Here is a 288,358-nt window from a genome sequence, read left to right as displayed (position 1 = left end):
TATTTTGTTTATTACCCTCTGGGATGGTGCTAATGGTACAGGGTTTCCTGTTCCCTTGCTATCTGCCGTGATTAGGTCTGTTGTGGGTGGTTATAGTTTAGGGTCATGGTCCTATTGATGAGTCGTCCGGATGTTTGTCCTATTACTGCTATCTCCCGGTAAGTCATTTGGTATGGCGTGGGATATTTTCCTTCAAGTTTTCAAGTAGTTGATTGGTGTGGATCCGGGCCTGTCTCTTCGTTCATCAATGTTTTAGTTGTGTGTGTGCCCCCATGGCCAGGCTTTCTAGTTATGACGTGAAGAGCCATGTTTTGAGTAGTTTCCTGAATAGAAGGTGGTTTCTTGTGTTACGGATGTACTTTGGGAGGTCGTTCCAGGTTTTCGGCACTTGGTGAGAGAAGTAGGATCCTCCAAGTTTTCTTTTGTTGTAGGGTTTTGGTTCCAGGCGGATGTCAATGCTTGATCTGAGTGTTCTTCTTGGTTGATGTAGACGTAGTTTGTCTCAGGAACTCATCACCTTGGTTGTGTATTACTCTATGCATGATGCACATTGTTTTGAATTTTATTAGTGGTTTTATTGATAGCCAGCATTGGTGTGGTGTGTTCTCTTTGGGGAAGTTTCAGTAGCAGTCTGGCTGCCGCATTTTGCATGTGTTGTAGTTTTTTTAAAGTCATTCAGGCATGCCTAAGTATAGGCTGTTGGTGTAGTCTATGCTGGATATGACGAGTGCAATGATGGTGGTTTTGTTGGCGAACGATAGGAACGGTAAAATCCTCTTTGTTGCTCGCAGGAGGAGAGCGTTTACTTGTGTCTCTAGCAAAACATATCCAATGTTTTGTGCCTATGGTTACCTATGGCCTTGAATCCCTGATTAATTTGAATCTGGGATGGTTACAGATCCTAGAAGGAAAATTCTGAAGGCGAATTCTGGGACTCCCCAATGCATACCTGTGGCTATCTTGAGATTCGAGCTAGGGATAATTTCCCTTAAGAGTATTGTGCTGTGTAAAAGAGCGGAGTTAGATACCAAAACTCAGAATAATCCCTCAAATCCCCTGCTGATGTGTTTTAAGGAGGATATGGGAGTCACTAAGCAGTCTAAACTAGAGAAAGACATGGTAACTCTGAGTGAAACATTTGGTTGGACTCTGCGGTGGGGACAAGATAATGAATGAATGTTTCACCATCTTCATAGGAGCGTGCTTAAAAAACTGCAAGCTTGTGACATATGTCCTACACACATTTAAAAAGGCTCAACTGTATTTAAATCTGTGCCCCTCTGCAGCATTGAGGGGATTTATCCTGCTAATGCATATTAACCATCTGCCCACACTAGAGATCCTTGGGTTGGAACATTAATATTTTGGGGATTAGTAAGGTATTGTAAAATATGTGGGAATCCAACTGAGCCAGAAAGGATGAGACACATATTAACCCTATGTATGAAGATGAGTACTAGCTATAGCAAATACCTCAGGGAATGTGTTCATAGCCTCGAACATGTGGGGGCAAGTGTGTTCTGGCATCAGTGTATTAACACACTTAATCCTAGGCTGCACTTAGCACTCTTTAGAATATGGTCTGATGCAGAAAAACCGCTGACCACTAAGGGGTAGCTAGTGTACCCTCCACTTTGGGGGAGGGAGTTAATTCTGGATTAAGGTAAAGAAAGACTAACAATGACATCAGGAATCTGTACTTAAGTTGTTACATACAGTGGAACTGACCCTCACACTGATCGTAAATTATTTGATCTGTAGGGCTATGCTGATTCTTTTTCTGCCAAACCATAGAATTTGCTAGCTTGTTTGTGAATCTGCTAATTTTATAAATTTTGTAATACATTTTATCTATGTATGAATCGATAGTATGTTTTTCTATTTATTTATTGTATGATTTGATCTGTATTGTCTATTATTTGAGTTCTGAAATTATGAATTGTTTGGTTGAATGTGTGAAGTTTTATTTGATAAAAACGGAATAACATTAAATAATAATAATAATAATAATAATAATAATAATAATAATAACAATTATTATTATTATTATTATTATTATTATTATTATTATTATCTTACTGGGCATTTATTTTGATTTAAAAGGGATGCTGGGGAAGATCATGAAGATATAATTATAAATCTTGGTAATTTGGCCCATTTAAAAAATCTCCTATCAGCACATGAAGAAGGTAGGGAGAAGAATGTCAGATGAAGGCTGCTATGTGTGCTCCCTTATACCTTATGTTTTGGAAACCTCTAAAATGTTCATAGCAACAGAGGTATTAGTGAAAAAGGCACATTGCCTAACACACCTTGCACTTTGCCTAACCAGAGGACAGTTCCAAGGCAGAACAACATCTATAGTGTGGGAGAATAATGCAACATCTCAAAGAGAAGACAATTATGTACAAGACAAAATGTCAAGAGAAAAGCCAGAAACAATAATAATGAAATATGAATAGCCGCCTGGAAAACAATGGAGCAGGAATTAATATTGTAGAAAATAAGAGGTTATAATGCAAGCAAAAGAAAGGTAAGGACATTTGAGAATGCTGGGAAAGAGGTAAACTACAAATTAAAGGAACAGTGCTTGCTCCTGAAGGATGGGCTGATGGATTGGTTGTGTGCAAAGCACTGGTATTAACTGGACAATGGGAAGTAGTTGTGGCCAATGCAGACATTAATGCAAAAACCAATGGCCTAAGATTGCAAGATTATTGACTTGGGTTGATGATGAAGGAGGACCATTGCAGATACTACCCCTGAAGAATGCATCTTTATGCTTCAGAAATAATGGCTCAGTGAAAGTTGGAGAAAACCACAAGTGTGGCCGAGTCTTTGATGTGCCAGGCAAGAAGGAAGGAACAGACGTCCTGATGGACCATTACTCGGCCGGTGGATCAAAAGCAGATATAAAGTTGACACTAAAATGGGGAGGAGTTTGTTCATTGGTACTGAAAAGCATACCAGCCTTAGTAGTACCACATAGTGATCTGCAGATTAAAGACTTACCAAAAAGGGGCACGCACCCGAGGAAGAAAAGATTATTTCATCGAAGCAGACAGGGGAGAGACAATTACTTCAATAGAAGTCTATTATGACATTTCAGATGGGCATACATTTTTTTAGCAGAACAGCAGTGATATTCACAGCTATATTCCTGCCAGGAATTCAGACTGCAGTAAATGCCAAGTGGTTAGAGAAAAATGAGCTGCTGCAAATGATCAATACGACAATAAAAGGAGTTGATGCGATCAGAGAAGAGTTGAGGGCAATCATGCTTATGGCCCTCCAGAACAGATATATCCTGGACTTAATAACAGCAATGGAAGGAGGCGGGTGTGCCAAAATCAGGCCTTATTGCTGTTTTTTTTTTCTTTACCTGCCCATGCTGAAGGGAATGGGACATTGACAGAAGCAATACCGATGTTGTCAACCTTGCACCAGATATGGTGGATGAAGTAGCCAAGGCTGAGGAGGTTTTCATGGATTCTAACTTGGTTGGCAAATGCCTTGAAATTAGATGGAGCAGTACTACTGTTGGGATTGCTAGGATGCTCATTAGGATCATCTTAGGACACTGTCAGAAGGTAGCCCAGGAAGCAAATTGGATGAAGCTCATGATTGATATAGATGTTTGGAACTGTTGAGCTGATGCAAAGTAAGGAAGGTACCCATGAGAATATAAAGAAAACTACCCTTGCACCTCAAGGAACACATTTCTACTACCCTAAGGATTATATAAAATAAGTCGGATGATGGATATTATGTCCACCATCAGGAGATGACTGCCACATTACCTGAGTGGAGATAACAATACAGGTCACCTGCGTGGTTGACAAATATATGGTTCCCAAAGAAATGACAGTATGAAGAGATGATAAAGGAGACTATAAGGAAGTATGTGGTCGAGGACTCGACCAAAGGGGTGAATCTAGAGGAGCAGTTGGATGCATTATCCCTAACTCCCTCCCCTTCACTGCCATCATATTGGAACAGTAGGAGAAGAGCTCTTTATGGGAACGTGTGTGTTGTTCCTATAGTGCATTGAGTGTATGAGAGACGATATACACTCGGACAGCCATACTGAATGTACCTTTGCACTCAAAGTGTGGAAGGATGCTGTGTGGAAGGGTGTCAGAACACACCATTGGACATCATTGTGTGCTGAGTAAAACCTGATGAGGGTAGAGTGATGCCTTAAAGCAAATACACAGAGCCATACTGAAACAATATGAAAATACGTAAGAGAGACACTGTAACTGGAGTAACAAGAGAAACATGTTGGAAATGATAAAGTAATCATGAATGCAAAAGAAGACTAAATAACCTGCTGCCCAATACATGTAACTATGCACTAACTCAAGGTAGAAAAGATATATAGAAGCTTGCTATAGAGTAATATATAACGTGGCTAGGACAGCCATAATTGGCTCATGTCAAGATTCAATTCAGTTACGTCAGAAACAGATCAGGGTTGAAGTGTCAGGAGACACAGGAAGAACAGCTTTCTGTGAAAAACAAAGAGCAGTCTATGTTGGCTTGGGATCAGGTATACTATTTTTAAGGAATAGCTGCAAAGCTCAACGGGAGGCAGGCAGATAAGCCATGGATCAGACTTATATCTCTTAGATTAAAGAAGACAAAAATATCTGCAGGAGCCAAGTATCGGACAGTTAGAATTGTATAATGTCTATACAAGCTAGAGTGAGCAAGTCTCTAGAGGCCAAGAAGAGCAATGACACTGTGTATAATTAAATCAAATAGCAGTAAATAAGAGGTTGAAATGGACAGATGTGTACTTTCTTCACCTGTGACTCAGAAGTCGAAAACAAGGGGAATTTAGTAAGCCTTGGATGGAGATAGTGATGCTTTTACACTCCCTTAAATGTCCCCGAACAGAGTGTAGGCAACAAGCTCAACTACAGATGGGAAACTTTGGCTCCTGGCCAGACTAGTAAGAGATGATGGACTAATTGGGAAAGTGGAGATTAATGTGATGTGATTCAACACCTGGGTTTCATTTAGTTTATGTGCTACTAGCCGAGCCGAAAGTCCAAGGTTGAGTGAGAATGCCAACCAATCAGTGGGTCTTTGGGGGAACCTGCTATACAATGTTGAATAGACCAATCCACTGCTAGTTTGCTTGCTTTAATCAGTACTGTACATATTTAGAGGTAGTTTGAGGCGTGCCTCACAGATAAGTCGATATGTTCCCCTGACCAATCCCTCGGGCTAATATGTTTTACAGCTTACCATGTAGGATGATGTCATATATGATGGATAATGGGGTATAAGACTTCTTTGTAATCAAGTGTGTGTCTGTGCAAACATCAGTCTGATGTCTGCCATTTGACCCAGCTTTATTAAATTGAGAATAAAGTAGTGTTTTGCCATATTCTTTGATTCTGTCTGGTTATTTGGTCTGAGATCTTTATTGGAAGTTCCATCTAACACAAGAGATTCTTCAAATTGCTAGAGCACAAGTTAGAAGCAGGAGTAGGAATGCAGTAGGGAACTGAGATCCTAAAATGGAGATATACGGGAGGCAGTCGTGGGTGGAAGCAGTCAGAGATTTAAGCCCAAGGGCACTGTAGGCAAAAATTACAAAAGGCCCTCTCGAATGGCTGTGTTTGTAGTAGAGATGAACGAAGGAATACACAGGGTCCTGAAATGGATGGAGCTTGTCATGGTTGGGAGTACAACAATGGAGCATTTTGGAGGTGACTGCAGGGATTTTATTGTTTTTGCAGTCCACCACTTTAATTTCGAAATTGATTGATTGTTGGAGGCCTGACCCTTTTTCTTTAAACCACTGTCACCAACGCGTTATTACAGCAAGTTTCTCCTAATTCTATAACACAGGCCTCAATGAACTAATACAGCTAACGTTCCAATCACTCAGATTTCCGGGTGATATAAGTTTGAGCAGATCACTAAACATTTTAGTAATTGCAGCTGAAAAGGTTTATGATGGAGGACTCTGTGTGGTAGGGCATCTCCCGCAAAATATCCAATGTCTTTTTGTTCCAATTAAAAAATAAACCATAAATCTATTCATCAGTAGTAGCCTGGCCAGTAGATAAAGAATACACTTACAGACTTAAACACCTCCCCATGTAGTTTTAATTGACCCTGCACATAGAAAACGTGCCATGCGCGTAAGGACATCTCTTACTTTAAACGGAATAGGATGTCTTTAAACAAAAATAAAAAAAATAATACGTAAGCATTTAATATGTCCAAATGTTTTATCATTACTTTTGTTATATAAACGTATTTTTCTTTAGAACAATCATGAGTATTTTATTGTGTTGTATTGTTTAATCATAAAGTGCTTATACACAAAACAAGTGCTTTAAAGCGCTCCAAGATGGGAGGGGAACATGGGATACAATCATTCATAGGGCCTTGGAAATTTCAGAATGATATATAATAATAAGCATACTAGGCCTGATGACATATCTGCTAATTCAAGTGCATTGCCAGGCAGTTGGGGGGGCAGGGCGGGTGGGGAGGAGAGGGGTACCAAGCAGAACAAACTGACAATAATGCAAGTACGTGACCAGCAGTTAGTATAGGAGGGGATATGAGTAGGTAATTGTGCCTTTATGATGTGCCACTAACACAAGTCTTCCCTGTGCACAATGCAAAGGGGTTGGGGGGAAGGAGGAGAGAAGGAACAGACCAACAATGAAATTACCTAGTAAGGTACATTCAAATCGTGTAAGTGCCAGACAGGAAGTGCGAGTGATGGGCAAAGAGAATTGTGCCTGGTACTGGGGAGCTGGCTTAGTGCAGAGGGTTGTCTCCTAGGGAAGGGCGTAGTGCTGCAATTAGTGCGGGGGACCCGGAGGCAAGTACAGGGACTGGTGTGGGAGCCTGGGACCTGTAATGTTCTGAGGTGAGCCAGGCGACCAGTCAGCAAGCTGAGCAGAAGGAGATGGTGGTAGGTAGAAAATGGAGGTTAGCAAGGGAGAGGTAGAGAGAAGGCAGAGGAGAAGAGGAAGGGCTTGAGGAGTTTCTGGAATTTGAGGTGATCCGGCTCAAGACGGAGAGAGGTAGGGAGACTGTTCCAGAGGGTGGCCCCTGCAAAGGATAAGGATCTACCCCAAAGTTTCTGTTTGGAAAAATGGCTCACTCTCAGAGAGTTCCAGGAGGATGAGTGGAGTGCTCTAGAGGGAGTGTATTTTAGGAAGAGTGTGTTCTAAGTAGTGCGGGACCCAGCCCCAGAAAGCCTTGTGAACTATGCAGAGGGTCTTGTACTTGATCGTTGCAGCCACAGGGATCCCAACTTCTCTATTCTTTTTTTTTAATAACACTGTAAATATAGCCTTCAAGATCAGAGAATCACAGGAATGCTGTATTTGTTAAATAACTGGATACATCTACAAATGCATTCACCATAAAAGCATAAAATGTCTACATGGTCATAAAATCCAACAATATATATATGATAAAATCACACCTATTTATCTCCCCCTTAAGAACCATCTTAGAAATCAATAACGTCCATCCAAGTAAAGTATAATTGGTACAACATCTTAAAGAGGTGCACATTTATAGTAGAGGTTTGGGAGCTGCACATTACCTAAAGTGCATATGCAGTTCATATTATCTGTGCAAATATATGTAACCACGAATTACCTCATGGAAGCCTTGCCTGCTCCCAGAGGCTACCCGATACTTCATCGCAATATAATCCTCAAGGAACCACAAATCTTCCTAGAGTGCTTTGTTCTCATTTGAAGCAGCAGCACCTGTTTTTCCAAGAAAGAATTATTAACAAATTAATTATACCAAAAGTTCTACTGGGGAATCTTTTTCTTTCTAATATTGCTAGACCTGCCAGCAAAATACCACACAACATTCGAATGCTTTAACTGTATAAACTAAAGATACAATATCCAACCAGTATCAAAACGAAATAAAATACGAATACGAGCAGGGATGGTCAGCTTACTAAAAACCTCTGCACAAAACTGTTGCTGAGCTGGACAGTGCATGAACATATACATATTTTATTTATTTGTATTTGTATTGCGCCAGTAGCTCTCGAGTTTCAGGGCGCAGAGACAAGAACACAAAGCAGAAAGACAAAAAGTAAGACAATGAAACACGTAACAGAAGACATTAGAACTGCATAGGTAGGTGGGCAGATTGTAGTATATGTATTACTTGAAGATGTGGGTATTCAGTTGTTTGCGAAAGCGTTGGTAATTGGCTTCCATCCTTAACGTAATGCCTAACTCACAGCAGAGCATAGCTTTGACACTGAACACTAGTATTCTATTTTTCCAAACTAGTCGTTGCATGATACATCAAGATACAACTTAAAATAGTGTAGTCGTTGATTAACAGGACCCACTGCCATGCTAATCTCTACTTTCTTCGAGAAGGCATTCTGGGTCCACTTCCCCTTTTTCTGGGAGCAATTTCCTTACTGTTGAGTCTCCTGCCAGTGTATTCAAACAAAACAACAGATCAAAAAAGTAAATGGATCCCTTTACCCCCACCACTTGAGAGAAAAAACAAAACATTACCGAATCAATTGCCTCCAGTGGCAGAGCAATTAAGACAATTGAAGAAGTCGCCAATGGGGCCGATTAAAGCAACTGATCAAATGATCAAAAGAGGTAATAACAGCCCCCTGCCAAAAATGGACCTACAGGATACAATGTCTAATTATTACATCTTTGTAACAACATCTTAAAATATTGAGGTGAATTCTCAATTCTTCTGTAGATAGGTAAAGGTGTGTTGATATGCCAGGTGTGCATTAAACCTTCCAGGCATTTCAGCATAACATCTTCAGGATTGCTGATACAAGTGAAGAGTACCAAGCCAAACCTAAAGTACTCAGGACGTTTAGGGACTGCTGTCCAATTATAACAGTGCAAATATGGCAGCGAGAGTCACTCTTAAGCATCTGCTGCTCTCAACACCTATGTTTACAGCTCTGTTAGGAACAGTTTCCAGCCTATACAAACGAAGAAATCATACACATAAAATGGATCAATCAACAGTTATATTCACAAAGATTAATAACTAGTACCATTATTTATTTTACTAACTACACAATTTCAGTGACCCAGTTGTTGAATTGTATATGTACAGTTATCACAGTTTAAAAGCACCAAGAAAACAAAGAGAAAAAAACGAAATTATATGAATACAAAAGTGACAAATGTTTGAGGGTCATATGAATGCCTTGTTAGATAGAACCAGTGACAGTAATTTATTTGCAAGAAAAAACATGTACTTCTCTTCAACTGTTTCGATGTATTGTTGTCCTTCTTCGTGCCAGTCTTGTACACCTACGCTTTACAGCAAATATCCAAAAGTGCCAAAAATGAAATAAATGGTGCCAGGTGATAGCTCAAGGACATCCCGGCTGCCATGAGGCAATGACAATATCATGCCAAATGGGATCAATACCCCAGCCTGTTCGACTCAGCCCTTTAGATTACCCAGTTCTGGCATAAAACACTACATAAATCACAAACTTAATAATGGAGTGTGAAAATAATCTAATAGTAGCTACAATATGCACACAATTCATAGTCCCTGGCTCTCAGCGCCTCGCTACCATTATGAGACAGAGATTTTTGCTGCCAGGAATGCTGCCAGCACCGCATGGTTCTCAGTGCGGCGCTCCCTCTCAACACAGAAGCACCATACTTAGAGCCACCCAGTGCTGGCAGTATGGCTCTTGATGTAGTGTTCCTGTGATGAGGGAGCGCCGCGCTGAGAGACATCATTTCTGGGTTATAAGACATTTGAGACTCATACCAGGTCGTATAGCTCTCAGCGAGGTTCTCTCTCTCAATATGGGAGTGCCACACTGGGTGCCATGCAGCCATGTTTGTCAGTGCAGCACGCCCTAATCACTGGAGCACTGCGTCAACAGCCAGTCTGTCAGTGCCGCTGTCACATTGCCCAGGTTACACCTGACAGACGTAGTCCAGGCACTAAAATTGACCAGCCAATTCCCCCCACTCCTTACCTTCTTTGGGCCTGCAGCCTTCACCAGGCCACACCTGGCAGATATGGGTGTGCTACTAATTAAGGCTTGTCCCTCCTCCTCATCACATTTGGATGTGTTTGCTGGAAACATACCAGTTCCCACCAACCACTTAAGGCAGATTTCCTTTTTTTTAAAAAAACATTTTTATTTTTCTATTCTTTTTAGACAAAATAGCATTATGTACAACTCTTGAAGGTCATATGAAGAGTTATGTACCTTGAACACCTTGTTCAATGCCCTGGCTGCACCCAGGCCTTTAACTTCAGGGCCCATAACTCCCGGTAGGGCCTTCAGTCTAGGTCTATAAAGCTTAGTAAAGCTGAGAAGAGTTTTTGAACAATGGTCTTTATAAGACATCTGGAAATCCAATAAATATAAGAAACTAGTAACACATTACCTTGAAGGAAAATGTCATATTGGTATTGATAAATATTTAGATATACCATGTTCTAAAACTGTAAAATCACTATTGGTGAAACTAACATTGGGTAGTTTAGCTTTATTAAGTTGTAAAGCTTGGTGGAAGAGAGGGCCCTCGGGCAATTGTATTTATTTTCGAATCATTGGAAGAAAATATTCATCATTTTATCTGTACCTGCACTCTATATAGCGACCCAAGAAAACAGTTTCTGAGACCCCTGTTTAACCATTATAATGTAAGAAGAATCAAAGATGCAGTATGGTATGGTAGGATAAAATAATCACTGATGAGCATATGACACAATTGCAATATTGCATTTCCTCAGGAATGTCGGGCACATATAAATGACATTTATTAACCAGAAGTGTCATTCTTCTTTCTTAATGTGGTCTTTGTAATGTTGTTGTTGTAATATTATGATTTGATAACTTTAAGTTTGATATAATAATATACTAATTTGATACTAATAAGTTTGATATAATAATACTAGGTATACAATTGGTTGAATTTATTTGAGTGAGAGATAGAACACTAAAAAATGATTATTCTGAGGGATAGGTAGGAAATTAATATAGTGCTCACTTATCTAGTGCACAGTTATCTTGAGAATAACTGTTATATTTAGTGCCTATCACTTTATAAATGATAGTAACAAAAAAGATTTCCGCCAAAGAGAAATCATCTTATTTTGGCATTTATTTTTTATTCAATATTTCAGTATAGCTTCTACATGAATTTTTATAAAACATACATTAAATTGATGGTCAATATTGAGACATAAGTTAATATTATCTGTACCAAAACTTAGATTTGCTTCCTTTATCACTGTCATTTTTAAGTTGTATTAAAACCCTTTAACTTTTATTTTCAATATTTATATGTTGTTTTACTAATTGAAATAGGCCCTGCTCAAGCACCTATAAGGAGTGAAACACTTGTCAGTCCCAGGGTAAATGCTTTATTGTTCAAAAGGTTAATGAACACATTTCATTACTAAGGCTGAAAGCTTGCATTTCTGAACAACTTGCATTTCAAATTGATTAGAATAAAGAAAACATGTGTGATTCAGCTATAAATACAAATTGAATACAAAAGAATTACCAAAATAAGATGCTTTGCTCAGAGGCCTTGGCCGAATTGATATGGAAATCCTTTGAATTACTTCAATTTTAAAAAAAAAACTGTAGGCACTATATATCACAACAATTCTCAAGATAGCTTCAAATTAAACTCTAAGGGTATGAGTGTTTCACATGTGACATTGTGCAGCCTATCACGGACAAATCAAATCATACAAGCACAGAAATACAGATTACTACATACCCCAGTTTGAATATTATACTGTACAGATTCTTTCAAATCCAGCTTTTAAGATCGGGATGTGCAAAATGTCAGTATTTGACTGCGAGACCAATAGAAACACCACAACACAAATCCCCAACCCTACCACCACTTTCACGGTCGGCTATGGGTAGTAGGCCACATTGTAACCCACCACGAACATCCAAAGTGCAGTATTTTTTCAATGAGGGCAAATATCAATACAATTGTGCCACTTGCACTCTTTTCCCAAATAAATGTTTAGAAATGCAAGCCAGGACCATCTTTGATACTGCATCTTAATGGTCCCACACAATTTGGCACCCTCCAGGGGAATACAATGCCGTACTCCCCACAGCATTCAATCACTATTACACACCTAACCTGTACTGCCACCCCAGAAACCATTGTGGATGTGATAGCTTTGTCCTAGTGCATGAGCCACATGTCTTGTTCCTACAATGACCCTACACCTAAGCGCCGGATTAGTTTGCTAGCGGTGTTTCAGATTATAATGTCAAAGATCATATGACGCAGTGTGAATGATCGCCACTTTCCTGCCAGTAATTGTGTCTATTTACCTCTTGCCATATTATTTTCTTCATGACACCCTGCTTGTGTTTTTCATGAGTAAAGTCGAACACATGTTCCCAACCAACAGTACTTTGCATGCAAGACTGCATTAGAGTTGTACGATGCGGTAGGGCTGGCATTAAATCAGTCAGCCAAGAGGAGTTGTGATCCCTAAGCAATCCAAGAGTATATCGCAAGTGTGTGTAATCCGGCACCAGGATGCTTTGTGTATGCAAGGATTTGAACGCAGACATCACGGGGGAGTTGCATCTGTGAAAAATGATCAATAGATAATCATGCAATGGGTATGTTGGCAACACATACAGCTGGGCATTGCTGATGCCGACAATGGGTCGCATAATCATGATACCCTAGGAATTGGCAAGAAACATATCTACTTCACACATCTCACATGAGTAGTGATGATGAACCAGAGCTGGTCCAGGAAGTGGTTCATCTGCCCTGCATCCCTTTTGAGCATTGCATAGGATACGAAAGCGACCCCCTGCCAGTGTACAGCCCGAGTGTGTCTTTAGTTCTGCAAGGAGTATTGTATATGCCTGTAGCAGAATCTTGGCAATTCTCCATGTTGAATAATTAACATTAATTCAAATGAGGAAGAGTATGGCAAGACACCCAGTCATTACCAATACACCGGCTCTGAAGTTGAAGACGTGTGGTCCACTTCAAGTCACATACTGAAATTTAGAGCACACATGGTTGTGAAACGCGTAGTTCTACTGATTAACTGATGTTGTGGGTGAGGTGTGACTCATCTCATGATGTGATGCCATTAGACTTTGTGCTTCTACTATTCTGTTCTTATATCCTGCAACTAGTTCCTGCTCCTGCTATTTTGAAATAACAGTAGTTTAGGGGTGGTATCCCTTTCAACAGGCCTGAGAACCGCAGACAGGATCATTTTACAGTTTCTCCTCGGTGAGAGCCAAAAGCATCCTCATTTGGTTCGGTTTGGCCTGCTACCTGATATTTGTCAATATTAGAGTTTGTAGAGTTATCCTCAGTACCAGCATGGGAATACGTTGAGTTTTGTCTGCGTCCTGAGAGCGGCCAATATGACTATTGTTTAGGTTCTTCCCACTCCCTCAGAGGCACCAATATGACAATTCTTTAGGTTGTACCAGCTACCTGAGACCCAGCAACGGTATCTGGCCATTCCATTGAATGGCAAACCATCTAACTCCAAACCATCAAATTTTATCAATCGAAATACCACTCAATGGAATGGCCATTTCATTGCATACAATTTGATGGATCGATCGAAATTAGTGGGGTTAGGGTTGGGGATAGGGTTAGATTAGGGGTTAGATTAGGGTTATGGTTGGGTTAGGGTTGGGGCTAGGGTGGGTTAGATTAAGGGTTACATTAGGGTTATGGTTGGGGGTTAGGGTTGGGGCTAGGGTTAGATAAAGGGTTACAGTAGGGTTAGGGTTGGGGCTAGGGTTAGATTAAGGGTTATATTAGAATTAGAGTTGTGGCAAGGGGTAGCGTTTGGGTTAAGGTTGGGGCCAGGGTTAGATTAAGGTTACATTTGGGTTAGGGTTGGGGCTAGGGTTAGGGTTGGGGCTAGGGATAGTGTTAGGGTTAGGGTTAGGGCTGGGTCTTGGGTATAATTAAGGGTTACATTAGGGTTAGGGTTGTGGCTAGGGTTATGGTTAGGGTTAGATTAAGGGTTACATTAGGGTTAGGGTTGGGGCTAGGGTTAGGGTTGGGGCTAGGGATAGGGTTTGGGTTGGGGCTAGGTTTAGATTAAGGGTTACATTCGGGTTAGATTAAGGGTTACGTTAGGGTTAGGTTTAGGGTTGACGGGGTAGGTGTGGGATTTGGTGGCTGGGAGGTACACCCCGACCCCAATATACAAAAAAAAAAGGAAAATTTTACAAGGAGCTGGCCAGTGCCGAAAGTTCAGCACTGGACAGCTCCATGTAACATTTTAAAGTTACAAAAAAAGCATTTAAATGCTATATTTTGCATGTAAAAGTGCATATCCTTGAAACCAGTCCATTTATATTTCAATGGACTGGTTTAGATGGAAAGGCACTTTTCCATTTTAAAGATAGACTGTCGATGCTTTGGCATACAATGCATTTTTTAGATGCTTTGGTATGTCGTTCCTTTTTTTCGACGGAATGACAATAAACCCCCAGCAACATGAGAATATGTTTTGGGTTCTTAAACCTTTAAACGACAGAGGCAGACAAGCCCTTTTTCTCAGGACATGAGCTGGGCCCAGGAAACAGACTATCAGGGGAAAGGGCGTATTCCAAATATCAGCAGCAAGCTGCTCTCTTGGAGATGTTAGGACCCCAAGGTTTGCGCAAACGCAACGGTATTACTGCTCTCTGAAAATTCATATAATGTTCTTCCATTCTCAACTCAACTGGTAATTTTGTTCAATCTCCTATCCCCCAGAATTGAAAAATATCAGAATTAAATTAAATAACACTAAATGAAGCAAACATTAAAGGAACAAATATTAAGCGAAAACGTCTTGCCAGGTTGAGATATCATGTAGTCTTATCTAATCCGGCTACTCAAATCTGTATTCCAAGCTTTAAAATCAGTTTGTGTTTCAGATCTAAATGCAGGGACTCCATTTGGGCAACCAGGGGTTGCAAATGTGACCCCTGCGGGCCACAGTTGCAACCCCTGGGGACTACCTTGCGACCCCAACTTTAAAGTTTTTTTTTGCAAAGAACCACTTGTTTTTTTCCTTGCTAAAAGAAATCAGGTTCTCCTGGTGTAGGGATCCCCGCCACACCAAGTCCGGTGGGTCACCCGCCCAGTCCTCACCCATCAAGGTGAAGGTTGGGCCAGGGAGGCACTCAGTAGGAGTTGGAGCTGACCGTAACATGTGGCACATTTCACATGGCATGTTCAGCTCAAATCCCTTCTTCCTCAGATTCCTTGCAGGTCACATACAGGAACCAGGAAGCTCTTGCAGCTTCCGGGTTTCTGATTGTGAGCAGCACGGAGGAGCCAAGGGGGCCTGGAAGGATGGACCAAAGCAGCAGGAAAAAGGTAAGAAGGCTTATTTTTTGTAATATGATGTGTGTTTTGCATATGTGAAGTGTGTGTCAGATGTGTGTATGTGAATGGTGGTTGAAAGAAAAGTGGTGGGATGTGTGTTTTTGAATGTTTTGAGCGGGTGGGTGTGTGCCTGTGTAGAGAATGCAATGAGTTGATGTAAGAGAATGTGTGCGTGACTGGTGGGTGAATGAGAAGTGATGTGATGTGAGTTTTTGAGTGTTCTCGGTGGATGTGTGCCTGCGTAGAGAACACAATGAGTGAATGTAAGAGAAGGTATGAGTGACTGGTGGGTGGATGAATGAGAAGTGATGTGATGTGTGTTTTTGTATGTTCTTGGTGGGTGGGTGTGTCCCTCTGTAGAGAATGCAATGAGTGGGTGTAAGAAAAGTGTGTGACTGGTGGGTGAATGAGTAGTGATGGCGGTCAAGTGGCACAGCGAGTAGAGCGCTCACTTTGACATCTGTGCAGAGCCTGCTCACGCAGGTTTGAATCCCGGCAGGGCCAAACTCAGCCTTTCATCCTTCTGAGGTCGATAAATGAGCACCTCACACCGTGGGTAATAATAAGCAGCGCTCAGATACCTGAGGGTTTGTAGCGCAAAATTATTATTATTATTATGTGATGTGATTTATGATGTGGTGTGATGTGTTTTTTTATTGTTTTGGGTGGGTGTTTGCCTTTGTAGAGAATGCAATGAGTGAATGGGTGTGTGCCTGAGTAGAGAATGCAATGAGTGGATGTAAGAGAATATGTTTGTGAGTGACTGTTGGATGAATGAGTATGAATGTGTGCCTGTGTAGCGAATGCAATGAGTGCATGTAAGAGAAGGTGTGAGTGAATGACTGGTGGGTGAATGAGCATTCATGTGGTAGTGTGTGTTTGAATGTTCCGGGTGGGGTTTGGTGTGTCCCTGTGTGGTGAATCCAGTGTCAGTGAGTGTGAGAGGAGATGTATGCGTGAGTGACTGGTGGGTGAAAGGGGATGTGTGTGTGTGTGTAAGGCACTGGGAGAATGGGGATCACTGGAACATTTTGTGCACTTCCTTTCTTGACTTTGTATGTTTTGCTGGTATTTTTCGGCAAAGGCAAGTCCATGTGTGGCATTCCCTGGCTAGACTGGCATTTTGGTGCAGTCAGTCTAGCCATTGCTTACTGTGGCATGACATTTATTACTTTGAATCTTTAAAAAAGCAAGCATGAAAAGTAGTTTTACCTCTCTAGACTGATGTGTTGGCGTAGTAGCCTGTATATTCTTCACCGTAGCATTACTTTTTATTAAATGAGCATCTATGTGAATCAAGCAAGAAAGGTGTTCTTGTGGGTTTAGATTGGCTTACATTGGAACCAATTTGAACAGGTTTTCTTATTGTGGCATGTCACTTTTAATGGCCAAACAAACAGGAGTAAGCACGTACATAGGATTACTGGCATATATTGGCATAGCCAGTTTTGTGCCCACTGCCAGTAGTAATCATACTATAGAAAAATGACTTACGGCAAACATAAGTATGTTCTCATATGGGAATACTAGCATATGTTGGTGGAGCCAGCATGGAAATGTATGGGCACAACCAGCATACTAATATTTTTTATACTGGTATATATTGCAGGGACCAGCATGGTAATGCATTTGGAAATGCCCTGTACACTTTTGGTGACTTGTATCTATTGTTCTTTTTTCATGATTTACCCTACAAAACTGGTTGTTGGCCTTCTCCCACATTGATTGCCTTTTACCCACATTTTCCCAGAAAGTGTGCTGTGTAATGCACCATTTAACCCATTATTCAAAACATTTACTCTGGGGAGGGAGAAAAATCCCCCAGGATCCACCTCGACCCATTTTTGTTAGTTCAGGCTTCCTTGCTATGCTCAGTCACAATCACATTCTTGTGGTAAATATTTACACCCTCCAAAATAACTCACCAGGCACCATTGGTGGCTGATATATTTGTGACCAGTCACTGCCCCCTTCTCTCTATATTACGTTAAAGATTTAAGCATTGATTGGAAAATATATTTTCTTCTTTCACTTACAGTAGTGTATGCCCTTCTAGCGGCATAATCATCATGGACATTGCGCACACGTAGTGGTCCGGACCGACCAGGGGTGTGGTGTGCCCTGTTCTTTGTTAAGGAGCTTGGGGAGACACCCGCAGCATGGCTCGCAGGGGAGTTGCCAAATGTTATGCTATGCCATTGGGCACCACTGGGTCTGACAAAGGGGTAGTGTGCAGTGCATCCCTTGAAGTTTGCCAGTGTGTCCCCGGATGAGAAGCAACTAGTGGGTGTTTTCAATTTTAAATACCTGTGTGGTGCTAAGAATTTACATGTGCAGCAATGACATTACATTAAATGGTGTTTTTGTTTAAAGTCCTCTGGCACATAGTATTACTCTTAGATAATAAAAACAATGGGGCGGGGGGATCTGGGTATATTGAAAGAACCTTTCCCAGGTAGTATACTCCAGCAAAGATAACATTAGCAGGTGCACTCCCCTCTGTGCACGTAGACCAGTCTGATAGGTTTCTTCTATTGTAGTGGTAGCTGAATCGGTACAACGTCCTTTCATCGTGGGACTTTTTTTGTGGTGTTTTTTACCGCAATTATTTTATCGAAAAAACCTGTCCCATTTTTTGGGGGAGGTGGGGGTTAAAAAATGTATATGTGGGATGTGGGTTTTTGGTAATAGATAAAAACTGAAATTTGCGGGGGACCCCCCCAAAAATAAATGTAAAAGAAATTAGATGGGTTTTTTCCGATAAAAAATTCACAGTACAAAAAACCATGAAAAAACATCCTGCAAAGAAATGACATGGAACCAGCTGAATCATATATACATTTATAACAGGGAATTTTATTGATAATAAATCATGGTCAATGATTTAATTTTCAGGCCTTGCTCATGCAGCATTGTTCTCCTGGTTAAACAGCAGCGCATGCCTCCCCAGGTCAATGCCTTTTTGGCTTGTTTAACAGAGTAACACCACAGATAACCATGCTTCTGTGTCCATTGATCTATACATGTTTCATACACTAGCTGTAGAGTGTGTTAAAGATTCTGGTTACCCTGTTAGAAATACTGCATTATGTATGTTTTACATATAGACCCCACATCAAATCTGGAAAATGGCATTCCCCAAATGAGTAATTGTGGACAAATCATGCCTCCCTCTGTGCATCGGTTCTTATATCTGGCTGAAATAAGAGCACCTGGAAACATGGGTGCTAGATGCATCTAAAAAATCTGAAGGTCATGTGCCATCACTTCCTGTTATGTCACGTGGGGTGTGTGTTCAAATTACATCACTTACGTTGATGTCATCAGGGGGTTAAGGGTCGTGTGATGTCACTTCCACTACCCCAGGCATTTTGGTGAAATGACATCCCTGTCTAAATGGTGAAAATAATTTGGGCTGAACCCCATTATTTAAATAAGTTTGAATTTGGTTTGAGCTGGTTAACTACCCTGAGTTGGACCTGCTAAATCCTGCAGGGACACAGGCACATTTCGCACCCCTTTGCCTCCTGGCCCGAAATAACAACTGCAGCCGCAATTGCTGAGGTAAGTAAGAGCAACAACCTCGTTTACCTATCAATCATCCTGATCTCGAGAGACTTCAAAGACCCCACTAAGATTTGTTGTCAAATTAGTCAAATGAGCAAGATTCAGAACAGTCCTTTTTACAAGCCTATCTTCCGCTACCACCCAAGCCTGCACTCACATAAAAGACACATTTCCGTAATCATCGCTTTTAGTTTATATCACAGGCTCGTAATGCTTTCTTCCTGCAAAATCATCTGAAAGGGCATCTATATATTGTGAGGTATAATGATTGTTCTGAAGCAGAAGCCACATTAAGTATTGACTTTAGTTGTATCAAATCTCCACCCATTCTAAAAGGGCTACAATTAAAGTCCCCTTCAGAATTGCAAAGGTCTTGCAATCAAAGCTGTTCTTAGCAGGTTTCAAAAGGTTCGGAGATCAGGCGTAACCGATCTTGGTCCCAATGGTCCTGGATGCTATTGCTCTAGAATGATAAACCTCTATGGCCTCTATTGGAATCTAACCCCTCAATCAGTTCCCCACACAGAGGACATGTCCCTGCTCTCTTTGTGTGTGGCTCCATCAGTAGTACCTTAGACAGCTCTGCATTAACAATCAACTTCCGCAGCTTAAAGAAGGATTTAATTCCTGTGAGTAGCCTTCTAAACCCAGCCCATCTGTGATGGCAGGACCAAGTCATCAACAAGCACAAGGACTAGAATAGACACCCTCCTGACCCCCATTTGTGGGGTATCCACAGGAAGCTTAATTGACAATCTCATATGGTCATTAACATACAGATTGAAAAGCTGCATGCTATGCCTCCCTGCTGATTGACCCCTTTTTGGAACTTAAATAATGGTGAAACTCTCCCATGTAGGCAATACAGAGTAGTACACTGTGGGTCAATGACATGTTACTGCCTGACCCACTTTTAGGCTACAATTCATATTGACCATCTTCATCCTGGCATACCTCACAATGCCAATCTGTATACATGAAGACCCTGAAGAGCTGACGTGGTTGGGTAGCCTCTGATGAACCACATCCCACCATAAGTACCTGCAGACAGTATCAAGGCAGGCGATACAGAGCAACACAGGTTCGATCCCCAGGTCCGTGCCTAGACACCTCTAGGTATTAAGCGCGTTATAAATAACCTATCATATCATGGTGGAGATCCATTCAATTCATGTAAGGAGGCAAATCCTAGACTCTAATATATCTAGAACTAATTGGATGTCGAAGGAAGAAGGGGCTGACTATTCCAATTACAAAAACCTTCCTCTAGATGCAAGAGTAGGACAGTGCACTCTATCCATGTTTGCAGATGACTAACAGGGCATTGTGGAGGTTGAGTCCAGAAGAGAAATGTACCAGCATCATCCTGTATCATGTCAGTGACCCTTTAAAAATGGTGCGCTAAAAAAATACAATTTTCCAATTTCATAGACTTTCCCCAGTATTGTTTGCAATGTATCACATGAAATGGAGCTGGTAAATCTGTAGTATTCAAGTGTAGACCTTCCCAGAATTAGTCAGGGCTCAAGGCTTTACTTGTTCTTTGTTATATTAAGGTGTGCTCAATCCCACAGAGGTCACATGTCTCAATGTACTACCTCCCTTAGAAGATGCCCTATAGGTCACCTTGATCTCCCTAAATGTGGGCCACCCTGAAGTTGAGATGCTGTTGGATCTATTGGCTACATACTCTCAGTACTATAGACCACGATGTACTTGTTTTCAAGGCTCCACAACCTCACTATCCATTCCTGCTCTATCGTCAGCACCATTAACTACATACACTTCAGTGAGACATTCTGTCTAGTCTGCTTCCGGGCCTCTATACAAACAGTGTCTGCATAGCCCATGTACTCTTTGATTGCCAAATGATTCCATGGGACTTGTGCTTGAGTCTCAACATGGGTGCATGAGTTGCCCCGTGGGTAATTGCGAAGTACACCTTCTTTACAAACAGGGTATGGTATGTAGTCTCTGGAACTTCCCATAGGTATGCCTGCTTCTGCCTTTTCACCTAATCTCATTTGGCACCCACAGACATGGAGCGCATTAGCCCCGGGCCTGGTATTGTCAGTGGCACGTATGCAATTTCCTTTTCCAATCCACCAGACGTCTACAAGGCATCAATCAAACATCCGAGAGTAATTAAGTCCTAACTTGTCAAAAACGCAGCATGAACTATAAACTCATATTTCTCCACTGCCACTGCTCAATCAGGCGACACATTCCAGCTGGGAAATCTAATATTACACAATCCCCTGTTCAGCCAGGCTTTAGGTAGCGCAGAAATTCAATTGCGGAACGGGACCCTTGACCCGCTATACTCCATTGCCACCACCCAAACACTGCTCTGGCACACTTCTGTGTGGTAAGGAGCCGGGAGGCACTGTGTGGTGAGTGCAAATCTCAAATTATGTGTTTTATGGATGGAAATAGCAGTTTTTAGGCTTGGAGTATATTGTGTTCATTTTATATGAATATATGTGTTTTGTAATGGGTTATTATGATATCACGGGCCAGTTCTCAGCACTAGAATCTCATTGGTAGTTTCCCCCATGCGACCTCGCTTCTGTCTTATTGAGGAAAGCGAAGCGTTTTTTCAGATTTTCCTTACAGTAAACTAGATGGTATCATCATGTGAATGACTAGTGGGGCCAGTCTCATGGAGGTGCAGTAGCAGTCAATGTTAGCTTTTGACATTAACAAGGCGAGACCCATTTCACTTGGAGGTAGGCGCAGGTCAATAAGCAGGGTGCTTGGTTTAAAACCCTTTAAAAAGGCAGGTTTCAGTTCTCTTAAGAAGGGAGGTAGTCTAGGAACGGCCTGAATGAAAGGGTTTAGGGACCTGTGCCCATACTGTTTTTCCTCCCGAGTCCATATGGAAAAAGCTGGACTGGACAGTTGCTTGATCAGTGGCTCCTATTTGGGGTGTCATGCTTTAGTGCTTGTTCAGGAACTCCCATGCCAAAGTCTTTGCATGCCATTAAGAGTAGTGATATTGAATGATCTGTCCAGTGGGAGCCAGTGGAGCTCTTCCAAGAATCCTTCGATGTTGTCATAGTTTCTCAAGTTCAGATCGAGTTGCGAATCCTCTGGTGTGATAGAATCTCTTTCATCTGAGCTTCAGAATTCACCATAGTGCAGTAGTCCAAGTGGGAGAGGACCAGTGCTCTAGGGTCTTTGCCCAATGATTGTTTCAATCAATCTGATTGGCCCTCGCCTCTGCTTTACCCAACCTGGGAATCCCTCTCCCGACGTTCCTTTCCTTTGTGTCCCCAGCGGATTGTGTGGCTGCCCCTCAGCCAATGAGGAGGCTTGAAATGGGGTAATAGCCGCTCCGAGCCACCACATGGCTGGAGGCTGCCATCCTCCCCCGCCAGGGATTCAGCTAAGTGGTTTCTCCCTCCCCAATCCAAATAATTCCCTCCCCACCCTCCCAACCACACTTACCTTCTTTTTGGTCTTTTTTCAGGCGCAAACACGCTGAGAACGCTTCTGTCCCCAGCACATCAGCTCCTGATCTGTGACAGGCTGTCATGGAAAGGGAGAAGGGACTACATGCAGTCCCTTCTCCCTTTCCATGGCGTCCATTTTCTTTGTTTACTTTTTTACATTGATTTTGAATGGATGCCATGGAAAGGGAAAATTGACTCCCTTTTCCCTTCACCGGTGGCCATTTTTTTTAATTATTTTTTTTCTGTTCTGTAACGCTGCAGTGTTTCGGAACAGAACAACAAAGCTTTTAGTACCCCGTTCTTGCGGGTCGGGGTAAAATAGCAATAAGTTCCTCGCCATGGGGGCATTACCGAGTCAGATGAAGCCCCAGGCCTTTGATAACTCTGGGCCCCGGGGCTTTAACGGACTCGGTAATGCCCCTGCTGCTCAGGGTTTATAGCTTAATTAATCATGCGGCACAAAGTGAAGACCCTCTACAGCATCTTCATGTCAATTTTGGTGCTCTGTTTACTAATGTTTATTCGGTGTAAGTAGGATAGGTAAGTGTCTAGCAAGAGCCTGAGGTTCTTGCATGATGATGGATTATTTCATCCTCTGACAGTTGTACCATAAACAGTTACAGATGCCACCCTAGTAATCTTATTTTATTTTTTCTCCATCATCTCCATTTGATTTTTGATTTTTTACTTGCTTTTTTAACACACACAAGCATATCATGGTCGAAGAGATACGATTATCGTGATACCACCTCCATCAACTGCAGACGTTGGAATTTTAGGAGGTATCGAGAGATTCCCTTTGCCAGTGGTTGCATGTATTTGTAGCGACATAGCAACAGCAGTGAGCCATAGGGACCACTCTAAGAAATGGATTTTGGTTGATGAGGAAGCAGTTCCCATTCTCACCCAATGGCTTGGATCAGAAAGTAAGGAATTGAACGTCTGCAATACTAAAGCAATTAGAGCTCTTAGAGCCCAAGACATTTTCTCAGCCGATCAATAATTATTTCATGACCTGCAGTTTCGTATATAGCCGATAGATTCAACGACATCAACACTTTCAGGTCACCCTAAACTAGGCAGGTCAAAAAATCCTATTTGATATCAGATTCAGTGTTACATGACTCTGATTGGTCTCAATCACAAATGACGGTCAAAGAGAAGATGTCTTCTTTGCACAAAGGATTGGCGCGATTAGGTGAATTGTCCTTCCAGGATTCTGCACTGTAGCAAGTGCTTAGTGGGTTGCTCTCTAATTCCTTAGTGGTTTTTAGCAGAGGTATTACATCAGCATGCTTCACGCTCTCCTGGGAAATAACTGTGTGTGATGGATGCAGTCCGAGGATCCAGGATGTCTGGAGCCAAGGTTTTAATTAAGTCTTTGATGGGTGTCAACAACATGATCTTGATATTAGGCGTGGCGGTACAAGCTATTAGGACTTTATATGACTTGATGGAGGCTCAAGATTGGAAAGTAAGCAAGAGATGTCTGGAGCTTGGGTTACGGAATGGTAAAGAAGAATGATCTTGTTTTTATTACGGACCGAGTAGGGGATTCATTCCTGGCCTCAAATAAGATAAGGAGATTTTGGAAGTGTTGTGTTGGAACATAAGGAATGCGCTTGTTTACATACAGGGCTGTCACCCAACTGTGCTGGTATGTTGCCTAATTGATGAAGGCAGCATAGTGGGATGTTTTAGTTCTCCAGGCCAACTTGTGATTTTCCCGTGAGAGTTGCAGCTTATTATGTCCCTAATATTCCCAGATTTTGCTGCAGTGACTTTATGGTGGCCATATGCAGGGCTACAATAAACTGTCTTCCTTGTCTACCAGTTTTGTTCATCTCCACTGGGGCTGCCATGCTGAGGTTCCTTGTACAATCGGGAGTAGGATATATGAGCAGCTGTTCTGTGTCTGCTTTAGGCAGGGAAGGGATACAACTGTCCAGAGGGACTGGAAAACTCAATTCAGGCGTCAGTGCAGGGATTGTGTTATTTGGGGATTTGGTAGCTTCAATTGTGATTGTAAGAGCATGTCAGTAAAGGTCAGAGTTAACATCGATTCGTCTGAACATGCCTGGAGTTGAATAACTTATCTAAGTATTTAAGACTGCATGACAGTAACGGGTCAAAGCTGTGGTTGTCTCTATGAGAAGGTGCAGAGGTGAATAGAGTAAGCCATAGAGATCCCAAAATATCCATCCTGTCTACTGTACCTTAACTTTGCAGGTCACCAAACCAAAGGATAAAGTATCCCTTCAGGAGTATTTTTTGGCATAAGGATGGGATAACATTGTTGCAATTGATGATTTGCTCTGGATTATTATAGACTCGGGAGGATAGCTCTGGAGCAATGCACTCCACTTGAAAGCCAGACGAGGTGGAGCAATGCAGGTTCGATCCCTGGGTCTGCACTTAGAAACCTCTGGATATTAAGTGCATTATAAATAACCAATTAATAGTGCCACGAATGAATGAGGGCTTCTGTTTGGTGGCGCAGCATATGATCAGGTACTCTAAAGTGGTCTGGTTACTTGGTAGGGCCTGTGATATTGGTGCATGAGAGAAATCCTCAGATATCAATGTTACTCCTATAAATAAAACAATAGGGTATGTCCTCCTCAACAGTAACACCCTGAATAGTGGACACATCGGATGCTTACCACAACCACACCACAGATCATATCTTTACCCTGCACACTCTGAACCACAAATAGGTAGAAGCACACATACATGCAATGTATTAGGATATTTTGTAGACTTCAGGAAAGCAATTCATCCAATCTTGTGCCCACAACTAAACCTGAAACAGCTGCAGAATGGCATTGTGGGGAAAACCTTTGACATGATACAATCCATGATTACCTTCTAAATGTAAAGCTTTTAAGCATCTGTTTGTGTTCTGATGGGTTGCAATATCAGTCAAACGCTAATCAATATCCGAATCAATGATGTGACAATGCCCCTAGAGAAATCCCAAGGCCCAGGCCTGATGGTAAGTGGCTCAGAGGTGAACGGCCTGTAATTCACAGACATCCTCATCATTCTAGGACCCATCTTAGAAGGTTCCAGATCACCCGCAAACTACAGAACCAAAAATGCAAGACATGGGCCATTGACAGTGACCCAAACTGCCCAACGTTCTGGTATTTCAAAAAAGAAAGTACCAAAACAAATGTAAGTTCTTTCCTGGTCGAGTAGAAGCAGAACACGCCACTGTTGATACATAGTTGAGTCTCAAAATCAGTTAATCTTTGAGCTTTGATCTGAAAAGGAAAAAAAAAACACCACAAGGAAAAGCCCTCTCTGGACAAGAAAAAAACTGGAATACTTATTTATTTATTTTCATTTTGTTTTATTTGTTTCTTGGTTAATTAATGTATACATCTTACACAACGTCTACTTAATCCAAAAAGGAAGCCATACATTGCAACATACAACATAGAAGTATGGATATCAACCATCATACAAAAAAAATGAAACTCCTGAAACTTTTTCAAGTTTAAAACCCCTAGACTCATCCCTAACTTCAATAATACATTAATACATTTTCTGGTCAAATCTGCTTAAAATAATTCTAAAATAACAGCCACCTACATACTTTTATACACTGGTACAATTAAAGCTGAAATACTTCAACAGCATCATCTACCAAATTCTAAAGCATGGTAACAATACCTGGACCTAACACTAGGCAAAGAGTAAGACGAATAGGATAAAACACCCACATACATCCGGCACCTCCACTTCAGCAGATAGTACACGCCTGTGCTGCAGGGAAGACGCCTTTGTGGTATGTCTGGCTTCTCACTCTGCCTTTTGAATCTCCCCCATATTCAAGCCAGATGTTTTCTTGGGGGTTATCCTGTAGAGGTTAATGGCCATAAAGAATAATGGATTTTTCAGAATGCCGAAGGTTTTCAGATAGGGGGGGCCTAGTGGCACCTAAGCAAGACTTGGTTCTATTGAGCTGGTGCATCGAGACCAGGCTGTGGCAGCCTTGGTGTAAGGGTAAGTTCAGGAGCTGTGATGGGCTGATTGCATAGAAGAAATAACCAGCGTGTTAGTGCTGTCTTCTGCACAAGCGACTCTCTTAACATGTTCAATTGACTTTTTGCATTAATCAAAACGGGATGTCTTATATGCCTGCATCTTTTCTTGACCCGTGTGTGTTGTTCATCACAACTCTGAACACATAGTCCATTAAGGAATCTGCTACGCTTTGTGTATTTTGTTCTCTGCATGCCCTGCTGCCTCCTCACTTGACACTTGTAATCACCAAACTGTGTATGTGTTATTGTTTCTTTTGACCTTTTCTTCTCCCGATCATACATTCAATAGTTGGACCGTGTTTCCTTAAGTCTCTTCAGGGTCTCATAAGATGGTTGAAGGTTTCTCTTCCTGGTTTCATCTTGTGGCCCTACACCAAATATGGCCACCTACGTGCTATTTCATTTTCGCTGGTGCTGCCCAGTTTATCTGATCTATTTATGGTTTGCCCTTCTTCTCTATCAATGTAATTATGTATTGGTCAAACAGTGACAAGGGCCCTCATTACGATACTGGCGCTAAACCATGGCGCTATTAGCACCATGGTTGGTGCCGGTATCGTAACGAGTCCGCCAATGTTCAATGGGGAATTACCACCCCATTCCAAGGTTGGCGGGGCGGTAATTCCCCATTGAACATTGGCCCTTCCCCATTCCCATTTTTGCCCCATAGGGCTCAATGGGACTGGGGAAGGCGATAAGTATGGTACCGCAAATTGCGGTACCGTACTTAGCACCAAGGTCCCTTTGCGGGTCCCTACTTTAATGGCTGGTCTAGACCAGCCGTTCAGGTCGGGTCCCGCAAAGGGACCTCGTAGTAAGGCGCTAAGTGTTTAACGGCACCGCAGCTTTTTACGGCGCCGTTAAACACTTAACGCCAGGGTCCTGATGAGGGCCAAGGTCATGAGCATCTCATTAAGTGCTCTGACAATACAACAATTGTTTCTGGCTCAACAGTCTCAATCATTATTACTGGATTATCAGTTATTCTAAAGTGCAGGTCAAGCTAATTAGGGCTCAAGAGCATCGACCATAAGCACATACAAACTATTTCAAACCTCGCCACTGCACAGGGCTACAAGGATCCCAGTTGTGTTGTTACAAATGGGCTCTGGGCGATTCGATTCTCAATAATAGTCATTTGATTGTAAATTAAGCATGCTGATTTTAATTTTACTGCTTTGTCTTGTGAGCCAAATGTGTGCAATGTACTGTACCAGCCTACCTCTAAACATTGATGTATATACATATTTTGCATTCACATTTGAGCTAATTTGCATACTGACAAAGTATTGCTCATGTGGTGCTGAGTCAGATATCCATTATATATAATATATATAATATTTTTATATATATATATATATATATATATATATATATATATATATATATATATATATATATATTTATCAAACCCGAATAATGGTCTACCCAAGAATCGTGTAGAACTTCTGGATGGCCCCCATCTATCTAATTCGCATGTGGCTTTAAATAGGTGGCTACCTTCGAGGGTTCTCTCACAGTGAGGTTGAAGTTCTCAGAGGAGGAAAGTAGTAACTCTTGACTGGGCATTAAACACATGTTTGGAATGTCAATGGAATCCCCCAGAAACTCGCTGATCCTGATATGAAACCCTGGCTATCCGGATTCAACATAGTTGCCTTACAGGAAATTGATGTTGGCACCTTGTTGGTTATCTTAATTGTTTTATGGGAACTGGCAAGGGTGTACAGGCTAGGTATCTTTGGGGCCTACAGGTTGCCTGCAAGACCCGGGCATGCAGACCGGCCGTGGAATTTCAAGTTAGAACCAAACACTCAGTGGTAGTAGATCTGGTACTTTTAAAAGGCAAACATCTTAGAGTCAGTAATGCATATGCTAATTGAAAACACATTAATGTCTCTTGGACAAATTGCAGGAGTACATTAATGTCTCTTGGACACATTGCAGGAGTACACCATGTTATGCATGAATAGCAATCAGGAATGCATTGTATGCAGTGACAGGAATGCAAAACTGGGAGCATGGGGGGTCAACGACCTGCAGCAAGAGAAACTAAATCTGTATGGTATCCCAACTTTAATTCCAAAAGGTACAGACCGATACATTTTTGCACTGACTTCTTTGTGTCAGCACAAAGCACTTCATTCTCAAAATCCAAATTGCAAGCTACATTTGAAGAAAGAGGGACTATTTCAGTAATTGACGATACTTTGTTCCCTGTGGTGAGAGGATCAACATATGGGAAATGTGCCATTTGCCCAAGGGGTTGAAAATAAAACCGGCGGCGTGGAAATCCTCACTGAAGAGGTGCTCCCTCTTGATCTACCAAAGTGAGGGTCATGTGGTGACCAAGGCTTGAGGAAGGCATATCTCTGTGGCTCAACCTGACATCATCAAACGGGGATTTTAGGCCATATTGGACCAGTGTGGGTCTGCCTCTGGCCAGGCAAACAGAATGAAGGTGGGCCAAATGTACAAACAAATGATGTCCTCCCTCATACCTCTTGTCACAAAATAAATGCAACCCTAATCTGGTAAGTCATCACTTGAGTTAAATGCTAAGGGCTGGTTCGACAATGAATGTGCTGTTTTAAAAAGGGCATTACAAGAAGCAGTGAGACAAGGAGAAGGCGGGGAAATGGCCACTGTGCTTAGAAAGAATTATAAAACCATGCACATACAGAAATATAATTTTGGATCAACAGTTGGGAGAACTTATCAAGAGCTGCCAACAATAAGATCCCAAATCGTTCAGGAAGGCTGTGGCTCGGGGCTTTGGGCGAATATATTTTCAGTAGAGGAACATTTGACTCTTTTTTTGTTTTACTGCCTTCGTCCTCTTGCTTTCCCGGATCATCCCATCACCCCAATAATCCTTTTAGAATGTTTGGTTCAATTTAATAATACTTCCATTTCTAATCTGAAAAAAAGACAATAAAAAGATTTGTCCAAGATCCAATCACTCACACACACATAGTCATTTTAAAAGAGGAAATACGTCAAACAAAGCAGCATTGGGTTGTCAAGCAAAGGTTCTCCCGTAGAGGGTTAAAGAATAACTCTATCCGCAACTCCTGTTATAGCTAAATATTGCATTACATCAGTATGTTTCTGGTGCACAGGAGTAATTATTGGTCTCATTTGCAGTTACATGTCCCAATATTAGTCATAAATCAGTTATACAAACATGTTTATTTCTGCATGTATAGGGATTAGTACGATTAGGAAAATATTACTCTAAAACATGTCTAAACATTTTACTTCCATGTTTGTCATTCAAATGCTTTGTGATTACATAGAGGTTCTTTGCAGAGGATCTTTTCTTTTCAGTCATTACCCAGAAATAAAGGGATACAGTAGAACTAATTTACCTAATATACAGTCACATATCACGTAGATAATAATAATAATAATAATAATAATAATAATAATAATAATAATAATAATAATAATAATAATAATAATAAATTAGCATTAACATAGCACTACGGACCCTCTGGTATCTGATCGCTGCTTACTATTACCCACGGTGTGTGGTGCTCATGTATTGACCTCGGAAGGATGAAAGGCTGAGTTTGGCCCTGCCAGCAATCAAATATGCATCGGCAGGCTCTGCACGGATGCCAAAGCGAGTGCTCTACTCGCTGTGCTATCTGACCAGCTATGATGTGCCTTGTGTCACTTTAGTCATCACCATAATAGTTCAAACTTACAATGTGGATTCTCTCTCTTACATGATTCTGATTACGAAAACAATCTTCACGTTTGATTCTATTTTGAGGCCTGTTGGGTTTGCTCTCAGTTGATCTACCTAGTGAGCCTCTGTTTGCATTAGGCCTCATTCCGAGGTTGGTGCTAGTCATGGCACTATTAGCCCCATGACTAGCACCATTACCGGTACTGTGTCTGCCATGGTTCAATGGGGATTTACCGGTCTAGTCTGACCTTTGCGGGACCGGTAAGTCCCTATTGAAAATACCATTCCCCAATCCCATTTGAGCCCCCATAGGGCTCAATGGGAATGGTGAGGGTGCTAATAACGCTACCGTAAATTACGGTAGCGTTATTAGCTCTGAAGTCCCTTTGCGGGTCCCGTCCTTAACGCCTGCTAAAACCAGGAATTAAGGAAGGACCCGCAAAGGGACATCGGAATAGGGCGCAAAGGGATTACCGGCACCGGTGTCATTACCGGTGCCCGGTATCCCTTTGCGCCCAGCTTGTAATGACCCCCACAGACTTGTGCACCTCCTTACACATTGAGCCTCATTCTGAGTTCAGAGGTAACCACGCCGCTATTTGCGGCATGGCTGCCTCCGAACTCGTCCAATCTCCGGCCTGGTGAATGGAGTAATTACTGGTCCATTCCGAGGTCGGAGGGACCGGTAATTCCCCTTTCACCAGGGCCATTTCCCATTCCGATTTGAGCCCCCATAGGGCTCAATAGGAAGGGGGAAGACGGCAATAACGGTACAGTAAATTACGGTACCGTTATTGACTCGGGAGTCCCTTTGCGGGTCCCGTCCTTAACGCCTGCTAAAAGCAGGGGATAAGGAAGGACCCGCAAAGGGAACTCGTAGTAGGGCGGTAAGGGTTTAACGGCACCCGTCTCATTACCGGTGACCGTTAACCCTTACCGCCCTACTTGGAATGAGGCCCATTCATTTAAATGTTGTCAGATCTTTTTCTCTTGTTTATCATGCCGTTGTGCTGACAACTATTGTTTTACGTGTGTGTGTCTGATGGTCCAGTATTGTTTCTTTAAGTCAGTGTTTTGTAGTATGCACATACACTTTTACACAACATCTTATCAAGTAAATGCCACAACTGGTTTTACATTTAATATATATCCTTATTTTCCGGATTGAAATGTGTGTGTGTGGGATGGGGAGTGTGGGGGTGGGGGACAAATTGCATGTATGTAGAATGTACATGATACTCGTTGGAAATATACCGATGTTTATGATGAATGTTACCATGTTTCCATGGGTATGTCATTGGGTGACATTGCTGGACCTACAGGATCTTTAATTAAAGACACTTATTGTGGCTTTCTGAGCCAGGATCACACAGATTCGTACAGTGGGGAAGCCAGGCTTTACGTTTTCCGGTTGTTCAGTTTGCAGTTGTTTCACCCTTTGGATTAAACCACCTACCACTGCAGCTTTAGATTAGAACTAGCATATTATATTGTCTGCATAGATTGCTGTCAAGAGGTTAACTACTGCCCTGTGCATGGGGAACAACTTCCAGAGTTTTTATGGCGTATAAGGCGGCAGTTTGAAGTGCAATGTTTGCCCCATCCGGAAGGGAAAGGGGTGACCTTGGTCAAACTATACGAGGGAAGGATCTAGGAATGAGACCAAGGACTAATCCACTAAAGGTGCAGTTTATTTAAATAATGTTTCAAAAAATATTCAAAACAAATCTTTCATGTTGCCATTGTGCTTGGATTTAGATGTTGAAAATCCTAGGTGTGTAGCTGTGTAGTCTATTTGTATTTGTGCATAGTATTTGTCATTTTCATTTTCTAATTTAAATGTTGGGATACCACTACCAGAATGTAAACTGATGGGGGCCTAGATGTCAGGACCAACTGAGCATCTCAAGACATTACACCGACTAACTTGAGAATTCTGAAAATGTAGCTCTGTTTTTTACCTGTGTGATAAAGGGTCCTTCTCATAGTAATTGTCTGTGTTTTATACAGGCATCTAGTTTGCTATTATGCATTTTGTGACAACACAAAAACAATACAAAAATCAATGTAAGATTATGGAAATCAGCAAATAGCTTTAAGCAAAAGTTTAAAAAAAACAATTCCTAAGTAATTGATTTTTAATAAATGTAAACAGTCTGATAGTGAAGAAACAAGAGTGGGCTCGAACGTGTGTGAATTTCAGTTTGAGAGCTGAAAAAAACATCCTATTGCCAAAGACCCAAACATGTCCAAATGTGTCCACTGTACCCATTCATTAATAACAACCCAAAGCTAGAAAAGAGTTGAAAAATATAATACAAGCTAAAATTGTTGTCCTCTTGGACTTGTACCGCTTATAAAGGCACTGGGGCCACTGCTGGGGTCATTCCACTGAGATATTCTAGCGGGGAGTTTCAAAAACAATCTGTCCCCCCCAAGCACTTGCCACTTGCTGAAAGCACTACTCTCTCTGAGAAACCTGGCACACTGCATGTCAGCCACTTGAGACTGTGTCATACATTGTTACTCTAGAAACCTGCAATTTACAAGTCAGCGACACTCCAGTCAATCACTGACATTCCTTACAACCAACCATCAGTCAGGCAAGGTAGATTGGCAGCACCAACTGGCCCAGACTCTGGTGAGACAAATAGATCTGGGCCACAGGGATGAAGCAAAACCTAAGGTTGATGGCTGGGAGGGTATGAATAAGTCATAACCACAGGCACTGCTCTGGGCAACCCTCCAGACCATCATTTTTCAGCCTGCCAAGCCATTACAGAAGGGGAAAGACCATATACAAATAAGGCATGGTCCCACCCGAAAAAAGGGGCAGTCCAGCCCGAACTGCTAGGTCGCATCCCTTCTGCACGAGACCACAAGCATCCCCATACATGTTTCAGCCTTGCTGGGCATCAGGGCTCAAGTCGAGGGTACATGCGGGGGGACGGAGTCCACCCACTTTATTCAGAGGGTGGACTCAGTCCCCCCTAGCTAAAAGAGAAACATTGCATGTCTTCTTTGAATTTACAAATTAAAGCCAACCTAATCGAACTGCAGTCGCCAGGTTTGCAGGCCCAACACTTCACCACTGCACTATAACCTGATGAAAAATAACAAACATCTAAAGGTGAAATATCTAATTTCAGTAATGCAAGTCCCAGGGAAAACTTTTGTATTGGTTCTTGCGAGTTTAAAACATGCACACCTTATAACGTTTTCAAAAACACTATTAGAAGAAAATATCCTATCTTGGTTTTGTGTGTGTGTTGATTTTACAAAAGGCAAATGTCATTCGTCTTGTGCAATTTTTGGAGGCTATGCAAAGTCAATGGGCCTCATTACAAGGAAGGAGGTAGCCATGCCGCTATTTGCGGCATGGCTACCCCCATTCCGGGTACCAGGTTGGGGTTCCTGGAATGGGGAAATACCGGGCCATTCCGACCTTGGAGGGCCCGGTATTTCCCCATTCCAGGAACTCAGACCCTGTACATCCCCATTCCCATTCGAGCCCCCATAGGGCTCAATGGGAATGGGAGGATGCAAACAACGGGCCTGTGAATGACTGGCCCGTTGTTTGCATCCTGGTCTGCTTGTGGCACCCACTAAGGATGCCTGGTAAAACCAGTAGTCCTTAGCGGGTCCCGCGAGGAGACCTCGTAATGAGGCGGTAGCGGGTTAACAGGGCTGGCAGCTCTACCTGCCCCATTAACCACCTACCACCTTCCTCGTAATGAGACTCAATGTAATGAATTGTACATATTTCACCTTGATATGCTATTTCCTGGTCACATCCCATTGCGTTTGTTGATGAGTCCCCCCACTTTATTTTTTAGGACTTGACCCCTGCTGGGCATCATCAGTGAGGAGTAGCTTGGGTCTCGAGGCCCAGCAGCTTAGGGAACCCACGTCTGGTATACCCGTCCCACTGCGGGTGACTAAAGCAAAACCAAATGTTGTTGACTGGAAGGTTTTGAATAAATCATAACCACGGGCACAGCTCTGTTTAATCCTCCAGACCATAGATCTTCAGCCTGCCAAGCCATTACAGAAGAGGAAAGACCATATGCAAATCAGGCATGGTGCCACAGCAAAACGTGCATTGCAGCCCGAACTGCTAGGTCACATCCCTTCTGAACGAGACTACAAGCATCCCCAGACATGTTTCGGCCTTTTTGGGTGTCATCAGTGAGGTGTAGCTTGGGTCTCTAGGCCCAGCAAGCTTGGGACCCACATCTGGGCATACCCGTCCCACTCGGCTGACTAAAACAAAACCAAAGGTTAATGGCTGGAAGGTTCTGAATGAAACATAACCACAGGCTCAGCTCTGGGCAACCCTCCAGACCATCGCTTTTCAGCGTAACAAGCCTTTACATAAAGGTAAAGACCATATGCAAATCTGGTATGGTTCCACCCCAAAAGGCAGTCCAGCCCGAACTGCTAGCTCTACATGAGACCACAAGCTCCTATATATTACCTAGACTTGCTGATCATAACTCCACTAGAGCTTATACTTAGCATCTACTTGAACAGATGCCACTTCAGCAGGGGCCTGGTCAATACAAAGCTTACAATGTATTGAAAACAACTTGGTCATTTACTCCAAATCCGAATTCCTGAGAATTCAAGTCTTCTGTGGCGTAACAGAGAGTTTTTGGGAAGAATAGTTTGTGATCTTCCACAGTGCAAAAGTTCCATCCTGCGATATACTGTAAAGGCTCTCCTGAAGGCAGGCAGGAGCAGCCCCAGGGATATCTTGCACAGGTTTTAAGCTGAATGTTCTACTTTGCTGGAAGCCACACACTTCACACTTGCCCAGTGGCATGAATTGACAAATCCCATATAGCCACTAGATATTTAAAAAGTATCCATTTCAAAAGGCATTGACCTTTAGAAAGAATATTGTCTTAGCATTTAAACCGAGATAACAACCAGAGGGAGATGGAGTGTGAGGGGAGATGTCTTCTCAATGATAGCAGGACCTCCTCCATTGTCCCATGGCTAATATGAAGCCAGATAGAATCCATCCATGCTATGTCATTTAGTCGTCATTAATGTGTGGCCAGATTTCAATGTAGCTGCAACTGCTATAACATTGCAAAGTGAATAGGTATGCTTTACATTTTAAATGCACTGTTAACAGTAAAAAATCAAAGTAGTGGAACTCTGCAACTGACCATACCCACTCACGTTAATCACTGGCCGCACCGTAGTTTCTTATGTTTGTTTTCAATGTTGATGACCAAGGAAACAGACTTAAGAGACTACTGTGTGGCGCTAAGGCCAACCACACAGTATTCTTTAGTTTTAATTAAACACCCTTGGCACCTGTGTACGAATCTACACAGGTGATAAGACGTGAGAAGGGAAGGAGAGGAGGAGCGGGAAAGGGAGGGGTGCTAGCTATCAGCCCTCAAGCTGCTTGGAATGCAGGCTCATATCAGAGAATACAGCCCGCGTTCTGAGAATTCTGATTGGCCAGCGCCCCCTTCCACGGTCTTGGCGATCAATAATTTGCAGGTGTCACTGAACAGTACTCAGATTTCACATGTGTTGTTCCTTTATCCTAACCACTAGGACACTGCGCTTCTCAGCACGAGTGCTCACTCGCAGCACTGATTTGGTACCTTAGTGCTGCCGTAAAGCACCTCTGCTATCCCAGTAGCGACATATACAGACAGCTCGATCAATGCACCTCAATCTTGCACCTGTGACACTTGCTATTATTTCATTTTTGAATGATTCAAGTGTCCAATAGCTTATGCTACAATCGCCTTTCTCCCAGACATATACTGCATTGGCTCAATTAGAACCCTATTCCGAATCTGCTTCTAACTGGTCATTCAATCACCATTTATGCCTCAGCCAAGGTCATTTCATTTCCGCCTGTTCGAAATATGGTCAGTTACTATGACGGGCAGGAGTAGCCAAATGCAGGTTTTAGAAGCAGTCAAACTGCCTTATAGACGTCAAATCCACCGTGTCGATACACACCATCACACTGCATGCACACACACATGTGCATGCATGCTCACAGGGGCGTATGCCCTTACTCCGAAAGTGATGTCATGAATTTCAAAAGTTACTAAAAGAATTCAGATGAAAGAGTTAATTCGAGTGAGTGGGTAGTGGGAGTCCAAAGAGAGTTATGGACCCTTTCCCTCCCAAATGCATGGTGTCAAAGAGAAAATGGTAACTGCTTGGAACACAGGCGTTGCTAGGGGGTGCTGTGGGGACTATATCCAGGGGTCTTCTGGTTTTAGCCCCGGACAGAAGTCAGGGGCTGCAAGCAAAAGGCTAGCTAGCCCCGAGTCCCGACAGTCCCGTCATTAGGGTAGCCCCGATTTTTGCCAGACCTAGCAACAACCGTGCCTTGGAAGCAACCACGTGGAACCACTCACATACAGACAGACACGCAGAAAGACAAATCACTGCAAGCTCAAATAAACATGTGTTAATACACTTACACACAAAGACACAAGCATGCATCACAGAAACCCACCCATGCTCAACCGTGCACACACGCTCACATGCACACACACATGCACACACATGTTACACACACACCTACAGGTGGGCAGTCACACACAGACGACACACACAAACACACACGCACACCCACACACACGCACACACACACGTTACACACACGCCTACTGGTGGGCAGTCACACACAGATGGGACACAAAAACACACACATGCGCACACACACGTTACACACACACCTACAGGTGGGCAGTCACACACAGACGACACACACAAACACCTACACACATACACACACACGTTACACACACACACCTACAGGTGGGCAGTCACACACAGATGACAAACACACACACACACTGTCATTCTCTGGAATAATGCAGGCAGGACATAGGAGCAGAATGGATCCCCAGAATGCTGCTTACTAAATGTGTGTGTATGTGGTGTTGTGTTCACTGTGGAGATCTATGCTGCACAGGCTGCTTCTCTATGAAGCCTGCAGCCTTCCTTGCACCCAGTCTGTTCTAATTACAGATAAGAAACCATAAAAAAGAGCAAGTAAGGGGTGGGGCTGAGCTTAGTAAAACCCATCCAGGATATTACAGTCTCGACAATGAATATGTATGAGCACAATTTGCATATAGTGAATTCCAATAGAGATTATTTACATATTTGTTGGCCATTTCGAACAAACGACAGGCTTTTGGCATTCAGCGGCTTAACAAACCCAACACGAGTTGGCGGTGCTGAGTGTCGGGAGACAGAGTGGCTGTTAATGCAAGATAAACACTCGATAGCGCTAAGCTCCCAACAGTGCAGTCCTAACAACACCAGCTAATTTACATGCCAATGTAGTGCCAAGCAGCACCTACAAGGAAACCCGAGTCCATGGTGCCCCTGGTGGTCGTGTGCACCAGTATTTAGCGTCCGAGTGGTGCAAACACTGGGTACTCCATCATTAGCGTGGGGTACAAATTCAGACGTAAAGACATAGAAAATGCTTTCCTAAAACTGTTCAGTGCAAAGAAAATATAATCCCTCTTATTATTCAGGTTTTCCCTCACTTTTAAACTATCAAACTTATGAATGTTGGTGCCGAATGTGATAATAAGGCTCTATGAACTGCAATCCGTTTGAAATTATATATTCTGTAAGAAAGTTGTAAAACAATGTAACATGTATGCGTCCTTTATGAGTAATCCCTTTTGGTAATATGGAATATTTCTTGGATGTATTCTAATGATGTTAGTGCTGTAAAGGTGTCATGGTTAATGTTAATGTTAAAGGGTGTTCGTACTATGCACTTTCCCCACCGGAGTGGTCCCCTGGCGCTCGAGTGGCTCTGAAAAAAGGGAAGGGGGGGGGGGTAAATTAGTGGGAATAAGCTGGAAAAGTGCAAGAGAGCAGTGATGTGCTGTTGGCAGCCTCAGCCCGGTGGGTCCGTTGGCTGGACTTGGGGTGTTTTACGGTTGGTAGTCGTTGTGTGCTGTTGTGCGAGACTATGGGCCTCATTACGAGGTTGGAGGTAGTCATGGTGCTATTAGCGCCATGACTACCTCCAATACCGGTACCGTGTCCGGTCCTGTTCAATGAGGACTTACCGGTCTATTCTGACCTTTGCGGGACCGGTAAGTCCCCATTGAAAAAGCAATTCCGCATTCCCATTTCAGCCCCCATAGGGAAGGTGCTAATAACGGTACCGCAATTTGCGGTACCGTTTTTAGCTCTGAAGTCCCTTAACGGGTCCCTTCCATAACGCCTGGTAAAACCAGGCGTTCAGGAAGGGACCCGCTACGGGACCTCGTAGTAGGGCGGTTAGGGATTGGCAGCACCGGTGCCCTTACCGGTGCCGATAATCCCTTACCGCCCACCTCGTAATGAGGCCCTATGTGTGGTTTGTTTTGTTGTTGCAGTGTAGTGAAGTTTGTGCAGATTGTTGTGTTGTAGGCTTGTGGTTGTGTTTGTTTAGAGTTTGAGAGGTGTTATTGCTGAATTTCTGTATTCTCTCCAGGAGGGGTGTGGGAGCATCTCTGCATCTCTGTGCTGATCTGGGCCATCCGATACTCACAGTCCCTTTCGCACATGGCACCCACTCACATTCGTAACCTTACCCAAGTTCGCCCTCGGCCACCTTGTGCGTCCCTTCAAATCTGGCACAGAGAGCATTCCCAATCCAGTCGGTGCGCAGCATTAACTAGCCAAGACTACTCCATCCATATGTGGCGGATCGTAAGCATTCATCATCTTATTCAGTTGTTTATGCAGGCTATCACTACCAGCCCCTTCGAAACGTGGCACATGCCAGTGCTTGTAATTACGTCCAGGGGCGGCACCTGCGTTCATTCACAATTCCATACGGTCAATGCCCATGCCAATGTCTACAACTAAGTTCAAGTGTGTCAAGTGCTAACATTCACACAACTCTATACAAGTATGCCGTATACAATAAATTGAAAATAAATTTAAAAAAGAATGCCTCTGACAAACATCCCAGGACAGTCGGTTCAGGGGAACTGCACTCAGTCAAATGGTTATGGGCATAAGATTAAAATAACAGGATGCTTTTATAGAGTGCCACATGCCGGAAGACCCAGCAAAGGGTGCTCCAAGTGGCCACTTAGGTTCCTCCGTCCTTAGCATGAGTACCCAGTGTCTTCAGAAGTACCGATGGGAGAGTCTATGGGGAATGCACGGGCACTGACTCGCAGCATAGTGTATAAATTCATAATTGAGTCTTATAGTGCAGACAAACGCCCCCAATGCAGCTTCAAAGCGCAACTTAACTCAAACAAAGGTCTGCTATTGACAAGTAATACGGTTAGAGAAAAGAAAGGACTTAACAGCTTTCCTAAAGTGTGTGTGAGATCCAGTGAGTCAAGTGGAGGCAAGGAGAGAGTTCCACAATGTAGCTGCTCAGACTAAGAACAACCTGATACCAGTTTGCTTTAATCTAACTTGGCTATTAGGGAGAACGAGATGCTGCAGATCGCAAAGTGGGAGAAGGGGAGGGTGTGTTAATTATTTCCTTTATTCACTGGAGCGCCAGGCCCCTCAGATGTCTCGTGTAGTAAACAGAGCGTCTTGAATTTAACACAACTTTGTGTAGTTGACTCAGTGGCGAGGCTCATGGTTGTATCTCAGAGCACCAACACAACTCATACCGCAGCATTCTGAAGACATTCGATTCAGATAATTCGATATGTGGCTGGTGCTAGGCAGGCTCGAACTGGCCTATAAGGCCATGCCTGAATTGCCAGGCCATGATTCTAGAATGAGTCCGTTTTTTGTGGCCAGAGGGCAGCCATTTCAGAAGTTGCTACCATCGTTTCAACCAATGTCACTAGGCCAATGTGGTTTCAAATAATAATAATAATAATAATAATAATAATAATAATAATAATAATAATAATAATAATAATACATAATAAAAGGCATTCTTTACCAGTTATTTTACCCAAAACACCACCTTGAGTAGTTCTCAAACAGTCTGTTCTGAAGAGTAACACATTGTAATGGCTGATTGTTGACCACTGTTTAATTGTTGACTACGCCAAATGTATGTCCGAGTCTGACCCCTGTCCCAGTTTGCGCTCTTCAAATGATCAAAAATGGGTAACACAAGGGTAATCACTTCCTGGCCCTGACAAGGCAAATCTAAAAATGGAAATATCCTTCTCTTGACATGTAGAGCAAAAAGGACCTTTGCAATCATTTTGCAGACCTTGCAGGGATCTACTGTATGTTCTGAGTCTAAGATAATACAGAGTTTTGCACCAGATTAATGGAACAGGGAGGGTCTCACAATCCCCCTAGCCATACATTAAATGATATGATATGATATTATGATATGATGCAGCATTTATAATGCGTGTGTACACAGGTATTTCTAGGCGCGTCAAGACAAGGAGGGTTCAGCTTGCCCCCATCAATACATCCATGGGAAGGACATGGGGGTGGGTCAGGGGGGACAAATCTTCCCCACAATTTTAAGTGGGGGGATGTAATGTCATTTATCCCCCCCAGAATATGTATTCGGTGTGCAATGCAGAGATCTGTTTTTGAAGTGGGGGGAGGGGATGCTTACTATGTAAGCTGCCCTCTCCCACCTGGCCCCAAAGCATGGGAGCAATACCCTGGGGGCAGATGGGTGATCATCTGCCCCCAGGGAAGGGGGCAAACAAAACAAAAAATATTTTTTTTTAACATAGTTTTGGGTGGGGTGGGTGCGGGTGGGACCACTAGCCACCAGGGATTTTTTCAAGGGGGGTGGCCCTCTCTCCCCACCCTAAGTGGATGTGGGTACCTTATGTAGCCCTCCCTGGGGGCAGATTTCTGCCCCTAGGAAGGGGTACATAAGATGCTCTCCATCCATTTGGGGTGGGGGGAGAGGCCACTGCAAATATTGGCAGAGCCACCCCTCCCAAGACAGGGGCAGTATGTTTTGACCCCCTCCCACACACATGCGCCCATCTGCCCCTAGGGAAGGGCAAAACAAACATATATATATTATAACTTGTTTTGGGTGGGGGCAGTGGGTGGGGGGCCCACTAGACCACCAGGATTTTTTGTGTTTGGAAGGGGGGTGGTCCACCTCCAAATGGATGGGGGCACCTTATGTAGCCTTCCCTGGGGGCAGATTTCTGCCCCTAGGAAGGTGTACATGAGATGCCCCCATCCATTTGGAGTTGGGGGAGGCCACTGCAAATATTGGCAGAGCCACCCCCCAAGCCTGGGGCAGTATATTTTGCCCCCGGGGGCAGATGGCCACACACATGTGCCCATCTGCCCCTAGGAAAGCGGCAAAACAAAAATAAAACAACTTATAACTTGTTTTGGGTGGGTGTGGGGGGTCACTAAACCACCATGGATGTTTTTAGTGGAAAGGGGGGTGCTCACAGGTGTCCTCTTTTCAGAAATGCATGGGGTTCCCTGTTTTCCTTGGTGGCTTCAACACTCTAGGCCCAACTCTGTAGGTTGTCCACATGAGCAAAATCTGCTTTGCCGAAAAAGGATTGGGGTTATCAGCGGGTTAGCCTTTTCCCTTTGCACTGAGGCAGGTGCATCCACACATGTGAGGTACCGTTTTTTTTGTCGGGACACCTGTGGGAACGCAGGAAGGTAGGACATCTGTTGTTGGCGGTGTGTTTCGGTGGGTGGGCAGAGGGAAATGTCTCTGAAATTTGGTGGAAAAAAATACAATTTTCAGACGTTTCTCTCTGGTAACCCACTGAAACACACCGCCTTACTGAAAAATCCAGAAATGCTACATACAAAGACATGTTTTTGCTGCTGCATCCTTTAATTTTCTTATGTTTTCTTTTCTTCTTTTCTCTTGTTTTATACAGTGATATTTGTAATTTAATACATACTGCTATTTTAATTCTAATTTTGTGAAAAGTCGAGTTCTTTGACTAAAACACAATAAATAAATAAATAAATAAATAAATAAATAAATAAAGCAAAGTCCCCAAGATGTCCCCTGTCCCCCCAGATTTTATGTGTCTCCTACGCCCCTGAATACATCACAGATCTCCACAGTGCTAAAAACCATATCACTTCAGGCCAGCTCATTACTTTTTCATCAGCTTCTGCCTTGGGAGGGCTCTGAGGCTGGAGAAAGTGTCTGGTCACTCATTACGATAGCATCCTGGGCTGCAAAGTTTTCAAACCTGTCTTTGTTTCTAGCAATGCCCTGCTAATGGGTAGTATTTTAATGTTATGACTGTAGCCTCTCCCTTCTCATCTTAGGCCATTGCTTAAGGGACCTTCTCACCTTCACAGCTGTTGTGAGCATGAACAAAATGCAGATGACAAAAGGCATCTTGCCAACAGCCTAGCAATTAATATTGTAAAACATTTAATTTGTGCATAAAATGGGTTTGTTTTTATGTGAATAGTCCAATGTTCTTAATATTATGCATAACATCAAGCTGGATGTTGATGACAAACAATCTCTATTCCCAGGTGATCTTACAACACAATTCATTTTAGTGTGTGTGTGTGTGTTAAAATGGTAAACGTACAGTAGTGTGAATTAGGACATGTTTAGCATTCTGTGACCTGTCATTTTCCATTCTTGATCTGCAAATAAAACAGTTATAGGCCCTCATTACGACCCTTGCGGAAGGGGATTTACGCCGGCGTAAAGCATGGCGTACCTTTCCGCCTGACTACGAGTTTCCGTAGCGCCATGGTGATTTTTACGCCTGCTTTTTGCAGGCGGAAAAATCCATGGCGCTACGGGACTTGTTGTTAATTACGCCACCGTAATTTACGGTGGCGTAATTAACGCCTTCCCCACTCCCATTATGCCCTATGGGGCAAGAATGGGAATGGGGAAGGGCAAAATGGGGATTGGGGATTTACCGCCCCGCCAAGGTCGGGATGGGGCGGTAAGTCCGCCAACCACCATGGCGGAATTGGCAGCTTAGCGCCATGGACCATGGTGCAAATTGCACCATGGTTCTCCGCCAGGGTCGTAATGAGGGCCCTAGTCTTTTCACTTAACACGTTTCTATAATAATTTTCATATTGTCAAGTTGCTTTACTATGTGATTTGTATATTTTTCAAGTAATCACTACAAGACAATATTATTCGTCTCCTTGAAAGCTAAAACCTGAATATTTCTTAGTATATGGTCAGGTGCCTAAATTGCACAACGGGTTAAAATCCTTGCTTTACTCATTAACCTAAGTGTGCAATCTTTGGCATGTGGGGTGCATTGAAAGGCCCCAAATCAAAGGTCCCTTTCACCGGAAAAGCAGGATTTTTTAACACTGACACAAAAACGGCTTTGCATGTGTGGATGCAAGTGAAAACTGAAGGTCCCTGTCAAATGAAAAGCAGGATTTTTAAACACTGGCACACAAACGGCTTTGTGTGTGTTTTTGCAGTTTTAATGTGAAAAATGTACCACTGCTAACAGAAAAATGTCAGAGAAAAAGACATAGTGAGTCTTGACAAAACGTATTGTATATTATGTTTTTCATGCAACATATCAGCAGGCATTTGAAGAGAAAAGCCCACTTTGTTTTTTATGGAAAGATTTCTGTAGGCCAAAAGCACATCCTTTTGCTTGCTGTGGGAACGTGTCACAAAGGACTCCCCCACTGGAATTCTGACATTGTAACTGAATTTATGACACACACACTCCAAACAAGGACTCTTTCCACTGGCAAGGAATGTGGCGCACAATAAAAACACTTTATTCTTATTGATTTCGGATTCTCCTTTGAGAAGGCACCCAACCCGTCTCATACCCCCCTTAACAAACACCATGTGTTGCTATGGACCATGAACCAGGCCGGCGTGTAATAATGAAATATTTATTTATTTTTAACATTCAAATCAAAATCAAACAAATCAAATTTAGGGCAGCAATCACCAGAGTGGTGATAATGTACAGCAACATGTTATAATACACGTAATTTAACCTTCTGACATCAGATACATCAATGTAAATATGAATGGAAGCAACATCACTTTTTGTCACACTCATAGATGGTACGTCTGTCATGCACTCCCCCTGCAACACTCCCCTAATCCCCTGCTGACTAAAGTCTGTGTGGGTGGAAAGGAGTGAAAAGAAGTCACAAATAAAAGAGGAAAATCTTTTTCTAAATTCGACCTACTACCCCAAAATGGGAGGCCAAAATGAAAATGAAAACCATGAAAAGAAGCAAAATGGCACACTCGGAGCTCACTGGATATTTAAAGGTCAGTTTACATTTGCGGTCAGATAGATCAGATGGAAATGTGTGTACTGTACAAAAGAGGCAAGGAAGCTTACAAGCTACTGGGCAGGGAACTAAAGCAACATGAACACAGGTGAGAAAATCGACTTTTGGAAGGAAAACAATTCAGCAAAAATCACACGAGGCAGAATTGCAATTTCTTACTTTGCATGGACTTTATACAAGCAAACAGCTAAGGAAATAAGCTAAACAGTCAAAATCGGAAATTGGTTCTTCTGATGGGGAACAAAGGAACATAGCAGATAGGATAATGAAGTGAAAGGATGACTCTTTATGGGGTGGCAGTATGGGTTTATCTATAGGAAATGCAAATATAATGTTTCTGTCATTCCAGTTCACCATGGGCTACAAAGACACACCTAGTCTCATTCTCTGTGTCTAAAAATCCCATAGAAACTGTCAAAATATCACATTACTACTTGTTCAGTGTATTGACAGACATGTCGTAAAGTAAAAAGTTCTCTAAAGTCTATGGATGGCTTTTGTCACTGTATGGGCTGTCCTTCTAATGTCTACGGATGGCTTATGTCACTGTATGGGCTGTCCTTCTAATTTCCACAGCCAACCTACCCTCTCTGTGTCAGTCTGAACAACAGGGTTTCCATGGCGCCCTTTGATCCTAGGCAGTTGAAGCTGAGGAAGGGGGTCAAAGGAAATCACACCTTTCTGTGACAGGGCTAGTCCCCCTTGGGTCCATTGTCCCTTGCTGTAGAAATGCCGGGCAGACTGACAAGGTCGTGAATTTCCATACTTTGGAGGAGATTCCTTTCCCATGGCTGGTACCTTTGAAGTGCCTGCCTAGGCCAAACTGGTTCTACTGTTTTCAAACATGTTTTTCTTGTTCTGTCTTTCTTTCACAGAAAACAAGTCTTTTTGAGAACAATTATAATATACATTACCAAAACCCATCCCCACACATATATTACTATTTCTGTGTGAGTAATGGCATTCTCTCACACTTAGTTTTCAAAGTGTCATTTCCCGGCTTTGCAAAAGCAGGTTTACACGTGTTCTTTTTAGCTCATGTTCATTTCGCAAAACGTGGTTTCTATGGCATTCATTTTCTGAAAGGCTTTTACATATCAGGTCAATGTCTGAGCACAGAAATATGCTTGCAAATAGTTTTCTTGGTAATTGACACATGGCAAGGGAAAGCATATTTTCTTTGAAGTTCCTTGCATGTGTTATTTTGTTGCAAAATGAACTCTGAGCCATGCGGATTTGATGCAGAGTATCTGCTCCTCATGGACTTGATTTGATGAAAACAATGCTGTTCTACAGCATTGTTTTCATCTACAGGGCTAGTCTGATTTCATGGCATTCAAATACAATACACAGGCAGGGCTGTGATAAATGGAACAAATTGTGTGCTGTTTAAAATAAAAAGAGACACCAGTGCGATGTCGTCCAGAATGCAGGTCATTTGTCTGGTGCAACCTTACATTTTTTACTGACAGAAGAGAAATGCAAGGCCCTTCTGCCTTTACGTTATTTTCTCTGAATTGATGTGGAGAACAGCAAATGCAGCCATTCTTGTGGTGGCTGTGTTTAACTCTTGTCCCATATGTGCTCAGCAGGCACAGCACAGGCATTTTTTGTTACTGCTGAAATGCAGTTTTGTGATGCTGGGGATTTCTGTCGGGGCTGGTAAATGTACCCCACATAATTCTAGCGTTTACAACTGCCATAAAATGTGACCTTCATGAAAGGTCTTGTCCCTGAAAGCTGGGATCTGTGAAAAGACAACAGGCTTTGGCTGGAGCATGACCAGAATGTAGACAGAGGTGTGCAGACAGGGGGGGGGGGGGGCTATAATTAAGAGAGGCTGAATCTCAAACTTAAAACAGCAAGTTTACAAAACAAAGAGACTGATCGAAAAAAACTCTGGGTTCAGGCACATGCAGTTAGAAGAAATTGCCATTTGTCCTATATGAAGATTTACTATTAATTAAACAGGACTGTTATCATTTAGGACTTTTTCCCAGCAACCATAAATCAGATTTTCTATGTTTATGTGGTATTTGTTAGGTAATTTCTCAGTCGATTTTGGGGATATAAGATTCCTCCACCTGCGACTCACAGAACTGTAATGGCCATTTGAAAATGTTCCATATTTGGGAGTTGTTATCGGGTGGAGGGTAAAATTAGGAATATGGGGAATACATTTTATTTTTCTAACAATTTTGTGTTTTGTGAAAACATCAGAAAAGTGCCACATGACCATGCAAAATGGTGCGGACCTGGCTGTCATCTTATTTAGTTCCCTATATTAGCTGAATCAGGAAAATGTATATGTATTATGGCAGTTGCAAGTAAAATTATGAAGTTTTGCCACATAACTAGATTTTTGACAAAATTTGAAATAAGAACAAATGGGGATTGCCAAATATTGCTCCAGACCCCTAAACAAATCCTGAGAGGGTGGCTAGATTTGGGAGTAGAGAGAAGGGTATCTGTCCAATCTTAGTTGGGATAACTCTTGCAGAGTACTTCCCCAAGATTGTAAAATGTATGGTCTATAAGGGGGACTGCACTGGGAAGAAGGGAGAGAGCTGTGGAATGTACCATCAGGAGGGCTACTGTAACTTACTCTCTGACAGGTGCAAGGAAACACAAGAGGCAATTGTTGAGAGTGCATCTGGGTGGAGCTGTCTTGCTAGGAAGGCCTAAACAAACGTCCTGGATCCTATGGTGGAGAGCGGGAGGCCATCCTTGAGAGTGGAGTGATAAGACCACTGCCGTGTCTCTCTGGAGGGTCCTGAAATGCAGCCTGCTGTCCTGAACTTTAAACAGAGGTGTTCTATGTATGTTGAACTTATCCCTGTGATACCAAAAGGTAGGGGAGTCTTCTTGACTTCCACCTTTCTCTTTATTGTAGGTGTGGGGCAAAACTGTGTAGATCCTTAGTCTACTTAACTAAAAAGATTCATTTAATTAATTCCCCATTTGGTGTAACACTACCAGGTGATTTTTGTTAAAATTCGAAATTAACAAAGCTCACTTCACAGTGTGTGCTGAAAAACGATTGCCTATCATTTAATCGGGAAATCTGTTTTGTCCCATTGACCCCAAATTCTTTAAGGCAGTGGGGTGTCTTTGTTCTTAAATCAGTCCAATCTTTTTGTTCAACTTTCCCCTAACACAGGCCTTTAATTGACTGAAAATCCCAAAGTCTCAAATCATCAAAATGTTTACCTTCCAGCTTCCCCAACACAGGCCTTTCAGTTTGGGGTAAAAAAATCCAACATTCCCAGATCATTCCAATTTTTCTGTCAGACTTCCCCAACACTTAAAATAGTAGGCGGGAGTCTGAAAAACAAAACACTAAATCACCCTGTGTTTATGTGTTTATTGTAAAGCAAATGTGTGGGTAAAATAATAATTTCCATATGCATTTGCACCGATTTGTAAAAATAAACTGCTAGCTGCGCGCAGGAAAATCAAAATTGCACAGCATTACATCTATCAATGTGTTCACTGACCAGTGCTAATTATTTATTGAAGTGTAATTTGTAGAAAGTAAAGAATTGTGAATTGTGATGTGTTATTTTCAACTCGTGTTTGTGATTTATTTTTGTTGAGAGAAGTTTATCGTGTTGTACCACGGATAAAGTGGTGGTTGACATTTCAGTTTGAGTTTCGTAACATTTAATCCAAATAAATCTAAACATGTTTCCTGTACACCAGCCTAGTTCTTGGCTGATTGGTAGCTCAGGGGGATAGATACAAGGGTTCTTAGATGAATTGGAGATGGGCTGAATAAAAGAATCTGTTAAACAGTTTGTCGGGGGGAAATTCTGCCGGGGTCGGCCGGGCCGTCCGTAGACCTCCAGGCAGGGAGGCCCCAACTCCTCCCGTATATCCCAAAAGAGATAGAGTATGAGACACACGCAAGAAGCAAGGTGACTCTGCTGTTTATTAGACAAAACGGCAGGGATGGGTCAAGGATCGTACGCGTCCGTCCTGACACACACACAATCGTGGGGCTCGCAGGCCCTTTTTACCTTAGTATGACGCGCTACTTGCGTCACCTTAGAAAGTTTAGCAAAAAACCTATTTCCACTCTGGATTGGTTACTCGAGTGGTAGGGTTAGTATAGCATACATATAGAGAACGGTGTTAGTGGTTGAGGGTTAGTCAGGTGGTATACTTGGGCTGTCCCTTCAATTTGATACATGAAAATTGTTACATGAAGACCTCTGAGGATTGGTCAATGTTAATGGCGTCAGTGATAAGAGCCCCATGTTCTGATTGGTCCGCTCGCGAGCCTCCCAGTCTGAGACTATCGCTGTTCCCAGCTCGCGGTGCACCTGTCATTTGCAACAATGTTTTACTATGGGTAGGTGTAAACAATGTGAGGATTTATTCATATGTTGGGAGGTCGACTACTCCCACTGCTGCAGATGTCCAATGAGTCTTTTAATTGTATCTGCCTGTGTCTTGAAACGTGGGATTCAGGCGTCTCCTTCCTCCCGGGCTTGGCATCCTATCAGGTTTGGCTTTGTCACGTGAGGTGGGACTGTGTTTGAGGCAAAATTCAGCACAATTAATATTGTTTTTCCCACTGTGTGCCTGGTTTATCTTGCAGGTGCGACCTTGGCGTCGGCTTGCGGCGTGCGAGATTGCAACATCGTGCCCTTGGCGGTGTGCTTTCGCCGGGCTCATTCTGCAGGGTCAGCAACCGAGCTCTTGCTCATTCAATGTTCATGGAAGCTTTTGCTTGCGGCCTACTTGGGCCTGGTGCATAGGTGGAACCGTTTGATGCAGAGCGCTTTAGGTTACGGTATCATATTGCTTTATCCTCAGTATCGTGTCTCCGTTATATTCTTCATTATGGTACATGGTTCTTAGAAGAAGCGTGAGCAAGCCTTTTTAGATAAGTTCATTATGCGTCTTGCGTTTCTGCATTTTGAGAGCCTATGTGGAAAATAATAAAGATGCACGTCCGTGGGTATGTCTGTCGCCTACATCATAGCACTGAGTATGTTCTTCATGTGGATTGGTGTGGGAGTGTCCGGTGTGCATGTTTGCACAGGTGTGCTGACCGTTGGCTAGGTCGTCATGGCACCTCTAACGACGTGTAGGTTTAGTCGAGTTGATCCATGCCGCAGGTGTCGGCATGGACAGGGCGGGCTGCTGGGCAGGTAGGTGGGCACATCCGTATGTTCCTGTACCAGGGTATTTGGTCGTCTGGTAGATAGGCAAACTCCTCCCGTGGCGGGTGTCTAGGCCGTGATCCTCTAGGCCAAGCGCGAGAGGGGAAGGGCGGGAGCCTGTTCTTCCATTCTCCCACTTCACGTTTGTTGCATAACACCTTGAGTGGAAAGGGAAGAAACTCCCTGTGTTGAGGATGGCCTCTCAAAAAACAGTTACAGTCAAATGATTAAATATCAATGTGAATTAAATGCTTGAATTGAAGTCAAAGTGATAACGTTTACACTACTCAGCAAAAAAAACTTTTACAATAGTGAAGATTTATTGATTTAGGGATGCTCCTTTTTTGGTGGCCACTGAGACCGTCCCTTAGATTTGCATTAATGTTGCATTTGACAGGTAGATACACAGAGGCCGATTCATGGAATAATTAGCGCGGCGCAAGTGGGCAAAAACGTGCGAATCGCAGTGGAATAGCGAAAATCGCAGTGCAATTGCGAAAATCGCACGAAAAGCAGCGCACGTCGATTCATGGAAGGCCGTGCGCGAGAAAACCAGCGGATGTGCGATAAAAAGTGCGCGGCGCACGTTGGCGCACAGGCCATCTAACAGCGTGCGCCAGGTCACTGCGAAAATCGCACAGGCCACAGCGAAAATCGCACATAGCGCGGCGCACGCAACAAAAGTAGGCGGAACACGGGCGTAACACTCGGAATGGGGAACAACTTGCCAAAACGTGGGCGTCACGGGGGAAGTACAGGGCACAAGTGCGCGGAACGCCCACACGCTCGTCTACAACACGTATTCATGGAATAGAATAGGGGAAAAAAGCGCACGCTCAAACCAGCGCACAGGCACAAACACGACCGCCACAAGAAAGCAGGCGGTAGCGTCTCTGCGGCTGTAAGAAATGTGCGCCAAAAGGTGCGCCAACAAATCGCACCTATATACTGCCATGATGAATGTCCCATACTGTGGCCCTCCAGGAAAAAAGACGTGCAAAGGGGTACCCACAAACACGGACACCCGCTGACAAAAAATACGTGTGCGTGTATACCGGGGTGCGCGGGAAGTTCCACACGCGAATAGCCTAGGCGCGTGTATTTCAGGGGTGCGGGGGAAGTTCCACACGCGAACAGCCTGGGCGCGTGTATTTCAGGGGTGCGCGGGAAGTTCCACACGCGAATAGCCTGGGCGCGTGTATTCCAGGGGTGCGCGGGAAGTTCCACACGCGAATAGCCTGGGCGCGTGTATTTCAGGGGTGCGCGGGAAGTTCCACACACGAAAAGCCTGGGCGCGTGTATTTCAGGGGTGTTCGGGAAGTTCCACACGCGAACAGCCTGGGCGCGTGTATTTCAGGGGTGCGCGGGAAGTTCCACACGCGAACAGCCTAGGCGCGTGTATTTCAGGGGTGCGGGGGAAGTTCCACACGTGAACAGCCTGGGCGGGTGTATTTCAGGGGTGCGCGGGAAGTTCCACACGTGAACAGCCTAGGCGCGTGTATTTCAGGGGTGCGGGGGAAGTTCCACACGCGAACAGCCTGGGCGCGTGTATTTCAGGGGTGCGCGGGAAGTTCCACACGCGAACAGCCTGGGCGCGTGTATTTCAGGGGTGCGCGGGAAGTTCCACACGCGAACAGCCTGGGCGCGCGTGTATTTCAGGGGTGCGGGGGAAGTTCCATACGCGAACAGCCTAGGCGCGTGTATTTCAGGGGTGCGCGGGAAGTTCCACACGCGAACAGCCTGGCCGCGTGTATTCCAGGGGTGCGCGGGAAGTTCCACACGCGAATAGCCTGGCCGCGTGTATTCCAGGGGTGCGGGGGAAGTTCCACACGCGAACAGCCTGGGCGCGTGTATTTCAGGGGTGCGCGGGAAGTTCCACACGCGAACAGCCTGGGCGCGTGTATTTCAGGGGTGCGCGGGAAGTGCCACACGCGAACAGCCTGGGCGCGTGTATTTCAGGGGTGTGCGGGAAGTTCCACATGTGATTTCACAGTGTGGGTCCTCCCAGGTGTACCCTGTACACCCTCCACGGCCCCTGCAGGCAGCCCACACCACAGGGGACTACCCTGCATCCCTGGTCATGTCCCGCAGGCAGCCCACCCACCATGGGCATGCCCCCCAGCAAAGGCACATGTCTCCTTGAACTAATGAACACCAACTCATGTCCCCTTGCACCCCCACCCCCCAGCACTGTGGGGCACCTGCCAGCAGGCCCCCACCCATGTCCAACTCATGTCTCCCACCACCCCCACCCCCCAGCCACCAGGGTCACCCTCCACCAGGCCCCCACTCATGTCTACCACCACCCCCACCCCCCAGCCACCAGGGTCACCCTCCACCAGGCCCCCACTCATGTCACCCACCACCCCCACACCCCAGCAGTGCAGGGTCACCCTCCACCAGGCCCCCACTCATGTCACCCACCACCCCCACCCCCCAGCAGTGCAGGGTCACCCTCCACCAGGCCCCCACTCATGTCTACCACCACCCCCACCCCCCAGCCACCAGGGGCACCCTCCACCAGGCCCCCACTCATGTCACCCACCACCCCCACCCCCCAGCAGTGCAGGGTCACCCTCCACCAGGCCCCCACTCATGTCTCCCACCACCCCCACCCCCCAGCACTGTGGGGCACCTGCCAGCAGGCCCCCACCCATGTCCAACTCATGTCCCCCACCCCCCCCACCCCCCAGCACTGTGGGGCACCTGCCAGCAGGCCCCCACCCATGTCCAACTCATGTCTCCCACCACCCCCACCCCCCAGCCACCAGGGTCACCCTCCACCAGGCCCCCACTCATGTCACCCACCACCCCCACACCCCAGCAGTGCAGGGTCACCCTCCACCAGGCCCCCACTCATGTCACCCACCACCCCCACCCCCCAGCAGAGCAGGGTCACCCTCCACCAGGCCCCCACTCATGTCTACCACCACCCCCACCCCCCAGCCACCAGGGGCACCCTCCACCAGGCCCCCACTCATGTCACCCACCACCCCCACCCCCCAGCAGTGCAGGGTCACCCTCCACCAGGCCCCCACTCATGTCTCCCACCACCCCCACCCCCCAGCACTGTGGGGCACCTGCCAGCAGGCCCCCACCCATGTCCAACTCATGTCCCCCACCCCCCCACCCCCCAGCACTGTGGGGCACCTGCCAGCAGGCCCCCACCCATGTCCAACTCATGTCTCCCACCACCCCCATCCCCCAGCACTGTGGTGCACCTGCCAGCAGGCCCCCACCCATGTCCAACTCATGTCTCCCACCACCCCCACACCCCAGCACTGTGGGGCACCTGCCAGCAGGCCCCCACCCATGTCCAACTCATGTCTCCCACCACCCCCACCCCCCAGCCACCAGGGTCACCCTCCACCAGGCCCCCACTCATGTCTACCACCACCCCCACCCCCCAGCCACCAGGGTCACCCTCCACCAGGCCCCCACTCATGTCTCCCACCACCCCCACCCCCCAGCACTGTGGGGCACCTGCCAGCAGGCCCCCACCCATGTCCAACTCATGTCTCCCACCACCCCCACCCCCCAGCACTGTGGGGCACCTGCCAGCAGGCCCCCACCCATGTCTCCCACCACCCCCACCCCCCAGCCACCAGGGGCACCCTCCACCAGGCCCCCACTCATGTCACCCACCACCCCCACCCCCCAGCAGTGCAGGGTCACCCTCCCCCAGGCCCCCACTCATGTCTCCCACCACCCCCACCCCCCAGCACTGTGGGGCACCTGCCAGCAGGCCCCCACCCATGTCCAACTCATGTCCCCCACCCCCCCACCCCCCAGCACTGTGGGGCACCTGCCAGCAGGCCCCCACCCATGTCCAACTCATGTCTCCCACCACCCCCACCCCCCAGCCACCAGGGTCACCCTCCACCAGGCCCCCACTCATGTCTACCACCACCCCCACCCCCCAGCCACCAGGGTCACCCTCCACCAGGCCCCCACTCATGTCTCCCACCACCCCCACCCCCCAGCACTGTGGGGCACCTGCCAGCAGGCCCCCACCCATGTCCAACTCATGTCTCCCACCACCCCCACTCCCCAGCACTGTGGGGCACCTGCCAGCAGGCCCCCACCCATGTCCAACTCATGTCTCCCACCACCCCCACCCCCCAGCCACCAGGGTCACCCTCCACCAGGCCCCCACTCATGTCACCCACCACCCCCACCCCCCAGCAGTGCAGGGTCACCCTCCACCAGGCCCCCACTCATGTCTACCACCACCCCCACCCCCCAGCCACCAGGGGCACCCTCCACCAGGCCCCCACTCATGTCACCCACCACCCCCACCCCCCAGCAGTGCAGGGTCACCCTCCCCCAGGCCCCCACTCATGTCTCCCACCACCCCCACTCCCCAGCACTGTGGGGCACCTGCCAGCAGGCCCCCACCCATGTCCAACTCATGTCTCCCACCACCCCCACCCCCCAGCCACCAGGGTCACCCTCCACCAGGCCCCCACTCATGTCACCCACCACCCCCACACCCCAGCAGTGCAGGGTCACCCTCCACCAGGCCCCCACTCATGTCACCCACCACCCCCACCCCCCAGCAGTGCAGGGTCACCCTCCACCAGGCCCCCACTCATGTCTCCCACCACCCCCACCCCCCAGCACTGTGGGGCACCTGCCAGCAGGCCCCCACCCATGTCCAACTCATGTCCCCCACCCCCCCACCCCCCAGCACTGTGGGGCACCTGCCAGCAGGCCCCCACCCATGTCCAACTCATGCCTCCCACCACCCCCACCCCCCAGCCACCAGGGTCACCCTCCACCAGGCCCCCACTCATGTCTCCCACCACCCCCACCCCCCAGCACTGTGTGGGACCTGCCAGCAGGCCCCCACCCATGTCCAATCCATGCCCCCCTGCACCTGGGTCCCAACATTCCCCAATCATGTCCGTAATGCCCATCCTCCCCTGCCAAAAGGCCCAACCAACTATCACACCCACCCACATATCAAAGGCAATTACATGGTACACCCCCAATGTAAATAATGCAATTTAACACATGTCTGTCACACACAATGGCTGCAAGTGAATGACAAAACACCCAACATGACATGCCTGAAAGCAATGAGATGATACGACACATTGAAGATTAAAAAAATAATATGTATTGAACAGCAAATAAGAAAAAACACAAAGCAAATCAAACAAAACAAGATGAATGTCCAAGAAAAAATTCTGAAAAATTAAAATAAGCCAATTAAGAAGATCATCCTGGGTCCATGAGCCCTACCAAATTAAACCTAACTGACTACTAACTAAAAAGTGAACTATATACAAAAAAGTGGTGCATTGTCCAATCGCAACCAAAAAAAAATAAAAAAAACAAAGGAAACCTAACCCTAACTATACAACTATATACATAGGCAGCGGGCTATTCGGACGGCTCACTGGTTGTTGTCATGGGCCAGGGCATCATCGAACTCCTGGTCAATGGCTTGGAGGCGGGCATGTTCCCTGGCCCCGAGGTCCCGCAGGGATAACGCAGTGTCCAGCTCAAACTCCCTGCGAAGACCCTCGAGGCACTCAGCCCGCCTCAGCGCCCTCCGCATGGAGTCCTCCGCCCTGACCATCGTGAGCCGTTCCTCCTCTGCCCGCTGCCGCTCCGCACCTATCCGCTGGCACAACCTCTCCCACACGGAAGCCACTCCCATTCCATGGTTCTCCTGCCCTCCGGCCGATGCCTGCACCCCTGATGTTGATGGCCCCGAGCCATGATGCCTCCCACGTTGAGCCTGCTGCTGCCTCCGACGCAACTGCCTGTGCCAGCACGACGGCATCCAGGCTGATGGAAACCACCGACGCCGTCGTGCACGTGCCCTGCCCGATGATGCCGTCACATCCTCCATCTGCTGGGGTCCAGTTGCTCTGGTGTCCACCCCTGCTGGATCTCTGACTCCCGACTGTGGCAGGGATGGGATCCCCACCGAGCTGGCTGCATTGGTCGGGGCAGGTCCACAGGGGGCCCTGGTGGCATCTGGGCTGGAAGACGGCAAGGAGAACGACTGGTGGATAGCCTGCACAGAGGAGGGGAGGGCCGCCACATTGGCCAACACATGCAGGAAACCCCCGAACATGGCCGATCCCAATTGGGCCACGTCGGCACGGTGCACTTCGTGATGACGTGCGTGCTCCTCCCGGGAAGCACGCACGGCATCACGAATCACAGCCGTGCGCATCGCGACCCCAATCAGGACCTTCTCCGCACGGCCAGGGGTTCCCACGTCCGCAGGTGGAGGGGAGTCAGGTGACATGGACATCCCCTCTACCTGCGGACAGGCCTGGGACGGGGCATCCCTGCTGGTGCATGGTGGTGCACTCACAGGGTCAGGGACAGCGACATGCACAGGCCCCTCCACGGTGACCTGTGCTGCCTCCTGCCCCTGGCCCTGGACTGCACCACTTGCACCAGCAGGGATGCCCCCACCAGGCCCCATGTGTGCCCCAGTGGCGGCCTCCTCCTCCTCTTTGCAAACCACCAACCTGGATGGCTCCTCACCGTCTCCCACCGTAGCAGGCCCCTGTGGGGGCTCACCCACCCCTTCCGCTGCAGCCGTGGGGGCATCCCCGCCGCCTTGCTCCACAGCGCCGTCTCCGCCCTCTTCTTCACTAGCTGCGTAGAGGGAGACAAAGAACACAAGCATCAGGGCACTGTACAATGGTCCACTAGACAGGAAGCAATAGCAGATGAGCACCACTGTCAAAGTACACTTCCATCATGTCCCTCCACAACACATGGGTCAGTCCAGGCAAAACACACACAGTAACAGGCATGGTGCATGCCATGGACATTTCCATGCATGTCCAATGGACTCTTGAAACATTCAATGATATGTAACTCACATGCATCATGCCTCATGCCCATCACATGCACACACTTCACCTCAGTCACATCCATCTGGCCCCAAACACACCAAACACAGCGGTTACAAGGGTAATTTGGCTGCTTTACTGAATCTCTGCATTGTCACACACATGTGTCATGCATCCATGGCATGCACAAGTCACAGACACGCAGGTCAGGCACACAGACATGGCTACCATATATGTACCTGGCATCAGCACCCATCCCTCACCCCCACCCATGTCCACGTACAGAAACTGGCATGCTCTCATGTTCAAAATCTGAATAGGGCTCCCCATGCGGCATTTCAACACATGCAACAACCATGTGCATCACACATCACTGGTCGCACATGCATTACCATGATGTCCCTGCACACATACATGCATACATGGCCTATGGCACACATACAGGCAAGTATCATAGAACCAGCACACCGCAACATGCCCTGTCTCACACAGTAATGCATGGACACTTACCGCTCAACTCCAGACGGGCCTCCCTCTCAAGGATCTGGGCGTGGAGCGCTGGGCGTACGCGTTCCAGGACCCTCATCTGGATGGAACTCATGCGGCCCCGGCCCCCCTCCACGAGGCGCCGGGCCTTCACAAGGGTCCTGGACCTCAAGTCCTCCCAGCGCTTCTTGATCTTCAGGACGTCGCGGGTTGCCACCCCCTCCGCGTTGATGGCAACCACACAGTCGGCCCAGATCCTCTGCCGTCCTTCCTTGCTGGAGCGGGACGATCCAAAGAGGGCATCATACTGCCCCAGGACATGCTCCACCAGGACACCAACTTCGGTGACAGTGAAGCTGGTGCCCCTCTGCCCCTCTGGCCTGGGGTTGCCACTGGTGCCAGATGTGGAAGTGCCCGACATGGCAACCCCAGAGGCAGGTGTGGGTGGGCAACTGGGTCCTGGGGCTGGGCTGTGGAGCGATGTAATACCAGTCGGGAGTCTTCAGTTCCAGCAGGGGTGGACACAGCAACTGGACCCCTGCAGATGGCTGATGTGCAGGCACCAAATGGCAGGGCACGGTGGCAGCAGGCAGGCAGGCAGGCAGGCAGCAGCAGATGGCACGTGGGAGGCTGCTCGGGGCACTGGGGGGCAGTAACTCGGCCTTCTGGGCAGGAGCGTGGGCTTCCGTGTGTTTTCGCGTGGCCAGCTTGATACGGAGTGATTTGGCACGTGAAAATCCTGCACGTCAGCGTGAAATCCGAGGAAAGGCCCTTAGCACGTAAGCGCGTCAGCACGCATACGCGATTCTATTGGACCAGAGTCCCTCAGCGCGTAAGCGCGTCTGTGACGTGACCCGCACGGGTGTTCCCCACTCAGCATGTGATGACGGGGCACACGTGGAGATACTGCACGTCAGAGTGTCATCGCGTGTAATTGGACAAAAGTGCGCGTACACGCGATTGGCCTATGTACGTGTATTTAATGGGTGCGCAGCCACTTACACACGCAAGTACGTCAGCGAACCTGTATCACGTGGTGCGTGTGAATTTCCGCACGCTATTGGACTGGGAACTGGATTCCAGGGGTGCGCGGGTCACACGCTGTATCCCGTGGTGCGTGTGAATTTCCACACGCTATTGGACTGGGAACTGGATTCCAGGGGTGCGCGGGTCACACGCTGTATCCCGTGGTGCGTGTGAATTTCCACACGCTATTGGACTGGGAACTGGATTCCAGGGGTGCGCGGGTCACACACTGTATCCCGTGGTGCGTGTGAATTTCCACACGCTATTGGACTGGGAACTGGATTCCAGGGCTGCGCGGGTCACACGCTGTATCCCGTGGTGCGTGTGAATTTCCACACGCTATTGGACTGGGAACTGGATTCCAGGGGTGCGCGGGTCACACGCTCGCCTAGAACACGCGCTAAGCATAAATTGCGGACTTTAACAATAACAAGCTCAGACGCCAGGATGAACATACCGTTCCTAGCAGCAGTGGCAGTGGGCTACCAAAGGAGGAGGAGGAGGATAGTCAGGGCCAGAATATTCACACCCAGAACCAGCCTTTTCGGGATGCCTGATGACCAGGTGTATGGGAGGTACAGGTTTCCACCACACATCATACTGGACCTGGTGAGTGAGTGGGAGGATGACCTCACATCACCCACCCTGTGCTCCCAAGCACTCAGCCCCCTGGAGAAGGTCCTCAATGTACTGCACTTCTTAGCCACTGGATCATTTCAGCGGACAAGTGCCATAGTGGGTGGGGTGTCACAGGCCACCCAGTCACGCTGCCTACACCAGGTCTTGAACATCATGACTGCATGCCCATCAGTCCGCAGGCACATATACCTGCCCAGAACACCTGCAGAAAGGCATGCTGCCGCCCTGGATTTTTACGCAGTGGCATGATTCCCCAAAGTGCTAGGTGCCATCGACTGCACCCATGTGGCTCTACGTCCCCCCAGGGCATCTGAGCACATCTATAGGAACCGCCAGCACTGGCATTCCATCAACGTGCAGGTAGCATGTAATGCCAAGGGAATCATCACCTCAGTATATGCCAACTATCCCGGCTCCACCCACGACAGCTTCATTTACCGAATGTCCACCCTAAGCCGGGACCTAGAAGCTGGGCGGCATGGCGATACATGGCTGCTTGGTGAGTATGTATGCCACTGCACATGCATGCATGTTGGATACTGAGCAAGGTCACAACCTCACCAATGATACCAATCCCCACCTCCACAGGGGACAGTGCCTACCCTCTCAGCCCCCACATGATGACGCCAATTCGGAACCCCACCACGCCACCCCAGGTAAGATTTAACACAGCCCACATTACAACCAGGGGCATAGTGGAGCGCACATTCGGAGTGCTGAAGTCACGCTTTCGCTCCCTTGACCGTTCTGGCGGGCAGCTGTTATACGCTCCCCCAGTAGTGTGCAGGATCATAGTGGCAGCATGTGTCCTGCACAACGTTGCAACACGCCGGGGCCTGGCCGTGGACATGGTGGTGGCCCCACATCCCCAACCACATGCACAGCCGCTGCGCATGGGAGGGGAAAGGGCACGGGGGGAGGCAGCCCGTACACAGCTAGTGGCTAATTACTTCACATAGAAATCACACCCCTGTGGAGTGCACACTGCCCTGGCACATTCCATCTGACAATCAATGATGACTCAACCTGACACTGATCCTGAATGTGTGGAGAATGAACCGGGAATTCCATGTCAGCCTGAGATTGTTCACCTGGAAGTGTCACAATGTGTGCATCCCTACCCACACAGACACCACCAATGCAGTTTTGTGAAGTTACACATTGAAGCAGCTAAAATGAATACCCACTTGCAAAATGCAACAAGAGGACAGTGCCATGTCAGCCAACCCAACCCCAGCACTGCCACACGACACACCGTGCCATGTCATGCTAATTGCAGGTAAACAAAGTAATCCCCACAACATGACATCACTCTCACTATGTACAGTGGCACTATTAGAAACCTGCAACACCTGAAATGCTCACAGCAATGCCGGACCAACAACATACTTGAGCACGTAGTACCATTAACATGACATCAAAAATGTTACATATTAGTAGTCTCACCACCTGGAAATGCCTGCACTCCCACCACTACCAACTGTGCAGTGTTGGCGCCATGTAGAGTTGTAGGTGCACTGCTGCCAACATGGTCCCCATCGCCAGACTAGAGGTCCTTGTGTGGACTTGAGGAAGGGACCTGCAAATTGGGAGGTAGACACAGAAGAAGAGTTACACATCAATGCAACATGCAGTGTACAACACAACAGCAATATGCACTATGAATGTATACACAGTATTGACTACAGACTGGCCACACAGCTCATGGGAGTCCAACGTCACTGTGTAATTCACTGTCACTTGGGCACACCCTTTGCAAGCCCATGGAAACGGGAAGCAGGAGGGGTGTGTGTGACTCAAACCCAAGCATCTGAACCAAATACATTACAAGCCTGCATGTGCCCAGCCACAATGCAGCGTATGCCCACAGGAACCACGGAAGCCAACACATCGAAGCCAACACATCGGAGCCAACAGATCGGAGCCAACACATCGGAGCCAACAGATCGGAGCCAACAGATCGGAGCCAACAGATCGGAGCCAACAGATCGTCCCAAAAAAATTGGGAATAAAAGAAATCAAAATAAAAATAAAAATAAGAAACAATCAAAAATGGCCATTGATGGGCCCGGGGGGGTTGGGGAGGCCACCCAGGAGGTCCGAGGACAGGATGCACACCAGAACCCACCTGCGTGGATCCTGGGAAGATAAAACACCTCCATGGGCTCATGGCCCACACGGCTACCCTATTGTGGGAGTATCACTGCTGTCGCTATTATCACCCTGTGCAGCTGCATCCGGAGGTGGTTGCACTATGGGAGGCAGCCCACGCAAGGCCCTAGTCTGCTCCTCCATGGCTGCAAGCATGCGGGTGTGGTAGGTCTGGTTCTGGAGGATGAGTGTGCGGAGGTCCCCATGCAACAACTCACGGGATGCCCGGACCTCCGCCCTCGTTGCCTGCATCTCAGCTGAGAGCGTACGGGTGAGACGCTCCAGCTGCTGTTCTGTCCTTTGGTGTGTTGAAGCCTCAAGCTCAACAAGAGTCGTCCTGAGGTGTAGGAGCTCCTGCCTCAGGGCTTCCCTGTGGCCCTGGGACTCAATGGAGATGGCCTCCTGCAGAGTCGCCAGTGCCGCCCGCCTGTCCCTGTTGGACCCCAACATGTCCTCCCTGTGTGACTGGCAGATGGAGTCGGTTGCCTGCTCTAGTCGCTCCATCAGCCTTTCTGGGGGGACAATGGAAGTGGCCACCCTATCCATGGCCTGAGCCATCATCTCGGATGATGCAGCCTGTTGGGTAGCCATACCGTAAATGGATTGCTCCCATGCGGTATTGCCGGGTGGCGTACGGCCACCACGTCGGCGGGCACCACACCTGTCTGGGGCAAGGCGAACTGCGCCTTGCTGTGCCGGCACTGCCTGAGGCTGCAGGACTGCATTCCCCCTCTGATCTGCTGGCCCAGGAACAGGATCAGATGTCGCGGAGTGTGACCCTGCATCCGTAACCACCGAAGGCGTAGCTGCCAACACTGACATCCCCATGGAGGGTACTGACCCTGGTGCAGGTGGGTGAGACAGAACAGAATCCCTCCCTGGAACACTCACCAGCGACGGCACGTAGGTCTCATCCGAATCAACACCTGAGTACAGCTCGGGGGAGGTGCAGCCAGAGATACCCCTTGAGAGCACGACCTGCAGCACTTGTGGGTTCTCCCCCACCACCACACCACGTCCCTCACTGGTGGTTGGTCGGCCCTGGGACACCTCCTGGGTCTGCACCATCTCCACAACCCCAGCAGTATCAGGTGCGTCTTCCCCTGCAAAGACATGAAAACAAAGTAATGGAAACAGGCATTAGCACCATGGCACACATTGAGGGCTGAGAAGCAAGAGAACCAGTACTTGATTGACACATGTCCCACATGACTAAAACCCTCCCATGCATGCACCCTCACTGCGTATGAAGTGCAGGCAAATGGCACACACTGATGACACCAAGATGGAAGATGAACAAATTTTCTGCATGCTGCCTGGCAGTGGCATCACACATTGGCCTGTGATTGGCAGGTGAAACACACATGCCATCACACTGATGGCATGTACCATTGCTATTGAGTGAAGATGGAGAGGAGGGCAGCACCTATTCATTCAGTCGAGTTCCCGCATGTAATAGCTTTTCTGATTCTAACAGGTCAGATTTTTCACCTGGAGCTGCCAGTCTGAAATGGTCAAATTGCACAGGGACATGTGTGTACAAATGATATCCAGGTAACAAAGTCACTCCACTTTACCATACCCATGTCAGACATGTGACTAGTGGACAGCGACATGCCTAGTGAAAGTGGTGGAATGCAAACAAACTGACTGAATGAACAGTGAAAAATAAGCAAATATGTTGTGTCAAGGTGACACTTCAAGGGCAACTGGCGTGCGGTTGTGCTAGATGTCTACTGTTGGCAGAAGGGATACTGCTATGGCCAAATGCAGCTGCGCAGGAAGTATTGCATGAAGCACATGGCTGACCCATACGACTGAGGCGCACACACTCTCACCTGGCACCCAAACAGAAGCCCTCACACACACACCATGCACATGGATGACACACACATGCATGTGCACTCACCGGACAATGCCTCGTAATCAGCCAGATCTCCCACGCCTTGGATCTGTTCCTCCGTGACGTAGGTCCCAGCGACTGACTCATGTGGAGTGAGTTCCATGTCTACTACTGGAGACCCACCTCCAGTCACTAGAGTTGCGGCATGACTTGAGGCCAGCTTACTCTTTGCCCTGCGCTTTAGGTCATTCCAGCGCTTATAGCAATCATTGGCTGTGCGCCTCACGATTCCAAGGGCACTTACGATGTCCGCAACGGTCTGCCAGTGTGCCTGGCGTTGTGCAGGTGTGGTCTTGGATCCTGCAACAATGACCATCTCGTTGTCATGTCCGGACACATACTCGACAAGTGCATTCAGTTCGTCATCCGTGAAGCTGGGCTTCCTGGACGGGCCGGACTGTGTAGCCGTGTCTGGGGCATCAGCCTGTGCCGGACGAGCACTCTTCCTCTTCCGCTTGGAAGGTGGTGGTGATCCTGAGTGTCTTGCGCCGCTCTGGACACTAGGGGCAGGAGCCCTGGTGGACTCTGTATCAGGAGTGTGGAATTGCACACTCAGCATGGGAGTTGGTGCAGGCATTGGCTCTAGTGTGATGGTGTCAGGGGGAATGTCAGCAGCATGGACTAGGACCGACACTGTCCTGGCTGGGTGTGTGAGGGCTGGGGTGGATGGAGCCGCAGCTGCCCCTGCAGCCACTCCGCCCTGCCTCCTTGGTGCAGCAGATGACCTTGCTGCCCCAGATCCACGTGGCATGATGGCATCAACGTGCACCAGCGCACGTGTCGTAGCCCTGCTGACCTGGAAGTCAGCCATGGAGTCAGCCAGGTCTGGTGCCACAACGGGCTGGTCCAACAAGGGCTGAGCATGGATGGTGTCAGCCACTTCAGCCTCAACGGGAGGGGGGGAGGGGGGGAGGGGGGGGATGATGGGTGCCCTTGACTGGTCCTCCACACATGGGGGGACAGGCTCACCCTGCAAGTTACGACCACGTCCCCTACCGGATCCACCACGGCCACCACTTGTGGCTCTTCCACCTTTGCCACCCTTACGGAATCCTCGCCTCCCAGCCATGGCACTGATATTAATGTGCGTATGGGAGTGGCTGTAGACAATTGTCCTGGGCAATTGGGGGTCAAAGGGGTTGGGTACCAGATGGTAATTGTACCCTAGTGCTCTAGCACGGCTGATTGTAACCCCTGGGGAAAGATGACGGGTCATGCAACGCACAGGAGGCCCAAAAAAGGGAGATGACGTGCACGCAACCCCTCCTAGACCACGTGTGCAGAAAGAAAAACCTGCACTACGCTGTGGCACCCAGTAACACAAGAATGAACGTATGCGTGTCACACGCAGCTTAGATTTACCTCTGAAGGGGTAGGCTACACACGGGGCAAGCACAGAAGTTGGATACGTGCGTGACTCACCGTCTGCCAGGTAAAAGAGCGTGAAGAATGAGCGCGTTTGGCTGGCTAAACCCCCGCCAAAAGAAGATGTGTACGCTGTCTGAGAAGACAGGACAACAGTAGAAGGGGACACTGTTTGAGGGAACAGGCCCAGGTAAACCAGTAAAAAAGAAAAAAGAGAAAAAGCTGTCAGAGGTAACAGGGAATACGAACTGGAAACGCTGTGAAGTAAATCGCGTGTGAAACGACAAGAAGTACAGAATTCACCCACTCGCTCTCCACGAAAAGCACGTACAAGGAAATGGTGTTCTACATGTACCTTATATACAGGCCCACACGTACAGTGTCACTTACGCGGCGTGTACGTTCACCAATCACACGCTTTGTCACTCCTGCGTGTAGATCCATTTTCACCAATCACACGCTTTGTCACTTCTGCGTGTAGATCCATTTTCACCATTCACACGCTTTGTCACTTCTGCGTGTAGATCCATTTTCACCAATCACACGCTTTGTCACTTCTACGTGTACATCCATTTTCACCAATCACACGCTTTGACACTGGGACGTGTCACGCAACAATTTCCTGCACGTGCAGGTGACTATAGGCGCGCATATGCTGTTGACGGGTTTACGCGCTAAGGGCCTTTGCTGACGTGTGGGATTTCACTCCCTATCAGGCTGTCCATGCGTTCACACACGAGAGACCACGCTCCTGGCCAGGAGGCCAAATTACTGCCCCCCAGAGCCCTGAGCACGCTCCCACCTGCCATCTGCTGCTGCCTGACTGCCTGCTGGCCACGTGCCCCACAGTGCTGGTGGGTGGGGGTGTTGGGAGACATGGGTGGGGGCCTGGTGGAGGGTGCCCCTGCACTGGTGGGGGTGGTGGGAGACATGGGTGGGGGCTTGGTGGAGAGTGCCCCTGGTGGCGGGGGGGTGGGGGTGGTGGGAGACATGGGTGGGGGCCTGGTGGAGGCTGCCCCTGGTGGCGGGAGGGTGGGGGTGGTGGGAGACATGAGTGGGGGCCTGGTGGAGGCTGCCCCTGCACTGCTGGGGGGTGGGGGTGCAGGGGGACATGAGCAGGTGTGCAGGGTAGTCCCCTGTTTTGTAGGCTGCCTGCAGGGGCCGTGGAGGGTGTACAGGGAACACCTGTGAGGACCCACCCAGCCTAATCGCGTGTGATGATTCCCACGCACCCCTGTAATACACGTACCCTGGCCAATCGCGTGTTAAACTTCCCGCATACCCCTGTTATACACGTACCCTGGCCAATCGCGTGTTAAACTTCCCGCGTACCCCTGTAATACACGTACCCTGCCTAATCGCGTGTTAAACTTCCCGCGTACCCCTGTAATACACGTACCCTGGGCAATCGCGTGTTAAACTTCCCGCGTACCCCTGTAATACACGTACCCTGGCTAATCGCGTGTATAACTTCACGCGTACCCCTGTAATACACGTACCCTGGCCAATCGCGTGTTAAACTTCCCGCGTACCCCTGTAATACACGTACCCTGGCTAATCGCGTGTTAAACTTCCCGCGTACCCCTGTAATACACTTACCCTGGCTAATAGCGTGTTAAACTTCCCGCGTACCCCTGTAATACACGTACCCTGGCCAATCGCGTGTTAAACTTCCCGCGTACCCCTGTAATACACGTACCCTGGCTAATCGCGTGTATGACTTCACGCGTACCCCTGATATGCACGTTACCCGCTTTGCGTTCCTTGTTTGGCAGCCCTGTAAACTGGTCCAGGGTTAGCGCAGCCCTTTGCGATGATTTAGCGATTTTGATGGCTTTTCCTTGCGCGAGGGCGTTCTTGGGGGCGTTACTGGCGCTGCTGCAGGGTTGCTGCGATACTCTGCGCCACGGCTGGTTTGGGAGCATGAAATCCATGAATACGCTGTGCGCGGAAATCGGTTTTAGCGCACGTGCCTGGCGCAGTCAATCGCACGCGGACACTCTGCGCCAGCCGCTTGCGACACTTTTCAGCGAAATTCTATGAATTACCCTGACAGTCTTATCATCCAGTGCAGCAGCGATTCTTGTAGAGGAGTCTGATTGTGGCAGAATGCACGTTAAATACCCCTTTGTTGCTACCAATCACTGGGGTTGATTGGGCCATCCAGAATACTGCCCCACAGGCAAATCAGTGAAACTGTTTGATATGCCTTGTTCTGTCCTTTTATTTGGTATTGCATCACACATGTTCTGCTGTTTTCAAAGGATCTTGGAGCTTCATGATCTGCAAGAGGCATGTTAGAAGAGTAACGATGAAGTAGAGAGACAGGGCAAGGTTGCTTTGTAGCAATGTTGATATGAACACATTTGAAAAGATGGGGCTACCTGTGATGTTTAAGTTTTAGAAGCGTTTTGATTTGTCTGAAGCAGTGGTTTATTTTTGCTCCAGGTTGTTAATGTAAATTGCCTGTTCAGTTCTCTTTGGTACAGACCAGAATAGTGTTTCAAGAGTGTGTAAGTTGTGCTGGTCTACCTGTAATGTGTTAGTGTGGTGTATAAGGATGTTTAGTGTATACATGTGCCCTCATGTGGTCAAGATGCGCTATCTGTTATGGTTGGATGTAGAATGTTTTTGAGGTGCTTATTTTTACAGTATCTTGCCCAAAAAAGCAGCCAATAACTGGGAACAACTTGGATCCTTTGGAAACATAACTGTTGGGCAAATTAATTTGTTTATACCCATGCAAACAAGTAATTCTCCATCTATGATGCCATATTGTAGGATGGTAGGCTAAATGATGCTATGTCAGGTGACACTATGCCATGACATAGGTTCAGGACCCACAATGTCTATTCAGATACCTGGGACCTCCCTTTTGACTGCCCACACTCAATCTTGCATGGGAATATACTAAAATGCAGATAGACATGCACCATCAAACAGCAATTGACAAAGTCACAATTTGACAGGTTAATCTACTCCCACCCAGATGATTCTGGGCAGTTGCATCCATGCAGAAGGCATGTCAAGCAATGCAGGGGTAGCCCTTTCCTCTCAAAATCCTCAGCTCATCTTAAGTTGTACCAAGAATTGCTTGATGCACAAATGTTGTGTTTCATGATGCATCCCTTTGTCAAATGCTGACTACAACCAGGTAGGTTTATCGCTAAGGATCATCTGGGGCTATCTAAGTCTTGTACGTATTAACATATATTTGACAATTTATGGAGATCTCCATTTTTCCAATGTCAGTTGTGAAATAATGAACCATTCCTTGCTGTTTGCATACATGTTTGTGTGTATGGGATTATGTGTTCATATGTGTATGTGTGTCGGTGTGTGTGTCTGGAGCAAATGTGCAGTTTGTGGACACTAAGAGTGACATGATACAGAGCTGGGGTCAGAATGTGCATATATTGTGATAGAATGCAGACTTTGGGGCTACCAGCATAAAAGGTATGCAGCGCGAGCATATACTGTTGAGATCAGCCTTTTTTGGGACCTTAGCAGCATGAAAATGTGGTTTACAGGTGTATTTCTGACATGTATTGTTGAGACCAGCATCTTAACTTGGTTTAGTCACAAAAGCCATACAAGTTTGGTTTTGGCAGAACCTACTTCAAAGAAAGGCAATGCTAACATATATTGTGGACAGGGGTTGCTTATTTTGTGTTTTTTTTAAGAAGGTGGGGTTTGGAGAGCAGGCCACCATCTACACTTGATACAAAATGTTCCTGTGTGCTGTTGATGACCTGCCATCTATTGGAGTGTTCACATATGTCCCACAGAGCAGTGCACATTCTACATTGTTGTTCAATTTTTCTGAATTTGTTTCTGTGAAATGCTCAATTTCAACCCATTATTTCTATTAAAAAAATGGATGATGGGAAAAACCAAGCAGACCCTTACTGGATTAGTTTGGATGTGCTCGTTCAGATAAATTAATATTTTCACCCTCCATTTTACAAATTCACCAACTGCAACTACTAAACTGTGGTGGCATTTCCGGGTGGAGAGCTGGCGTGTAGAAGCCCATGGAGATTGGTAGTTAGGTCTGGCTACCTTCTTCAGCACACATTGGGCAAACCCGATTTCCCCGATGTAAATGCCAACAGTTTTGGCTTCTGTGTAGGCACAGTAAAGGCACTTAGCAGGTACTTCCATGGTAGTATTAACTGGCCATTGATTGTAACTGGTGCAACAGGTTGTGAGTACATGGGCATCTAATAGCAGTGCCTGGCAAATGCACAAGCCAAATCTGTTGGCTTTGCCAAAGATTATTTTCAACAGGACTTCAGTGAAGGACATGCATAGTGCTTATAAACAAGTGGCTGAAGGCAGACATGGTTAACACATGTTTATTACACCAGTAGTACGTTTTTGACTCCAGTTAAGTCATTAACTCTCAGACAAATGCTTTCTAGAAGCACTGATTAGTAACTTTGAGCACAATGTTTGATGCTAAGGCTTGATGAAGCTAACTCAAAGAGACCCCAGGAGGATGTGTTTTGGCAGGAAGTGGCAGGAACTGGGTGGGAATGACCATAGGAATCAGCATTGCCATGGGCAGCCAATGGTGAACAAATAACCAAACAACAGCTACAAGCTTTGTGTCCCTCCTCCTATGTCATTTCTCCCTATCTGTACTCTAATACAATCGTTCCAGTTTAAAGGTGGCACTAACGCACCCTCATTCCCCCCTCACCCCTGCCCATTCCTGTCACCAACCACTGCCACACTGAATATACCTTTACCTGCAGTAATGGTTGTTGCTAGGGTGTTATATGGTGTTAGTGAAGTGGTAAACTGCCAGAGGTGTAGCCTTGTAGCACTGAGTGCATCTCTGTAGTGTATTGCTACTGTATTGTCACGGGAGGATAGCTCAGTGGCAATATGCTAGCCTTGGAAGCAAGACGACACAAAGCAACACAGGTTTGATCCCCGGGTCCGCGCTTAAAAACCTATGGGTATTTAAGCACATTATAAACTAAGACAACATCAAAAAAATATATCTATATTCTGTAACAGCACCTAGATGCCCCAAGGCTGCGTGAGTGCTTTAAAAATGCAAATAAATAAATAAAATAAATACACTCAACTGGGTTTTTGGTAGACTGCAGTTTGAAACAAAATTCACATTGTAAATATAATGTGCGAGTAATTACGAGAATTTGTTTGGACTCAGATATGGATTCTCATATCAATCATGTTCAAGCCATTAGGTTCTCTGAGTGAGATGTTCAGTAATCGCTATTTCACCCTTGAGAGAGTGTGTGTGTGTGTGTGTGTGTGTGTGTATATACACAATTTGAAGTTTACACAGTTGTGCCCAGGACCATATTCACAAAAACAAGTGGGCTGTGTATGATATATCTACCCAATAATATAAAATCATAAGTGACGTTTCGTGTTATGTTTTCTGCAACGTGTTTTGCCTAAATCCTGTCCGAGCACGTCCATTTATGCTGAATTGGGCATAAGACCAATTCAGAAAGAGGTACTTTTTAGCTTGGTCCTCTTCTGGTTAAGATTGTGGCCTATCCTGATAGATCAGCACGGAATATTGAGGCTTAGTACCACCAAAGATTAAATCTGCCAGTCACAAAGTCAAAGTTATAAGTATAACTTTTATTCTGTACAGATACAAATATGAAAGCAGATAGCTATCTGGCTCTCAAGCACCTCGCAGTGTGTACCAGCAGACACCGTGAGGGGAGAGACTACTGGACATTACAAAACTCACAGTATTTATACTTTCTTCCCCAAGCCCGATTACATTGTCCAGCCCCTCTTCAAGTTACATAGTTGCTAAAGTTCATGCCCAGTTCACATAGCAAATACAGCGTGGTTGTTTTCAGGTTTAAGATACAATCCTTTACACACGAAATACAATGATGACAAACTTTGCTTTTCTTGGCCATGTAGACTTTTCCTTGTTCTTGAGCTTTAGGGTAAGTCTAGTTCCAAGAGATAAGCACAATCGGTTTCTCCCAATGCACACGGAGTTAGTTGATTTGCATTGTAGTCCATTGTTTGAATGAAGATGAGGCTTGCAGGCACAGTTAACACTTTGAATGGCAGTTCATCTTGATTACAAGATCTCTTTGCACTGAACAAACATTCTGCTCTCAGCAGCCTTAATGTTGACATAGGCTCAAAGTTCACTCTGCTCAGTGGCAGCTGAAAACACTGTTAACCATTTCAGGACAGAAAGCAGGGGTTAGAATCAAAATGACAGACGTTTCTAAAATTGCAGCTTTAGTCACTTCTGTTCAGGGCATTTTTATATGCGGTTTTCTGTACAATGCGAATGTACTTAGGCCAATGGTCATAACAGACGGTAGAATGCGAATATGGTTTAACAGTCCCAGAAGTATATATGTATTGGGAAGCAACAACGCATATCCTGGGGGAGGGGGGTGGTAGAGTGTTACCATGTTTTAGGCATGCTGGAGAGAAGGCAGCCGGGGGATCTATGGCATAACCCTCAGGCCATCACCCAGGGTGGCATATATAAAGCAAAGAATATTCCTCATAGAATTATTGAGGTTGAGATAATCAATGACTGCATGAGTCCTCAGGCACCCTCTATTTGTCCCATAAACCAGCTATGGGGTTTGAAAAATATATTGATCTTGTCAGGCACCCATTGGCACATAGCCTCTCTCTTAGCTTTAGATTCTCTCAATTGAACCCGGCATACCAAACAAAAAACTGGTTCACTGAAGGAACCGACATATGACCAATCTTTGATTTTGCTAGGGAAACCCTACTCCATTTCCTTTTTTCTGCCAGGATTACCGAGTAGCAAGTTGTATGTTTTTAAAAACAATATGCAATACGCATGGCATAAGATGCACAAGTCTCGCGTTTAAGCTTTTTAAAACCTGTGTTGGAATGAAAGTGATATACTGTGTAGCAAGTTATCTAGCAAAGACCTGGAGTGTAAGGGCGAAAAATATGAAAAATTGAAATCCAGCAGTATGATACCAAAAGTTCCCGCTTATCTCACCAGTATCCTATGAGACTCTTAACACTAGGGAAAATCCATTAACCTGAGTCGGTCTGCATGGATTGTACTGTGTATATGTTCTAGAATATATTTGCAGGCAGAAATATTTTATATTTGCTCCTCACAGGGGTGGACTGCCCTATTGTGAGGTATTTCCAAATTATAGGGTCACTTTGAAAATTATTTCCAGGGACTCTTTTGGTTCCCAGTTCACCTCTGGATAAGTACTGATCTTAATGAATTATGTTGTGTATATGTTTGATTCTTTGCATACTCATGTTCCCATGTATTGATCTTACTGAAATACATTGGGTATACATTTGATTATTTGTATACTTATACTCCCAGTATGTGTTTTTATAGCAAATGACTAATTGGTCTAATAAAGGGCATTTGAAAATTGAAACTTGTAATGTTTTTTGTAAAGTGTTTTGTAATGCTTCAAAATGGGGTTAACATATATCCTACAGATATGGGACCGGTGTCATTCCATTCCACATTTAGCCCACTTCAATGATATACTGTTCAAATCTGCAATATCTAGGGCCTTTGGCGTGTATTCACTGCTGAAGCTGACTTCTTTTCCTTATTATCTAGTATAATTGTAATAGTTTTTATGGGCTTAATGTGGGAGGAGGGAACACACACGTCTGTCGTGTAGCTGCTCTGTCTCTTCTCTAACCGTCACTCCTCACTCCGTTCCTCGCGGCTTCCCGTTCCTCTCTCGAGCCTCCTTCCACATTCCATTTACTACGTCCGATGCTACACTCAATTACAAAATGGAGTAAACTGATCAGCACTGCCCGATTACATGTTTACCACCAGAGAAGTGGAATTAAATCTGTAAATCTGAATAGGTCAAATGATTGCATGCAGTGAAATCGTTATCATAGGTGTACAATACAAGGAGCTTTTTGGCAGCCATTTTTAAAAGCTGTAAACTGCTCCTTTCAAAATGCAACTCATTTAAAAGCTATACAGCAAAAATTGCACCACTAGGTGTAAGCCTCCATTGTGGCTTACATCGCTACATGAAACTCACAGGGCAGGAGCGGTGGCCAAGGAATAGTCAAGGTTGTTTGGGAAGCTAGTGAGTGAAGCTGCACCACCAAAGATTTGCCACCATGCAGGAGGTCTCTTCTCCACCCAAAACCATGGAAGAGATAAAAATGGTTGGACAGTAAGGTGTTTTTTCGAGAACGTCAGTGGTAGGCCACCACTACCGAAAAGGGATTTTGCCTCTGCATGCTATGACGGCCTGGGAGTAGAAGGAAGCATCATGAGGGCCTGAAACCTCTGGGAATTAGCAGTTGGCACTGAGCAATTCATATCCAGTGTGAGTATTGATACTATGACAATTGTATCAATTGTAACAATTGAGATATCATGGGCTGTCTATAGCCCCTTTGCGGCCCTTTTTACACTGAAAAAAGCAGGAAAGCTCCAAAAAAAAGCAGGGAATGCACCCTTGCTAACATGAATGCCCCCATCCTCAACAGCAACAGGCCTGCAGGGGTCTCCCTGGCAACGCCAACAAACTGTTTCTGATTGGTCTTATGCTCCTTGAAGGAGACAATCGGTTGCCGGCAGGCTGTAATTCATCCCCCACACCATAGGCCCACAGCAAAAGGCCCTGTCTGTGCCTGTCCAGGCCTGGTGGGCACAGGAGGGCCCCTCCTCCCTTCCACTCTACAAGCTATAATGCAGCCTCCAGTGAACATCTTGCTTTACACAAACTTGGACCACAACACCTTCACACTCCTCATCTTATCACCTTGAACCATAAAGTGGCCTATCCCACTCTGCCTTAGCTATCTTATTTTTGCTCATTACGTTCTGTGTTCTTCAAAGGAAAAATGTGTTTCAGGTTGTGTTTTTATTTATCATTGTACCTCTTACTACACTGCATATGATACGTGATCCATTTTAAAATGGAATCTAGATGGGTGTTTTTTTACATCTTGCATCTTTTTTGTGCACTGCATTTCTGATCATTTTTAAAAGTGAATCTAGATGGGTGTGCTTTATATCTTGCATCCTTTTTTGTGCACTGAATTTGTGATCTATTTTAAAATCAAATCTTGGTGGGCGTGCTTTACAGCTTGCATCCTTTTTGTGCTGTGCATTTGTGATCCATTTTAAAATCAAATCTAGGAGGGTGTGCTTTACATCTTGCATCCTTTTAGTGCACTGCATTTGTGATCCCTTTTCATATTCAAATCTAGGTGTATGGGATTTACATCTTACTTCCTTTTTGTGCACTTCATTTGTGATCCTGTCTAATATTCAAATCTAAGTGAGTGTGCTTTACATCTTGCATCCTTTTTATGCACTGCATTTGTGATCCTTTTTAAAAAAAAATCAAATCTAGGAGGGATTCCTTTACATCTTGCATCCTTTTAGTGCACTGCATTTGTGATCCCTTTTCATATTCAAATCTAGGTGGATGTGATTTACATCTTACATCCTTTTTGTGCACTTCATTTGTGATCCTGTCTAATATTCAAATCTAAGTGAGTGTGCTTTACATCTTGCATCCTTTTTATGCACTGCATTTGTGATCCTTTTTAAAAAAAAAATCGAATCTAGGTGGGTGTGCTTCACATCTTGCATCCTTTTTGTGTACTTCAATTGTGTTCCATTTAAATTCGAATCTTGCACTCCCACTTTTGCTCTGCATGTGTGCCGTCTTTAATTACTAGGCCACCTTAGATTATGGGCCAGGACTGTGCAGTGCAGACACCTCCTTTCCTTCTTTTATCTACCCTCTGCCAGTGTGCCACTCATTATCTCTCCTATCATTTCTAATTGCTACACTATCCGTTATCCTCCCTCTCTCATGAAGTCTGGAATAAAAAATAACAAAAAAGATATCCTGAGTGCAAACCCTGGCCTTCCCATCGCAGACGCCTATGTCAGCACATTTTCCAGAGAGATTTTTACTGATATCCTTTTCTTTGTCCCCTCTCCAGATCTATGGCTCCTCCTCTTATGTCTACTCTCTCCCCTTCACATGCTCTTCTATTAACGGTGGCACCAAGTTGGAAGTGTTCTTGGCCGGCTTCTCATCATCACGTTGCATCGTTAATGTCTACGAGATAGGCACTCTTTCTCTCTGACCGGATCCTGCCATGACTCAATAACTTCCTTCCTTCTCCTGCATCTCACCTACCAATCTCTCTATCCCTCCCCCTCTGTCTGGTGTACCATGTCCCAGTACTTCAGCTCAGAAAACCATCAAAGGCGGGAAAACCTCCTCCACCTGGTGACTCTTAACGCCCGCTCAGCCAACAAACACTGTGCTGACATCTGCCTCCTTCTTGAAGACACTGACCTTGACATTCTCACGCTTACCAAGACATGTTTCAATGCCAGCTCAGTCACTGCTTTTGACTCTCTTTGAAAGCCTGTTATGGAAGTTGTCATCTCTCCCTCCTCCTCCCTGACCATTGCTACCATTTACCAGCCTCCAAGTGCTACCACCCTGTTGCGCTCTGAATGGGCGGATTTCTGTTCTACCTTATTTTCAACCACCTCCAACCTCTTCCTTTTTGGTGACTTCAACATCCAATTAGACTCCCCTGTCACAGCATCCAATCTCTTCATTGACCTCTGCACCTCTTTATCGCTCTAAATTCTCCCTTCTGGTCCAATCCACTCAGCTGGAAAAACTCTGGACAGCCTCAACCATTCTGACTTCTCTCCCTCCCCCCTCCACTGGTCACCCCTCTCTCTTGGTCACACCATTCTCTCCTCTCCCCCCACTTTGTTCCCTTTGGACCTCTGACCGCACCCTCACAAGCCCTACCAACCTCGATCACAAACATCTGCCCGATGAAAAGGAATATCAACTTCTGCCTTGGTATCCAACTTCATCCCTCCTGCCCCCCTACTTCTGACTCTACCACAGACTCTGCTCTTAGTAACCTCCACCTGGCCATCACCAATACCCTTGACATTCTTACCACAGTCATGAGGATTCACCTGAAACCCACCTCCAAGCGTAACACCGGGTATGACTCTGAAATTCCAGCCCTGAAACGAAAGTGCACAGTGGCAGAATAGAAGTCACAAACCTCAGGCTCACCCTCTGACAAACTGGACTTCCACCTGCTCCAAAGTCATTACAGACTCTCCATCCGTGCCAAGAAAGGGGCCCGCATTTAGACACGGGTATCTGGTGCATACAACAACACGGCAGAACTTTTCAAAATGTGCAGGGAACTAGCCAACCCGTCTGCAGTCTCCTCCTCCCCTCTCCCTTCTCAGGCCCCCTGCAACGCACTGGCCACACACTTTGCCACCAAAACTCAGGACATCCTGAACACCCTTATTACTCACCCTCCCAACCCATCCTTCAATACCTTGCCTCTCTTGGCTCCTCACCTTCTTCCTTCTCTCTCTTCCTTCACCCATGTCGCACCTAACAGTGTTACCAGAGTTGTCTGCTCCATGAAGCTTTCTTCCAAACATGTTTCCCCTTTCTCATACATAACCTTCAAGAACAACATTGGCTCTCTTGCCCATGTACTCACTGATTTCTATAACCACTCTTTTGCAACCAGATCTTCCCCTCCTCCCTCAAGTACTCCCTTGTGTGCCCCCTCCTAAAAACATCTTCAGGGGTCCCTACCTGTCCAGCCAACTACTGACCTATCTCTTTCACCTACTTCCTGGGTTAACTGCTGTAGAAGCTGGACTGTCCTCAACTCACCTCTCACACTGAACTTGTTGGTGGTCTCCATGATCATCAATGTGGATTCTGAGCATCCAGAGGCATGGAAACTGCTCTTCTGAACACCTGTGAAGATCTGCTCACATCACTGGACTCCAACTCCCCAGCTGTCCTCATCCTACTTAATCTCTCCTCAACCTTTGACACAATCAACTATTCCATCCTCAAACAAAGGCTCCATGATACCCTTGGGATCTTGAGTCTGACACTGGAATTGCTGACCTCATTCCTAACTGACCGCTCTTCCAAATTCATCCAGGACACCTTCTCCTCTCCTACTTCTTTCTCCACCTGTGGTGTCCCCCAGGGTTCTAACCTCTCCCCTTGGAGCTTTAGCATGTACCTTGCACAGCTGGTACTCTTCATCTCCCCCTTCTCCCCCAACTTCCACTGTTCTGCAGACAACACACAACACTTTTTCAGCATCCTGCTGACCCTCTTGCACCTTTCATCATACCTGACTGCCTATCTGCCATCCAGTCCCGATGCATTTCCAACAATCTCTGCCTCAATGTCAGCAAAACGGAGTTCCTTCCCATTCAGACCTATGCTCCCTATTTCTTCCCTTCACTCTGGCCTTCCTCTGTGGGCTCTCCCCCTGCTCCTTCATATGAAGCCAGAACCCTTGGAGTCATCTTCGAATCCTCTCTCTCCTTCCTCCCTCACACTCAGGACATTGCCAAGAAGTCCAACTTTCAACTCCCCAGCTGTCCTCATCCTACTTGATCTTTCCTCAACCTTTGACACAGTCAACTATTCCATCCTCAAACAAAGGCTCCATGATACCCTTGGGATCTTGAGTCTGACACTGGAATTGCTGACCTCATTCCTATCTGACCACTCTTCCAAATTCATCCAGGGCACCTTCTCCTCTCCTACTTCTTTCTCCACCTGTGGTGTCCCCTAGGGTTCTAACATCTCCCCTTGGAGCTTTAGCATTTACCTTGCTCAGCTGGTACTCTTCATCTCCTCCTTCTCCCCCAACCTCCACTGTTCTGCAGACAACACACAACACTTTTTCAGCATTCTGCTGACCCTCTTGCTCCTTCCATCATACCTAACTGCCTATCTGCCATCCAGTCCTGATGCACTTCCAACAATCTCTGCCTCAATGTCAGCAAAACTGAGATCCTTCCCATTCAGACCTCTGCTCCCTATTTCTTCCCTTCACTCTGGCCTTCCTCTGTGGGCTCTCCCCCTGCTCCTTCATCTGAAGCCAGAACCCTTGGAGTCATCTTTGACTCCTCTCTCTCCTTCCTCCCTCACACTCAGGACATTGCCAAGAAGTCCAACCTTCAACTCTTCCTTCTCAAAGGAATTCCCCCTTTTCTCACTTTCCCCCAGAAGCTCAATGTTACCCGTGGTTCTCTTTAGGCTTGACTATTTCAAAAGCCTCCTCCTGAATCTACCTTCTTCCATGCTGCAGCCACTCCAATTAAACCAGAATAAGGCAACAAGATTTATCCTTTTCCTTAGGCCCAGAGAATGCATCTCTCATGCCTTAAAAATGCTTCACTGACTCCCGGTTGCACGGATTTAATTCAAATCTCTCTGCATCTTCCACAAGGCTGTCTGGGGCCAGGGACCACACTACCTGCAACTCTATCTCACTAAATACTCTCCCTCTAGACCGCTACGTTCCTCTGGCACCAACTCTTTGTCTGTAAAGCGTTTTGCTAAACAGAGGGCAGGAGGTTGATCGCTTTCCTCAGATAGCTACCTCCTGTGGAACAGCCTCTCCCTTACTCTGCAGCTTGAGCAGTACTTTCTTAAATTCCAGAAGTTCTTCAAGACTTTCTTCTTTACACCCTCCTTCCCATCTTCCCTCCTCTGCTAATCTCACAGCTGCCGTGATTGGTGTTCTGGGCCCTTATGCATCCTCGGGCCTTGACCGCCGACACCCAGTGGCCCCAGGTTCTGTCTACCTTCAGCACTTATCTCGGCACCCTCCAGCCTCTGCCCTGGAGGCTCACACTTTTCCACTCAATGCGGCTCCGGCCGTGTAGCTTTTACCATACCATGCACTTCTTCTGTTGATCTCCCATGAGCATGGAGACCCCAGCACCTACCCACACTCCCCTCTTCCTTGCTGCACTTGCACTTTCTGAAAACTCACAAGGCATAGTAGGTTTGTCCTTTTTTCCCCTCCAATGGATTTAATATTTTCAATCCCATGTACCCTCCCTGTTGCACTGTGGAAGCTTTGAAACCGATCTGACTTACTGTAGAAGCGCCTAGCAAGCGAACAATAAATAAATGATGGGAGACTATAGCTGCTAGTGTGCTAGTCACCATTTTCCATGTGAACATTTCCTTATCTATTGTAGAGCAAGGAACACCCTTGAATGTATAAATTTGTTCCCCAAAATATTTATAGTTCACTTACAGAAAACGTTCCCTGCATCACACTGCAATGAAGACACAGAATACCATGTTCCCATGCATGTAACTTGCATGTGGAATATTTCACGCTCCCTACAGTGACGCAATGCATAACTATGGTTGAGTAAGCAATCAGCTGGACTCAGTGAAAGTTATTCAAGTGGCAAGTAGTGCATTGTACACTCAATGCTCTCCAAGACTGCATTGTCCCCTCAATACATTTTATTATAGTCAGTCACTGCCTGCTCACTCGGACCTTTACAGGCGCTGGGTCATTTACTCTGGCTAATATGGTGAAGGCGGAAGATGAGGATGACAAAGACTCTCAGAATTATCTCAAAAGCCACCACCTTAACTACCTACACCACCAATCACCACCACTGCGACCGCCACCCTGCTGTTACCACCACTGTCAGTGCTTCTGCAGCAGCAGCAACATTATCCCGATACAAAGCCATGTTCAGCAGGCCATAATCTTGGAAGACTAAAGAGGGCTGTGACTGGATGCCTGACAACCAACCAACTTTCATCTGTATCCACATCTTTCTAGGCACTGCTGATCTCATTGATGTCAAGTTTGCCTTACATCAGCCAGGGGAATGCACCCAAGTGTGTCCGCTACCTTGACACACTGAAATGTGCCCAATGAAGGCATGAGGAAGACTTGGGACAGTCATCTAATAAACACATCTGAACAGGGTGATGATGTGCACCTCACACAGCATCCTGCTTAGTCTCCTCAGGCATTGCAGGGTGCATAGCAGGACGTAGTGCAAGGTATTCCTTACAGCAGGCAGACTATTTACCTCACAATTCAGCAGTCTGTGGCCTGGCTTCAGGCCATTGGGGCAATGTATACCGGAGGGCCTCGCATGGCAGCAGATGTGGCAATGCAGATCATTGCCTTGGAAACGGGGTTGCTGCAGATGAAATGAGGCAAGTGAATATCCATCAGATGGAAGGGAAGGCCGATACACAGAATCAGGCCCTTCGCATGACAGTGAAACACCAGTCTTCTGTAAGTGCTGCAAAGCTGTAGAATGGGATTTCAGAAGGAGATGAGAAAGTTTCTGAATTGGTGTCCTTGGCTATTATGCATCCTCAGGGCCTTGACCTCCCTCACTGATTACTCTTAGCTCCTGTCTATCCACAGCACTTTGCATCTGCACACCCTCCGCTCTGGAGACTCGCACTTACACCTCCTGTGACTCTGGCCATTTAGCAATAAACATTCCTAGCAATTCCTCCATGGTTCCCACGAGCTCGGACTCCCCAGCACTTACCTCCTCTTCCCTCTTCCTTTCTGCCTTTGCACGTTCTGAATACTCACAAGGCATAGTCGGTTCGTCCCTCTTCCTCCTCCCCTCAGCTCCTAATATTGTGATATAATGTACCCTCCCTCCCTGTGGGCGCTTTGAAACAGTATATTCTTATTTTATAAGCGCCTAACAATAAAACAATAAATACGTAAATAAATAAACGCAGCATTTGGCATAATTTCCTGGAACCTGGAGTTTCTATGGAACACCACCTGCTAGGCTATTCTGGGTTTTGAAAATTAAACTATGGATGAAAATACAAAGAAAGGCAAAAACTCTGCAGGACAATTTAAGTCAGGAAAAGAGATGGAGGTAAGATAACTATAAAGCAAGGGAAGTCCCTTAGAAAACAGACTACAGAATAGCCAAGCGATAAATAAAAAAAAAACAAGTGTCAAAGAAAAATAATACATGACGAGGAAATATAATGCAATTATTTGAGACATGCATGGACAAAAGGTTAAGACTTTTTAAATAGCAGAACACACCAAACCCATAACAAACAGGCATTTTTCAATGTATAGAAACAAAAATAAAGAGGTGATTTTTAGAAACATTCCAGCGAGGGGAAGAAATAGCATCCACTGATGCTTGCCTCCTCCATATTCATCCTTGAATCTGTTTTTGGTGGAAGCATCCCCAGGAGGCAGAAAGCATGAGTGCCTGTACCCCCACCTCCTACTCCAAGTATCAGCGAAACAAAGACAGGAAAGATGTGAGATTGGAGGGGCAACGAGTGTTGGGTTGTGGGATGCATGTTTGACATGTGTTGGACTATGAAGGTGCGGGAATGCAATGTGAATTATTGTTGTTAGGATAGTGGTGGTAGGGAGATATTGGGGGTTATGATGGTTGTTGGACTACCTAGGCAGTGCAAGGTGGATGTGGAGTTGTTTTTGAAATGTAGGCTACTGTGGGGCTGTGGACAGGCTCAGACTGGCCTATAGGGCAATAGGCCCATGGCCGAACTAAAAATGCAACTTGCTGCCATTGGCTTGTTTTTTGGGGTCAAAGTGGGCCACTTTATTGGCCAATGTGGGCCAGTTTGATTAGTTACTTTACTATGCCGTTCGGATAGCACAGCGAGTTGAGCACTGGTTCTGATATCCTGTCGTGGCCAACTTTCATCCTTCTGAGGACGAAAACAACTGCTATTGCAGCACTCAGATACCCACGGGTTTGCAGCCCCATATAAAAAATTGTTATTATATTATTATTATAAGGCCAATAGTTCTAACCAGTGTTGCTGAATAAATATTATTAAATTTTATTTTTAAAAAACTCCCCTTGGATACTATTCAGAGTCACAAAAGGAATGAATAGCCATTTGCAACTGTGAGCCACTTTTTCATTGGCACCTGAAACAATTGTATGGCCCAGTCCGACTCTTGCTGTGGATGTGTGGTGGGTGTTGTGCTGCCAGTAGTAGGGTAGAGTTAAGTAGGGGCTTAATATAGGGTTAAGTAGGGAAGTTAGGGTAGGTTCATTGGATAAATACAATACAATTCCATTCATGGCGTATTTGTTTTTTGTGTAAATTAAATGTTGTATTCCATCTTATCAAACAAATTGTGAGGTTTAAAGGGACGAAATAGAGAAAGCCTTTTAACCCATGTCCTCAAACAAGTGATCAAACAGGTCCTGGAAGGTGACCCCCCATGACACACACTAGACTGCCCGGATGCTGCTGTGCCTCCCAATCCTAATGACTGACAGACGGCCTAACGCTTTATCGCACTCTCCCACCACAGCGTCTAACCAGACCCAAAGAGCAGTAGTCTATCAGATGTCGACTCTTACCTATGGATAAAATACTCCCAATCATCTCCGATAAACTCACAGAAAACCGCCTGTCATAAAGGAGACAGGCACTAGATAGATGCAGCACCCCCTGGGCATACTCATCCCACACGCTTGCACGAATGTACACACGTATCCCCTACTAACTGCCCAGGGTCCCAACCTGGCCTATTGCTACCTTACTCCACTTTGACACAAAACACAATATGCCTCACACTGCTGATACGTACCATCCCCAACCTTCCGTGCATACCAGAGCACCTAAACCTGCACACCAGCCTTCGCCACACCTTGCCACACAAATACTGATCACTGTTCAAGTCCTAACCTTGGCATTGCTCGGCACTAAGGTCTTGCACTCACCCTCAGTTAGTAATACAACATTACCCGACCAACTGGTTGCTGCTACCATGACGGACCCAAACCCCTACCTTAACTCGCCAGCCCTTTGGCTATGCCATTTCGCCACCAAACCTACCCCCAATCAACCCTGTACCACTCGCGTTAGAAATTCAAGGCTCGGCTCACGTCTGCACCACCCACCTCAGCACCAACCTATTCCAACCATCAACAGAGCTACCCTCACTAGCTACCACATTATGCGCGCGCAACGCAGGCCTACTGAATTCTACCTCAAGTCCAATATCCACGTTGTCTCAGGCTCACAACACTACCAACTGCCTCACACAGTCTCACCACACTACGTCATCTGCTGATATCCAACCTAGCCTACCATGTGCCTTACCGATTAGGAACCAAAGATTAGCCTCTAGATGTCCTCATTGGTCCTATCACACTAACAGCCATGCAACTGACAACACCGTCAACACAAGCACTAACAAAACACAGCTTGACACCTATAACGAATACCCAGCTACACAACAAGACCACTGCTTCTAAACTCAAAGGTGCGCTCAACAACACACGCTCTGTCCTAGCACATGCCCTTGACATTGCAGATCTCATTGTCACAGAAAACCTGGACTTACTCGCAGTCACGGAAACCTCTTTGCTTGCGGCTTCCGGTCCTACACTGACACTGGCCATTCCAGACAACTACTCCATAATCAGGTGTGACAGAGATACTAACCAAACTAAGGGCGGCGGCTTAGCCGTCATATTCAAGAGCGTGGTCAACATTAGAATTGCTAATAGCCTTCAGCTACCCTCAGCAGAATCACTATCTTTCAAACTGCCCATATCTCCTAATCATACAGCCACAGTCCATCTCATCTATAGGCCTCCCGGCCCAACCTCTTCCTTTGTAGAAGACATCTCATCCATTCTAGCAACTACTTCAAAGCCTAGCTCACAAATTATTATTTTGGGTGACCTTAACTTGGGCTATCTGGACAAGAATGACGTCAAAACCACAGATTTAGCAAATGTCCTGACAGATTTCAGCCTAACACAACATATCAATGAGCCCACCCATATTAAGGGTCGCACTCTTGAATGGGTCTCCGTCATGAATTGTGATCTCAGCGATATCTCTGTAACCCCTTGCGCTTGGTCTGACCAGCATATAATATCATTCTCCATTAACTCCAGCCCACCTGAAGACAAACACAGCCTCGCCCCTCCTACTTACACCCGGAACAAAAAAGACATCACATTTGAGAAACTTCTAACTCTCATCCCCCCTTTACTGAACTCGGCATCTGAGACTTGCTCTGACCCCACAGCATTAGTAGACACCTATAACCGTGTCATGCTAAAAGCCCTCAATACTATTGCCCCAATCAAATTGCGCAAAGATAACCGCGGCCCCACCTGATCTCATGGTTCACGCCGCAATTACAAGACATGCACAAAGAAAAAAGAAAAGCCGACGCTCTCTGGAAAAGTGCGCCTTCTCTAGTAAGCAAAAATAACCTTACGTCAGTCTCACTTACCTACAAAGAAGCCATCTTTAATGCAAAAAAGAAAGTATACAATAAAAGAATCACCCAAGCCCAATCCAACACCAAGGAACTATTTAAGATACTCAAGGAACTTGAGTCTCCTGTTGCTCCTCTTAACACATGCACTCCGGACACTGAATGGTGCTCAAATATTCAAAAAGCTCTGCTGCACAAAAGTACCATGCTCCAAGCCAAAATTAACGCAAAACAAAGCTACCTCTCAGACTCAACCAGAGTCACCCCAAGCTATAAAATCCATTCTCCCAAACACGACTTCAAACCATTCAGCTTCTCACCCCTTACTATCAAGGAAGTAGAAAACATCATAACCAAGCTCAAGCCTTCCAACTGCCAAGGTAATGCCTGCCCTGCAGTCATCATAAAGGAGGCCGCACCTGATATCACCCCATTTATTACCTCTTTCATAAATGCATCCTTTGAATCAGGCACTGTGCCTGACAACCTCAAGGATGCCTGGGTTATACCTCTAATTAAAAAACCCAATCTTGACCCTAGCAATCCCGCCAATTATAGGCCCATAACTACAGTGCCATATTTGTTCAAAATCCTCAATCGCGCCGTCTACCTCCAAATCCAGGAGTATCTCGAACTCAACAATCTACTAGGGCTTAGACAATCTGGCTTCCACCCCAGGCATGGCACAGAGACAGCGTTATTAGATCTAAAACCCAAATCGAGGACCTGGAAGACAAGGGCAAATTGGCGCTCCTGTTCCTCCTTAATCTCTCAGCAGCCTTTGATTTGGTCGACCATCAAATCCTCTGTCAGCATCTCAAAACTGCCGCCCACTTTTCTGACGCAGCAACATCCTGGATCAGCTCATTCCTTGCCAACAGAACCATGAGGGTTTTCTCCCCTCTAGCTGCAGCTGATCCAGCCCAGGTCCTGTGTGGCGTCCCTCAAGGATCTTGTGTATCTCCCACACTATACAAGGTGTTCACGAAACCACTCTTTGATATCCTTGACTATCTGGGTGTCTCCTACACTAATTATGCGGATGACACCCAGATACTCATCCCTATCACTGGTGATTACGTAACCGATTCCAAATCTCTTAATACAGTCTACACCGTCATCCAGGCCTGGATGGCTAATCATGGGCTTTGCCTTAATGACGAAAAGACTGAGTTAATCACCTTGGCTCACAAACTAAACTCACTAAACTTGACCCCAATTATAAGTCCTTCTCTATTGACGGGAATGACATTAAAGTCGCCAATGTCACTAAAACTCTAGGAATATACCTACACTCCACCCTGTCCCTCAATCGACAAACGAATGCAGTTGTCTCTGCATCATTTTACACATGCAACTGATTACAACCTGTCAGCCCTTCTTGACGATGGGCAACTGTCTGATACTCGCTAGAACCCTTATCCTGTCGAAAATCGACTACTGCAAAGTCCTATACTTAGGGACCAGCAAAAGAAACCTTGACAAACTCCAGATCACGCAAAACAACACCATAAGGGCAGCACTCAACATACATAGATGGAATAACATCTCCAATACCGGAAATAACCTTCAGTGGTTACCTATCTCTCACCGCATATCACTCAAAGCACTTGTACTTACCCACAAGGCACAGAATAATGTAGCTCCTGCCTACCTAGCATCACGCGTCACGCAACACACAGCCACTAGACCATTGAGATCCGCCCAGGCATACACACTGGATATCCCCAGCTTCAAGCTCCGTTCTACTGGAGGGTCGAGTTTCCCTGTCCTGGCTGCCAAGCTGTGGAACTCCCTGCCCAATGTCGTAAGGAACATTCCACATTGCCACTCATTTAAAGCCAAAACCAAACTATGGTTACTTGAACATGATGCCTAAGCCGCCACCCCGTCATCTGTCAGTTGCTAAGGCTGTTTTGCGCTGCTGACCGCCCTCTCTTGACTCACTATACATCTGTATTTATATGTGCATAATTTGCATAGGCGCGCTTCCCTATCGACATTGATGTAATATAACCTGTAACTTGTAACTGTATATTCCTTTTATGTAAATATAACCTGTAACTTGTAACTGTATATTGCTTTTTACATTTCTGCTGTAACTTGTAACCTTGACCTTGATGTAACTATAACCTGTAACTGTATTTTGTTTTATATCTGCTGTAACCTGTAACTTCCACAAACATGCGGCGTAAGCCCTCGGGCAAGGTGCGCAATACAAATAAATAAATACAAATACAAATGCTTCCAACCTGCAGCCATCAACACCACAGTATCTAAGCTCCACTCTTCTAGAGACATGTGCAGTGAGGCCACCAAAAGTGGCAGCATGGCACTATACAACTTCCCTTACATCACCTTGCATCACATACTGCACTATGCATAGAAAATGCACGTATCAAAAGACTTACCCCATAAACTGGCTGCCCTTCATTGTACACAGTCAGGCCATAGACAGCAGAGCTGGGCCCCTAAATTGCATGCCCTGAACCATTCATGTTTAGGCCCACACATATTGCACCACATGGGGCCAGACTTTGGACAGGAGCACCATGCCCATGCATTGCCTAAACTGCATACTAGAAGGGCAGGCTTTAGGCAGCGGAGGGACTGCACCCAACAAGAAGGTAGAAAATGACCAAAAAAAGGGAACACTCGTGGAGGAAATATATGGATTTTAACAGCTTTTGACAGCTTTAAAACTATGCAAACACAAATATCTTCACTTTCATCATCATGCAGCATAATCACGCTGTAAATACTAGAGCAAAACCCTGTTACTCCTGGTAGGCAGCCTCACTCCCCATTCCTTTCTTTTGTAGTGTAAATAGCTGCTATTCAGTGAACCGCCACCTTCCTGATTCTGCATTGATTTCACCATGTAGCTATTTCACAGCTTTGTAAGGAACTTGGGTAGAGATCCTTGCTTAAAGTGGCTACTTTAAACACGAGATTGCTTTGTTATAGACTGTTCATTCGATCACTCGCACCCAGACATCATGTTGTTCACTGCCAGCTTTCTTCTCTTCACCGTCCCACAACTACCACACCCTCTTTAGGCCATGTTATGGTTCATCCAGCTTTGTGGGGCCCAGCTAGGAATCCACGCTCCACCTTCTATCTGTTCTGGCACATTTTTAATTGTGAAGAACCCCCAGCAGGGTTGCAGGGGCAAGGGACATTTCTTTTTAGCCTATGGGTGTGGGCCCTATGTGGGAAGAGTCTTGGCTTCTGGGAGATAGCAAGGTAGACCTTTGGGAGAAACGAGGAGAGATACTGGCCCATGCCCCAGACACCTGCCGAACATTTGCCAGAGGCATCCCCTCATGGTTGCTTGCCCGGATGCCCATATGGGAAAATGGGAAAAAAGTTCCAGCAGGCTAGTTGGCACAGCACGTTAGGTGAGGTCTGAGATATCTCTCAATCAGCCAACCCACATACCTAGGAAGGTGACATGTGTGCCTGCATCCCATGAAATTGAGCCAGCCATATTTGTGAAAGAATACTAAATATGGCTGCCGCCCATAACCATTAGCAAGTAAATTATGATAATGATTGGAGTTTCCATACTGACCCTTTTCCCTCATCTGCCAACTCGCAAATGTGTGGTTTTTTTGTTGCAAATTCAGTACAATGTATCTGAGAGAGAGAGAGAGAGAGAGAGAGAGAGAGAGAGAGACAAAGAAAGAGAGAGAGAGAGCGAGAGAGAGCGAGAGAGAGCGAGCAACAAAGAAAAAGGTACAGAGGGAGAGAGAGAAAGTGAGCGAGAGAAAGCGAGAGGGAGGGAGAGAGGGTAGGAGGGGAAGAGAGAGAAAGAAAGAAAAAATAGAAAGTAAGAAGGGGAGAGAGAGCGTGAGAGAGACACAGAGAGAGAATGACTGTGGCAGTGTGGGGTAGTGTAATGGGACCTGTCCGCAAGATGTGAGTGGCAGGACTCGACTTTGTCTGCCATGACATCTCCTGGTAACATTTGTGTTTGGAGCTTATAAAGTGCAAACATGGCTGCGAGCAATGAAATACAGTATATGGGAAAAATACCCAAGGGATCAAAAGTATGGTGCACGGGGATCACAGGGGATAGGTAGGGGAGCTGGGTAGACGAGAAGTAGGGCTGATTGATTGATAAGCGATTGGAGAGATGTTCTCGGAAGAGTATGGTTGTCATTCCCATGCTAAAGTGTGGAAGGAATGGGACTAGTGTTATCTGTCTTGGTAACTTTTTCTAGAGACAGGGTTCATTACAGGGAAAGGCTGGTTTGCTGTTTCTTTACTCTTGCTGTTCACTATTTCCAGCCTGATGATGTTGTGTCTTTTGGAGGTGTGTAACCTTTTTTTTACATGGCACACTCCAATCAGGGACTCCTTCCCCGACAATGAATGTGGCGTACAATAAAGCACTTTTTTTTATTTTTAATAAACCACTGGTGCTTTTTCTTTGAGTAGGCTTCCAGCCCATCTCACACCCAACCTCCACAAGCACCCCGTGTCATAATGGACCAGGAATCAGGCTGGTGTGTATCAATAAGCTATTTATTAATTTATTATTTAATGCAAAAGGAAAATCAAACAATTTCACAGCCACCAATGTTGTGGTAGCACAAATGCACTAATATCTACAAAACAATTAGGTTAAGATATCCTGTTATAATTCACAAAATCTTTAATGGCAACACAGAAAAATAACTATTTTATAAAGAGATAACACCAACGGTTTAGCACTCACCCCTGCAATACTCATCCCCATACATCAGCTAGCTTGATTCCTTTGAATGGAAGGCAGTGGCAAGGTTTAGGAATTGAGAGAGAAAACCGAATTTGGGGTAAAGCCCACCAACCCAAGATGGGAAGTCAGCAAAGAAAGTGAAAACCCATTTTTGGAGCAAAATGGCAGAATGGGATTTTGATTATTACTCACAACTGCTAAGGGACAGAATGAAAGGAAATCTGTGTCCCTTACACTTGAGGAGATAGGGGAGCTTAGATAATACTAATCAGCACACCAGGGAAAAGTAGAAATAAAGTAAGAAAATCAGTTTTGGGAGAAAGCAAATACAAAAGGGAAACATACAATGGCAAATGGAACTTTGCTGTACACTGGATTTACAATGACTGGCAGCTCAGGGAAGGGTTTTCGCTCAGAATAGTAAAATTGTTTTTTAATGATAAGGACAGAGGCACATTACAGATAGACTTGTAGGCAAAGAGGATTGCTCTCAATGGAACATGGTTTGGGGTTTTAATAGGCCAGATCCAACTGGGACTTTCATGGGTAATGCACATAATACACAGACAAATTCGGTTTTCAGTTACACAGAGATAAATATGTTGAGGCAACACTTTAATGACTATAATAATAATAAGACAGCAGGGACAAGGTGGTTAATTTCACATTTCAACCATACCGTGAAATGCAATGGGGGAATTAATTCATTTACTTAAAAATATGCTCAGGATTTACACAGGCACTGAAAGACTTACCAAAGGGAATATTCTAACATACACAGGCTAAACGCAGATTTGTCTTTGGGAAGGTGACTGAATTATACTTGCAATGTGGGGTTTTCAATGGTGGAATTATTGGGTGCAATGCTACAAAAGGAAGGGCTTATACAACTTAGGGCTAGGGTTATTTTCTACTTACACAGTAAGCCTTGGTTTGGGATTCTGGAAAGCCAGCTGGATCTCAGGACACTCTGGACAGCCGGGCAAGGGGTCAGGTCACTGCACTCTCAAATATGGTAAGGTACAGCCACCTTCTCTCCGTCCTCCTTCTCCTTTCTCCCTGGATTTTTGTGTCTCCCCTCTGTCTTAGAACAGTCCCCCTTATATAGCACAAATGACATCACTCACTCTACACTCTAGGAGGAGTACTCTATAAGTACCCCTACCACTCGGATAGGACAGTTTACCATTCCTCTCTCCACCCCCTGGCATAACTGGTTCAAGGGAAGTGAGCACCATCTGTCTGTTTACATTAATGACTATTCTTTGTTCTCTTGGCCACTTTTTGACAAAAACCGCTTATGTCTCATAATTTCATAATTCTATTAGCACCTGCTATATGCATATGATAAGTGGTTTTAATTAGTCGTAGGGAATTAGGTAAGCCAATCACCAACTCTGTATGATGTAGCATGGCCTGGTGGCACATTTATATCCTTTTTCACAAAATCTATAACAGTAATACATCTGCAATTGATCAAGCATGTTTATAAATTAATATTCCATCCTTCCACCAATTCTTATATTTGTCCCAATTTTTAGATCAGCCAGAAAACTATTCTAACTGGCCATTTCAGTCTCCAAAGTCCTACATAAATGTACTTTATCTTTTAAAACTGCCTGGAAATTACATAAAAACATAGCATAAAAAGAAATGCCTAAAAATGAAATCAGTCCTTTAATGTCAATTGGGAGGATCTGTCCCCCTCTGTGGGAGGGGTGCTTCATCCCTCACAGCCAGTGACCAGAGATCTTTATGACCCCCTTTGAAGTTGTCAGTTTATTCTTGGTAGTGGGTGCAGGAATTAGCTCACACCTCCCAGTCAAGCTTTAGCCACACTTGCTTTCTTTGAAATCCCTGAGCCCCTGCCTTCAAGTCTGGCAGAGCAGGGAATTATGACCCCCTCATTAACATCACATTTGACTGTGGGATGGTTCAATGGCAGGTGTGACTTCCAGTGGGAAGTGGGGCTTTTAATTGAGACGTTTCCTGCCTCAGCCCAAACTGTTTTTTTCAGTATGCTGTGCCTCTTCAAAGGTGACTGAAGTCTTGTGGGTGGAAACATAATGTACATTGCTTTAGTCAACCCCCCCCCCCCCAGGCATATTTCCCTCACATTTCTGTGCGAGCAGTGCTATCTTTTCACTGTGGCCTTTTAAAGTCATTTTTCTTTTTCACACTTATGTAAGCCGTTTTAATTTTCGTCTGTTGTTTGAAATCTTGTCTTGTATGTCACTGGAGTCTTTAATTTCTCCTTTTTTAGCACGTTTGCATTTGCAGTTGGTCCATTGACAATGAAGGGTAGGCCCCCTTCCACACGGTTCTCTGATTTGACATGAACAAAATAAAAAGCCAAGCTGTTTTTCATTTTCATTGTTTCAAGGGCTGCTGTTCAAGTGAAATGGAAAGCAAAAGTCATGTCTAGTTGTGGTGTCGAAATTCTTGCCCCTCATGTGGATTCAAAGTAAAACAAGGCTGTTTTTTTTTTAATGCAGTCTATAACTTCTTGTCATTCAAGTGCAATAAAAGCAGCCCAGAGCCGCTTTTGAATGTGGTGCATAACTTCTTTTCATTTAGATGAATAAAAGCATGCAGGTCTGTTTTTGGGTTACAATGTTCAACTGCTTGCCTCTCATGTTTCAGGGAAAGCCAAGCACGGCTGTTTTTGATGGCAGTGTTTAAATGCGGTTTTCCAGGTGAAAGGGATTTCTGTTTAGGGCCTATAAATGCACCCCACAGGTGCACTGGCCTCTGGAGATGGTGAGTTTTTCAGACAAGCAGAGTGATATTTTGGTTGTGACTGCTTTTTAGGTGATGCATGCGGTATTGAACATGATGCGTGCTTGAAGGGGTACCTAGTGCAAGTCTTTGAGGATGGGGGTAGTTTGAATTCTCTTTGTCTTGTGTTGAGGCATGCTGCATATTTCTGGGCAGCTTTTGGAGGGTCCAAGGCGGCATCTGAAAAAGATGACCAGGAAATTGGACAACTCTTCTGAAACTGACATAGTGCTTTTGCATTCCAATAGCTTGGGATTTCAATGACGTCTTTACGTTTTTACCTTGGAGGTCTGGCTGATTGGACTGCTTGTTGCTAATTGGTCACTGGCTCTGAATTTCTGTATCAACAATGAATCTGAGATGTATTTGTATTTGTATTTATTTTATTTGTATAGCGCAGACCAGGCCCGGAGGCTACCGGGCGCATTTCTTAAGGCAATGGTTACATAAGTTGCATACAGTGATAATATATCAAACAATAAATATGGCATAGAAATAGACATAGGTAGGTAGTACAACGATACATGGTTTGTCAAGTAGTACATCCCTACATAGGTTATTGCAACACGTTTTCAGAATGTAGCTTAGGCATTGGAAGAGGCAAGCCAACGTTTGGCTCTATGTTTGAAAAGGTTGAGGGAGGGGAGGTTTCTGATAGTCAAGGGGACAGCATTGCACAGTTTGGCTGCCAGGACTGGGAAGCTAGAACCACCAGCTGTTTGGAGCTTGTATCTAGGTATCCGTAGGCTCTGGTTGAGGGTAGATCTAAGTGAGCGAACTGGAGTGTACAACGTGAAACGTGAGGAGAGATAAGTGGGGGCCAGGTTGTTCATGCATTTGTAGGTAAGGGCAAGCGATTTTAGTGAGATCCTTTGGGTGACTGACAACCAATGAAGGTTATTCCTGGTATCCGAAATGTGTGCGGATCTGGGGATATTGAGGGCTGCCCTGATGGTGTTATTTTGTATGATTTGGAGCTTGTCTAGGTTACCCTGATTAGTGCCCTGGTACAATGCATTGCAATAGTCTAGTTTGGACATGACCAGGGTCCTAGCAAGGGTAGTACAGTTGTGCGAGGAGAGGAAAGGGCGACATGCTGTGATCAGCTTGCAGGTATAGGCGGCGGCGGCCGCAACTGCATTAGTTTGTCTGTGAAGGGAGAGGGTGGAGTCGAGGTAAATTCCAAGCGTTTTTGTGTCTTTGGAGACTTTTATTATATTTCCATCGATGTTAAAGGAGCTGAACATAGGGTTCAGCTTGTTTAGTCTTTGCTGAGTACCTAGGATGAGGAGCTCTGTCTTGTCGTCATTGAGACAGAGCTCATGTTGGGCCATCCATGTTTGAATGATATGGTAAACGTTGTTCAAGGCTTTTCAGTCTAATGTGTAATCGCCCGTGATGGGGATGAGTATCTAGGTGTCATCCGCATAATTTGTGTAGGTGACACCCAGATAGTCGAGCACATCAAATAAGGGTTTAGTAAATACATTGTAAAGGGTCGGGGATACACACGATCCTTGGGGGACTCTGCAAGGGACTGGTGCAGGGTCAGCCGCGGAGGTGGGCGAAAATACCCTCATCTGTCTGTTATCCAGGAAGGATTGAATCCAGTTTGTGGCCATGTCGGAGAAGTGAGCTGCAGTTTTCAGGTGGTGACAGAGGATTTGGTGATTAACCAGATCAAAGGCAGCAGATAAGTCTAATAGTAGTAACAGGGCTAGTTTACCTTTGTCTTTGAGATCCTCAATTTGGGTCTTGAGATCGAGGAGGGCTGTCTCCGTACCGTGCTTCGGTCTAAAGCCGGATTGTCTCGTGCCTAGAAGGTTGTTTGATTCCAGATAGTTCTGTATCTGAAGATAGGCTGCTCTATCTAGGATCTTTAGCAGAAATGGGACTGTTGTGATAGGCCTATAATGGGTTGGAACCTCCGGGTCTAAGGTGGGTTTTTTTAGGAGAGGGATAACCCAAGCATCCTTTAGGTTTATTTTATTTTTATTTGAAAATCTATTCTGTTTTTTAAAGCAAGTCTGTGAAAATCATCTGCAAAGCCAGGCAGCATGCTTCTGCAGGATGCTTAGGAATATCAATGCCTGAGTTTAAGCATCAAAACAAGCTTGCCTGAAAATCACAACCACAGTCTGCAATAGCAAATGTAAATGCAGCTAATATGCCATAATAAGGTCTGCACCAGATCACAGAAGTGTCTTCTCTGCCCGGATGCATGAAAGCTACCAAGTCAAGGCTGTAGGCCTGGAGACTGAGACCTGGGGCCGTGATCAAGCAACAGTCTCACAGCTGATCTGTGAGAGGAATGTCTGGAAAAAAGCTTCTTTCACCTTTGAGAGGTTTTACAATTCTTGCACCGGAGTCCAATCTGAGCTTTCACCCAATTCATGAAAGAATGATTATCACTCCTCTTAGATACACCCCGAAAGGACGCTCCACAACATCTTACAACTTGGTCGACGTGGCATGGGAATAATACCTGGAACATTCACAACCTGCCAAATTGTTCAGAACTTCAAAGGATTTGGAAAACGACCAGAGACCTAAGGCCCAGATGGAGACATGCCCTGCAAAGCCTTCTCACATTTACAAAAAAGTGTGTCACTTGCACACATTGCCAGGCCACATCCAAGAGAAGAAAGCATGATTAAAGTTAATAGATATGTCTTCCTAACTACAAAGGATATGATCTATATTAAACCTCTAACAGGGCTTGTAACTATCATGCACGCTCCAGAAAAAGTGGCTGATAGGTTACTTATTTAAAGGGCTGCAACTCGCATCTCTCAAACATGTTGCATAGTCCTACCAGCCGCAAAGATGCCCATAACCACGGCCAGCTGGGATACCCCTGCCGATCTGTCTGAGAAAATAATAACCCATCGTAAAGGCAGGTGCTTTTGATGAAATCTGACTGCAGTGTTCTGCACCTGGAACTTGAAATAAGACACCCTAGTATTGATAGGATTTTGTCATTCGGACCAGCCGGACTGCCATGTTCCTCGATCTGCTCCAAGTAACAGCTTTCCTGGGAAGCAGACGATCCTTTCCCTGCTGCGTATCATTATTAAGCAATATGACCCTCGCGGCGTGGGCATTACCGACTCAGGTAATGCCCTGGGGCATTACTTGAGTCGGAAATGCCCCCGCCGCGAGGGTCATATTGATTTTAGTACCCCGGCCCGCAAGGTCTGTGTGACCGGGGCACTAAAAGCATTTTTTGCTGTCTTGAAACGCTGCAGCATTTTGAGACAACAAAAAAAAACGACCAAAAAAATGGCTGCCGGGAAAGGGAAAACGGAGTCCATTTTCCCTTTCCATGGCGGACATCGGGAGCGGACGTGCTGGGAACAAAAGTGTTTCCAGATCGTCCGGTCCCGAAAAAAAACGAGGAGAAGGTAAGTGGGGTTGGGAGGGCAGAAGGGAAAAGGAAAAAAAAAAACCTACCTGCATCTCTGGCGGGGGACAATGGAATCCTCCAGCCGTGTGGAGGCGTGGAGCGGGGATGGTCCCACTCCGAGCCTCCACACGGCTGGAGGCTGCCATCATCCCCCACTGGGGACAAAGGAGGAAAAAGGTAAATGGGGTGGGGAGGGCAGGGAAGAGGGAGGAAAGAGGAGCGAAAACAAAAAAAAACCTTACCTGAGTCCCCAGCGGGGGGGCAAAGGCAGCCTCTCAGCCATGGGGAGGCTCGGATCGAGAATGTCCCTGTTTCGAGCCTCCTCATTGGCTGAGGGGCTGCCACATCCCCCGCCGTGGACAAGGAGGATGGAATCCCAACCGAGAATCGAGGGATTCTCGGCCGTATAACGACCCGGCGAGAGCCAATCAGAATGCGTGTTGCATTCTGCTTGACTCTCGCCGGGTACTAATATTTCGTATGCACCCACCAATTATCCTTAATGAGGCGGGTGCAAGGAGGAGATGGAACTGGCATGCCTGTGCAATGTTTATGAGTATCCTTGACTCCAACGGTGATAGTCATAGTATGTGGCCACTGGATGTGAGATAAGATGCTCGTGTAAAGGCTAAACACAGGCTTCATACCCAGAGAGATGTTATGATATTTTTAACACTACGGGAGAAACAGTTTTCTAGCAGCAGATAACTTGATCCAAATTTGTTTCTAAAACACTGCACTTCTCTGGCTGGAGACACCCTGCGTCCTGGGAAACCGGAGCGCAGTGGCGAGGAGCTGAGACAAGCAGGCTCGTACTGGACTATAGGAAAAAAAAAATTGGTGTCTCAGAAAAACACTGAGACACAAATAGGTGCACTCTATGCAATGAATATTGCTAAAAAAAATCCTAAACTCATTACTCATAAACTAATTTCACACTCATAACTCAAACATTCCAAATAAAACTTTTATGTTATTTAGCAAGTCAATAGCAATTCATAACATAGTATATCAATTCATTTAATCATTACATGTTCATATAATTACAATCTTGTTTCAAATAATGAATTCACAAAACAACAATGAAATTCACATGATTCACAAATAGCAGTTCACTGCATACGTTCACAAAATCAAAATCCACTGAATTTCTATTCATTAGCTAAACTCAGCGTTCATGATACAATATTTTGACCAGGGGTCCAGTGCTGATGTTAAATTTGGCCACCTCCACTCAGTCTGTTAATACTACGCGTTTCGGGCAAGGTGCCCTTCTTCAGGTATAATATCGTGTTCAATTTCCTAAAAATAAATAATTCAAAAAGTCAAAATCTATTTTTTAAACAGATATAGTATTATTGTTTTCAATAAATTCCTTAATTAGTAAACTAAACAGAATCCTACTCAAAGTTCAATACACTAACCTGTGTCTCACAGACCCATCAGCTGTTTAGGTACAATCGATATCTGGCAAGTTTCAGCTCACTTCACTGAAATCAAATCAAAAGTGCTCTAGTTAAGACCCCATACTTAAATCATATTTTAGGTAAGCTAAGCCTCTATCTATCAGTAATTCTGAGGCGGGACATTTCGCTTGATGTCGCGGTGTCCCGCACAATAAACAGAACTACTGTGATACGTTAGCCTGCTATAGTTATCGGCATGGATGCCATCATCAATCCATCATAGACTCACCTATGAGTCGATGTAATGCCCTCAGGTGAATATATTCCTGGGGAGTTTCTGTTGTTCCCTGGGCAGCCCTTCTCTCTTGGTTGTATATCCTTCCAACTTGTAAGAGGATTCAATTCAGCACTACAGCTAAGTTAACGCCTAGTCTAGAATACTGAATGAAAACCCTTATTGATATATCTTTATGTCCAGTTCATGCGTTCTGGATGACTACCCCTATATAACACCCCTCTCTTGGAATCCCCCTGACCCCACTGAGCCAAGAAGTAGTTCTGTTTTGCAAGTTTAAAAGGTTTATTTGATAATTTAAAATATATATATATCACACTTTATAATGAATTAATAATTGAATAGCACACTTAATCTGATATGATAAAGATCAACAACGAAGAATCTGGCACTAACACACTTCTTATAATCACTAATGAGTTGAGATGAAATGGATAAGATAGCACACAGGTGAATAGGAACAAAAGAAGAAGGTGGTACAGAATGCTTTATGTAAGCTCAGGTGGATGCAATATTCAATGAATGCAGTACAGAAAATACTCAATATGATTTCAACCAAACAATGTAATCACTTTTCTCTGGCAATCCCCTCCCCCCCTTGATGCAAGGCAAGGAAATGGAAGGAAAACACACAGTTCTCAGAAATGCAATCAAATGTGATTCAGTTCACCCCAGCAAGCTTAGACAACAGAAGTTTAAAAACACAGGCCCAAATTGCTTTGATATGTGCTGGCAATGAATTAAAAAATATGCTAAAATGCTTTTAATTCCCTTTCAGAGGTTCAGGGTGAGTGATAGCTACTCTCTATGAATTCAGGATCACCTTAACAATGCTTTAGTAGTAACTAGCAGGTAAACGAGGTTTTTGGCAAGGAAAAGCAAAACTGCTGTCTTTTTACACGTGAAGAAATTTGCAAATCGTGGTAAAATTCGCGAATGCGTGTTCCGCGATTGCGGTAAAACTATAAGGGGTAGGAATGCGGTTCTAGGTTCGTAGGAAAGCCACGATTCTAACCTTTCAGATGAAAGTTATTGCAAGTCTCTAGCACAAACGGTTGCGGAGATATGAGCGATTTTGTGAAGGTCGTTTTTCAGATTTGAAATTTTAAAGTTCAAAAAGACAAGTGCAGCTTGCAACTAGGAAATGACACGTGACAGCTTTACAAATGACAGGTGACAGTTAGGAGGCAGTTCTACTTAGATTAAATAGATTGAATTATATTATTTTAACTAGGAGATTGGTTCTGCACAGTTTTCTAGGTACTCACACTATATTCTTGAGTGAAATGGGCCTCGCCATGGATCTGGTCAGGTTTTAAACTCGCCTCTGGTCTCTGCACTTCACAGTGATCTGGGTCAGCTCTCTCTGGTTCTCTGGTCTGGGTCTCTAGTTCTGGATAGATTGAAGTCTCTAGTTTGGCTCTCTGGAGGTTTGATGGAGGTAAAGTATGGATTTTTCCGGCAGAGCTTCCAGCGGCAGATGGATTTGAAGGTCCCCATCTGTCCTGTCTGTCTGCTTTTATGTGTTTAGAATGTGGGTGTGTTCTAGCATCACTGACCCTACCTCTCTCTCAGCTTCTAATTGGTCAAACTTCCATTTATCATTTGATTGGGGAATGAACTGTGAGTCAGAGGGATGTCATTTCATGGCTTGCAGATAGGACACTCCTCTGTCAGATTGCACACATTCTATATTTGATAATAAAAGACATATTTCACAGTTACACAGTTGCTTGAAATTACATATACATGGTGTGGCTGCATTTAGCCATGTCTCTGTCCAAATCTGCTGTTTCTAAGAGCTTGCATTCAGAAATGGCACATAATTGACTTTTTAACTGATTTTTCACTTTCTGACATTGACCCAACTTTACATACATGTGTGCAGGGAGTATGGACATTAACTGATGAAGTTTCAGATTTTTAACATGCATACATTTAGAGTAATATCCACTTTTCCGCTAAAACCCCCCTGAACACGCCACCGGGTCGAAAAACCTCTTAAAATGTGGGCAGAAAAATCACAAGAATTATGGTATCATTTATAAAATTTTCACATTTCCGCTCTATGAATGATCCATCTTTTTAAAGTTATGTTCTGGCTCCAAAGGGGTGTGGTTTCCTCTCAGCACAAGGTAGAAATACTGGTTTTTCCAGTTCTGCCAAGCCAGCTTGCTCTCACAGGCAGTGCTCCTCCCAGCTTCTGCCAAGAGGAAGCTACATTTTACGACTGCTGTAATAAAACCTTTGCCTGAGTCAGGAGAGGCTCATTGTTCAAGAGGAAGCCATTTATGATCCTCTCAATAAACCCTCTGCCTGGGTGAAGGGAGTTGCATTGTTCACTCTCCTGCAGAGCACAGGTAATTCAATTATCAGATAGATGGCATATCCTTAGTGTGAGCAGCAAAAGGGCAGCTAGGCCTGGGAACACAGCTGTGACTCAAGTTTCACTCCTGATGGGGGTAGTTGCCAGGCAAATTGGAATCTCTTTAAGCTGTCATTTCTGTTCCCCAGTTTCTGCATTCAAATAAAACTAAACATTTTCACATATGCAGCTAGAAGGCTGATTCTAAGTTTAAAACTATGACATTTAAACAGTTACAAAGGCATGTGACACCAAACATAGGTCACTCATTTAATCTAAACATTTTCGATTTTAGTGTCTTTAAATCCAGTGCAACTTAAACGGCTGCAATCCACAGCTCAGCCAGTCTTGTTATAAACCTTCAAGTCACTTCAGAATATCACTTTACATTGTATCCACCTCTCAGTAAGTCTTTCTTTGGCCTGCTTTGGGTTCATTCATTTTTACACAAAAAAGTAAAATCTGGTGTTGTTTTAAAATGCCGGCTTTTGGATAGTGGTGAGTACTGGTACTGCACCCATTTTTGGGATTTAACAAATGAATTCCCCACAATTCTAAGTTGCATTTGGCAATCAGCATTGCCATTCCCAATGCTTTCAGACTACTGTGCGGGTAGTCCAATGGTGGTTTTAGGCAGTTTCCTTCTGTGCCCATAACATCGGCAAAAATGAGTGGCAGCCTATTCTTCATGCATTTCCCTGTGCATTTTCTGGGAAGCTCTGGCCATCATGATGTTTTCCATGTCAGTACTGCACAGTTTTGAGGTATGGCTCGGATGCATGGGTAAATACATCCCACAAGCCCCCCTCTTGCGATGGCCATTCTATTTCACGAATGGGACTCGCAAGACCTGGGATGTTTCCTCATCTTCTTCCAATAGATGGCACAGTTCAGCATCTTCTTCTCCATCCGGTACTGATCGATCAGTTCTCCTCGCCGGTCCTGATGGGAATATTGGGCGGTCCACTGGGCCCATTGGATCTTCGTTCCTGGTCTCCGGATCGCCCTCCTTGGCCCGTCTCCAGGTTTTCTTTCTCCTAGGACGACAAAGGAAGAGCGGCAATACCTACTCATAGACGTTTTTCCACCACTGTTGAGATAGTGGGGCAGCATATGCATTTCATCATAACGAAACATTACATTCTTATTTTGAAAAAAAAACAGTATAACTAAGAGACAGTTTCATGCAAATCACAATATTTTAGAGACTAGATGTGGTATGTTTTATGATTGGAACAGAATTAATCTGAGACAGTACCCGCTAGGATTCCAGAGGATTCCTCCAGTTGTTGCAGAGCGTGCCTGGGATGGCAACATTTCAACTGGTTTATGTGGACCCACTTGTCTTCCCCCGCTGCCAAAGGACCTTTGGGGATGTGGATTTTGTAGGCCACAGGGGAGATCTTGTCAATGATCTCATAGGGTCCTTTCCATGTAGGCAAAAATTTGCGCTGCTTGGCCTGGTTCCTTTGGAAGTTGTATAGATAGACCCGGTCCCCCACCTGATATTCCTTCCTGGAAGTTTTCAGGTCATAGTGGGTCTTCATGCTATCAGCTGATCTTTCTAGATTCCGCTGAGCATAAGCAAAAGCATGTTGGAGGTGTTTCCTTAAATTCTCTACATACTCATGAGTAGTGGAGGCATTTATCAGTGTCTGCTCTTGGGTCCTATAGAGCAAATGCTGAGGAAGCACCATCTTGCGCCCAGTCATCAACTCAAATGGTGACATTTTGGTTGCAGATGAAGGGGTAGATCTGATAGCCATTAGGACCAGAGGTAATCGGATATCCCAACTTGGCCCAGAATCTGCCACAAACTTCTTTAATATGCTCACAATGGTTCGGTTATATCTCTCTACTTCCCCAGAAGAAGCTGGCCGATAAGCAATATGCAACTTCCTTTTGACCCCCAGTATCTCCCACATCTTTGTCATTACTTCACTGGTGAAGTGGCTACCTCTGTCTGACTCAATCCTTTGAGGTAGACCAAAACAGGAAAAGATGTGGTTAATCATCAAGGCAGCTGCAGTTTCTGCCTTGCAGTTTGGGGCTGGGAGACATTCCACCCACTTGGTAAACAAGCATGTCACAGTCAACATGTACTTATTCCCCCTAGCCGAGCGAATCACAGGGCCTACAAAGTCGATTTGTAAATCTGACCATGGCAGTGTCATCCCCCTCTTTTGGAGAGGCGCACGGTGCGTGAGGGATGATGGCTGAAACTGTGCACACACAAGACACCCCTTCAAGTATTGGTCGAGGTCCTGCCCCATGTGTGGCCAGTATGCAACCTCTCTTAAGATTTCCAATGTTGTGTGAAACCCCCTGTGACCGGCAGTGGCCGCATCATGGGCGTGACCTAACATCAGGCTGCGGAATGAGGTAGGAACCACCCACTGATCGTGGCCAGCTTTGGATTTCCTTACCAACAAACCGTCTTGGATTCGGAACATTTTTGGACATTTCATCAACACTCTTAGGTCCTCTTTCCCAATGTAATCGGTATCCGTCAGGGGAAAGTTCTCAGGGTCCTCAAGGTGCTGGTAAAATTTACCAATAATTGGATCCCCCTTCTGAGCGGTAATCAAATCAGCATCAGGGGTCTCCTTACTCCATTGTACAATTGAAAGGTCGTTGTGAGCATTTGTCTGGGACCTAGTGATGGCAGTGACCTGGACTTCCCCCAACAGGGACTCAATCTCAATTAGATCCCCTTGGATGGCCCCGGTTTTGGCCAGCTGATCAGCTAAGTCATTTCCAGTTTTGTCTGGTCCCTCTATTTTGGAATGACCCTTGATCTTTTTCCAATAGATGGTCATCTCATTCGAGGTGACCAGATCATCAATGTTTTGGATCAACTTCCCATGTTTCAAGGGTTTGTTGTTAGCACATAACATGCCTCTGGTTTTCCAATTAACCAGGTGCTCCACGAACCCGTTCCGTACATAATCCGAATCTGTGATTATGACCAGTTCGTGGAGTTGATACTGGACAGCAGCGAGGATGGCCTGATGCACAGCCATCAATTCTGCCACCTGACTACTTCGGGGACCAATTTTGTATCCAGCGGAGGGTTCTGGGGACTCATTCACCCATGCATTCCCTACGCCGGCCACCAGTTCTTTCTCCCCGTTGTTGTCAACATGGTAAGAGCATCCATCCACATAGACAGTGGGCATTCCCTCACACGTGTCTTCTTCAAAGACTTTGTGGGGGGAATTAAGTTATGCCTCCATGTTGTCCTTTATTTTTAGACTTTCGTCCTCGAGACAGTTTTCTCTGGCACAATCATGCAAGTCCGCCAGACCTTGCGCGAGGGGACTCTTCTTGTTTTGGCCATATCTGACCTCCACAGGAAAGCCTTGCATTGACAGAATCCAGGAAGTAATTCGGGAATTACTCACATTTCCGGCCCGGATTCTGTCACTTTGGAGATATTGCAGAGGCTGGTGTGGAGTCTCCACTATAATGTGTTCCCCCTGGATAAACGGGCGGTAATTCTTCAATGCCCACACCGTTGCCAGGAGTGCCTTCTCACAATCGTTGAATTTTTCCTCCACAGAGGATAAAGTTTTGCTCGCATAGGAGATTACTTTATTGACCTTGTCATGCTTTTGATATAATACGGCCGTCAAGCACGTATTAGAGAACCCTGTCTCCAGGAAGAACTCCTTGTTTCTGACAGGGTAAGCTAGGCAAGGCGCTTGTGAGAGGCTTCTCTTGAGTTGTCTTACTGCCTCGGATTGTTCTGGACCCCATTCCCACTTGACCCCCCCTTTAGGAGATGAATCAGGGGTCTGGTGATCTCTGCGTAGCCCTCAATGAACTTTCTGCTGTAATTAGTCAGTCCAAGGAGGCTTCTTAGTTCCCGCAGAGTTGTGGGGTCTTTCAGTTTCTGAAGTGCTTCCACTTTCTTTTCCTGGGGACAGAGGCCCTCAGGAGTAATCTCATGCCCCAAGAAATTAACACGGGTTCTACACCACTGTGCTTTCTGAAAGGAAAGTTTTGCTCCGGCGGCCCTCAACTGTGTCAGAACATAACGGATCTCCGCTATGTGTTCCTCAACAGTTGAGCTTTTGATGAGGACATCATCTACATAAGCCAGGTTACCCCTTGCACCCAAGTCGGGCATGGCCTTGTGTAGAAAAATGTTGAATTCATTGCCGGAGTTGAGGTATCCGAAGGGAGTCCGGGTCCAGGTGTACTGCTGGCCCCCAAAGGTAAAAGCCAGTTTGTATTGGTCCTCCCTGCTGACAGGCACAGTCCAGTATCCATTGGTCAGGTCTGTTGCAGTGAATACCTGTGACCCCTGGATCTGGGCCAGCCCTTGGTCAATGTAGGGCAGAGGCCATCGGGAAGTATGGACCCGTTTGTTGAGCTCCCTGAGGTCGGCGCAGAGTCTCCACTGGCCGTTCGGCTTCAATATTCCCAGCACCGGATTATTGAAGGTGCTGTGGACTGGACGGATTATTCCCCGGGACTCAAGGTTCTTAATTATTTCAGTAAGGGACTCCATGGATGCGAGAGGCAAACGATATTGCTTCACAAACACAGGAGTCATGCCAGGGTCCGTGGGGATTGTTGTTGTGTGGATGTCAGTGCGACCACAGTCATATGAGTCTACCGCAAAGAGATCTTGGAAATCCAAGAAAACTTGTTTCAACTTTTGCTTTTGTTCCAGAGTCACACAGGCATCGGCTAGGTTGATTCTCTCTTCCACCATCTGCCTGAAGCCTGGAAAGACTTCTGGTTTGGCTATTTCCGCGGCCTCCTCCAGCTGGGTGGAGAAGTCCCTGGTCAGAGTGCTGATTTGGACCGGAGGCTTCAGGTGGGAAAGGCAGCCCTCATATACCTGGGCTGCCTTAAATGCTTTTTCTGGATCATCAAAGCTCATGGGATTATCCGCTAATCGGGACCAAGCTTTGAAGTTTATTAGGTCCAAACTAATGGCAAAGCGATTGAGAATGTCACTGCCTAAGTAAAAGGCGGCAGTGACGTCTCGCACGACCCAACAATTATGGACTATGCTCTTGTTGCCAATGGAGATTTTGAGCATACACCTGCTTGGCAGGAGATGTTTTGAATTGGGTGCTTCCAGGTCCATTTCCCATTTGTCTATCAGTTTGAAGGTGGGAATGGCTGGATCTTTTGGGAGTTGGCGAAACATGGCTTCGCTGATGAAGCTCTTACCGTTGTTCACACACACTCGAGCGAGAACAGAGTCCTTCCCATCATTTAACTGAACAGGGATGAACAACTGCTCTCCAATTTGCTGAATATCAGCCAGGCTTTGAGCTGATTTCACATCTTTCTGGACTATAGGAGTGGGAGTTTCAGATTGTGGATTGGTATAGAATTTCAAAGTGTTTCCTTCCAGCGTGGAATACCACTTTAGACTGGAAGGAAGGTTGATTTTCAGAAATAGAGAGGACCCCCCATCACCAGTCTGTTGTCCTACTGCTATGACTGTCACGTCTGGAATTTGGTGGTTCTGGAAGTGAAATTCTACTTGGTCAGATTTTTGTTCAACCATGTGGCAGGTGCCGTTTAAACTAACATGGTTGACACTCTGTTTTAATTTTATGGGTCGGCTAGTCTGGGTCCAGAGGACCTTGTTTACGCAATCTATTAGGGGTGACAACCTTCTCAGGAGGTCATTCCCTAGTAAACAAGGGGTGCCCTCTGGGGTCACAACTATGACCGGGTGTTTCAACTTGTGTCGCCCGATCTTAATGTCCAAGTCTGCAGTCCCCTCAACGGGAATTTCCTTCCCGTCAAAGTTCTGTAGTTGTCCCGGAAGAGAGGTGAGAGGAATTTGGTAATCCTCTCCCCTTCCTGCATTCAGTTCGTCAAAGGCCCTTCTGGACAGAAGGGTAGCTTGAGATCCAGTGTCCACCAGTGCCGAGATTGTACCCTGCCCCTGTACTTGTACCGGGGCATAATATCTTCCCTCCTTCTCCTCAAGGGGGCACAGATAGTGTACATTTTTGGACAACTGGTGGGCTAATTTTCTGGTTTTGGACATCGCTAGCGAAGAGATTTGGGCAGAATCTTGTGGAGAGCCTTGGGAATCTGAAAGAAACAGTTGGCAACTGGAGATCAGAGCCATTGTGGGTTCCCCTGGTTCCGGTTCTGGGCCGCCCCCCCCCTTTTTGGAGGCAGTCCTCAGGATGGGTTTGAACCAGGGGATTTTCTTGCTGTTGGTTCTGGGATGAGATGGTGGGCGGCGGTAGCTCAGTCTCCACATCTCCCCAGTCTGGATTTGCATCCCTAGGGACCCATTTTTCTTTGGGAGGAGTTCCCCCCTCTCTGAAGGAGAAGATCCTTTTCCCAGGATCCTCTGAGGATCCCTCTCCCTCAAATTGGAAGATCTGTACCTCCTCCTCAAACTGAGTCTGTTTGGGTCTTTTGTTTCTCCTACCCCCCCTCTGCTCCTTAGGAGGCAGACTTTCAGGGGCAAGAGATTTTTTTTCCGGTTCCTGGGTTTCCAGGGGCTGTTTACAAGTGAGGAAGGAAGCTTCCTCCAAGGCTTTACACCCCCCTTCCCTTTGTGCCTCCTCCCTGGGAACCGGTGAGTTATCGGGGTGCTGCCCCCGTCATTGTTCTGGAGCACCAGGTCCAGAGTTGGGTGCGTTCTGCGCCGGCACGCCCATCTGAGGGTTCTGCTGAGCCCTAGGTATGTGACCCAGATCCCGCGCCATGTTTTGAACCTGGCGCTCTAACTGGGAAACCCGCTCAGGCTGATACGGGGCCCTGTTTTCTCCCCTGGGCTGATCCCGGGAAGGGTAGCTGTCCCTCCTCTGGTAATACCCCGGGTTGGGAAGATTTGGGTACCCCTCAACCCTTGGCCTCCCCTCTCCCGGATTCAGTGGTCTGGGCTCAGGGAATTGGGGAAAGAAGGATGGATGGTTTTGGGGCTGAAAGTCGGGAGGATATCTGGGGAAAAAGTTCTGCCCAGGGTTTGGTAAATTTCTGCCCTCCTGTGGGAAGTTTGGAGGGAAGTTCCCTGGGTTAGGTGCTTGGCTGGATCCCCCCCCTTGGGCTGGAGGAGTCCACACATAACCCAGGATGGGTCGATTTCCCTTGTAACGGGGACTTACATAATCAGGAGAGCGAGGGACCCCATTTGTGGGGCTGCCTCCCTGGCTCCCTGTCTGTGACTGGCCCGAGGACCTTCTGGGCCTAGCATTATTAGGTGCAGGTAGGTTTTTAGGCCCCCCATCTCCAAATCCAAAACGGGGGTGACCTTTACCTCTGCCACCTTGGCAGCAGCAGGGGTGCTGTTGGCTTTGGGGTTTTTCTGGGCATTACTTTTGCTATCTACCGGTTTCTGCACCTCATAGATCCGGGTAGCCTGTTCAATGACCCAATCTAAGGATCTTTTCTCGTGAAAATCCCTCACGAGCTGGGTCATGATGTATTTGGGCAAGGCATGGAAAAATGTATTTATGAACTCTCTACTATCTGTGCGCACCCTTCTTGTGGTCTGTGCAAAAGCACGCTTTAACTCCTGCACAAATTCTTGTGGGGCCTGATCCTCCCCACATTGCAAATTGTAGGCTGCCTTGCGAGCCTCTTGAGGATTTCTGTGAACAGAAAAATGTTTCAAGATGGCCGCCTTATAGGTGGACCATCTTAAATGATTTTGGTCCTCCAGCCCCGCAAAGAAACTGGAGTATTCCGGGGAGAAGGTCCACTTTACATATTGAATACAGCTTTGGCTGTCCTTCAAATGGAAAGTCTCCATCATTTGTTCAAACAACTCTAAGTGCTCCCAAACAGAATACTTAGCGTTCTTATGGTAAGGCGTGATGACGCTCCTGATCGCCTTAATCTGCTTTAAGGGGTCCTTAAGCAAGGCCCTTTTTGCCTTATTGGCCTTTTTGGTTCGGGTAACCCTTGTCCATTCTTCCTCGGACTCAGAGGCACTGCTCCCAGAGGTTCCAGTCTGTTCTTCCAGGTTTTCCCGGATTCTGCGAGCCTGGGAATGGCTGGCAGAATGTGGGGACCTGGTCTCCTGTGTCCTGCGCAGTTCAGAGGAGTCTTCAGATTCCTCCTTGCTGCCAGGATTTGATGGGTACCCCCTCCACTGACCTAACTGGGCAGAGGTTTTCAGGATGCCCTTAATGGGCCTACTCTCCTGGGGTTCCCCATTGAACTGTACTGTACTTGGGTGCCCATACCCGGATGCCCACCCCTCCATTCCTGAGTGGTACTGGCCTATGAGCCCCATACTCTTAGCTGGATAGTAATCTGCCATCCCTGTGGCCCTGTGCTCATGTGCGCCAGGGGACATGGGGGTGGTAGAGTCCAGGGACTGGGGGAGATGAAGGCCCCTGGTGGTAGGGCTCCTGCGGTTATGGTCAGGAATCTCTCTTTCCCAGCGGACCTCATCTCTATCCGCCCCTGCTCCCTGTTGCAATGCAAGAGCCTGCATTTGTGCTTTCAGTTCCTCTGTTAAGGCCTTACTCGACTCTATCAGTTTCTCCTGCATCGCTACCTGTTGCTGGAGCCTATCATTGTGTTGGCAGAGAGCCTCATTCTCTCTCTGTGCTTCCTGATTGGTCCTGGAGTACTGGGCCAGTCTTTGCTGCAGGAGGGTTACCTCCTGGGCAATGTCCCTATTGGCCTGCTCCTTTCTTGCCAAAGCCTCTTCCACCCTCCTGGTGTGCTCTAACAAGTTCTGATTTTCTTTTTGGAGGTCACCCAGCCCCTGGAGGGACAGGTGATTTTCTTCCATTTTCCTTTTTAAATGGCAGACTTCCTGGCCTATGGCGTCTCTTTCCTGACTAAGAGCCTGCATTTGTGCCGCCAGGTCGTCCCTCTGCCTTTGGAAGGCACCAGCATTCTGGCGCTCCTGATCAAACTCTGCCTGGGTATCCAGGTCTTTCAGAATTAGTTTGTTGCTCTCTGCCTTCACTCTATCTAGGTGGCCTTGCAGGGTGACTACCTGCTCAGCACATACCCTGTTGAAGTCCAGTTGTTGCTCCAGCTTTTTCTGGTTTTGCAGTAGGGAGTCCAAACCTTCTTGGTATTCCTTCTGCAAGGCCAGAAATCTGGTATCCTGTTCTACCTTTTCCTGTTGCAGCACATCCATATCCTTCTTTATTTTAATGATGTGCTGCCTACTATCATCTTCTGACTCCTGGCTCCTCTGCAGCCTCTGCTCAGAAGAGACCAGGTCAGATTGGACCTTCTCTAACGCCATCTGTTGCCTATTTGCCAGATTTTGGCTTTCAGCACATCTATCCTGCATGTCTCCCATATATAGGTACAGGTATGCCGCTATCCTAACAATCTTGTCGTGTTCATCTTTGGCCTTAGGGGCCATATATAGTTCACTCAGGGCCACATGTAATGGACCCTGATCTCTCCATAAGTCTGACCCTGTTTCAGTGACCTGTTGCGTGATGGCCTGCAACCAGACTGTTTGGTCCTGGTGAGTCCACTCACCTCTCACAAATAACTTATGTAAGAAGTGCTCTCTGGCTATTTTCATGTTTACTAAGGTCGTCATTCTAGAGATTGGTCTCTGTCCTGACTTACAGAAGTTAGTATTTTATTTTTGCAGAACAGAACTTTTCTTGGAGTGTCCCTTTTGAGGAATGCTTCACAGCGTAAGGCAGCGTGGTGATCCGACTGGATGTATGTATCCCGTCAGTTAGCACACTGTATTAAGCTGCACAAGTGGTATTCTAACCCAAACGTCCGGCCCGAGCCCCCAATTTGTAAGAGGATTCAATTCAGCACTACAGCTAAGTTAACGCCTAGTCTAGAATACTGAATGAAAACCCTTATTGATATATCTTTATGTCCAGTTCATGCGTTCTGGATGACTACCCCTATATAACACCCCTCTCTTGGAATCCCCCTGACCCCACTGAGCCAAGAAGTAGTTCTGTTTTGCAAGTTTAAAAGGTTTATTTGATAATTTAAAATATATATATATCACACTTTATAATAAATTAATAATTGAATAGCACACTTAATCTGATATGATAAAGATCAACAACGAAGAATCTGGCACTAACACACTTCTTATAATCACTAATGAGTTGAGATGAAATGGATAAGATAGCACACAGGTGAATAGGAACAAAAGAAGAAGGTGGTACAGAATGCTTTATGTAAGCTCAGGTGGATGCAATATTCAATGAATGCAGTACAGAAAATACTCAATATGATTTCAACCAAACAATGTAATCACTTTTCTCTGGCAATCCCCTCCCCCCCTTGATGCAAGGCAAGGAAATGGAAGGAAAACACACAGTTCTCAGAAATGCAATCAAATGTGATTCAGTTCACCCCAGCAAGCTTAGACAACAGAAGTTTAAAAACACAGGCCCAAATTGCTTTGATATGTGCTGGCAATGAATTAAAAAATATGCTAAAATGCTTTTAATTCCCTTTCAGAGGTTCAGGGTGAGTGATAGCTACTCTCTATGAATTCAGGATCACCTTAACAATGCTTTAGTAGTAACTAGCAGGTAAACTAAGTTTTTGGCAAGGAAAAGCAAAACTGCTGTCTTTTTACACGTGAAGAAATTTGCAAATCGCGGTAAAATTCGCGAATGCGTGTTCCGCGATTGCGGTAAAACTATAAGGGGTAGGAATGCGGTTCTAGGTTCGTAGGAAAGCCACGATTCTAACCTTTCAGATGAAAGTTATTGCAAGTCTCTAGCACAAACGGTTGCGGAGATATGAGCGATTTTGTGAAGGTCGTTTTTCAGATTTGAAATTTTAAAGTTCAAAAAGACAAGTGCAGCTTGCAACTAGGAAATGACACGTGACAGCTTTACAAATGACAGGTGACAGTTAGGAGGCAGTTCTACTTAGATTAAATAGATTGAATTATATTATTTTAACTAGGAGATTGGTTCTGCACAGTTTTCTAGGTACTCACACTATATTCTTGAGTGAAATGGGCCTCGCCATGGATCTGGTCAGGTTTTAAACTCGCCTCTGGTCTCTGCACTTCACAGTGATCTGGGTCAGCTCTCTCTGGTTCTCTGGTCTGGGTCTCTAGTTCTGGATAGATTGAAGTCTCTAGTTTGGCTCTCTGGAGGTTTGATGGAGGTAAAGTATGGATTTTTCCGGCAGAGCTTCCAGCGGCAGATGGATTTGAAGGTCCCCATCTGTCCTGTCTGTCTGCTTTTATGTGTTTAGAATGTGGGTGTGTTCTAGCATCACTGACCCTACCTCTCTCTCAGCTTCTAATTGGTCAAACTTCCATTTATCATTTGATTGGGGAATGAACTGTGAGTCAGAGGGATGTCATTTCATGGCTTGCAGATAGGACACTCCTCTGTCAGATTGCACACATTCTATATTTGATAATAAAAGACATATTTCACAGTTACACAGTTGCTTGAAATTACATATACATGGTGTGGCTGCATTTAGCCATGTCTCTGTCCAAATCTGCTGTTTCTAAGAGCTTGCATTCAGAAATGGCACATAATTGACTTTTTAACTGATTTTTCACTTTCTGACATTGACCCAACTTTACATACATGTGTGCAGGGAGTATGGACATTAACTGATGAAGTTTCAGATTTTTAACATGCATACATTTAGAGTAATATCCACTTTTCCGCTAAAACCCCCCTGAACACGCCACCGGGTCGAAAAACCTCTTAAAATGTGGGCAGAAAAATCACAAGAATTATGGTATCATTTATAAAATTTTCACATGTCCGCTCTATGAATGATCCATCTTTTTAAAGTTATGTTCTGGCTCCAAAGGGGTGTGGTTTCCTCTCAGCACAAGGTAGAAATACTGGGTTTTCCAGTTCTGCCAAGCCAGCTTGCTCTCACAGGCAGTGCTCCTCCCAGCTTCTGCCAAGAGGAAGCTACATTTTACGACTGCTGTAATAAAACCTTTGTCTGAGTCAGGAGAGGCTCATTGTTCAAGAGGAAGCCATTTATGATCCTCTCAATAAACCCTCTGCCTGGGTGAAGGGAGTTGCATTGTTCACTCTCCTGCAGAGCACGGGTAATTCAATTATCAGATAGATGGCATATCCTTAGTGTGAGCAGCAAAAGGGCAGCTAGGCCTGGGAACACAGCTGTGACTCAAGTTTCACTCCTGATGGGGGTAGTTGCCAGGCAAATTGGAATCTCTTTAAGCTGTCATTTCTGTTCCCCAGTTTCTGCATTCAAATAAAACTAAACATTTTCACATATGCAGCTAGAAGGCTGATTCTAAGTTTAAAACTATGACATTTAAACAGTTACAAAGGCATGTGACACCAAACATAGGTCACTCATTTAATCTAAACATTTTCGATTTTAGTGTCTTTAAATCCAGTGCAACTTAAACGGCTGCAATCCACAGCTCAGCCAGTCTTGTTATAAACCTTCAAGTCACTTCAGAATATCACTTTACATTGTATACACCTCTCAGTAAGTCTTTCTTTGGCCTGCTTTGGGTTCATTCATTTTTACACAAAAAAGTAAAATCTGGTGTTGTTTTAAAATGCCGGCTTTTGGATAGTGGTGAGTACTGGTACTGCACCCATTTTTGGGATTTAACAAATGAATTCCCCACAATTCTAAGTTGCATTTGGCAATCAGCATTGCCATTCCCAATGCTTTCAGACTACTGTGCGGGTAGTCCAATGGTGGTTTTAGGCAGTTTCCTTCTGTGCCCATAACATCGGCAAAAATGAGTGGCAGCCTATTCTTCATGCATTTCCCTGTGCATTTTCTGGGAAGCTCCGGCCATCATGATGTTTTCCATGTCAGTACTGCACAGTTTTGAGGTATGGCTCGGATGCATGGGTAAATACATCCCACAAGCTGAAAATAAGATATATATATCACTTTTCCATGTCAATATATATTTTAAGCTAACTATGTTCCTAAGCACTAACTATGAGGCAGCATACCTTCAAATGACTGGAGTCGATGCTTCACGCTTTGTTAAATTGGTTCCTCTTTAGATGCGGGCATCTGTGATTGTGAATCTCATAGAGACGATTTCACTCACTGTAGGTTGCCTATAAGTATTCAAAAGTAAAGGAAAGCGAGTATCGCTATTCAGTTAGGGGTTAAAAGTTGAATTAATAGGCATTCTGTGTCAGTCTTATCTGACTTAAACCCAAGAGTAAAATATACCTTCTACTCGATTCTGTTCACCCACTGGGTTCTCTTTTCCATGTCACGAGGCCGTGCTGCCACTCCGTCCGTTTATTGATTACGCTAGCTGCATTCGCGCTGTCCCCTCCAGGTGCTGAGTTGCCGTTTAGCTCAATGGCACCGACTCGTAGTCGCTTCCTCAACCTGTAAACCACCCATTCTTTACTGCATTTCACTAAACCGGTGTTACACGCCCGTTAGTTTCCTTCGAGTATACTTCGAACGTACAGAAAGACTAGACTTGTTGACAGGGGTGTTCCCGGGTGCCATCTTGCTAGAAGAAATGGCGAAGTATACTCGACGGAAACTAACGGGCGTGTAACGCCGGTTTAGTGAAATGCACTGAAGAAGGGCACCTTGCCCGAAACGCTTGTGATTATATGAACATGCAATGATTAAATGAATTGATATACTAGGTTATGAATTGCTATTGACTTGCTAAATAACATAAAAGTTTTATTTGGAATTTTTGAGTTATGAGTGTGAAATTAGTTTATGAGTAATGAGTTTAGGAATTTTTTGAGCAATATTCATTGCATAGAGTGCACCTATTTGTGTCTCAGTGTTTTTCTGAGATACCAATTTTTGTTTTTCCATTTATGAGAGACCTGGTAGCACAGGTCTAATAGGTTGGCACCGTAAAATTGATAATTAACTATTGAACTGAATTGTACATGACTTTGAATTTGATCTATATGCGTGCACCCCTACAACCCCTATTTTTCTATAGGACAGTAGGCCCAGGGCCGAACAAAAAACGCAAAATGCTAAGTGGCCCACTTCTTTGGCCAATGTGGGCCTGTTTGATGACTTACTTCACTAGGCGGCTAATAGTTTTGACCAGTGTTGCTAAATAAATTATCTTTAAAATGCATAATTTGCGTCACATTTTATCAAAGAACTCACCCTTTGGTCCTATTCAAACAGTGTCACAAAAGGAATTAATAGTCATTTGCAACTGTGGGCGACTATTTCTTTGGTGCCCGAGTCAATTTTAGGGCCCAGTCCGACCCTGGATGCATGTCTGTCTCCAGGGCCACATAAACCATGAAAGATGATGCTAGTGAAAATAAATGCAAGATACAAATATGCTTACATGTTCATCTGTCTCAGTTAACAGTACTGTGAGCTGGGTAAAGCGTCTAAGCCTAAGCCTCACTAACTTCCACTGCCCACGGAAATGGGTCCCTGTGTGGACCAGATCCTTCACGAGGAGATTCCTTGTGCATAATTCTGTTTAATGGCCGTTTTACAGGCGGAAGGGCTCAATAGCTGAGTCTTGGGGGCCAACTTCTTGGCACACATACACGCAGAATAAGCTGCACACATTGAATGACACCGCCAGCACACACCAACGCACGCAGATACGCTGAAACAGCCACTGACACACAGAGACAGACCTGAAGTCATACAGGCACAGAGAGCGGCACATCTGCACTTTGACACAAACAAACAATGACATATGTGGTTACACAGACATGCGAAAACAAACGCACTGAGCCACGGACATACTGACACACTGTCAAAGACACATGCATGATGTCTTCAATAGTAACCTAAACACTAAAGACATTTTAGCATTACCTCCTCTTCCGCCTTTCCAATCACAGTCTTTATCTTTGAGGGGGGAGTCCTCACCCTGATACAGCCAATCCAAAGTTGCCTTTATTAGACAAATCATTCCATATTAGCATCCCCATGATATTATAGGAATTATTGTGGCGCTTCTAATTTTCACATAATTACTATAACCCAATTGACTTTTGTTTATTTATAAACCCTGCCTCCTTCTGACGGACGAATAGGCACCCAGTTCCTCCTGCTTTATTTGGCTCTTGCGGAGAAAAGTAATACCAGGACTACGCGATTTCAAGAGGTAAGAAGAAATGTAAGGGCATACCCATTAAACCGTTTAACTCGTCCTGTGCATCACTGTTGCCTCGCATCAGCGCTACTCTTCAGAGTGTGTCACCAGGTCTCAACTATCTGGCACAGGAGGAGGACAGAGCCCACGTGGGTAGTGCCTGCTCCTCTGTCTCCCCCATCGTGAAGCTCTGAGCCTGGACCTTATTGCATGTTGCCCTGTGGTTTGATGACTCCGGAACTCAGCACAAGCATTGTTTTAAGAATCTGTGTCTGCTTCCCAGTACTAAGTCTGAGTCCTTGCGCAGAACACTCGAGCATGGCGATCAGCGTGGTGAAAAATAGGCACACATCGAAAGGCAAAATCAAAAGGTAATGGCTGGATGGTTTCAAATCAATCATAACCACAGGCCCCTCTCTGGGCAACCATCCAGAGCATCTTTTTTCAGTCTGCCAAGCCATTACAGAAGGGGAACCCCATAGGCAAATACCACAGAAGAGGCAGTCCAGCCCGACTGCTAGGTCACATCCCTTCTGCACGAGATCACAAGCATCCCCAGACATATTTCGACCTTGATCCTCATCAGTGAGTAGTAGTTTGTGTCTCTAGTCCCAGCAGGCTGGGGAGACATCCTACTTTGCATTTGATCTTTCCCCTTGCTGTAATGACTTGCCAGGCTAAAGAACAATGGTTTGGCGATTAGGATGAATTCTAAACCTCCAGCCATTACCTTTTGCTTCACACATAGAAAAGGCACCATGTGGATGAGGGTGCTAAGGAGCCAGGCATTAAGTCCTATTCGGAGCCCATTCGAGACTGAATGGAGCGATGGTAACTTTTATGCAGGCTCTGAATTTGTTGCAACAGTCATGAGATATGGATGCCACTGTATAAAGGCTGCTTTTAAAGAAGGTATCTAACTTTATGTGATTTGGTGAGATGTTGAGGAACAATTGTGGTGATGTGTTTATTGGCCTATTAGCCTGATGTAGTTGATGCTGTATATTGGATTATTGTTTAAGTGAATTTGAAATTTGAAATGTTGGTGATAAAGAGGAATTATTAGAATGTGATCTCTAATTAAGTCATGAGGGCCACTAATGTCAATAGGCCATTATATAAACCAATGGATTGAATTGTCTTTGTATTTTTTTTAGGTTTTTCTTCCTTTATCCTGACAAAATGTATTTCTTTTTTATATCATAAATACTGTTTCATCTCAATCTTTTTATTCTGTTAAGTATACTGATTATTTTATGAATGTTTTGAATATGTTGTAAATGTCTTAATTTTTGAAAGGCTGATTTATTTCAGCTAGATCAAAATAAAAAAATAAATAAAGGGCCCATTCTGACTCCCAATGCAATAGTTCTGTCACAAGATGAAATGCCAGATTTTATTATTATTGAGCCAATTGTTTCAGATGAGCCTAACAAAGAGAACCCTGGGCATGAAGTCAGCACGAAATGAATACATGCCAAGCATTGCCTGATGTGCTTGGGTATCCAGCCCAACACGAGCCTTCACCTGAGGACTGCTTTAGTCATCATCATGTTCCTGACTCATGTTCATTACCATTCCATATGTCAATCAGAATCATGTTATGTTATGTTACTTGGCATTCATATAGTGCCTTGTATATCATTGGTATGACCTCAAAGCGCTGGTAGGTTAAATGCCCTCGGGAACCGTAGTTCAAGTCAGTAGATAGAGCTAGTGTCATATGGTGCATGGGTGCACCGGATATGTGTGCTGCTGGTGTAGTTGTTGGATGAAAGCTGCTTTCTTGTGATAGGTGTGGTGCTGAGGATATCAGTTGGATGTGTGCAGTCTGGTGGGTGGACACTCAGACTGGGTCCTGGCTGTGTTAGGCCTGAGGAATGCCTCTGTGAACAGTTATGCTGGAATGTGCTCAGCTAGCTGTGTTTTATTAGGATGATGAGGTGTTCAGGGGGTCGAATTTGTAAGTAAACAGGCCGAATTATCAGGGTTATAGATGTGTTCTAGTTGAATGATGATGTTTAGTAGAGAGTAAGTGTAGTGGTGTGATATGGTGGTTATCTGTAGAAGCGCCTGAGACAAAGCACATGGACAGGACGGTGGGGACATACTGGAAGGTTGAACATCCAGATAAATAGTGACAGGGGTCGATACAGGTACATATGGGAATACAGATATACAGGGATACAGATACATAGCGTATTTAGGGGATACAGATATTTAGCAACAATTCCATCCACTCTGTCCAATTCCATCCGCTCTGTCCAGTTCCATCCGCTCTGTCCAGATCCATCCGCTCTGTCCAGATCCATCCGCTCTGTCCAGTTCCATCCGCTCTGCCCAGCTCCATCCGCTCTGTCCCGCTCCATCCACTCTGTCCAGTTCCATCCACTTACTCCAGTTCCATCCACCCTGCTCAGTTCTGTCTCTTCCGTCCAGTGCTATCTGCTCCAGTTTCATCAATTTATCTGATTCTATTCACTCCATCTATTAGGTCATTCAATACACTCCATCCGTTCCGTTCATTTTATCCGGTTCCATCCAATACCACCTATTTGCCTCCAATCGTCCAGTTCTATCCATGTCATCCATTCCGTTCTATTCACTCCATCAATTAGGTCATTCAATCCACTCCATCCGTTCCGTTCATTTTATCCAGTTCCATCCATTACCACCTATTTCCCTCCAATCACCCAGTTCCATCCATGTCATCCAGTTCCATTCAAGTCATCAAATTTGATCCACTCTGTCACTCTATCCACTTCATTTCACCTACTCCGTCCAGCCATCCGTTCTGTCCACTCTATCCATCCCATGTCTGGGAAAAAACTATAAAGATGTGAAGAGGCAATCATTCCCTTGATTTATTTCTAATTAATATGTCTTAGAGACAGATCTGGGGAGAAATTACTGCAGGTAGTGGAATGTGACTCCATGAGGACTCACGAGCTAATGGTGTGCATTTTTAGAGATGCTATACCCACAGACTGAGATGACTGTAAGGTGGAATCCAACTTCAAAAGTAGTTATTCAGCAGTCACGTGTGGAATAATTGAAAAGACAGTTTACACAGCATGCAAAGCCGGATTAAGGACTTTCAGAAACAGAATCTTCCCAAAAATTGAAAGATTGCTCAGAAATACTCAGCATATGGAATTACAAGCCAAATTCATGTCAGAAGTATGACAAATCAAATTCCGGTTTACCAGTAGTTATGGGGTGAATATCAGTTTCTAAATCGTCAATCAGCCCCACATCTCTAATACATCAGAATGGATCCGAATAGATTGCACTAAACAAGCATACAATTAAAATTATAAACCTTCTTGTCCAATTTTGGTAACGTGGACGAACAGCAGGCTTACCGCCTGTAAAGGTCATGGATAATTGGTTGTTTGCAACACAGCGAAAATACAATTATTACTCAATGATAAAAGGAGTGTGCAGTCAAGGTTGTATAAAATTACCTACTTTATTATTATCACAACAGACAATTTAATAAGACAACTAAATACAACCCACCCTGTAAAAGAATGCAAAGAACAGACAGTTTCTAAGAAGGTAATGTGATGCCCTCTGGATACTGACAGGAGGGTAGTCGGTATGTTTAATAGCCACAAAGGTGTTCTTTTAAAGGCTTCTTTGCTTCAGCAAAAATTGAGAAAGGGTCTTCAAATGTCGCTAGGGGCCTTCTGGGAAGGACCAGGGGGACAGAATCACAATGTATTGCTTGATGCTCTTGATGAAGTTGTTCTTGGTGCTCAAAAGCATTGAGTCAGATTCAGGGGGTATCCAGTGAATATATCTAAAACATTACAGAGTGTTACATTTCAGAGTGGACCATACCACTTAAAAACACTGAAAACATGAATTAAATAAATAAAGGGTAGTCGGGTAAAGGAGTTAAAATAGGTTGGGATGGGTTTGGGATGGATTTATAAAGGTAAAAAACAGAGGGCTCTGGGGGGACACTCCCAAATTAAAAAGACATCTGGTAGTTTTCAGTATTTCTTCCATGATGAAATGTACCAATCTGTAATTGTGTTCGGAAAGTTCACATATAACCATTCAGGGGGCACTTTTCAGGCTTCTGCGTTGGAGTTCGAGATGGGAGTCAGTGGCAGGTATCATGCGGCAAGACGGTTCAACAAGCAAAGCTTGGCAAACGACTGCAGGCTGTCCTTCGTGGGCGACTCAGGGTCTGATCAGTGGTTCTGAAGTGCTGGTTGAAATATCTAATGCTCATGAAGCAACTGCTGCTGGACAGTGGAAGCTTGAGATTTGACTGCTGTCAGCATTGCAGGCGGTTGCAGACCGAGGAGCTCGACTGGCTTGAGAATGCTCTTTAAGGTGGACAGCAGCAGATGCTTGTCGTTGCACTTCTCTGAGCCTCTAAAAATGGGCTTGAGTTGTCCTTTAAGGCAGATGTCCCAGAGGTAGGGAGTGTGTCGCAGGGAGCTGCCTTGTCCTTGGTTTCGGATTCAAAACCTTCTGACACTCTCTGTCCAGGGAGCATGCTGCAGAGCCTAGCATGTCACACTGTGTGCTGGCCGTGTACTGGTTCTGAAGCTGCTGCAGGGCCTTCTGAGTTCTTTTCTCCCTCTGCTCCCTGGGAGAAGTTAAGGGGAGGTATCTTGCTTCAATCTTTAGATGCTCCTGGGCTTGCTTCACTGGGAAGAGTGGGACTCTACCTTCAGCCAAGTTCCGAGGATGAGTTCTTCTTCATGCGTCAAGTGAAGTCTTCAGGTAATTTGCTTAAATATGGAATCCAGCCTTCTTTTAAAGCCAAGTGGACCACAGTGATTGGTGTAGGCTGAGCCTACCTTAGTGAACCAATCCTGGGGTTACTACCAATGTTCTCCGTATGTGTGATGTCATAACCAGAGTGCTTTGCAACAGGAAAAGGTAAAGAGGTAAAGGGGTGAAACTAGAACAAGGCATGTCCCAGAACCAATATGGTAAAACCCTGATCTCAACAGAAAGAGCTCTGGGCTGACTCCCCTGTGATACTAGGCCGCACCCACCTTCTTGTCTGCTGTGATCAAAGAGTCTGTCTGGTAAATGGTACTCACTGTGTGGTAGATCTCCCTTGAAGGTGCTTCAGAATCTCTGTCTTCTGCAAACCACATCCTTATATCTTATGAATGGTGACTCCTAGAGGGGGTTGTCTACTGCAACACTAGACTCAGACATGTCAGTGTCATTAATAGTGAGAGGCGGGAGCTGGCTCCAGGTTGACACAGTTGCATATGAAAGGTTTGTTGGGTTTTCTGTCTCCTTTGTTATCATCTGCAGCCAGACCTCATGGGGGCCTGTTTGATGTACCCTCTATTGATATGTTAATCGCTGCCACCAGCTGCAAGGACTAACAAAAGAGCAGGGCAGTTCCATGGAGCCTTTGTCTGTTAATCGGGCTGTCCATGGCAGTGGGAAGTCCCCCCATCCTTGGGGTGGCATTGTTCTCTGCTATCCTGTCATATTCCAACTAAATATGACAGGGGTGGACTGTGCCTGCAGTCCAGAGAACACAGGTATATGTGTTTATTGTGGTGTGAGCATAGGGACCTGTGTGTGGATTAGCCCCACACATTTTCCTGAGGCATTTCTACCATCATCCATTTATTTAAAAATGTCAAAAACACCCAGGCATTCCCACACCTACCATGCGACTGGTCGAATTCCTCACAAGATATAACCTTCGATACTCCATGTTCTACAGCTTCAGTCTCATTATATATGATTGCGGTAAGAAGCCAGGATTTGATTAGGCATTAGACGTCCAACACAGCACAAAAAAGACAGGCTCTGTAATGTAATGCCAGCACACGACAAAGGTGGCAGTAACCCGGTTTATTCAGTTACTGGTTAGCAAGCCCTCCAACAGGACGAACCCCTCCAATGCAAAGACACAACTGACTTCCTTGGAATTTAGGGCTTGGTTTGCCCCTTAACATTCGACACAGAGGTTCCAGCTGTGACATCGCTGACATTCCACACTAGCTCACCAAAGCCACTCTGCAACTGCCCTTCACCGGCACCAAACATTTGGGCCACGACTTGAAGGTAAAAGACTAGAGAGGAGAGGAAATGTATAACCTTTAAAGCAGTATACAAAGCCACAATCCTTCATTAAGAAAGTGGTGGGCGATGGTCAGCATTAGCCGGGGCACAGTTTACATGGTGCTTTCAGGCAAGGGCCCGAAGCTGGGACTCTCAACATCATACAAAATAGCATCGCAAAATCCCAGGCACCGTGGCTTCACCCAAGTCATGACTACAGGTTTGCTAGCCACATCCCAGTCAGAAGCCATCTCACCAACATCTTACCAATGTAGGATTCTTCAATGTCAGAATAGTGGGTACTACAAATAAGGGCTATTTGGTGCAATTCAATAGTATTCCAAGAACCCAGTAGTCATCAAAGCACAAATTCCACAGTTTTTTAGAAAATAAAGTCTACAAAAGGGCAACATGACCGGAGACCTGCCAAAAGAGGAATCAACCTGAATGCACCCATCTCACAATCAAAGCCATCCAGACTGTAGATTTCTTCAGCTTACACTTCACTTACCTGCTAAAGAATAAGCTACCCCTTCACTACCCCCCACATCATCCCTACCTGCCCCTTGCACGACTCCAAGTGATGCTTAATAAAATCATTGCTTAAATGCATAAAACTCCTATCTAGTTTCAATCACTTGCCCCATGTGTTAATGTTACCTTTTTTCAGGATAATAGGTGAAAGGTGAAAGGAGTACCGTGAAATGAGTGAAAGATTTAAGGGGGTTGTGTTATATGGCAATGCAGGGTTTTAGTGATGTGGACACTCTGCTGTGTAAATTAAAAAAGAAATATAACAGGAAATACATTTTTGCTAATTAACACAGTTAATACACAGACAATTGATGTGCTATGCTGGCAGATCCAACTGTTTTAAAAGGTGCATTTGCTAAAATACTGTAAAAATCAGTGTTCCCATTACTAAAGCGCAGAACATTGAGAATGGCTTAGACGTGGGAGGGTTACACTACAATAAGATCAACAAAGTATAATTAAACATTAAATGAACGAGCTCAGTAGCAATAGGCGAGAGCTGGAAAAGAATCCCAATATTGCTTCTATGTGGGCATGGCCAGGGCAAGGTTGCAACTTATTTATTTATTTTATTTTATTTATTGTTCACTTGTTATTCATTAATGCGGAAAAATCATTGTTATATGAAGCAATGGACTTACTGAAACCTAGCTTATTACAGCATTTTGTAGGGGAAAGCAACATTGGCCCATTGTGCACGGAAGCAAATACCCATCCAACATGGTAAGTAATGTTGTAGGATGGGAAAGACAGAGCCATGCTGATTGGGTGAATATTCAGATCCTTTCGGAAAATGTAGAGAAAACCAGAGTCAATTCAATAGGGCCCACACACAGAAAAAAATGAAAGATGAGGAAAACAGAGAGATGACCATAGGAGAGGAAAAAGGTTACTGCAGGGATTCTGAATTGTAGCTGTCTCTGTGGCACATTGGACTGTGTTACGCAGAATCATATGCGGTACCCTTTGGGAACGCCACACACAATTAAGACTACACGTGACAACACAAATTCACCTTTGGCACAAGCCTGTACTACACAGTAAAGTGGTAGTGATGGCTGAGCAGCCAGACTTATCTCAAGAGGAAAGTGAGCAGTATCAATAGTTACACAAAGGACAGCAATTACTGTGGTTCAAACAAACACTGACTCAGGGTTTCTGAGTAAGAGAATATACATTTATTTACACATCAGTTGTAAAACATTTCACTATTATCAAGCAGTTGAACAATTACAATCTTAATACACTACACCACACCTAATAGATTCTGGACAAGTTAAGCTCAAAATGAAGTATGAGCAAAATGGCACTCTAGTAAAATAAAAGGGTGGGAAAGACAAAAGTTAGACAAACGTTGAGTAGCACCAACAAGTAAGTAAGCAGGGCAATCTAGAAAAAGTAACTACAGTGAGGAAATCAAATCAAGAGGCCTGGGCCAAAGTCAATGGACCAAAGTCTTTGCAGAGGGTCACACAGTTCAGAGTAATTTGCGGTTAAGTCTTTGCCAAGAGTTCAGCTTGAAGTTGGTCGGACGAAAAGTTACTTTAAAGAATAGAGAAGGACAAGCCCTCAGACTGGCAAAAGATTTCAAGCACTTTTACCGTGGACGGACGGAACGAACGACCGGATTTGAACAGTACCTTAAATAGAGAAGAAGGCTGTAGCTGAGGCGGACATTCCTGGCAGGTCCTGCAGGCTCACAGTTCCTGAAGTAACTGTCAGACTGACACGAAGTAGGAAGACTGGTGGGTCCTGCACTGCCCAGGGGAGAAACCAGCAGCAGAGCAAAGTAACAAATAAAAGGTGTGCTCCTTAAAACCCAAGCAGGGTCCGGTCCTCCTGGCTATCCGGTTCACTGTAGCTGTGCACAGCAAATTTGACCAGAGGAGGGAGGCCTGGCTTGTAGTTTGGTGAACTGGTTCATCCCACCAGCTCAAGGGGAGAAGATTCCTTGTAGATCTTTCCTGTCATCGAAGTTTGGAGATTCGGACCTGCAGCAGGGCTTCAACGGGAGGTTCAGTCGTGGTAGAGGTCCTCTTCTGTCAGCTTCTCTTCCGTTTTCTTGATCCAGTGGCGTCTCTGCCATTTCAGTCCCAGAGACCTGCTTTTTATGCAGATTTTCCCCATTCACACAGCCAGGCTGTCAATCACAAATCAGGGTGGCTGTCCCGGCGGGACAGTCACCACAGCCAATCACACAGTGTGCAACATGGGTCTCCACGGAAACCCTGTGCAGGGAGCCTCAAACCCTTCCCTCACATCCTGCCCGCCTCAGACATTCAGGCGCCTAAGGAGGGCTTTTGTGCAGAAGCCCACCAAAGGACGGCAAACAAAGAAACCAAACCTGGTTTGGCGCGCAGAGTAAAACACGAGAAAGACTTTTACAAAAAGAAATGGCAAATAAACCCAGCTGGAACCAAATAAAAGTAATTGTGGTCCAGCGGGTTTAAATTGGATGCTTCTAAAATAGCCTAAAACAGTACCAAGGCTATTTAAATAGACCGCAGTAGGAAAAATAGGGTAGATACCACTGCCACCAGCCAAATCTTAATGAAAAGGGAACAAAATAATGTTCCATGAGAAACAGACAAAAAGGAATAACTATTAACCCTTTCCAGAACTCTGTGTAAGATAGTTTGTACTGGATCTGTGGATTTAAATAGAATAATAAAGTCAATGGCAACTTTACATTTTCTGGGAGACAGTAGTCAGTCCCAGAAAATGGAGTTTAAAGTGGGAAGTCTGAAAGAGACAACCCTGTGTCACTGTACTGAAGGTGCTGTGTAACACAGAGTAAAATGATGATGCCTATAGAGTAGGTGAGGCTCCACAGTCTATGAACACAAAAATGTTAAACACACACAGCAAAAACATAAGAGTGGGAAAAAAGGCTCACACTCTTACCAGGTGAAAAAAATAAATCCTAGAAATCCAGCAAACCTACTCAGTAGGTAAGGAAAATTAGCCATTCTGGAGAATCCTACTAACAGACTGCATTCTGGACTGGAAGAAACATGTATTTTAAATTAACAAAATGGGCATACTTGTATGCTCAGAATCCAAGCTGATTTTGTTTCTGAGAATTATTCAAAATAAAAGGGACCATTTGTATCTGCCTCTTTGGCGTTTCTGGTACTGTATTCAGAACTGGAAGATGCATGTTTTCATGCAAAAGGGCAGTGTGTTTGCACTCAAACAATGTAAGTTGATTCTGCCTTGAAGCATTTTAGAAAGTACAAGGTTAGGGTGATACCAGCATGTCAGGGATTTCACGCATGCAGCTGCCTGCCATAGAGCTGTAAACTGGGATTGTGGGAGTCTCAAAATTAAAGATTACTGATTTATTTCTGACTTGTGGGTTCTTGTGATGTCGTTATTCAGCCTTGATGGTCCAAACTGATTCAGAACAGTTCATAGCGATATAAGTATTTAGCTCATCACACTGTGAACATATAATTAATTTTCAAAGCTGCAAGTATTTTAGGGACTGGTTGACACTGTGAATGTAAGCTTCAAGTTGTAATTTGACATACCCTCTTGACAAGTGCATTATGGAATTAGACATATTTTGGTGTTTGATGCTTTTTCTTGAGGAAAATTATCTGCAGGCTTGTTATTAGAACTAGGGCTAGGCATTCAACGTTAATGCCAATGATTAATTGTTCACTGACCAGTTATACACTTGATGTATAATACTGTATAATGCTCTATCTTTATTTTACATGCATAGTGTTTAATGATGTGTGACTTGATGGATTAATTAATAGGCCTTTATAAATACAAGTTTAGCTATTAGTGCATTACCAATCTGGTGGAAGCATTTTGGGAGTGTGAGATCTCAATTTTACATGGCAGAAAAGAATCCAGAATAAAACCTTTAAAGAAATGACGAATGGTAAGAGACAATAGTGGTTTCTATGAGATGAAAACAAAGCACTGTATTTCAAAACCCCTACACTTTGTAAATCACCTGTTTTGTTATATATATATTTGTTTCTGTTTGCTTTATTTTGTCCCTCGTATACGTTCCACTTGTTGTACACCCTTATAAACTGGCTCACAACGTGTCTCCTCTTGCTACTGTACAGGTACCGTTCCCTGAAAAGCCTCCGACATCCGTAAATGTGTTTCTGTAAGACATTTCTGATCCAAGTTAGCATCCCTGTTCTTCAAATAAATACACATCTATTTTTCTGGTGATAAAATCAAATGTAGATAGGCCAGGTCTCAATTTCAAAGCACTGAATGTATAGTCTACCAAACATTCAGAATGGTGGCCCTTTGCAACTACACAATGCAGATATTCATGGGGCAATTCACCATGCACCTCAGCAATTCCTAAGACTCCCACAGGATAAACTCATTTCCATTATATGGTAATACTATTTGGTCTGGCTTCAACACCCCGAGTGGGGACCAAAGTGCTGGCATATACCTTAGGTAGGAGTGTTACATGGGAGAAATGTAGAAGTATTGTTGTTATTGAGATGACTTAATAATTGCTTCAAACACTCTTTCGATAGGGTATAAAATGCCCTGATGGTGGTGACAATATTTCAGGAGCACAGAGTATTTGTAAATCTGCAGAAACCAACCTTCTGGCCCCCAAAAAAACTTTAGAGCACTTTTCAGGATGGAACAGAGGAACGTCTTTTTGCCATCCAATCCGCAGCCTGACTACAAATGCAGTTATCATCACTTCTCCCGAAAGAAGAAGACACAGCTGGAGAATGGCTACTCATGCAGAACTTCATGTGGGCAACCCCTTGCATGCTTCCTTGGCATGACTTCCTTTCAGACCCTTAGCAAAACACCTATTCAGTCATTGATTTGATTCGATATGTATTTATATAGCGCCGTGGGATGTTTTAACCCACTTCTGCTCTGCTATGCTGCAGCACTGTGTTATGATGGGGCCAGAAACATCAAAATGGCCACAAAACCCTTGTGCGTGCCAAAACCCCTGAAAATCGCGCTTTGCAACGCACAAAAAGATGGCTTCCCAATCTGCCACGTATGTTGTCAGTGGTGGAACAGAGATCTCACTCCTATTATATGTCTCTGGGCTCCACAACAATTGAAAATGGAGTACAGAAGGAAAAGGCAGTGTTTTACTAAATGAAAATCCAAAATCTTGCTTTAAACCCCTTTTTCTTTGTTGCTGAGACTGCAGAATGCCAGTACAAAACACCGTCAAACATCCAAAATTCTTGCTGGCTGCTACAAATCACTTAGTTTAAGAAATCATTGTGAACTTGCAAAGTCCTGAAAAGCTGAAAGTATAAAGGCACTTCCACACAAAAGTGGCCTGTCTGTGGATGTCAAACATCTCTGTGCAGCAGAGGACTGCAGGGATGCCAGCTGTCAGGAGCCTGCCTGATTAAACTTTAAACATGTATATAAACTGAAATCAAATGTTTGCAATCTAAGAGGCCTGTTACTGAGAGTAACCCATGTTGTAATTGTTTTGAGCACATGGTTTAAAATCTTGAATAAGTATTATAGCTGCTATTTTGAAATCACAAGTTTGTTTTAAGCTAAGGGAAAATGCAACAGAATTAAATAAAGCCTGGCAAAAAGCTACCAAACTGGAATATCAGGTTTCCTCACAGAAGGAAGGCCTTTCCTTCCAGCAGGAACTCACACTAAAGCGATAATTATAGGGTTTGGAAAGAACCTGGTCTACAGAGGCAAAAGGGAACAATAAACAGCTGCTGCTAAGGAAATGCGAGGTGTGAGGACAGTCATAAATGGCCTCTGCCAAGAGCAAACAGGGAGGAGACTGCTTCTGGACTGCAGGGAGAAAAAAGAGGTGGAGCTAAACAACCATCTGTGACTGAACATTAGCAAAGAACATTTTGGGCCTCATTACACGGATGGTGGTGAACCATGGCGCTATTAGCGCCATGGTTCATGCCGGTAAAATACTGGCACCGCCTTCGTGGAAAGGGGAATTACCACCCTATTCCAAGGTTGGCGGGGCGGTAATTCCCCCTTCCACCATTGCCCTTCCCCAGTCCCATTTTTGCCCCATAGGGCTCTATGGGAATGGGGAAGGCACTAATTACGGTACCGCAAATTGCGGTACCGTAATTAGCTCCCTGGTCCCTTTGCGGGTTGGTTTTTAATGCCTGCGAAAAGCAGGCATTAAATTACCCAACCCGCAAAGGTACCTCGTAGTAAGGTGGTAAGGATTTACCGGTACCGGTAAAATACCAGTACCGATAAACTCTTACCGCCATCCGTGTAATGAGGCCCAGAATGTTAAGTTGCCTGTGAAAATTGGGAAAAATATAAAAGAAACTAATTTGTGAATCTAAATTTGGGCTGTACGTTTCAAGAGGCGTCAAAATCGTGTGACATGTTCTGGAAAGAAACGGCAGGAAATGTGATTTTACACAAAATGTATTTCTGCTAGAAGTATGAATCTTTATACACATGTGCCCATGTTAAACATGCACACTTGTAGAAACATGTAGAAATATGCTTATAAATTAGACATTGTGTTCCTGATGAAAAGGGCAAAATTCTGTGAAAAGCCGAGACAAGAGCCCACAGCTATGGGGTTTTGAGGGATAGCTGCTGAACTCTACATCTTCATTGCTCCCGACTCCAGAAACTTGGAAAAGCAGAAACCCATTGCATAGCTGAACCATTTTCAGCTAGGCCTCAAATTCCAGAACCAGAACCCCACAAACCTAAGGGGAAGCATCGAAATACTGCGGGGCTGCGCTGTACTGCTTGCCTGCTGAAATAATTATCATCAGAACCAAGAAGGGCAGATCCAATCTAGTCCTGTGCCGTGCTGTGACCAGAGTGCATTGCAGATCCAGTCCAATCCTGGGCCGTGCTGTGACCAGAGCGCGTTGCTGATTGCAGATCCGGTCCAATGTGCCCAGCTGTCTGTTCAACAACCAGATCTAATTCCCTTACCAGAATCTTGAAGGACCAGAATCCTGAAGATTCCGTTTAAAAACATATCTAGTGAGTATCTATGGAAATAACTGTGTCACTAGCATATTTACCTTGCATAGTCAATCCCTATCTTAAAGGCATCCTATCTTGTATTCAGAACCTGTATTGTTAGGAGTATTTTTGAATTGTCTGAACTCTCTATCCAACCCTTCTATCTTCCTTAGTGCTAGTATTGCTAAAACTATCTCTGCACTGATCTTTTCTCATCTGAAGAAGGCAAGTCCTCTGCAGGCAGTCATTCTGATCAAGTGGCTGCTTTCCTGTGTGGTATTCGTTTTGTTCATAGTCATCCTTTAGTGTAAGAAAGCCAATTGTCATTTTAAAAGTGCATTCCTGTTTTCCATTCTTGGGAAAAAATGACCTCCACTAAAACATCCATAACTCCCTCAATTTGATTGCTTCCAACTTGAATTTTAAGATTGCAAATGTGTTTGTGTGCAACTATCCTAAATGGCTCCCATAAGAATTTATAACATTTTCAGCAATTTTGACCATATTAGTGTTTTTGCCCAATCCATTCTCAAGATAACTTTAAAAGCCATTCTGACAGCTTGATAGTCAATTCCCTTTTTCTCTTGTGTTTGCTGGGGGAAGTGGGATTGATACTCTGTTATAATGCTGCCATTCCTGGATACATGCTCCCTACTCCTATCTCTTTACATTGCCTATTGGGGGTTGAGGGGTGTGCAGGGGGAACCTCTAACCACAGTGCTACCTGATCTAAACACACACACAAAAGTATTATTTCTGTGCTGAATTATTTTGCTCACTATTACTCTTTGTGTATTAAGTGTTACGTCACCCCATTGGTGCTTTTTGCAGGCGTTAAAAACCAACCAGCAAAGGGACCCAGGGAGCTAATTACGGTACCGCAATTTGCGGTGCCGTAATTAGCGCCTTCACCATTCCCATTATGCCCTATGGGACAAAAATGGGAATGGGGAAGGGCAATGCTGGAAGGGGGAATTACCGCCCCTCCAACCTTGGAATGGGGTGGTAATTCCCCTTTCCACCAAGGCGGTGCCGGTATTTTACCAGCATGAACCATGCCGCTAATTGCGCCGTGGTTCACCGCCTACCGTGTAATGAGGCCCATAGTGTCAACCATGTTAGTTTAAATGGCACATTCCACATGGTTGAACAAAAACCTGACTAAATTGAATTTCACTTCCAGAATAATCAAATCCCAGACGTGACAGTAATTGCAGTAGGGCAACAAGCTGGTGATGGGGCGTCCTCTCTATTTCTGAAAATCAACCTTCCTTCCAGTCAAAGGTGGCATTCCACACTGGAAGGAAATACTCTGAAATTCTATACAAATAATTTACAATCAGAAAATCCCATTACTATAGTCCAAAATAATGAGAAATCAGCTCAAAGCTTGGCTGATATTCAGAAAATTGGAGAGCAGTTGTTCATCCCTATTCAGTTAAATGAGGGGAAGTACTCGCCCTAGTGAGAGTGAACAACAGTAAGAGCTTCATCAGCGAGGACATGTTCCGCAAACTCCCAAAAGATCCAGCCATTCCCACATTTAAACTGGTAGACAAATGGGAATTGGACCTGGAAACACCCAATTCCAAGCCTCTCCTGCCTATCAGGTGTATGCTCAAAATTTCCATAGGCAACAAGAGCATAGTCCATAATTGTTGGGTCTGCGAGATGTCCCTGCTGATTTTTCTTTTAGGCAGTGAGATTCTCAATTGCTTTGCCATTAGTTTGGACCTAATAAACTTCAAAGCTTGGTCCCGATTAGCGAGTATTCCCATGGACGTTCATGACCCAGAGAAAGCATTTCGGTCAGCTCAACTGCTGCCATATGCAGTTGAAATTCAGATTGGAGAGGAAGTAACCATCCCAGAATGGACACAACAATTCTCCCTTGAAGTAAAAATTTAAAGAGGACAGAAACTGGAAAATCCTGACGCCTATGTCCATCTCAATGCTCATTTCCAACAGCAAGGGTTGGGGGTAAACCCAACACCACCAGTCAGCATAGAACACTATACCATTCCAATAGAGTTGGATAACAGTGAACTAAAGAGTATCACTCTGGGCGCAGGAACCATTATTAGAATGGCGGTTGATGACCGACATTTTTCCATAGATTTAGGTAACAAACTGTTAGGACCAATCCCCAAGGACTGTTTTGACAGTGATAGCGACGATGACAAAACACCGACAGGATCTTCACCCGGCATGGGGGGAATTTCCTGGTGTACTCTTCCTGCCCTTATGGTAAGGAAGATGTGACCTGTGACTTCAGGAGGGATGAGTTGATCTTCCAAGTCCACAAGGACTGCCTTCCCTGCCTGAAGCCATCAGTCCAAATCAACACTTTGACCAGGGTCTTCTCCACCCAGCTGGAGGAGGCCGCTGAGATAGCCAAACCAGAAGTCTTTCCAGGCCTTCAATAATCCGGTGCTGGGGATTTTGAAACCAAACGGCCAGTGGAGACTCTGTGCTGACCTCAGGGGGCTCAACAAAAGGGTCCATACTTCCCGATGGCCTCTTCCCTACATTGACGAAGGGCTGGCCCAGATCCAGGGGTCGAAGGCATTCACTGCCATTGACCTGACCAATTGGTACTGGACTGTACCTGTCAGTAGGGAGGACCAATACAAGCTGGCCTTCACCTTCAGGGGGCAGCAGTACACCTGGACCCGGACTCCCTTCGGATACATCAACTCCGGAAACAAATTTAACATCGTTCTACATAGGGCCATGCCGATATGGGTGAAAGGGGTAACCTGGCCTATGTAGACAGTGTTCTAGTCAAAAGCTCAACAGTGGAGGTACACATAGCGGAGATCCGTTATGTCTTGACACAGTTAAGGGCTGCCGGAACAAAATTCTCCTTTCACAAGGTACAGTGTTGCAGAACCTGTGTCAATTTCTTGGGGCATGAGATAACTCCTCAGGGTCTCTATCCCCAGGAAAAGAAAGTAGAAGCTCTCCAGAAAATCAAAGACCCCACAACTCTGTGGGAACTAAGGAGCCTCCTTGGACTAACTAATTACAGCAGAAAGTTCATTGAGGATTATGCAGAGATCACAAGACCCCTGATCCATCTCATGAAGGGGGGGCTCAAGTGGGAGTGGGGTCCAGAACAAGCTGAGGCAGTAAGACAACTCAAAAGAAGCCTCTCACAAGCGCCTTGCCTAGCTTACCCTGTCAAAAACAAGGAGTTCTTCTTGGAGACAGGGTTCTCAAATACATGCTTGTCTGCAGTATTATATCAAAAGCATGACAAGGTCAATAAAGTAATCTCCTATGAGAGTAGGACTCTATCCTCTGTGGCGGAAAAATTCAACGATTGTGAGAAGGCACTCCTGGCAACGGTGTGGGCATTGAAGAATTACCGCCCTTTCATCCAGGTGGAACACATCATAGTGGAGACTCCACACCAACCTTTGCAATGTCTTCAAAGTGACAGAATCAGGGCCGCAAATGTGAGTAATTCCCGAATTACTTCCTGGATTCTGTCAATGCAAGGATATCCTGTGGAGGTAAGATATGGCCAAAACAAGAAGAATCCCCTCGTGCAAGGTCTGGCTGACTTGGATGATTGTGCCAGAGAAAACTGTCTCGAGGACGAAAGTCTTAAAATCAAGGACAACATGGAGGCCTACCTTAATTTCCCACAGAAAGTCTATGAAGAAGACCAGTGTGAGGGAATGCCCACTGTCTATGTGGATGGGTGCTCCTACCATGTTGACAACAATGGGGAAAGGGAACTTGTGGCCGGCGCAGGGAATGCATGGGTGAATGAGTCCCCAGAACCCTCCGCTGGGTACAAAATCGGTCCCCGAAGTAGTCAAGTGGCAGAGCTGATGGCTGTGCATCAAGCCATCCTCACTGCTGTCCAACACCAACTCCACGAACTGGTCATAATCACTGATTCGGATAATGTACGGAACGGGTTTGTGGAGCTCCTGGTTAATTGGAAAACCAGAGGCACGCTATGTGTTAATGACAAACCATTGAAACACAGAAAATTCATACAAAATATTGATGATCTGGTCACCTCGAATGGGATGACCATCTACTTGAAAAAGATCAAGGGTCATTCTAAAGAAGAGGGACCATACAAAACTGGAAATTACCTAGCTGATCAGCTGGCCAAAACCGGAGCCATCCAAGGGGATCTACTTGAGATCGAGTCACTGTTGGGGGAAATCCAGGTCACTGCTATCACTAGGTCCCAGACAAATGCTCACAATTAACTCTCAACTGCACAATGGAGTAAGGACACCCAAGATGCTGATTTGATTATGGCTCAAAAAGGGATCCAATAATTGGAAAGTTTTATCAACACATTGAGGACCCTGAGAACTTTCCCCTGACTGATACAGATTACATAGGGAAAGAGGACCTCAGAGTGTTGATGAAATGTCCAAAAATGTTCTGAATCCAAGACGGTTTGTTGGTGAGGAGATCCATAGCTGGCCATGACCAGTGGGTGGTCCCTACCTCATTCTGAAGCCTGATGCTAAGTCACGCCATGATGCGGCCACAGCCGGTCATCAGGGGTTTCTTACGACTTTAGAAATCTTGCAAGAGCTTGCATACTGGCCACTCATGGGGCAGGACCTCAACCAATACCCTCCAATACCCTCCAAAAGAGGGGGATGACACTGCCTTGGTGAGATTTGCAAGATTTCATCGGGCCAGTGATTCGCTCCTCTAGTGGGAACAAGTACATGTTGGCCGAAACATGCTTTTTCACTAAATGGGTGGAATGTCTCCCGGCCCAAAATTGCTAGGCAGAAACAACAGCTGCCCTGATGATCAACCACATCTTCTCGCATTTTGGACTAACCCAAAGGATTGAGTCAGACCGAGGTAGCCACTTCACTAGCGAAGTGATGACAAAGATGTGGGAGATACTTGGGGTCAAAAGGAAACTACACATTACCTCCCAGCCAGCCTCTAGTGGTGGAGATGAGAGATACAACAAGACTATTGTGAGCATATTAAAAATGTTGTGGCAGATTCTGGGACAAGTTGGGACATTCAATTACCTCTTGTCCTGATGGCCATCAAATCTACCCCTTCTTCTGCAAAAAAAATGTCTCAGTTTGAGTTAATGACTGGACCAAGGATGGTGCTTCTCCAGCATCTGCTCTACAGAACACAAGAGCAGACCTTGATAAATGCCTCCACAACTCATGAGTATGTTGAGAATCTGAGAAAACACCTTCAACATGCTTTTGCCTATGCACAGCAGAGTCTAGAAAGATCTGCAGATAGTATGAAGACCCACTATGATCTTAAGACAACTAAAAAAGAATACCAGTAAGAGATCGGGTCTACTTGTAAAATTTCCAAAGGAACCAAGGCAAACAGCGCAAATTCATCCCAACTTGGCGGGGTCCTTTCGAAAATGTGGACAGAATCTCATCAGTCAATCTGCATCCCCAAGGGCAGTTTGGCAGAAGAGGAAGACAAGTGGGTCCACATAAACCAGCTGAAGAGTTGCCATCCCAGGCATACTTTGCAGCAGATAGAGGTGTCAACCGGAAACCCAGAGGGGGACATTCCGGATGCCTAGAAGAATCCACCTGTTAAAACCATTAGTAAATACAGTCGGGGAATATTATATATTGTATTCAATGTATGCATCTGCCCCACTACATGAGTAGTAGTGGGGAAATTTCCATAACCATGCTCTATTCTGTCTCATAGCATTGGAACCAAGAATTACTAATTGCCAAGGAGGACCACTCGAGGACTGGGACGAAAGACCCAAGGAGGCCGGAGTATCGCTCCATACTCCCATCCAGAACTGGCGAGGAGAGCATGTCGATCCAGCATTGATGGTAGAAGCAGACGACTTTCTCTATCTGGACCAAATAAAGAAAGAACATCCCAATCTCCCGACTTCCCCTTGACGGGTGGTCAAACTCAAGTTGTGAGGGGGGCTCTGCAGGATGTTTTAACCCACTTCTGCTCTGCCATGCTGCAGCACTGTGTTATGATGGGGCCAGAAACATCAAAATGGCCGCAAAACCCTTGTGCGCACCAAAACCCCTGAAATTTGCGCTTTGCAATGCACAAAAAGATGGCTGCCCAATCTGCCACGCATGTTGTCAGTGGTGAAACAGAGATCTCACTCCTGAAACATGTCACTGGGCTCCACAACAATTAGAAATGGAGTACAGAAGGAAAAGGCAGTGTTTTACTAATTGAATCCCCAAAATCTTGCTTTAAATCCCTTTTTCCTTGCTGCTGAGACTGCAGAATGCCGGTACAAAACACCCTCAAACATCCAAAATTCTTGCTGGGTGCTACAAATCACTTAGTTTAAGAAATCATTGTGAACTTGCAAGGTCCTGAAAAGCTGAAAGCATAAAGGAATTTCCACAGCAAAAGTGGCCTGTCTGTGGATGTCAAAAATCTATGTGCAGCAGAGGACTGCAGGGATGACAGCTGTCAGGAATCTGCCTGATTAAACTTTAAACATGTATATGAACTGAAATCAAATGTTTGCAATCTAAGAGGCCTGTTATTGAGAGTAACCTATGTTGTAATTGTTTTGATTCCCTGGTTTAAAATCTTCAATAAGTATCCTAGCTGCTATTTTGAAATCACAAGTTTGTCTTAAGCTAAGGAAAAATGCAACAGAATTAACAATTAAATCCAGCCTGGCTAAAAGCTACCAAACTGGAATATCAGGTTTCCTCACAGAAGGAAGGCCTTTGCTTCCAGCAGGAAATCAAACCAAAGCGATTATTATAGCGTTTGGAAAGAACCTGGTCAACAGAGACAAAAGGGAACAATGAACAGCTGCTGCTAAGGAAATGAGAGGTGTGAGAACAGTCGTAAATGGCCTCTGCCAAGAGCAAACAGGGAGAAAAAAAATGAGGCGGAGATAAAAACCATATGTGGCTGCACATTAACCAAGAACATTTTGTTTAAAGACTTATAAATTGCCAGTGAAAATTGGGAAAAATATAAAAGCATAATGTTTTAAGGTAGGGTTGTAGACTGGCAGCCACTTTGTTCAATCTTTTCGTTTCTAAAGCAGGAATATTTCTGGATTGTAGTGGACTAGCATCTCCAAAGCTAGGTAGGATAAAAATAAAATGGATCGCGTATACAGATGATTTTCTTTTATTTGATCGGACAAAGCTTGGTCTGCAAAGAACGATAGCTGCATTTGAAGATTTCATTAAAGACAGAAAACTGTTGATAAATCCAAAAAACTGTGATATTTTATACGGGTTTAAAATCCATCAAACAAGATTCCTTTTCCTTGTCTTGTGGTGGTGTAAAGTTAAAACATCAATCTGTGTTGAAATATTTGGGCTACACCTATTCTAGTACACATACACATCGCTTTCTGAAAAATAATCTCAAGTCAAAGGCCTCTGCTATTGCCAATCAGATGAAAATAGTAGTGGGAAGATATGGGAGATTCACTTTAACTCCTTGTATATTATTTTATCGTACAAAAGCAATCCCACGTTTGTCCTATGGCCTTGAGTTCTGTCCAGAGGAATTGGTACCATACCTGAAAATAATTGAAGCTCAAGTTTGGCGCAATGTTTTAAGTCATATTCCGAAATGCATACCAATGGAGTTGCTGCGCTATGAGTTGGGATTGCCCTCCTTAAAGAGTATTATGCACTGGAAGAAGTTATCGCTTTTACGTAAATGTCTTGTGTCTGATATACATACGTTGTATTATTATTTGGGGATAGATCTGGAAGGTGTATTCATGTCTGATCTCCAGAAAATATATGTGCAAAAATGTTAAGTGATCTAGGGCTTTCATTGAACACTCCAATAAAGAATCCAGGTAAGGTCAAAGAATTGTTAAAAGCCTCGGATTGGCTGGAAAATAACGTGGTGATCTTAAACTCTCATTTGTACTCACAAGTTGTTTCCTTTTGGAAATGAAAACCGGCGCCCGAGAAATACATAGGAAAATATCCATCTAGAGTCTTCAGAAACCTCACTATGAGATTCCGGTTTAACTTTCTAAACACTTCTGAAATTCAGAATATAAGAAATAGAAATATGGTGGAAACAAAATTCTTTAGGCACTGCAAGCGAAACGAGGTGAACAAAACGTTATTGCACCTGCTATTGATTTGTCCGAATCTCTTGAAACACAGAGTAGAATATTTTTCAGCATTTGTAAATGATATCTCCAATGTGAACAGAGTTATTCTTTGGTATGAAATGCTTCATGGCAACTCTATGCTTTTAAAAATACGTATTAATGAATTCTTGACAGTAACATATGTCTATGTTATGAATAGGAATTGTTTAACATTTTTAACTATATTTGATACGTGCTGTTTTGGCATAGATAACTATCAAGAATGTATCATCAAATTGTTTTATCTGTCATTAAGTAATTCAAGTTTTATCTGCTATCTGGAATGTAAGTGTAATAATGTGCAAATGTGTATGAATGTCCGTTGCTGTTTTTATATATTGCAATTCGTATTTTTGTAACTTTTCTACTGTACTTTTCTTTGAAATATTTGTAAAGGTTTTTCTATAAACCAAAAGAAATAAAGTTGATAAATAATAAAAATATATAAAAGCAACAGATATTTTAATCTAAATTTTGGCTGCACGTTTCAAGAGGCGGCAAAATCGTGTGACAAGTTCTGGAAAGAAACGGCAGGAAATGTGATTTTACGCAAAATGTATTTCTGCTAGAAGTATGGAATTGTATACACTTATGCCCATGTTAAACGTGCACACTTGTAGAAATGTGCTTGTAAATTGGACATTGTGTTCCTGATGAAAAGGGCAACATTCTGTGAAAAGCCGAGACAAGATCCCACAGCTACGGGGTTTTGAAGGATAGCTGCTATATAAAATATGTAATCTGTATATGTGATTGTTATAGAGGTTGCACATGTGTAAATATGCATGGTGCCAAAAGTAGATTTTGTGTTCAAAGGGCTAGGGTTGGATCCTCTGCCTCATAAAATCACACCATAAAGGTCACACACTCTTTCTATCCTCCTATCAAGGCAGAGAGGAGACTTTGACCCAATCACCTGTCAAAGGTGCGAGCTTAGGATAAACCAGCCCACACACCCCCTTATCACAGCATAAATAGAGACAGCTCACCACTCAGAAAGAAAGACAGATTCAATCACTATCCTGAAACTGGCGGAGCACCCTGCTGCTGAAATCTACATCTTCATTGCTCCAGACTCCAGAAACTTGGCAAAGCAGAAACCCATTGGATATCTGAACCATTTTCAGCTAGGCCTCAAATTCCAGAACCATAACCCCACAAACCTAAGGTGAAGCATCAAAATACAGCTCGGCTGCGCTGTACTGCTTGCCTGCTGAAATAATTATCATCAGAACCAAGAAGGGCAGATTCAATCCAGTCATGTGCCATGCTGTGACCAGAGTGCATTGCAGATCCAGCCCAGTCCTGGGCCTTGCTGTGACCAGAGCACCTTGCTGATTGCAGATCCGGTCCGATGTGCCCAGCTGTTTGTCCTAGAACCAGATCCAATTCCATGACCAGAATCTTGATGGACCAGAATCCTGGCAGATCCGTTTAAAAACATATCTAGTGAGTATCTATAGAAAGAACTGTGTCACTAGCATAGATATCTTGCATAGTCAATCCCTATCTTAAACGCATCCTATCTTGTATTCAGAAGCTGTATTGTTAGGAGTATTTTTGAATTGTCTGAACTCTCTATCCAGTCCCTCCTATCTTCCTCCTGTGCTACTATTGCTAAAACTATATCTGCGCTGATCTTTTCTCATCTGAAAAAGGTGAGTCATCTACAGGCAGTCATTCTGATCAAGTGGCTGTGTTCCTGTGTGGTATTCATTTTGTTCATATTCATCCTTTAGTGTAAGAAACCCAATTGTCATTTTAAAAGTGCATTCCTGTGCTATCTCGAAAAAAGGACCTCCACTAAAACATCCATATCTTCCTGTTTTTGTGCAATAAACAGAATTTCAACTTTTGCTTGTAGCTAACATCCGTAGCTGTAAATCACATCTAAAAGCGCATTCCAAATCCATATGGTTCTCCCGTTATCACGATTATCACTCAGTGAAAAGTTTGCCGCGAATTTCATTTTTGGGAAATTCTGACACGTGTAAAACAGCTTTTGATTGCTTCCAACTTGAAGTTTAAGATTTCAAATTGCTTCTTGGTATTACATCATTGCTTGTGTTTGTGTGCAACTATCCAAAGTGGCTCCCATAAGAATGTATACCAATTTCAGCAATATTGACAATATTTGTGTTTTTGCCCAATCCATTCTCAAGAAGCTTTACAAGCCATTCTGACAGCTTGAAAGTCAATTCCGTTTTTCTCTTGTGTTTGCTGGGGGAAAGTGGGATTGATATTCTGTTATAATTCTGCCATTCCTGGATACCTGCTCTCTCCTCCTATCTCTTTACATTGCCTATTGAGGGTTGAGGGGTGTGAAGGGGAAACCTCTAACCACAGTGCTATTGGATCTAAACACACACACAAAAGTATTATTTCTGTGCTGAATTGTTTTGCTCACTATTACTCCTTGTGTATTAAAGAGTTGGTTCAGTGTTACATCACCCAATTGGTGATCATTGTGTACCCATTAAAACATAGTGTGCATAAGTTGTGAATACAGAATATTTTAACTTTGCAAACCAGACTGATTCCTGGTTCAGTGTGACCAGGGGATCGGGGGGGTTCCATGATAGGGGCGTCATATGAGTGGTATATCGTTCAGAATAAAGAACTTTTAGACACAAATAAATCAGGATTTCAGTTGTGCATTACACACTAGGCATTAACTTGGGTGTGTGTCGGATTGAAATCACTTACAGTGCTATACGCCAAAGTGCTGTACATAAATGTAAAACTGTACAAATCATGTGGAGGCAAATCAAGTTGAGCAAAACGAATTAGCAGGTAAGCAAGTGAGCTTTTAAACATGATCAGGAAACAGGAAAAGAAGAGAGCGGTCGAAGAGGGAGAGGGAAAGTGTTTCAGCTGAAAAGTGACTGAGAACACAGTGTGTGGGGAACAGTAAGAAGGACAAGATATTTAGAGCAGAGGGAATGAGATGGGCTATAGAAGGAAATGTGAAAAGAAAGATAGAGAGATGTGAGGCAATGAAGGCATTTAAAAAACAGACAGAGAAAGTTAAATATCAAATGTGACTCAAAGGGGAGCTAGTGAAGAGAGACAAAAGTAAGGGAAATAGAGTTGCCAGAGGATAGAGAGAAAAAGAAACACATATAGATGAGTTTTAGCAAAGAGGAGAGGGTGGGTAGCAGGAAGACCAAGAAGAAGGGAGATTAGTAAAACAGACCAGAGAAAATAAGAGAAGACACGAGACTTTTAGTAACAGTGAAGGAACTGTCTAGGCTTATGAATCTTAAAGAGCTGGAAACGAGCAAAAGCAGAGCTGTGATAGGAGAAAGAAAGAATTACAGGAGTTTATTTAGGGTGACTTGCCAGACTCCAAGAGGTTTGCACAGGAAGTGGAAGAAGGATTGCATCTCTTCAGGCATACTGCTCAGACATCCAGAACGCTTAACCCTAACAACAAATGTGTGCCAGGGAGGGCGGATATCTATTCTTCAGCATTATTCAGGCCAGATAGAACTTACAGCAATTCACAGCGCCCTGCTCCATTTCCAACCAAAGTCGAAAGGACAGCTTTACCCATTTGAGCAGACAATAAAGTTGCCAGGTTCTTTATGAAAAAGGCAAGGAGACACAGAGTCCCACTCTAGCACTAGTGGGTCAGGAAGTAGTTCTGCTTGGGCAGAAAGCTACCAGCAGAATCTGACGGCTAAGAATCTTCTGGCCAACCAGTCTCTTCTTCCTCCCAAGAACTGTATCTTCATCAAGGCTTATTCCAGAAAATGACTAAAAAAATTGGGGTCGCTCTTGTTCAAGTGGGAATGCCCCAACCTCTTAGAAAAATAATGGAAGGTTTGTAAGAACACCAATCATACGGTGCTGATCCTAACATTGTTTTTTTTAGAATGTAATATTCATGTATAAGTACTGTTTTTTAGTACTCACAAAACAATAAAATGTCCTAACTAAGCCAACACGTATTTTGACCATGCCGTTGTGAGGAATTCAACCATCCACATGGTGGGTGTGTGCTCGCTTGGGCTTTTTTGAAATTTTAAATGAAATTGAATGATGGTAGATCATCCTCCGGAAAATGTGTGGGGCTAGTCCGCACACATTTTCCTAAGCTAAACGGATGATATACACATAGACCCATGACTACTCTGGGTAGACACAGCCTACAGGCAGCGTCCCCCCTGTCATATTTAGTTGGACTATGACAGCCAAGAGTACATCAAGGAATCTCAGAAGAGCAAAACTGTCCTCCTGCCATGGCCAGCCTAATTAACTATCAAAGGCTCCATGTATCCGCCCTGTCCTTTTGTGAAAGCACTGCGGAATGAAGGCATCAGTCAACAGAATTAGCATACTAATAGAGTATACTTCAAACAGGCCTAGATGCAGATGTAAACAAAAGAGACAGGAAACCCCAACAACTTTTGATGTGCACGGTGTCAACCTGAAGCCAGCTATCATGTATAGGACTATGTATTTACAGTAGGCAACCCCCACAGGGGGACCCCATTCAGAAGGTACGAGTATGTGGATTGATGGAGACAAAAAGTCTGTTCTCACCACAGCTTCAAGGGAGACCTGCAACTTTAATCAGGGACCACAGAGAGCTCAATTAACTAAAGAGGCCCTTTGATCCACAACATACAGGAAGATGAGCAAGACTTAGTATTGCATGTGTTCACCCCTTTACCTTTTCTGTTGCAAAGCCCTCTGGTTATGACCCCCTGCATACATGAGATTTTGGTGGGGACCCAGGATTGTTCCATTATAGTAGGCTTTGCCTACACCAATCACTGTGGTCCATTTGGCTTTAAAATAGCTTTGGCTTTAAAATAGGGCTGAGCCCCTCTTTTGGACAAATCATCTGAAGACTTTGCAAGGAGTAACAAGGAGATCTCATTTGGACCCTGGCTGAAGGAAAAGTCTACCATACAGTTTCTGCCAGCGAAGGAAGGCCAGGACCTCCAAGAGGGAAGCAAGATCCCTCCCCTAAACATTTCCCAGGGAAAGGAGGGAGATTCTGAATCCAGAGGACCCTTCAGCGGCTCCAGAACCGGTACCCAGCCAGCACACAGCCTGCCCAGCTAGGCTCTGCAGCAGGCTTCCTGGGTGGTAAGTGCCAGATAGACTCTGAACCAAACCCAGGACAAGGTCGGTGCCTGCAACACTCTCCTAAGCTTTGGGCCGTCCGCCTTATAGGACGAAACAGGCCCACTGAAGAAGCTAAGGGGAGTGCATCGACAAGCATCAACCAGCCTTAAAGGACATGTTCGAGTAAATCGAGCCCCTTGAGCTGAAATCGACAGCACCACTGACTTGTCATGCCTCATTCACTAACGTCATCCGAGATGCCTCGACCCGTGCTTCAGACCCACCAACCAGCACCGAAACAGTGATTCCTGACCCTGGGCCACTGTGTAGGCCAGCCTGCAGCAATCCATCCAGCCTCGCTCGCCGACCTGCCTGCCGCAGCGGTCTCCCGTCTTGAACTTTGTCACTGGAGCTGCTAAACGACTTGAAACAAACTCAACCCTGTCGAGCACCGAGAACTTCTGCAAGCACAAGGTAGATTGTGGTTCTGTCCCAGTGGTCCTTCTCCGAAGGCCCCTAGTGATATTTTATGACCCATTGCTCCCTTTGTGTTGAGAACAAGTATCCTTGAACTACTGAGATTAATTACTTCACCGATTACCCTCCTGTCAGTATCCAGACTGCATCCCTTTTCCTACTTTGAAACTTTCTGTCCTCTGCCTTCCTTTACTGTGTGGGTTGTACTTTGTAGTGTGCTAGAACTGTCGGTTGTAATAATAGTAAAGTAGATATTTGTATACAACCTTGACTGGACAGTCCCTTTTATCATTTGGTGATTATTGTATTTTTGCTGTGTTGCAACTAACCAACGATCCACGATCTTGCAGAGAAAGGCCTGCCACTCTGTGCATGTTACCAAAATTGGACAAAGAGGTTTATAACTTGCTTGTGTTTCCAATCTGTTTGGATCCCTTCTGGTGTACTAGAGTGGTGGGGCTGGTTGATGGTTTAGAAACTGATATTCATCCCTGGACCACTGGTGCCCGCACGTTGATTCATCACAGGTGTCTTTTTCAAGGCTAAATTCTGAAAATTGTTCAATACATTTCTAGTGGTTATCCGCAGAAAATGTCACCTTCACAGGATAATAAGGCTCTTTAACTCCTAGTATCTCAGTATCATGGTACCCTATATGGTACATCTGACCGCAGTCTGTGATTCCAATTTCGACTAAAACCTTCGATTCCCTATGTTCTTCCACTCCATGTGTCTCTTCGGCACCCCTACACAACTCATCTCTGATGCTTGCCAGGCTGAGGGTGTGGATACTCTACGGGTATGGTTAAGAGTAAAAGATTGCCCATCTGAAATTCTGGCTCTCGTCCAGCAATCCCGAATGTCATTTGCTTTGACAGTGTAAACAGTCATTGGATGCACTCGTTAACCTGGTGCATGGCACGCAATGCCTATGCACGTGACTTTTAGCAGTACCGAGTGGTAGACTTTCTTAGGCAAGGTTTTTACATCAGTCTGTCGGTATCAGGTAATATTATCCCCACCCAAAATATCCCCGATCATATGGTCGTCGGGAACGGCCATAGGCGATATATTTGGTGGGGATCATTTATGGGGTAAATGGATGAGGGGGTTGCGGGGGTGTCCCCCGCAGGTTCCATGTGGTAATATTGGCACAAAAATATGGCACAATTTTTGTATGCCGATATTTTTGCAGCGATATTATCACATGGAACCGGTCTGTCTGTGTCTCTGTGAACTCTAAGGGGGGCAGCGATGCGAACATTTGGAGAAATTTGGGGGATATTTCACAGGTAAAACCATTCATCGGCTATCTTCTACATGAGTTTGAGAATGTTAGGTCCAATCCTTTTTTCCAATCTCCCCAGTGGGCCCTCCCCTAACTAGTAATTTGGTCTTTCAAATCAGATCCTTTCTAACCTGTAATACTTCTCTTATCTGCCATTACCTCAGGTCGGGCATTACAGGTCAAAGGGAGCAAAGACTGATCAAAAAGAACCTTTCATAAAAATCGACCCAGAGAAAATATTGTTTATACTAGGTTCTGATTTTCATCCCAAAATAGCCACACCTTGTCAGATGTCACAAGGCTCAGATTACGCGTGTTTAACCCAAGCCCAGTGTTGGGCTGGCCTACATGGAAGTCTGGATATCTCCCAGTGGGCATCTGCACCATGGCCGTCTTGTCTGAGCGCATTCAAAATATTTCTATGTTGCTGAATGCAAACACAATCTTGGTGGCATTTTTCCTTGCACAGTGTAATAAGGGTTCACTTCGATAAACAAATCCAGGGCTTTTTTTGATTTCCAGTCCACTCCTGCCCCAACCCCTCTTCTCCTCAATAAGCTGTGCTCCATACATTATACTCATGCAGGACTTGTCTGATCCATCTGGAAATGCACACACATCTTACCTAAATGCAGATCACTGTGGCTTGTGGAAGTCTAGGAAAAGGAGCTAAACCTATGGCGAGACCTTGAAGTTGTTGGGCTCTCCATTCGCAAGGCATGGCTGCCTGCTGTAGATGAGTTACCTGTACCCAAAGGCACTCAATTTGATGCATATCCACTTCTTGGGTAGAATACTCTGTAGTCACTATTTCTAATGGTGCAACGTGGCACATCTTGAACACAATCATACAGCACTACAGATTGATGTTGTGGTGGTCTGGTCCCACTAGCTTTGCCACTAGCGCATTAGCTGCTCTTTCTACCTAAATTCTTTCTGCATTAAATGAAATTGTCTACCTGATTCATAGAAAAAGTGCAAAGTCACTGCAAAGTACTTGCCACGTAAAACAACTTTGCGCCTACTTGCATGCAAGTTTTTTGCGCTCTCTGCGTATTCATGGATTTCGAACCGCAAAGTAACCCGAGGCACAAATAAAATCGAGTTGCACCTAGAGCGACCACAACATGCCTCCACGCAAATGAAAACTAGCAACAAATACCAACCATTGCGCCGACCTTAGCCCCACCATCCAGCACCCCGGTGATATTGTTGACCGCCCCAAAACCACCCACCCCGCCCGCCACAACTCAAGGCAGCATGCTGGCAAAACTATGTATGATCTTGCATAACCCAATTCAGCTCCTGGCTGCACCCCACTAATCTGAATTTGGTCACCCCTAACTCCAAGCGGCGCCTCAACTATGTACCTTCACCCTTATATTGCTACATATACATTACCTTTGCACATTGGTTCCTATGCGTGTTGTACTTCGTGTCTCCTATCATGTATGATCACACGGTTTGCATGTGACTTTTCCCAATGTAGTGTTGCATGTTTGAATTGAATCCATTAATTCGCTTAGGTTTGCGCTTGACTGGGCGTGTGATTTCTTTGTGTGGCCCATCCCTCAACACACCCACGTTATTCCTTGTTCACCCTCAATTTGTGGGGTGAATGGGGAAGATGAATGTTCCGCCCCTATTTATTTTTTTGCTCAGGCACATCCCCCACTTTGCGTGGAGTGTTGCGCAATGCGCTCGACTGCATGCGAAGACATGACAGACCTGCGCAAAGTCTTGGAAAGACACGTAAAGTCCTGTTCTGTGAATCAGGCCCTGTAGATTGTATGGAATAAAAACACCTGTTGCATACCGTACAGACCGTGCCATGTTCTGTTAAAGAAAGGTGGGTACTATTTAGCATGTCCTCAAAGATAAAGAGGGTGACTCGGAAGTCAGGAGTAGAGGTAATTCTTTGAATACTTCCCAGTAATCTTCGATACTTCAAGTTAAAGACTCCCTAGTCACAATCCTGTGGGCTCCCACTCAGCTGAAATTGTTGATATTGTAAACCGTTGTTATTTCTTAGTACACACAGTAGGAAAAGAGGGCATTTTAGGCCATTATAGGAGTGAGGAACATTAAAAAAAGAAATATCTATTTGTGTTACAATAAAAATGTACAAATTATAGGCATCCAAATAATGTCCTCTGATTTCAAGAAGAGGCTAGGATAGATGTTTTAATTAAAAACATGTTTGTATTGCCTGTCATGGGGTGAGGACTTTCCCTCAGTTATAAGTACTAAGACTCGGGGAGTCTTGGACTCGAGTAATAGCACTGCGTTATCACTCTAATCCCTGGCACACTGATGGTGGAAACGCAGTCACCACGCCCAGCGTGCAAGGTTTGCCGAGCCCTTTGAAACAAGCTGCCGCGTCTTCCGAAAGTCCGTAATGACTGTTATTGCTCGAGAAGATTATCCTTATATTGATGGAGTCCCTGGGTTATGCAGGCTCGCGGGCTCCGAATAATCAGTCGCAACAGAGGGAAGGCACTTAAAAACCATCACGCCATTATTTCTTTAAAGGAAATGTCCGCAAGCCTGAGAGCGCGTCATTAGAAGCACTGAAGAGTTTTCTCAGCACTTAATTAAATACTCAGCAGTGCGTCCGAGCGGCAGGCAGGTGCGGGCGAGGGCGCTCGCTTTGTTCCGTGCCGTCCTGCTGCTCCGGAGCTAATGAGATCCTTTGAGAAGGGACGACCCTGAAAGACCCATCCTTTCTGAGACGGGAAAGAGGAGGGTACCCCATAGGGGCGCTGCTGTGACGGGTCGCCGTCGGCCTGTCCTTATGCTCCCTCCTCTACGGGAACAAAATGTTAAAATAGCTCAGTGGGTTAATTCCACGGAATCGTTGTCTAATTTAGTTAACTAGTTTGAAATTCAGCTGATCAAACCCAGCCTTTCACTCGTCAAAAACCATAAAATAAGTGCGTTAAGTTGGATAATGTGTATTGGTTTAAAAATAAAACGTTCACAAATATTACACGTACACAATATGATTTACTCATATCTTATCACTGTTCAAATAATACAAAAGTTGCTTCACCGTACATTATTGCAAATCATCAAAATCAAAATCTTCAAACTTTAATACTAATATTAATATTGATGAAATTCAGCTAGACAGAGAAAGAGTAAAACAATACAAAACATGTAAAAGAAGAAAAAGGAGAAATTAAAAACGTTCAACTCATTACCATTCCAATAAATTTACTGTGAGTGAATACAACACTACTAGATCATTCAATTAAAAGCGACTAACAAAAAAGGCTAGCCACTTCCATTTTAAATATGTCAGTGAACAAAAAATGTGGCCCAGATATGTGATGTCATCAATGACATTTGTGATGTCATCTTTGATGTCCTGGGTGTTAGTCTTAGCAGTGCACGGTGGTGGCGCATGTTATGGTTGCTTAGCTTACCATAACTGGCGAATTTCTGAGGTGTTTCGTTTGTATTTGTAACCGTAACGTCCCTTTAACCAAGTTTTTTCAGTGAATTTCACAGGTTTTTATTAGTGCAACTTAACCATAATATACCCTTAACAATCTTTTTTCATTGAATTCCCTGGGTTTTTACCAGTGCATGCTAATTTCCTACTTACTAACATAATACATACCCCAATATAGCAACATTTTTGTCCAATTTACAAAGTTTGACCTTAAAATTCTGCCATTTCCCACCTTTTAGTATCATTTATAACACTTCTATACACTTTTTGCAACTTTTTTCACCATTTTTGCATTCGTCAACGTCCGCAAATGTCTGACGCCATCGTGGACTTTCAGGACAGTCTCACGTGACCTCACGCACGCACGTGGCATGCTGACGTGTCTGCGAATGCGTCCGCACTTCACGATTGGGTCTGTGCTTCGTGGACGGTTTGGAACTGCATTTTCTGCTGATCCAGGAGCTTTCAAGCTCAAAATGGATCTTTGCACATCTCCTACGCCTATTCTTACTCATTATCCATTAACCATCTAGTACAGAGCGCATACTTGGAAGAATATTAGCAAAACTGCTATTTATATTAAAAATGGCATCAGCTATTGCCATCCCTCCTCCCAAGAGCCACCACCAGCTGGAGGACCTACACAACAAAAAAAGTGCAGTACTTCCAAAGACAATGAAGAGGACCAAGAAGATGAGGTAGAGGAAGTGTTGTAAGAGGATTCAATTCAACACTACAGCTAAGTCAATGCCTAGTCTGGGATACTGAATGGAAACCCTTATTGATATATCTTTATGTCCAGTTTATGAGTTCTGGATGACTACCCCTATATAACACCCCTCTCTTAGAATCCCCCTGACCCCACTGAGCCAAGAAGTAGGTCTGTTTTGCAAGTTTAAAAGGTTTATTTGAGAATGTAAACAATATATATATATCACACTTTATAATAAGTTAATATCTGATAGTACACTTAGACATATGATGTTGATCAACAATGGGTAATCTGGCACTAGCACACTTCTTTACAATCAATGAGGAATTAGTATAGGATGGATAAAGTAGCAAAAATACTTTTATGGTTTCAAGGTAAAAGCAATGAGGAATAAAATGCAGTACAGAAATACTTGATATGATTTTAGCAAAAAATAAGATAATCACTTTTTCTCTGGCAATTCATCCCCCTCCCCTATGCAATGTAAGAAATGGAAGGAGATGGAAAGAGGAGCACACGGTTCTCAGGAATGCAATCAAATACAATACGAAATTCAGTTCCCCCCCAGCAAGCTTAGAGGAAACAGGTAGGAGTTTGAAACACAGGCCCAAAATGCTTTTTAAATGTGATGGCAATGGATGGGAAAATGTGCAAATGATTTTAATTCCCTCTAGAGATTCAGGGTGAGGTGGAGATGCGTGTTGGTATTAGTTCAGGCTCACTTTAGCAATGCTCTATGAGGTATTACCAAGTTGCAAACGGATTTTAACTAAAGAAAGAATGGAGCTGCTATTTTGACAAGTGGAGAAATTGAGCCAAAATCGCAAATCGCGGTAAATTCGCGAGTGCATGAATCGTGATTGCGGCAAAAGTATAAGGAGTAGGAAGTCGGTTCTAGGTTCGTTGGAAAGCCTGGATCCTAAGAATTTCGTTCCTAGCCCAAACGGTTCCCCAGATACGGACGATTAAATAAAGGTAGTTTTTCGGATTTAAAGTAAAACTCAAAATGACAGGTGACAGCTTGCAGCTGCAGAATTGACAGGTGACAGTTGTGCAGCTTTACAAATGACAGATGACACGATTTCTAGGAGGCTGTTATACTTAGGTTAAAATAGTTTGGATTAGATTATTTTAACTAAGAGATTGGTTCTGCACAGTTCTGCTAGGTACTCACAATATAAATTTGAAATAGGCCTCGCCACGGATCTGGTCAGGTTTTGGACTGGACTCCGGTTCTGGTCTCAGCACTTCACAGTGATCTGGGTCAGCTCTCTGGTTCTACTCACAGCCGTCTGGGTCACTCTGGATCTCTGCTCTGGTCTCTGGCAATTGTTCTTGGCAAAAGAATTCAAGCAGCTCGCCCGGCTGTGGAATAGTTCACAAATGATTTTAAGGTTGTTGAGGCCTGCTGAGAAGAGTTCTCAGTTTGTGGGTTTAGGCCCTTGCTTTAAGTTCTGAAGTAAAGTTCTGGTCTTTGGAGATTGATGGATTTGAAGTCTGGATCCCTGGATGTGAAGTCGTCGGTCAGCATGCTCCGCAGCAAATGGAATTGAATCTCCCTACCTGTCCCAGCAGTCTCTTTTTATGTGTTTTGAAAATGGGTGTGTGCCTGGGCCTAGCTAAGCCTGCCCCACTCTACTTGTCATTGGCCCAATTCTCCCCTCTCCCATGGTTGGGGGAAGGAAATGGATTGTCATCATGATGAAGTCTGTTTATGGGTCAGAGGATCCTCCCCTGGTCAGTTTGCCCACAAATCCATATTTGATTCAAATACATCCTTCCCAGATATACAATTTGTTGAAATTACATGTGCACATTATATATTCCTTGTGGTCCATGCTTGTCCGCCTCTGATCTTCCTGGGGGCTTGCATTCAAAAATGACAACATTTTGCGCTTTTTAACTGGTTTTGCAATATCGGACATTTACCCAAAATTACACACATGTGCGCAAGGAGTATGGACATTAATTGATGAAGTGTCAGATTTTTAACATGCAGACATTTGGAGTGAGACCCTATTTTCCGCTAGCAACCCCCCAGAATACACCATAGGGTCCTAACGCCTCTCAAAATGTTCACAGAAAAATCACAAAAATAATGATATTACTTATATAATTCGGACAAGTCCGCACTATGAGTTATCTATCTTTTTAAAATTATGCTCTGGCCCAGATGGGTGTGGTTTAGGTTCCAAAGCACATGGGGGAAGCTTCTGCCTGTCCCCGCCTCCAGCTCGGGTGGCTCCCAGAGGCACTTCTCCTCCCACTTCTCCCAAGGGGAAGCCACTTTTACGACGCCCCCAATATAACATTTGCCTGAGTCCAGGACAGGCCTTTGTTCAACTCCCTGTAGTCCCCAGCTGCTCCACCCCTAATCTAATCAGAGAGGTGACAACTCCTTTTGGCAAGGGGAAGAGTGGCTGAGCAGGTTTTAACTCCTGTCGGGGGTAGTTGTCAGGCAGAATCCAGTTTCATTAAGCCAGGTTTCAGCTAAATGTCACTTTTTGTTCCCAGTTTAAATCACTTACAATTTTTACATATACATTAAATAATTACTTCCTTCAAGTCATCTCAGAATATAGTTTTACATTGTATCCACCCCTTAGCAAGTCTTTCCTTGGTCTGGTTTTGTTTCATTTGTTCAGTTTTACACAAAAGTCTGGTGGTTTTAAAACGCCGGCTTTCTGATAGTGGTGAGTACTGGTAATGCAACCATTTTTGGGATTAAGAAAATTAATTCCCCACAGTTCTGAGTTGCTTTTTTGGCAATCAGCATTGCCATTCCCAATGGTTTCAGGCTACTGTGTGTGTAGCCCAATGGTGGTTTTAGGCAGTGCCCTCCTGTGCTCACAACATAGGCAAAAATGGGTGACAGCCTATTCTTCATGTTTTCCCTGTGCACTCTCTGGGGAGTTCTGGCCATCATGATGTTTTCCATGCCAGTACTGCACAGTTTTCCTATTCTGGCGTGAATGTGGGTGGCGATAGCTCATCCCCACATCCACCCAGTCTATTGATTTAGTTTGTTCTGGGATAGAATAATGGGCGGCGACAGCTCATCCCCACATCTACCCAGTCTATTGATTCAACATGGGTCAAAACCCATGACAGTGTCTACCTCTAGCACCCAGAGAGAATCCTGGGTGTGGCAGTTATTTACCACTGGTGGGAGTGTACCAAAGGCTAAAGCTACCAAAGTGAAATGCACTGAGTGCAACGTTGTTCTCAGTCACGGTCTACCTGGACAGTACTCCTACGGGACCACTTCTGTGTGCCGCAACACACAAGCCAACCACTGCAATGCTCTCAGAAAGGTTGTCATTTTCTTATGAAGTAGTATGCTGTCTTCCTCAAACTCATCTTCCTCAACCAATGCTGTAATCACACAGCCCACTTCAATGGGACACAAAATCCCACCAGCTAACTTGCAAGTGATAAAAGAGGCTGTTGATTCATATCTTTCAAAGACAACAGTCCTCTGTACATACTCAAACACACCACTCTGCAGAGGGAAGCAATTTTGAAATGCTTTTGAAGGTGTAATCAAGGAGCATGTAAAACACTGCCCCCTATCTTAGATGTAACACACGCACAACGTCTTCCCCTGTCCACCTGGCCCTTCATATTAGTGCTTAGTGCCTCTTCCATCATTTCCCTCCCCACCTTACGTTCTAACCCCTCCTGCAAAACAAAAGAATATTAAAAAAACAACAAAAAAAGGTTACTTTGGATCCACCTTTCACAGTTAAAAAATAGAACTAAAAAATAAATCTTATAGACCCCATCTACTTTACGTTTCTCAATAAAGTACAAAATAAGATTTTCCAACATTTCTATTAGCATATTGTGTTATGCTAATGAGAATAATGTGGCTTCATCCCCCGTTCAAGGGACTGAAACAGGAGATAACGGCCCCGCAGGCCAAGTTATCGGCCCAAGTGAAGCCAGGGAGGATAATGAGGGCTCTGGGCTGTTATCCTCCATTCCAGCCCCTGCAATGGGGAATGAATGCCATTAAGAGCCCGGGTAATCAAAGCGGTAACCCGAGTGGCAAATTAAAAAAAGGAGTTTTCGCCCTACACGGGACACGCACGGGTTCCCGTTGTAGGAAGGAAAATCCTTTTCCAAGATGGCCACCATGGAAAGGGAAGGCAGGGCTCTGTACAGAGCTCCTCTTTCCTTTCCATGCGGCCTGCAGAAGTGAAAGAGAGAACGCTATGACCATATTACCACAAGCACATTTTTATCTCCCTTTTAAACCTATCCCAATTTCAAAAAATCTTACTATATAGCCGGTCCCTGGTAGACATGGCCACTTTATCCCCATTGGTCCTCCCTAGTGGTCATGGCTGGTAGCCAGATTGTCCGGGTCATGACCTTATGCCATAACCCGGACAATCTGGCCACTACCCATGGCCACAGGCTATACCTCAGTCCTACCCTATACAATATCTTCACCAAACCCTTGTTCGATGATCTGGACCTTCTGGGTATCACCTACACCAACTATGCAGATGATACACAGATTCTCCTCCCGCTTTCTGGGGATCATAGGAAGGACTCGGAATTGGTGAACAGGGTATATCTCATTGTTCAAGCATGGATGGCCACACATGGCCTGTGCTTGAACGACGACAAGACTGACTTGATAATCCTGGGAACACATAAGAACACCAAAAAATTAAGTCAGGAATTCTCTTCCTTCAATATCGATGGAAACCTTATCAGGGTCTCCAAGGAAGTAAAAACCGTCGGTTTCTACTTGGATTCCACATTATCATTCGATAAACAACTTAAATCCTTGGCTTCCACCACCGCCTACACCTGCAAACTGATAAAAGCAGGCAAGCCTTTCCTCTCTAACAACAGTTGCATGATCTTGGCTAGAGCACTTATCCTCTCCAGGATCGACTACTGTAATGCCCTAACGCCAACAAATCAACCAGCCAGAAACTACAAACACTCCAAAACAATGCTTTGCGAGTCGCACTGGGCATAAATAAAAGGGCACACATTTCCACCATTAGACGTCAACACAAATGGCTATCTACAAACCACAAAAATCAATTAAAAATGATCTCCTTGACACACAAAGCTCTTAACAACGCTGCCCCAAGCTACCTCACGAACAAAATACAAAAAAACCCTCCATCAGACCAATGAGAGCTACTAATACTAACTGTCTGGTAGTACCTAGATTTAAACTAACCACGGTCGGTGGGAATAGTTTCCCTGTGAAGGCGGCCAAACCTGGAATCTATTACCTAACAATCTAAGAGCAGATCAGCCGTACCCACTATTCAGAAGGAATGCCATCCAATATCTTATCTCCAACGACAACTAGACACAGGTTTATAGTATTCTCAGACCTGACACTGGTCCCTCTCCTCTGTCTTACGACATGTCTTATGACATTTCGACCTCTCCTCTGTCTTACGACATTATGCGTACCATCCTCTATGGAACTCATCGACTTGCACGGCGATGGTCCTGCACATTTGTATACTATTACCGTATCCTGTATAATTTGTATAACTTGCATAATATCCATTACTGTATCTTGTATAATATGTATAACTTTCACTGTATCCTGTATAATCTGTAACGATGTAAGCTTCGCATTATCCTACCTGCTGCGCCCTTCTACCTATGGGTCTGGAGCGCATTAGAAATAAAACAAACGAACAAACAAACCAAAGGTATATCACTATTTTTTGTACCTACATTGTTACACTTGTCCAAATAAATAAAACACAGACACATTTGCAAAACCTTGCTTTCAGGTCCTTGGCAATGCACCTTACACAAGTTTGCTGGAAATCCGCCCACGTTTTATCTTTTCAAATGTGTCAAAATGTACGTGCATACAATAGTCATGTAACTTATCCCCCACTTGACAAAATCCATTTAGGGCCCGATTCTCATATAGGTGTTAAGCACTGAAAAGGATGTTAAAAGGCTTAACGACCTGTTTCGTACTTAAGACCTATTCTGAAGGTGGCGCATTCTTCCGAAGTCAGAAGGAATGCGCCACTTTCGGAATACATGTGGCGGTTGCTAGGATGGGTTGGAAACCAACCTAGCAACCGCCACATTCATAAACTGGCTTTTTTGTGGCACTCCTCCAGTTTAATATGTGTGCTAAGCTAGCGCACATTTACGGTAATCTTTTGGTGCCATTAAACTGGAGGAGTGCCACAAGAAGCCTTGTTTGGTGTAAATGGAAGTGTCCATACACCCGTGTTGTATAGGGACACTTTCATGTACACCAAAGCAAGCAGCTACAATCTTGCTGCAACGTTGAAGCTGATTGCTTTGGTGTACTTGAAAGGGTTCATATACAACACACGGGTGTATATGAACATTTTCATTTACACCAAAGCGAGCCGCTTCAACGTTGCAGGATGCAACGTTAAAGCTGCTCGCTTTAAATGAAAGTGTTCATATACACCAGACAGGTGTATATGAACACTTTCCTATACACCACAGTAAGCAGCTTCAACATCCTGCAATGTTGAAGCTGCTCACTTTGGTGTATAGGAACTGTGTTTTCGGCAGCATTTTCGTTAAATAACGATTCCATCGTTATTTAATGAAAATGCGGCCGAGATTCTGCAATCCGCCTGTTTCCATTAGAAACAGGCGGATTACAGCGAAAGCACTGTCGTGCTTTGTAAAGACGCCCAGGCCCACATGAGAATAGAAGTGGTGCCTGGGCGTCAAGAAATGGCGCAGTGAGTCGTGCTATTTAGCACGCTCACTGCGCCAAGATGAGAATCGGGCCCTCAGACTTTTCACATACATTCACAGTTGGGTCTATAATCCTTCTGAAAACCTTTGTCCACATTCATCAAATGGCAACAATGTTTTAAGCCATCTAAACATGTGGAGACTCCCCTCTAATTTTGCCGCCTCTTGACAAAATCCCACCAAACTTTGCAAAAATATGTATATCCAGATCCAACATTTTTTCTGTAAATGTTGTGCAGATTCGTCAAATGGTACCACATTTATAAGCCTAAACAATATTTTAGGAACCACCTCTAATTTTGCCCCCTCTAGAGAAAATCCCACCAAACTTTGCAAATCCATTTATATCTAGATCTAAAATAATTTGGCAAACTTCTGTGTAGATTTGTCAAATGGCACCACATGTATAAGCCTTTACAATACTTTGGATCACCCCCTCTAATCTAGATCCCTCTTGACAAAACAGCACCACACTTTCCAAAACCATTCAGAATCAGGTCTAGAATGTAATTCCAGAATTTCATGCAGTTTCATTGAGTGGCACCAAAGTTATGAGCCATCTGAAAACTGATTTCACAAACACTGTAATGCACAAATAAGCATAGATGCCCCGTGAACATCTAGTGCTGTCCCGGCCTGTTCTCGGACATCAGGGAAGAAAAACACCCATTTTGGGGTTTTTAAGGCGATATGGCATTGTGATGCTGGAAATGCATTGGAAGGACATGGCCTCTGAATCCTTGTCATTTACTGCTTTTTATCATGTGTTCTGTCGTGTTTTCCACACAGGAGTTCATGTGGGACTCCTGGCGGTGCAGCGCTCTCTTTTGGTTTTGGTGAACAGACCCATGGGATACCCTTATGGCACCCCTGGGTGGGGGTACAACCCTGTTCCCCTAGTGTATGTTTTTGGGCACCTGTGTGTGGCCCACAGAGCAGGGTACAGGATGGTGGAAGCTCCGTGCTGAATTGACTGGTGCCCTGAGCGTCCTCCATTTTTGGATGCCCAGGCCCTGTCATTGGAATCGGTGAATTCCTGATGGAGACAAGATGGCCCCCGTGGCCTCTTGCCCTCCATCGCCTGTTACCTTGATCTTCCCGAAGTCCCGGGAAGCCCTGACTCTGTCCCTTCCCCCTGACTGGCTGTTGGGTGGAAGCTCCATATATGGTAGTGTGAGGAAGTGCGCACCAGACTGGATGGAGCCTTCCCAACGACCGTATGTTGTGGGTACGCCTGTGGGTGGGACCTGGGTGAATGGAGTGTGTGACGAATAGGCATTCTGTGTTGTGGATGTCTAGTATCTGGTGTTTTACACAATAACTGAGACAGCCCTGCCCGAAACTGGTATGAATGCAGTGTGGAGTGTTGAATGGCTGGGTACTTGTCCCAATACACATAACTCGTTGTGAGTGTCTGGAGAGAAGTGAATGGCCTGAATGCACTATGCACCTGATTGGCTGTCTGCCTGCATGAATGCCCTTCGCCGTGATTGGATGCTTGAGTATGACCCAGCGGAATGAATGGGAGATCAACAGTATATCTGGGGACCTCTAACTGCTAGGAATTGTGTTCAGAAGCTGAAGAGTAACTGGAGTGAAACTGAAGCTTGACCTTGAAGCCTTGCTGGACTAGAAAAATTGCTGTTGCTCTCCTTCATCAATCTGAAAGCTGCTGTGTCTCCAAGGACTGACCCAGAGAGGACCTGGTAAGGCCCCCTCTTCCCGAGCTACGAGGGACCATCGTGCACCAGCTGATCTTTGCCAAAGCTCCCTGGTAGACAGACCTACGACAGTCTGCAGACCCGAGACGGTGACTGCCGCAGAATCCCAAGGAGAAGCGCCCGGACTGTTGTCCGTCACTGTCGACGACTGCCGTCACCGACCAAAGCCGCCGTGCCCCTGTAGCCCAAGAACTTCATTTCATCCAAGGACGCTCTAGACTGCATCGTCGCCCGTCTTCTCCCGCTGGAGAAGGCCTGTCTGACGACGCGCCGAGGAGTATCCGCCAGTGGGTTTCCCGCCACTCGAAGACCACAGAGACGACGACGACTTGACGCCCTTGCTGGGCCACAGTTCTTCAAACTCTTTGCAGTCAAGAACTATCGAACCGAGGTGCCCCGCACGCCTGTTCCTTGCAGGACCTTTACTCTTCCCCGTCGACGAACACCGCTAGGAACAAAGCTGCCACTTCACCATCATAGCTCATCCTGTTCTCCGTTGGACGTTCGGCGACCCGTGACTGCTACCTTAAAGGGAGGACACTCAAGAAGGGCCGTCGATTCCCCGACGAGGAACGCTACAATGCCAGGTACTTTGGGGTTGCAGAACTATTGGAAAGTCTCTTGTGAACAACATATGGACTGGGCTTGTGATCTATCTTTATTTTACAGGTTGCGCAGGTGGGGGGATCTCCACACAGAACTGTGTTTAACGGTAGTGACCAGTATTCTGCCAATTGTTTTAACCAACTGTTTTCCTCTTATCTCTATTGTTGGCTTCCTTTATGAACTGATTTGTGCAACATTTAACCGTACAGTTGATGCACTTTAAAGAGATCTAATAGTAATTGTGGTACCACATAGAATTGTATATTTGCCATTATAGATAACCGAGTACAAAGTGAGTTATCGTGATATTAATTATATAAAGACTGTGTTTTAATGAATACAGTGTGTGGGCATTCCTTTTTGGGTGCTTGGGGACTACACTGTACTTAAGAACCAGCCCGCATCACTTCCCGAGAGGCTAGGCCTTGATTGCTCGACCACGTACCTATATTGAGAATCTTGGCAGGGGTCGTCTGTGCCTCTCCTCTACCAAATATAGAGCAGAAGTGCAGACCCCCGTCCGGTCCCTCACAGGCATCCCATACTCATCACCCCTCACCTCCCAAAAGATTGTTTGATATGTTTTATAATTGCAATATTGTGTTTTTTTATGTTTTTACTGCGATGTCCGTGGAAACTGGCGGATGTCAGCGAATCCAACATGGCGGGCATTTCCACAAATCTGATGCAACTCATGCTTTTCACCATCCAATCAACTGGCACGTCTGATGTCCGTGGACCTCACGTCAGCCTCTGGACCAATTGCAGGGCTAGCCACGGATGGAATAGGAAAGTGAGTCCACGGACCGTACCCAGACATCACAATTTCTTTTTACCTACTTGTCAGTAGCTGCCCTGTAGTTATGGTTAAGTTGGTTAACCCATAGGAAAAGCACTGTTTGTGCGGCTTATAACTGTTCCTCCTGGCCAAATCCTCATGAAACTTTGCATAAAAAGTATATGGCCCTGTTAGATTGATCCTGCGAAGTCTGGTGAGGTTCCGTCAAGGGGCGGGGGGGGCAAAGTTATAGAGGGGTTTCCAAAATGTGTGGAAAAAAGATGTGCCTACCCTTACAGCCCAAACTGCTGGATGGATTTTCACCAAATTTGCAGCAGGAGTGGCAGCTTGGTCCCGAAAGCTTACATTTGTAAATTTGTTATATATCCGACCAAAAAGTAGGTATCAAGAAAATGAGTGATATCTGGGTTCAGTCCGTGGACTTACTTCAATGTTCGGTCCGTGGACGGACCTCTGATTAGCCGAGGAGCCGGCATAAGGTCTACAGACATCGGACAGGCCTGCTGATTGGATGGTGAAAAGCATGAAGTGCGTCAGATTTTTGATACGGCCGCCATGTTGGATTCGCTGATACCCACCGTTGTCCGCGAACATCACAATAACAACACATAAAAAAACCGAACATTGCACTTGTCAAACTTTTCAAACAATATTTGGGGAGGTGAAGGGTGATGAAGATGGGATGGGATATGGCCTTAAAAAGCCAAAAAGCAGGCATTTTAGTTTCCCTGTGTCCATGAACAGTCCAGGCATTCCTGTAATGTCTGCAAACATCTTAGATGTTACCGCTTTGGCAACCCAGGGTGCTAATGGGCTTCATCCCCGATTGCAGGGGCTGGAATGAGGATAACTGTCCAGAGCCCTCGTTATACGCTCTCATTTCACTTGGGTCGATAACTTGGGCTGGCGAGCCGCTATACCCCGTTCCAGTCCCTGTGGGGTAAAATATAGCCCCTGAATGCCAGATATAAATAGGCCAAGCCTGTATTTAAGATTGAAGCTGAATGGTGCTATCCATTGGTAAATGCAAGCCAGTCCAAAACATGTTTCTTCTGACTTAAGGTCTAGGACATGAACAGAAATGGGCCTCTTTCAACTTTACTAAAATAAAAAAGCACCCGAGTGAAGGAAAATGTGCCTTGGAAACTTAAAAGTGCTGGATGGGCCCAATGCATGGCAAAAGACATATGTGGCTGAATACGCTGTTTTACTAAATACATGGAAAGTTACACTTTCTACTTAAAGAAACAGAGAGCAGCGTGTACATTATCTTCAATGCAGCACAATACTGTGATCCAGAAATCTAAAGTAAAGCCAAGCATTGTGCATTTGTCACGAATAAAAATACTTACTTTTCCACATTAAAATGACATAAGTCAAAAGGACAGGCCTACTTTTGGTAGAAGTGAAAACTGGTGCTCTCTGTAATTTGGCCTATTTGTGTGCATGTAATGAATCTCTGTGTTAATATTGTGGGAGCAAAGTATATTGTTGGAACCAACATGTCTAAGGGCAATTTACTATACAAATGGTTAAATATCATAACATGCAAAATGTCAAAAGTTAAACACGGGGAGGGGGGGCGCTGTTGCGCACGACGTCGATGGCCACCTGAAGGGAGAGCTCCGGCCTGTGAAATATCCTACCATAAAATTAATCCTGTTCGGGGCCACCTACACGCCAATAAACATCTGCTATCGGCGGCGGAGGACCTGCGGCATCCTTCCACTGATTCCCCCACAGAAACAGTGGCTCAATCCTGAGATATCGGACTGGAAACCTACACTGTGGACGCAGCGGCGGCATATCCGGACCAGGGTTCCAGAGGAAACATACGACAGCCGGAGGCTTCAGCTCGCCTGCAGGCCAGAGGGGGCAGGAGCCGTGCTGCGCGTCTTTTGCTATTGGACGCCTTACCAGCACACTGCGGAGCTGCCAGTGAATGTATCCCACTGGCACCCGGTTCTCCTCCCAGGGGTGCACCGCAAGTCAAGCCCGGATGGAGCACTGATTTTCTGCAGCGGGATACCCAGATTGTCATCCGGCCCGCTTCCTGAGCCGTTGCTGTCCCGCAGGCTGATCCTTAACTAACATCCAAGTCGGCCCAGAGTGGAGTGGTCCCAGGGCCTGGCAGACCTCGCCGGCGGCGGCGTGCCAGCTGCTCTCGCTCGTCGGGGCCTGCTGCTACGAATGTAAGGTGGGTGTCCATATCCTGGCTCCTCCCGGAAGCGCTCTGGTGAATTCCATCTGCACATCCCTGCCACACAAGCAGCTTTGCCCTTGCCTCCCCGTATGCAGCACATGCTGCCCACAACCTCATACGGCGAACCTGCTGTGGTATTGGTGCTACGCTGTTGGTTGAATCACACGGCTAGGTGCAGGCGGTGACTGACTACCGGCTGCCGCGCCTTGAACCTCTGGGAAAGCTGCGCCTCTTCATGGTCGTCCTGTGCATTGGCATTGAGCTGAGCCCACAATCTCAGGAGCCTGGATGGCTTGAGGGTGCGCACACGATCTCCTGATTTCAGCCGAACCTGCTGTCTCTACCGCCGGTACTGGCAGCAATCCTGCCCCAGACTTTGGCAATACAACACTAAACAGTGCATCGGGGCATTGGGCCCTGGGGTCGGCAGAGTGTGCTGAATAGTCGATACTAGCACGTACGGCCAGGCCAGCTCATCGCTTGCTGAGGTGCGGGCCTCGCCAATAAGCCCAGCCTGCACACCAGAAACACATGCCTCTAACATACGGGGCGCCACTACACCCCATGCAAAGATCCTAGAACATAGCACCACTGGGCGCCAAAACGTGTGTGGACACAACCCAATAGATTTAATATATGGACCGCAGCAAAAAGAAAAGTATGGGCCCCAAGAAAACTGGTCCGATGGACTCCTTTGCCAGCTCCCAGCCACATGGGTCTACCGAGACACCCAGTGAGCCGCCGGGCGGCCAGCCGGACTCTCCAATGAACGAGAGAGTGGACAAACTACTATCTATGGTCTAGAGTGGATTCCTGGCAGTTAACAGCAAACTGGACGATATAGGGGCCACAATCGGCTCTCTGAAGGCAAGAGTTGTCAAGGAAAGTTCACACACCACAGAGGCGGAGAACAGGATTGGAGTCAACGAGGACTCGATAGCACAATGCAGCCGCGACATTGCCCAGTTAAAGGGTGATCTTCAGGAAACCCTGAATAAGTGCGAGGATCTGGAATCTCGTTCCAGGAGAAACAACATCCGCCTGGTCGGGGTAGCCGAATCCTTTGGCAAGGGTTCCATGGAACGCCAAGTGGAAAACCTCCTGAAATCCCTCTTGGGCCCCGATGCTTTCTCCGATAATTTTTTTGTGGAACGGGCCCATCGTACCCTGGCCCCCCCCTCCTAAACCAGCAGCACCACCCACACAATCATTGCCCGTCTCCTAAATTATAGGGACAGAGACGCTATCCTGAGACTTTTCTGGGAAAAAGGCTCCTTATACTATGAAGGCAACAGGATACACATATATCCAGACTTTTCGACTAATGTGCAAATGCTGAGGAGGTCCTACGAAACAGTCAAGAGACAGCTGAGACTACGCCAGATCCTGTATGCACTTGTCTTCCCGGCTAAAATGCGCATCCAGCACGGAGGCCGAGCACACTTTTTTTAGTATCCTATGGAAGCCATGATGTATGTCAAGGCCTCAATCCCGCTTCCCCCGGGGAGCAGGGAGACTAGTCGCAACTTGCCGCCCCGGCAGTTGGCGGAACCGGCGGACCATGCTGGCTGATGAGACTTACTCCGCATTGCCTTGCCACAAAATTAGATAACCTGTTGACGGCGAGGTGGCCCTGTCCACCATATGTTGTAGAAGGGCCATGAGCCCCCCATGGCGGTCGGTCACGTGAGTACAGCTCACATCCCCAGGAGACTTCCCAAGTTATGGTTGAGGGGATAAATCATCGGGTGTGGGTTGGCGGGGGAAACAGATAAACGTTTTTCCTGGTGCTATGCCAGGCATGGTTGGGGATGTTATAAAGTTAAAATCAGGGGGCTATTTTCCAGCAGGACGCTTACATCACTTGAGACAATGGCATCACACTTGGCAAATGCTCATCCCGATAGGCAACTATGGCACAGGCTAAAAGGAGCTTAAGCATTAGACTACTCTCCTGGAACATTCGGGGGCTCAATGATCCAGTCAAGGCAAGGAAAATTGCTGCATACGTTACACGCCATGACCCCCACATCCTTCTGATACAGGAAACACATGCGCTGGGGAGTATTGATAACAAATTCCTCCCATGATGGGGTCTTCATAGGTACTTCACTGAGTATTCGGCTCTGTCTAGGCGAGTCCTGACACTTATACATCCCAAACTATGCTTCAAATATCACTCTATTAAGATAGACCCTCTAGGTAGATACATGTTGGTATGGGGGGGAGGTGGTGGGATGCCAAATATTACTGATTAACACATATGGACCTAATATAGATGATCCGCTATTTTACTGCACAATCCTCGATGTGCTGTCCACATCGGGAGAGGCGCAAATAATCTGGGGTGGGGATTTTAATATGATACTTGATCAATCCCTGGATCGCTCATCTACCTCCCCGAGGGCCCCGTCCAAAGCGGCACTTACTGTTAGACAGATGATGGAACAAATCAATATAATTGATGCATGGCGCACGATACATCCATATGAGAAGAAATTCACTTTCTACTCATCTGTCCATGACTCCCACACCATATAGACTACTGGTTCATTAGTTCATCCCTCTCTGGGGTGATCACTGACTGTGCAATACACCCCCGCACACTCTCAGACCACTCGCAGATAACACTAGACATCAGCCTGGATGACTCCCCACCTCCGGCTAAAAGATGGAGAATGCCCTCTGCGATCCTTAGGGACCCCAATATCTGTGAGACAGTACATATTGAAATTGAGGAATTTCTGGAGCTGAACGAGGGTTCGGTGAGTACCTATGCTACACTATGGGAGGCGTTCAAAGTCTGGATTCGAGGAACTATATTGGGTAAATCTATGGGTATGCTGAAAGCGGTGAGAAGGGAACTGGATGTGGCTGAAGCCACAATAGACTTGTTACAGATGGAATATAGTGCCACGCTGAACAAGGAAACCCTGTCTAAGATTCACGCTTCCCTCAAGGAATTCAATGAGCTAGCCAACAGGGAAGTCCTATACATGGCTTCCCCAGCTAAGGCCCGCAGATATGGGGAGAGTAATAGAGCGGGGAGATTTCTGGCTAACATGCTTAGAACAGACAGACACCTTAACCCAGTTGCTAGTATACAGAACCCGGCTGGGGTCACGGTCAATAAAGAACGGGACATTAATTCCACCTTTGCTGATTTCTACTCCGCTCTGTACTCTTACCATGATGTTAAAACCAGGGAAGACACATTCAGGTACCTGGACTCCCTCAATCTCCCTACACTTACCCGAGAGACACAAAACATTCTAGATCAACCCGTTACTATTGAAGAACTCACGGCGGCCATTAAATCTCTGTCCTCTGGCCGCTCCCCCAGCTCAGATGGCCTGACCGCCGAACTGTACAAAGAATTTCAGGGTGAACTGGCCCCACTACTACTGAAAGTGTGGGAGGAGGCTTTGAATCGGGGTATCCTCCCAGACTCGATGCATGAAGCAGTCATTACAGTCGTTTTGAAACCATGCAGACCAGCACAGGATATGGCCTCTTACATGCCCCTTTCCCTAATTAACACTGACGCGAAAATCTTCGCCACTGTGCTGACCACCATACTCCTACTGTACATGCCAATCCTGGTCCAACCCGACCAGGCTGGCTTTATACCAACCAGATCTACAGCTTTAAACCTGAGGCGATTATTTAATGTTCTGGCGCAAATAGATCTGGAGGCAAAAGCGGCCGTAGTGGCCCTAGATGCCGGAAAGGCCTTTCATTCCGTCTCCTGGACATACCTTTTCCTGATGCTCGAGAGATTTGGACTTGGGTCCATACTTTATTAAATGCGTTCAGTTGTTATATACCCAACCATTTGCTAAGGTCCTAACTAATAACACCTTGTCCTCTACTTTTCATTTACATAGAGGGACCAGGCAGGGCTGTCCTTTCTCGCCCATTCTCTTTGCACTCACTATAGAACCAATGGCGGAATATATCCGTCAGCACCACTCACACAGAGGTCTCAGAATGACTGGCCCTCCCCAAATCATATCACTGTATGCGGACGATACGCTGTTATATGTCCGGGACCCACAAGAGAATGTGCAACACATCATGTCAGATATACACAAGTTCTCGGAATATTCAGGATTGTCAGGTGTCTTGACCCACATTTGAACTATTATGCTACAACATTTGGTGCTGTGGGCTTAGAATATCCAAGATGGCTGAAAAGCCCACATTTGCGCCAGAATCCAGGAAAACCACCAGTTTTGTAAACACAAAAATGGTCACCTGACCTGCCACCCACCAGTGCGAGCGTGATGGGCCAGAAGCGCCATGAGAGAAATCAGTGCAAAAGAATATGGTGCTGTTCAAAATCTGAAATGTATTAATTCAAGACAGCTCCCAAAAAGGGGTGCAGTACCGGTGCTCAAGACTAACCGACGCTAGCGGTCTAAACTCTGACAGGAGGCCTGTCTTTCAGGAGCTGACAAGGAACCTGAGTTAGCTGGAAACTTCAAAGTCTTGCTGGTTAATGAGAATTCTTAACACCTACTGTTCACAGGCCTGGCTGCATTGTGCTGCCCCCACCAAAAGGAGATCACACCTCTCTGATTGTATCAGGGGAGGGGACTGCAGGAAAACAGAACAATGAACTTTCCTTGGCTCAGGCAAATGCTAAATCAGGGGTCGTAAATGGCTTCCTCTTGGAAGAAACTGGGAGGAGCCCTGCCCCTGTGAGCCAGCTGAGCTGGAGGCAGGGACAGACAGAAATTCCCCCATGTGCTTTGAAAAGACAATCTGGGCCAGAGCATCATTTTAAAAAGATGGATAATTCATAGTACATAACTGTCAAAATTATATAAATAATATCATCATTCCTGTGATTTTTCTGTGCACATTTTAAGAGGTGTTAGGACTCTGTGGTATGTTCTGGGGGGTAGTAGCGGAAAATAAGGTAATACTCCAAATGTATGCAGGTTAAAAATCTGACACTTCATCATCTGATGCCCATATTCCTTGCACACATTTGTGTAAATTCTGGAAAAGTTTAGAGGTCCTGTTCTGGATGAAAAGGGCAGAATTCTGTCAGAAGTGAACACAGCATCTTACAAAGACAGGGATCGGATGGTTTAGTGCTACAGAAAATATGTTAACTGGACATATAATATTAGAAAAATTGTACATAGATAAATATGCATTTGGATCAAAAATAGATTTGTGTGCAAAGTGACAAGGAGAGGATCCTCTGACATTATGTGATAATCCTATGACTGGCGCTATTGACCTGGCTGACTTGCTTTTGCGACTCTAAATCATATCTCCCGCCCCTAAGCCTGATATTATCAAAGCATTCGTATTCCCCGCCTCTCTCTGTGACGCTACAGGGTGCGTCATCAAACGCGCCCAGTCCTCTCCAGTCCTAAGTGACTTTACACAGAACCCGGAAGACAACACATATTATGTCATAACACAGCGCGCCACAATTCGGAATATGAAACAGTGATTTAAAAGCAAACAGCAAGATTGTAAATTTTGTAAAGTACATTTATTTGACATCAAATGTTTAGAGAATATTCAGCAATTTGCATTTGTCTTTGTTGTCGATCCGCAAAAGTTCATGTTGAGGCACGAGATGTTCCTTTGCGGTACAGAGGGTGTTAGATCAGCTTACAACTCATTGCGCCACAATTGGGAATATGAAACTGTGGTTTAAAAGTAAACAGCAGGATTGTACATTTGGTAAAGTACATTTATTTCACATGAAATGTTTAGTGAATATTCAGCGATTTGCTATTGTCTCTGCTGTCGATCAGCAAAAGTTTATTTGGAGCCACGCGTTGTTCCTTTGCTGTAGATAGGCTGTTGGTTTATGATAAATGCAGTAATTGGTTGCTCTGATAATCGGAAGGTTGCTCCAAAAACGAGCCATTAGACCACCCTATTGGTTGGTATGTTGTTTGTAGCCGCTAGTACTGCGTAAGGGTATATTGGTCCTTGGCAATTGTCCCATAAAATGGTGAGGGTCATGAAGTTGCATATTTGGACCTGCACCTGGCAGTTGAAGACCCCATCCGCTAGAGTCTGTAAATCGTGACATAGGCAAAATGGGGCCACATACCTGTTTTAAAAAACATAAATTAGTCTCACCAGCCGATCTTCATTAAAAATCATCATTTTATTTATTAGGGCGTGAAACTATTTGCTATCGAAGATAGTGCAACAGAGTATGCTAATAATAAAATAATAATATTTTCCCATTCATATAGCGCTAAGAACCGTGAGGTATCTAAGCAGTGCTTATTATTAACCACGGTGTGTGGTGCTCATTTATCGACCACGGAAGGATGAAAGGCTGAGTTTGGCCTTGCCGGGATTTAAACTTGCGTTAGCAAGCTGTGCACGGATGTCAAAGCGAGCGTTGTACTCGCTGTGCCATTTGACAGGCTACAGTGAAGTGGCACAGCGAGTAGAGCGCTTGACCGCCTATAGGCCGGTTAAATTATTTGTATTAACCCACCCTGTGTCGTCTGCCTTTTTCAGAGCCCTCTAAACAACAGGGGATCAATTCGACGGTGATAGTGCGCGGTAGAAAACATTATGCCACTTTCAACTAACAAGTTAAACTTGAGAGGTCTTTAATGCTACGCTATTGTAATTATATTTGGTATAAAATAATCTAAAGGGTTACTTACAGTACAATTGCAATTTCCATTGTCTACGAGTGGTGCAGTCCCAAAATACGACTCCGCGTGTGCCAACAATCTTTCGAATAGTGATATAATATATAAAAGTGGTTTCGTTTCATAAATTTCATCCTTATCTTCTCTTACGTTTTAGCAATACTCCTTCAAGAGAAGTCTTTCATCACAATCTCTGCCTGTCAAGGTCAAAACACAATACAACCTTATAGTCTGCTTCGTGAGCCTCTCCGTGGCCCGAGAAAAAAATGGAAGCAACTGACCTTCACTGTGAACGAACATAAATTCTTACTTTGCAACATTCTGTGTAAAGCCATCTGTGAGAAGTTGGTTTTTGCACGCCTTGTTTGTATATTTTTTGTGTGATATTAAAAAAAGTTTGTTTAAAGGACGTTATGGTTTTAAGTACAGCCGAAAGACCCCTGAAAATCACAAGTTATGGTAAGCTATGAAAAATAACTCGCGCCACCACCGTGCACTGCTAAGACTAACACCCAGGACATCAAAGATGACATCGCAAATGTCATTGATGAAATCACTGATGACAGCACATGTGTATGTACTTTTCATGGAATTTGTGTACTAGGGATTTTTATTATAATGTTGCGAAAAAAGTGTCAAGGATATTGCAATAAATATCATACCGTTATTGGTGCTTTGAACGATGCATTGATATAAATAGCATTGTATTATGGGATTCTATCTAGTATACTGAGCTACTAATGGAGAAACATAGCATTGTGTGCAGAGTACAAGATGAAAGTATAATATTTGTAATGTTAATATGTTGAATAATGAAATGATAATTGTCCTGAAATGTTCGAAAATTCACAAAATGGGGGTGTTCTGAGGACGTTATTCGTATTGTGTGATTGCTTAGCTGTATGCAATGAGGGAATGGCACAGAGAGTAAAGTGGACGCCGTCCGAGGACACCGCGGCTTTTCGTGGACAGGGCGTGCTACATCCGGGTTTTTCCAGGAAATCCAACTTGGAAAGAAGACTGTACGGATCAGCCAATCAGATGTCGAGGTTGTGGATTTGTGTTGAAAGAGACTGTGTGTGGTGAAGAAGGCAGAAGTGGAGAAAGTCAGGGTGTTGGTGCTCGGAGATATGTTTGTGCATGGTTTACAGCAGTACGCTGAATGCAGGCATGTTGCAAAGTACTTTGATGTGAAAGGAGTGGAGGTGGTGTGGAGCATTGTGCCTGATTGCAATGTACAGGGAATTGTACAAGTTTGTGAGGATATGGCCACGATGAACAGTCCGCATGTGGTAGTTTTGCACCATGGTGCTTTCCGTCTGGGCAACGTCAGTGCCCCTACTTTGTTGGCTGATTTGGAACGCTTGGTTCAAGCCGTAATGAAGATCCTTCCAAATGCGAAAGCAATTTTTTCTGGATTACTACCTAGGGCAATATGGGACAATAGTTCAGTTTTTTGTCCTCAGCAAAACATTGCTAGGTGTGTCATCAACCGAGGCATGTGTGCCTTCATGCTTAGAGCTGGTATGTTCTTCTGTAACAATGAGAATATTGATGCCAGTAATGCTGTTAATTTTAAAGAAGATGGCATTTCTTTATCTTTTACGGGAAATGCCTTTCTATTTTGGAATGTAAATGTTGCTTTGGAGAAGGTTATGTAAAGATTTTAGGAGTAAAGTAAGAAAAAAAAACAAGAAAAAAAATACAAAATAACAGGTGTCTGTCAAGCATCTGTAAAAAAAAAAAAACAACAGCTCTTTTCAGAGCCAACTTCAAAGGGGAAATGGGGCACAATATTTAAATTTACATTCACCACGCTCAGATTTTCGATGTGTCCGCGGACATGGCGGTAGTCCGCGGACATGAAAATCACTACGAGGGGGTTAGTATGTTCTATATTATGGTTAAGTTGTGCTACTAAAAACCTATGAAATTCAGTGAAAAACTTTGTTAAAGGACGTTATGGTTAAGTTGCGCTACTAAAAAGCTATGGAATTCATCAAAAAAAACTTTGTTAAAGGGACGTTATGGTTAAGTTGCGCTACTAAAAACCTATGAAATTCAGTGAAAAAACTTTGTTAAAGGGACGTTATGGTTCAAAGTAAAACCGAAAAAACCCTGAAATTCGGCAGTTATGGTAAAATAAGCAACCATAACTCGCGCCGCCACCGTGCACTGCTAACACTAACACCCAGGACATCAAAGATGACATCACAATTACATTATTGCCATTTACATTAATGAATGTCCCATATTCCAGTACAATGCTTGTTTTAGTGTTACACACTCATCCTGTATACTTTACAACTTAGAAAGCAACATCATAGTGTGTTTAGGCTAGTCTCTGATGTAGACAAAACACATAGAGAGTGACTTAACACTGACTCTAATTCGGGTAAATGTGTAGTGATCTAATATCTCTTTTTCTTTCTCTTTTTGCTTTTTAAAGTCATGTTTCTATAAATGTATACATACATGTGTCACTTTGCACTTTATGAATGAACCAACTGCACATGTCATTTTATATGACAGGTAGAATGTTCACTCACTTTTTAAAGATGGTAAAATTGATCATTCAGGAAAATATGGCCGAGTTTTGGTATGCCATATGCACAATGTAGGGAGATAGAAAGAGATGGACATTTGTCCGGATACTTTAAATCATGCTGTTTTAAACTTGCACGAGCATCCATCCAATGCATTGAGGTATTATCCACGGATAGCCTTTTATTACTCTATATGGGACGACAGGCGTTTTCATTTTTGTCTGAATTCACCTTAATCCCTAACCTAATGCTGCTCCTATTATGCACTAGCACTTTATCAATGCATTGAGGTATGGGATGATAGGTGTTTGCATATTTGTTTAAATTCGCCTTCATTTCTAAAAATATGCACTAGAATTTGTGATTTTGGCGAATTAGGGACTAGCCGGTCCAATATGCATTGCGCCAAAACCAGTCATTGATTGAGCCACCTGCTGTATAAATTAAGGCTATCTCCTTCTCATGTATTGTGCGGGCGGACATTACCAACATTGGGCCATAGCAGCGACATTCGTTTTTTTTTTTGCACTCACCCCTTCATGCGGATAGTTGGCCACACCGTGGAGAATGTTCTCGCACGATGAGGCAACAAATACTGATATTGCGCACTGGCGCGAAATCTCGTTACAAAGTTTTTATATATACTGTTCTCTCAATGGGACATGTCTGACTCCCCCTGCCTTTGTCATTCACGCGCACTAGTTTGAATTTAAATTTATAAAGGATTCCCGAGTATTTTACCTCCCTACATTTACACTCAAGGTCCATTAGACCTGAGCCATTCCAAGATGGCGGATTCTCCGTCATGTCGAACCATAGAGTTCTTTTTTAGCCAGATTGTAGTAGTGCATCACGTGACGCGTGAAGTAGCAGGTGGGGGAAGCACATGACATAGCCCATGAGCCATTATAAAAACGAGAATACACATGTTGGGAACAACTACAAGCCTGAGGAAGCTCGCAAGTCGAGCGGAACGCGTGGCGTCTTTCCACCCGTTGGGGTGAGTGGTACCTTGTGCCTGGTCTGACCAGGTATTGCCATGTATGCTTTTTATAACATTTTGCACAACTTTTGATTAATTAAAGACATTTTTTTTAAACTTAGTAAATGGTCGTGAGTGCTTGGGCAAGTTTGGTATTAAGTTGGAGGTGCTGTTTATCTGCCTACCTGTATCTTTTTGCTGACATTCTTCTGAAAATTTTAGAGCCCTCTCCGCTCTAGCCCAATAGCACCAGCTCAATAATGAGGCAGAGTGCAGTCTAGGGGCAGACATATGTTTTCCCATAAATATATATATCATGGGGTAATTTGAAAGATCCAGGGAGTAATTACAGTCGGAGATTTTTCAGAACAAAAGATGCAGGTATCCATGTCAATTTGAAATTATGTATCTATTCCCCTCCCTCAGCCTACATCATGCATATATCTCAGCTCCTGGTCCTTATCAGTAGGTAAGAGGTGTGGTGGTGGGAGGTGAAGGGAGGTGAAGGGAATAAGGTAGCCAATCCTGCCCGCAGGAATCATGACACATTCGTGATGTCACAAGCCCTATAATGGGACCAGTTTACATCAGAACTGGGCTTTTTGTGAATTATACTGGGAGAGAGCTGCTGCATGGCCAGAAAGCGGCCCCACTCCCCAGAGACGATTTCGGCCTGGCCATGGGGCGAAAGGCCAATGGGCCAATCCGTCCCTCTCTGGGTGGAGGAGAAAAATCCCTGACTGAAAGCCCAGATTGTGTGAATAGTACCCAAGGGTTTTTCTTTTGTGTTAAAATGGAAGCACATTGTGATATTTGAAGTATATTCATTCAGCAACAATGGCGTTTTGCTTCGCCAGCCTTGCATAACTCATTTGAAATGCTGGCTGGGGCACTACATGTCTGTATGTGCGAGGGGGAGCTCCTGCCCCTCGTCGCACAACGGAGAGAGCAACCTGGAGCGGGCATTTCAGTCCCCTACAGAAGGTATGTTTATGTTGATTTATTTTTTATTTAAATATGTGTATGAATGCGTGTATGCTTGTGTTATGAGTGAGTGTATGGTGATGGGTGCTCATATGAATGATAGAGTGATTGCAGTGTGAATGTGCATGTGTGTTTGTTTTGGTCCATTGAGCTGATTTTGGTGATTCAGGGGTGGAGCGGGAAAGGAGGGTTGTACAACAAAGGCATTTAAAAAATGCCCTTGTTGCACAATCCACCTGCCCACCTGCCAAAATCAGCTCTCCTTCTAAGGCGCTGTGGAGCCCAGGGGAAAGGGATAGTATTTTGTTACTGGATATATATCATAGATGTCCAGTAAAGAAATACCATGCTTTCCCCCCTTGCGCCCCCCAGCGCCAATTGCAAACTGTTTGGCTTTTTACACAATTTTCTTTTTAAAGTATACTCTAAAGTGCAACATTTTAACCCATTATTAAAAAACTTCACGGGGAGGAAAACCCACCGAGCCCCCCTTGATTGGTTCAGGCTCCCTTGCTCGGTTCGGTCGCTATGGCATTTCTGAGGGAAATATTTATACCCCTGAAATTCAAAAATTCACCAGCTCCCACTGGCCTTTGGACTGTGTTGGGAACGGGATTGGGGGAGCCCAGGGATTGTGGTGGGAGCAGGATAGCAGGAGTACTGGTATAGTGGTGGGAGCAGGTTGAGAACCCAGAGTCTGTGATGGGTTGGGGGGAGCCCAGGGACTGGGTAGGAGTGGGACGAGGCAGCCCAGTGACTGTGATGGGAGCAGATGGGGGAGCCCTGGGACTATACTGGGAGTAGGGTGCAGTGACGGCGCACAATGGTTCATAGCCATTTGTACATACTATCCATTTGGCATTTTTGGGGGGCCCAGCCTGCCCAAATTTTGCTTAGGGGGCCAGAGCCAAAAATAATTGAAGACCAGTGCATTAGAGTGTGGGGAGGAGGGAAACAGTGTAGATCCTTAGTATATTTAATAAAAGTAAATCAATTAATTCCCACATAAAAAATCACAGGATGAGGATTGTTATAATTTGAAACTAACAATAGCTCATGCCCAGTGTGTTACAGCTGGTATAGCCCATAAAGACCTGATTGACTGTTTCTGAAATCCTTGACTTCCACATAGAAAGGGGGGTTCTCCATAATCGCAAAAAGGAGTAATCCATAAAACACCACCTTTCAAGTCAGTGTGGAGGGTGTGAAATGAAGTTACCCATTCCTTGTAAACCAGAATGATGAAGTAGTGTATCCTATCTCCATGTGTATTGCAAAACAATTTTCATTTGAGTTCCTTTTTCCCCCACTTTGCCTTTTAAATAATAAGCCCACAACGATTTTTCCTACTGAATTCCTTTCCCACAAAGTGCCTTTTCAAATCAGCAGCAAAATAATTTTTCCATTGTGTCCCCACTCCCTGCATCTTGCCTTTCAACCAAAGGGGCCATATTAAATTGAGGCCTGGAGAGTGGGGTGGCTGGGAGAAAAGTATTGTTTAAAATTAAGTCAGTACTGTGGATTTGTTATTGAATTGCCAATGTTTTTCATTGGTTAAATCAAAATTCAATCTGGTGTAAGTTGTCATTGTATGTTTCAAAATGTCACCTTTGTTGTTTATATAACTGAGTCATAAATTGTAATTTTGGCTGTTGCCACAGCATTGGTGGCTGATGTTAGGCTGTTTGTCGAATCTGCATTCAATACATTAATAAATATATATTCTTATAACACATCGGCCTGGTTCGCAGTCCATTGGGGGCACAGGGTATTTGTTGTGGTTGGGTGCGAGACAGGTTGGAGGCCTCACCAAATTGAACCTAAAATAAAATAAAAAGTGCTTTGTTCTGCACCCCCTTGCTTGGGGGGAAAGGAACTTCCTGGGTTGAGTTTGATCGCATAATTAACCGTGACAAAACTTGGGGCTTGTGCTGAGATTGGTGGAGAGCCTTCACTCGTGAGAGTGCAGTAGCAGCAGACTTTTCATTTGGGTTGTAATTGCATTGCAGTGGATGGAAAGTTGTGCTTCATTGTGAAGGCGCCATTCAGACCTGTACCCTGGGTTCCAGGGCAGTGTATAGATAAAACAGTGTTGTTTTGTCATTGTGAGTAGAAACCAAGCAGAAACAGGGTTGAGATTTTTGCCCTTGCATAGAGAATATATCAGGTGCAGAACACATTTCAGAATGAGCACCACGGAAATCCATATGGCTAGGACGTACCTTATATCCAAGTTGTTTATTAAAGCTGAATTGGTAGAACAAGAGCATGAAACATGACAAGCTAGAGTGATGCAGGAGGTTACCTCTGCAAATGTTGATATGTGGCAAAGACAATGGGCTGTTAAATCCGGCCCTGACAAACATTTATGACACAGACCAGCATATTAAAATAGCTCAGCTCACAGCATATATGTATTGCCATATGATGATCTTGGAAGATGCCAGGATAGTGTAGTCTTTGTGCAAAACCAGCCTGAGTTTTTGGACCAAGCACAGAGAGAGTTGGAACAATTAAAAGAAAAAGTACAGCAGAGCCAAAATTCAGAGTTAAAATTAGAACATATTATTCAGCAGCTAAAAGATGAGTTAGTGACACAAAAGCAAGCACATTTAGAGCGAGGGGCACCATTTTTTGCAACACAAATTAAGTGAGCAGTTTTTTCACAATAGAGCCTGCTTAGAGTACATTTTCGAATTTCAAATTCCGATTAAACAACTGAAAGCTGAAAATAGCCAGTTAGTCATTGGGGATGTCAATTCTCAGGGTGCATTTGATCAGATGCACCAAGATCTGAACACTTTGAAACAACAGAGAGAGCAGTTGAGGGAAGAAAATAGCAAATTGTGTCAGGTGAAAAGTACCCTGTTTCAGGAAGTGCATCAGTTAAGGACAGACATGGAGAAAGGTGAGTTGTGTTCTCAGGAATTGACTGACATGAGGCTAGAACATGTAAAGTTAACGGAACATGTGAGGAAAGCAGAGTTTGACATAGAGCATGCAACACAGGCCAACATTGCACAAGGAGAGGAGAAAAAGTAGCGGTCTGAATATGCCCAGGCAATACAAACCTCTCAGAAGGACAAGTCCGTTTTTGAGGAGAACAAGGGACTCAGAGACCAAGTATTGGCACAAAATAAATTGCTAGAAGCTAGACAAGCACTGGTGTCTGAGTTAAAAACTCAGGCCTCTATATATCACCAAGAGATAGGGGCTGAGAAAAACAAAGGTGAGAGGTTGGAAAAGTAAAAAGACAAATACAAACAGGCTTTGAGGCACCGTGATCAGTCAGAGTATGGAAAAACACCCTCTTATCACAGAGTCATAACCTCTTTAGCATGGACCTCAAGCCAACTCGCCACGCATATGCACAGGATGCAGCTAACTTTGTACCGGCCAGTTTTCAAAAACAGGGAAACATGAGGCAGCTGGACTCAACCAGGTCTAGTCCAACTGAGCCAGAAAGAGGCCAGTCATTATCAGATATTGCCAAATATTCATCTCTACCCAGATTTAAAAATACCCTCGCATGTTCTTCTGACCAGGAGGGCTCCTATGATGAAAAGATCAGGGAGTTAGAATGGCAGAAAATTGAGTTACAAAGGGGCCACCTGGTATGCTTTGCAGATAGAGAAGAACCAGAGTCCAGGCCTCAAAAGAGTATTTTAAAAACCTTCACACATTCAGGGAGGTGGAGGGAATTCTCCACTATGCCCGGAAGAAGGGATGAGGAAGATCAGTATTTCCCAATGTGAAAAGGGAGTACAAGGGAAGTGACCCTAAGAACCCACAGCACCGCAGGAGAGAAGAGATCAGACCCTGTCATTCTTGGAGGGATTCCCAGTCTCATTGAGGTATGGAGCACCTAGAGGACAGTGAGTGGACCACCAATAGTAGCTGCTCTGAGTCAGAGGGTGAATGGACTCAGGTGCAGTGGAAAAGAAAGTCTGTCAAACTGAAGAGAGGTCTTGTGAAAGACACAATTCAGCAGATAAAGGCCATAATGAGCTTTATGACTCCCTACCGTAAAATACCAAATATACAGCATGGGAGCATCTAGAAATGTATGACCAAAAAATGACTTAATTTGGTTTCAAGGATGATACAAATTCCATTGAGTTTGTCAAATGAACATTCTCCCGGAAATACTCCAGCTTCTTTGCAGGGCTGGAGGACCAAGATCACCAAAGATTGTCCAACTATAAGGTGGTTATCTTAAAGCATTTCACCATTCAAAAGAGCCCTCAGGAGGCCTGCAAGGTAGCCTAAAACCTGCAGTGTGGGGACGACCAAGGGCCTAGAGAGTTTGTGCAAGAGCTAAAGTGGGCATCTGCACAGATCTCTAGGTGGGTGAACACCAATAGCCAGGAGTTCATTAACACTTACTTCAATGTGCTCCTGAAAAACATTATGACCCAATTAGTAAACGACTTACATGAGCGTAGGACCCTGGATAGGGTGATAGAACAGGCCACCCGGATTTATGAAGTACAAAAACAACCCTAAAAACCCCAAACCGTCAAACACCCTCACTGCTGCCAAGGTGGGAGATGTGAAGAATACCCCCATATTGGACTGGGAAATGGGGGGGCCTAAAAATATCCCTGTGCTAACAATAACAAGCAGAATGAGAGGCAGAGGAGATCATCTGATCCAACCCAATCGGGTGGTAGCCAGGCAGGGTATCAGACAAACATTCCATCTGACCCTGCCACCTTTGTCACCCCAAGATACAAGTGTATCAGACCCAGCTTGGGGAATGTATGGACTCCCCCGGCACAACAGGGGGCCCAATCAGATACGTACGGCCCCAGAAAACCTCCCTCAAAACTTCCCTCGAACATCCATCAAAAGGGAAGAAATTCTCCACCCCCCAACTTAGGTTACTTTCCCAGATACCTTTCAAACCCCAATTTCCAGAACAATGTTCCTCTCTCTCCCTGCTTTCAGGACAATAGATTAAAAAATTGGGGGAAAAGGAGACCTAGGTTGGAGGGTTATCAGGGAAAATTCCAATACCCAAGCTACTCTGGGAGAAGGGACAGCTACCCTTTCTGGGAGCAGCAATGGTATGAATCCAAGCCGCCGTGCCAATCAGAAAGGATGTCTCAACTGGAGCGACAAGTCCAACACTTATGAAAAGACCTTGGTCGCATGTTGAGGGGAGGAGTCCATAATCCCAAAAATAAGTAATCCATAAAACACCACCTTTCAAGTCAGTGTGGAGGGTGCAAAATGAAGTTACCCATTCCTTTCAAACCAGAATTTCAAAGTATTGTATCCTATATGCATGTGTGTTGCAAAATGACAGTTTTCTTTTGTTTTCATTTTTCCATGACCTCAAAATATCATGTCTTGCCTTTTATTTTCAAGTGTTGAAAAACGATTTTCATTTTAGCTACCTTTTCCCCACCTTGCCTTTTAAATAATAGTCTGAAAAAGATTTTTCCCACTGAATTCCTTTCCCACACAGTGGGCCTCGTTACAACTCCGGTGTTAGCTGTGCTGGTAAAAACAGCAGGCTGCCGTCGGAGATGTGTATTTTTTTCCGGCGTTTGGCTATGGGGAATCACCGGGGCATTACAGCGGTTACTGAAGCCAGGCGGCGGAAAAAGTTACTCCCCATTCCCATTGAGTGCCATAGGACTGAATGGGAATGGGGAAGACGGTAGCACTGGCAACATTCAACTACCGTCAAAGACTGCGAGCGGGTGCCTTTCCGCCCGCCAGGTTAGACCTGGCAGAGGGAGGGCATCCAGCCTGCAAACTTGTACTCTGCCGGTCCGGTGACAACAGTAAGCCTGCCGACACCATTGTTATCAGACTGGCAGGGATGTAATGAGGCCCAGTAGCTTATTAAATCAGCAGCAAAACGATGTTTCCATTGTGTCCTCACTCCTTGCATCTTGACTTTCAATCAAAGGGGCCATATTAAATTGAGGCCTGGAGGGTGGGGTTTGCTGGGAGAAAAAGTATTGTTTCAAGTTAAGTCAGTTCTGTGGATTTTGTATTGTATTGCAAATGTTTTCATTGGTTAAATCAAAATTCAATCTGGTGTAAGTTGTCATTGTATCTTTCAAAATTTCACATGTGTTGTTTATATAACTGAGTCATAAATTGTGATTTTGGCTGTTGCCACAGCATTGGTGGCAGATGTTACTCTGTTTGTGGAATCTGGATTCCATAGATTAATAAATATATATTCTTATTACACACCGGACCAGATCCTAGTCCATTCGGGGCACAGGGTATTTGTTGGGGTTGGGTGCGAGACATGTTGGAGGCCTCACCAAATTGAACCTAAAATAAAATAAACCGTTTTTTGTTGTGCGCCACCTTGCTTGGGAGGGGGAGGGAACTCCCTGGGTTGAATGTGACCACATAATAAACCATGACAAGGGGATGAACGCCACATTACCATTAGCATTGCACAAAATGCTAATGGACATGTTGCAAATCTTATTGAGTCTATGTACTTTACTGAGAAATGTAAAGTAGATGGAGTCTAAGATTTTTTTGTTTTATTTTTTACTGTGAAAGGTGGATCCTAAAGGAACTTTTTCTTTGTAGTTTTTTTTTTTTCAGCAGATGTTAGAACGTAAGGTGGTGAGGGAAATGAGGGAAGAGGCACCAAGCACTAATATGGAGGGGCAGGTGGACAGGGGAATATGCTGCGTGTGTGTTACATCTAAGGTAGAGGGCAACGTTTCTCATTCTTCTTGATTACAGCTTCAAAAACACTTCAAAATTGCTCCCCTTGGCAGAATGGTATGTTGCAGTATGTACAGAGGACTGTTGTCTTCGAAAGATATGGATCAACATCCTCTTTTGTTGCTTACAACGTAGCTGCTGGGATTTTGTATCCCACAGAAGTAGGCTGTGTGGTTACAGTATTGGTTGAGGAAGATGAGGTGGAGGAAGACAGCCTACTACTTGCTAATAAAGGAACAGCCTTTCTGAGAGCATTGCGTTGGTTGGATTGGGTATGCCGAAGTCTGGAGATGGTACCGTAGGAGTACTGTCCAAGTAGTCTACGACTGAGTACAATGTTACACTCGGTGCATTTCACTTTAGTAGCTTTAGCCTTTGGTACATTCCCAACAGTGGTAAGGAACTGCCACACCCATGACTCTCTCTTGCTGCTAGAGGTAGGCACTTCCTCTACCTCATCTTCTCGGTTCCCTTCATTGTCTTTGGAAGTACTGCGCTATTTTTGTTTTTTAGGTCCTCCAGCAGGTGATGGTGGTGGCTCTTGGGGAGAAGGGATGGCAATAGCTGATGCCACTTTTAAATTAAATAGCAGTTTTGCTAATATTCTCCCAAGTATGTGCTCTGTACTAGATTGGTAATGGATAATGAGTAAGAATAGATGTAGGAGCTGTGCAAGGGGAACATGTTGAGCTTGAAAGTTCCTTGATCAGTAGAAAGTGCAGGTAAAAAAAAGTGTATAGAAGTGTTAAAAATGATGATAGAAGGTTGGAAATGGCAGAGCTTTAAGGTGACACTTTGTATATTGGACAAAAATGTTGCTATATTAGGGTAAGTATGATATTATTATGTTGTGTGAAATTAGCATGCACTGGTAAAAACCCATGAAATTCACTCAAAAACTGTGTTAAAGGGATATTATGGTTAAGTTGCACTAATAAAAATGTATGAAATTCACTGAAAAAACTTTGTTAAAGGGACATTATGGTTAAGTTGCACCAATAAAAATCTATGAAATTCACTGACAAAATGTTGTTGAAGTGATGTTATGGTTACAAGTAAAACTGAAAAACCTCAGAAATGTAGCAGTTATGGTAAGCTAGCAAACATAACTCGCACCACTGCAGTACACTACTAAGACTAACACCCAGGACATCAAAGATGACATCACAAATGTCATTGATGACATCACGGATGACATCACATATGAAATTAATTCTGATGAAAAGTCCCTACAAGGGGTTGTGTTTATAATGTTGGTAACAAGATGTCAGGGGTTATCGGGAGACCTTCATGAACTACCTAATCTATTAAAGAACATACTCATCTAAACAAAACATTATATTGGAGTGTTGTTGTTAATACAGGAATCTAATCATACACAAACATAGGCAATAGCTGCGGCATGCACCATTGAAGTACAATATTTATAATCTTGTAATGTGGGATAGTAAAATAATGAATTCTACCTTATCAGGGTTTTGAGTTAAGTTAAACATGTAATAACTAGCTAACAATTTGGGACTTACTACACACGTGTGCTAGTACAAACAATACATAGGAAGACCCACAATGCATACAAATCAGAGGCAGATACAGGGAAACTAAAGTAAGGAATAAAAAAACAGCATAATCAGAAAAGGTTGGTAACATTAAAGTTCATCTTCATGTATACAAATGAAATGTGTGTTTGAGGCCAGCTTATTGCCCCATATATGTGCACCATGATCTGAGACCAAACCCTAAGGAAAGTTCTTTAAAAACACACAACAAGGTTAACGTCTAAATATATAGCTCCTTTTCAATTTTAATATTCTGGCTGTCAGTGAAGCAAACCACATGGACTAGATATGCCAGTGAACACAAACAAGTGTCTCAGATATGTGATGTCATCAATGACATTTGTGATATCATCTTTGATGTCCTGGGTGTTTGTCTTAGCAGTGCACAATGATGGCGCAAGTTATGGTTGCCTAGCTTACAATAACTGGTGAATTTCTGAGGTTTTTTCGGTTTTACTTGTAACCATACCGTCCCTTTAACAACGTTTGTTCATTGAATATCATAGGTTTTTATTAGTGCAACTTAACCATAAAGTCCCTTTAACAAAAATGTTTCAGTGAATATGTATAGTGTAGAGCAGCCCGGATTCAACTCTCCCCCATTTTCAATGTTAGCCCTCAGTGGGGAGGGGGAGGGAGTTACCATCAGAATGGCATTCCAAAGTTATGTAAGAGTAGCCCAGGCACAGCCCCTCTGGAGCCCCGGTCTCCAGTTAGATGTGCAAACAAAACGTGAGGGGTTGCAGATGCGCTACTCTGGTTCCAAGCTGCAATGAGCTCAAAAAGTTCAAAGATGTTCTCCTAGCGTGCTTTCATGCCTCAGCAATCTTCAGGGAGTCTGATAGAATGCGGGTATGCAGGGTTGAATCCCTCTAGTATGTACCAGGCAGTAGCAACAGGGAATGCTGGTAACTGTAGTGTAGAGCCTGCCAGGATCCAACTCTCCTCCATTTTCAATATTAGCCCTTAGTAAGGAGGGGGATGGAGTTACCATCAGTACGGCATTCCAAATTTAGGCAAGAGTAGCCCAGGTGCAGCCCCTCTGGAGCCCCAGTCTCCAGTTAGTTGTGCAAACAAAACTTGAGGGGTGGCGGGGGCGCTACTCTGAGTCCCAGCTGCAGTGAGGTGAAACAGTTCAACGATGTTCTCCTCCTAGCGTACTTTTATGCCTCAGCAAACTTCAGGGAGGCTGACTCAGTGCAGATGGGCAGGGTTGAATCTCACTTGTATGTACCAGGCAGTGGCAGCAGGGAATTCTGGTAACTGTAGTATAGAGCCAGCCAGGATCCAACTCTCCCCCATTTTCAATGTAGCCCTCAGTGGGGGGGGGGTCACCATCAGTATGGCATTCCAATGTTAGGCAAGTGTAGCCTAGGTGCAGCCCCTTTGGAGCCCCAGTCTATATATGCTCAACTCGACCTGTTTTGCATGACCACATTTGCCACAAATTGTCATCCACAACATGTAATGGTATCTGGTCAGTGGAGGCAGTAGATGGAAGGAGGCCTTTGCCATGGCACCTCTCCCAGGTATCTTTGCACTGTGTCCTGTCAACAGCCAGTCATATCACACTGCTTTGCTACCTTCTTTGGCAGCACAGTGGTGGTGGCAGCTTTGATGGTGGTAGCAGTGATTCTGGTGGCTGCTGTGTGGCGATGTTGCTACTGTGGGAGCGTTTGAAGCCAGATGGGTGCTGCTGGTAGATCCACCACTGTCTGCAAATACATCATCTTTGTCCACCTCCTCTTCTTCAATTCCCACCTCTATTGATGTTCTGGCACATGTTAAGGAGAGAGAGAGAAAGACAGAGAGGGAGAGAGATAGGGGAAAGAGAGATGGAGAGAGAGAGAGAGTGTGAGGACTTTATTTGTAAAGCGCTTATACACAAGGCGGGAAGGGAACTAGGGAATACAGTTGTCATTCTTAGGCCTTGAAGATTCTGGATGATTTAACAAACAATAACTGGCATAATAGGCCAGAAGCATATCCACTAGTGTAATTGTGTAACAGAGAGTGTGGGGGAACAAGGGGGTTGGGGGGCATATACAGAACAATAAACTACAGTATTAGGCCTGGCGACATTTAAGATTGATTGTGGTTGGTCATCTAATGTGCCTATGCCTGAGTATTTCACACACATCCATGCAAGGGAATGGAGACAGATGGAGGACAGGACAGACAAACTTGCTGGGCCTAGTGCATTCAGGTTGTGAAAGTGTGCAGAACAGGAAGTGTGAGGGAGGGGCACAAGTGTGCCCAGTCCAGCAGGGGTCTGGGTTAAGTGCAGAGTGGTTGCCCCTCTCATTGAGCATATTGCAGTAGTCTCAAGCAGAGTGCAGAGGCCCGGAGGCAAGTGCAGGACTGGCGGGGAGCCTGGGACCTGTCAGGCTCTATAGGTGCACCAAGCGACAAGCCAGCAGCTGAACAGGTTAGGGAAGAAAAAGAAGGAGGGAGGCAGGAGAGAAAAGGAAGGAGGTTAGCAGGGGAGTGAGACAGAGAAAGAGGAAGAGATGAGGAAAGTCTTGAGGAGATTCTGGAATTTAAGGAGTTCCAACTCAAGACGGAGAGAGGCAGGGAAGTTTTTCCAGAGGGAGGCAAAGACAGAGAATAAGGATCTACCCCCCAAATCTTTGTTTGGAAAAACAGCTCACCAGCATTAAGTTGGAGGAGGCCAAGTGGAGGGCTCTAGAAAGAGAGTATTTGGGAAGAGAGCATTGTAGATAGTAAGGGCCCCGGCCCCAGAAAACCTTGTGGATTATGCTGAGGGTCTTCAACTTGATCCTTGCAGCCACGGGGAGCCAGTGGAGTGATTTCAGCATCAAAGAGATGCAGTCCTTGGGCTTGAGGACAAAGACAAGTCTTGCAGTTCTGTTCTGGATACGTTGAAGAGGTCAGAGAGTAGAAGTAGGAAGATTGAGGAAGTGACTGTTGCAGTAGTCCAGTCTGGCAAGAACCAGGGCTCTGGAGACAGTGAGCCTCAGGGGGGAAGGTGAGAAAAGGTAGAATACCTCTGAGGAGGTGCAGCTGGTAGTGGTACTTTTTGGGCACATCCGAGATGTCAGAAGAGAAGGAAAGAGAAGAGTTGAAGATGGCCCCCAGATTTTTTGCCTCACTGGTGGGTGAGGGCGCAGGACAAAGAGAGGTCAGCCAGAGAAAGATTGGGAAAGTGGAATCAGAATCCCAATGAGGACGATCTCTGTCTTACTGGCATTAAGACAGCCATCATTAGCAGCATACCAGGACTGAATTGTGGACAATCAGGAATGAGCGAGGAGGAGGAAGAAGCTGAGGGTAGCCTGAAAGAGATCTGAGTGTCATCCGCATGACACTGAAAGTCGGAGGTGAAGTCGAGATATTGTGGGCCAAAGAGGCCATGTAGAGATTGAAAAACCACGGGCGTACATAAGATCCCTGGGGGACACCACAAGTAAAGAGAGTGATAGCAGAGGGAAAGGACCCAAGTTCCACCTGGGAAGGACGGATAGAGAGAAAGGATGCTAGCCACGCAGGGCCTGATCTGTGATTAACGAGGTTATCACAGAGACGGGAGATCAGGATGTTGTGGTTTACCTATCAAAAGCAGATGAAAGGTCAAGGAGAATGAAGGCAGAGGGAGAGTTAGAGTCAAGATTTGAATGCAGGTCTTCACGGGTGTTCCGAAGAACAGTTTCCGGTCATGGAGGCAACCAACGGATTCATTGTGAAGGGTAAACTGAGAGATAGCCAGCTTCTCCAGGAGTTTGCCCAGGAAATGATTGATGGAGATCGGGCGATAGTTTTCCGGAATAGAAGGGTCGGCAGAGGGTTTTTTGAGCAGAGGGTGCCCAAGAGAATGCTTGAGAGAAGTGGGGAAAATTCCAGTGGTGAAGGAGAGGTTGCAGAGGTCTGCCAAGCCTGGAGCTAGAGAGTCAATGTTGTCCTTGATGGTTCTGGAGGGGCAAGGGTCCACCTGTTTGGAAAAGGCTTTCTGTAGGAGTCTGTAGTCGTCTGTAGGAGTGTGGTAGGTGTAAGGATGCAATATTTTAGTAGTGAGGAGTGAGTTGAGGGGTGAGGGGATGAAGAGTTGGGGTGAGGGTGTTGTCACTTCCTAGGTCTTGGTGGTAGATTTCATGATGATCATTATGATCAGACGATCAATGCCTTGAAGGTTTAGTTCAAACTGAAACGACTGGATAGGTGTACTCTTTGACAAGTGTAGGGATTGTTTTAGAAATCTGTTTTCCATTAGGGAGTAGCAAGTACACTGTCTGTATCCCCAGAATTCCACCCCATAGATATCTAAAGGCCAGGCTTGTAGTTTGTAAACTCTGAGGGCAGGGCTAAATGTGCCTTGCCCATGTGCTCTCATGATGGAGTTGGTTGCTGTAGCATAACTATTAAGCACCAGGTTAGCTTTTTCTAGATGAGTGTTCCAGCTAGCATTAGCACTCACTCTAAGCCCAGTTACTCACAATAGGTTACTTGCTCTTTCTGAGCTCCCTCGAGCTCTATCTTTAGATTAAGGGCTGTTCTACCTGGAGGAGATATTATCATTACCTTGGCTTTATGTTCATTCATTTTCAATCCCCTGGATAGACAGAACTCGTTCAAAGGAGTACCTCCCTTCGAAGACCCACTGGAATTAGGAATATTAGAATTACAGAATAAAGGAGCATGGGGCATTTTTCTGACCCTAATGAGGGGGCATCTGTCGGCATCCCCATGACCCTTCCAATTACTCTGTTAGTACAAATACAGAAAAGTAGGTGTGCAAGTAGGCATCCCGGATGGACGCCTTTTTGCACCTCAAAAGGGATACTCACTTCTCCTTGAATGCCCCATCAAATTACTGCCCTGTTCTTGTGATAGTGGGATCTCATTTCCAGAAGCAATGCCAATGGTAGACCGAGATTACTCAGAACCTCCCAGATCTTAGCTCTTGGCAAATAATCTAAAGCTGTTTGAAGGTCAATAAATGTGACATATAGCCTCATTCTACTTCAGGTGAAATATCTTTTTAATTAAGAGATTCAGTCCAAAGCATTGATAGGAGCGTGAATGGAAGAGGTTTGAATCCTGGATCCATGCTTAGAAACTGAACTCATGTTATAAAAAAATGAATACATAAAATAAATTGATCGACTGTGCTTTTTTCTGTCTAAATCCCACCTGTATATGATTAATAATTCAATTCCTCCAATCTGGCGCACAGGAGTCTTCCATACATTTTACCTGCAACATCTAGCAGCAAAATCGGCTGGAAATTGCTGGGCACGTTCCTTCCACCATTCTTATCAATCAGGATGATTTCCGCCCTTGTCCCATATTTTTGGAACTTATTGGCTGTGGAAGCTGCATTAAATAGTTGGAGGTAAGGTGCCCAGATAGTCGGTTATGTTTTAAAGAGTTCTACTAAAACCTTTTCACGGCCTTGGGCCTTATTATTATTTTGAATCAAGATACCTTTCTTGATCTCTTCAATCAATGGGTCTGCTACAACATATGCCCACCCCCCATATGAAGTGCTATGTGGATGAGGAATTTTCCACGGCACCTTTTTGTTTCCCTGGTCATCATTTCTCCTAATTTCCAGGGATAACGCTGCTTAAAGATCAGCCAAGGTCTCAGACAAGGTACACTGGTATACACTGGTATACTCCCTGGTACAGCACACCAATGCCCCCACCCCCTACAAGATTTCATAATTGCATGTTCCAAGTTTCTTAGGCAGCCATATTATCCCAAAACAGATTTGTATCAGGAAGAAGGAGAAATCATTGAGCACGGTTGCTGAGACCAGAAACTGAGCTCACTGGACAGAGACATTGCAGAAACAGTCTTCTTTTTCCGCACAGTCACACCCATGAGAGGAACATATACTGCAGAGACAGTCCTCTGCTCCCAATTAGTCACACATAGACGAGGGATTTGAGCACTCATTACAACCACAGTCCATTGTCCCTCCTAATTCGTGCCCAAGAGTGAAAGTAACTTGCACACCACATAGACAGTGCATAGCCATCCAAACACTGTATAGCACAATCATTTCTATTGCATGATTTCAAAATGTGAATTTTGAAGACTTCCCTACCCAGTAGATTGACAGGTGAACTCTTGGAATATAGTAGCGGGGCCCGTACTATCTTCCCTCCCACCTTTACATCCAACTCCTCAGTATGTGGAACCTTGGAAATAGCCCCAGAGAATACCTGCACACCAAGATATTTTTCTGATAGTACAAAGTTTCATCCATGATACACGATTTTGTTGCATCAGAATCCACCATAAATATGAATTGCTTGGTGCCTATCTCCACCCCACCAACAGTTCTCTTCAGGGTGGATAGTCGTTGACAAGACCGGACAAGCAAGTGCTCTCTGTGGGCTGTCCTAATCGGGATACTTGCTCATTTCAGGGAGCGAGAAGCGGCTACCTCCTACTACTGCTGGTGCATCAAAGGGAGCATGCACCCACCTGGTGCCCTGATTACCAGGGTAACACTGCCCTGTTGTTGCTGCAGCAGGTGCCACACTTTTGTATCTTGTGCTTGAGGTTGCTGATTATTCATTTGGTATTGCAACCGAGGATACTCCTGTTACTGGTACCCTTGACCCTGTTGCTGGCACCATAATCCTTGAGGTCCTTGGGGCCCCTGGTCCTGCTGTTGCGGGCCATATTTATACCCCACCAGGGACCTGCTCCTACACTCCTTTACAAAATGTCCTCACCTTTAATAAATCCAACATTGTGACTGTCCAAACCCACCTCCCCTGGGTCCAAACCCTCCTCCTCTTGCTCCTTAAAATCCCTCTCTTCTTTGCTGTGACCCTCATTGCTGCCGCTGTGGGCTGGGGCACTGTTGCCCCCGCTCCACTGTTCTTGTCCTCCTTCCACCCAGAGTGCAGCATTAGTGGCACTCACAACTTGCTGTGTGCTCTCTGTCCCCTCCACCAGTACTGGCATTGGCACAGGGACCTGACCTGCCACTTTTGCCAATTTATTATCTACCAACTTTGCTTCATCCCCCAGAGGCCTTCGTGCTGTTTCCCTCTCACGCTCCTAATCCTTTTACAATGGTGCACTGTTAAGCTCTTTATTTCCAGCCAACCCTTTGCCTCAATACCCACAATCTCATCTAGTGCTTGTGCACTTCCTTTGGCAACCCCTTCTTTACAATAAAATAAAAGAATGGTATTGATTGATCCAATGGCTGTCCTGTCGCAGCTCGCCATTTCTAGAATAAATCCAGCTGGATCCTCATCATCCCTCACGGTATATGTCATCAAGGACTGTAAATCAGGAGTATCGGGAAAGGCCGTGCATAATGTGGCCCATACCAATGCTCTAACTCCATTAAATGATGCCCCATAATGTACAGCATCTCCCAAGGTTACTCCTGAGTATCCAGCCTTAACCCATACGTCTCCAGACTGATCCCCAATTACGGCAAGCAACAAGCTCTTAAGGTCCCCTATTGCCAGAGGAACCCCTGCTGTTTGATTTTCAAATTTGTATATATCCACTTGCTCGCCCCAGCTGTGAGCTGCGGGAGGACCTTAATTAAATTGTTCTTATCCATTTGGGGCCAAGGCATGTACTGGTCCTGCCTTCCCCCTTATGTATGAGGGGCATCTGCATTTTTGCTCTACTTCCCACATCCTTCTTCACAACACCTCTCTTTTTTACCAATGCCACCTGTCCAGCTCTGTTCCTCAACCTGCCCCCTGCACATATACCTTTTAATGGGGTGGGGGGTGTTATCAGCCGCTTCTTTACCCCTCCCTTCTTCTTCACTTTCATCCTCTGTGAGCGTACCAGCATTCCCTTCCTCCACATTTGCTCCCAACTCAGCGTTCTCCTCTCCCAAAATGATCCACCCATCGGGGCTCCTTTCCTTTTTTACACCTACACGTTGTATACCTTCAATATCCATCTTAAGCAATATTTCCTCTGACTTTAGCTCTCCCAATCCTTCTCTCAATGCACGTATTTCCCTTTCTGTTACTGGAGATGTCATTAGCCTTTTTTTTCAGTTCCGCTATTAAACCTGTCAACTTGTCCTTGAACTCCCTAGACCTGTACTTTGTTGGTGCTGGTACTTCGGGTGGATGGGTATGTGGGGTGGGGGAGTGGTAGCCTGCGGTACTACTGACACTGTGGGAACCCTGCTGCAGCAAAAGTGTTCTCTATTGCAGTGGGTAGCTTGGGTTGGTGTATCTGTCTGCAGGATAAGGTGTTAAGGGATATCATCCCCTAAGCCCCACCTGCACCCCACCTTCTTCTCCCTTTCCACACTTTTCATTTCTCTGTCTCTGCACCTCCGCTCCATTACCTTGATCCTCTGTATCTTTGAACATACACCAAAGATCGAGAATCTCCTTTCTCTTCTGTAGCTGCTTCCCCTTATATTTTGCTACAAAAAATGTAGACATGTGTTCCAAAATTATTTTGTTGTGCCAGCCCTGCCCTGGCCATGGGCAGGGCATCCCCCTCCTCCTGTCTCCGAAATCCACAGCTTATGAAATGTCTCCACCCTGTCACGATACAGTGGCAGGGCCTTATACATGTGTTCTATTGGTGATCCTCCCCCGTGCCAGTGACATCTATCTCCTACTAACCCTGAAAATCCCCACTATGGTGCTGTGCATGCTACTGCTTCCTTGTGACAAAAAACAAGAGAATCAACCCCCATCTTTTCTCTCACCCATCCATACGCACACACGCCACTCCAAAAGATTGGGCAGAACCACACCACACCATGACTCACACAATTACTACCCCTTCTGGAGGCCTACTTTTTCACCCACAAAACGCAACTACCATAAACTAAACCAACACACTAGCCTAACAACCACTACTTGTTCCAGGCCTACTACTTATATAAAACCACTACTTTGTATTTCCATAGACCTCCTTTAAATATTATTGTGCCTTATGGTTCCACCTTCCCTCTGCTTCCAAAGAGGGCATCTCTTCCTTACCTTTGGCTTACCTTATAATGCCTTACCTTATACTACTTTACTGAACCACTCAATCACTAATACAAATTGTATCAACAATCACGTACCATCAACCAGGTCACATCAATGACCTCACTCTCCATGTAGTCACACCTCTCACACTTCCCCATGCATCTTTCATCTACTTGTTATCTCTTACAAGAGTCTACTCATATGTGTATGCTCACCTAAACTCCTCTATCACAGGATTCCAACACCGCTATGCACTCTCTCCGGAGCTGTGCCCCGCTTCAAATAAGCAGAGAGGACTTTTCTTAAAATGGCTCCTACTAAACCACTCGGAACACGTGTTTTTTCAGGGCTGGTCGCTGTAGGTGGGCGCAGCTCCTTCTGGAGAAGCGGCTTGGAAGCCTCTGCAGGTATGGGGGGCCCTGGGATTACATCGGGGTCACCAATTGAGAGCAAGTCCATAAACGCTCAAACCAGAGATAATACAACCCGCTAGGGATGAAAAGCCCAAGTCGATTTTGTAAGGATAACAAATTTAATCTCATGTGCAAATGAGAGCAGCAGCAAAGAACTCTGCTGCCAAGAACGTTCTGCCAAAGAGAGGTACAAGCAGAAACACTTAAAGCAAAAGATCATCATAAGTGACACAATACATAAAGTAACAACCTGCATGGCTGATTGGATGGACCATATACAGGCACTGGCTTTATCCATGTGGGATGACAGTTTATTGATCCCAGCCCAGTCTGTCCATCTTCCATCACATGGTTGCTGCAGGGCTCATCTTCTCACGTCGAAGTTCAGACAACAAATACATTATACTCCTACTATACAGCTTGTTTATCACTAATACCATGCACTTGGCAAGCCTCAAGACGGTGACACAGGATGTTCCAGGGCACTCTAACCTTCACACAAACATTTCACTCACTCCCTCGGTGTCATCTGGCCCCAAGGTCTCTGCCCTTGTTTTGAACTATAATGTATCCCTCCCAGCACCTCGCAATACAAATCACATGACGGCCGCTTCAACGACACACCCTGTCCATCCTCTATGAACATTTCAGGACTTGTTACTTTGTAGTTGATGTTCAAAGGGCACCTGGTGTCATGGTATTCAGGGATTTAGGGTTCAGTCAGTTATATGGGCTATAACTCGTGGTCACTCTGGAATGGGTTGGGTCATGATTTCATCGAAGTGAGATAGCATGCATACCAGGCGCCGGCCTCTGCGGCCTTTTCAGGCACATTCCTTTTGGGTGAAAGACACATCTTCACAACACTTTCAAGAACAATGAACCAACAGTGTGGCCGGTGGGGGTCCGACCTGTCCTCATGGGAGTTCGGGCATGACTTGAGATTTCTGTTGCTGTGTGAATCTAGGCCTAGTGCATGCAATGCCGCATTTACCGTGTAAGTCTTCTTTTCTACCTATAAGTGTTCATATCTACGCAAAATAGCGATGCTGCCCGTGCCTTGGGCCACACCATATGAATACACTATAGCTTATTATATTAACATATGGTCCTACTGAATGGGAAGGGGGCCCAGTGGGCCTTTCACAGCCCCCCTCCCACCTGGCTAATCACAATGCCTCAAACCCATCTCAGCTTACTTTAAAGCGCCTAGGGGGGACAACATTGTGCAGCCAATTATTAAACACAATTACAAACAGGGCACTATGTACCTAGGAAAATTGAACGAGGGTGAAATCAGTCATATGCAAGAAGTTCAGCAAGAAGGGGGAATAAACCATGTTGCAGAAAATTGACAATTAAGGTAATAGAGACGGTTTATGCAACCTTTACCACAGGATGGAGGCCAAGATTTGCCCTGGTATGTTCACGTCAAAACCCATCTTAGAGGCTTGGGGTTTCTGCACCTGTGGCATCATACTCCTAACACTGGAGCTGTCATGAAGACTAGGCTCAATTCAGCACATCACATGTTTTTATGGAAGCTGAACATTATTTCGATGAGATGGTCCCCATCTATATGCATACCTTGTACCCGAAGCTACAGTTAGGTCTTTTACCATTAACATACAAACACCAGGTAGGGAAGTTATGAGATAATGCTGTGTCCTGGACAGCGAATCAGTTGACCATTTTCTCTGCGGACCATTGAAAAGTCTGCAAATTGTTCTGGACAATCAGAGGCCAGTCCGCGGACTGAACAGGGAAGTGAGTATGCAGAGCCGACATAGATATCACTAATTTGTTTGCCTTAAGTTTTGGTTATTAAAAAAAAAAAAAACTACTAAATGGATTTACACCAAATTACCAAAAGCACACTTTCGGGACCAAGTCACTGCTCCTGCCGCAAATTTGGTGAAAATCCGTCCAGCGGATTGGTTTGTAGGCGTGACAGACATTTTTCTCCATTCCGTCTATGGGAAAAAAGACATTTTGGGACCCCGCCTATAACTTCGTCCTCCCTGGACCAAACCTCACCAAACTTTGCCAAAAAACTTCTGGGTGGGCCATGTACTTTTTCTGCAGTTTTTGGTGAGGATTCGTCCAGGGAGAGCGAAGTTATACCATACTTAACCATAACTACACGGCCGCTACCGCAGGCCATGTAATAATCACTGGTATTGGAATCTGAAGCTGTGAAGCACTATGAACTTTCGAGTTTTTATGCCTGGTCAGACAGGTTTTATTCATTTAACTAGGTATTTTATTATTCATTTCACTTATTTGAGTGATGCTTTTCTAAACTGTTTTCATGTGACAGCACTATAGTTTACCTGAGGGCCATTAAGCATGTTTATCATTTGTATTTTCATGAAGTGTGACATATATGTGCTCTGTACGTTTTATGACATGAAGGTAATCCGCTTCTCTATAAAAGTGAACACGGCCCTACAGAGAGTGTCACAGAGTCAAAGGATTGAGGTAAAGCAAGCAAAGAAGATACCTAAACTATATGGAAGAACACAAAAGAAGACTTGAGAGAGAGACCCCAGAACCTGCTTAGCTCTACATCTCAGACACTGGCAGTGGCCAGGTCCTGAAGGGGACAGAAAACCAAGAGCCTGCTGAGGGCTGTGTCTCAGACACTGGCAGATACCAGACACCAAGGAAAAGAGACAAGGGGCTGGGAGGGCTATCTCTCAGACTCAATGGCTGGAAGCCAGATGCAGACAAGGATAGACAACGAAGACCATGATGTGGGCTGCATCCTAGATGAAAGGAGGAGAGAGAAAGAGAGAACACCTACCAATGTTGCTTTTCAGAACACCTCCCATATTGCTTCCAATATATATGTATGTGCACTTTGACACACTCAAAATTAGCCCATTAAATGAAAAGAACAGAGGTGTTCCAATGTACTGCATCACCTTGCAAACTAAGTGTTAGGTCCAGTGTGCACTGGGAGCGAGTCCTGGGGTGAACACACGATTAGGGATTGAATATGGAAGAGAAGATTAACAATGAGGAGGGTTATATGTGGAACAAACAACACACACACAGTACAACTGCCGGGGCAACATTTAGTGGCTGTGGTGGATTACCTGGCACCATCTTTATCAGACACAGTTGCCAACAAGGGACCTAATGCTTGAGGATTTTCACTGGAACATATTAGGAAATGCCCTGGAGCATCTCAGATTTGAACCTGCTATATTCCACTGTTCGTAGTTGATCAGCATCACTCGGGAGAGCTTTCCTCTAATTAACAATTTTACCTGGTTTCACCATCTAACTGTATCTCTTCTGCTGCAATGTGTCAATTGTGATAAAGAAATTACTTTTACAGTGATCACCAAGCAATCATAATGTTAAGGTGTGCCCAGGATCACACAATTAGTCAGACTGATGCTAATGATGGAGGACTCAGGTGCACGTCAAAACCCAGCTTTATTCAAACAACAAATCTAAGCCGGGAGAGCATACAAGCATTTAATTCTCATGGCTCTCATATTTTTAATAATTGCAAGAAAGGTTTGTACAAAGGTCAGGTCAACAATGACGTAAAATCACGCTGTCAGTTTAGAAAACCTACATGGAAGTGAGGTTGGTAAATCACTCAAACTAGGCATAGGATTTCGAGGGGTTAGCCACTCTATTGGTCTATAGTAATCTGTTGGCTCCTCCTGGACCCATCCCTTTATTAATATCACATCATTACAGGGACAGGTAATTGGTTAGCACTATCCTTTATAGGTGCTGCGATAAGGGGACTTCTCATTGGTTGGCATCTATTTTTCCAACCTTGGACACCTTGACAAGGCTTCAAGATATGAGCAAGACATAATTGTGGGAAAAGACTTCCATGGGCTGCTATACTTCCATTTAAAGAATACTCCTAGTAATCCCAAAACAATGATGCCTTCCCTTATCTTTAGTACTCAGCCTTGTGTGCCGTCTGTTGTCGGGAGTTCTGCAAGTTTCTAATCTATGTTTGACTATAATGTATAGCACATGTTTTCCATTTCTGGATCCCATGTTAGGGTATGATATGATATGATATGGCATTAATAACAAGCCTATACACAAGTGTTTCAAGGCGCGACAAGGCAAGGGAGGGGAAACAGATGGAAGACAGAGACAATGATCCTACTAGACCAGGTGGCATTGAGATTGTGCAAGTTCATGGGAGGGGGAAGGGGAAACATGTGGGGGCTAGTGGAGGGCACAGTTCAGTACATAGGATAACAGTAAGATAAATAAGGACAATAAATAAAAGTGTGGCTGGTGGCAAGTGCAGGGTAAGTGCAGACATCGGGTGTCAAGTGCTAGTAGGGGCTGTAGGTATACAGACAGCCCCTCAGTGCAAAGGTTGCCAGGGGGTCAGTGCAGGTGTGCAACTGGGGGGGAGGGGACCTGAGCCTGAGATCAGAGGGTAGCCAGGTAACTAGTGTAATTTCAAATCCAGCCAGGAGATCAGCAGGGGAGAGGAGGAGAGAACGCAGTAGCATGTTTGAGGGTGGATTTCCTTCTATTAATTACAGTTTTAGTTAATTCTAAGATGCATGTTGTGTTCTTTGTGGCAACGTATAGCGCTAGGCAGTTACTTTCTGTATAGTCTTTGGGCTTACTGATCACATGGACTTTGAAATCATTGGTTGTTTGTGCTCTTATTAAAATTGATAAGTTGGGTTTCTATCACTTCTCGTCCTGGGAACCATTATCCCGTCCCTGATTCTGGCAGTGAGCTACTGCTTGGGCTCTGCACGAATTTCTACAATACATGTGTTTTTGTAAAGTCAGCATCTTGAGTTCTGAGGCCTAGCTAATTCTGAGATTTGATGCAACGTCTATGTTAGGAAAAAATGCAGGTGCACCTCTGTCTTCCTGTTTTTAATTTGGCGACCTATAGCCACAACTATTTGTTCAATATGTCTGCTATAAATTGGTCTCCGTGCCCGTGCATTCAGCTTCTTATCTTGTGGAAATCGAAATAATATTGTACCTCCTATCCCATTGTTTGAATGTATGTTGGCCTACGCCAAGTTGTCTAAAAACATTGTGTACATAGATTCCGCGGCAAGGTCTTGACCTTAATGTATTGTGCAAATCGCCATCTTGGATTTAGCCACCATTTTAGGTTCTCTTGCAGTGTGGAAGGCACCCTGAACAACAAAATGGAGGCCGAATGAAATTTCGAGTGGGATTCTGGCCGTTGTGACCTCCGCACACATGAATAAGTAATATGCCCGCAGGCCACTTGTTAGGGTCGCGAACTGAGACCTTGTCCTATCCCTGACCTATGTGTAAATGAACAACTGTATCAGCGGAACTGATCGTAATGCATACATTATGGGATTGACCTGGCAGCGAACCCTAGGCCTGGTCCAAAGAGGGGGTTGGTCAAAGCTGGATAAAAAGTATAAAAACCCGAGTATCCCAATGTACGGTCTCTCACACTAACACGGCGAACCACCGTTGATGGTTCGTTCTGTTACTCTGAGGGCCGAATAGCTATCCATATGTCAATTGACTTTGGTAATTGTTGTAACTTTGAAATAAAGCGCTTTGTATGTCCTTTGTAACCTGTGTTGGTGTGTTTCCTTTGGGATTCCTGGCCTCATATCAATTTTTGTGTTCCCACAGTTGGTGCCCGAATAGGGACCCTCAAGATTGATGCCGGATCATTGAAGGTTGACGCAGACTATCGAACCGGGATCGGATGGTGTGATTCTGCGGGCCCGACCGATCGAGACGCGATACCTCGGCAGCGCTGCACGATCCCATCCTTGGACGATAGTCATGTGGTCTGACACGACATCTTGACGAGGGTACAATTTTGAGGCGGGCAGATTTGCCGAAACCACCAAACGCAAGGTAAAATTTGTTAGGTAAGTTCTTTGTAAACCGTACGGTCCTCCTTAGGTTTGGTCAGGTGCAGTCGTGACCCGGCTCTTAATTTAACCCTGACACTTTGAATTTGGCGTATTGTATCTGCAGACACAATTATTGGACCAGGTAACACCAATTTTTTGAGAAATGCCTGGGAAATTGTCTAGCTGTTTTAGGGCTCTGTTCCGCAGCGATTGGCAATCCTTGGAATTTAGCCGCCCGGCACCACAGGAGGGGTCACCGGTGTGTACTATGTACTGTAAGTATGGCATTGGAAGTATAGTATTTAATGATATTTGACACAGACAGACCAGACATGCCTCCGAATTTCAGTGGCCAATCAACGGTAGTTTTGAGATCCCCCATATTGAATACTTAGAATCGATCTTGTTAAAGAAAAAGGCTAGACCAGCAGCCTTTGATGTGTTACAAAATTGGAAGAAAGAAGCATTGCAGCAGCTTAAAAGTAGGGATATACATGAACGTCGTCATAAAACAAACGCTGAAAAAGCATTATTGTATGATAAAGAAAAGCGGTCAGAATCAGTTAAAAATATGGATAGAGCCTTTTCACTCGGGATCCAGAAAATGTGTCCCTCTAAAGATTTCCATGTGTCTGAGGAATTTATGGAGAAATTATTAAATGAACGCAGGCCCGATGCCTCAGCGCCACCTCCGTATGCTCCTGTTTTGGGCGCTCTGCCCATTCCTGCTGTTGTTCCTGTTGCTATTCCTGTTCCCCCTGTACAGCCTATTGTTCCTAGTCCTTTGGTTGCTGTTCCTCCGCCTATCGCACCGCCCCTTCCCCCTGCACCGATAGTTGCACCTTTGTTAAATTTACCTATACCTCCGCTCCCGAGTGGCCCCGTATTGATTGGAGTCGATCCAGGTGCTGGGTCAAAGATTGTGACTCGTAGTACTGTTTCTGCAGATAGGAAACAGGAATTGTTTGCATGGGCTAGGAATTGCATGGATAAAGGTGATCAAGCTAATGTTTTTTCTACATTATCTAATTTGAATAGTTTTCCCGAGAAAAATGTTTTTATCCAAGGATTGGGGACTCATTTGTGTGTGATGTGGGGTAGATTACAAAATTCGGATCTTCCACAAGGGGTGAGAGATCTGAATGCTTTGGCACTTTCGAGGGACACAGAGCAGAAAGTATATGGACATGTTGAAAGATTGTTTGAGTTTAGGAAAGACTTTGAAAAATCACGAGATGAGGATAATGAGGACGATAGAATATATGTACAGAAACGGTTCCTTCCGTGCCGAAGAACAGCACCTGAGGAAGTACGAATTTGTACCAAAGATGCGGTTCGATGGATCTCGGATTCATCGATACCGCCAGACGAAGTGTATGACACGTATAGTCAGTATACAGTAGAGATGCAAAGAAAAGTAATTCTGGTGATGGTACAGCACCTGCAAGAGGAATGTGTAAGGAAGAGGGTTAGTTGCCCCATAGAATTATTGCGGATTTGTAAAAGGGCTTTTTCGCCCGACACTTCTACAGCTGCCTTAGCGCTCGACCTGGCTCTATTGCTTAGTAAGCGGCCGGAGGTACCTATATCTCAGTTGCCTATGAGAGAGGTTCCTCGGACCTTTGTCCCAAAAGTTGAGATCCCGCCAACGCGGCGACTGGTGCCCCCGCTGTGGATGTCCCTGCACATTATGTATCTCAATTCGTTCACGTCCCGTTTTCACGACAAGAAGTGAACACAATTAGACAATCAGTTCCTGATATTACAAAAAACCTGATGGGTTTTATAAAGAAATAGAGTCCGTTTTACAGTCCTCTCTGTTCACCTTGAGTGACATTGACTTGTTATTCCCTGTACTCCTACCCATAGATGTATGGAAACAGGTTCGGACAATAGACGATGTGCCAGGGCTGGGAGATACGTGGGCAAATATGATTAGAATTGATGGAGAAAGACCAGCTGGTGAGAAACCGCCACAGGTAATACTTACTTTACCTGATAGGATTGTCGCTAAACTAAAAACTATAATTCCAGAAAAAAGGATTATTTGGGACAAGCTTACGGCCTGTGTTCAAGGGAAAACTGAAGGCACCACCAAATTTTTCAATAGATTCGAGCAGGTATTTTCTGACTTCAGTGGACAGGATTTAGGTACAGAGTCGGGGAAGAGGTTGTTCATGGACAAATTTGTACGTGGATTGTTACCTGACATCCAGTCACAAATTATGTCCTCTGAGAGCACTTAGCAGGCAAAATCTCAATCTGAGGTTATGAGAACCGTGTTAATAATGAGAAGGAAAAAATTGAAAAAAGAAAGGGAGATTTGAAAACCAAAGTATTATTACAGCAAATTATTAGAAACCCCAGAGGAGGTATGACACAAACTAGAGGTCAGTACGTTCCAAAAGGAAATGCTCCTCTGAATCTTGTAAATATTAATCAATGTGCTTATTGCCGCCAGGAAGGTCATTGGCGAGCACAGTGCCCTGTCCTTCGCCAGAGGTCAAACAGTGCGTTTGGAGGTATGGGTAGACGACCTAGGGGCCGCCCTGGAGCAGGGGGCCCTGACAGAGGTCAACTTTTACAAGATTCTCAGCAACCTTTTTCACGGGAAAATCAGACCTCGAGTATGGACTCGAGAAACATATTTGATCACCCTTCTGCTGCCTACCTTTCTGAAGAGCTTCCTTCAGATGAGGCTCTATTTTATTAGGATTGCCGAAGCAGGGTTTGGAACCTTTGCCTATTCCCGTTAATCAAAAAGACCCCTACGTTGAATTATTAGTAGGGAATAGGAAACACCAGTTTTTGATTGACACTGGAGCACAGAAGTGCTCCATTGATCATTCAAGGGTTCCAAACATCCCACTGTCAGGGCAAACAAATGTTTCCGTAGGGTTTTCTGGTATACCAACTGTCTGTCCGGTTTCTGCGCCGGTATTCGTTTCTTTGGGTCCCTTCACGGACCATTGCCCTTTTCTTCTGACTTCAAACTGTGGAGAGAATTTGCTGGGGTTGAATTTGTTAAAGAAATTGAACGCAGTAATTCATTGTTCTTCGGATGGAGTACGGCTAACGGTTTCACCACAGCAACTTCCTAATTCTCAGTTCTCGATTCGACCTTTACCTCCCGAGTTCAGCATTGTCCGGGAATGCTTGTGGGCGGTGGACGACAATGATGTCGGAGTGTTACAGATTGAGCCCGTTAAAATAGTCCTGAAACATGGGGTGAAACTGCCACGCATCCCGCAGTATAAAATATCAGTCGAAGGTGAACGTGCTTTGAAATGCAATGTCTCCAATTTAGTACATCGTGGGGTGATCGAGGAGATTACAGGTAGTTTGTGTAACAGTCCGATCTTACCCGTATATAAGAAAGGCGACAATGCAATTCCATACCGGTTTATAATTGATCTTCGTGCTATTAACCGAGTGGTCGCCCCACAATTTCCAATTGTGCCTGATGTGACGACGATATTAACAATGATCCCTGCTACGGCTACGCACTTCAGCGCTGCGGATCTAAAAAACGCTTTCTTTAGTATCCCTATACATAAAGAAAGCAGATATCTGTTTGCGTTCACCTTGGGGGGACGCTCATTTACATTTACAAGGGCACCTCAAGGGTATACTGAAAGTCCTAGTATTTATAATAGAGCTTTAAAAGAGCAGCTCGACACCCTTGAATTGCCACCTACTTGCACGCTGCTTCAATATGTTGACGATTTACTTTTGGCTGCAGATTCTGAGAAGGCCTGTAAAGAAGGCACTATACTGTTGCTTGTTCATCTAGCTAAAAATGATCACAAAGCTTTGCTTAATAAATGTCAATATTGTTGTCAGGAGGTTGCCTATCTAGGCTACCTCCTGTCAAAGGAGGGGAGAAGATTGACACCTGAAAGAATAAAACACATTCTGGTTCCAAATACACAGAAGGAAGTCAGAGCCCTGATAGGGATGGCGTCCTACTGTAGGTTGTGGATCCCGAATTTGCACTAGTGGTAAAACCGATGTTGGCTTTGACGAAGAAGGGCATTTCTCTGCCACTGCCATGGGAATCGGAACATCAACGATCATTTGAGCTTCTCAAAACCGCGCTATGTTCGGCACCGGTTCTGGGTACTCCAAATTATGACAAGGCCTTTGTGTTGTTTGTGCATGAATGTGATGGATGTGCTTTGGCTGTGTTAACACAGAAACACGGAGGGAAGATTAGGCCGTGCGGCTACTACTCCTCCGCCCTTGATCCTGTCGCATGCGCTTTGCCAAGATGTTTGCGCGCTGTTGCTGCTGCTGCCGCGTCTGTAAAACAGAGTGAGGGAATGGTCCTAGGCCATGATTTGATTTTGATGGTACCTCACTCTGTTGATATCCTATTGAACAAAACCCAAACGCAACACCTCACCTCTGCACGGTTAACAAGGTATGAACTAATTCTGTTTGCCCCTCATATTCAAATTAAAAGGTGTTGTGTTCTCAATCCGGCTGAACTCTTACCTTTCCCGCAAAACACTGTTTGCGGTGACGAAGAATCACATGACTGTCTGTATACCACCAAGCAAGAAACGAAGGGCAGGATAGATCTCATAGATACTCCTTTGGATAATGCAGAAGGGGAGCTGTTTTGTGATGGCTCCTGCTTCAAACTTTCGAATGGTACATCTACAGCTGCTTATTCAGTTACTACATTGAGCAAAATTGTTGAAACTAAGAGAATTTCGCATAACTTTGCGCAGGCCGCAGAGATTATAGCATTGACCTGAGCTTGTGAACTTTCCCAAGGGCGAAGAGTAAATATATATACCGATAGCCAGTACGCATTTGGGGTGGCTCACAACTTCGGAAAACTTTGGTCGGAAAGAGGGTTCCTGACCTCACATGGGACCAAGATTCAGCATGGCCCTTTGATAGTGCAATTACTTTCGGCGCTATCACTCCCTAAACGGTTAGCGATCATGAAATGTGCAGCACATCGCAAGGTCATAGATGATGTGGGCAGAGGGAACGCTTTTGCGGATTTGATAGCCAGACAAACGGCCACAGACCTGAGAGACGTTTGCATAATGGATGAAGGTATTGGGTCTGTGCGAGATATTCAGACTGATGCCACGATGGAAGAATCTAGAAAGTGGGCTGAAGGAATGGGGAAACTGGATGATGAAGGGTGTTGGGTGGATACATCTGAAGGGAAATGGTTGCTTCCTGATTCTTATGTATTGGCGATGGTTACAATGGCACACGGTCCTATGCATGTGTGTGCCCAGCAGATCACGAAAATGTTAGAACAGGTTTGGGCAAATGACAAAATTCTGGAAACTGCAAAGAGGCACGTCCAGAACTGCATGATCTGCCTACAGCACAATCTGGGTAAAGGGACAGTGACTCCAAGGGGAAGTTTCGGGCCCCCCTCTGTCCCTTTTGAGGTTATACATTTTGATTTTATTGAAATGGAGCGATGTAATAATCTGAAATATGTTCTTGTAATTATTTGTGCCTTTAGTAAATGGGTTGAGGCTTTCCCCGTCAAAGATGCTACCGCCATGACCACTGCAAAGATTATGGTAAAAGAATTATTTCCTCGATTTGGGCTCCCGAGGATAATCTGGTCGGACAATGGTCCTCACTTTGTCGCAGCAGTAATTTTGCAAATATGTGCAGCCCTAGGTATTGAGAAACGATTTCATTCAGCTAGGCATCCTCAAAGTGCTGGGTTGGTAGAAAGACACAACGGTATTTTAAAGAATAAAACTTGCAAAAACATGTGCTGATACCAAACTGAAATGGCCAGATGCTTTGCCTATTGTGTTATTAGCTATGCGTACCACACCTCAGACTAGAACTGGGCTTTCTCCATTTGAGGTAGTGATGGGGAGACCTGCTAACATTTGGGGTCTCCAGAAACCTAAAGCCCTGAGGGAGGTGGAGAATGTATTGCTTGTAGACTACTGTAACCAGTTAACTAAAAATCTGTATTTCATTTACCACCAGGTAAATTCTGCTTTACCTGTACGGTTCACGGGCCCAGGACACGATATACAGCCTGGAAGTTGGGTCCTCGTGAAGGCCTACGAGAGGTCTTCATGTCTCGCGCCTCGCTGGCGGGGACCCCACCAGGTATTATTGGTCACCAGGACGGCAGTGCGGGTGGCTGGAAAGAAGAACTGGATTCACGCGACGCACGTCAAGAAACTGCCTCACCCGACGCCAGACGCTACAGAAGAGGCAGAACCCTCGCTGATGCTACAGTCTCTGATCTTGGAGTAGCAAACAGCGCTGTGAGTGCGTCGGAGAAGGTATCTGAGCCTGAGGAGCTTAGGGAATAGTCCATCTCGTCTCCGCACTCTCTTGAAAAATCACTTCCTTCAGGAAGTGACGATACTTTGCTTCTGGACCAGACAAATTTGGGTACCATCAGGTACAACCTTCGACCACGGAAATAGAACTACGGCACGAGTGTCGTGCATCTGGAAAAGGAAGTGATTGGAAAATTGTTTTGTTGAACAAAAAGGGATTCTGCTGGCTAGGGTTGGGAAGGACTAAGAAATCACGCGACCGTAGTGTCGCCAGCAACGAACATTGGGGCCGTCGATCAAGGAACTACGTTGCCTGCCACCTTCACCGCTGCTCCCCGCACTGGACTTTTAGATAAGGGGGTGACCAAATCGAACAATGAACAATGTGCCTGGGCCCCGAAAACGTACTGTTGTGTTTTGATTTTGATTATTGTTATTTTTGCAACTGCTGCTGTAGGACTTTGGTATTTCGAAGAAGTCTATCCTTTGAAACCTTTATTACCGACCAAGATCATACCAACTATTTTGACTCCCTCTGTACACCTTCACACTCTGTCCCCTAGAGACTCCCAACATAGACAGAAGTATCATAATAACACTCTGATGATAGTAATGAATGCTACTCATGCCATTTTTAATAAGAGTAATTGTTGGATTTGTACTCACTTACCGCAACATGGGAACAAGGGACTGGGATGGTATATACATCCTCTACCTTTAACGACTTCTTGCTATGCCTCTCTTAAAGCACTATTCTTTGGCCGATGGAATGATAGCATCTCAGGGAACTTTGATGGAACTAATTTAAATGATTTTGAGAAACATGAATTGACTCCCCTGGGATGCTCGCTTTACGCAAATAGAAGTAAACCTAACGTTGCTTCTATTAGGCCGTCTGACAAACTATCTCTTCCTTTTCAAACTCTGATTTCCTTTAAAATGGCTCCGATAGGCAATAAGGACGCTGTACCTCCTTCTTATTCTGTAAATCATAGTCCTGACTCGGTTCCCTTCTGTGTACAGAGAAATGGCACTAGGCCAATGGGAGAATTTGAAACTTGTAAAAATATTGTAAATTTGACTGGGGAAAACAGGCCTCTGTATGTAGGAGGGCCTGTTTATTTTGTTTGTGGTAGTTTAGCATTTCCCTGGTTGCCCAAGGATTGGCAGGGAACCTGTTATTTAGGAATATTGTTACCCGGGGTATTTGTAGCTAGTACCTTGGAGGTTTCTAAGGCTCGCCCACGGCGAGACAACAATGGAGATACCCCTGGGCAAGTATTAGGGGGCATAGCTAAATCGGTTGTGCCTTTTTAGGGACAAATAGCAAACTCAGAGAACATTAGGGGATTAGCAAGGGTATTGGAGAGAACGATCAACCGGACCACGGACATACTCTACAATATGACCTTAGAGCAAAAGGCGATAAGATTGGTAGCACTTCAAAATCGAATGGCGTTAGATGTCATCTTGGCAGAACGAGATGGAGTATGCAAATTAGTGGGGTCCGCTTGTTGTGTTTTCGTACCAGACTCCTCACCAACAATTTTTAAAGCAATTCAGAACTTGCATACTCTCAGTTCTGAAGTCCATATCCCTGTAGGAGACTGGAACCTTAGTACTTGGTTTTGGGATTCTCTGCGATCTTGGTGTTGGAAGGTGCTTTCCGTTATTCTGGTTATTTTAGGGATTCTGTTATTCCTTTGTTGTTGTTTTCAATGCCTCCCAAGTATATGTGGAATGATAGGGGGGTGTTGTGCTCAAGCAGTGAGCACAATAGGGCATAAAATATATACCCCAGATACAGCATCTAAAGAATTCTTGTTACAAGAGGTTCTTATGAATGACCTTATGGCTATAGACATTACAGACAATGATGCGGAACCTATGGATGATAATACATGGAGTCATTTTCGAAAGCATTAGGGATGATGTTTAGCACTTGGCATAGGCCAAAAGGAGGGTCTGTGGAAATCGAAATAATATTGTACCTCCTATTGCATTGTTTGAATGTATGTTGGCCTACGCCAAGTTGTCTAAAAACATCGTGTACATAGATTCCGCGGCAAGGTCTTGACCTTAATGTATTGTGCAGATCGCCAACTTGGATTTAGCCGCCATTTTAGGTTCTCTTGCAGTGTGGAAGTCACCCTGAACAACAAAATGGAGGCTGAATGAAATTTCGAGTGGGATTCTGGCCGTTGTGACCTCCGCACACATGAATAAGTAATATGCCCGCAGGCCACTTGTTAGGGTCATGAACTGAGACCTTGTCCTATCCCTAACCTATGTGTAAATGAACAACTGTATCAGCGGAACTGATCGAAATGCATACATTATGGGATTGACCTGGCAACGAACCCTAGGCCTGGTCCAAAGAATGGTTAACCCGCGAGGGGGTTGGCCAAAGCTGGATAAAAAGTATAAAAACCCGAGTATCCCAATGTACGGTCTCTCACACTAACACGGCGAACTACCGTTGATGGTTCGTCTGTTACTCTGAGGGCCGAATAGCTATGCGTATGTCAATTGACTTGGTAATTGTTGTAACTTTGAAATAAAGCGCTTTGTATGTCCTTTGTAACCTGTGTTGGTGTGTTTCTTTTGGGCTTCCCGGCCTCATATCAATTTTTCTGTTCCACAATCTACCTATTACTCAACTGCCCTATCAATGTAGTGAGTCCTTCCTTGGTATACAGGAACCCCCCGCCCCTTTATACTATGTTGCACTATTTATACTACAGACATTTTGTGCACTTTAAAACTATTTTTAATTCTTCTTGTGTCATGGAACCTAACTAATTCTTCATGGCAGATTATGTACGCTCACTTTGGTTAAGCATATAATTTCATGGAGATTAGTTTAACTCATATTGTCAACCACCCCTAAATATATGAGGTGGTATGGCTGTCTCAGTTTTTAATGCTGGTCACCCATACGGTAATAGAGCAGGAACGGGGCAGAAGAGAGTAATGGCATATTCATATTCATCATCATATTCCCCCCTCCGGACGAATATATTCAACCATGCCCATATTTCTGCCTTTTCCATTGCTTTCATCTCTGGGTATCCATATTTTCTCACCTTCCTCAAGCAGCCTCCTTGTGCTACATATTCTTTAGGACCATAAATCATGACGCAGCAATCCCCATCAGCTTCACAATCCACCCAATGTTCAATGTAATTGTGGGGGTCAACGAGACATTTAAAGTATGTGCCAGGAAGTCCAATACAATGGCTCCCAGTGGCTGCGAGGATTAAGTTCAAAACCCTCTGCATTGTCCATAAGGCCTTCTGGGGCCTGGGGCCTAAATACCTTCAACTCTCTCTTCCTAAATATCTTCCTTCACGAGCCCTTCGCTCATCCGTCTCCAACTCCCTCATGGTCAGCCGCTTCTCGAAGCAACGAGCTGGGGGAAGATCTCTCTCCGCAGCAGGGGCCTCCCTCTGGAACAGCCTTCCTGCCTCCCTGAAACTTGAGGAGAACCATCTCCGGTTCCGGAAGCACCTCAAAACCTTCCTCTTCGCTTCTGCCTTCTCTCTCCCTCTCCCCTGCTAAACCTGCTTAACTCCACTGAATTCTGCACTAAACCTGCATCTGGGCCACTCTCAGCGACCTCGGTCCAGGGCCCAGCCACTCTCCACTTGCACTGCCTCCCTGGCTCCCCCTGCACTGTGGGACTGTCACTGTATCCCTACAGCCCCCTTCCCAGCACTTGCTCTGCACTTACCTTGCACTTTCCACCAGCTGGCCCTTTTATTCATTATTTTTTTTCTTACGCTAATTACCTTGTACTGCACTTTCCCCCCCACCTCCTCCCCTTGCACTTTCTCCTTTTTCCCCTTACCTCTGCACTTGCGCGATCTGAATGACACCTGGCCTAGTAGGATCGTTTGTCTGTCTTCCCCTTGTTTCCCCCCCTCCCTGCCTCGTCGCGCCCTGAAACACTTGTGTATAGGCGCGTTACAAATACCATATCATATCATATCATATCATATCAATGGTCTATGTAAACATTCTGGGTAGTTCATCCATTTGTGTACACTCAAGTACATGGGCATCCACATGTATTATTATGGTCATTTCCAGTGCCTTCTTGCTTGGCCTTTTACATTGGCTCAGTGCTATTTTAAGAACACACATGGCTGTCAGGACCAGTATGGCCAATAATATTTTGAATGTGTTCCAATTAGGTGGGTATCCATGAAAACAGGTAATCGTAATCAATCCAGTCATCATTTTCAATCTCTCTGCTTCTCTACCTCTCTGCCTCTGATACCATCTTAGTGTTAGTGTGCAGTTTCTGTAAGGAGGTTATAGCCTCTGCAAAGGTCCTATTTTCCTCACCGTTTGCTGGTTTGTTTGTACGGCAAGACTGGCCGATCTTAGTGCAAATGCTTTCCTCCATGGTTGTTATCAGATCAAAGACGTATCTGTTTAAGAGGGTCATTAGTCTCACTGCTCTCACCTCTTCTTTGATTGCGTTGAACCCTTTTATAGTTGCATTTATTGTTTGCTACAGTTCCTATCTGGTTATTTGGAAGCACTTGGCATTCTCTGCCGTTTGTACGTCAGGGGCAAGGAAGGACATAAAGATCATTTCTGGTTTGCGGAACAGTTTATTCTCATCTAGTATATAATTATAGGCTTCTACTGATTTTACAGACAAATAATGTTCTCTTTTGGTGCATTTTAGAGTGATAGATATTTTATTTTGGAGACTTTTAGTCATAGGGGGAAATCACCAATCTTCACCTCACCCTGCGGAACCACCAGTGCTGGTGCACATATTATCACTAGGGAGCAAAGACCTCCCCAATTTGGCGATAAACCTATGTTTATCCCAGCTTTCACTGTGCCATTATTTCTGAAGCACAGAGTTGCATTTTTGATCAGTATTATGGGTACTGGTCCTCCCTCATCTTCAACCCAGGGGAGCAATTTTCTGAATTCAGGGCATTCATCAGAGCACACTTTGCATTCTGCACGACCCCCTCAGGCTTTGCTAATGCCTTCCACCCTATTAGTCTGTCGACCCACCCTTTGATGGTAAATAAACTCCTTTTTATTTGTAACTGGCTTCTATTGCAGCAGCCATGGATTTATTTCCCCTGAGTCGAGGCACTGCAGAAATGTGTGGTCTTTTATCCTAACCTCCCTCCTATTTGGGCTCCTCACTATGTACCTCATTACCTTGTGTTGTGTCTTGGCATTAAACATCAGGGGCATTTGTTTTATAAAACTATCCTTATGTGGAGAGTCTGTTTTTGTTACCCACTTTATAGTTGCTGTTTTACCCTGGAATTGACCTTGTGTCATGCATACGGCAAGATGTGTCAAGCAATGCGCTGTGTTTCCAGGTACTTCAGTGGCTATAGAAATTTTAGAGGCACTCATGGAATATGTCAGGGGCGTTGCTACATCTGGAAAAGATCTAGGGCTATGCTAAAGTCAGGACTGTCATGACTCGGGTCTAGCTAGCCTTTTGGTTGTTGCCACACGGCTTCTATCCGGGGCTGCAACCCCCTCAACCCCTCCTAATGATGGCACTGGAATACTGGAAGAGGGAACACATAAAACAGGTCTCATCAGTCTTCTCCTTCTCCCCTTCGTTCATGTGTTTGTACCACTTGTTTGTAACGTGGAGGACATTATCAAGTGTTTTTTTTGGCATTTGGCACATTTCTTTTTAATCGTTTAATTAGTGTGGTGGTTTCATGGAATGCTTCTGGAACTGTTTCAGATGTAATTATACTTTCCATTGTTTCAGTGGCTATACTTGTGCTATTCTCTTTGTATACTGGTTGGGTCCTAATGTTAGTGGCAAGTTCTTTCACTGCAATTCAAATAACGAAATAAAGACGGCAAAATGATCTGAATAGCCATTGTATCTGACTTTTGCAGATATCTATTTGTGTAAGTACATCTAGGCAATGAGAGAAAATATCTAATATAATTCAATAAATGCATTGTTCCGCCAAAGGAAATGCATCTTTTCGTTTTCTTGAAATGATACACATTCACAAGAACATCCTAGTTAAGAGAGAGAGGAAATGTCTGTGTAGGACAATAATTTTCTTTAAATTGAATAACAAAACCATTAGACAAATGTTACAAGCTCCTAAGAAGGGATGTGTGTTCAGAAAAATGAAAAGAACAGAAAAAATAGGATGGCTATGGGGAACATCTGATATTTTTCTTGGAGTGAGAAAGGCCACACTTTATGTTAAAAAAACATCTTTGGAGGATGCTGGAAAAATGTTCTTGGAGTGTGCTGTTTTTATTCTTGATGCTGTTGCTCCTGATTGGCTCTGGTCATCACTTGTGTCCCGGGTCTTCGAACTTCTTCAACTTTGACCCCCATATCATTGCACAGTGGTGTGGGGGTGTAACAATGCTATTTCATGAGGTCAATCGGTTGGAGCCACGCGCTCCATCCTTCTACCTTCACAGCCTAGGATGTGGCTGTTTTGACAAACAACATAAGTTCCTTCAAATCTAGGTTTGTGCCATTGCTGCACTAAACTCCTACAAAACACTTCATTCCCACGGTACAACTGTGGGAGCTAAAGCAACCTATCGATATCAATGCGTTAGTTGGCGTCTTCAGTGTCTCTTGAGCCCCCCTGTCTCAGTTGCACGTGTTTGAACATACATTTTAGAGATTTAGTCTTAGCCATCAAATAGTCTTGCATTTCATTACCAAGTACAGTAGCTGAATTCTCAGCATCATTTCAAGTCTGTGTGGGAGGATCGATTGGGGCAATCATTCTGCATTCTTTCACCAGGTCATGAGGTATCAGGTGGTGGTCAGAGCCTGGCTGGTTGACTAAGGCAATGCAGCCAATTCTTGTTCAGGGTATCTTTTATTTTTGCAATGCATTCCTTCAAGAGGCTGTTGATGTGCTCACTAATCCATTTGGTTGTGGGTGGTAGGTGGATGAGAATGTGTGTCTAATTCCCAATAGGGATGTTATGTATTTGAATTCTCATGCTCCTCAAGTGCTAAGATCATACCAATCAACTCTGTTGCTTGCGCTAAAGGTTTTGCTGGCAATCTTGCACTTTTCGCAACTTTGAACTTAACATTGTCTGTTGTCTTCACTGCTGCTGTCCCACTATGTTGCAATCCACGGCTCTGGCCTATTGTCGATGACTCATCGATGAAGAGAATCACACTCTGTCCTAGGGCATTTTCCTTAACTTGGAGCACAACATCATAAAAATCAGTATAGGTACTGCAATCATGCACATAATCACCCTCCTCCCTTAGTTCTGCTATGAACCTTGTTGGATTCACTGTGCAACACCTACCAACTTTGATCAATGATTTTGAGATTATGACCTCCCAACCTTATGCTCAATGTCTAATCAGTGTGCTTTTGTGTTTTTTTCAAGTATGGCAAAAAGAGCGTGTATCACATATAATGTAAAGGAACAGCCCTCTGTAAAAGTCAATGGGCTTCATTACAAGTTTGGAGCTTGCCATGGTGCTATTAGCACCATGGCTGTCTCCAAACTTGTGTCCTGGTCCGGGTTCCTTGAATGAGGAATTACCGGATCATTCCAACCTGGGAGGACCCGGTAAATCCTCATTCAAAAAACCGATCCCCATTCCCATTCAAGCCCCCATAACGGGCCCGTTATTAGCTCCCTGGTCCCCTTGCAGGACCCGCAAAGGATGTCTGGTCTGACCAGATGTTCTGAGCGGGTCCCGCAAGGCAACCTCGTAATAGGGTAGAATGGGTTTACCGGCACCATTACCGGCACCGTTAAACCCATTCCGCCCACCTCGTAATGAGGCCCACTGACTTCTCAATTTCAAAGGCTGCTGCAGTCAACGCTTGTTCAGATGGCTAATGGCCTCTCATTGCTGGATTCTAGATCCCACTGTAGTATGCCAATAGTTTGTGTCCCAGCGAAGTTCTCTTGCGTGAGGACAGCCGTCATCACAACTTCTTTGAATGGGAGAACAAGAAAAAAGTCTTAATAGTAATCTGGGATCCCTAACACGGGAGCTGTGCTGATTGCTTTTTTCAATTCATCAAATGCATTTATCATCTCACCTGTCCATGCCATATCTTCCCTTTATTTCTGTGCCTCTTTTAGTACTTCTAAAAGCGGCCTAACACAGGTGCTTTAGTCAAATACCCATGCCCTGAAATAAGTCCCAAAAACTGTTGTTTTTCTTTTACGGTATTCGGTCTGGCCGATTTGCTGATTGCCTCTGCTCTTTCAGGTGTCAATTTCCTCCCTTCTTTTGATATTATCTGGCCTACTTACAATACCTTCTCTTAACAATATTGCAATTTCTCCTTATCCACATTGTACCCATTTTCAGTCAAAACTGTCAATAATTTCACTAAGTCCCTCCTGTACTCTTCCTGTGTTGTACTGAGAACTAATAAATCATCCACATACTGTTTGACTGTTCTGTTGGTTTGGACATTTGCCAAGTCCATTTAAAGCACACGATTGAAGACACTTGGGTACTCAAAGTAGCCCTATGGGAGGTGACTGTGGTGTAATCTGATGCTGTGATAAGTAAAGGCGGTCAAATAATGTTAGTCGTTATGCAGGGGAAAAGAAAAGAAAGCATTTTTCAAATAAATCAGTGTAAAATATTAGGCTGTGGGTAGTATATTACATAATATTGTTTCTGGATTGTGAAATACTGGGAATACAACTTCAACAATGTTGTTTAAAGGGCACACATCCTGTATAAATCTCCAAGATCCCCCATTGTGCATTTTTAATGGGGTACACTGCCGTGCTGCCTGGTGATTCTGAAGGCACTAATATACTCTGCTGCACCAAGGCAGCAATGGTTTCATAAATACCCTCATCAGCTTCCTTGGTCATGGGATACTGTTTTACTCATGTTAAAACAGCATTCTTCTTCATTGTTATTCTCACTGCTCCTACTTCTTTTAATAAACAAACTTCATATGGTCCACTGGTCCACAATGAACTCATTACCTTTGCCAAATCTTCCTGCATAAATGATGGAACCTTGCTTACCAATGATATTAGTTGTGGAACATCTCTGTACTCTATTTGTAAATTATATGAAAGGCAAATATCCCAAATCACCTTGTCATCTGAGTTTTATCTGCAAACAGGTCTTCAACATTCAAGTCAGTTAGTCGGTCTGTTCAGTCAAGCGCTACTACCATGTGCCAAATCAATCTAGCACCATAAACTCTGTGTAATATCACTCTCTCCTCTCTTACTATTACTGCTTCTAATTCAATTGCAATTATTTGCCCTTCCTCCACATCCGTGGGCATGTCTGGCCTGAACAAATATTCTGAGGGTAATCTCAACAATTTGCCTTGTATTTGTGGAAGCCATGCCAATAGTGTCTGTACTCAATAAAGGAATACCTCTGGTTTAATGGCATCCCTCTCTGTGCTTTCTGACCATCAAATTCTCTGATGAACTCTCGAGCATTCATAAAATGAATGCCTGATGTACACCAAATTATCCCCAATATGTTGACTGGTGCCATTCAAGAGTATAACAATGGCATTGCCATTTCATGCTCTTCTATAGTTATGGGAAATTTTCCTATAAAAGAAACCATTGTGCCCCCCAGAGAATCCTTGTGAATCCCTTTGATATTCCTGACATTGGGAACATTTCCTCTCTAAAACAGCATCTCATTGCCCCTGAATTAACCAAGAAGGAAACAGTCTTGTCACCTATAGTCACCGCGACCATCGGTTCCTCTTGTGGGTCTCATGTAATGAATAGAATGGCACACATCAAGTCACTCTGTGGTCTGTTCCTTTTGGATAAATGTTCAATCCTGTTCCAGTAAAGGAATTCCCTCCCACTACTGTCAGACACCCTAGTCTGGATGCTGCCGGTACCTGAAATAATATGTTTACATCCCATTGTACTGCTGCATTCTGGGGTAATTGTAGTTGTACTTGTGTTTGCTGTATCTGACATTTGACCACCTGTTGTGATTGCTGCACTTGCAGTTGCAGCACTGGCTGTGCTTGCTACATTTGCGGTGCTTGTGTTTGCTGATCCTGCATGTAGTCTTGGACGTTATAGTCTGGTGGGGCAGTGCTAAACTGTGGTGGATATGATGACCCCCCTCTTGGGGTGAATAGTTGCCAGTTTGGTTTTATTCCTCCCCTACTCCTGCAAACCTGTGAAATGTGTGCCAGTTTTCTGCATGTCCAGCACTCTCCTCCAAATCGTGCTTACCCTCCATTGTACCCTCCTGCCTGAGGTGCTTGAAATCCAAACCATCTGCCTCTGGGTGCAAACCCTCTCCCCTGGAGATAATAATTATAGTCCCCTCTTCCTGCAAAGTTCCCATTTGACCCTGGCTGCATCTGCCATGCTTCCTGCACACTGTGGTTCTCACTACTATTTGTTAATACAGCTCCTTCTATTGTCAATTTCAAAAGCTTCTTTTGGACCAATTTAGCGTTTTCCATCTTTCTTTCCTCAACAGTCTTTCTCTCCTTCTCTTGTTTTAGTCTACAATGATGGACAATAGTCAATTGTATCTCAGGCCATGGTTTTTCCTCATTCCCCACAATTGTCTTTGTACCTATTTGGTGAGACCCCGGTAGAAAATATGATACAAAATTGTTAAATATTTATTCCAAGAGTCCCTCATTTCTAAAAGCCATTTCTCCTGTATGACTTGTACTTAGACAGCAGGGTCTTCATCTGGTCCCATCTTCTTGTCATCATCGTGCTCATGTCTGATGTGTCTGGAAATTGTATTCTAAGTTCCCTGCTCGGCAATTATTAAAAGGTGCCTTACCTAGGCTTGTATTTTGGAATGTCACCCCGGATACCCCACTCGTTTCCAAATGTTGTCTGATTGTTCGCCCGAAATATAGCAGCAAACAAGCTTTCCTTGTCTCCCACAGATAATGTCATGACCGCAGTCTCTCATTCTAACTCATAAATCTGCTTCCCTGCACCTGCTGTAAGTGATGGTCATTTCTAAATTAGATATTTTTAAGTGTCTACGGCCAAGGCATATATTTTGCCAGTCCTCTACCTTTCTGTAATAAAGGGAATGCTGTCAGTCACATTCTGCATTCAGGCGCAGTCTGTTTTTTGAACCCTGGTAAATCTCTTAATATGTTTACTATTGTCAATTTCAAAAGCTTCTTTTGGACCAATTTAGCTTTTTCCATCTTTCTTTCCTCAACAGTCTTTCTCTCCTTCTCTTGTTTTAGTCTACAATGATGGAAAATAGTCAATTGTATCTCAGGCCATGGTTTTGCCCCATTCCCCACAATTGTCTCGCCATGGCTTGTATTTTGGAATGTCACCCCGGATGTTGCGCAGCTTCCTCTTTTACGGGTACCATCCCTTCTGTTCCTGTTTACATTGTCCCTATTTCTTCTCATGATATCCCATTCTTCCTTGCAGAGTCTCACTAAACCTCTCTCCTTTTCCCTTTCATTATGTTGTCTTTTCTCTCTTTTCCTGTCATCCTCTTGTCTGCTCTCTCTTTCCTTTACCTCTCTTTGTCTTTCCTTTTCTCTTATTTCCTCCTCCCTCTTCTGCTTCTCTACCTCATTTCTATCTCTCCCTTCTCCCACCTTCTCATTTCATTCATCAATGTTCTTTCCATCAAGTTTCAATAAAATGTTCCCTCCTTATAAAACACAATCTTCCCTTGAGCAGCACCAAAAATGCTGCTCACGCTCCAGATCCCTTTATCTGGTCCACAACACCAATTCACATCATCGGCCAACACAAAAAGAACACCTCTACTTCTTCTACATTACCCCATAGCACTACATTAATGCAAATCAAAATACAGCTGTCTTCCCGTATGTTTGGGGGATTCATCTCTTTAACTCTGCCCTGTAATGAGGCTTACCAGATGGCCTTCTTCAACTCTTGTTAAAGGTATTCAATCTTTTTATCATCTTTACTTCTCATAAATCAATAACACACAAAACCCTCAACTCTCCTGTTTTGGCGTGCACCGTTCATACTCACATCCACGGATCCTCTGAGGGTCTTTGGAGCCATGACCCTCTAGCTGCCTGCTCCCCTCCATGCCCAGAGGGGCAGCCTGTGGGGACCGGGATTGGCTTTTTATGAATGTGGGTACCTGCCGACCTCTATTCTAAAATGCACATTCATTCCGCTCTCCACAGACCATGCTTGTTTGTCTGGAAACACTTAGAGAACCATCTTCTGCTGCCACATGATAAGGTGCACCCAGGATCACAAACGTAGTCAGAATTATATTTAAATATGGAGGATTCAGGTACACGTCAAAACACAGCTTTATTCAAACAACAAATCTGAGCAGGGACAGCAAACAAGCATTTAATTCTCATAGCTCTCATATTTTCAATGATAGTAAGCAAGTTGTGTACATAAATGATGTCAACAATGACATAACATTACAGTATCCGTTTATAAAACCTATGGGGAAGTGGGGTCGGTTAATGGCTCAAACTATCTATAGGATGTATAGGGTTAGTCAATCTATTGGTCTATACTTACCTGATGGCTCCTCCTGGACCGATCCCACCATTAAAACTACTTGACAAGGCTTCAAGATATGAGTGAGACATAAGTGTGGGAAGAGATTTCCATGGGCTGCAATACTTCCAATTAAAGAATACTCTCAGTCATCCCAAAATGATGAGTTCTTTCCTATCCTTTTTACTCGGCCTTGTGTGCCTTCAGGTGTCTGTGTGCATGCTAAGGGTGTTCTGCAAGTGTCTTATCTATGTTTGTCTGATAATGAATAGCCAGTGTTTTCCATACCTGGCTCGTGTGTAAGGGTACCGTGTTTGAGAGTAGATGTCCTTATATTTATTAAGGTTTTAGCTAATTCTAACGTGCATGTTGTGTTCTTTGTGGCCACTTATTGTGCTAGGCTGTTACTTTCTGTAAAGTCTTTTGGCTTACTGATTTTATGCACCTGCACATCAATGGTTGGTCATGCTCTTATTCAAATGTATTAACTTGGGAGCCATCTGTTTCTCGTCCTGGGAACCATTATTACCACCTTCTTTGTTCTTGACTTTTGCTCTGGCAATAAGCTAATGCTTGGCTCTGCACGAGTTTCTACAATACATGTGCTTTTTTAACGTCAGCATCTTAAGTTCTGAAGCCTTGCTAATTCTGTTATTTGCTGTGGCTTCTATGTTAGGAAAATTGCTGTATTTCTGTCTTCCTGTTTCCAAATTTGCGACCTATAGCCGTGTCCTTTTGTTTTTACATTTTCTTTGCTTTGCAGACTCTACTAATACCTTTTGTAGTCCTTCTTTTTATGTTTTCTCAAATATAGTGTAGCTGTCATTGGGATTGCACTTTGTAGATCCTCAGTATTAGGTGTCAAGTTTGGATTCACGCTTGTCCCCTCCGCATTCGCAGAGGTTGAGGGTATCGCTAGGGATTCTTCTGAGCAATTTTGATTTCTTATCGCTTCCTTCGCACTTCCACCTGGCGTGTTGCTCAATTCGCAGTTGTCCCGTGCTTTACTCTGGGATACCCCAGCCATTACCGTGTCAACTTCCTCACACTGGTGGCCAGAGCTCAGATTGTCTTGGATTTCCTGGGCAATACCCGGTGTGACATTATTGTCCAACGTACTCTTTCTTCCCACTTTAGACTGTCCGTCACGCTCCCCAGCGTGCTCCCCCTTTAGCATTTGTCCTTGCTTCAAGATTGCTAGTGCTTCTCTTGCAACCTCTGCCAACAGCCTTTTGTCCTCTCCGTTGTTTCTTAAGAGCTCTTTAATCATTTTGGATGATGTCTCATTTTTCTGTATTTAATGGAGAGTTGTTTGTTTTCTTTCCATTATTTCCATTTCCATCTTAGTCATTTTAGAATTCATGAGGGCAATTAGGGTCTTTTGGTCCCTATACTTTTCTATGAATTGTTCATACATTTTTGTCAATGGCGCCATTGCCATTGACATTGCTGACATGATATTTGGCCTTAGATTGTTCATCACCTTCTCCACTGTCTCATTTATAGTCTGGTCTTCTTTGAGGAAGGGTGTTTTATCATGTCTAGAGCCTGACGTCAATCGTCGTATTTTTGGGTATTCTATTTGTACATAAGATGAATCAGAAGATGACTCGTCTGAAGAATAGGTTGTCTCAAGAGCTTTTTGGCAACCAAGGCCGGGCTTCTGTGTCGTTCCAGGCCTTTCCTTTCTCTGAGGTGTCCCTTTTTTGCGTGGTTGTTTTTTGGGAGCAGTTTACCACCTCCAGTGGGCTGTTATCCACTCGCCTCCGTTTTTGTGGATGCTTTTGCTCGTTTTAGTCCTTTTTCCCTATAGGGTTTTTAGTGTTGCTCGGTCTCCCAGATGAAATGGGCTTGCTTTTTTCGTTCAGTTGTGGTTTATTCATGTCATTGTTAGTCAATGGATCGCCCCTGCCGTGTTTCCACTAACCTTTGCATTCAAAAAAAGTCCTTGATGAGCTGGTTGGCTATTGCAATTGAGTCACGTCGACCCGTATCTGGGTTTGCTTCTCAGAGTCTCGCCCAAGGGCATTTGGTAGTCAAAATTCTCTGTAGCTCCTTTTCAACTACAGTCTCTTCAGTTGGAAAGAAGACGGCCGCATCCCTAAGCCAATCTTCTCAGGAAGTAGTTTCCAATGGAGTAAAGATGTTAATTGCAGCTCTCCCACAGGTTTGCCTGTTTTCCATTGCCATAGCCATTGCAACTTGTCCATGATTAGGCACCCCACTTTTTGCCACTTCTTGTGAACCTTGAGAGTCACAGTATCTCTCTGCTGCCCTCCTAGCAAGATCTCTCAGGTGCGTTATCTCCTTTGTCTTATTTTTACAGTGCTCTTGTTTGTTTACACTTAGTTTTCCCACTGGAGTCGAGTATACAGAGGACGACGGAGGTCTGGGAGGGAGGGGTGTGCCGGCATTAGGAGGAGCTGATGCAAGCGGGGTTGCGATATTTCCAGTCAAGCCAATTACGACCCCACCAGTCCCATCCCCATCATTTACACAGTCTGTTGCATGGTCTATTGTCCGTTAAACCTCTGCACGTCAAGCTCCAATGTAAACACTGGTGCCTGCATTCGGGATCGTGTCAATGACCGGGGCTGGATTCCAGCTGAGTTGAGACGATCATTACCCCGCGTCTCCAAATTGAGCCACTCCCCCCCCCCCCACCATTTTATTGGCAATTGCAATCCTGTGATTGACCAGGGGGGGTCCAGAAGTCAGTTTGGGGATGTTGTTCAAGCAGGCATCCGCACCTTTCCCGTCACTTACTTGTTCAAAGCTTTTTTCTTCCTTTCACCTCGGCAGCGACGCATACAGTGGAACTGAGCTGCAGCGCCGGAGCCGAGAGCGCGTCTGCGGCAGCAGCTTTATGGTCGAAGGCCCCGCCATGCATTGAGTTTCAATAGTTTCCATCCGGATCACAGTCGCAGGACGGCCAACACGTACCACCACGAACACCAAGAACACTCCCTGACACTCTGCGACGCTCCGCATCCGGAGGGGATTTTTGTGCAGAGAGGTCCTCCTTCTTGGAATAGAGAGCAAGGAAACACTGATTCCGTACCAGCAGCTGTAGGGAACCTCACACCAAGAACACTCCCTCAAACTCCGTAAGTAATAGAGTCAATACCTCCTTGCCTGTCTTGCTCACTGGGCTTGCATTGGTGAAGAGAACATTTAAGTAATAAGAACATGAATCCACAATGAGAAATGTCTACCAATGGAGGAAATAATCTAACTAGTAAACCTGTTAAAGAACCATAAGTGCTACTTTGCCACCTTTCATAGAATCATACGTCAAACACCACAAGCCTGCTCGCGGCCTTATGAAAACTCACCCTTACCCTCATCACAAGCATTAATTATAGTGGAAATCAAAGGGCCCTTGACTCTTACAAGTTGGACATCATTGCTTTAAAAATGAACCATCAGAAAATGTGTTGAAAAAACAATGATATAAAACACAAATGCATAGTGTTTTCCCCTATCAGAGGCATTCTTTCTAAGGTCCTCTTTTAATGATCCTTTTCCTTGTTGCCCTTTTCTTAACTGGTGGACTGTCCTACCAGGCACTCTGCAGATTTCCCAGTGGTCTCTGTGCCAAGGACCTCTTTTGTGTAACCCTGGTTTCCTGATTTTGTTCCCCTTTATCCCAGTCATCCCCTTTCCTTCAAACTGTCCTCATCCCCCAGATACTTTGAAGCAAAGACATTGGATTAAAGATTCGAGTAGGCTTTTCATCACTGTTAACTTAAGTTTCATGTCAGTTTTTTCTGCTATGCTCAACTATATTTTAATCCCAATATAGCTAAAACTGCATTTTAAAATACACTATTTGGACCCATTTTCCAAATTATCCTGCTCGCTGCCTTCACTCACACTGTGTGATCTTGGGCCACTTTGAAAAAACGTTTTCAGATTCACTTTTAGTTCTCAGTCCAACGCTGCTCATCTTTCTTCATAGATGCACATTAATGAGCAACAGCACTGTTGCTGCCTGATATGGCCTAATGCTGGGGCAATCTCTGTGGGACTGGGTGAGGGAAAAGTGCTTACATAGAAATCCATAGGAGCATCCAAGAGCAAACCTTTCAACACCCTCCCATTTTAAAGGTGCCACAAAGCCAAGAGACATGTTCACCCTCCCAACAAACCGAACGCCTCCAGTAGACTTCACTAAACTTAACCTCCGAGCAAAACTTCATCGCCCACAAAAATTATAAAGCTCCCTTTAATACTTTGTTCATCCAAAAATCTTTGGGCTCTTCGGAAATTCAACATATTGAGAGAGACGTCAATTTTAAGAGACGAAAGTAAAACCCTTGAAAAATATCAAGTGCAACAAGTAGAACACTCCCATCGTATGCTCATTCACACATAGAGAGAGGAACCATGCACACACGAGCCATATACCCAGATAGACAAACATGAACACATTATTCCTGATTGTGTCTGCGTCCGTGCACTCAATACATTAACCAATTGCACTGATTATGTGATTTAAGGAATTACGCAGTACTGTCTAATGTGGCAAAAATATTATTGCAATTAGTGTTGTGAATTCATTCATGTTTCTGTTCCCTGCAGCAAGCAGACTGTGAGCACAGACTCACCTGTTTGCCTTACGTTTTCAAAAAATACATCAAATGTTCGAACCCAGAAGGAAAGGATAGTCATTTTTTTGTATATATTTTAACAGATTCCAACACTGTTGTAATGCTCTTCATTTTTTACCAATATTATTTTATAACAGGTTTTAATGTGTACCGAAAATGCTTCAACAGGCCTCAGAAGACATGACAGGATGACAAATCAGAACAATCCTACATATTTAATTATGATATGATATGAAAAGTCATTTATAACACGCCTGTACACAAGCGTTTCTAGGCGCGACAAGATAAGGAAGAGTACACCGAGGGACCACAAAACAAACGATCTTACTAGGACTTGTGTCATTCAGAGTGTGCAAGTGCGAGGGAGAGGGAAGAGGAGAAGTGCCAGGGGGAGGAAAGCGTGGAGAGTGCAGTGGCAACAACGCAGTAAAGGCTGCCAAGGCAGTGGCTCAAGTAAGTGCAGTGAGGCAGGTTGCTGTAGGGTTGCAGATAAAGTCCCTAAGTGGGTGGGAAGCCCAGAGGCAGTACAAGGGTCTACTGGCTGTGCAGGAGCCTGGTGCTCATGAGATGCAATGGGTGGCCACGTAACCAGATAACCAGTTAGCACAGCAGACAAGATCATCAGCAGGGGAGAGATAGAGAGAAAGCGGAAGCGAAAAGGAAGGTCTTGAGTTGCTTCCAGAACCTTAAGTAGCCTGGCTCAAGTTTGAGAGAGGCAAGGAGGCTGTTCAAGAGGGAGTCCTCATCCCAGGACAGAGATCCACCCCCTTTCTCTGCATGGAGAGGATCTGACCCACAGAGAGTTGGAGGTGGATGAGTGGATGGCTCAAAAAGGAAGATGCTTAGGAAGAGAGTTGGATGTAGTGTTGTACCCGGCCCCAGAAAGCCTTGTGGACGATGCAGAGGGTCTTGAACTTCATCCTTGCAGCGCCCGAGAGCCAGTGGAAAGATTTCAGGGCTGGAGAGATATGTTCCTGGGCTTGAGGCCAAGGACAAGTCTTGCAGCCCTGTTCAGAATTTGTTGCAAAGGGCGAAGAGTAGAGGCAAGCAGATTTAGAAAGCGGCTGTTGCAGTAGTCCAGCTAGAAAGAACCAGGGCTCTGGAGACATTGAGCTTCTGGGGGTAAGTGAGAAAAGGAATAATACCGCTGAGGAGGTGCAGCAGGTAGTGTGACTTCTTAGAAATGACAGAGACGTGAGGCAAGAAGGAGAGGGTGGAGTCGAAGATTAACCCAAGGTTCTTTGCCTCACATTAAGGTGAGGCAGAGGGCCCAGCATGGGAAACCAGGGTGAAAGAGGGAAAGCAAGACCAGGGTCCCTATGAGAAGGATCTCAGTTTTACTGGCATTGAGGCAGAGATCATTGGAGGCACACTACTCCTGAATCGCGGATAGATGGCAGATATGAGCGAGAGAGCAGAGGAGGCTGAGAGGAGCCTGATGGAGGGCTGAGTGTCATCCACCTAACACTGAAAGCTAGAACAGAAGGTAGAGATGAGGTGGCCCAGAGGTGTCGTGCCATGTAATGGTTCAAGATCCAGGGTGAGAGGTTAGAGCCCTAAGGTTAATTCCCTGAGGATGACTGCGCATCTAGAACTTGTCATGTACACAGTCCCACAAGCACAGACATTTTTATCCTCAGACCCCATATCCTTCCAAACTCATGCTCTACTTGTAGAAGCTCTTTGTTTTAGGCAGTGGAAACATTATCTCTTGAAATAAGATGAAGATAACCTTTGAACCCAAATGGAGTGACAGATGTCACAGCCAGTTTTCCCTTAAATCTAAATCTTGAAGCCGGTTCATTGTCACAGACATTTTACTCTGAGGGTGAGTGTTGTGCGAAATGAAAAGAGCACCAAACCCTTAGTTATTCAATCATACAACTTTTTAATAAACACATATGTGAAATGTAATGTTTCTTTGCTCAAAGTACTATTCAATTTTATGCACAACAACCAGGAGCCCATGATGGTGCTATTTGTCCTCTTCCTCTATCTCATGGGGGTATTACAAAAACATAACAATAGGAGTGCACCAGATAGGCAGTCATAACCTTCTATCAGAAATAAATCTATACTGGCAGCATCTGACATATTATAAAACAGCCACTCGCTCTCTAGCTCTATCTCCTCTCTCCCTGTCTCTCACTCCCTCTCTCTTTTTGTATTTCTCTTTCTGTCTTTCTCTCTCTCCATCTATCTGTCTCTGTCTCAGAGTGATGTTGTCAGTTGTGCACTTGCTAGAGCCAGCACAGCCCTTACAGACAACAATCGAACCAGAGAAAAAGGAGGGGAGGGGTGATTTCTTTATAGTTAAAAGTAGAATAAGAACTGCAGTGACAGAAACATCCCCCAGTGTGGGGCCTATAAACCATAGGCCGGGCAAGCATCTATATTCAGTGCATATTTCTGGGGAAACATGGGATTCCCAAAACTTTCAATAATAGAAAACACACATTTCAAAAAACATTCTTGTATTAACCTTTAGCACTACAAATATCCCAGTGCTGATGGAAACTGGGATGCAGTGAATGACGCTGTCTGCAGGCCTCAACCTGTTCTGTGGCGAACAGAAGACATGGCAGGAGTATATCCCATTTTCTCCTCAGGTGCTCTTCCAAGGCACCTATCATGCCTTTCAGGATCTTGTTGAACCGATCAACAAGCCCATTGAATTCTGGATGAAAGGAGGTAGAGAACCGGTAGGTGACTCCACTCTTCCCACATAGCCTTCATATATGCTGATAAGAAGTTTGATCCCCTGTCAGAAACGGCTTCCTTGGGGAAACCAACACAGTAGAATATCCCAATCAGAGCCTTCCCAACCATAGGGGCTTTGATGCTCCTCTGAGGGACAGCCTCAGGGTGTCTTGTGGCTTGGTCCACCATAACCAAGAAATATCGGTTCCAGGAGTTGGTTTGAGGATCCAAAGGACCCACAATATCCATGCCTATTCTCTTTAAAGGTCGCCCAACCATGGGTAGTGGAAATAAGGGGCCTTTATGGCACCACCTGACTCGCCAGAAGCTTGACAAGTCAAGCAGGACCAGACAAATTCTTTAACTTTTACGCTGAACTGCGGCCAGTAAAAGTGTACAGACAACCACTCTGATGTCTTAGTCACTCCCAAGTGACCCGCTAAATGACTTTGGTGAGCCAAATAAAAAATGTACTTTCTGTGGCTTTGGGAAATCACCAACCTTCACTCTACAGGAGTCCCTCCTCCCAGTACACTTTGAACAGTCCACTCCTCCACCTGCTTCCAAAGACCCGCCAGAGTGAACACACTTTCTAGATTGTGTAGAAGTCAGTCTGATCTGGGCCCCCAGCTGATGCAAACTAATCCAGTTTGGCAGACCCTTCATATCTGAGCCCACCAGGTCCCTGCGCTGTGCCAGGCAACTCTGAAGTCATGGGGTCCCCTGCTACCAAAGTAGGGTCCTCTGTGGCTACTAGCCCCTCTCCCATAGGAGTAGGTGACTCAGAAGCCTGTGGAACCGGACTAGGGGCTACCAGCCATGACGATCCTTCCAACAAGCCCCGTCTGGAAGCACTCCAGGCCCTTAGGCTTTCATAGCGTTCAATCTGGCATTCTCTTTGGCCCTTGTTCATGTAGCCACTGTGACTATTTCAGGATCAAGAAGATCATTATCCAACAGCATGGGACAGGGATCGAGTCATTCACCACTACATGGCGCTTGATCGTTACACCTCGCCAGCTGAACTCTACTATCGCCAAGGGGCATTTACTCTCACCATCAAATCCACTTTCACTCAACTCAGGCCCATCATTATACTGGCATGGCTGTACTCACTGCCCGGTGACAGAGGTGACACTAGCCGTAGTGTCTCAGACCAAAGGACTGCATGGACCGCAGATCCGCAGGACACCAGGAGGTTTGTGTCCATTGGTGTACAACGGCTCTAGCTAGAATTGAGTATTATTGGGAAATGGGGTCTCTTCTGGAGATCCGGTACTGTTCCCAGAATCCAATGTTAACCAATCCACATTCGGCCACTCCCTGGCCTAGTGGGAAATCCTTCTTTGAGAGGCCCACACTAATAATGGCCTCCTCCATGAGTACAACATTCACTATGGCTTGCTTGGGTAAGACCTTGCAAGCAGGATCCCCCTTCCTATGGCCCAGCTCCTTACACACAAAACAACCTTTGGGTGGTAAGAACACAGGTGTCCCAGTGTTAGGGGTGCCCGCACTCTTCTTTTCGGTGTTTGTGACTGAACTGGAGTTTGGGTGTTTGCCTTCGCTCTTTTGGGGACCTGACTTTGAATAGGATTGGGTTGGACCTTTGTCCTTCCCATCCTTGTTTACTTTTTTGTCTGCTGATTTCTCCTCTGGTTTGGGTGTGCTTGACTGAGCCTTTTTATGGACTCGAGTACTCACAGTACCTGTCTGCAGCCTTTGCAAGCTCCCTAGGATCTATGATAGTCTTGTCCACATGATGCTGGTGTAGATAAACCACACAGTTTTTCAACACATGCTCACACGCAATCAAATTGTACATCCCTTTAAATGTGTTAACTTTGTTACCAGTCACTCATCCTCTCAGATATTTCAATGGCATGTGTTGGAATGCTTCATTGGCCTGCACACTTTTGTTTCTGAGCTCTATGAAGCTCTTTAGATACTGTTCTGTGGTTTTACAGAACTTCTCGAGGAGGGCTGCCTTCATGCTCTCATAAATGGCCTTTCCTCAGGAGTTAACTGAAGAATTGCATCAGTCCGTCATGTCGTTAAGCGACTCATCAGGGCTGCACCCCACAGTACCTCATCCACCTCCTGCAGTTGGAATGCCAGCTCGATCGCTTCAAACCAGTCATAAATATCCTTCCCCACCTCATAACCTGTACTAAATCTTTGGGGATGTGCCGTCGCGGCTTATACCGGTCACTCTGGTTTGAGCCACAACTGCTGTTCTCGCTAGAGGTGGACCTGTTGGCCTCTTTCTGCTCTTCAAGTGCCAGCTTGCGCAGCTCTATGGTGACCTTGTCCCCTGTTTCTGTTCCTCTAGTGCTAGTCTCTTGTCCTCGAGCAGGGGATTTCTAGCCGCTACCTCATTAACAGCCAGACAATTACTGGGTCACTTATAGACTGTGCTGAGGTCTGCGATCTGTGAATTGCCGCACTATCCCCTGTTCTCACTGACACTCTTGAGTGTTGAGAAACCATACTTTCCCCCCGGCGGGAAAATTGGAGAGAAACGCTGCTCAGGAGGTCGTTCCTTGTCATTTACTCCCTCTGGAAGATCTTGTACATTCGGGTACACAGGGCCTAGCCCATCCCCTGGGGTCTTCTCCCCAACCACCCTGGCTTCTACTCAAGCTTGGAGGCTGGTCAGCAACTACATTGCTTTTATTAATTTATTTATTTATTAATCTTAGTGCTGTGGGGAAGTACCCTCGCTTGATATAAGACATGCAGGACATCCTTGGTCATGCCTTTTATAGTCTCCATGTCAAGCTAGCTCCATGACTATTACTATTACCTAGCAGTGACTAAGCATTGCTTGCAACAGTACTTTTACCATTGGGTGACTAAGCTGTGCTTAAGGCTCCAACTGATCCGACCACTTGCCACCAATTTGATTAATCAATTTCCGGGGCACCAGGGGTCCAGGGACGAATATTGGTTTCTAAACCATCAATCAACCCCACACCTATAGTACACCAGAAGGGATCCGGACAGATTGGAATAGAAGTAAATTATAAGAACTCCTTGTCCAATTTTGGTAATGTGGACGGAACGGCAAGCTTATCTCCGCAAGGTCATGGATCGTTGGTTAGTTGCAACACAGCGAAAATACAATTGTTTCCCAATGAGAAAAGGGACTGTCCACTCAAGGTTCTATAAAAATTTTTACTTTAGTAATACTATAACCAACAGTTCTAGCACGCTACAATTCCAACCCACACTGTAAAGGAACACAGGGGACAGACAGTTTCACAAATGAAAGTGATGCACTCTGGATACCGACAGGAGGGTAGCTGGTAACGTAATCAGTTCTACAGTTCAAGATTATTTGGTTTCAACAGCACAGGGGCAAGTGGTTGTAACTGTCTCTAGGGGCCTTCAGAGAAGGACCCGGGGGGCAGAACCACAATGTACCTGGTGCTGAAGAGGTTCTTGGTGCTCAACAGCTTCAAGGTGGTTCCAGGGCGCTTTGCAGCCCATGAGACAGGGTTAGTGGCGGGAGTAAGCTGCGGGTACCATGCAGCAGGCAGTTCAGCAAGCGAGGCTGGACGGACGTCTGCAGGCTGTCTGGGGCAGTGACTCGGGGCCAAGAATCGTTGTCTCTGTGCTGGTTGGAGGATCTAGAATGCTGGTTGAGTTGTCTCGTATGGCTCTGGTGACTGTGGCGTGACAACAGTCAGCGGTGCAGCCGGATGAGTTTCAAGGACTCCACTGTTTCGAAATTGTCCTTAAAAAGATGGACGCTTAATGATGCTTGTGTGGCACTCCTCTTAGCTTCTTCACAGAGCTTGTATCCTTTCAAGGCAGACGGCCCAAAGCTCAGGAGGGTGTTAGCAGGCAACGGCCTTGTCCTTTGTCCAGAGACTCTCTGGCACTTCCCACCTAGGTAGCTGGCTGACAGAACCTAGAAGGGCGTGCTGTGTGCTGGCTGGGTATTGGTTCTGGATCTGCTGGACAGGTCCTCTGAGTCCAGTATCTCCCTCTGTTGCCTGGGAGATGTTTAGTGGAGGGATCTTGCTTCCCTCTTGGAACTCCTAGCCTTTCTTCACTGACAGAAGATGTAAGGTAGACTGTACCTTCAGCTCAGGTCCAAATGAGTCCTTCTTGTGAAGTCTTCAGATGATCTGATAAGTGAGGGGCTCAGCCCTCCTTTTAAGTCAAACAGGTCCCAGTGATTGGTGCAAGCTAAGCCCACCTTAATGAACCAATCATGGGTCCCCACCAACAATCTTCAGTGAAGCTTCGGGTCAGAATCAGAGCACTTGGCAACAGAAAGGGGAAGGATGACAACATATACTTCTAAATCCCTCTCACCTTCCTGTCTGCTGTACATCAAAGTGTCACTCTAATTAACTGAGCCAAATGCAGCACTTGGTCACAACATGAGCCTCCATTGAAGTAGGGGGTTGCAGGCAGACTGTTGTCTCCTACAATTCACCTACCTCCCTGCTCTGAAGGGAGTGGATCCAGACAGGAGATTCACTGCCCTTTCATACCAAGGAGGGGTGTTAGTACCAAGATGACATTTACATTACAAATAGGTGTTGTCTCTGGTCTCCATTGTCACTTCCTGCACCCTAGGCCTACTAATTAACATTCTTCGTATGCGCCACCATCAGCGGGTGTAACCATATAGATGCAAATCCATGGGGCCTTGAAATGCTAATCAGGCTTCCCACGGCCAGAGGCTTTTAATGTACCCACAGCTGTCAGGCATCAGCTACACATGACAGGTTAGAGTGGCGCTGGTAAGCTGTGCCCTCCCATAGTACATGACTATATTTCTGCTGTGCGGTGAGCATGGAAAATATGTACGGGAATGGACCCATATATTTTACGGAGGTTGATCTCCCATTATTGATTCTTTTAAATAAACCGAAAAATCAAAAAGTCCAGGCAAGCGTGCTCTCCCTGCATGTATGGTCGAAATCATTGCACTGTGTGCACTCTGCTTTAGGATTTTGCTGGGTGTTGATGTTCAGCAATATTTAAAAAACTAAACACAGATGCAAGAATCACAGTTCAGGGGTGTCCCACATTTAACCATGGATGTTATGAGCAGGAATGACCTCTATGCCAGCCTTGATGGGGACAGACGAGCAGAGACAGACAGCATGACCTCATGGGACAGGAGTACACTGGACTGGGACAGAACAGGCCTAGGGGCCTGGGGGAAGAGGGGCAACAGATATGATATGACATGAGAGAAATCAAGATTGAATTGAAACGTAGCACAGACACAACAACTAGGAGGCTGAGCTTCATAAATGACTTTTGTAGTAAAATGGGCTTGGGGTCCAACAATGAAGGACGGACCAGTGGGGATTTGAGGGGCGAGTTGCATATGCTCCAGTCCACAGTGTCAGGGACAGACAAGAGGGTGACATGGGAAAGTGGGCTAAGTACGGGGGGAGCAGGAGGAGGCAGCAATGACGAGCGGACACCGCGGTTAATGCCCATTTTATGTAACATCAATGACGTAGCACCATATATAGAGGCTCAGAGATCTCCCAGGACAAAGGAAGGGGGAAACAGCTATGGTATGTTTAAGAGAAAGGATAACAGGGGAACATGATGACAGCGTCCGAATACCCATACCAAACCCGATAGATGTTCATGCAGGCATCGGAAATGAGGAGAGACAAGTTATGTTGACTAGAAGTGTGCATGGAGAGGTAGGGTTTACACAGATGTCCTTAATGGAAAGGGGATGGGTGTAACCCCAGTATATACTGTGGAAGCACTTCGACAAGGAGAACATGAGGTGTAGGCTACCATTGTTATCAGTGGGGGCTGGGAAATGGATGTACGAGATGGAAAGGATGACAGCAGGCCAGAGGTTAGAAGTGCAGGACGTGAAAGGACTGTTAGTAGCGATCCTCGGGGAAGCTGCCAATGATGTACGGAGTGACGTATGGAGTGACGACACAGAACACGGCACAGGATGGTTCAACGTTTTTGTAAATTGCAGGGCTGCTGTATGGCAAGCCTTGAGGACACAATACTCAGACACGTCAGACATCGGTGCAAGTATGTCTTGCAAAATGGAGATAGATGAAGACCCCTACATTCAGGAGATGCAAGAGATTTGGCACCTTGAAACTTGTGAACCATGGAACAAAACAGTAGCAGTATTTTATCACATATTATGCCAGGGGCTACGAAAGCCTGTGCAGAAACAGATAAGGAAATTGGTGGGCATGGAAGCAAAGGCTTGGCCAGAAATACAATTCACGATTGTTCACCATTGTAGGCTATGGCAAGAGAAGCTTAAGAAGAAGGCATAGGACAGAAAGGTAGATGAAACAAAACTACTACAGAAAAAAGTATGCAATGGAAGGGGCAGTACTAACCAGCACAAACACACAGGGGATGCAGCAGCAGCAGTTCACACAACCACCCATGGGGGGAGGGTTCATGAGGCAGGGGAACACACAGCAAGGGTTTCAGGGACAAGGGGGGGCCCATAAAGAGGACGTGGGTACAGACCAAAAATATACCACAACCAAGGGGGCTTTGCAGGAGGGTTTCGGGGAAATGTGCAGAAGGTGCATCGGGGCCCAGGGGATTTTGCAGGGGGGTTCCATGGGAAAGAGAGCGAGCCCCCACAGTGCCGGACTTGTGGCAGATAGGACACATCTCGAGAGTGTGCAGAAGCAGGGGAATGTAGCAGAGTTGGGGAGCACAATACCAGCAGACATATCAGGGTGACCAGGGTGACTATTATATGCAGGACTAACTACAGCTACAGAAAGGACAGATACAGGGTGCACACCAGAAGGCACCCCAGCCTATGACACAGACCCCACAGATACAAGCAGCGATTCCACAGTATTTACAAGCACCACATATTCAAGGGAACACACAGCAGTTGCCACAGATACAAGACAACACACAGCAGAACGCCGGTAGTGTCACACATGGACTCCCTGGGATTAGCCCCCATTAGAAAACTGGGAGGGGTTACCATGGTAGGGAACATCCCCTTTTCAGGGAATGGGATGTCCTTATACCCCCAATAGGACAGCCCATAGATGGACTGTATGTGTTCCACCTTGTTGATCACACCCAGCCCTGCGGAGGAACCTCGCATAGGAGTGGCAATAGGTGACACAACTTTTTCCTTTTTTGTAGATACAGGGGTGACAAGGTCCTGCATTCGGGAAGGAGCATTTACATTGTCAGCGATGCCATGAATACTCAAGGAGTCTCTGGGGCTCGGGAAGTGGTTCCTTTTACAGACAATATCTCTCTTTCTATAGACGAACACAAGTTATCACTGCCTTTACTCTACTCTCGACAGACACTTGTAAATATACTGGGATGATACATTATGAGCAGATTGAACATGGCAATTTCATTCACAGACAAGGAGATTGTGTGCTCCACACTAGGAATACAAATGCTCAATCTAAGGTAGATAATTCAAGCCTATTGTGTGTGAAAAGTACAGAGGGGTGTGCCAGTGGACGAGGAGATGTTCCAGTATGGGATTGACATTGCTGTTGCATGGCTCTCAGGGATTGCAGGGAAAATATGGTGTGTTCCAAACGAGTATTTATTCAGGCCTGAGATTCCATCGGACGAGGCAGAGGGGGCCATAGTACCAATAGAAATTGAGGCAGTAGTTGTGAGAAATGATTGGATAGAAGTACATGGAACAGACGACACAGGATGCCCATAGTGAGCTGTTATTGCAGTGGCAGAAGGGTGCAGGCTAACCACAGTGACAAATGAATAACTATCCATGGGCGAGAGGTCAGATAGTGAGATGGTGTTCTTAATGAGTGTGACATATTGGTTGAAAATACATTAGATAAGTACCACAGAGGATGGCAATGGCGCTGGAGATATCACTCTCCTTCTGTGAGGAGGATCTGGCACAGCATCCTAGGGACCTCACGTCCCTAAAATGCAGGGGTTCTGAAAAGAATAGGGGGAGTGAAGATAAAGATGAAACCAGGAACAATTTTACCCATAGTTAAACTGTATTCACTTTCAAAAGAAACAGATGAGGGCATTATGGAACAATTTCAGCACTAGTGGAGCAAGGCATACTAGTGCCATCCAAATCACCATGCAACACAGTGGTATACCCAGTCAAACAATCAAATGGAGAGTTGTGACATTTTATCCAGGACCTGAGGCCTCTTAATCACATTGTAAAAGCAGAGTATCCTTAAGTTTCAAATCCAGCGACAATTGTGTGCAACATTCTAGAGGAAGCAGCATGCTTTACAATCATAGGGCCTCATTACAACCCTGGCGCTAATGGGTTAACGGCGCCATAAAAGGCTGCAGCGCCGTTAACCCATTAGCTCCTTACTACGAGGTCCCTTTGCGGGACCCGACCTGAACGGCTGGTCTAGACCAGCCGTTAAAGTAGGGACCGGCAAAGGGACCTTGGTGCTAAGTACGGTACCACAATTTGCGGTACCATACTTAGCACCTTCCCCAGTCCCATTGAGCCCTATGGGGCAAAAATGGGAATGGGGAAGGGCCAATGTTCAATGGGGAATTACCGCCCCGAATGGGGTGGTAATTCCCCATTGAACATTGGCGGACTTGTTACGATACCGGCACAAACCATGGTGCTAATAGCCCCATGGTTTAGCGCCAGTATCGTAATGAGGGCCATAGACTTGAAAAATGCATTTTTCTCAGTGCCATTAAACACACACTAACAAAACTTGACTTCCTTTATGTATAGAAACCGGAAGAGTAAACATACAAGACTTCCTCAAGGGTACTGCAAGTCACCATCTATATTCAAGAGGGTCATCCAGATGGACTTATGTAATGTGCATATGGAGAGCACGTCCTACAGTACGTGGATGACATTTTGATTTGTGGCAAGACAGAGGACAAGTGTAGGAGAGACAAAGGATATAAAGTGGACAAGGCCAAACTACAGTACTGTCAGAAGGAGGTGCTATACATTGGACAGACAATCTCCCAAAATGCCATCAAATAACACCAGAGAGGGCGGAGACAATACAACGGTAAGAGAGATGCAGCAATTTTTGGTGTTGTGCAATTACTGCAGAGCATGGGTTTTTGACTACAGCACATACACAAGGCCCCTACTGGGCACACTGAAATACGCATAGATGGGGCACAAGGCAATAAATTGGACAACAGAGATGATGAGGCATTTGAGGAGCTGAAGGAAGCCATATGCATAGCTCCAGTGTTAGGGATTCCAAACTACAAAAAGGAATTTTTCCTGTTCTCACACACCGATGGAGTAGTGATGAAGGCAGTACTGACACAGAAGATGAGCTTGGGACACAAGACTATAGCATACTAAAGTGGCAAGCTTGACCCAGTAAAGAGAGGACACTATCAGTGCGAACAGGCGTTTACTGCTGCCGCATTTGTGGTAGAGAAGTCAGCAGAAATTACCATTGAGTGCACTACCACTTTTTACATGGAGCATGCCCTTATCACGATACTGCAGAAGCCCAAGAGCACACACAAAGAGCATCAGGACACAAGGTGCTACTATCAAATGCATCATTAAAGATTGTGAGGTGACGATTTGTTAACCCAGCGATTTTCCTAGCAGAAATTTTACAAGAAGGTGACTATGTACATGACTTTGCAGAAAACATACAGAAATTCAGTGACACTGGCAAGGTACATGAGGACACACTTGAGGGGGAGATGTGCTGTGCAGTGATGGGTCTTTGACAATTGACCAGACAGATGGGGCCGACATACAGGAACTGCAGTGGTGAGGTTAAGGGAGGATGGAATGAGTGAGGTAATGGCGAGTGCGTGCCTGCCATTACATTATTCAGCGCAAGCAGTAGAGTTAACGGCATTAATACTAGCATTAGAGAACAGCAAGGGAAGGAAGGTGACAGTGTACTCCGACTCCGCTTATGTGACGTCAACAGTACACACAGGACTAGCACCATGGATGAGGAGAGGCTTCAGGAGAGCAGATGGGACACCAGTACAGCTTGTACTTCTATTGGGAAAATTGATTGATGTGGTTCAGTACCCTGCACAGATAGCAATCGTGAAGTGCCAAGCACACACGTGAGGGGAAGATTCCATCTCAAGGGGAAATGGACCATTAGACTCCAAAGCAAAATGCACAGCATATTTTGGGGAGCTATTAGAAATGGAGACAACCTCAAACGCTCAAGGTTATGCAAGGAACATGGTACTGAGAGAAGGGTACAATGCATTGCCAGAGTCACAGCTCACGGTATTGCTAAGAGCTGCACCCAGGGAGGAGAACGACTTGTTGACTAGGAGGGGATGTACAGTATCACCGACAGTCGCCCTGTGGTGAAAAAATAACACAATGAAAGTGGTGTTGCCATTAGCATTATTGAACACTGCACTGACACAGTTAGATTATCCAACACACACGTGAAAAGTGGTAATTGGCGCCCATATTGGAGGAACATGGTTCTGTCCTAATTTGGCAGAATACGTGGCTGAAGTTGTAAGTAATTGTGTGACATGCAATCAGTATACAGCAGGACATACATTGAGAGTTGTGAGAGAAGCCATACCTCTGCCATTCGGCCAATTCCAGCATTTACATGTCGACCATGCGGACATGATCCACTCAGAGCAGTGAAGTTCTTGGTCCCGGAGGTATTCCCAAGGTGGGGCATGTGTGAGGGCCTGCGCTTTGACGGCGGCCGTCACTTTGCCAATGAGATGTTAAAACACATCACCACATTGCTGGCCATTCAACATAAGTTCTCCTGTGCATACCATCCCACAAGCAAATGGGGTTTGTGAATGGCTAAATAGCGTCATAAAAGAGGCAATTGCTAAAGCAAAGCAGAGCAAAAAGAAACATTGGTTACACTGTTTGCCCCTTGCATTGTTTGCATTGCACAATAAGCCTGGGTCTGACCACCATTTAACACCCCCATGAGGTGGTGACAGGATGACGCATGCAACTCCCATTAGCTCCTCCCACTAGAGCACTGAAAGACTGTGAGAGTAGAGCAGATGTGTTAGGTCAGGAAATGTATGACTACATTACTTTGTTGATTGCTAGTGCCTCTCTTATCTCACGCCAGATACAAAAGTTTCGGGCAGGCCCAGAAGACAGTGAAGAAGGCAAATGTGACAATAGACCAAAGGACTCTGAGATTAAGCAACAGGTTAATGTTGGGGACTTGGTCTTGCTCCACAATTGTATCTGAATGTGGGATACACCAATGTTCACTGGTCCCCACACCGTGGAGAAAGTGGTAGACCAAATAGTCAGGCTCTCAGGGAAAATGGTCTGGAACCACCACTCAGACAACAAGCTCTTCCAAGCAGCAGCCTCGCTTGGCAACAAGTTCAACAGGGCCAACGATCAGCAGCAAGAAGAGCAAAGCAGCGATTATGAACTTACACTGCTAAGTGGAGGACACTCAATGGTTACTTGTGCAAGGGCAGCAGAACTAGGGACTGGACAGCTTATAGATTTAGAGTCAGGATAAACTGTCTGTTTGTTATTTTATTCTCTACATACATTCATCGAGAAAGCTGACTGCACTAATTGATGATTGTTCATGTTACCCGCTGACTATCCCCCTGATACCTTCCCGAACCAATTTGTCTACAATGTGAGAAGACCCAGTAGTTTCTGAGCACGATCACCCAGAGTGTATTATCTCGCCTTTGTAGAATATTTGGCCCAAGCTTACCCACAACTCAAATAAGGCAACTATACTATTCTCGCCACACTGAGAAACCCAGCAGTAATGGCAGTGTGGGAGCAAGTGTTCAGTTTTGCCCTTAATGATTACCTAGTTTGTGGGGCTTAAAGAATTAATAATGCACACTTTAACGCATTTCAGGCAAGCAACTATATTTTCAGGCTGCACAAGGATCAAGCAGCACAGGTAGAGAAGAGTGAAATAATTAAGAATGTGTTGTGTCTCTTGATTCCAAGTGGCCTATTTGCTTTTATATTTTGGAGAATTTCACTGGTTGCTAGTCCTACCGTGGTATCCTCTACTAACATTACCCCGATCCAAGCAGGTGGAACGACCTTGTCAGGTGGACAGAAGAGCACTGCAAGCACAGTAAGGAGAGGTAGGCGCAGAGCTGATCCAGATACCACTGATGGGCCCAAGAAGGGGGAGAAAAAACTATAACACTGAAAGTGTTGCCATGTCCATGCACAAGAGTGAAAGAGACAGGAGGAGAACATGTGTGCTGGGAAAGAACACAGATACTGGTGTGTGGTCAAGTTTACACAAAGGATGGATGGAAGGATGGAGTGATGGGGAGCAAGGCATTCACCCTAGCACAATCAGCAGTGAACACAGTACAAAGGAAGGAATAATAGGTCTGTGGAGGAGAAACAAATAAGCAAGATGGAAGAGCCTGCTGAATTGAGTAGAGTAAAGAGAGGAGGCAATTACTTCTTGGAAGCATCAGAAACAGCACTGGATGAAGTGCCAGCAGAACACAGAATGTTCACCAGGAAACAAATGTTCTTCGCATTAGTGATACCATTCGTACAGACATATACAAATGTGAAATGGCTGCAGATAACCCATTGGGAGCGGATGGTAATGATCAATTCCACAGTGAATGGGTTTAACGCAATGCAAGAAGAGCTCCGAGCAGTACGTTTGGTGGCACTCCAGAATGGATATGTTCTGGATCTGCTAACAGCAATGGAAGGAGGAGTTTGTGCAAACATAGGGAGTTCTTGTTGCATGGTTGCACCTTCCAATGACAAAGATAATGGTACACAAACAGAAGCAGCAAATCATCTGTCCCAGATGCGTGCCAAAATGGAAGAAAAAGCAAAGGGGACAGGAAAGGACCAGTGCTGAATAGCATTGGTCATGGATGCTGTCATGGCTATCAGAAGGGCTGGAAGTGATATTAGGAGTGCTGATATTGGCTGGGGTGACTGCACCACATAAACACACACTTGTATACATAAAGAACATGATTGTACAGTTCTATAGCTAGAGGACAGATATAAATATATACTATCAATGATTTTATTATTTTTGTCATTAGCCAAATGCAGTAACGCAGTATGACAAGGCACAAGAGATCATGAGCAAGCTTGCTGATGCTTGAAGCTAATGTTCATGTGCAAATACAGGAGTATATATGGAACCTGATCGAACCACGTAAGACTAACTGATAGGGAACCTGGTATAACATGGACAATATAGAAAATGCATTATAGGGTTTAGCAAAATTACAGCAGGCCTCACCCATTGAGCAGGAGATTAGCAGACCAGACTAAGGCTGCAAAGAGAGCAAGACGCATGAGAAAGGCCCACGGCCAATGTCAGAGATATGAAGACACATTCCAATCCCCAGATGACAAGGGGACCAGCTGCAGAGAAATTGAATACGTCCTCATAAATGGGAGCTGCAGAGCTCAAATTTGTGGTCTCTGAACATGTGATGCAGTCAGACAAGACAATGTACAGTCGTCCACGGTGAGAAAGAGGAGCCGATCCCAGCAAATCAGATGCAGTCCGCAACAAGTGTTGCAACTCTGAGGAGAATATTCTCATAGGCAAAGGTACACAAGTTACAATACATACACATATTCGTTCACATCACTTTGAAGAGGTGCTCAGCAGCTGAGAACTCGATCGAGTCCCAGGCCTTGGGGCATCAACTCTATCCAATGGAAGTTTAGTATTCCAGGGGAGGGTGGCAAAGGGCAAGAACCAATGGCAAGCTCACTACTCTGCAACAATGTAATAGATAGTTCTTCTGGCATGGGACAGGCCAGCCACCTGACATGCGAGGACTAGTAGAATATGATCTATAGGGTCCTCTATAGGCAATAGAGACTCTCACTACCCTATTCCCAGTGGCAATAGGTTTTAATGGGAATGGACCGAGCAGTGAAGCAAGAATGATAGAAAACCTGGCCTGCATGCCGTGGAACCTCAAGCTTTACCTGACTCTTGCTGTGTTCGTCTACTGATCCCTGTTGGTGTTATGTGCAAATAAACTGCAGTTTGTACTTGCCATCTGACTGAGTCCTTCTTTTATTCTGGGGAGAGTGTTAGACCCTGCGTGTCCGTGGACCCTGAGCATCGCTCTGGCATACCTGGGAGTCCTACCTAACAAGAGGAAGGTTGAATGCCACAGCTCTCTTCCAAGTGTTCAATGATCTCTTACATTTCCAGTATTTAGGCTATTGGTTCGGGGTGAGAGGAAGTTTATTTCATATTGTCAGAGCCCTTGGAGCAAGTCTTCCCTCTCCTTTCGTTGGCCTTGCCTGGTGCAATAAGGTTCTTGTTGGAAGATCTTAGATTTCTGGTAGGAATGTAGTGGGTAAAGAGGTATTTTAGATATTCAGGGGCAGAGTCATGCATGGCCTTGTGGCTAAGATAGAGGATCTTCAAGGAGATTCTGTGTTCTCCCGGAAGCCAGCTAAAATCTTTTAAGTTGAGGCTGACATGCAGATGTTTTCTCTGCGTGGAAATCATTTTGGCAGCTCTGTACTGGATGAGCTGCAGCTTTTTAACTGTAGATGTTCTGATTCCAGCCAGTAGGCTGTTAGAATAGTACACACTTTTTAGAATTAGAACTCCCACCAGTTCTTTCCTTTGGTGAGGTTTTAGAAATTATATGATGTTCTTTAGTAGATGGAGTTGATAATATAGCATGAACTACCTGTTCCACGGGCTATACCGGGGTGGGTTATAACGGCCCAGCAGAAAGAGTTACCCTGGGTTAGCCCATGAAACGAGTAGTTAATACTATTAGAACCCCGGGCAATCGGGTAAGTGGTAATCCGAGGCATTACAATAAAAGGTATTTTCATCCAAAGAACTGGACATGCACGTCATCCCGTTCAATTAATGAAAATACTGTGACAAGATGGCCACTATAGATGTGGAAGGCGGGGCCCTATACTGAGCCCCTCTCACATTTCCATGGCAGCCGGCAATTCCACATTGAGGGACGCTGCAGCACAATCAGGCAAATGGGGCTGAGGAGGGTGGTTGTGATTAATTACTAAAGGACGGGAAGGGTGGGGAGAAGATGGAGGTTCAGGGAAAATATCCATTAGGTTCCATAGAGGGCCTGCTGAGAATGGGAGCATCAGCCTGGGATCCGAGGAACCTGATTGGCTACACCCTCAACCGCGGGTGCTAATTGCAATTCTTGCAGGTGGCATTGACTTGGTGGTCAAAGGAGAGGTTTGAGTCGAAGATCACCCCCCAAGTTTTTTTATTGACTGAGATAGGAAGGGGGGTGCCAAATCTGTAGGTCCGATGAAAGGGAGTGGGTTGGTTTCTTTTCTCCAAAAGAAGGTGATTTATCTTTTGTCCTTATTTATATTTAAGTATGGAACATAGGCACGGAGGGATGAACTTGGTTTGCTTAGTATCAGGACACAAATGAACAAGAATCTGAAGCTAATCAGTGCAGATCTCGAAATGATGAGGAATGGTGCCCGGGTGGGTGCATTTTCTATGTCTATGGCACAGAAGTGGTTGGGGATTAAACACATGTGTGAAATGTGTGGAAAGGATGTGGCTTCTTAAATAGCCCCTGTATGCCCACAAAAGTCTCTAAATCTCCCAGGTGATGCAAAGAGAGGATGATTATTGGCTGGTTAAGCCACCATATTTGCCAAAACATTAATACCCCAATAGGTTGAAGGAGCGATTAGAAAGGAGACTGAAAAGAGAGAGAGAGAGAGAGAGAGAGAGAGAGAGAGAGATTGTAAAGTGTTACAATTTACAACACATAGAGAAACAGAGGAAAGAACCTCAGAAACTGAGCAAGAGGACCGTGCTACACTCTGGATGGTATTTTGGACAGCTGTTTTTCTGTAACCCATGGACCACCACTAAAGGGCACACAATAGCTTGGGAAAAAGAAGTGGGAACCCCTACTCGCAAGGTCAATTCTTTTGCAAGCTGATTCGTGGTGACCTAATTCCCTCCACCTGGCCTGCTCCCACAGCAGCTGCTCCATCCCCTCGTAAATGCAATCCATCCACCTCTCTACTTCTTGATAATTAAACAAATTAAACAAATTATCCATGGCACGAAGGACATAACATTTTCTGAATATGTACATACAAATAAAGTTGTTGGATAATATATACTTATAGTGAAGTGTGAAGTGCTGGCTTTACATTTTGAATAATTTAAGCGCACTGAGTGCTATGTAAATTTGTTACAAAGTAGACTAAATTATAGTAGTAAAAAAAAATCAGATAGAAATGTAAATGAGAAAGGAAGAAAAAACATAAATGTAACCATTGCAACAAAAGAGCTTCGCTCTGTGACCTGGTTAAAATCTTGAACAACACCTACATACTATATAATAAGTAACAAAATGCCTTATTGTCCCAGTGACTACCAATGAACGGGGGCACTGCTTAACTAAGTGGCTCCGTGTAATCCAAATTTCCTCTTGTGAATCCTATGCACTAAGTTCAGTGTAGCACTTCAACTGTGAACATGCTAAACATTTGGGCCAGTGGTCCAAGACAAAGGTCATAAGTGCTTGAATCCACTCCACAAAACAGCTTATGATATGATATATGGCATTTATAACATGCCTATACACAAGCGTTTCAAGACACGACGAGGCAAGGGAGGTGGACAAAGGGAAAACAGAGACAATGATCTTACTAGGTCAAGTGACATTGAGATTGCGCAAGTGCAGGGGAGGGGTGTGGAAAAGTGAAAAGGGAAAGGGGAGGGGGCAGCGCAGTACATGGGATTAAACAATAGCAAGAAGTGCCGCTAATGGTTGGCAAGGGTAACTGCAGAGAGCAGGTGTCCAAAGTGCAGGTAGGGGGACTGTAGGGTTACAGATACAGACCCAAGAGCATGGGTTGCAGGGGGGGGCAGTGCAGGTGTACAACAGGGGGGAAGGGGACCTGGGCCTATGATCAGAGAATAGCAAGGGGACCAGTGCAGTTTCAGCCTGGAATTCACTAGGAGAGAGGAAGAGAGAAGGCAGAAGCAAAGAGGAAAGACTTGAGGTGCTTCCGGAACCGGAGACTGTTCTCCTTGAGTTTCACAGAGGCAGGGAGGCTGTTCCAGAGGGAGGACCCAGCTGAAGAAAGAGATTTGCCATCAACTATTTCCTTGGAGAAGAGGCTGTCCCTGAGGGAGTTGGAGGCGGAGGAGCAAAGTGCTTGAGTAGGAAGGTATTAACGAAGAGAGAGCTGGAGGTATTGAGGCCCCAGGCCATGGACAATGCAGAAGGTCTTGAACTTAATCCTCGCAGCCACTGGGAGCCAGTGCAGAGATTTAAGTGATGGAGAGATACCATTCCTGAGCTTGAGGCCCAGGACAATTCTTGCAGTCCTGTTCTGAATGAGTTGCAGAGGGCGCAGATTAGAAGCAGGCAGATTTAGAAAAAGGACATTGCAGTAGTCCAGCCTAGAGATAACCGGAGTTCTGGACACAGTGAGCTTCTAGGGGAAGGAGAGGAAAGGAAGAATACCTCTGAGGAGGTGCAGTTGGTAGTGTGACTTCTTCGAGACGTCAGAGATGTTAGGAGAAAAGGGGAGTGTGGAGTCGAATATGACCACGAGGTTCTTAGCCTCACAGGTGGGAGCAGGGAGAGGGCCAAGGATGGCTAGCCAGAGAGTGGCAGGAAAGAAGGGTACAGGTGTGACGATGAGGATAATCTCTGTCTTACTGGCATTAAGGCAGCAATCGTTGATGGCACACCACTCATGGATAGCAGACAGACAGTCGGAGATGAGAGAAGGAGAGGTGGCAGAAGGGAGTCTGAAAACGAGCATAGTGTCATCTGCATAGCACTGAAGGTTGGAGCAGAGAGCAGCAAATAGGTGGGCAAGAGGTGCCAGGTATTAGTTAAACAGCCAGGGAGAGAGGTTAGACCCCTGGGGAACACCACAGATAGAGAGTGAGATAGAGGAGGGGAAGGACCCAAGTTGGTCCTTGGAGGGTCTTCAGACAGGAAAGAGGTCAGCTGGGCCAGGGCCAGGTCTGTGATACTGAAGTTATCACGGAGCCAGTTGAGCAAGATGGCATAGTTGATCATGTCAAAGGCAGAAGATAGATTGATTAAGATGAGGACAGATGGGAGGATAGAATCAAGGTTGGAGAGCAGATCTTCACAGATATTCAGGAGATCAGTTTCCGTGCTTATGGCTGCTATGAAGCCAGACTGATGGTCATGCAGACAACCAATAGATTCAGTATTTGCCCAGGAGAGGATTGATGGACATCGGGGGATAGTTAGCTAGGCAGGAGGGGCAGGCTGAGGGTTTCTTGAGAAGAGGGTGAACAAGAGAGTGCTTCAGGCGGGAACGGAAGGCTCCAGCAGCGAAGGAGGGACCTATAGAGTAAAACAAAGTGAACTCTGATTTTGGGAGTTAGCCTAGATGGACATTGGGTAAAGGTTGTTGAGAGTGACATGTGAATGGTACCGGCAGCATCAGCCTGCCATAAATCTTCCTAACACTGGCTTTTTCAGAAGTGACTTATAAGTTGGTAATGTATGTATTAAGTTGGGTCAGGTGCGAACAGGCCACATTGGGTTGGGTTCTATATAATTACTTTGAGTGTTGCTGGAATTGAAATCTTGTTTCTGGGTTGGTTGGGTCTGGTCACATTGGATAAGGTTAAGTCAGGGCAAAGGATTGACCTTCAATAGTGGTGGAACCATCAACACCAGGGCTCCCATCGCCCTGTCACTTAACCAGGCTGCATATTACCTCTGACAAACCCCACCATGCCCATCCTTACCTGTGACCCCAAAAGAAATCCAAATATTCCCATGCCTATTAGAGCTAAACATTCAAATGGTCCACCAAGCGCTTTGCTCATAGGTGGGAACTTCAATGAATGCTTTTATCTAGTGCTGGACATGGTGTTTTGAGGCAACAGAAACAGGTAGGTCTGACGGTATGGAAAAGGACATGTAGAGGAGTAGGTAGACGCTATCTTGCCAGTTCCCGCCCTCTCGCCATCATCATATTGGAACAGTCAAATGAGAACTGTAGATGGAATCCTTTACATCATTCCTATACCGCATCGAGTGTATGAGAGACGTTATGCACTTAGACAGCCATATAAATGTACCCTTGCACTGAAAGTCTGGAAGGTTGTTGCATGGGAGAATGCTATATGGAATGATATCACCTTCCAAGATTTCAGAACGCATCTGTGAACATCATGGACATATGTTAAGATGAAATCTGAAAAGGACAAAGTGATGTCATGAAGGAGATATATGAACCTATATTGAAACAATATGAAAATACTAAGTAACAATGTAACTGAAGCACTAAGAGTAACATGTACCTAAAGCTAAAATAATCATGGATCTAAACAAAATAGAGCAAGTTATTGATCAATAACTGTAAATACACAGTATTACAAGGTAGAAAGACAACATATATAAGCTTGCTAGAGGAATATATAACGTGGCAAAGATGGCCACACAGGCGTTGCTAGAAAGGGCTGGGGGGCTATAGCCCCGGGCTTTTTTGATTGTAGCCCCGGATAGAAGCTCAGGGGCTACAACCAAAAGTCTAGCTAGCCCTGAGTCCCAACAGCCCAGACATTAGCATAGTCCTGGATCTTTTCCAGACCTATCAACACCCATGGATGGCTACAATAGGAAAATGGATGCTGGCTCACGTTGAAAATAACCAAGCTACCTCAGAGACAGGCCGAGGCTGTAAACATCAGGAGACGGATAAAAAAGAGTTTTGTGTACAGAGCTGATGATGAGTCAAGGTGAGACTTGAGTTAACAATGCTATTTTCAAAGGATAAGCACAGAGCACAAAAGGAGTACATGGATAAACTCTGAATTTGGGATAGTCTTCAGTAGATTGAAGAAGATGAAGACATCTGTGAGAGCCAAACCGTCGGTCAATTAAAAGTGTATAAAGTTCATATGAGATAGAGTGAGCAAGTCTCTAAAGGCCAAGAGGAGCAGCAAAACCTAGCATACATTTAATCAGATAGCAGTAATGTAAGGATGCATTGGAAAAAGTCATGGTCTCTTCACATGTGACTCAGAAATCAAAAAGAAAGGCTATTCATTAGAGCCTTAAGCTAAGATAGTGGTGTGCTCACACTCCCTTGAAAGTTCCAGGACAGTGAGCAGTCACAAGGGCAACTACAAATGGAAGACCTTGGCTGATAGCCTGCTGATGAGATATAATGGACTAATTGGGAAAATGGGGAGTAGTCTTATGGGATTCAAACACCTAGGTTTTGTTTCACGTAAATACAGCTAAGGAGCCAAAAGTCCAAGGTTGGGATAATATGGCAACCAATCAGTGGGGTCGGGGGGCAACCTAACATATAATGTTGTTATTTCAACTATAATCAGTACTAGTTAGAGGTAGTTCAAGGTGTGCCCTACGACAAGGGGAAAACAATTATGCACTAATCCTTATATGTTCTATAAGTAGATATGTTCCTTCACCATTCCCTTCCCTTGATAGGTTTTGTATTTTGCCACATAGAATGACATCATGGATGATACATATTGGGGTATATGACCTCCATGTAATGTGAAATTTGGTTGTGATTGGGCATCAGTCCGATGTCTGCCAGTTGACCCTGCTTTATTCAATTGATAATAAAGTAGTATGTTGCTGTACTCTTTGAGTCTGTCCGATTATTTGGCCTAAGATCTATTAGTAATTCCATCTAGCACAAAAGATGCTTCAAGGTGCTAGAGCACAGACATGTAACATATCACCTGTGTAGTAGCAGGGTAATAGCATAATGCTCCTGATACATATCTGTCCTGGAAGAGGAGGGGCTGCATAGAAGAATAGAGTATGGTTGACTGGAATATGGACTGAATAGTTCAGTAAGATCAGCACTAATATTGAATAGTGCACAGTCTCACACGCATCTTCTCCTCCCAGCTCTCTTTCACATATATATAATTCAACTTAAGGACCCATTTCTGCAACAACAGCTCAAATTGCCCTTACATGAGCCAAAACACATATATATATATATATACAACTCCTCAGCAAAACTATTTTCTACACTTTGGGAGGACCCTATTATGATGGTTTCTGTTTTGAATTTTGTGTGGCGTGATTTGTCCCTGATTTTTACTTAATAAAAGAAGAAATGGTTGTACGAATGAATGTGAATCCCGATGATTTATTTTGATCCTGTAGCGAGTGCTGCTAATTTCTGTTTGAAGAAAGTAATCATAGGAAGAGCCCTTTTTGGGTGGCTTATAACTTCGATCCCCCTGTACGAATCCTCACCAAACTTTGCAAAAAAAGTATATGGGTCACTCTGAATGCACAGTTTGGTGAGGTTTGGTCCAGGGGGGGCAAAGTTATAGGGGGGTCCCAAAACCTCTTTTTTTCCCATAGACTGAATGGGGAAAAAACTTTGCTCACACCTACAGCCCAAACCGCTGGATGGATTTTCACCAAATTTGGACCAGGAGCAATGGCTTAGTCCCGAAAGCGTGCTTTTGCAAATTTGGTGACAATCCATCCAGTAGTTTCTTTTTAAAATGACCAAAAAGTAGGTCACAAAAAATTAGTGATATCTATGTTCGGTCCGCGGACACACTTCCCTGTTCGGTCCGCGGACAGTGTCCTGATTGGCCAATCGGCTTGCGTCCTGTCCGCGGACATGCAATGTGTTCATTGATTGGACGGTGAAGAGCGTGAAATGCGTCATATTTTCGGGAATGCCCGCCATCTTGGATTCGCGGACGTCCGCGGACAGCGCGGTGAAACCTTGTTGAAAAATACTATTTAGTACAGTGTGTTGTTGTGTGTAAGTGTTTGGGGAGGGTGAGGGAGAAAGAAATGGGTTACATGTTTTATTTATTTAGGTGGTAGACCCCCCTGTTGTGTTTGCTTTGTCCGTGGACAACGCGGATGTTCTAAAATGTTCTAAATAAACGAAATGGGGGTATTCTGAGGACACTACTCATGTCTGTATTGTTCGCAAGCAAGCTGAACGTGTTCTAAGAACACATCATGTGTCCTGGGATGTTCGTCAATAAATAAAATGGGGGTGTCCTGAGGACGGTATGCCTGTCAGTTCTGTTCGCAAGCAATTTCAAACTGTTCTAAGAACACATCTTCGCAAGCATGTTCAAAGTGTTCTTAGAACACATTATGTGTCCTGGGATGTTCGTAAATAAATGAAATGAGGGTGTCCTGAGGACGCTATGTCTGTCCGTACTGTTTGTAGGCAAGTTGAAACTGTTCTAAGGACACTCATGATGTCCGCGGACATTAAAAGTGTCCATATGGCATAGTTGAAATGTTTGATTCTATGGGTGTGATATGCTGCGATGGTGCATAGCCATATGGCCATGCACCCAAGACTCTATGCCCTAGCCACAACTACTGCAGCATATCACACACATAGTGGTTTATAACTTTGGGATCGAAGAAAAAATGTATAAGTAAGTTATAAGCCACTATGGGTGTGATATGCTGTGGTGGTTGTGGGCAGGGCCTGTAGTTGTGTGTGCATGGACAAGATCAAATTTATAGGCAGCAAAGTTGGAACTGTTCTAAGAACACTCATGATGTCCGTGGACATTAAAAGTATCCATATGGTATAGTTAAAATATTTGACTCAATGGGTGTGATATGCTGCGGTGGTTGTGGCCAGGGCATAGCGTCTTGGGAGCATGGCCATATGGGAGCAGAGTCCACCCAAGACTCTATGCCCTGGCCACAACCACTGCAGCATATCACACCCATAGTGGCTTATAACTTTTGGATCCAAGAACAAATTTATAAGCAGCAAAGTTATAAGCAACTATGGTTGTGATATGCTGTAGTGGTTGTGGGCAGGGTCTATAGACTTGGGTGCATGGACAAGATCAAATTTATAGGCAGCAAAGTTATAAGTCACTATGGGTGTGATTTGCTGTGATGGTTGTACTTAATATAATATACTTACTGTTTGGTTTAGTAACTGTAGTACATGTATTTCTTGTTTATTTCTGTGACAAAAGAAAAGATCATGTTAGTATCAGTATTTTGGTATTTTGTAACAACTTATAACATTGAATAATCATTTTTTTTACCCTCATATTTAGTAGATTACAAACCAGTGTACTGTGCAATTCGCTCAGTTTCTGTGTTTGTTGCTAAAATCATTGGGTCTGTGGGAGAAAATAAAATCCATGTTGGATTAAAAAGAAAAAAAAAAACTTTTTTTGTTATGCTACAGTCTGTTTGTTTGTTTTCAGTGTTCACTTGTTGTTTCTGTCTATTGCTATATATATTGACTTGTTGCATATTTCTGGAGCAGTTAGATACCTGTCGACATATTCTAACAGTTTATTTGTTGTTATAATGAAGTGGTATTAATTTATCTATTTGGATATTGTAATATTTTGGTTTAGTTAGATATCATTTGGCATATTCTAACTGTCTTTTTTTTTGTTATAATGTAGTGGTATTGATTTATCTGTTTGGTTATTGAAAATCTTGGGGTAGTTAGATACCAGTTGGCGTATTCTAACTGTTTATTTTTTTATATTATTTAGTGGTCTTCATTTATCTGTTTAGTTGTAGAATCTTGGGGCAGTTATAAAGCTGTTGGCATATTGTAACAGTTTATAGTTTTCAAATAGAAGTTTAGTTAATGTTTAAGTACAGTTTAGTTAATACATTTTGGTTTTAAGAAGATTAAATAAGCGTTTGTAAGATTTGCAGGTAATCTCTGCTTTAGAGTAATGGTACTATCATTACATTCGCACCATCTACAATTCTTTTTTTGTATATGCAGTATAGTGACCTGCATTGGTTGTGGCTCCTGTGTGGTAGATTATACCTATTGTTGTGAAGGTTTTTTTACCAAGTGATACTTGACCATGTGTGAATTCAGTCAGCTTGCAGTTGTTTTTGGTACCTTTTGCATTGTAACGTAGAAGCATTAGTATTACGTATTTACTATGTGTTTGTATTAGTAAGGTGGAGTGATTATCTGAATTGCAGGTAGTACATAATCTACCATGGTTTGCATTTTGTACAAGTTGCTGAAATGGAACGGATTCACAATTAGGTATTGATACATACACAAAGTGCTCATTGGGGATTTGTTCTTGTGTCACATTGTTGCACAGAGTGCATGTATGTTTCCACATGTATGAAATCTGGAAGATTTCATTTATAGGTATGTTTTTGTTTTCCAGTACTTGTAGTAAGCACATTAGAAATTCTTGTGGATCTTCCTGTGAGTTAATAGTGAATTTCACCATTCCAGGACAGTAGTCCAATTAATGTCTTATTCCATAAACACTAACAGGGTAATTCATAGAATTTCGCAGAAAAGTGTCGCAAGCGGCTGGCGCAGAGTGTCCGCGTGCGATTGTCTGCGCCAGGCACGTGCGCTAAAACCGATTTCCGCGTACAGCGTATTCATGGATTTTAGGCTCCCAAACCAGCCATGGCGCAGAGTATCGCAGCGACCCTGCAGCAGCGCCAGTAACACCCCCAAGAACGCCCTCGCGCAAGGAAAAGCCATCAAAATCGCTAAATCATCGCAAAGGGCTGTGCTAACCCTGGACCAGTTTACAGGGCTGCCAAACAAGGAACGCAAAGCGGGTAACGTGCATATCAGGGGTACGCGTGAAGTAATACACGCGATTAGGCAGGGTACGTGTATTACAGGGGTACGCGGGAAGTTTAACACGCGATTGGCCAGGGTACGTGTATTACAGGGGTAGGCGTGAAGTTTTACACGCGATTAGCCAGGGCACGTGTATCACAGGGGTACGCGGGAATGATCACACGGGATTTGGCTGGGTACGTGTATTACAGGGGTACACGGGAAGTTTTACACGCGATTTGGCTGTGTAAGTGTATTACAGGGGTGCGTGGGAATCATCACACGCGATTTGGCTGGGTACGTGTATTACAGGGGTGCGTGGGAATCATCACACACGATTTGGCTGGGTACGTGTATTACAGGGGTGCGTGGGAATTATCACACGCGATTTGGCTGGGTACGTGTATTACAGGGGTGCGCAGGAATTATCACACGCGATTTGGCTGGGTACGTGTATTACAGGGGTGCGTGGGAATAATCACACGCGATTTGGCTGGGTACGTGTATTACAGGGGTGCGTGGGAAGTCACACACGCGATTAGGCTGGGTGGGTCCTCACAGGTGTTCCCTGTACACCCTCCAAGGCCCCTGCAGGCAGCCTACAAAACAGGGGACTACCCTGCACACCTGCTCATGTCCCCCTGCACCCCCACCCCCCAGCAGTGCAGGGGCAGCCTCCACCAGGCCCCCACTCATGTCCCCAATCACCCCCACCCCCCAGCAGTGCAGGGGCAGCCTCCACCAGGCCCCCACTCATGTCCCCTATCACCCCCACCCCCCAGCAGTGCAGGGGCAGCCTCCACCAGGCCCCCACTCATGTCCCCAATCACCCCCACCCCCCAGCAGTGCAGGGGCAGCCTCCACCAGGCCCACACTCATGTCCCCTATCACCCCCACCCCCCAGCAGTGCAGGGGCACCCTCCACCAGGCCCCCACCCATGTCTCCCACCACCCCCACCCCCCCGCCACCAGGGGCAGCCTCCACCAGGCCCCCACCCATGTCTCCCACCACCCCCACCCTCCCGCCACCAGGGGCAGCCTCCACCAGGCCCCCACTCATGTCCCCAATCACCCCCACCCCCCAGCAGTGCAGGGGCAGCCTCCACCAGGCCCCCACTCATGTCCCCAATCACCCCCACCCCCCAGCAGTGCAGGGGCACCCTCCACCAGGCCCCCACCCATGTCTCCCACCACCCCCACCCTCCCGCCACCAGGGGCAGCCTCCACCAGGCCCCCACTCATGTCCCCTATCACCCCCACCCCCCAGCAGTGCAGGGGCAGCCTCCACCAGGCCCCCACTCATGTCCCCAATCACCCCCACCCCCCAGCAGTGCAGGGGCAGCCTCCACCAGGCCCCCACTCATGTCCCCTATCACCCCACCCCCCAGCAGTGCAGGGGCACCCTCCACCAGGCCCCCACCCATGTCTCCCACCACCCCCACCCCCCCGCCACCAGGGGCAGCCTCCACCAGGCCCCCACCCATGTCTCCCACCACCCCCACCCTCCCGCCGCCACGGGCAGCCTCCACCAGGCCCCCACTCATGTCCCCAATCACCCCCACCCCCCAGCAGTGCAGGGGCAGCCTCCACCAGGCCCCCACTCATGTCCCCAATCACCCCCACCCCCCAGCAGTGCAGGGGCACCCTCCACCAGGCCCCCACCCATGTCTCCCACCACCCCCACCCTCCCGCCACCAGGGGCAGCCTCCACCAGGCCCCCACTCATGTCCCCAATCACCCCCACCCCCCAGCAGTGCAGGGGCAGCCTCCACCAGGCCCCCACTCATGTCCCCAATCACCCCCACCCCCCAGCAGTGCAGGGGCAGCCTCCACCAGGCCCCCACCCATGTCTCCCACCACCCCCACCCCCCAGCAGTGCAGGGGCACCCACTACCAGGCCCCCACCCATGTCTCCCACCACCCCCACCCTCCCGCCACCAGGGGCAGCCTCCACCAGGCCCCCACTCATGTCCCCAATCACCCCCACCCCCCAGCAGTGCAGGGGCAGCCTCCACCAGGCCCCCACTCATGTCCCCAATCACCCCCACCCCCAGCAGTGCAGGGGCAGCCTCCACCAGGCCCCCACCCATGTCTCCCACCACCCCCAACCCCCAGCACTGTGGGGAACCTGCCAGCAGGCCCCCACCCATGTCCAACCCATGTCTCCCACCACCCCACCCCCCAGCAGTGCAGGGGCAGCCTCCACCAGGCCCCCACTCATGTCCCCAATCACCCCCACCCCCCAGCAGTGCAGGGGCACCCACTACCAGGCCCACACCCATGTCTCCCACCACCCCCACCCCCCAGCAGTGCAGGGGCACCCTCCACCAGGCCCCCACCCATGTCTCCCACCACCCCCACCCACCAGCACTGTGGGGCACGTGGCCAGCAGGCAGTCAGGCAGCCGCAGATGGCAGGTGGGAGCGTGCTCAGGGCTCTGGGGGGCAGTAATTTGGCCTCCTGTCCAGGAGCGTGGTCTTTCGTGTGTGAACGCGTGGACAGCCTGATAGGGAGTGATTCTGCACGTGAAAATCCCACACGTCAGCGTGTGAATCGAGGAAAGGCCCTTAGCGCGTAAACCCGTCACCAGCATATGCGCGCCTACAGTCACCTGCACATGCAGGAAAATGTTGCGTGACACGTCCCAGTGTCAAAGCGTGTGATTGGTGAAAATGGATCTACACGCAGAAGTGACAAAGCGTGTGATTGGAGAAAATGGATCTACACGCAGAAGTGACAAAGCATGTGATTGGAGAAAATGGATCTACACGCAGAAGTGACAAAGCGTGTGATTGGTGAAAATGGATCTACACGCAGGAGTGACAAAGCGTGTGATTGGTGAACGTACACGCCGCGTAAGTGACGCTGTACGTGTGGGCCTGTATATAAGGTACGTGTAGAACACCATTTCCTTGTACGTGCTTTTCGTGGAGAGCGAGTGGGTGAATTCTGTACTTCTTGTCGTTTCACACGCGATTTACTTCACGGCGTTTCCAGTTCGTACTCCCTGTTACCTCTGACAGCTTTTTCTCTTTTTTCTCTTGTACTGGTTTACCTGGGCCTGTTCCCTCAAACAGTGTCCCCTTCTACTGTTGTCCTGTCTTCTCAGACAGCGTACACATCTTCTTTTGGCGGGGGTATTGCCAACCAAACGCGCTCATTTTTCACGCTCTTTTACCTGGCAGACGGTGAGTCACGCACGTATCTAACTTCTGTGCTTGCCCCGTGTGTAGCCTACCCCTTCAGAGGTCATTCTAGGCTGCGTGTGACACGCATACGTTCATTCTTGTGTTACTGGGTGCCACAGCGTAGTGCAGGTTTTTATTTCTGCACACGTGGTCTAGGAGGGGTTGCGTGCACGTCATCTCCCTTTTTTGGGCCTCCTGTGCGTTGCGTGACCCGTCATCTTTCCCCAGGGGTTACAATCAGCTGTGCTAGAGCATTAGGGTACAATTACCATCTGGTACCCAACCCCTTTGACCCCCAATTGCCCAGGACAATTGTCTACAGCCACTCCCATACGCACATTAATATCAGTGCCATGGCTGGGATGCGAGGATTCCGTAAGGGTGGCAAAGGTGGAAGAGCCGCAAGTGGTGGCCGTGGTGGATCCGGTAGGGGACGTGGTCGTAACTTGCAGGGTATGCCTGTCCCCCCATGTGTGGAGGACCAGTCAAGGGCACCCATCAATACCCCCCCTCCCCCCCCCCTCCCCCCCCCGTTGAGGCTGAAGTGGCTGACACCATCCATGCTCAGCCCTTGTTGGACCAGCCCATTGTGGCACCAGACCTGGCTGACTCCATGGCTGACTTCCAGGTCAGCAGGGCTACGACACGTGCGCTGGTGCACGTTGATGCTATCATGCCACGTGGATCTGGGGCAGCAAGGTCATCTGCTGCCCCAAGTAGGCAGGGCGGAGAGGCTGCAGGGGCAGCTGCGGCTCCATCCACCCCAGCTCTCACACACCCAGCCAGGACAGTGTCCGTCCTAGTCCATTCTGCTGACATTCCCCATGACACCATTACACTTGAGCCAATGCCTGCACCAACTCCCATGCTGAGTGTGCAATCCCACACACCTGATACAGAGCCCACCAGGGCTCCTGCCCCTAGTGTCCAGAGCGGCGCAGGACACTCAGGATCACCACCACCTTCCAAGCGGAAGAGGAAGAGTGCTCGTCCGGCACAGGCTGATGCCCCAGACACGGCTACACAGTCCGGTCCATCGAGGAAGCCCAGCTTCACGGATGACGAACTGAATGCACTTGTCCAGTATGTGTCCGGACATGATAACGAGATGGTCATTGTTGCAGGATCCAAGACCACACCTGCACAACGCCAGGCACACTGGCAGACCGTTGCGGACATCGTAAGTGCCCTTGGAATCGTGAGGCGCACAGCCAATGATTGCTACAAGCGCTGGAATGACCTAAAGCGCAGGGCAAAGAAGAAGCTGGCCTCAAGTCATGCCGCAACTCTAGTGACTGGAGGTGGGTCTCCAGTAGAAGACATGGAACTCACTCCACATGAGTCAGTCGCTGGGACCTACGTCACGGAGGAACAGATCCAAGGCGTGGGAGATCTGCCTGATTACGAGGCATTGTCCGGTGAGTGCACATGCATGTGTGTGTCATCCATGTGCATGGTGTGTGTGTGAGGGCATCTGTTTGTGTGCCAGGTGAGAGTGTGTGCACCTGAGTCGAATGGGTCAGCCATGTGCTTCATGCAATACATCCTGCGCAGCTGCATTTTGCCATTGCAGTATCCCTTCTGCCAACAGTAGACATCTAGGCCAACAGCACCCAAGTTGGCCTTGAAGTGTCACCTTGCCACAACATTGTTGCTTATTTTCCTATGTTCAATCAGACAGATTGTATGCATTCCACCACTTATACTAGGCATTCCTCAGTCCTCTAGTCACATGTATGGCATGACCATGGTAAAGTGGAGTTACTTTGTTACCTGGATATCATATGTTCACACATGTCCCTGTGCAATTGGACCATATTGGACTGCCAGCTCCAGGTGATAAAGCAGACCTGTTTGAATTAGAAAAGCTATTGCATGTGGGAACTGGACAGAATGAATAAGTGCTGCCCTCCTCTCCATCTACACTCAATAGCAATGGCACATGCCATCTGTGTGATGGCATGTGTGTGTCACCTGGCAATCACAGGGCAATGTGTGATGCCACTGCCAGGCAGCATGCATGAAATGTGTTCAACTTCGATCTTTGTGTAATGAGTGTGTGCCATTTGCCTGCCCTTCATACGCAGTGAGGGTGCATGCATGGGAGCGTCTTAGTCATGTGGGACATGTGTCAATCAAGTACTGGTTCTCTTGCTTCTCAGCCCTCATTGTGTGCCATGGTGCTAATGCGGGTTTCCATTTCTTTGTCATTATGTCATTGCAGGGGAAGACGCACCTGATACTGCTGGGGTTGTGGAGATGGTGCAGAGCCAGGAGGGTTCCGAGGGCCGACCAACCACCAGTGAGGGACGTGGTGTGCTGGTGGGTGAAAACCCACAAGTGCTGCAGGTCGTGCTCTCAAGGGGTGTCTCTGGCTGCACCTCCCCCGAGCTGTACTCAGCTGTTGACTCGGATGATGAGACCTACGTGCCGTCGCAGGTGAGTGTTCCAGGGAGGGAATCTGTTCTGTCCCACCCACCTGCACCAGGGTCAGAACCCTCAATGGGGATGTCAGTGTTGGCAGCTAGGCTTTGGTGGTTACGGATGCAGGGTCACACTCCGCGACATCTGATCCTGTTCCTGGGCCAGCAGATCAGAGGGGGAATGCAGTCCTGCAGCCTCAGGCAGTGCCGGCACAGCAAGGCGCAGTCCGCCTTGCCCCAGACAGGTGTGGTGCCTGCCGACGTGGTGGCCGTACACCACCTGGCAATACCGCATGGGAGCAATCCATTTACGGTATGGCTACCCAACAGGCAGCATCATCCGAGATGATGGCTCAGGCCATGGATAGGGTGGCCACTTCCATTGTCCCCCCTGAAAGGCTGATGGAGCGACTAGAGCAGGCAACCGACTCCATCTGCCAGTCACACAGGGAGGACATGTTGGCGTCCAACAGGGACAGGCGGGCGGCACTGGCGACTCTGCAGGAGGCCATCTCCATAGAGTCCCAGGGCCACAGGGAAGCCCTGAGGCAGGAGCTACATCAACTCAGGACGACTCTTGTTGAGCTAGAGGCTTCAACACACCAAAGGACAGAACAGCAGCTGGAGCGTCTCACCCGTACGCTCTCAGCTGAGATGCAAGCAACGAGGGCGGAGGTCCGGGCATCCCGTGAGTTGTTGCATGGGGACCTCCGCACACTCATCCTCCAGAATGAGACCTACCACACCCGCATGCTTGCAGCCATGGAGGAACAGAGTAGGGCCTTGCGTGGGCTGCCTCCCATAGTGCAACCACCTCCGGATGCAGCTGCACAGGGTGATAATAGCGACAGCAGTGATACTCCCACAATAGGGTAGCCGTGTGGGCCATGAGCCCATGGAGGTGTTTTTTTTTCCCAGGATCCACACAGGTGGTTTCTGGTGTGCACCCTGACCTCGGACCTCCTGGGTGGCCTCCCCAACCCCCCCGGGCCCTTTAATGGCCATTTTTTATTTTTTTTTATTTTTATTTTTATATTTTTCCCAAATTTTTTTGGGACAATTTGTTGGCTTCCGTGGTTCCTGTGGGCATACGCTGCATTGTGGCTGGGCACATGCAGGCTTGTCATGTATTAGGTTCAGATGCCTGGGTTTGAGTCACACACACCCCACCTGCTTCCCGTTTCCATGGGCTTGCAAAGGGTGTGCCCAAGTGACATTGAAGTACATGGTGACATTGGACTCCCACTACATGTGTTGGTAGTCTAGTCAATACTGTGTATACATTCCTAGTGCATATTGCTGTTGTGTTGTACACTGCATGTTGCATTGATGTGTAACTCATCATCTGTGTCTGCCTCCCAATTTGCAGGTCCCTTCCTCATGTCTACACAAGGCCCTCTAGTCTGGAGATGGGGTCCTTGTTGGCAGCAGTGCACCTACAACTCTACATGGCACCAACACTGTTCAGTTGGAAGTGGTGGGAGTGCAGGCATATCCAGGTGGTGAGACAACTGATCTATTACATTACTGAAGTCATGTTAATGGTAGTACGTGCTCAAGTTTGTTGTTTGTCCTGCATTACAGTGAGCATTTCAGGTGTAGGAAGTTTCAATTGGGGACACTGTACATCGCAACACTTGTCATGTTGTGGGGATTACTTTGTTTACCTGCACATAGCATGACATGGCACGGTGTGTTGTGTGGCGGTGCTGGGGATGGGTTGGGTGACATGGCACTGTCCTCTTGTTGCATTTAGCCAGTGGGTATTCATTTTGGCTGCTTGAATGTGTTTCTTCACAAAACTGCATTGGTGTTGTGTGTGGGTAGGAATGCACACATAGTAACACTTTCAGGTGAACAATCTCAGGCTGATATGCTTTTCACGGTTGAATCTCCAGACATCCAGGATCAGTGTCAGGTTGAGTCATCATTGATTGTCAGATGGAATGTGCCAGGCCAGTGTGCACTCCACAGGGGAGTGTATACTATGTGAAGTAATTAGCCACTAGCTGTGTACGGGTTGCCTCCCCTCGTGCCCTTTCCCCTCCCATGCGCAGCGGCTGTGCATGTGGTTGGGGATGTGGGGCCACCACCATGTCCACGGGCAGGCCCCGGCGTGTTGCAACGTTGTGCAGGACACATGCTGCCACTATGATCCTGCACACTACTGGGGGAGCGTATAACAGCTGCCCGCCAGAACGGTCAAGGGAGCGAAAGCGTGACTTTAGCACTCCGAATGTGCGCTCCACTATGCCCCGGGTTGTAATGTGGGCTGTGTTATATCTTACCTCGGGTGGCGTGGTGGGGTTCCGAATTGGCGTCATCATGTGGGGGCTGAGAGGGTAGGCACTGTCCCCTGTGGAGGTGGTGATTGGTATCATTGGTGGGGTTGTGACCTTGCTCAGTATCCAACATGCATGCGCAGTGGCATACATACTCACCAAGAAGCCATGTATCGCCATGCCGCCCAGCATCTATGTCCCGGCATAGGGTGGACATTCGGTAAATGAAGCTGTCGTGGGTGGACCCGGGATAGTTGGCATATACTGAGGTGATGATTCCCTTGGCATTACATACTACCTGCACGTTGATGGAATGCCAGTGCTTGCGGTTCCTATAGATGTGCTCAGATGCCCTGGGGGGACGTAGAGCCACATGGGTGCAGTCGATGGCACCTAGCACTTTGGGGAATCGTGCCACACCGTAAAAATCCAGGGCGGCAGCATGCCTTTCAGCAGGTGTTCTGGGCAGGTATATGTGCCTGCGGACTGATGGGCGTGCAGTGATGATGTCCAAGACCTATTGTAGGCAGCGTGACTGGGTGGCCTGTGACACCCCACCCACTATGGTCTGCTGAAATGATCCAGTGGCTAAGAAGTGCAGTACATTGAGGACCTTCTCCAGGGGGCTGAGTGCTTGGGAGCACAGGGTGGGTGATGTGAGGTCATCCTCCCACTCACTCACCAGGTCCAGTATTATGTGTGGTGGAAACCTGTACCTTCCATACACCTGGTCATCAGGCATCCCGAAAAGGCTGGTTCTGGGTGTGAATATTCTGGCCCTGACTCTCCTCCTCCTCCTCCTTTGGTAGCCCACTGCCACTGCTGCTGGGAACGGTATGTTCATCCTGGCATCTGGCTTGTTATTTGAAAAGTGCGCAAATTAATGCTTTGCGCGTGTTCTAGGCGAGCGTGTGACCCGCGCACCCCTGGAATCTAGTTCCCAGTCCAATAGCGTGTGGAAATTCCCACGCAGCACGGGATCAAGTGCGCTGACGTACTTGCGTGTGTAAGTGCCCGCGCACCCCTGAAATACACGTACATAGGCCAATCGCGTGTATGCGCACTTTTGTCCAATTACACGCGATGACGCACCCCTGAAATACACGTACATAGGCCAATCGCGTGTACACGCACTTTTGTCCAATTACACGCGATGACACTCTGACGTGCAGTATTTCCACGTGTGCTCCGTCATCACGTACTGAGTGGGGAACACCCGTGCGGGTCACGTCAGACGCGCTTACGCGCTGAGGGACTCTGGTCCAATAGAATCGTGTATGCGTGCTGACGCGCTTACGCGCTAAGGGCCTTTCCTCGGATTTCACGCTGACGTGCAGGAATTTCACGTGCCAAATCACTCCGTATCAAGCTGGCCACCCGAAAACACACTGAAGACCACGCTCCTGCCCAGAAGGCCGAGTTACTGCCCCCCAGTGCCCCGAGCAGCCTCCCACGTGCCATCTGCTGCTGTCTGCCTGCCTGCCTGCCTGCTGCCACCGTGCCCTGCCATTTGGTGCCTGCACATCAGCCATCTGCAGGGGTCCAGTTGCTGTGTCCACCCCTGCTGGAACTGAAGACTCCCGACTGGGATTACATCGCTCCACAGCCCAGCCCCGGGACCCAGTTGCCCACCCACACCTGTCTCTGGGGTTGCCATGTCGGGCACTTCCACATCTGGCACCAGTGGCAACCCCAGGCCAGAGGGGCAGAGGGGCACCAGCTTCACTGCCACCGAAGTTGGTGTCCTGGTGGAGCATGTCCTGGGGCAGTATGATGCCCTCTTTGGATCGTCCCACACCAGCAAGGAAGGACGGGAGAGGATCTGGGCCGACTGTGTGGTTGCCATCAACGCGGAGGGGGTGGCAACTCGCAACGTCCAGAAGATCAAGAAGCGCTGGGAGGACTTGAGGTCCAGGACCCTTGTGAAGGCCCGGCGCCTCGTGGAGGGGGGCCGGGGCCGCATGAGTTCCATCCAGAAGAGGGTCCTGGAACGCGTACGCCCAGCGCTCCACGCCCAGGTCCTTGAGAGGGAGGCCCGTCTGGAGTTGTGCGGTAAGTGTCCAAGCATTACTGTGTGAGACAGGGCATGTTGCGGTGTGCTGGTTCTATGATACTTGCCTGTATGTGTGCCATGGGCCATGTATGCATGTATGTGTGCAGGGACATCATGGTAATGCATGTGCGACCAGTGATGTGTGACCCACATGGTTGTTGCATGTGTTGAAATGCGGCATGGGGAGCCCTATGCAGATATTGGACATGAGAGCATGCCAGTCTCTGTACCTGGACATGGATGGGGGTGAAGGATGGGTGCTGATTCCAGGTACATATATGGTAGCCATGTCTGTGTGCCTGACCTGTGTGTCTGTGACTTGTGCATGCCATGGATGCATGACACATGTGTGTGACAATGCACAGATTCAGTGACGCACCCAACTTACCCTTGTTTCCCCTGTGTTTGGTGTGTTTGGGGCCAGATGGATGTGACTGAGGTGAAGTGTGTGCATGTGATATGCATGAGCCATGATGCATGTGAGTTACATATCATTGAATGTTTCAATAGTCCATTGGACATGCATGGAAATGTCCATGGCATGCACCATGCCTGTTACTGTGTGTGTTTTGCCTGGACTGACCCATGTGTTGTGGAGGGACATGATGGAAGTGTACTTTGACAGTGGTGCTCATCTGCTATTGCTTCCTGTCTAGGGGACCATTGTACAGTAGCCTGATGCTTGTGTTCTTTGTCTCCCTCTACGCAGCGGCTAGTGAAGAAGAGGGCGGAGACGGCGCTGTGGAGCAAGGCGGCGGGGATGCCCCCACGGCTGCAGCGGAAGGGGTGGGTGAGCCCCCACAGGGGCCTGCTACGGCAGGAGACGGTGAGGAGCCATCCAGGTTGGTGGTTTGCACAGAGGAGGAGGAGGCCGACACTGGTGCACACATGGGGCCTGGTGGGAGCATCCCTGCTGGTGCAAGTGTTGCAGTCCAGGGCCAGGGCCAGGAGGCAGCACAGGTCACCGTGGAGGGGCCTGTGCATGTCGCTGTCCCTGACCCTGTGAGTGCACCACTATGCACCAGCAGGGATGCCCCGTCCCAGGGCGTCCGAAGGTAGAGGGGATGTCCATGTCACCTGACTCCCCTCCACCTGCGGACGTGGGAACCCCTGGCCGCGTGGAGAAGGTCCTGATTGGGGTCGCGATGCGCATGGCTGTGATTCGTGATGACGTGCGTGCTTCCCGGGAGGAGCACGCACGTCATCACGAAGTGCACCGTGCCGACGTGGCCCAATTGGGATCGGCCATGTTCGGGGGTTTCCTGCATGTGTTGGCCAATCTGACGGCCCTCTCCTCCTCTGTGCAGGCTATCCACCGGTCGTTCTCCTTGCCGTCTTCCGGCCCAGATGCCACCAGGGCCCCCTGTGGACCTGCCCCGACCAATGCAGCCAGCTCGGTGAGGATCCCATCCCTGCCACAGTTGGGAGTCGGAGGTCCAGCAGGGGTGGACAACACAGCAAGTGGACCCCAGCAGATGGAAGATGTGACGGCATCATCGGGCAGGGCACGTGCACGACGGCGTCGGTGGTTTCCATCAGCCTGGATGCCGTCGTGCTGGCAGAGGCAGTGGCGTCAGAGGCAGCAGCGGGCTCGACGTGGGAGGCATCATGGCTCGGGGCCATCAAGAGCAGAGGGGCAGGCATCGGCCGGAGGGCAGGGCAACCCTGGGATGGTGGTGTCTTCCGTGTGGTAGGAGTTTGGCCAGCGGATAGGTGCGGAGCGGCAGCGGGCGGAAGAGGAGCGGCTCGCCATGGTCAGGGCGGAGTTCTCCATGCGTCGGGCATTGAGGCGGGCTGAGTGCCTCGAGGAAGCTCGCAGGGAGTTTGAGGTGGACATGGGGTTGTCCCTGCGAGACCTCGGGGCCAGGACAGAGTCCCGCCTCCAGGACATCGACATGGAGTTCGATGATGCCCTGGCCAGCAACATCACCAAGTGAGCCGCAGGACTTGCCCGCTGCCTTTGTATATAGTTATTTAGTTAGTTAGTGCTAGGTTTCCTTTATTTTTTTTTATTATTTTGGACCGCTCGGACAATGGCCACTTTTTTGTACATATATTTTTCATTAGTTAGTAGTAGGTTTCATTTATGGTGTTGGGCTCATGGACCCTGGTACATTCCTGTATATAGTTTGTTTTTTGGGAGATACATTTTTTTAATTTCTTATTGTTTTCACCATGACGTAATGGTTTTTCATTAATTTCCTACTACATGATATTGCTTTGGACAAAAATTTTTTTTTTTCATTCCTTTGTTTTCTTGTTTATCACTTTTGTTCTCGGACATGGACCATTTCTTTACTTAGCCACATAGTTGTATGTTTGAAAAGTTAACTTATTTTTGTTATTTAATACATTTTTTATATTTTCTTACACTTGTGTTATTTTCTCATTGGTTTCTTACATGTCATGATATGGGTTTTGACATTCACTTGCACCCTTTGTGTATGTGTGTGTGACGGACATGTGTTCTTTTGCATACTTGCCATTGGGGTTGTGTCATGTGATTGCATTCACTATGTGGGTGGATGCAATCCTTGCATGGGTGTTTGTGCTGGGTATGCTGGCCATTACTGCCATGATTGTGTATCGTCAGGACGTGGGGCCAGGGGGACATGTGTGGGGGCCTGCTGGCAGGTTCCCCACAGTGCTGGGGGTTGGGGGGTGGTGGGAGACATGGGTGGGGGCCTGGTGGAGGGTGCCCCTGCACTGCTGGGGGGTGGGGGTGGTGGGAGACATGGGTGTGGGCCTGGTAGTGGGTGCCCCTGCACTGCTGGGGGGTGGGGGTGGTGGGAGACATGGGTGGGGGCCTGGTGGAGGCTGCCCCTGGTGGCGGGGGGGGGGTGGGGGTGGTGGGAGACATGAGTGGGGGCCTGGTGGAGGCTGCCCCTGCACTGCTGGGGGGTGGGGGTGGTGGGAGACATGGGTGTGGGCCTGGTAGTGGATGCCCCTGCACTGCTGGGGGGTGGGGGTGGTGGGAGACATGGGTGGGGGCCTGGTGGAGGCTGCCCCTGGTGGCGGGGGGGGTGGGGGTGGTGGGAGACATGAGTGGGGGCCTGGTGGAGGCTGCCCCTGCACTGCTGGGAGGTGGGGGTGGTGGGAGACATGGGTGTGGGCCTGGTAGTGGGTGCCCCTGCACTGCTGGGGGGTGGGGGGGTGGGAGACATGGGTGGGGGCCTGGTAGTGGGTGCCCCTGCACTGCTGGGGGGTGGGGGTGGTGGGAGACATGGGTGGGGGCCTGGTGGAGGGTACCCCTGGTGGCGGGAGGGTGGGGGTGGTGGGAGACATGGGTGGGGGCCTGGTGGAGGGTGCACCTGCACTGCTGGGGGGTGGGGGTGGTGGGAGACATGGGTGGGGGCCTGGTGGAGGGTACCCCTGGTGGCGGGAGGGTGGGGGTGGTGGGAGACATGGGTGGTGGCCTGGTAGTGGGTGCCCCTGCACTGCTGGGGGGTGGGGGTGGTGGGAGACATGGGTGGGGGCCTGGTGGAGGCTGCCCCTGGTGGCGGGGGGGTGGGGGTGGTGGGAGACATGAGTGGGGGCCTGGTGGAGGGTGCCCCTGCACTGCTGGGGGGTGGGGGTGGTGGGAGACATGGGTGGGGGCCCTGTGGAGGGTACCCCTGGTGGCGGGAGGGTGGGGGTGGTGGGAGACATGGGTGGGGGCCTGGTGGAGGGTGCCCCTGCACTGCTGGGGGGTGGGGGTGGTGGGAGACATGAGCAGGTGTGCAGGGTAGTCCCCTGTGGTGTGTGCTGCCTGCAGGGGCCGTGGAGGGTGTACAGGTAATGCCTGGGAGCACACAGCCAAATCGCGTGTGGAACTTCCCGCGCACCCCTGCAATCCACGTACCCTGACTAATCGCGTGTGGAACTTCCTGCGCACCCCTGATATCCACGTACCCGGCCATATCGCGTGTGGAACTTCCCGCGCACCCCTGAAATCCACGTACCCGGCCATATCGCGTGTGGAACTTCCCGCGCACCCCTGAAATCCACGTACCCTGCCTAATCGCGTGTGGAACTTCCCACGCACCCCTGAAATCCACGTACCCTGCCTAATCGCGTGTGGAACTTCCCGCGCACCCCTGAAATCCACGTACCCTGACTAATCGCGTGTGGTACTTCCCGCGCACCCCTGAAATCCACGTACCCGGCCATATCGCGTGTGGAACTTCCCGCGCAACCCTGCAATCCACGTACCCTGCCTAATCGCGTGTGGGACTTCCCGCGCACCCCTGAAATCCACGTACCCGGCCATATCGCGTGTGGAACTTCCCGCGCAACCCTGAAATCCACGTACCCTGCCTAATCGCGTGTGGAACTTCCCGCGCACCCCTGAAATCCACGTACCCTGCCTAATCGCGTGTGGAACTTCCCGCGCACCCCTGAAATCCACGTACCCTGACTAATCGCGTGTGGTACTTCCCGCGCACCCCTGAAATCCACGTACCCGGCCATATCGCGTGTGGAACTTCCCGCGCAACCCTGCAATCCACGTACCCTGCCTAATCGCGTGTGGGACTTCCCGCGCACCCCTGAAATCCACGTACCCTGACTAATCGCGTGTGGAACTTCCCGCGCACCCCTGAAATCCACGTACCCTGCCTAATCGCGTGTGGAACTTCCCGCGCACCCCTGAAATCCACGTACCCTGCCTAATCGCGTGTGGGACTTCCCGCGCACCCCTGAAATCCACGTAGCCTGCCTAATCGCGTGTGGAACTTCCCGCGCACCCCTGAAATCCACGTACCCTGACTAATCGCGTGTGGTACTTCCCGCGCACCCCTGAAATCCACGTACCCGGCCATATCGCGTGTGGAACTTCCCGCGCAACCCTGCAATCCACGTACCCTGCCTAATCGCGTGTGGGACTTCCCGCGCACCCCTGAAATCCACGTACCCTGACTAATCGCGTGTGGTACTTCCCACGCACCCCTGAAATCCACGTACCCGGCCATATCGCGTGTGGAACTTCCCGCGCACCCCTGAAATCCACGTACCCGGCCATATCGCGTGTGCAACTTCCCGCGCACCCCGGTATACACGCACACGTTTATTTTTTCTCTCAGCGCGTGTCTGTGTTTGTGGGTACCCCTTTGTACGTCATTTATCCTGGATGGCCACAGTATTGGACATTCATCATTGCTGTATATAGGTGCTATTTGTTGGCGCACCTTTTAGCGCACATTTCTTCCAGGCGCAGAGACGCTACCGCCTGCTTTCTTGTGGCGGTCGTGTTTGTGCCTGTGCGCTGGTTTAAGCGTGCGCTTTTTTGCCCTATTCTATTCCATGAATACGTGTTGTAGGCGAGCGTGTGGGCGTTCCGCGCACTTTTACCCTGTGCTTCCCCCGTGACGCCCACATTTTGGCAAGTTGTTCCCCATTCCGAGTGTTACGCCCCGTGTTCCCCCTCCTTTTGTTGCGTGCGCCGCGCTATGTGCGATTTTCGCTGTGGACTGTGCGATTTTCGCTGTGGCCTGGTGCACGCCGTTAGATGGCCTGTGCGCCAACGTGCACCGCGCACTTTCTTATCGCACGTCCGATGGTTTTCTCGCGCACGCCCTTCCATGAATCGATGTGCGCTGCTTTTCGTGCGATTTTTGCTATTCCACTGCGATTTTCGCTATTCCACTGCGATTCGCACGTTTTTGCCCACTTGCGCCGCGCTAATTATTCCATGAATCGGCTTGTATATGTGTTGTCAGGATTGTTTGTTGCGTTTCTATGAAGTACTAACATTTGCAAACACAATTGGTCTGTACTGTATAATTAAATGTTGTCAACTATTGGTGGTAATTGAAATAGAATATTCATTGCTACATTTGCGTAGCAATTTACACCATTTCCATTTGAAAGTTTAAATGGACCAGATAGTTCTGTATCTGAGTGCTTTTTTTGGAGTTTGTCTTCCTTTTTTGAAGAAGTATCTGGTTTACTTTCCCTAATAGGTTCTTTTTTGATTGTGATATTTGATGAACTATTAGTTTATTTTAAGCTCTTTGGATGATTTGCAGTGACATCCTGTTGCATTTCTGTTTGATTTAGTTTTCTTTTCGAACATTTTTACTTTTTGTGGAATAGGATATGTTTTTAGATGGGGGTGTATAGTGAACACAGTCTATTGTATTCTAAAATGCAAGGAATATCAGTGTTTACTTTACTTGTTGATTAGAAATAGAACGTCAAGTGTACGTAAGCGTGATAGTGCTACATAGCTCATGCCTTCCTTAAAGACTGTGTTCCCAATGTCTATCAATGCTTTGTATAGGGTAAGACCTTGTGATTTATGAATGGTGACTGCGTATGCAAGAGTTAGAGAAAATTGTTCTCTTCGTACATGCATGTCTTTGAAGAGAAGGAATCGAGCTGTTGAACATCCTATTCTTTTCACTTCTGAAAGTTTGTCAAAGAGAATATTGACAAACTGAATGTTGTTGTCACGTGGGTATGTTTGAAAGCCAACAAATGTACCCAGTGCTCCATTAACTAGTCCTTGATCCATGTCAAGGTTACGTTTAAGCATTACTCTGAAATTTAAGGATAATTTTAATATTTTTTCCAATCCAGCTGTGTTGGAGATTGAATTTTCTAAACTATTTAGTCTCGTTGTGGCTTGTTCACACATGGGTAGTGTCATACCATGTATGTCTAGTTTGTCTGTGGCGCTAATTTCAATTATATGTTGCATTTCTTTTTTTAACATTGTTTCATTGAATTTGAAACAGCTTGCAAGAGTTGGCATTAAGGCCATACAATTTACATTTTTGTGGGATAATTGTTCCATAACATCCATAGTACATGCATTATGGCCATTAAGTGCATGAATGTGCCGGGTTTTCAATATTGTTTGTGCTTCTTGAGATAATATACTAACTATAATACTTTTTAAGATGTTGGCATAAGGGAGATCTGCAGATTGCCGCATATTTTGTGTTAATTCTCTGTATTGGAAATGTTGCCAAAGGTTGACATTACCAATGCTGCCAACAGTTTTACGGCAGAGTTTGTGTCCTAAGGTTTTAAAAATAGGCTCACCTTTCACTGGTGTTAATTGAAGAAGATCTCCGAAAACAATAATATGTTTCCTCCAAAGAGCTCTTCGTAGTTTGTTTTGAGTACCTCTTGTAATCTGAGGTGAATCAAGGCCAACATTAGGTTGGAGACCATGCTCACTTTATCTATTAGTAGCATTTTCATTTGTTTTAATACTCTGCGTAGTTCCATTGCAGCTTCTGTAGAAAGTTTGTAATAGTCTAATTTGTTTTGGTGTTCTACTGGCAGGAGTAGTAATCGGTGTAAAGTGACACCACCTATGTTGTAGGCAGCTAAACCTGTGGGGGCAGTGGCAGTGACAACAGCTGGCAGTTTGTTCTTTGTCAATTGTTGAAGGAATTTACTGATGATTTTGATTAAGAATGTTTTGCCAGAACCAGCTTCACCACTGACGTATAGTAGTATAGGTTTGTAATTTTGGCAGGTGCATTCTTTGTTTTCATGTTGTACACCATGTGCAATTTCTTTTGTTACTTCTTCAAAAATGCTACGTGGTTCATTGTTTAGTTTTGATTGTAGTATAGTTAAGTCTTCTTTATCTTCATACTGACACATGGTGTTTTCTACTTCTGTCATAGCTAATTCTGCCTCATTTGTTATTTTTGGCTCTCCCAGTGGTTCTTGGCTTCCTGTTACAGAAGGTTGACTACTGTCAGGAGTGTCCTTATCTAGTTGGGCCTGCAGTTCTTCTTTGTGTTGCTGTTCATTGTGCAGCATTGTTTTGTACAGTGTAAAGTTTACATCAGTTACAGTGCTTTCATTTGCTTTGAAAGCGTCTTCATAGGAGTCATAGTTATCTAGTATTTCTTCTTCTTTTCTCCATGGTTTAAAGAGTTGTAGCAGGGACATGTAATATAGTTCTTTGTGTTGAGGAGTCTTTAATGACAATTTGATATGATTAATTAAATTTGGTTTGGTGAGTTTTACTAAGGTGCCTTCACAATTTGACACTCTGGGCCTGATCACGACTTCGGCAGTAACCCTTAAATCTGGTGGTAGCGCTAATACCACTGGATTTTAGGGTCTGCCAAATCAGGCCTTCGGCAGATTTTGCCCCAGCACTGAACTGGGGGGAAATCCGCCGAAAATTTGCACTATTACCGCCGGCGGGAAATCCGCCGGCGGTAAGAGCGCAAAAATTCCCCATTGAGCCCAATGGGGAATGGGGCATTCCCGAATGGGCTCAATGGGGAATGGGGAATTACTTTAACGCCAAACTCATGATCCGGCGCTATTAGCGCCGGGGAGTTTGGCGGTAGGGCTATTACCACCGGCGGTAACGGCCAAGTCGTGATCAGGCTCTGTGTATTTACCTTTTTTTTCATCGGGTTTTATATTATTTTTGTATGTGAAGTTTTGGGCTATGTGGTGTACACACATGGTTTCCAAAGTGGTACTTCTGTTTGGGTAGTATGTGTCGAGCAAATTGTTTTTTAAAATGTCTTGGCTGTTGGGATCATGTTTGGCTATTGTTTCTATTTCTTCATATGATTTTAGAACTCTTTTTTGTTATGCACACCTGGCTCCCACCTGTTTTCCCCTTAGGTGCCAGAATGCGGCAGAACGTGCAGAAGGATGCGGTGGATTGTGAGGATGCTACGAAGGCCGGTGAGTTCAGCGCGGCGCTGCAGCAGATGAGGCGGCGCGCGTAAATACTTCTTTCTTCCAACTCAAAGGTGCGATGGATCTGGAATTGAGGAAAGGATCGAAGGTTTGCTCTTATTCTAACCTTTCTCCTTCTGTTCCTCCCTTTTTCTAGGAGCTGCAGACTCGAGGCGGGCGTGGCAGAAGACTGGATGCAGGCTTGCAGACACGGTGAGCGTTACGCTGCTAGATGCAGAATAACGCGAAGCGTGTGCTGCTCTTTGGGCGTGGTTTAAATAGCCTCCAAAGTAGTCCCAGGTAAGCATTCTTCCCCAGCCCCACCCGAGTAAAAGAATAGTCCCTTCCAAGCCTCATTTGGCTTGGAGCTCTGCAGCATGGTCTGCACCAGGTAAGCTTGAAGCATGGTCTGCATCAGGTAAGTTCTACTCTATGAGCCTGGCGCCTATTGTGCCAGGACTGACTCTCCATATGAGCCTGGTGCCATATGCGCCAGGACCGCACCCAAACAGCCCCTAGCAGGGGCTTTTGGGCTTGCTCAAAACAACTTGATGCCTGCTTCCGGGGTTGCTGGACCTGGTCTGGTTCCCTGGGGGTAGGCATCATGACAGCACTCCCTCCCCCAAGGCCCCTCCTAAAGTCGTTCTTCCCCGTGGTTTTGGTTAGTCTGGGAAATTTCGGTGGAATCCTTTCACCAATCGAGGTGCATTCACGTGGTCACTGGGTTCCCAAAACCTTTCCTGTGGTCCGTACCCTTTCCAGTCGATTAAATAAAAAAGTTTTAACTTCACCATCTTGGAGTCCAGGATGTTCTTAACTTCAAATTCGGGTTCCCCGTCTATAAGGACGGGGTCCGGTGGCTTGGTTAGTCTTGTCCCTGGTTGCACTGGCTTCAAAAGTGACACATGAAAGACAGGATGAATTTGCATATTAGCAGTTAAGTCCAACTTGACGGCCACTGGGTTGATAATGGCCTTAATAGAGTAAGGTCCCAAATATCTAGGGCTAAAGGTCCGCGTTCCCTTGAGAGGTATGTGTTTTGTGGCCAACCATACTTGGTCCCCTATCTGGTACTGGGGAGTATCACTTCTATGCCGATCAGCAACTTTCTTATATTTCTCCTTCGCCTGTTTCAAATGTGCAGTTGCCTCCTTAAAGGCTTGTGTAATCGTAGCGTGTAGATGGACCACTGCGGGCATTTCTAAGTGTTGGGGTGAGTCAAGGTCTGAGGTTCGAGGGTGGTGCCCATATAGCGTATAAAAGGTACTTTGTCCACTTCCAGAATGTACTGAATTATTGTATGCATATTAGCTGATCCAAAGGATGTCCTTCCAATTACTCTCAGTTTGATGTAACATACAACGCAGGTATTGTTCAAGAGACTGGTTTGGTCCTCTCCGTTTGACCATCGGTCTGGGAGTGGTGACTGGTCGATAATCTCACGTCGATTTGCACCAATTGACAACATTTCTTCCAAAAATGTGAAATTAATTGACTGCCCCGGTCAGAGACCAACACGGACGGAAATCCATGTAAGCGAACGATGTTTTCGAGGAATTCTTTGGCCAGGATTAAGGATGAAGGTAGTCCTTTTAAAGGAATAAAGTGGGTCATCTTGGAAAAAAGATTCACAATAACTAGAGTGGTGTTAAACCCATTACAAGGAGGTAGATCAGTAATAAAGTCTAACGATAAGGTGTGCCATGGTGTAGGCGGAATGTCTAAAGGTTGTAAGAGTCCAGCTGGTTTTTTCTTTTGACTTTTGTTTTGGGCCAAATGCCACAAGAAATCACAAATAATTTAATATCCTTTTGCCAGGTGGGCCACCAGAATTATGTTTTAATCTTAGCTTCAGTTTTTGCAATACCTGGGTGCCCCTCCATTAGGGTATCATGATAACGGGAAATGACTTGCTCTTGTAGTTCCTTGTGTGGCAGAAACAGTCACCCTTGGTAATAAGGCAGATCATTGGTGACAGAGTGGTCCGGGCCTTTCTTTACCCAGTCCTGCAGGGCTGTAGGATCAAAGAGTTGCTGGATAGAGTAGTCATACCAAGGATCCTTTGTTTGGAAATTATAGGTACTGGTTCTGGGTTCACTTCTGCCTCTCCCATCCCCATTCGGGATAAGGCGTCTGCTTTAACATTCTTACAAGCTGGTCGATAGTTTATCACAAAATCAACCTCGGCAAAGAACAATGCCCATCGGAGTTGACATGACGATTGGGCCTTGGCTGTTTTTAAATACTGTAAGTTCCGGTGATCACAGTAATGGTATGCCTGGCACCAAGAAGATAGTGCCGCCAAGCCTTGAAGGCAGATTTAATGGCTAATGTTCAGTAGCCGCATAGTTTAACTCGGGTGCCGAGAACTTTCTGGACCAAAATGCTACTGGGTGAAGCTGGCCAGTTTCAGGCTCCTTTTGAGACAGGACAGCTCCCATGGCTAGACTGGATGCATCAGTTTCCACTATGTATGGAAGTTCAGGGCGTGGGTGCTTTAACACAGGTGCAGACCTGTATTTCGCTTTCAGCTCTTGGAAGGCTTTTTCAGCTTCTTCAGTCCATATAAAGCATTTATTTTTTCGCAAGAGTGTTGTGATGGGATGTACGACATGTGAAAAATCTGGGATGAATCTGCGGTAGAAATTGGCAAAGCCGAGCATGCTTTGTACTCCTTTAACTGAACTTGGTGATGGCCACTTAAGGATTGCGTCCACTTTTCGTGAGTCCGTTCGGACTCCCTTTGGGGTCAGGATAAACCCAAGGAATTCAACTTCTATGGCATGAAAAACACATTTTTCTAGTTTTGCGTATGGTTTGTGCTGGCGCAATTTCTCAAGGACTGCTCGGACGTGCTTCACATGGTCAGATTCTGAAGAGGAGTATACTAGAATATCATCGATATACACGACAACACAAACGTCAATGAGTTCACGAAGGACATCGTTCATGAAGTATTGGAAGGCAGCTGGTGCATTGCACAACCCGAAAGGCATCACCTGGTACTCGAATAACCCATACTTAGTGCGGAAAGCAGTCTTCCATTTGTTGCCCTCTTTTACACGTACCAGATGGTATGCCCTCCGGAGATCTAATTTAGTGTATATACAAGCGTCCTTCACTTGGTCTAATAGTTCAGGGATCAGAGGCTATGGGTATCGGTTCTTAACAGTATTGTTCTTAACAGTTATCTGGTTCAATGTGCGGTGGTCTATGCACGTTCTGTGGTCACCTTCCTTTTTGAGCACGAAGAACAAAGCTGAAGATGCAGGGGACATGGATGGGCGAATAAAGCCACAGGCAAGGTACTGGTCTAAGTATTGTCGTAGGTGAAGGTTCTCAAGTTCCATAAGGGCATAGATCCTGCTACAAGGGGGTTGTGCACCGGGTATGAGACCGATTTGACAATCGTATGATCTGTGAGGAGGTAAGGTGTTTGCCTGTTCTTTTTGGAAGACATCCTGGAATTCTTGGTATTCTGGAGGTAGTTGCATGACTGCTGTGGTTATTGTGGTCAGGCCTGCGTTCTGACTTCTCTTTGGGTAACAGGTTTGTGCACAATCCGGAAAGGTTATTCTCTTCTCTCGCCAATCAATACAAGGATTATGTGTTTCCAACCAAGGTATCCCCAGTATTATTTGGAACTGTGGGGCTTTGATTAGATCAAACACAATAGTCTCTCAATGCCCATCCTGACCCAATAGTGTCATCTCTGCCGTGGAATGAGTTACAGTTCCATCGACTGTGGTGATGACATCTGAGGTGGTTTTTCGGCAGAGAGGTAGATTCATCCTGGAAGCCAATTCATAGTCCACATAGTTTCCTATGGCCCCGCTATCAATGTATGCCCTTACTGCGTGCATACGCTTTGGCTGCCCTGAATCTACGAGGACCATTGGTATGATGAAATGCAAGGTCTGAGTATCCTTCTTCAAGCTCGGCAAGCGGACCTCTACGCTTGTCGGGCGTTTGTCGTCTCCTTTCTCTTTCCTTCTGGGTTAAGGGTCCTTTAACCCCTCCGATTTTCATGGGTTCTGAAGCATCTGCTCCTTTGGAGTTAGTGTGAGTTTTGACCAACACCCGATTCTCAAACTTGGCTCGATCAGCCTTTCTGTTCTGAAGTCTGTGATCTAACTGGACCACTAAGTCTATATATTCAGCGCAGTCTTGAGGTGGGTTCACGACTTGAGCCAAGACATCCTTGAGTTCTCCTCGAAGCCCTTGATGAAATAACGTGATTAGTTTTTCCTCAGGCCATCCCCATCCAGTTTCCACTATCAACCTATTAAAGGTCGCGATGTAGGATAGAAGGTCCTGGTTACCCTGTTATAGAGACAAATGTTTGTTATCCAGGGCCTGTCATTGGGAGTGCCGTGCAAATAGTCTTTCCATGCTAGTTTGAAAGCCCTGAAAATCCCGAAGAATTGGGTCATCCTGAGTGACTAGTGGAATTGACCAATCAGCTGTACTACCGCTGAGATGTGATAATACAAAGGCCACCTTGGCTTGGTCATTTGGGAAGGCTCCAGGTCTGCATAAAAAGTGCAGGCGGCATTGGTTCATAAACACGGCAAACCTTTTGGGATCTCCGGCAAAGCGTTTGGGTGGAGCCAATGGAATATTTCCTGGTAGGTTTATTTGCACAGGGTTACTCGATAACACAGGAGTTGGATTACCCCCGGAACAAGGTAGGGGTGCTTGTCCAGCCTGACTTTGCAATAGCTGCCTAGCAAGGTCATCAGTTCGCTCCTTTGACAAAATCACTTCTCTCCTAAGAGCATTAGTTTCTTGATGGGCTGAATGCACTTCAGCCCTCAGTTCCCCTAGTAATTGGGCCAATTGGTCAGTCTCCGAGGTATCCATAACGCCCGGGTGGGAATTTGTGGGTAAGCTTCGTGTTCTGTTACGCTCACCTGGCTCCCACAGAGGCATCGATCTGAACTGGACAGCTGTGGTCTCCACCAATGTGACGCGTAGGGCCGAGATGACGGACTGGACTGGCCCACCTAGCTTCGTTTGCTTGGCCCATAGAAATATTCTTCTGCAAATGGAGAAAGGGAATTAACCACCCGTGGAGTTGAGTGTAAATTCCCCCCACACCCGCTGTTCTCCCCACAGATCACCTTTGATGTCCCTTCTTATAGTCTCACCTGATGGTTTGAAAAGATGAGCTCTCCATCCTGCATTGAGCGCACGGGCGCATTGATAACCAGTTGCTTCACTGGCTCGAAGGAATCGGTGAGTTCCACAACAATATTGACTCCGAAAAAATATGTAGTTTGTAAAAGTTCACATGTCTGACTTTCACTCTTGTCCGATTCCTTGCAGTTTGCAGCTTGACCCCAGCGAAGAGTTCCTCGTGGTAGCTGACGAAGTTCAAGTAAGGATTTGGCTTATCCTACACAGTTCAATAAAATAAGGCCAGAATGTAAGGTGCCTGTTCCCTTATTCAGATGTGGCGAGAAAATATGAAGTTCGGGGAATTATGCCTCCGGCGGTAAATTTAGGTAAGTCTATTGCAGTGAGAAGAGTTCCCCTTATTTGTCCCGTTGTCTCACCTTGTCGTCCTCTTGTTCCCCTTAGGGGCCGGGGTGCGGCGAGGATGCAATGGAGTCTGCGCCGACCCGTGAAGAGGAATAGTACCCCCGGCGGTAATCAGGTAAGTCTATGGGGGTAGTTACTATTGCCTCTGCTTATTTCCTTGGCTCATCTTTGCTGTTCTTGTGTTCCTCTTAGGTGCCAGAATGCGGCAGAACATGCAGAAGGATGCGGTGGATCGTGAGGATGCTGCGAAGGCCGGTGAGTTCAGCGCGGTGCTGCAGCAGGCGAGGCAGCGCGCCTAAATGCTTCTTTCTTCCAGCTCGAAGGTGCGGTGGATCCGGAATTCAGGTAAGGATCGAAGGTTTGCCTTATTCTAACCTTTCTCCTTATATTCCTCCCTTTTTCTAGGAGCTGCAGACTCGAGGCGGGCGTGGCAGAAGACTGGAAGCAGGCTTGCAGACACGGTGAGCGTTATGCGCGCTGCTGGATGGAGAATAACGCGAAGCGTGTGCTACTCTTTGGGCGTGGTTTAAATAGCCTCCAAAGTAGTCCCAGGTAAGTATTATTCCCCAGCCCCACCCGAGTAAAAAAATCGTTCCTAAGTAAAATAGTCCCTTCCAAGCCTCATTTTGCTTGGAGATCTGAAGCATGGTCTGCACCAGGTAAGCTTGCAGCATGGTCTGCATCAGGTAAGTTCTACTCTATGAGCCTGGCGCCATAGGCGCCAGGACCGCACCCAACCAGCCCCTAGCAGGGGCTTTTGGGCTTGCTCAAAATAACCTGATGCCTGCTTCCGGGGTTGCTGGACCTGGTCTGGTTCCCCGGGGGTAGGCATCATGACATTTTCTAGATTTAGCAGGACCAAGACTTAGCCATACTATATTTTCAGGTTTTCCATACAGAGCAGTACCAGTTAAATGATCTGCTGCTTCATAGGAGCCACATTCTCTATGGGAGAGCATTGTTATGCCCAAGCTGTATAATTTTTGAGACAGTGTTTTGTCTGATGACAGGTCATTCCAGAGGTCTTGTAGCTCTGTTTTTTCTGCTTTCGTTAAGTATGCTGTAACATATCGTACAACTGCAGTGGAATTGTCTGCAATGTACTGCATATCTATGTTTGCATTCCATAAGTGGGCAATGATTGCATTGTAATCATTGATATATTTTTCTTCTTCTGTTCTTTTTATGTAATTTATATTTTTAGGTAATTTGCCTTTAACACTATGTCTAACTGAAGACATGAAGCTGTTCACTTGACCTGTTTTTGTAACTGGTCTAGGGAAACCAAAGCGGCATTTGGTGTAGTATTTCTCTTTGTTTTTGTATTTGCGATGACAATATTTGCCACATTTGTGTCTTAGAAATTGTAAAATATGTGCTTGGAGATCACAATTTTTTGCTTCTGATGGAATTTGACAAGTGACATACTTTTCAATAAACTTTAAAACAGTGGCATCACTGTCTTGAACAAATTTAGGAGCATCGTTAATCCATAAAAGCATGTGGATATGTGGTGCTCCTCTGGCTTGGTATTCTTTTCTCCAAAAGAAGTGTTGCACTTCTCCAAGGAGAGGAGCAGTTTTATTACAAATAAAGTGGAGCATAGCAATGAAGCGATGGTGAAAATATCTTGAAACATTAACAGGATCTAGAGAGCAAAGTTCTCCAGGTGTTAGTATATGTTTTGTTTTTGTTTGATAGGCGTAGGAAATCATGTAAATCTTCCCATGCATATTCTGCACAACTTAATGTAATAAACCAAGTGGGTGGGCCAAGGTTTCTTATCATACAACGTACATCTCCGTGACGTCGAAACCAGTATTCTTTAGTAATACTCATATTTGCTAATAGATTTGTAATATTTGATTGTATAACCTCATCTTTTTGTTGCACTTTTTGTAATAATTGTGTAGCTGACATATTTTGAAAGTGGGATCCTGATTTTAATGTGTGTGCAACTCCGTAAGATAAAGTTGCTAGTTCACTTTCAAAGAGTCGGTGGAATATGTATTCCACATTTTGTCTAAATCTGGGATCTTCAGAATACATCCGTAATGAGCGATATTCTGATGCTGTTATTTGAATAGGTCTATCATCGTACCTTCCTCCTTTGCCAGTAGGCAAAAGTAGAGGAAAAGCATGTGCTTCTATACTTTTTTTCCCATATGCTGATTGGTGATCCTTTTGTTTGACGCATTTGGTAAGTTTCTAGTCCATCTTCTACAGTGTCATTAGAATGCACTGGGTGAATTGTATAATGGTCTAAAGTATTGGATATTGTATCAGGATCTAGGAGCTCGAATTGGCCAGCTTCTTGTGTCTCTTGAATTATTTCAGTGGTATCCTTCAAGTTTTCTTCAATATTAATTTCTTTGTAGTAATCATTATTGTCTTTTAGATATTGCAAAGCTTGTCTAACCTTATGTAAATCTACCAGTTGTTGCCATTTTTTTTGTCTTTTGTAGATACACCATTTACTAAGATAATTAAAGATTGCTCCATTGGACGTTGCACTCCTAGAGTGTGCACATTTTGTTTTAGATCTAATGGTAAATACACTACTTTTCCATGAATACCTTTCACTAATGCAGAGGGAGGTAATTTTGCTGTTTTTGGTTGAAGGTGAATTATTGCTTGAAAGGGGTGCACTGTTTGAATTATGATGCTCTCATATAAATTGAGTTGTTGTAGAGGTTTTGGTAGTGGATATAATTCCAAATTATTTGTGATAGCACGTGAAGAAGTTTGGTTGTTGTCAAGTTTTGTAGTGCAGTAACTGCAAAGTATTAAGAGGTCAGTTATTTCATATTTCTTTTCTGCTATAAGGTAGAGAGCTAATTCAAACCATTTAGAATCTTCATTGTTTTCTATTTTATATGTTAGGTCTACATTTTTGTGTTACTTTTATAGAAAGTTCTACGGCAACATACACACACATGGTTTGGTATTTCAGCAGATGTACTTTTAAATGTCAGTATTTCTTTTTTGTATGTGTGTAGTAGAAGGTTGCCATGCATAGAATTGTTGCTAAATTGCTTTAAATCTATTTCATTCTGTAAGTGACTTTCACTTGCAAAATATTTTTTCTGTATATAGTCGATTTCTTCAAGTAGGTCTTTTGCTGTACCATGTAGAAGAATGTTATTTAAATTGGCTACTGCTAAAGCAGGAATTTTAGCATAGTACAGTTTATAGACTAGGTTTCTTATAGTTGAATGATGTGTTGATATCATTTTGATATAATGGAAGGTGGTTTTGCAAGTAGGTCCTGAAATACAGGCCAATGAATGTCCTGTGTACTTGCGCACTGGACAGGTATCCATATTTTGCAGTAGTTTAATTTTCATTTTGTCTTTGCCTTTCACATATTGATTGAGGAATTGGCGTAAAGACTTGAAAGATTCTTTGGGAATGTTACACATTGACGTGCATGGCCATTTGTATACTAGACATTCTGATTCAGTTGAATGGAGAGGTAATTCTAAGTTTTCTGGGGATATTTTTGTAAGTATTATTTCTTGTTCCATTATGGTATTATTAACTTTTTCATAACCTTGTCCACTGCTATGTATGGCAATTGTATTTTTTTGCTTTTGTTTGTATGCTTCTTCATTAAAGTATGGTTCTGTGCTCGTAGTGTGACTCCATTCACCTCCACAGATACTTAGAAGTTATTTCTGTTGACATTTCGTTTATTGAGAAGTCTTTTTTGTAATTTAGTCATTCGTTTTGTTAGTGGTTTCATTTTGTTTAACACTAAAATAAATAAGTTTCTTTTGAGAAGGATTGCACTGTCTATCAAAGCATCTAAGATTAATTTCCTACGATAGGTTTTAAGGGTTGAGTTTGATTTCTCTCCTGTTTTTATAAGATTTTGCAGGACTCTGTGATGGAACATTTTGCTAAAATACTTTGTTTGGTATGCTTAGTTTGCTCTAGATCAAGATTTATAGGATAAGTTTCATCTGTAGTGGTAGCTGATTTTGTGTTAATTGTCTTGTGGTTTGTTTTACATTTTGATAGAGCAGGCAACATTTCTGTACTTGAAGCTTGTTTTGTTTCACTAAATGACTGTATTAGCTGTTTTGTTTTAACTTTTTTTTTACAAATTCTGCTAGAGATGGATGCTAGTTTTGAACACTTCTATTTTCATTTGCCCTAATTCTGTGTTGCTTTCTACAGACTTGATTTTTGGTGGGCATTCTTTAGGGTCTGTTGAGAAAAATAAATAAGGTATGGGTTGGGGTGTTCTTAATGTATGTGTGCTGTTTGCATGAGTGTGTGAGTGAGATAATAAAGATGTATGTAATGGTGTGTGATTGTGCATTGGGCAACTACAACTAGTTGGGATGGTTATTCTTGAGTTTATGTGCTACTAAACTGGGGTTCAGATGATAGTATAAAGTAAGCTGGTGGTGTGGAGAAGTAGAAATAGTAAATCTAATGTTATACAATTAAAACAGTTGTTTGTTCTATAATATGAAAATTCTAGGGGTTGAGTTGGGTTATTTGTGTGTCGAAAACTAAGAAATTGTGCGTCATTCTGCCTGTAAATCTCTGTTTAAGAATTGTTTTTTTTTACAGAATGGTGCACAATCTCTATTTTTAGACACAGAAATAGCATGAATTAACATTATAGTGTGTTTGAATAACAGTAAAAATAATTTGGTGGTATTCAACTTACTTTTTTTTTTAAATGAACAGGTTTCTTCTTAGTTGTTCTTTGTACTTCAAATTCGGCTGCTTCTTTTCAGGAGAATGGTCTTCATTGCAATTGTAAAGATAATAAATAAGGAATTTTGTTTGAATATAGCATTGTTTTTAATTTAGACATTGATTTTTTTAATTGACATTGACCCTCAGCGCCTTCCTCAAAATCATGAAAACTATCTTATTCACATAAGATGCGTCGCACCAGTTGAATACATATCATATGTTCTTAATGCATAAACTGTATTGTAACGACTAACTGTACCAACCAAAATATCATTTGTATGCCTTGTGGAATTCATAATGTACCACTGAATACCACTATTTCTGTAACAAAGCTCTTGTAAGTAACAGCGCCTCAATGCAATGGGCAGCTTGTGCAGCATATAAATATAAGTAAATAAATGTTTACATTTTTGTACAAGTATTGTTTGATTTTTGAACATGCACGTGCATGCAATTTTGTTTGAGTATGTTAACTCTTCATATTGTACTTTAAATATGTTAGTTCAACATGCTTTGAAAATGTGTGTGTAAAAAGAAATTAAATAGCAGATAGGTTTGGAAGTGAGAGTTGATTTTAGGAGATGGAAAAAATAAAAAATGACAGTAAATTCAATTTATAGATTATACAAGCTAAAAGTCAGTTAATCTGTTTATATGACTCTATAAAAATTGTACATGTACTATATAGAAAATATGCATACCTGTAGTTTGTGTTCATGCATATGGATATGCATGCAGCTGCAAGTAGAAATCTTGGAGACTTGTACAGTATTTCTTGTAGAAGGTGCTTTCCAATGATATGACACTTGTACTCAGAGCGATTAACAGTACATTTAAAATGGTGATCTATGATGATGCAGTTAGATGTAGAGGTCTTGGATGTGATTGGTGGATGTGCATGTGACTTCTTAGCTATTTCCAATGAGGGAATGGCACAGAAAGTGAAAAGGAAATGGTAGAAGCACTGTTCATGTTACGATATGTCCGCGGACATGGCAGTAGTTCGCGGACATCGGGTGTTACATCCGGGGATTTTTGGGTTGGGGAGCCATGCAAATGAGAATGATCAGAGAAAGGGATTGGTCAGGAAAGTTTAGTGGGTGTGTTGTGCCAGGATAGAGTTTCTCAGATACTCTTTTTGCTGAGAGAAGAAGAGATAGCTATGGCTGTGTGCTTCAAAAAACAGATTGTTTGGATTTTGGGAGACTTGTGAATACATTGGTTGAAGGTGCATGCAGAAAGCTGTGGAGTTGCTGTAGATCTTGGATTCCCACATGTGGAAGTGCACTGGCATGGAGTACGTGGAATGAAGTGGTTGGACTTGCTACCTCTCTGTGCTACTTTGGAGACAGAGCAACATCCAGACATAATTGTAATTCATTGTGGAGGGAACAGTTTAGGACATGTGTCTGGAATTTCTTTGCAATTTGCAATGAAAGAAGGACTTGGGAAGGTCATGGACATGTTTCCAAATTCTCAAGTAATTTTTTCACGGATTGCGCAGAGACAAATGTGGCTTCGTTCTTCTTCATTTGGTCCACGAATGGAGAAAGCAAGGCACAATGTCAATAAGGCTGTTTGTGCCTTTTTAAGAGATTTTGGCATGTCCTCTTTTCACAATGAAAATATTATGTTTCGTAGTACATACATTTTTCGCAGAAATGGAGCCCATCTTACTTATGCTGGCAATCAGATTATTTTGAGAAATGTACAAAATGCATTGCAACCTTTTTTGGAATTACAGCATCTATTTTATAGTAGGTGTTGAGCATTTCAAATTTTTCAAACACAAATAAGCACTACCAAAAGGCTCTTTTCAGAGCCATCACTTTCTTCCAGATAAAACTGCAATGGTAATGATAGGCTAGCACCCCAAAATTTTAGATGTTCTGCTTCATTTATTTTCACTTCTATTTTTTAACTGTAAAAGGCGGCTCTGAAAAGAGCCTTATTTTTTTTTGATTTTTGTTGTTTTAAATTTTTTGGGGGGTTTTATACAAGACACATTAGGAGAGGAGGGGAAAGGAGGGTAGGGGGTACGCCAACCACGGGGATAAGAAAGGGCGAGCTGAGAGAGGAAGATGTAGAGTGGGTTTCACTTGGGTAGTGAGCCGACTTTTTCGTGCTCTGAAACGATAGTCTCTCCCCCCTGTACAGTACTGCGTTGCAGTACATACACACAAATGTGACCCTCGAAAGGTAAGGGTCATCAGCATTGCGTATGGCCTGTGAGGCAGCTTGTGGAATATGCTGTCCCACAGGAGTGTTCCTTGTGGTGACAGGATCGGAAACAGAGGATGAAGTAGAGGAAGTCAACCTGCTACGCTCCTCGCAAGGTACAACTTTGCGAACGGCCCCCGAGTGGAATGACTTTAGGTGTCGCTTCATGGTAGTTGTCCCAAAGCTGTATGAACCATGCCTCCCGCGACTGAATACATTGCAGGTGACTTGGTTCGCATGCACCTTAGGACCATTACAACGAATGGGAAATAACTGCCACACCCAAGACTCATGTCGAGTGCTGGTAGTAGGGACTTCCACTACCTCATTCTCATCATCCTCTTCTTCCTCCTGTGCATCCTCACTCCTGTTCCCCTCTTTAGGCCCTTGGGGAGGTGGTGGTGGTGGAGGGGGTGGAGGTGGTGCTGACGCAGATGCAGCACAAGTTGGCAATAGTGGAGCCACGGAAGGCATCAGAATGGCGTTGAAAATCTTCAAATTGGTAGGAAAATTCGCTGTGCTCTGTCGGATAGCCAGAAACACAATGAGAATGAGCTCTACGGCCTGGTCTTTTATATGGGTGCTTGTGCGCGGTTCACAGACATGCACGCTGTCCGCGGACAGATCGAACAGAAAAAAGGTTTCAAAAAGTATGTAGAAACTCAGGATTACTATGTGGAATTTGTTCTATGGTGAGTTTTTGTTGGAAAATATTATAGATTACTTTAAAAATGTAGTTTTAAATTGTTCAGGGACATGAACAGTGTTCGCAATCAGACCATACGCTGATCGTGGGCGCGATCACATGATAGCTTCATGAACATCTCCGTGAAGTGAGCGGGTGTCCGCAGGACACCAAATGCATTGAAACTATTTTGTGCATGCGCGTTGGTGTTCTACGGACACTGTTCGGGTCCTGGAGTGATTAAAAGTGCATCACAAGTGAAACAAACAGTTACAGACAGGCATTTGTTCTTTGAACAGTTTCAACTTGTCTGCGAACAGTACGGACAGGGATAGCCTCCTCAGGACAACCCCATTTTGTTTATTTACGAACACCCCAGGACATATAATATGTTCTAAGAACACTTTCATCTTGCCAGCGAACAATACGGAGAGCGTCCCCAGGTCACCCACATTTCGTCCATTCACGAACACATCAGGACACCACGTGTGTTCTTAGAACAGTTTCAAGTTGCCTGCGAACAATACGGACAGGCAGAGCGTCCTCAGGACACTCCCATTTTGTTTCTTTATGAACATTTTAGGACACAGCCTGTGTTCTTAGAACAATTTCAACTTGCCTGCGAACAATACGGACAGGCATAGCGTCATCAGGACACCCCCATTTTGTTTATTTACGAACATCCCAGAACACGTAATATGCTCTAAGAACACTTTCATTTTGCCAGCGAACAATACAGATAGCATCATCAGGACACCCACATTTCGTCCATTGACAAACATTTCAAGACACTGTGTGTGTTCTACGAACAGTTTCAACTTGTCTGCGAACATTATGGACAGGCATAGCGTCCTAAGGACACTTCCATTTTGTTTCTTTACGAACATTTTAGGACATAGCCTGTGTTCTTAGAACAGTTTCAACTTGCCTGCGAACAATACGGACAGGCAGAGCGTCCTAAGGACACTTCCATTTTGTCTCTTTACGAACATTTTAGGACACAGCCTGTGTTCTTAGAACAGATTCAACTTGCCTGCGAACAATACGAACAGGCATAGCGTCCTCAGGACACCCCCATTTTGTTTATTTACTAACACCCCAGGACACATAATATGTTCTAAGAACACTTTCATCTTGCCAGCGAACAATACGGACAGCGTCCCCAGGACACCCACATTTCGTCCATTGACGAACATATCAGGACACCACGTGTGTTCTTAGAACAGTTTCAAGTTGCCTGCGAACAATACGGACAGGCAGAGCGTCCTAAGGACACTTCCATTTTGTCTCTTTACGAACATTTTAGGACACAGCCTGTGTTCTTAGAACAGATTCAACTTGCCTGCGAACAATACGAACAGGCATAGCGTCCTCAGGACACCCCCATTTTGTTTATTTACTAACACCCCAGGACACATAATATGTTCTAAGAACACTTTCATCTTGCCAGCGAACAATACGGACAGCGTCCCCAGGACACCCACATTTCGTCCATTGACGAACATATCAGGACACCACGTGTGTTCTTAGAACAGTTTCAAGTTGCCTGCGAACAATACGGACAGGCAGAGCGTCCTCAGGACACTCCCATTTTGTTTCTTTATGAACATTTTAGGACACAGCCTGTGTTCTTAGAACAATTTCAACTTGCCTTCGAACAATACGGACAGGCATAGCGTCATCAGGACACACACATTTTGTTTATTTACGAACATCCCAGAACACGTAGTATGTTCTAAGATCCCTTTCATCTTGCCAGCGAACAATACGGACAGCGTCATCAGGACACCCACATTTCGTCCATTGACGAACATTTCAGGACACCGCGTGTGTTCTACGAACAGTTTCAACTTGTCTGCGAACATTATGGACAGGCATAGCGTCCTAAGGACACTTCCATTTTGTTTCTTTACAAACATTTTAGGACATAGCCTGTGTTCTTAGAACAGTTTCAACTTGCCTGCGAACAATACGGACAGGCAGAGCATCCTAAGGACACTTCCATTTTGTTTCTTTACAAACATTTTAGGACACAGCCTGTGTTCTTAGAACAGATTCAACTTGCCTGCGAACAATACGAACAGGCATTGCGTCCTCAGGACACCCCCATTTTGTTTATTTACGCACATCCCAGGACACATAATATGTTCTAAGAACACTTTCATCTTGCCAGCGAACAATACGGACAGCGTCATCAGGGCCCCCACATTTCGTCCATTGACGAACATTTCAGGACACTGCGTGTGTTCTTAGAACACTTTTAACTTGCTAGCGAACAGTACAGACAGATATAGTGTTCTTAGGACACCTCCATTTTCATTTCTTTACAGACATTCTGGACACCCGCGCTGTCCGCGGACACCTGAATTGCTTTTTAAAAAAAAAAAAACAAGAAATGAATTAGGACACAATATAATAATTTTACTTTATTTTACATATATGTTAAATTTATGACAGAGATGGTGAGGCAGAAACTAAAACAAAAACAGGAGAATTAGGGGTTTCAATAGGATTTATATGAGGTGAAGAAGGGATGGAAGTCTCATCAAAACGTTTTGGTTCATGGAGAGGGTTTGGGGATAATTGACTGGGATATGGTGAAGGGGGCAAGGTACATGTGGGATAATGGTATGTAGTTGTTTGTTTGAAGTGATCCTCCACAAAGTTTTTCAAATTATTAAAATTTGCCAAGAGTAGGTCCATTTTTTCTTCTGTGTGCTGAAGAGTCTTATCCAATACAGCTTTTTCATTAGTATTTTCAATTTTTGTATGGTCTGCACACAATATATATATATATATATATATATATATATATATATATATATATATATATATGTTAAATGTATATAAAATAATATTAATTAATTGGTTTATATAGTAAAGTGTCTACCATTAGATTCACTATCTTCTGACATTTCCTCACGTGGGAAATGCTCCTCTAACCACTCCAGAGTACTAGACATTTCTGTGAGAAAAAAAACATAATATCATTCTTTTTTTTATCTAATACAGAAAGTTTATAAATATATGAATAAAATGCAGTAAACTTACTATTTCAGGTAAGGTGTGTTCTGAGTGGTCTGTAGATCTGCTGTTGTTCTAAGTTGTGGAGTTTCTGTGAGGTAATCATGTTGGAAGCCTATCTTTCTTCTTTTGGTATATTCCATTTTAAAAAATATTGTATTTAAATGAATGGTTAGTGTGTTATATATATGGGTTACACTTCTTATTTATTACTAAATATAATGTGTATTTGTGCTGGTTTGTGAATTTGTAAAATGTTCATATGTTATGACATAACAACTAAACAAACCCCTCCAGACTTTTTGGGTAGTGGTGCTGTTGTCCGAACATGTCCAGAGACATTAAAAGAGTTTGCAGACATCAAATTCAGTAGAGGGAGTTCAGTATGTTCCATATTACATGTACATGAAGTCAGAGTTATTATTGTGAAGTTGTGCTACTAAAAACCTATGAAATTCAGTGAAAAAACTTAGTTAAAGGGACGTTATGGTTAAGTTGCGCTACTAAAAACCTATGAAATTCAGTGAAAAACTTTGTTAAAGGGACGTTACGGTTCCAAGTAAAACCGAAAAACCCCTGAAATTCGCCAGTTATGGTAAGCTAAGCAACCATAACTTGCGCCACCACTGTGCACTGCTAAGACTAACACCCACAACATCAAATATGACACCACAAATGTCACTGATGACATCACTGATGACATCACATGTGTATTTTCTGTTCATGAAATGTGTGTACAAGGGATTCTTAATATAATGTTGAGAAAAAACTGTCAAGGATCATTTGAAAACATATCATGAGCTAATTAGTGCATTAAGCAATGCATTGATATAAATAGCATTCTATTATGAAGTTCTATCCAGTATACTAAGCTACTCACGCAGAAACATAGGCATTGTGTGCAGCATATATGATGAAGGTACAATATTCATAATGTTGATATGTTGAATAATGAAATGATAACTGTTTTCTTATTAGAGTTTTGCGTACTGTGAAATATGTAATAAGTAGCTAATCAAACCCACGTATTACATAATTGCATTATTACAAACAAAACACAAAGAGAAAATGGGCCTCATTACGACCCAGGCGGTAAGTTACCGCCTGGGTCTTACCCTTACCACCATGGTGTAAACTACGTTTACACCATGGTGGATGTCGGATTTACCGCCCCATTCCAAGGTGAGTGGGGCGGTAAATCCCCATTTCCCATTTTACCCTTCCCCATTCCCATTTTTGCCCCATAGGGCATAATGGGAGTGGGGAAGGTGCTAATTACGCCACCATAAATTACGGTGGCGTAATTAGCACCATGGTCCCTTAGCGCCATGGATTTTAACGCCTGCAAAAAGCTGGCGTTAAAATCACCATGGCGCAAAGGGACCTTGGAATCAGGTGTTAAGGGTCGGCGCCATTTACGGCGCCGTTAACCCCTTAACGCCTGATTCGTAATGAGGCCCAATAACACATACAAATATGGGTATATACAGGGAAAGTGAAGTAAGCAAAACAGCAGAAGTAGTAGTAGAAATAATTCATAACCTAACTGATTATATTTATGTAAATAAATGATTGCTCTGTTTCAAAGCTGCTATTTATCCTATGTACATGTATTACATGATTTGACTGGACCCTAAGGAAAGTAGTGTGAGTATCAATACAAATATGAGCGTATACAGGGAAAATACAGTAATAAAAAACAACAGACTATCAGAAAGTGCTGATAACTCTACTGATTATCTTCATGCACAGAAGGAATTGCTGTTTTTCAAGCTTGTGTCTTCTCATATGTATATGTTTCATATGATATCACTGGACCCTAATGGAATTACTGTAAGAACATACTTGAAGGATAAGTCTACAAATATAGTACGTTTACAATTTTTAGTTCATGACTGTTGCTGAAGAAAACCATGTGGCCTACATATGTCAGTAAAGGATAAAAGAGGGAGAAAGACATGTGATGTCATCAGTGATGTCATCAATGACATTTGTGATGTCATCTTTGATGTCGTGGGTGTTAGTCTTAGCAGTGCACAGTGGTGGCGCGAGTTATGGTTGCTTAGCTCACCATAACTGGTGAATTTCAGGGTTTTTTCAGTTTTACTTGGGACCAAAATGTCCCTTTAACAAAGTTTTTTCACTGAATTTCATAGGTTTTTTGCAGCGCAACTTAACCATAACATCCTCACCAAACCTTGCAAAAAAGGTATATGACTCACTCCGAATTTCTTTGCAAAGTTTGGTGAGGTTTGGTCCAGGGGGGGCAAAGTTATAGGTGGGTCCCAAAATGTCTTTTTTTCCCATAGACTGAATGGAGAAAAAAAATATCTGTCATGCCCGTCACAGCCCAAACCGCTCGACGGATTTTCACCAAATTTGCGGCAGGAGTGGCGGCTTGGTCCCGAAAGCGTGCTTTTGTTAATTTGGTGTAAATCCGTCCACTATATTTTTTTTAAACTACCAAAACGTAAGGCAAAAACAATAGTGATATCTATGTCTGATCCGCGGACTCACTTCCCTGTTTGGTCTGCGGACTGGCATCTGATTGGCCAGAAAAAATCGTGGACTTTTGCGTGGTCCGCAGACATTGGGGCACGGCCGCTGATTTGTTGGTGAGAAAACGTGAAATGCATCGGTTTTCCTGGAACGCCGCCATCTTGGATTCTCAGACTTTTCTGGGGTACGCGAACAGCAGAGTGAATATTTTTTTTTTAAAGTAGGATTGCACTTGTCAAACTCAACAAACAATCTCTGGGGTTGTGGGGGGTGAGGATTGGATTGGAGATGGCCATAAGAAGCCAAAGAACAGGTTGTTTCACTGCGCAAAAGTCTGCAAACACTCCAGTGTCCTGGTGCAGTCCTGTGATGTTTGCGGACACTTCAGATGTCCTAGGACATCTGCACCTATTTCTGCATTATAAGGTTGGGGAAAAGCAATTTTTGGATGGCTTATAACTTTTGCGCCACTCAGTGAAACTGCATATAATTTAGCAATTTTATTCCAGAACTATACCTGAATGGTTTTGCAAAGTTTTGTGGGATTCTGTAAGTGGGGGCAACATTAGAGGGGGGGAGTCCCAAAATATTGTAAAAGCATATAAATGTGGTGTTATTTGACATATCTGCACAACATTTGGCAAAACGATTTTGGATCTAATTAGGGATTGTGATTGAGGGCCTATGCTGGTGCATTTTGCCCACTCAAAGATCTAAACCGGACTGAGCTGCAGTGCACAGTTCACAAGTAAAGGTGTACCCGCTAACACCAGATAAAAGGAAAAACAGCTAAATTGGATTGTGAAATGCATTGTGCTCTTCCCTATTAAATTATTAAAATATGCTATAGCGGAGAACTCTGTAAACATATGTAAATACAATCAAATTCTTGTTCCAACAAATTCTGGTTGTTTATTGTTTGGTAGCGTCAGCCGACACGTGTTTCGACTTAAGCGTTCTTATCAAGGCTATCTTCTTTTAGTTGGATGATCGATTGAAAATCATGCTTATGAAATGGCGGTAAGGATGTTTCCAGTTATGCAGGCATCCCGCTATAGGAAGAAAAATCTATGTTTTAACACCGTGGGTTCCCGCTTTTGGAACCAGGGATGCTAATGGCCTTTATACCCCATTTCAGGGACTGCAATGGACTATAATGGTCCGTAGCCCTCCTTATTTATTTAATTATAATGCACCAAAGCCTGCAGACATCAGGCTGTGTGGTTACAGTATTTGTTGAGGAAGATGAGGTGGAGGAAGACAGCTTACTACTTGCTGAGAAAGGAACAACCTTTCTGAGAGCATTGCGGTCATTGGATTTGGTGTGGCGGCACATGGAAGTGGTCCTGTAGGAGTACTGTCCAGGTAGTCTGCGACTAGTACAAAATTGCACTCAGTGCATTTTCCTTTGGTAGCTTTAGCCTTTGGTACACTCCCAACAGTAGCAAAGAACTGGCACACCCATGATTCGATCTTGGTGCTAGAAGTAGGCACTTCCTTTACCTCATCTTCTTGGTCCTATTCATTGTCTTTGAAGGTAATGTGCTTTTTTTGTTGAGAAGGTCCTCCAGCTGGTGGTGGTGGTGGCTTTTGGGGAGGAGGGATGGCAATATTTGATGCCATTTTTTAAGATAAACAGCAGTTTTGATAGAATTCTTCCAAGTATGTACTGTGTACTAGATTGGTAATGGATGAGTACGAAAAGTGTAGGAGGTGTGCAAGGGAAATTTTGAAGTTAAAAGTTCCTAGATCAGTAGAAAATGTAGTTCCAAACAGTCTTCAAAGCACGGATCTGATTACGAAGTACAGATGCCTTCGCGAACACGTCACCATGCCACGCGCAAGCATATGGTCACGTGGCGCTGTCCAGAAGGTCTGCGATTAAGTCAGATGTTCCCAGACATCTATGGATGCAAAATGATTTTAAAAATTTGCAAAAAGTGTATAGACGTGTTAAAAATGATGCTACAAGGTGGGAAATGGCAGAGTTTTAAGGTGAAACTTTGTAAATTGGACAAAAATATTGCTTACTGGCTAAGTATGATATTAGTAAATTGTAGAAAAATAGATCGCACTGGTAAAAACCCATGAAATTCACTGAAAAAACTTTGTTGAATTGTTAGCTAGTTATTACATGTTTCACATTACACAATCACCCCTGACATCTTCTTACCAACATAATAAAAACAACCGCTTGTAGGTAGGGACTTTTCATCAACATTAATTTCCCATGTGATGTCATAAGTGATGTCATCAATGACATTTGTGATGTCATCTTTGATGTCATGGGTGTTAGTCCTAGGAATGTACAGTGGTGGCGGGAGTTATGGTTGCTTAGCTTACCATAACTGGTGAATTTCTGAGGTTTTTCGGTTTTACCCATAACCATAACGTCCCTGTAACAATGATTTTCCATTGAATTTCATAGGTTTTTATTAGTGCAACTGAACCATAACATCCCCTTAACAACTGTTCAGCCCTTAAACCCCCACAGGTACAGCAGGTTTTGGGAACACTGTGAGCTTTGCAGTCAATTTAACGTTATAACAGTAAAAGAGCATGCATTAGACACAAAGCAAATATGTATTCCACATGAAGAGCATGTACAAAAGATAATATATGCATTTAGACATGAAGAAAATTAACATAGCATCCACAGACTTGAAGACCGCTAAAACGACCAACGTATAAGGATAATGCAGCAAGAATGACATGCAAATATAGCTCACTAACACAGAAGCAAGAGTCTAGGCGGGTAGCCATATTATCAAAAATGGAAGCCACAGCACATATCTGGATGAGCACAGCCCTCAAAGCCTTAGGAAAACTCAAAAGGCAGAATTCAAAGAAATATATATCCGTGCAAAGCTCAGACAGTGGCTGGCAACTTTTGCCAAGGTTAAAGTGAAAATGGGGAGGATCGGTATGGCTGAACCAAGGCATGAGATAGCAATTCCCAAGGTGCAAGCAGTATACTCCCAGATTAATTAAAGTTTTATATGAGCACAACCAGCCTTTGTTAGCCAGGTGCAACAAATCAATAAGTCAAAAGACTCCATGAAGAATAGCGTGAGAGTGTCCCCAGTGGCAATAGAAATTAGGACACACATTATTATTCATTGAAATCTTAATAACTAGAAGGCACATCTATTCCAAACGCAGCCTCTTCGCACGTGACCCCAAATTGGAGAAAACAGGGCATTCATTAGAAGGGAACACAGATAGGGCACCTGCCATACTCCCTAAATGCACACATTGACACGAGGCGCCACATAAGGCCAAGCACAAAAGGATTACCAGGTCTCATGGCCTGAGAATGATGGATGGTAACTTTTAATCGAAGGAACATTTTTTCACGTATCTCTCTCTCACTACTCTATGTCTGGCTCATATCCTGACGACTTGTCAAGTGTCCAAGGTTCGTTAGCAATGTGCCAACCTATCAAAATCCTTAGAGACATGCCAACCAACCCCTTGCAGCGAAGATTATGAAGTTTAACGTTTATCAATATAGGGATGGTTTCAGGTGGAGCCATCAGAGTTGTGTAACCCAATGAATATATTTAACACTTATGGAATTTAAATGTAGCCGACCCATTAACATCTCCCTGTTCCCTGTAGGTTTTGTAAACTGATATTATGTTATGACATCATTGATGACACATTTGTAGTACTTTAGCAACTGTTTTTGATAGGTATGCCAAGAGCAGCAAGATTTAAAAGTTAGGTTTTGCTATGCACTTCGTCAACGCCGTCATTGAGTCTGGTTCGGATTGACTCCAATTTCTCTGGGCCTATTGGGACTTTTGGGTCACCTTAACAAAGATAATCAATTTGCAGACTCCCAAAGTAGCCTCATATTAAAGAGTTAAAACTGAACGTCTAGCATTAATCCCAAATTGACAACCTGTGCCTGCTTTTATCAGTGGAACACACTTAATCAAACAAAGAGTGTGGGGCCCTAGCGGGGCGCTGACCTACGCCATAACAAAGAGCCAGATAGAGTTGTAAACTCCTCTGCCACAGTGAAATGGAGCAACAGAGGATTTCAAAGGAAAGCTTGTGTAGACAAAACAAACACATTTATTGTTCTGTGCACAATGCAAAAAATGAAAACTAGGTAGAATACATCTCTGTTAGCAAAGTGAGTGCCAAAGAACTTATTAAGAATTGCTATCCCTCCCTTGTTAAATTCTCACTGCCTTGTTTCTCTTCTCCTAAGCCTTGATCTTCCACCTCTGAATGTAAAGCGCTCCATTGCTTCCCAAAGCTAACTCCACGCTCAATAAATACTAATAATAATAATAATAATAATAATAATAATAATAATAATAATAATAATAGTATGTCGAAATTAAAAGGCACATGGCCCACAGTAGCCACTTAGTCACAAATCTGGACCAACATCACATAACAAATGGACTCCCCAAAAAACAGTATGTATTTATTTATGTATATATCCATTTATCTCACAAGAAACACTTGTGTACAGGCACTTTTTAAATGCCATATCATATCATTTCATGTATATAGTGCCTTAAGCCCATGGGTAAACAGGCGCTGATACAAACAGAACAACATGCAAACCAAACAAACAAGCAACCATAAAAACAGAGAAAAACGATACAGCAAATATCTAGCCAAAATAGTGCCATTACTCAGAATAAGGCATAATATAAAATGTAACCACATTACATAGGTGCAGCTCAGCTAACCTGAGTAGATGTCTCACAATCGACTCATACCAGAGAACCATATAATCTTTGGATAGTCAACCACAGTTTTCAGGTTAGAAGAAACATTTAACAGTTTTTACAAATACTCAGACAATAAGCGAGGTTACTTCTCCCACAGCCTACCACTATACAATCTCTTTTGTCCAATGAACACCACCTTAACCCTATGGATAACCTTCAGGTCATGTGATCGTATACACCCAGTCCTGTTTTCTGACATAGCCATGACAAAACATTGTTTGTTAGGGCCCCCATTCCTCCCTCCAACAGTGGGCCTCATTACACGGATGGCGGTAGGGATTTACCGGTACCGGTAAAACACCGGTACCGGTAAATCCCTACCGCCTTACTACGAGGTCCCTTTGCGGGTTGGGGGATTTAACGCCTGCTTTTTGCAGGCGTTAAAATCCAACCCGCTAAGGGACCTCGGAGCTAATTACGGCACAGCAAAATTGCGGTGCCGTAATTAGCGCCTTCCCCATTCCCATAGAGCCCTATGGGGCAGAAATGGGAATGGGGAAGGGCAATGGCGGAAGGGGGATTTACCGCCCCTCCAACCTTGGAATGGGGCAGTAAATCCCCTTTCCGCCAAGGCGGTGCCGGTATTTTACCGGCATTAGCCATGGCGCTAATAGCGCCATGGCTCACCGCCTACCGTGTAATGAGGCCCAGTGTCTTTTTCTTTTCCTGCTTCCAGACTTCACGTATGGGACTCCAGCACACCACATTCTTTTAGCTTGAACCACCAAAAGCACCCCCCCATTCATCTTCTCCTAAGGTTAGTAGAGCTCTTGTGAAATCATATCTGGACCACGCAAATTGCCTCTATACCGGACCTGCTAAGTGCCTGATCCTATGACAACAACCGGTGCAAAATGCTGCAGCAGAGAGACTGCTCTACAGGGGAAAGTGAAGCCCCCCTACCTAGGATTCGCTGACTTTTTCAGATCCCAATGCACCCCATCTGTCCCCTGCTGCCCTCAAAGAACTAAGGTCATTTGACCACTGCCTTACATTGGGCCATTACACCTGTGGTGACAAAACCTACCTTTGCTTCAAAAATACACATTTAGGACAACATGCCTCAGCTTCAAATGCACACAAGGCAAACTAGTTATAAGACAGCGTACAAAGACAACTCTCATTATGCACATTAAATTCAATACACCACTGTCTTGTAATGGGACAATTACTTACCGGTAATCTCATTACTCCAATTCATAATCTTCCTCTTCACAGTCCTCGCTATATGAAGCTCCATCTCGTGAGACAGACCTTTCACAGTCCCTTCCCAATCAAACATGGAGGATGACTAGCCAGAAGTCGGTTTTCATGTTTGTTATCTTCTTTTATTTTTAAAAGGATCCTCCGCTCACCATTCGGCCTGATTTGATGGTGATGCTCAACCGTAACCCGGGGTGTGAGGGAGGGAACAGATGACAGTGATGAGGAAGACTAGGACTCAGAGTAATGAAAATTACTGGTACCAACCAGGCCATTATCTCCTCCTCCGTCTTCCTCAAAACAGTCCTAATTATATGAGGACTTTCAAAGCCCTGTAGAATAAACAGATGACAGTGATGAGGAAGACTAGGACTCAGAGTAATGAAGATTACTGATACCAACCAGGCCATAATCTCCTCCTCGGTCTTCCTCATCACAGTCCTAATTATATGAGGACTTTCAAAGTCCTGTAGAATAAACTGAGGGCCACACCAAAAGATGCTGCACATGCATAGTTGAATAGCAAACATATCAGTGTGTATTGATATCCAACGCCACTGACCCAAACTGAGTAAATACAAGTTCTCCTAATTGCAGTTTCTAGTGTTTCATGAATCTGGACAGCACCGCGCAGATCGCAGCATGACACATGTCCTAAATGGAAGACCCACCCCATTCTGCCCAAAAAGGTGCTACTCTTTCGGTAGAATGACCCTGGATTGTATCCGTAACAACCACACCCACTTAACTATAAGCACTAACAATAGCCAGCTTAATCCACCGATTTATGGTGGAAACCAAAGGCTTACTTCCTAGCCCAAAAGACCCGAGAGGGACTGACCTATGGACAAATCTTCTGTAAGCTTGATGAAAAAAAAGGGTGCCCTTGCCCACTCTAGGGGATTTGCCTCCCCATTTTCCTGCCGCAAGACCAGAAGGAGCACCAACTGTTCCACATGAAAAGACAAAATCACCTACGGTCAAAAGGTAGGCAGAAAGCGCAGAACGAGAACCTATTCTCTATGAAACTGAATGTAAGGTTTTCGTCACACAGAAGCTACCTTTTCTCCCACCCCATGACCTGAGGTGATAGCGAGGGGGAATATCACCTAGGCTTTCTGGAGTTGAAGCAGAAACTCTGAGAGGGGCTTGAAAATGTCCCCTGCAGTCCTTGGTGTACCAGCTGGAGATCCAAATGCAGAACCTTAGGATGCGAAGGCCTTCTGGACCAAAGGTGAATGATGGATACCATTAAGGCATTCTCCTGCTGAATATTCCTCCATTTCCGTGGGATCAGGGGACTGGCAGGTAAGGCATAGAGACATTCCTTTAGCCAGCAGAAAGTCATGGTATTGATCCTTCAAGCCGTTGGACACAGAGCCAACATGCAAAAGCGAGAAAGCGAAGCAAAGAGGTCCAATAAGGGTCCCCTGACACTCTGACATATTTAGTGAAAGAGCAGAGGACAGAGTTGCAAGGACACTGAGAAAGGGGAATTCCTGCTGAAGAGATCTGCATGTTCTCCTTCTCTGGAAGAGATGCTGCTTTTAAGTACAGAACCCTCCCCTCTGCCCACTGGAAAATGTGGTGTGCTTTTTCTTTTAGAGACTTGGTGATTCACATACTGTTTGCCCACCTGGTTTAGGTGCAGATCAGGGCTGAATGTCCATAGAGAGATGGGGTGAAATGCAAGATGGCCCTATAAATGGCCGTCAATTTGTGCGAGTTGGCAGATTGGAGAGGCTCCCATGGGGACCATTTTGCTTTGACTGTGGCCTCCTCTCAAGTAAAGTAGCCACCCACTCCACATGTTTTACGTCCATTATGAGGGTCTTTGGTGGAACTGGGTCTACAGGAACCCCTGCCAACAAATAAATGGAGACAAGCCACCAATCAGGCGTGTTTTGAGTGAAATGGACCAAGGAATAGGAATGTCATATCTCCCCATCCAATGAGACCAATGAG

Source organism: Ambystoma mexicanum, chromosome 11 (assembly GCF_040938575.1).
Source record: "Ambystoma mexicanum isolate Mex_15411 chromosome 11, UKY_AmexF1_1, whole genome shotgun sequence".
Lineage (NCBI taxonomy): Eukaryota > Metazoa > Chordata > Amphibia > Caudata > Ambystomatidae > Ambystoma > Ambystoma mexicanum.
This window is presented reverse-complemented; position numbering follows the sequence as displayed.